Source organism: Rissa tridactyla, chromosome 1 (assembly GCF_028500815.1).
Source record: "Rissa tridactyla isolate bRisTri1 chromosome 1, bRisTri1.patW.cur.20221130, whole genome shotgun sequence".
Lineage (NCBI taxonomy): Eukaryota > Metazoa > Chordata > Aves > Charadriiformes > Laridae > Rissa > Rissa tridactyla.
Genome location: NC_071466.1, coordinates 22645210 through 22933567, shown reverse-complemented (window position 1 = coordinate 22933567; position 288358 = coordinate 22645210). Strand labels below are relative to the sequence as shown.

General features: G+C 41.4%; 2 protein-coding genes across 2 annotated transcripts; one reads left to right on the top strand and one right to left on the bottom strand.

The window, feature by feature from the left end:
- Positions 1 to 68716: 68716 nt before the first annotated feature.
- FGF9 (fibroblast growth factor 9) lies at positions 68717 to 96711 on the bottom strand. Its single transcript, XM_054188765.1, has 3 exons — positions 95574 to 96711; positions 88888 to 88991; positions 68717 to 69768 (listed from the first exon to the last, which is right to left on the bottom strand). The coding sequence occupies exons 1-3, from the start codon at positions 95848 to 95850 to the stop codon at positions 69523 to 69525; spliced, it is 627 nt and encodes a 208-aa protein (XP_054044740.1). The 5' UTR covers positions 95851 to 96711; the 3' UTR covers positions 68717 to 69522.
- A 29436-nt stretch (positions 96712 to 126147) lies between these two features.
- Positions 126148 to 277695, top strand: MICU2 (mitochondrial calcium uptake 2). The gene is made up of 12 exons (XM_054180987.1): positions 126148 to 126450; positions 209954 to 210101; positions 236377 to 236408; positions 236523 to 236598; positions 241614 to 241661; positions 245740 to 245822; positions 251651 to 251713; positions 261968 to 262065; positions 271067 to 271238; positions 271524 to 271632; positions 275377 to 275534; positions 275822 to 277695. Exons 1-12 carry the CDS (start codon positions 126163 to 126165, stop codon positions 275924 to 275926), a joined length of 1380 nt encoding a protein of 459 aa, XP_054036962.1. The 5' UTR covers positions 126148 to 126162; the 3' UTR covers positions 275927 to 277695.
- Positions 277696 to 288358: the final 10663 nt, after the last annotated feature.

Below are 288358 nucleotides of genomic sequence, written 5' to 3'. Positions count from 1 at the left end.
GAAAAATAGGAAGCAGGTTGGAACGTTCAGCAAACCGCTCTCAGTTACCCCACTGCAGCCCAGTAGGTTTAGCATAAAAACTTTAGACAGGAACTGGCAGGAGATATTTCATTGCATTTGTGTGACATTCTTTAACTGGTTTTCATACATTCCAGTTTCACGTAAATATATCCATGTAGAGCTAATGCTGCGGTACAGGTAAATGTTTGAGACTCCACAAAGATTAAAGGGATACCATTAACCTCACTTTTGCCTTTAGCTGGAATATTTCCTGAATTTTTGGAAGCTTTTATGTATTTTTTCTATGATTCAAGAGCAAAAATAATTAAAATGACTCTTTTTCTGGAAATGCCTTGTCATTTGAGTCCTAGAAGCCACAAACATATTATAGGAACCAAGTAGCCTTGACATTGTGATACTGAGAGTCTTAAAATAAAGGAGAAAGGAATAAAATAACCCCTTGAACCTCATTTCAATTCAAAAGAGAAACAACAAAAAAAAATCCCAGGCTTGTTAACATAAATAGTATGTGCAAATATGCATAAGACAACAGCCCCTTGGTAACATTTTTCCCACAGGAGGGAATTCCAGCAAAATTGTAGGCTATGTGCAGATACTTTATTTTCTAAACAAAAATTGCATTACGCCAAAAGACATATACATTTCAACTACTATTAGAGTGTAATTAAATTATGCTAGTTATCTTTGTTTGTAATACAAGGAACAAGATTTCTGTTGAAAGCACAAGGCGCTCCTAAGTTAATATCCTTTCATCTCACTAAGTGTCACACTGTAGGTGGTCTGCAGTGCTTTCTTTATACAGAACTTTTCACAGGATTTGCTTGATTCAGTGCCACTTTTTAGCTTTTGGGTCAAGTGAAAAAAATAGCAGAAAAAGCCACAAGAGGACAAATTCGCCTTTCACTTACACCGTGTAAATCCTGCTGAATGGGGAAAGCAGGACAAAGACTGAATACTGTGCCTTTGACATAAGGAGAAATACAAATATTCCATGAACGGGGCAACAAATGTCTTTGAAATTTGCAACAAAGTAACAATTTCAGTAAAACTGCAGAGCCTATTATTTCCTATTCATTGAAAACATATGTTGATGCTGTTGCACATCAGAAACAATCAGAAGTCATTTTATTTCTTATTTCAAAGACTAAAACAGTAGCTTACTTTTTAATACATAACCAATTGTTACAAAACATCTGGTGAGCTGTACCATTCATAGTTTATAGACAAATTCTTTCTTTAAAGGCAAATTGGAAAATTTTATGCTTTCTTTTCCCTATAAATGTAGTATTTCCTTAGCCCCTGTAGAACACCTTTGCCTTGCTTACTCACTATTTCCATGCTGCTGGTGGATATGGATATTGTATATATGTCTTTAAAAAGAAAAAAACAGATTTTCTAGGGCGAACTCTTCCTCTCCGCCTCTTCGCTTCCCACCTCCCTCTTTTCCTTGCACCTCTCCATGTCACATTTTGCTCCCTCGGTTGATTGCCCGGGATGCCACGCGGCAGCCTCGCCGGCGTGCACTGAACGGATATTAGCACAAAGTCTTCCACGCACAAAGAAAACTTATGCCATGCCAAACACTTCCAGTGTAAAATGTGAAACCGCTTTTCTTTAAGAAGGGGCTGCTAACTTTTATATACTTCGAGGTCATAAATGCTAAGACATGTTACCCAGGTCTCTCTTAGAAAGCTTTCTGTGATATTGCATTTGCCTCATAAATCTCATCCTGGAGCCAAGGATTCTCATATCAGATGACCCTACTGCAATTTCAAAACTCACCTGCCGACTCACTGACATACCGAATTTGAGTTTCCCGGAGGTTTACGCAACGCGCTGAGGCCAGATGTGCCGAAGTAGCAGCCTCCGAAAACGCAGAGCAACCTTTTTGATTGCTAATGATGACATAAAACTAGATTATCAAGGAATAATTGAAGATGCCCGGCCAAGTCTTTACAATTGCCAAGGCCAGAAGGGCCAGGAGGTACAAAATATCAGGTGTTTCCGGACGAGAGGAGCTGCCATCGCAGTTTACTGCAGCAGTTCAGGGACCCCTGGTAGGAAAGCAGCAGGCAGGGAGCAAGGGAGAGAGCGCACACTGTACAGCATCCACCTGGCAGATAACCCAGAACAGCGCAGAGGAAAGCAGATCCACAAAGTGAGAAGTATGGGCTGGGTAATCCTCCAGCAGCAGAAAGACAAAATCCTGAAGAAAGATGTTAAAAATTATTCCTAAACAGGAAAGTGCAAGTGGCACCAGATCCATGTTTAATTGTAACATGAGCAACGACCAGAGGATGTGGTTTTAGTAAAGACAGACGTTACGTAGAAGGATGAGGCAATGGTTATCTAAATACAGCAAAAGAATTTACATTTCCCAAAGGCACAACATACACCAAGTTGTGCCATAACCCAAAACTTTAGCAATCAGCTCAGATATGAAAGAGCCCTACTATTGACAATTTGCTCTTGGTACCATTTGAAACAGGTACACATCAAGTAATATTAATTACAAATGAGGGAAAGTAGCAATGTAATCTGGAATCCACAGACATACCACAGCTCATAAAAATATAGGTACATTTGTGGTTTGCAGGAATACGTGCTTGATAGATTTGAATGTAAAAACAATGAACATGGAAAATAACAGGAAATTATGTTATAGGTACCTTAATAGAAGAGGAAGACCTTGGAAGAGGTGGTTCAGCAGAGAAGGAAAGCATTCAACAGATGACGCCAAGAAAGGCCAAGCATTTTATGTCTTTTTGCTTTCTGTTGTCACTAAAATGGCAGCTGGCACAAATACAACAACTGACAATGAGGAATGAAAAGTAATTAGGTAACTTATAAATCAATGGGTCCTGTGAAAGTCACCAAGAGTTGTCTGGAAAACTGATTCATACAATTTCTGAGACATTATCGGTTGTTTTTGGAAAGCTGTAGAGGACCAGGGATGTTCCAGGTAACTGGAAAAGGGCAAGCACAGTGCCTATTTTTCAAACAGGTGCAAAAGAGCAGCTTGGAAATAATAGGCCAGTTCAGTTTTTAAGTCCTCTTACAGTAATGAAGCAACTAATTTCCTAAAAATACACAAAAAAAAGAAAAAAATTACTAAAAAAAAAAAGATAAAGTGGTAACATCAGACGTGTTTGTAAACTTCCAACCCTAGTAACAGTAAACGTCACATAGCTTAACATTAGTTAACATATAGCTTGACAGTAGTAAACATTTTGATGCTGCCTAATATGACATTATAAGCTCAGAAATGGTCTACTCTAAGTGCTACAAGGTGAGTTCAAAACCAAACGCAGAATCAGGCACAGAGCAATTTTCAGTGATTCACCACCCAAAAAAAAAAACGTGTATTGAATATGGTCTAGTACTATCAAATATCTTCCTGAATGACTGGATGATGGAGTAAATACACATTGCTGTATTCATATATACAGAAAAGAGAGATGCAGATACATTGATATATTATGTATGATGTGTATCTGAATTAACTGCAGGTAACAACAGTTGCAAAGAGCTGGAAGCTCAATTAGGGACAGGACTGAAGTCCAGAATGATTTTTTCAGAAACTGGGTACAGATTGCAAAAGATCAGGATGTGATTAAATAAGGACAATTACAAAGTTTTACAGGTAGGTAGAAATAACTAATTACACAAGTACAAATAGTGAGTGAAAGGAAAGCATGGTTACAGGAAAGCAGAAGCGGACCATGAGCCACCATGCTGACTTTCTGCCAAAACCCAAACCTCACTCTGGACGTACCAGCAGAAGAGATCGCTCCAAGGCATCTGAAGTTCTCCCACCCTGCTTGGCACTGGGAAGAAATCAGGCAGAGTCTGTGTTTGTATCCGGTTTAGGGCACTACTTTTCAAGGAAAACATCAGCTTTTGGATAGATTATGATCAGAGATCTGCCCACAAAAGTGGAAGAATTGGTGCTATTTTATCTGAGGGAGGACACAAGACATCATAAATTTCTGCAGAGAAATTTCTGAAAAAAAATCTAATGTGGATTACTTTGAAAGGTTGCACTATCCTATCACTGGAATTACTCAAAGCGTTGGACATGTATCTGCAAGAAAAATTTAAGCTAATTGGTGCTGCCTTTGAGTAAGGGAATGGACTAACTGACCTGTTGACATCCATTCCAACCCCACTGTCTGGGATTTTGGACCAGGGTTTGACGGTAACTACTTAGGTGGAATTGATACCTTCTGCCATATCTGTGAGTGAGTGTCTGATCTTGCCTGACTGTTAGTTGGCCCATCTCTTATTTTGTTAAAACCTTGGCAATTTTTTCTTTGGTATATCCATATACCATGTAGACAACCTCATGGACTCCCTTGTTCATGGAAGAGTAACATCTTTATTGACTTTTTCAGCCCTTTCCAAAAGAAGTCTGAAAAACAAACTATGTAATCCAGAGCATCCCCTGCAGGACCCATGAACATCTATCTGGTCCTCAGCCTTCATGAAGGAAGGCAGCCAGTTGTCTGATGTGCCATGAAAGCAGCTGATGGCTCCATGGTCAGTGCCCACTGCTATCCCATTTCCCTCTCACCTGCTCCTTGCCTGCGTTCGTCCACCATCTCCATTCCTGTCCAACCTGCAATGAGTTCTATGGGGTGAATCTGCATTTTCTTCTCTTTGTTCACACAGTTGCTAGCAGGATGACTCCTGAGAGAAACTCCCATGAGCTACAACTAATTCATTATTGTTGATTGTAGTAGCATTAATATTTTCTGTTTACAATTACTCAAATGTAGTAATTACATACATTCTTATTTTCAGTTTGTACAAAATATACATTGAGAGAGAGAGGTTATATTTAATCTTTTCTAAATAATCTATTTGCAAGATTCTTTCAGATTTTCAGATACAAAATATTGTGTCCATTCTACATGAAGTACAACATCGATTTGGGGAAAGCAGAGATAATGGAGAGGACAAGCCTTAGGTCATTTGTTGTCCTTAAGTCTTCAGTGAACTCTTCTAGGGAAATATTACTTTGCTTGTTATTCTTATAGCAGACAGATATTAATTCTCATCTTGCATCCACCTGCTTATCTACCACATTACAGAGGGGTCCTGCCCACATTTAATCTGCCGGTTAAATGCCAGTTTAATTCTTCTATGCTGTAGGCCACAAGAAATGTGTTCAAAGGACAGCCCCTCATATACACACTACAGTATAAACATTTTAATGAAAGAGAATTTTTTGTAGGAGGAAAAAAAGTTCCTTTGCTTTGAAAATAATGAATAAGCTCTCATTGAAATGAACTCTTTATGTATATCTTTATGTTTCTGATCTGGCAGCTTTGAAGAGCTGATATCATCAGTTTTAGAACCTGGAGTCTGGCCACTATTCTCTGAAACATGCTTTACAATGGAAAAGACCATTTGAAAGCAAGTAAAACAATACAGAGCAGAAAATTCAGGTACTTTTCAAAGCTTGCAAACTTTTTATTACTTTGCAAACTTTTTTCCTAACATATGAACCGTTCAGTGTCTCTCACTTATCCACACCACTGCCCCGCTACTCTGCAGCTGCATTTAGGATACTAGAGCTACCAACAGCAGAGTTTAACTGCAATTTTACTTTTCCATTGGAAACTGTTTGTGTAATTCCCACTGCATGATGCTGTGAGGTTGTTCTTGCCAGAGAACTGCATCGGCCCAAGCAAGTACGTACTTCTTCAGTTCCTCTCATTTGTAAGCCCAAAAGCACACTGGTGTAAGTCTGACTGCACTGAAACCAAAAGCAAACTCACGTGTGGGCTTCAGCAGAGATGGGAAACTTGCTGTAATGGTGCTTATCATTTACACAGTACTTCTCACAGGAGCCACCTCAGTTCATAAATTTACCTCTTTTCTACAGACAGAGGAACTGAGGCAGAGGGCATAAGGATCAGCAAGCTTCAAAGGCTGACCACCGAATTCAACGGGAGCAAAGACAGTGCTTTTAAATCCTTTCCTCCCTTGACCCATGCAGTTTACTTAGCTAAAGCCACAGCAAGAATCAGAGCTGGAGTCAGGATTAAAGTACATGATCTTTCCACACACAGACTGTAAGCCATGACTTATTACATGCACCCAGAGGGCAGCTTTTCAGACTTTCAGCCTCAGCCCTCTCCAGCCTACCTCTTGTGCTGATAGTCCCCGCTGGTCCCTGGCTGGGCCGAGGGGAGCCAGCCTGCCCCCCAGTAGCCCCCCAGCACCCCTCCTCCTGTGGGAACTCAGCTTCCTACCGCCACAGGGCTCCTGTTGCTCCAAAACTGCCCCAGATGAAACCAGGGTCGCTAAACATAAGAGTAGGTTTAAACCATCCAAAAATGCACCACAAACTGAGCTGCCACTAAGGCTTAAATCATCCAAGTATTAATAAGCTTTTTGCTTATAATGAAAAATTAAAAATCAATTTCCTTCTCCTTTTTTAATCATTTCACAGGCTTCCAAAAGAGGAAAATCTTTATCAGAATTTGCTCTGGATACTCTTGCAGCAGGAACTCATTTGGAGGGTCCCAAGTCCTGAAAGGCACAGCTCCTTTTCTGTACATACTGATCAGATACATGTCAGAAGACAGACAGAAGCTTTTAAAAGTAGTCTGTAAATCTTCTGTGGAGCCAAAAGAAGACAAAAATTGGATCCGATGTCTGAAAACAAAATCACAAGAGGCTGAAGAAAAACTTCTGGGGTAATCCAAGGAGACACCACTCACTCCAGCAGCCCACATTCTCCAGTGAATCTGAAAGGCCCTGCAACATGGACCTTCTATCTCTGCCGATAAACTCCTTAGTTGCAGCAGAATTTAGGAGTACTGAAGGGCTCCTTTACTTTCCACAATCAGCCTTAGCCTTGCAAGTGGAGCTTGTGCAAGTGGGGCACAGCTCTTCTGAGCTCACACACTCATTATCCCACTCTCAGCACATCCCTTCTTCCCACTTACTCCAAGGGGGAGGGAGCAGCAGGCAGAGGAGGTGGCTCCATAAATTCAGTAGATCAGAGTATTCATCCCCATAAGTATTGTCTGGATTTGTAATTACAAGCAGCATCTAGCCTTTGGACCATAGGAATTACTCTCCAGGGTCTGCAGTCCCCAGATTTCAGAATTTTGGTGGGTTCACTTTCATTATGCTTAGCATAATGGACACTGGATTATTCCACTTGCAAGCAAATTTAATAACAACCCTCTAATCCTGACAGCAGAGATCACACACAACAGATTGCAATATGTAACACTGTTCTCCTATACATGAAGTTGTTTTGTGTAACCAAGCTCAGCTCTGAGGCATCAGGCACTCTGCTCTTGCCCAATAGTTTGGTATGAACCCAGGGATGACCCAAGGATCCCCGTATTCCTTCTGTGGCACATCCCACAGCAGTTCTGAAATATGCAAAAGCATCATGTACACTGACAGAAAGGTAATAGGCCAGACATGGCTGTATTCATCTCCTATCATGGTGCTGGTCTCTCCATCTCAGCCGGTCCCATCTGCCACAGTCATAGGGACGACCAGGCACTGCCAGAAAGCTAGTCGTCTCATCCAGAAGACATCTAAAACTGGCCAGATATGTTTCTGTCTTGACCAGAAAGAGAATCAAGGCTCAGGTGCTGACATCAACATTTGACCGTATGAACCCCACACATTCTGTCTGTGCCCTGACTTCCTGAAAGCCCCGTTTCCCTCCTCCCCTTTGCTCCCCCTTCACTCAACAGCTCCTGCAGCCTATAGAAGCATCAGGCCTACAAACACTGCAGCATGAAAAACCCAAATGAACATGTAACCCCTGCATCTTGCAAGTACTTGGTGATATTTTTTTCCACCTCCCGTGGATAACTCATTGCAGGACCACTTCATGCACTGTTCAGCTCTTGCACACAATCCGTGTTGCCAGAGGATTATGGCCTTTGCAGGTAGCTTGTTTGCTACATGCATCTCTATGTAGGGTGGTTGACAGGGTCCAAGCAGGGAATAAGACAGCCTGTAGTGCAACAAAGTCTGCTGGACAGCCTCCAGGGTTTTGCTTCAGCCAAAGTTCAGTGTTACTCACTCATTTATCTGAAGATCCCTTCTACATGATCATGAAGAACCAAATCAATCTCTCAGTTTGCGGTAGTGAAAACTATGTCAGTAATGGATGTGCAGTGAAAAGGACAACCAGGGCTGTGGTGCCTGCTGGAAGAGCAATCGTGTTGGCCATCCTCAGACTCCCTGCATCTCTGCTCCCTGCAAATGGGCGAGGCAGAGCAGCCCCAGAGGTAGACCCAAAAAGCAGGCGCAAGAGGGGTGCAGTCCTCCTGTTAAACATGGACTAAGCAAACATGGCCCTTCACTCCAGCAGAGAAAACATGTCTGAGAAACTGGAAGGATCTGCACAAAAAACCCATGACAAATCAAGCTGCCTCAAAACATCTTCTGTGATTTTCCAGAAAGAGAAATTTTAAAAGTCCATTATGATTCTGGTCAGTTATTGCTTTTTTTTTCTTCCATTGTTCCATTGGCCTCACTCAAAAAATTTCTTCTCCCAGATCTCAACTAAAAATGCTCAACCATGCTTTTCCTTTAATAATACTTACTTTCTTTTTTTTCTTTTTTTTCAGAGCAAAAGTCTGCTCTTTTTACACTTGCTTTACAAGGCAAATTTGGCATACAGTTCAGTTGCGTGTCCTGATGTTGGCTTATTGAAGGCAGGTGCACACTTTAATATATATGGGCACAGAGACCCCCTTCCAGACTATAAAAGAATACTGGGCATGTCCTCATGTGCAATATCTCTAGTTTTTTTATTCATAAACCTAAAAATATGAGCTGTTCTTTTGCCTATACGCATTACAAGTGAGTGCGAACAGGCAGGCACCATATTTCTATACTACACAGAGATGGTGTTAAAATGGCTTCATTAGCATTTTTTCCAGCTTATTGTCTTTATGTGACAGTAATGGGAAAAGGAAATGTTACTGTAAAGTTGCACTTTCATTGCTAACAAGAGAGAATCATGCAAGAAAGTATAACATGGCGAAGTAGCTTCAGCTCACCCAACTGCCATCGTTTTATTTAGTCTGGAAAGAGGTGATACAGCACGCTGTCAAACAAAAATCCTTCACTTACTGGTTAGCATTCTTATTGCACTAATAATATGCACTGGACAGTAACAGAGCACAATTATTCTGTCTGTAAGGAAATAAACATGGTTCACATGACGCCATCCTCCAAAATCTTTAGTGTGGCGTCTTTTTTATTTTGATAGATCTATGTGTAAAATGAGTCCACCTGTGGATGTTAGAAGATTTTTTATTTTCAAAGAGCCAAAGAAAATAACAGAGATCAAATGTTTTATATCATTTCATTCCCATTTACTTGTTTGTGTTCACTCAAACTTCTCTAAAGGCCAAATCTACGCAGGTTGCAACCTCATTCAGCTGGCATTGTGGCTGTGCCCTGTGCCAGGCCATCTCCTGGTCACCTAGACCTGCTGAAGCAAGGAGCTCTTTGTCTCTGAGGCACTTGCTTATGTTCCTGGCTGTGAAAAACCAATACACAAGGAAAATGCAAAGAGGCAGTGGGGCTGTGCCCACGCAGGCCTTCCTTTAGTGTGGGATTGGGCTCCAGCTGGAAACAAGGAAAGCCCCAAGCTCAGACAAATCTAAGGATATTCAGCAATATATTTCTCACCAATTCCCCGGGCATCTAAATAATTTTGTGAGCTTCTAAGGGCATCTAACCCAGTAACTGAAACAGGTCCACGGCATGTCCAGGGGCACCACAATTCAATTGTCCAACCTGCTAAATTGTTAGCATGGACTCTGATACGGATTCAGTCCATGCCACCTAGCTGTCCCCAAAAATTCCCTAAGTTTGGGAGTGAGTATGAGTCAGGGACCGTTCCCGGGAGGGAGCAGGAAAGCAGCTTCCCAGGTGTGGAAGAGAAGGGAGCAGAACCACATCTGCACCTGCCCTTCGGTGCCAGGTATCCTCAGGCCCAGAGCGTGGCCCTAAGCACAGTCACAGCCTGAGAAATTCAGGAGAATCTGTTCAAAGGTGGTTTTGTTTCTCAATATTTGTATCTATTTTTTTTTTTTTTTACTGGGGATTTGTTTGAAAGCCAGGAAGTGTGACTAACCAATAAATCCCTACCATGGAAGAAAACGCTCAGAGGACATGGGCAAGGACAATGTGCCCATGAAGCTCAGAGAATAATGCAAAGAAGCTGAGTATATCTCAACACAAAGGGGACTGGAGAGGACCTTTGTTTTATACAAACAGCTATCAAAAGTTGAGTGGATCAACTAGTGGTGTAAATGTCTCCCTGAGTTGCCCCAGACCAGCATGGGTGGAGTGAGCCCAACATAGAGTATAAAAACTAATCATCTAACAAAGGAATTTAAAAGACACCAATGGGCTTGAGCTGTCTTCAATCCACTTCTTCCTTCCCTGTGACCGGAGACACTCAGAGTCGTGACAGTGATTGTATTATAGACACGAGTAATGGGAATCATGCGGGTATTTTGACCAAACTCCATATTGCAATCGCTGTATTTCGCCACATTTGACTTACACTAGTATTGTGCTTTCAGTATAGTTTGTACCACTCTGCCAAATGAGAAATCCCATGTAACATTAACTATCTTCAAATAAGTCATTCAGTATTAAACATTACGCCCTCCACGCGTGCAATATCTAAAAGAAGCTGGTCAGAGAGTATTGGACTCGGGCAGGAAGACCATATTTTTTCCTTTCAAGTAGCAAAGACTGCAGCGCCATGGAGCATCCCCTCCGAATTTGGGCTTATTTGTATCATCTGCCAAGATGTTTACGCTCCTTAATCCTTACGTCATACTAAATGGGGAACTGGGCTTGTAAGTACCCTGTGCACAAATACAAGTTATACCTATAGTCTTTGATTCAATCATCTCCTGATTCCAGTCAGTTTGCCTATGGTGACATCAATGCCTTGTTGTGTTCTGGTTCAGATGGTGATTACTTTTTACCACTTTAGGAGGTTATTTTTCCCCTTCTCAAATCCAAACCTACCAAACAGCACATTTCTCTTAACTCATGGGTTCTAAGGGCAGCCCATTATAAAGTCCCATACTCCGTGGAAAGCACAGGGCTGTACACAGCAGACCTGCCTTGGATCTCTGCCAAAGAGCAGCAGGCCCATGCTCTGGCTTAAAATTTGTGCCTGAGCACAGACGTACACCCACGCAGGATGGACAGGAGATGAACTTGGGCTCCAGCCAGAGCTCAGACCCAAACCGGCTCCTTAGCTGAACATGCCCATGATTACCACTACATTAGATCAAAACCAATAAACTTCAGCATAAGCATTTCATCCCGTTCTTAAAAGATTTGGAGGTCATCTGGGGACTGGAAACAGGCAGAACAACCTACTCATCTAGAAAACATATGGCAAAAACTGTTGCTGTACCACTGTAAAAACTTCAAGAGTGTGGCTGTGATGCATCAACTCACTTCCCTATTACATCACTTCTGTGCTTAAACCTCCTCGCCCGCTGTACAACCCTAGAACAATACTAGACTCCTCTGATAAGCCCTTGATGATACCAACTGTCAAAGAATAGGCTTCTTAAAAGAGCTATGTAGTTCAATATTTGTTCTTCCACTGAAAGCTGCAGCATTCTTGTTTATGTAGCGAACACACACAGTGAACTCCACAAAATTTTGTCCCTTGCTTCATTACTATTGCATCACAGCAGTCTGACGGGAATGTCTGACTCAAAAAGCTCCATTATACCCATATCTATTTTTTGCCTTCTTTCCTAGACCCATTTTTTTCACTGGTAACTGAATAAGCATCTGTAAACAACTTCTTAGCTGCTCCAGTGCTAAGAAGTTCTATCGCTCTTCCAGACCTTCAAGTGTAACAAAAGGAATGGCAAAGACACAGAAATTAAAAATCCTTATTTTAAACTATCGGTCTGAGGCTGACAAAATCAAGATTGGAAAACCTGTTATTCTGTACATGCATAATTCATGAGCCAGAAAAAGTTGCATCCTTGATCTCTCACCTTTGATACAAAATGCAGAAAATATTTTGTAGGCAAGGCTACCTTGTTGTTATCTGTGCTTTTTAGCCATGTTAGAAACTTGTCCTTTGAAATCCCATGAATTCTCTATTTTAAACTTTGTGCTAGGGGGGAAAATGCATTAAAGCACAATTTTACTCCAAGAAATCTTGGAGTGCTGTAAAATCAGCACCTTTTCACTCTGTTTATCTTCCCCATGCAGGTATTCAGAGACATCTCTTCTTCCATTAGTGATAATGGGAGGGTTTTTCTATGCTTTCTTCCTTTTATCACTGCAGAGGTCATACTGGTAAGATAGCTATACATCATTAACAGCATTACAAAGCCAAGCACTAGCTCCCACACAGAGTAGAGAGATAGAAGTACAAACTGGAGACAATGGGGCCACATAACCCAAGTATCTGAAAGGAGAGTTATGCCTGATCAACATATGTCCTGCAGCTGAGGAGGTTCAAGACAACAGGACTAGTTTAGCTTTCTCTCCCCTTGTTGGGTTTATAGATCTGATTGTCAGAGAGAGCAAAGGGAGCAGAGAGAGATGGAAGGGTTTTGAATTAGAAATATATGAGTTACGATAATATAAAAGCCATGAAATCCCTTTAATCATTTTTCTAATCAAAGCTGAATACTCCCAACTTAGACCCAAGACTGCCCTTGTCACCACAACGCTCTCTCTGCTTCCAGAGATGATCCCATGTCTGAGCCCGGCAAAAACATCAGGCAACAATTTCATGGGCAGCTGACCCAGTGTAACATCTCGTTTCCACTAAAAAGTGGGCATTTTGCTCTTCCTCTTTGTTCACACTCCTCTCCCTTCCCTTGTTTTACTTGAATGATTTTCCACCAGGGTTTGGTTAAATCAGTTCACAGAAGGCCCTGATGAGCTGGCACAAAGTAAACAGCAAGAAGATGACCAGGAGCGATAGAGGAGGGTGGAGGAAGGAGGGACCTTACCCTTTCAGCAACAATAAGCTGTTAAAACATTCACCACCTCCCAGGGAACCACAGCCTAAATTAGATGTGAAGAACTGGGCAGTGCCTGTCTGTTTCCATGGACTCCAGGCAGATCCTAGAGCACTGCCTTAGCTCAGACATCCAGCTTTTAGACAGCTACGCTTAGGTGAGATGTGTCCCCACCAGGAGTACTTGAACTGCCAAGGCAGGGTGGACGTGCTTCATTTTTATCACATTTCAGTCAGGGACACATCTTTGGGTCCTTTTCAGTCTGTACTCAGGAGCACCGCAGTGATGAAGAGTAAAATGTAAGTAAATATTTACAGAGGACCCTGGGATTTTAGCTTAATACCGGAGCACTCTGAGTGCAGGTACAGGCGTCTCTGGTAAAACACTCAGACCATGAACTCACATGTATTTTCAGTTATTTCTATTTTCATTTATATTTTTAAAGGAAAATTAAGTCCATACATTCAACAGAGTTAACAAGATAAGAGAAACAAGTCCACTGTTTCAAAGGAGAAGGCCAGTGCCAGGAATGAAGGCATGCTGACTGGCATAGTTTGTGGCAGAGCCAGATGTTCAACAATATTTCCTCACTGAAAGCAGGTCAGATAACCTGTGAGAGATGAAAATTTGTCCTTTTGACTTCTCCCTTCAAAACCAGTGGTCTGTGTTTACTGATCTGATTCAAGTGAAATTTCTATGAAAGTATTGGTGGAAAATAAGGGAATGAAATACAGCAGTTTTTATAAGTACAGATTCGCGTTACAGACTTGGATTTCGAGAGATAGAAGAAGAAAGAACTGCATGTCAAACCTGAACCTCCTGCGGCTGCCTCAGCATAACTGCCTCTAACTTGCTGAGGATCTTGGGAACTTGGACTCATAAAAAGATGTTCAAGGCATTTTTATGCCAATACAACAGTAGATCCACAAAAAGACTAGCGTGTCATTTTCATGAAAAGGAAAATACCAAGAGTTCAAATATGAAAGCAATGGAGTTCAAGTGAGCAGCACTAGAAAAGAGAAAAATAGGTCCAGGAAATACAACAAGCACATCTTGGAGAAATCAGTCTTTTTATTCTCCATGGTCCAAGTGCAGTTAGACTGACATTTTGAGGAGATAGACAGACACTACATGCTGAAGTGGATTGACCTGGAAAGCCTTGTGTGGTATTTTGTGTGACCCTCATATGAAAACTATTTGCAGAACACTGATTGAAAATCTTCTGTGCTGTGGAAGATAGTCCCAGGGTTCCACAATTCAGGCTGTACGCACAAAAACATTTGTGATTACCTGGATCAAAGGGGACCATTCTTTATTGAAGCTATTTCATTTGATGCTAATAAACCATCGATACTTTTGGTGTTGAACACTGCAAATATCTTTTCCTTTTAAGCACAATCTTTTAAGGGAACTGTTCACAACATGCCTCGGTAGGAAACATTTTTCTTGGGTTTTCTCCAACCATTCTTGCTAATGTGCTAAGTTCTTCCATCCATTACCTTAGGAATAGGCAACACGCTTTAATCTAGAAGGTGGTTTCCTGTCCCTTGATGATCTGGTTCTTTAGCAAATCTTTCTGTGTTAAGCTTTGTTTTTATTACTAACCGACTACATTAGGACTTAAAAATTTTGTACAGCCAAAGTAGGTGTGGTACTATTTATAAATCAAGGGCAAGTTATGCAGTTTTCATAAGGTGGTTTATATTGCATATTTGAAATCTGGAGGTGTTTCAGGAATGTATCATAAAACCACCTTCCATAAACTGTCTCTCAGGAAACAGTAATGATAACAGAGGCAGACAGATCTCACTTTAAACAAGTTACCTTGTACCCTTGATTTACTAAATTTCTGGAATTTTTTTTTAACCAGATTGAAAATCTTTCCAACTTTTTGAAGTCTTATCAGCTGAGTTTTCAGAAGATTCACTTTACTACTGAGGTTTTCAAACACTCAATAATGTGAGGCTATATAGCCATATAAATCTTGCCTCATAAGTTTTACAGATTTATGAAAATCCTAATTGTATACCATGTACTGGATAAAAGTAAAAATAATTCCATATATAAAATAATAAAACTACACATATTAATTAAGCTGCCAGACCCCAAAATGGTGAATTTATAACAGCCAGAAAAAGATTTGACATCTGTGCAATTTAGTGAACATGAACTGTAACTTTTCTGAATTTTACCTCACTCCTTATTTTCACAGAAAAATGTGTGCAAAGCTTCATGGCTGACAATGTGGGTGTCAGAAGCCTGAAAAGGGTGAAAGAAATTGGAAAAGTAGAATGAAAATATATAAAAACCTGTAAAATTACTATGTTCCCGAACTGTAGGCAAGAGCTATATTTAGATCTGGTAACCATAATGGGACATTGGTTAGAAGATGAAGGACAAATTTCAATACATGTTCATTACTTTAAAGAAATTACACCTTGGAGTAAGCCTTTTATATTGAAAAAGTACAGTAGTAAAAAAAATAAAAATACAGTAGTAAAAAAAAAAAGCTTTTTAGCAGAAAGTAGTTTATCTAGCCTATATTCTTAAGTGTTTATTTTGCTGTTATTGAATATACCTGTGTAAATAAGAAATGCCTTTCACAGCTGAGATTCTCCATTTGCTCCAACCTTCAGTGAAGTCAGTTCAGAACATAACAACCAGTTCTCATGTGAAGAAGCCCTGGAAGAGGGGCTTTTTGTTTAGCCATCCCGAAATATTTTTCTTGCTTGTTCATTACCCAAGGTCTAATAAAATCTACTGAGTGCACCATCAGCAAGTTTGCCTATGACACCAACCTGTGTGGCGCGGTCGACACACTGGAGGGAAGAGATGCCATCCAGAGGGACCTAGACAGGCTTGAGAGGTGGGCCCATGTGAACCTCATGGAGCTCAACCAGGCCAAGTGCAAGGTCCTGCACAGCAATCCCAGACACAAACATAGGTTGGGTGGAGAATGGCTTGAGACCAGCCCTGAGGAGAAGGACTTGGGGGTGTTGGTGGACGAGAAGCTCAACATGAGCAGGCAATGCACACTTGCAGCCCAGAAAGCCAACAGCATCCTGGGCTGCATCAAAAGAACCGTGGACAGCAGGTCGAGGGAGGTGATTCTACCCCTCTACTCTGCTCTCATGAGACCCCACCAGAAGTACTGCGTGCAGCTCTGGAGTCCTCAGCACAGGAACGACACGGACCTCTTGGAATGGGTCCAGAGGAGGGCCACGAAGATAATCAGAGGGCTGGAGCACCTCTCCTATGAAGACAAGCTGAGAGAGTTGGGGCTGTTCAGCTCCAAGGAGACCTTATAGCAGCCTTCCAGTACCTAAAGGGGGTCTACAGAAAGGATGGGGAGGGACCCTTTATAAGGGAGTGCATCAATAAGACAAGGGGTAACAGTTTTAAACTGAAGGAGGGGAGATTTAGATTCGGTATTAGGAAGAAATTCTTTCCTGTGAGGGTGGTGAGACACTGGAACAGGTTGCCCAGAGAAGTTGTGGATGCCCCATCCCTGGAAGTGTTCAAGGCCAGGCTGGATGGAGCTTTGAGCAGCCTGGTCTAGTGGGAGGTGTCCCTGCCCATGGCAGGGGGTTGGAACTAGATGATCTTTAAGGTCCCTTCTTACCCAAACCATTCGATTATTCTAAGATTCTATCTAGCAGCTGATATTTATTTCACTTGGGGTTTTTGTGGAAGACCTTGAAGGCCCAGAGGAGTGGCTAGGAGACCACAGGTAGAACACTGATTTTTCACAAAGGAGCATTTCTTATGACTGCTTCCTAAGTATTTGAGTTTAAAGAGTGTTAATTGAAACACAACACACAAATAAAGTACAAACTAAAGTATTTTATTCCTCTACACAATTCTAATTCCCTCTTTTTACATTGATGTCATAATCATACTGACTACACCAATATCTATTGAAAACCATCTGGATTTGTAACATTAAATACAAACAAATACCCATAAACCAGAAAACTAACAGTAACAAAAATAAACCTTTCCAGATTCTTTTACAACAAACAGGAACTACTCGTTGAATGAACTCTTTCTGTGTAATTGTTTAGAGAAATGATATTATGGACTTTAGATTATAATGAGAAATGGTATTATTGACTTCAAATTGTAATATATATATACGTCAATACAGCTTGAAATTAATATGTTATGAAAGACACCATCTGATAGCTGCTTAAAAACACTAATGAGATAGAAACATAAAATAAATAAAAAATCTTCACTGGAACTGAATCTGGTCCAAGAGGTTCAGTTTTCACAATGATGCACTTGACATGAAGACAGAACAAATGTCCAAAATGAGGAGGTTTGTGTCCCCGCCCCGCTGGTCTCCCTCCTCTCCCTGCTCTCAGCCCTGTCTCCCATGGATCAGCTCTGAAGTTGGTTTAGTGAATTAAACCAGAGGGGTCTGACAGGTGACAGAGCCATCTTAAGCTAAAAGTCAGGAGTGGATGGCGAAGACCAAGGGGGCAGCGAGGAGATGAACTCCTGCCTTTTGGGTAGGGTGGCCGTCCTCCCCCATGAAGCAGTATTCTCAGCTCTCTTATGCACTACTACACCAGACCTGAGGCTTCAGAGCATAGTTCCAAAGTGAAATCACAAAGACTTCTAAGATGCATAACTTAATGAAGTTAAAATGCACTTCAGTCTAAATGTGCCTTACAATGAATTCAGTAACCTGACATCTCCTTACAGATCACAGAATCACAGAATTACAGAATCACAGAATCTTCATGGTTGGAAAGGACCCTAAGATCATCGAGTCCAACCAAACAACCTACAATCTCTGCCACTAGAGCATGCCCTGAAGTGCCACATCTAGATGTTTCTTAAATACCTCTAGGGATGGTGACTCAACCACCTCCCTGGGCAGGCTGTTCCAGTGCCTGACCACTCTTTCAGTAAAGTAACTCTTCCTAATATCTAATCTAAACCTCCCCTGCCGCAACTTCAGACCATTTCCTCTGGTCCTGTCATTATTCACTTGGGAGAAGAGGCCAACACCCACCTCTCTCCAACCTCCCTTCAGGCAGTTGTAGAGGGCAATGAAGTCTCCCCTCAGCCTCCTCTTCTCCAAGCTAAACATGCCCAGCTCCCTCAGCCTCTCCTCATGTGACCTGGTCTCCAGATCCCTCACCAGCCTGGTAGCTCTCCTCTGGACACGCTCCAGCACTTCAATGTCCCTCTTGTACAGAGGGGCCCAGAACTGAACACAGTACTCGAGGTGAGGCCTCACCAGTGCCGAGTACAGAGGCACAATCACTTCCCTGCTCCTGCTGTTGTGACAGTGAAGTTGGGTAGGGCTCCTGGTTACAGGCGAGCTTATGTGTGATTGACAGGTTCCAGCCTGATATGTTCCTCTCCTGCCTCTTACCTTTGTGCAATGAGACATCAAAAGAAACTACACAAGATCTAAAGTGATGAACAAGAACCAGGTACTCAAAACCTGGAAATCATTTCCCAAAGTTCAGTAAAAAAAGTTGTAAGCTTCTCCAGCTTTCACATGATGGTTTGCGCTCCCTCTGGAGAGCTGAGGAGGTGGAGGAGGGAAAATCACAGCTGGATGTCTTCTCAAATCAGCAGTGCCACCCTACCACACAGCCGAGGGGACTGTGACTGCAGTCTTCCTCCTCACCCTGTAGCTATGTGGAGGACAGGTATCGTGCAGCCTGTCTCTGTTGCTGCTTCCTTGGCAGAGGCCACCCAAGCTCTGGGTACAGTGAAGGACTCACCCCAAGTCAGGTCCGAAGGAGCCAGGGTTCCCATAAAAAGGCTTTAGAGTATTTTCTGTCTTGGCGTCTCTGTATAACTATACCGTAAGGGCTGGTTTCTTCCAAGGCGATGAGGAGCTGGGGGTTAAGGGGTGACCCTGGGACTGGCTGTACCCTCACTGGTAGGGTTCAGCCCCACAGGAGTGAACACAGAGGGCAGAGCTGCAGGCTGGTAACAGGGTCCACCAACAGCCCCCAGCCATGACCAGTGATGGCCTGACAGTCCAGTCAGGAGCAAAAGCAGATGAGGCCAGAGACAGGCTGGAGACAAGTCTTCAACATCCCATCCTATACAGTAGGTCTGAGGTCTGTGCTGGGGCAGTGCCAAGGACAAGGCTGGAGTCTGCTGTGGTGTTGCTGGGGCAGGGGCTGATGGCTCCAGAGGGGTGAAATGGGGTCCTGGGCCCTGGGTACGGCTGTGGGCAGGGACACACAGGGTGCTATTAATGAGATCTCTGTGTAGCAGACCATGGCTTGTCACCCACAGATGGGGCATTCCTGGTCACAGGAGTCATTTCAGATGAGCAGCTGATGGAAGACATAGCCGTGCACAGGGTGCTTCACTGCAGAGGCTGGTCACGGCTGGCCCTATGCGAGCTGTTGGGGCTGGGTTGAGCTGCTGGTGGCTGCAGGCCTTGCAACTGCTTTCTTTTGGCTGAAAACACAGAAGAGAAAAAAGGAGACCTCATAGACAGCTGAATATTTTCTGAAAGTTTTCAGACCTAAGGTCCCATAGGCCAGATTGGTAAACAAGAAAGGTGAGCATAAAAGCACATGATCTTGAAGTCTAGGGCAAGGAAGCAACTGAGGTAACAAAGAAAAAAAACTCTTCAAAAAAACCCCAAAACCTTTAGTTGTACAGGAAAAGCAAAGGCATAACAGGAAGAAAGAAAAGACAGGTATGCAGGGATGAAAGGAAATGTACCGTGTCTCAGTTGAAGAAACACTGGAGACCACCAGGCCCAGGAACCCCAGCAGAAAGAGGTCTGCAAGAGAGAGAAGACCAAGGAAAGGTGACAAAAAAACCAGGATGTAACACAACATGGGCAAAAAGCAGAAGCATGTGTCTGAGGACTGCTCACGAGGAAAAACCATTAATAAGCTTCTTAAGAGAATAGATCCAAAAAGCAGTGGTGTGCCAACTGCCTCGCAAGGAGCAGGGTATGACATTAGGCAGCTCTATTATTATTGTAAAAAGAAAGAATTCCAGAAGTGTGTTATAAAGCTGAAGTCAGAAGGACTTCGGCCTTCAGGTGCACACTGAAGAACAAATGTTCCCATCACCTGGAGGACTCAGATCTTCTCAAGTGAACAGTAGAGGGATTTCTTCACTAAAGAGTTACTCCACCAGCAAAGCTGATTATGTTTTAAGCCTAGAGAAGAGCTTTTCATAGACATTAGCTTGGAAAGTAGCAATCATGAGGCAATTCTGTTTTACATACAATGTGAGTTTGAATGCAGGTCAACAATTCCAGTGTGGCAGTTTAAGAGGGAAGAATGATGAACCTTACATCTCATCAGTCTATAACGTTTTAATAAATGGGCCGGCTATTTTCAGGTTGTGTCTAAAGGGGATGCCCTTAGGAAAAGCTGGCGTGTGAATGGACAGCAACACAGGCAGAAGGCCAGCAAACTGCCTTAAGACAGGTCCCAAGCCACAAACTGAGAGAAGTCACATACGGAGAAAAAGCCTGCGATACAGTGAGGCCACTGCATGGAGGAGGTGCCTATGATCAGGCAAGGGCTGGGGAGGGGGAACAGCCCAACAAAGAAGCAAAGGGTTATAAGAGCAGAAGTGGCTGTTTAGGTATGTTGTGAATAAGAAAGCTGAAGATGCTGACTTTGACCCTAAAGGACTAGTGAACCCTTGACTGTATCATCCACCAGGCTTCACATTTTTGTAGGACTGGTGAAGGGATGGGGCCCCAGTGACAGAGATAACAAAAGGCAGGAATGCTAAATGCCAACACCGGGCAAGGGATTGCTTCACCTGCTGATGGAGAGTGTGAGGCATCAGGAGGATTTTAAAGAGCCAAGTTTGGGATACCAACTACACCAAAGAGGAGAGGGGGTGCATGGTCATCACAGAGATTTGGATTATCCATAAATCAAGGAGCAAAGGGAAGAATTCCCCAGAAAATGCATCCCAGCAAGTGAAAAATACCCAAAAAAAAACTGTAAAAAAATGAAGAATCACATTAGAAGGATATTATTAGGAGCAAGGAGAGTGAAAAGGAGGTACAGAAAGCCAAAAGCTCTCAGAATAACAAGGGTACTGTCAAAGTGCAAGTTGAGTTTGAGCTTGCAAAGGGAAAGAAAGCAAATGGCCAAAAAAATTATTTCTACAGTAAAGAAGAAAGAAGTAGTTGGCTCTGCATTGAGAGGACAGAGTCAAGATAATCTGTATATTGCCCAGAACTACGTATCTTGCCTTCTTTTCAGTGCAGCTGTCAGTGCAGATCTGCTCCATGATCAAATGGGGAGATGCATGTGGTCATCAAAGTGGTGGCCTCCACAAAGGACACAGTTCCAAGCACTGAAAACACCCCTTGTTATTCAGTTAGGAGCAGGGATGTGGAGAACCTGACAATCTGTCTTCTGTTAACATTTTCACTATGCTGTGAAAAGCGGAACATAAAAATGCAAACACAGCATGGGATTCTGGTAAATCCATCATACCAAAAAGTCCAAGAAAGTAGAAGGGAGGGAAAAGGAATGATCTAGACATTTGGAACCTGATAGTTTGAACTTAACACCATGCACAACTTGAAAACAAAATGTATGAAGGGAATAATTAAAGACATAGAGATAAATAGAAGATGGGATAAAAGGTTACTGAAAGTATCATACCAGATTCAAAAGAACTCTTGTTCTGAGAGGTTAAATTAAAAAAATAAATTTATGTGGAAGATGTAATCTTTCTTTGTAAAATTAATCTGGAATAAGTGGGGATTAATACAAGAATTGTAAGGTGCACAAGGAACCAACTAAAGGCAACCAGTAAGTGGGGAAGTACCTTGCCACAAAAATGTTGGCTTGCTAATGAAATTTTCTGATAACAGAAATTTGGAAAGCATTCCTATTAGGGAGGAGAATCTGAATAAACAGGAAGAACTAGATGACCTTAAGGAGTGAAGCAATTGAAATGGGATAACATTTAATGGTATCAAATGGCATGCTCTGTACCTAAGGATTTATAAAACAGATTTATGCAATAAACTAGGAGCACAACAGTTAGAAAGGTGAGGAGAACACCCTGAATGTGCTAACTATCCATGGGATCCGTTGCCAACGTAATGCAACTAGGACAAAGGTAGTGCAAACCTAAAACGTACCAAAGGCAATTTCTAATATAGTCAGGAAAGTATTGACGCTACTGTTAAAACCCAGGGAGATCTATTGTATACTGTCACAGGGAAAAATTCCTCTACCCTAGATTAGGCATCTAAAAGTTAAGTATGTTAGTATGAACAAGTCATCCAAGGCTCCTTTACATACGGTGACGAGAAACCAAGAAGGCCATTAATCTCAGCCTATAGTAGCGTCTAATACAAGTCTAATGCAATGGCTTCTGGAGGTTTCTCTCTTCTCTTTCTCATCTTTGAGTACAAGGGTGGTCAAGGCTGAACACCTTAGACATGTGAAAATAGGTGAGCTGAATCCAGATCAGGAACAGAGGCTAATGAGCGCTGTCCGACCCATGGGATGAATTTCGCCAGGAACAAAAAGATATAAATTGACTCGATAAAGTCTGAAAATAAGAAGGTATAATATCACAGCCATGAGGGTTTACAGCCGTGTTCAAAAAGATCTAACAGGTTTTAAGATGAAGACCAGAGCTGAAGAAGACTAGCAGAGAAAGAAATGAGATTGACTCCATTCAGTCCCATGGTGCTACATTTAAACCTTGCTAGTTATCATTGTTTAATCAAATTTATGCTTTACCATCTATTTAGAGATAGTCATTCAATAGTATAGACAACTTTATAACTTCACAGTACTTGCAGTATATTTATAGCATACTCCTTCCTAAAGTAAAACACTATGTAAACAGAATTGTCCTAGACTAGCCTGTTCATATTTGCCAGGGGCTGGCAAACCACAGTGTTTGTCAGTTCGCTAAAGTCATCTTTCTTTTACCACTACCTTTCTTTGTCTCTCCTCTAGTCTCAAATTGGCTAAGATTCTGGATGAAGTTAAGTATCAGTACTAAAATGTTGTGAAAAATACTGCTTAACACACTCTAAACAGTCATATTGTCCATGTCAATAAACGTAATTTTTTTCCAAATAAGCAATATAAATCTTTGAAAACACCCTGCAGAGTAAATGACGGATCTTCAAATAAAAATGTCCTGCCTGGTATAAGGCTATTCCATTATTATGAATTGTGTATGAGCACATATGTTTCTCAAATACTCCATGTTTCTGCACATATGTTTCTCAAATAGTGTGTGTTTCTGCATTATTTTGCAATCCTGTGACCTAGTCTAGCATTAAATCATAACAAGTTCAGCAGCTGAGTTTTATCCTTGCCTGTAGAGTACACATACCATTACTGTTTCATAAATAGAAATAAGGCATTTAAACCTCCACATTATATATCCATACACTATTTATATTTTGCCTCTTTCTTAACTATGACATCTAACGTGTGACATTAAGAATCATCAAATTCATGTATCCTTTCAACATCTCATGATTTTTAGCAAGAATAAAGGGGGCAGTAGAAGATTTGCTTATGATCACATCCTTCCCAAGCTCTAACCACAGAACTATCCTTCTTTGGCCAAAGGACTGGGCTTGAATCTTTTACCTCCTTTACTTCTTTCTTTCTAATGCAAGAGATACAAAACCAAGGCTAAAGCTTTCTTTCTAGGTATACGGCAGAGCCCTTATGAAGACACCGGGGCAGGGGGAATTGCCAGCAAACACACAATGTATTTGTTGCAGTAGCTTCAATATTCTGCCTGAGAGTTCCCATGCCTCCCTGTAATGGCTGAAAAAAAAGTTTGCCAACCGCTTACAACTGACGGATAGTGGAGCTATTGCTTGACCTTAGCAGCAACAAGCTGCAAGGTATTTATCCTGATTTTTAAGAAAATCAAGCATATGTGACTGCAGTGTCAGACTCCTCTGGTAACTCCTGAAGCCACTGGCCAACTTCAGCCAAATCTGGAAGTGCTTCAAAAACAAATTAAGTTCCTGCAAGTCTGTGGGGGAGTGGTGATGAGATAGAGGAGGGAGAGCCCCAGGGTCGTCGCTCTAGAAGGGCAGGAGGGCAGTGCAGAGGAGCCACAGCATTTGGTACCATTTGCTGGAGAGCAGCAACCTCCAGACAGGTCTTCTGACAAGCAAAGACCAGCATAATCTTTTATTCTTGGAAGCCAAATTTGGATCTGATCTGAAAAGATGCACAACAACTAGTGAGCCAGTGGAAAGATCTGCTTAGCTAAAATCCCCTACAAATAGCTCCAGCCCAGGCACAGTAGGCACTGGCACCTCCAGGATGGCCCGTTTCTCCTCCTCGGCAGCAGTGGAGGAAGAGCAGATAGCGACCTCCCTGTCTTAGCATTGCTTTTTGGCATGGCCACAGACCTGAATCACAGCAGGATAAATAAATAGATAATATCGTGACTGCTTTCCTCTGTTGTTTGCCAAACAAGAAACAAAATCCATGCCCTGCTGATGTGTCCCCTCAAGAAATAACTCTCACTACACTATGAAGATTGTAACTTTTTCCAAAACTGACTTCAAATGTTAGAACATATATTAGTGATACCATTTGGATAATGGCAATCATGGTAGACTTCTGTGGAGTTCTCTAAAAAAAATAAATTAAATCATCATAAATCAACAAGGTCTAAGCTTCAGTATAAATTTGGACCATAAATGCAGAAGATGAAGCTTTCTGTACTTCTGTTTTTAATGAACAGTCACACATCTTCCCTCTTTTATGAATGACTAGGAGGCAAATGAATTGGAAAAGTTCATCATCAGTTTTCGGAAAATGTGGTACAAGATTTTTGTATTTTTGTATGTTCAAGATAACCCTGTTATACAGCATCACCAGCGAATGAGCAGATTCTGAGGAATGTTTGAAAGAAGGATCCTTAATTCCATCTCCAGTTTAATGTGACCAGCTCTTGGATGCTTATGGGTGTCTTTAAATTAAGCAGAGCACTCCAGACCTGCAATAAAGGGAATACTCTCTGAATACTTCTCTGTCAGCTGGATTCCCATATGATCAAACCAGGGAGGGAGAGAAAATCTTTCTTTCTTTGGAAACTAAACATATATGGTTTAGCAGACTGAAATTGCTATGGACACTTCCAGTTCAGGGACAGGATTGGAGTGGACTCCTGAAATTTATTACAAATACCAAAGGCCAAAGGGGGATGAGCTGCACCTCAGAGGTGGAAGGAAAGAATCTCCCAAGAACAAGCCACAATCAACATGTCATCTAGACAAATTAATACCCCTACTGCCAGACAGAGAACTTTTTTGCAAGGGAGGGAGAAGGGGTGCTATTTTGATTTATAGGGATACTTCATAATTCAGGGCTTAATTGTACTTTAGCCATGCAAGCTTGTTTAAGATATCACTTCGTTCAAATATTTCAGACCTTCCTTCCTTGAAAGCTCCCATCTTCAACACGACACCTGGTGATGTCCATAAAGTACACAAGAACAAACTGAGATAGAAGTCCAGGCTGCAAACACTGAGATCAAGATCATTAACATGAAAGAAAACATAAAGCGTGTTCCGCTCCCAAACAAACCATTTATCCTTTTTACTTCCTGATTCGGCTATCGAAGATAACTGGGGGAGGGGGGTGTGGTGTGTGAAAACAACCCTGTTTATACCTCCACACTGTATGCCGCCCTCTGGGCGAAGGCCCGGCACCTTCCCACAGGTGCCACTTTCCTGGACCCGTGTCAGACCCTGGGAGTCAAAAGGAAACCCTGGGGGAGAGGCAGGGACGGGGCTGGCACTGGCACCCGTCTCTGCGCCCGCCTCGTACCCCGGCACCTCTCCTGCTCCTGCCCTTTGCGTGCCCCAGGCGTGACGGGCAGGGGTGGTTTTCTGAGCAGGTTGTACCATCAGCGTTGGAGGCAGAGATTATTTTTTTCCCCGACGCCCGTTTGCACAGCACCCAGCAGATGGGGTCTCTCTATCAGTAGGGCTACTGGAATAAAAACTTGAGAATCACAAGTAGCAATAGAGCTGCCGATACTCATCCAGCGCATTTGCCTCCTGAGTCCGGCAATGCTGAAAGTTCATTGTGTTACCAGAGAGTTCCTTGAATGTCACAGCTCCTTGCTCTGATAAATTAGTGTCTAATCCTAAAGGTGGCTCATTGGTTTTCAGTATTAGCCCCTTGATCTCCTTCCCTAGCTCAGGAATCTTCTCACCCTGCACCCAGAGAGATCATCAGTCATTCCTTTGCCCAGAGTTACCAAACAACATCCAATTTTTTAGTAAAAATGTCAAAATGTCTGTCTAAACATCTTCTGGTTTTGGCCCGAGACTGATACGGGTTGAAAGTCTCCAGCTCTTCCCTAAATCCTGACAGTTAGCTAACAACAAATAAAAAACAGCCCAGTGATTTACTGTGTCGATCCCACATTGTTGTGCTCTGTGTTTCTTTAAGAAAGGTGTGAGTATAAGTGTAAGAGTCTTGAAATACAGTGGTTGCCATGGCAATTATCTGTGTTTAGAGAGCGGAGGGGAGTAAAGTTCCATGTAAGTGGCCAGAGTAGAGTGCAAGTTAAACATGCCTCTTTGCAGGTCTAAATTATGTACTTTTCTCCACCACCACCACCCCCCCCTAAAAATATTTGTGAAAATATGCATAGATCGTCTGATGAGCTCCAAACTATTCTTGCAACGATGCCAGCTTTTTTTTTTCCCCCTCACTATTCCCACTCGCCTGTAAATCCTGGGAGAATAAAGCATAAGCCCGTGGGGCAGGGGAAGGAGGAGTTTGTCTGAGCACAGACTTTGCAGAATTGCCCGACCGCGCTCCCATCCAGGAGTTTGCTTATCTGGTTCATTTCTCCCTAATGGGACTGAGTGCATTACTCTTACAAAACTAACAGATCAAAAATATAGGTATAGCTAAATGGCTGTAAATGTAATTGGAAGGGAATGTCATATATGTATAAATCATCAGGACAAATATCCCTTAGCATTTATATTGTGCTTTACGTTTTCTAACTACTCCGCGGATTTGCTGCTTTTGAACAAATGTGCATTGTGCCTGGACCTGGAAAGGCTATACTTCATAAATCTTTGTCCTCGCGTTCTCTCTTATTTTCATTTATCAACCTAGATTTTTCCCCCTTTCCTCACCTTCACAATAAGGGTGAGATTCCCAGCCTCCACATGCATGCATGCAGTTTGTGTATTTATTTGCCAGGTGTTCAACTCTCGATGCTGGCCTAGGGCCCCACGCGGGGCTCTTTTGCTTTCGCATTAGAATACTCTAATACTTAAGGACAGAGATCATGAACAGAAATCGCGCAGTCTGATGGCTGCCTGCTTTGATTTCACAGGGATAGTGTTCACCTTGGACCCCACAAAATGAATGGTGATTTTCAAATTAGCCACAGGCAAGACTCCATTTTCTTACTTCCTGCATGCCACTTCTCCCAAAAATGGGCTGTGGTGGACACTGGCTGGCTAATGAAACTCGAGCACACGCTTTGCAGTAGGCCTGTGTAAAGAGCAATGGTAACACTAGGAATAAGTCGTTTGTTAATGCTTATTGAGAACTCACATACAACACGTACATGCTCCACTTGTGTACCTAGCAAATTCAGCAAAGGAATTGATACCATGACAGTTTGACACAGCTGCTCTTGAAAATGTGTTGCTAGGGGCTTCTTTAAATATTAATGGGTAAATTCCAAGGTGGAAAAACATTATTAGGTGATTTTGAAAAAATGGATCCTGAGGCTCTGCTGGTTTCCGAGCAGCTGTCTGTACAGGAGCCATGGGTTCCAGCAGCTCTGAACTAAGGGAGGGGGCTGTATTTACTCCTAGATCCAGCGGTGGCGTGTTGGATGACACTGAGGTCATTTCATCCCTCTGTTCTCTCCTTTACCAGTGTTTTAAAAGTTATAATAATCTTCCTCTGCAAAAAAAATGGTGAGTATTAAGTGAGCTCAGGACTACACTTTACCAAAGAACCAGATATTATTTGGTCCTTGCCTCACTGTGTTTAGTCTTCAGCTTTACACATGAGGCAATTGGTGGCATTGATAAACAATTCAGCTGATGAGGCAAAGAAAGCCAAAGATTACCAAAACATGATCACAGTTAATTAAGGTGCATGACCGGCATGATGGGTCCACAGCAAGGTGGTTGGTTTGGTAAATATACTCCCTTCTGGTAGGCAATGTGGAAGGGTGGCATTTTAGGAGGGATCTTGGCAAGAAGAGGGTGGTGAACAGGTGGAGAATAGATGTGGGAAAGGTCTTTCATGATTACAGATGTACTACCGTCAGCGGTAGTACAGAGGTACTACCATCAGCGGGTTAATTGTGTCCTTTGCCACTACAATAGGTACTGTATTTCCAGACCCTGAAGAGTGGCAGATCACAAGCGTCACACCATCTACTCACTTGGAAAGAAAGCACTGCGCCAATATGAACTTCCCTCTGAGCTAAAGTGATCCAGTAATACCCAATGGAAAGGCTCTTCCAAAACCACAATGTCAAAAAAATCACATTTTACAACTAGGCAATGTGCTCTCTTCACTACCGTCTGATTTACTGCTCAGCTATTGCTCTTCAGATTATTCTTTTGATATATCTAGCTGATTCAATGAGCGTGGAAGCATGACATAGATTCACTGGACAGTCCCAATGAGGCTGGGGCTCATTGCTCAGAGTATCTCAAAGCATGTTAGATGTTTCTCAGCCTTGATAAAGACCCTGCCCAGTAGATCCTGCTGCCTAATTGTTCTATAATTATGGTAACCTTTATGAAAGCTTAGCAATAAATAGCATTTTCCATGAGGCTAGTTCTGTTTCAAAAAGTAATCGCTTGCATATGCACGGTATGACTGCTTTCTCCATACGCCAAAGTCACATCGTCTCCTCCGCTTTGTTCCCGTAGCAGTGCAGCGCAAGCAGCCGTACGCTACTCTGTGGTTTAACCCACTTTCTGAGGGGACAGGCTAAATCTGTATTGTTCTGCTCATGTATATGCACAGGGTCTGAAAATATTCAAAGAAAAAAGTGCAAGAGCATAAGATCGGTAGAAAAAAACAGTGTGGCAGAGAATAAAATGGGAAAACTGTCCTGGTAACCAGGCAGTCCCCCTCCCATTGCCTGGGGGTACCTCAGACTTACCAGTTCCATTTTAAAGAGGCAAGCTAGAAATGCAGAAGGTATCTTGGAGAGGGAAAAAAGTCCATCTCATCTCAAAAGTATTCTGCACATTAGTGTGATTCAGTGAAAACATGTATAGCCACTGTCCTCTTAGACTCAGGAAAGAAGGTTTATGAAACTCCAGATGACCACGTTAGCACAGGGCCGTGTGTGGTCTGGCTCCTTCCACCACGTGCCTCCCGGGAACGCCATCCTGACATGCTTGCCAGGACTGTGGGTCAATTTTAACTTTAGTTTACCCTCGCACCTTCGCAGCACACCCGAGGCAGGGATTAACCCTCCTGTGGGTGCTGTGTTGGCAGGATGACCCTGTTAGATGGACTCCGAGGTTTCCTTGCTCCTGGGGGAGCCTTGGGAGCATTTCTTATGGGCGGTTCAGCCCTCCCTACTCCTCCAGACATGAAGTGATGCACAGACTGAGATATAGCCCATGTGCTCCTCCTTCCTAGACCTCAACACTGCTTTAGCTTTATGGAAACTACTAGCTATTACAAAATAACCTGCAGATGAGACCATGACATAAAGAATCTCATAGTATTTCATTAACTATTGGTTTCATAAAATCCTGAGCATTTTGGCCCAATCTTGCAAAATACCTACAGTGAGTTCTGCAAAAGACTTGCAGCCTTGCAGGATAACTTTTTTTTTTTCAAGACTATTTGCATGCTTGCAAAGTGCTTTGCTGGATTGGGCCCCAGACACTCAGGTGCTCTTTAGCTCATTCACGCGCTATAATGAGGTAGTTTGTACTAGACTTACAATTTAGTTGTAGATCTTGGTCCGTTTCAGTAAACTTTCTTTATGAAATAGGTTATATAAAGCGAGATGCATTACAATACCGTGACCATGAAACACCGAGTACCTGCATTTCAGTCTACTTTAGAAAAGAAATAGCGTCTGTCATTTGTAAATTTTAAAATAAATTAACTACAGTGAGGAAGGTATTAAAGAGAAATGCCTTAAAAACAAGTGGGGAAACTCAGTCGTCTTCATTCTGTGAAGAGAGTGTGACAGCATATGGTACATAGTGGGTGGTTGTTCTAAACATAACATGTATGTGTTCGACCTAAAATGTTTTATTGGTTCCTACTTATGAGAGCAGCAGCTAAAAATGACTGATGACTGTTCTTTCTATATCAGCAGTGTGTAAAGGCCCAAGGAAAAAAAAATTCAGTCTTTATATTCATAAACTTTTTTAAACAGACACAAAACTCTGTTTAACATAATGTTTTCTCCAAGGTACCCCAAGTGTAATGTTTCCTCTTTGTGAAACCGTAACACTGCAGTATTATTAATTATTACTATTATTTCTTGATCATCCTAAAATATGTCCAAAAAAGGGGGAATAATCCTCCCTTCCCCCAGAGTTACTGTAGCTCTCATGGGGACAATATCCTTTGAGAGTATAGGTATCTAGCACTACATAACCAGATAAGCTTAATACAAGGGAAAATGCAAGTCACAACTACAAGTCTCCAGATCTGTGGGAGAAAACAATTGCATCCCCATCATCACTGTGACCAAGCACCTTATAAATGTTAAAAGTTGCGCAGAGAGCAAAATCTCATCATTGTCCCCTCCTTTCTGCCCTCTGAGAGTTATTATCATGGAAGGAACTGAAGCTGAAACTGGGAAATCTTACACTCTGCTCCAAATAAGGCCAGTTTGTTACTAACCTGTCCTCCTGTGGCAGCGATTCCTGCGTCTGAAGCCAGCTGCCAAGCATGCTTCCTCTTCCTCCCACGCGAGTTTCATCCTTGTGGTCAGCTGTTTCTTGGAAGCTGAGGAGCATAATTGATATTGCAACTATCAAGCTGCGCGCAGAATGAGCTTACACAACTTTGTGAACATGCTTTTCTTGCCCTCTCCACCCACCTTTCTCTAAAGCTGTGTGTTTGTTGGTAAAAACAGGATTCAGGTGTCAGTTTTATGGGTGGAGCTCAGGTTCTTCTGCAGAAGTGTGTCCTAATCCCACTCCGGGAATCGAACTGTGCCCGGGTGACTCTCTGCTTTGGGTGAGCTCAACCCAACGTCACGAGGGGCCCGATCCTTGCGCCCTGCACCATCAGCAACACCAGTGTTACTGGCTGGCAGGGACCTCTCAGTCTAAAGGGAGTCTCAGCAGGTAGCCCGCTTGGTGGGAAAGCAGAGAAGATGTTGAACACGTGCCTTCTGAACCTGTCTTGTCTCTGAATTTCACCTCCCATGTAGCGGTCCCAGTGTCTATAGAGTCCCTTTGATTACTTGGGGTTCAGAAAGCCAAGTCTGCCCCAGCGGGTGTGGGATAATTCCCTAAAGCGCTGGCTGTGACAGAGATGAAGCACGTTCTGTGACTTTGTCCCAAAGCGGCACAGCAAATTTAGGAGGGGCATGGGCTTTGGAACAAATTCAAAATTGTCTGTTTGGGTTTTGTGGCTGGTTTTGTGGGGCATTTTTTCAGTTGGGTGGGGGGGGTGGGTGTTGTTGTTTTTCACCGACATGACACATCTGCAAGCCTTTCCAAGGAAAGGAGTGCAGAGCCGACTAGCAGACGGTGCTTCACCCTGGGTAGGACTGGCCCCTGAGAGCTGTGCAAAAGGATTCTGGGGGAAAAAATCTGCTTTGTGTTTGCACAGTCCTACTCCTGAGAAAGGAGAAAACTCACCCAACCTGCTGTAGTAATGAATTTTATCAGAATTGGAGCATGAGAAAATCATTCTGGTCTACCCTACTGTGATTCATCCAAGTCTGGAAAAGGAGACACCACTGAGATATTATGTCCTTTAAACGTTACTGTCACAAGAACCTCAAATCTTCGTATTCATATACAAACATATGCAGCCCCACATTTAAACGCCTGTGCATGGTGCTTGAAATGCCTGAGAGATTCTTGCCCCAGAAGATGCTAATCTATGTAATCCACAAATCTCTGAGGGAAGATATGCAGATTGTTGTGGGAGCAAAAGCAAAAGAAAAACAGTCACAACAAAGACAAGTGTGGGAATTTGGTTGCAATAACATTATGTGATCCCTGGTAAGACACACATGCTCTTATGTACTTCCCCCAAATGAATTAAATAAGGTTAGGTTTATTATAACCTTTCAATTATTTTACTGATGTTAAATATGTTTACACAGGGGATGTCTACAGAGCTACTTGGGAAACTTTACACAGCATTGCGGTACACTGGGGAGATAAATCCTGAGTATACAGGGCCAGCATTATCCCGGCCTATCGCAGCGCTGGGAAATGAAGTCACTTATGATGTAGAAGGAAGGACCAGGTCACAGAAAACCTCAAAAGACTGAGGAGACAAGAAAGCTTGTTAAAGAGTATTCATCAACTTAGAAACTAATCCCCCAGGCTATATAATACTCAGTGATAGTAAAAAGAATCTTTTTTTTATAAAATACACTATATTAAGGCCCTTGGTAGTGCAATCATGAAAACAGACAGAATTCAGACTCACTTTATTATAACTCAAGGCGGTTAATGACAAAATTTCCAGTAGTGTTTCAGAGATGTTGTCTGAGAGTATTTCTGGCAAAGAGTTTCCTCCAGTGCTTTTCTTTAGTGGGATTAAAGGAGTTCTTCCATATTAAAAGTTTTATATTTTGATTAATACTAAAATTAAAGTCATACTTTATTTAATCACTGTAATATAGTAAATGTAATGAAACATGTTTTACACTAAATGGTTTGGAAGGAAAATCTGTGTAACCATTGTCAAACAACTTTCTTTTCAAAAGCAAAACTGCAGTTTAAATATACAGTTCTTTCTGAGCATTACATGAATAATCCAATTTTTCTGTATGAAAATAATGAAGAAAGCTTAGAAAGTGCTCAGGTGGAAAGTATTCTCTTTCATTGTTTTTAAAGCATTTTTGTCTAACTAGTTCAAATACTAATTTAAACTGCATAAAACTGAGAGAAAATCATTGAACATCTGCAAACAGGGAAGAACTTGATAGGTGACATTTGTTGGATGTCCTCAATAAAACACAATTATATTTTTCAATGGAAAAGATTATGAAGCAGCTGAAATTGCCCACTGAGTGAATGCAGTCCGCTTCTCTTGAACCACTCACAGTGGATGAGGCCTGACGTAGATGTTTGTTTTCTTTTAATAGGTTTCTCCAGGATCTAATCATGATTTATTTCAAGTGGGAGTACTGAGAGCAGTTAAAATGAGAGAAAAATCATTTCACAGTTTTATTGAATGGACTCCATCAATAACATTGGGAGAAACAAATTAATACAACAGGCATTTAAATCTAGTGAAAACAAACTATGCACCAAATCACAAATTTAATGATTATTTAACGATACACTGCACAAACAAAATGTGCTGTATTTCTTCTGCCTGGTTTCCACTGGGGAACCTGGTGTAGTGCCACACTGGAGATGCTACGCAGATGGGGATGAGCACAAAGCCCTTGAGATGGGTGGAGAAGAGGCTTATGGAGGTGTCAGTGGGTTATGCAGGTCAAGGAAGCTGCAGACCCAAAGGATGAGGAGATGAGGAGTGGAGCTTTGCTAGAGCTTCTTTTGGGACGTATCTTGGTGCAGCAGTGCCAAGGATGGCTTCAGCATAGAAAGGAAGAGCATGTTAATGAAATTCACTGCTGACATGATGCTGGGAGGCATCTCACATGCATAGGAGACTTCCTCCTTAAAGAGGTGGGGACCGCTCAGCAGGCCTTGTCTCCAGCTGTGACAAACATGGGCACCAGCATTTATAGCAGGCACTGTGGCTGTGTCAGTGGCTCCACACTTCCAAAATATGACTAACTGCTGCCCCGGGGATGAGCTACCTCCTGCTTGTGCTTCTTTCTTCAGGACCGTCTGTGATAGACTCTGTCTATCACAACACCAATTCTTCCTCTCATCTTTGCAGCCTGTTCGGTCAAACAGCTCTCGGACATAACTGACGCGCACTTAGAGGAGTGTTTGTGTCAGTACTTCCCAAGCCCTCTCCTTTATCAGGTACTCAAACTTAAGCACATGCTTAAATATTTTGCTGGATCCGGGCCCATTCTCACGCACATGAAAGTGGTCAAGAAGTGATGGGACAGTGCTCACCAGGAAAGCACATGAATTGCCATTAAACAGGGGATAAATTGCAAGAATTTTAAAGAACACTGATACCGTAATCCAGCTGTTGAGTGACCAGGTTCCCAGTGTGCACAGAATTCCAAGAAAAATTATAATATGGACATGAGGCAAGCAGTTGCCTAGTGGACTGCTGAGTGCACGGGATTTATGTCTGAGTAGTTAGTATTATATTACACTCACAAAGTAGTATCCAAATATCAGCAGCTGTGTCTTGTATCCATTATTTCCCTTCTCCCCCAAATATAAACCTTCCTCACCTTTTTAATTAGAAAAGCTGTTTATTGACTATGACATGGAAATATTTTACGTGTTGTTGTCCAAAAATGCCATTATTAAGTAAGCAGGAAAATATGTTCAGTGGTAAATAGAGATGACCTTTAAAACAATGTCAGGCCCACACACCCCATGATGTGTGCGTAGGTATGTGTTACTTTAAGTCACTGTATATTACCAGTAACGTGACATGGAAGGCTGCTATGGAAAGTATCTTCGGTTAAAGAACTGTAGGGTAAATAAATAATTAAAAGCTAAAATGCATAGCCAATTTACCTAGTAAACTACCAAATACAAACATGTTCATGGGAGGCCTGCCTTTATATTCACAGTAACATGGATAAAGATTGATTTGGTTTTTTATCTTGAAAAATATTTTATAGCAGTTAACTGAGGTCAGGACATCTCTTACTTTCTTGGCTGACTCATTCATCACTCACGCAGCAGCCTTCTCACGTGTAACAGAGAAGCACCGGTGTCACGCAAGGAGAGAAGTGGCACTGAGAAACCGAGGAAGAGAGGCTGAATTCACCTCTGTAAAATAATGTCATTTTTCAGAAAAAGTCTACAGAAGAAAAATTAATTAGGCATGAGTGCACCCTATCCTTCCCCCATGCCATTCTAGTGAAATGCAGGGGCTGGGTGGTTCTATTCCAGGAAATCAGCAAAGATTTTTGCATTTATTATTGTTGCTGTTTACATTTGTTTCCATTTTGGTTTGTATTTGGAGGGAAGGGAGAAGACACAGAGAAGGAAGAGAAAGGAAAGCTGTCTTTATATAAGACAACAGGGCAAAACACTTAACTGTGAGTGGCAAATTATTTCAAAAGTACTGTGAACTTTTACCGAGAAGCATCAGTAATTTGCTTTAATATAGACACAAATCTAACTGGGTAAGAGACCCTGAGTCTCACTTCTCACGTTCTGGTGGCAGCCTGGGTCTATAAGAGTTTTCCAGGAGTCACCACAAGGATATCCAACCACAAAGTCTATGCTGCTAGGCATCTCTGGCAGCACATATTTCTATCATTATCAAGAACACACTCATGTAACTTCATGGGCATCTTATTTTATTATTTGCAATTTACATTACCTCTTTCAAAAAGCAGTGGCTGGGTGGGAGAAGCAAGGTGGCTTTTTGCCTTGGTCTGTGTAGGGCTCAGGTGAGGAAGAGGACCTCGTGCCTTCCCGGGAGCATGGGGAAGGCAAAGGGATGAAGCTGCAGGAGTGTGGGTCAGATTGACCTCCAGCATGCTTGGGAGCTAACCAGACCCTCGTGTAAGGAAAGGAGTGCCGGGGTGTGCAGGTCCTCACAGACAGACTTTGAGCTTGGCACAACTGTGATGCAACAGCTGAATGTTTCACAGGATACTTGTACCATGGGAACTGCACATGGAAGGCAAGGGTTGATAGAAAGAGGCAGCAAGATATAAATAAATAAATGCTCTTCTTTTGTAAACATGAGAGGTCTGTGGAAAGAGGGGCGGGAGGAGTCTCTCACAAGGGATAAAGTGGAGGGCAGTGCAGGTCTGTAAAGGCAGCCCCTCTCAGGTACTTACCCAGAGATTTGGTGGAGAAACTTCCAACTGAGCAATTCTTTACTGGAAAATAGTGATTCAGCAAAATCACCAGTTTTCATGGAAACTTACCTGTTCTGATCAAAGTTTATTCAGAAAGGGTCTCTGAAGCACTAGATGAAATATGGGGACAAAGAAAAGAAAAGAGCCCTTGCAACATGTTGGTATTCAAAGCATCCAGTTAGGAGGGAAAAAAGATTTCGCTTAGTCTAGAGCAGAAGTTTGAGCATAAGTTTTCCTCCTCTTGAGTGAGTCCAGTGACGACCATGAGATCCAGGAGAGCTCTTTTTCTGTGCTTTTCCCAAGGAAAGCAACAATATATCTTGAGGATATGTCAAACTGGAACTTCTTTTAAATCTCAGAGCTTCACAGGATAAGAAGATAATTTCCCAGAAAAGATATCTGATCTCTGGTAGTTTTCTTTCCACACTGCAGTGTAAGCATCTCTGAGCGGGTATCCGAAAGCCACAAACTGCCTGTTCCCATGCGAGAGCGTGCTGTCTGGGGGGAGGCCACGCAGACGTTCCTGAGGTGCGTGTCCCCAGGTGCCCGCTAGTCTCCAGGTGCAAACATAGTGACAGGAAATTTCCCAACAGCTCTAATTGGGCATTTTTGACTGGCTGCAGGTCATGAGGGATTAAGGAGAAAGAGTTTTAAGCTATAGGCTGCATCTCAGCACAAGGGACAAGGGAGCTGCTGGTACTAACCCTGAGACAATGCAAAATTGCTCCATCTTTCCCAGACTCAGAAGGGAGTTTGGAGGGGTGGTTTCTTGGTCCCACAAATGGCCTGCATTTTGAACTGCCCAGTTCTCTCGGTGAGTATCGTGAACTACACTTAGATGTGGATGAGATGAGCAGAAAGGAGCCATCAGCACTTGCTGTGCCACTCTCCTGCTGAACGGCTGTTGCAGTGAGAATCGCCAGCTCAGGAAAGGGCAGAGACATGGGAGCAAAGGCCGGGAGCAAAGGCCATACCCTCCAATGCACAGCTCATGGGAAATCCAGCAACAATACAGGAGTAAAGACCAAACTTTGGACTCCTTCAACAGCACAGACTGTGAACAATGACACAAGGATGACAATCCGTCCTCCTGTGTCTGTGTGGCTGTTAGTCCTTCACTTACCTGAAATGAGTTTCAAGCAGCCCTGCGGTCAGACCATCGTGGTCTTCAGTTGATAAATAGAAAAGACAGAGATCCCACAAAAGAGATAGAGATTTAAAATATTGAAAACCAACTGGACTTAAATCCTTCGTCCGCTCCCCATCCTCCTGGGCATTTGGTTCTTCATCATATTTCTTGTCTCAGTCACCCCAGAGATCCTGGACAACCCAACCATGTCCTCCTACCACCTTTGTTGCCTTTGTTCAGGACTTTACTCCTTCTGCCTCCCACCCTGCCACCCCCACCCACTTCCAAACACCCCAGTCTTGGTCATCCTTTCCAAGCTCCACTTCCCAGAAAACAGCCCCACCCAGCCACTGAATATCATTGCTTTTCATCTAGAAAAACGACCTCCTCTGCAAGTCCTTCACATCTTTGTTTCTTCACCACTGCTACTTCCACACCTGAATTTTTCACCCGTTTTGCCTCTGCCTGTACTGAATTACACACTCTACAGTGAACAAGGCCTCATTTTATTTGCTTTGTAAAACATCCACATACATGGATGGAGCTGTATAAATAATTAATACATGCCTTAATTTAAAGATTATGAAGAAGAAGGTGGTGATTGCTGCATAAAGATTAATGCGAATGAAATAACTCGACCAGACTATAATTTTCTCTGGCGACCCATGAAAGAATTAACCCAAAGGAGGCCCCCTTAAGTACTTTTGCAGATAGCCCAATGAATTCCAGGTATGACTTCGCTTTGCATTTTTCATTTTCCTCTTTCTTCCAAGATATATCTGCCTATCTTTTATGCAAGCATACACATATCCTTGCCTGCTCCTCTGTGGGTAGTTTCTCCAGGTCATTTCATGCTGTGGCTCCTCCTAAACAGTGTAATTCTTTTCATGGTGCAGGCAGGGTAGCTGAAGAGCAGGAGGGACAGTTACTTACACACGTTACGGCAGAGATCTCAAGTCGTGCAGTATATAGCTCTTGAAACAAGGACTCAGAGCTGGAAGCTGGGTGCAGAAATGCTTTTTGGTCCTAGGCTTCTCATTTTCTAAATATATCGTCGACCCTTGAGGTCAGTTCCTGGGAAGCAGGACAGGCAGAGGTCTGTCAGAAAGCTGCACAGACCTCCCCAGGATCGTTTGGTCAGCCCAGCATTTTGCCCAAGTTAATGAATCTTGCAGAGGGATTCATTAACAAGGAGTAGCGTGGTGCTAGCAAAGCTACACTGCTCCCCAGATCCCAAACTCAGTACTCCTGTACCTACCAGCTTATTTGGATTCAGCTCAGATGTGCCTGGCCCTTAGGAGACTTGAGACCCCTTGAGTGGGTGGGAGGGATGTGTGTATCAGTGTTTTGCCACCCAGCAAGTAAACCTCCAAGAACCCCCAGCACGACTGCCCAGCGAACACCAATGGCAGCAGAAGCCCAAGCCTTGCTTTTTTCCTGGGATCAGCCCAGTGTTTCTTTTGCAAGCCTCCCGTTCTCTCTGTCCTTTCCTCCAAGAAGCTGCACGAGCGGAGGAGGCTGGATGGTCTGAGGGGACTGTGAAGAGGGAGGGGGACACAGAAAGGAAGCACCGGCAGCTGGGGCAGCTGAGCCCGAATCCATCCAGTCTGATGCAGCTGTGAGGGGAAAGGTCTCTTTTCACCCTTCTGCCTTTCTAGCAATGCCTTAGAGGGAGAAAGTAATTTTATAATGGCTGGAGCTTTCTGATGCCAAAGAGGAATGAAGGAAAGTTACTTAAAAGCCAAAAGCAGGCTTGCACCAGACTTCATGGTAGGAGCAGCCGACTGGAGGATGGATACTTTCCACCCATGGAAAAGCCTTCACAAGGAGCAGGACAGGAGTGGTTTGGGTCCTCAGAGCTGGCAAAAGAAGCTGAGCACATACAAGTCTGAGGTTTTACGCCTAGGATGGGATCTCGGTCCTGTTAAGGACTGCAAGGTAGGAACTTGGGGAGAGTGTACGCAGCTGGATTAGGTGTCTCGGTGAGACACAGCTGAGTGTCATCTGATCACGATGATGAAATGCAGAGGACAGGTGAAGCTGGCACAGAGAAGGACCAAGTCTGAAAGGCTTTTAGGTATCCCACCAGACACTTGCACTTCTGGGTCCCTACATGAGCACATCACTGCCAGCTCCTGCCTTTCTCTCCACCACTGCCAGCTTATGCCATCTGGAATAGTGAAATGTGAAACTAGATGCAATCGGGGACCACAGAGAATAATGCAAAACATTGTGGGCTGCTTCCAGCTTTGCTTAAATTCATTTATCTGCTTTTTTCAGGGTGAGACATTCTGCAAACTCTGCACCACGTGGCATTTGCCCACCTTCTTGGGCAGAAGCGGGGAGCAGATCTTGCTCTAGGACAGGCATCTGCCCACCTACTGGGGACATCGTCACCACAAATCTGTCCCTTTCCTGGTCTTTGTGAGGACAGGGAGGAAGCCCAGAGACGCCACAGTGTGGTTCCTGCAAACCCTCCTTCAACTGGGCGTCTGGTAACTCACCCTCTCCCTTCCGGTCCTTTTGAAGCTCTCGTTGCTCAAATGTCACACCTTGCTTTTTGTCTCACAAGATTTTGATTTTCCTTCCAGATCTTTCTAGAACTTTCCTCTGATGTCATAAAAACACCTGCGCTATTATGAATACAATAAATTACCTAAGCTTGCTGACTCAGCTTTTTGCAGAAGACATTCAATTTCCACTGATTTCAGTGGGAGCTGAGGTTATTCAGTGCTTTCCAAGATCAAACCTTAAAAGCAGACTTAATGGTAGTCCCTCAAGCTCAGCTTTCCCCTTTGGTTTACATCAAGTGATGGTTACCATTTGTTCTCGTTATCTATAAATTTACAACTCTTCACCAAAGATGCTGATTTTCTTGCAATCTACCACATTCCGTTTATCAACCTATTAAAAAAAACAGATGGGTACAGTAATTTCTTATAAGGATTAAGTGTCTCAGATAATTCCCAGATACTGCTTTTCTATTTTGCAGATTTCTGTGCTCACCTGCAAGCTCTGCCTTGATTCTTGTCTCTGCTTGGCTCCTGCACATAAAAAGGGAGACTCAATTGCCCGAACACACATTCCTCAGTAACGGTTTACATTAACGTCTCTCTGCTTATCCTGTAATTGCAGTGTACGTACTCTGGCTCTTTGCATTCATGTTTGTGGAAGTAGATGTATCTCGTGTGTATCTGTTTTATCTATCATAACACCAAGAAAACAGAAACGCTTTTAAGTACGCATTTGGAAAGTGAACAACCAAACTGTTCATAAATATGCTGGTTAATCACTTCATCCGTGGGTGAAAAAGGCTGTGTTAGTCTTGAGAAATGTTGGGTGTGGGGAGCATTCTGTGTTACTACTTTTCAAGGTCCAGAAGACAGATTTAGCTGTAAAGATTGTTCTTATGTATAATTTTGGCCTTCTGGTTTACAATCAATGCCTGGGGTACAAAAGAGTCACCAGCAGTAACAGTTTCTGATGACACAATTAAGCTCTCATGACTATACAATAGCTGAACCGTGTTGCAGTTTCAATTAACATGATGTTCTCTGTCTCCAATCCAAATATGTTGTCTAAATAGTGGTGCATTAAGTTAACTAAATTGAACAAATAGATAATGGCATTAAATAACTGCTCACGTGAATAAAACGCCTTTTAAATGAAATGAGGGGATCGATGCTGCCTATGCGTTTGGCTACGCTGTGCACTGCAGCATGTCTATAGAACAGTTTAGGATGGGAAGGTTCAATCCTGCAATGTGCTATGTGTTCTGGATGCTCTCCAGAAAAGCCCTAAACGCAGTCTTGATTTCAACAAAATTAATAGGCCCCCAAAAAATACAGCTATGTGTGTGCTCTTAAGGATGAAGGCCACGGTTCCCACAGCATTGCAGGATCCAACCCTTGGGAAGGAGAAATTCAATATGCAGCAATAAGCACCACAGGCAAACATCACAGGGAGCCGGGGAGCGGGAGGGAGGGAGGGACCTGCTCCCAGAAACAGCCTGTGCGCAGGCTCCCGTTGAAGTCAGTGATTCGGGATCAGATCAAAAGGGATTTAAGCTATAGCTGAAAAACAGATGGGGAGCTGGTGAGGTGGAAAGAGAGAGCGAGCAATTAATCCAGACAGCTGGCACGGCAGCGAGGCGGGCCTGACCACCAGCGGTGGAAGGGAGCGAGGGGAGAGCCAAGGGACGGCTGGCGTGGGAGGTGCTGGGCAGCACGGATGGGCTTGCACAAGCATGCAGGGTACGGACAGGAGAGGCTTCAGAGCGAGATTTTTAGAGTAGAAAATGAAATTGCTAAAGCTTATACTAATTCTGCAAACCTTGTCGCACTGGCAGTGGGAACCTCAGAAACCAGTGATCCCCCTAACCAATGTGGGGAGCCGCCGCTTGGGCGAGCGGGGAGGGATCCAGCAGCATCCGCAGCAGCCTGGCGTTTGTGGGGCTCTGGAAAAGTGCCCGGGGAAGGAGCAGGATTTACGAAAGCATGAAGTGTCCAGCATTCACGAGTGATCAGCAGAGCATGCTTCCAAGCCAGGGAGCTGGACCTGCAGAAAGGCAGCTTGCTTTGCAGAAAACGAGTCCGTCAGTCAAAGCATCCTGCTGTCACCTGTGTGCTGGGGCTTGCACAAGTGCCACGGACACTGCAGCGGGGACATACAAGCAGAATATATGTTAATTCTGTGCTGACATAGGGATACAAAACACTGGGACCGAAATCTCATGCAAGAACCTCTCTGCCTCAGGGAGCTGCCTGGTGTGCCAGGAAGCCTGTGGTCTTTCCTGGCCTTCTTGGGATAAGCTTTACGTCCTGACACCTGGAGTAGTTTTTATACATTAGAGTCTCAGCCTTCGCTTTCATAAAGAAGACAGTCTGGAGCCCTACTAGTTACGGAGAAAAGCTTGAAAACTCCAAATGAAGAGCTTCAGAATCCAAATCAAAAAATGGCAATATTTACTTGTATTTGATGACGCTATGGGGCTTGTGGCAGTGTGGCAGTGCTTGGGACGGGCGATACAGCAGCAGCAGCAGGAGGCTGAACCACAACCTCCTACCGCAGGCGTGTGGGCAGCGCGGCTGCGCTCCAGGGACGGTGCCTGGTCATCTGTGCACAACACGGGTCTGCGAAGTAGCTGCTGTCTTTGGCTGTCCTGGGCAACAGAGCAAGCTCTGATTAACCACGTTTTAGTGGGTGGAATGATGGTTTCCGCTATTCAGTAAATATTAACTTCAGTCAGCGAGGACTTTACTGGTGTTTGGTTTTTTTTTTTCTCCCTCTCTTTTTAATCAGGAATGTATATGCTATACAATTAGGCTGTATTCGATATCAAAGGCCCTGCAGAGAGGAGAATGCTTTCTGAAGACTTATGAATCCCTTTTGAAGGGGACCCTGTGATGTGGTTGCCTGTGGTAGCAAAGACTGGATTCGGTGACCTTAGAGGTCCCCTCTGGCCCTATCCATTCCTTCCTCCCTCCACACAGCTTCATTCTGGGGTATTTTATTTTAAAATACCAATTCTTAAGAAGTTTTTGTGGAACATTTGAAAGCTGCTGAAAAAAATCTATGAAACTGCGGATTGTGATCTAATTTGTGAAGCGGACTTCAAAATATGCACTGATCCACTGATCATCTGATCCGCTAAACCAACCCAGCTAATTCCAGTCCTTCAGCAGTAGCAGCAGAGCACTATGACACTGTAAAGGCATTAAAAGGTATCTTCTTGCCTCATAAAATGACGTGCCAAAGCTACAGAGAGTTGGGAGACAACAGTACCACGAGGTTGCAGTTAAGCACAACTTTGCCTCTCTAGCACTTTTTGCAGCAACACTATAGTGAATGTTAGATCCAAAAACTTCAGCAAAATAAAACCAAACTACCTCTTCAAGCTTCTGGTTTCATATGGCTGCTTTTGATAAAACTCTCTGGAATTTCAGGGTCCAAACACAGCTAATTCCATTCTAACTAAGGTTTTTACTGGCTGAAATTCACCACATAAATCTAAATGTTTGGTTACATGTTATTTTAGCATTCTGCAGTAAAAATAATTTTTTGGAAATAAATTAAACAAAACAAACCCCATGAGTCTAAATTATTAATGGTTTATGCCAGTACAATTGCTGAAAGTAGTACAATTAATCAAATTTTCAGCAGTTGTATGGTGTGAAGCAAAGCATATATTCTAAGCCGTAAAATCCTTTTTAGTAGCATAAAAATTAAACTTATGGAAATTTTCTTTTGTGCCACCTCGATGTAGAAATGCTTATTTTAAATTAAAGCAGCTAAATTCAACATTGGAGGTTTTTTGATATGTAACTTAATTCCAATAAATTATAATGGCTGTTACTTTTCATACATAGCATGTGGAACTTGTTAATTAAAAGCTACTTCCTTGTGTTAGCTCTTGATCATGTTCCAGAATCTCATACTTAATGTGCTATTAAAATCACTCTTTGACAGCCCAGACCTGGGAGGCACCAAATACCATCAACTCCCAGTGAACTTTCTAGGTTGCTTTGCACTTTGGAGGTTTTCCGTGAGTTAAAAGTCAGGCTGGACTGTTGTGATGTCCCAGCTGGCTGAACATCTACCCCCTGGCTCTGCAAAGCCCGGGGGACCTCAAGTCCAGGGCTGTTCCCTCACCAAATTTAGATTTTGAGTAGTTAGGAGTGGGCATAAAGCACACACAAGTTAGCTACACTTAGCTGATGGCTCCCTGTTTTGCTCAGGGACTCCTAACGGAAGAACTGAACTCAGACCTCGGAGCTTTCAAAAATAAAAGTATTATTTTATTAACTGTGGAGAAAAGCTTGGGGGGAAACAGGATACAAAGAAATGCAGTTCCCCTACCTTTCTCCACTGGTAGTCTGAGAACATTTATTTCCTTTGTCTCTTGCAGTGTCTTATTGACATCTTCTTGGTACCCTCTGCCCATATACGTGTAGGTCCCCAGCAACTGCTCCTCCTCTGCAGAGACAGGGACTCTCTGGTCAGAGTCTCCTGACATTGGCAATTCAGATTTAAGTACTGACTGCACAAGCCAATGAAGGGGACTCAACGTAAAGTCTAAACAGGTTCCCAAGATGCCTCTACTCCATCGCTGCCTTTCCAGCACTCACTGCAGCTTCTGCTCTTTTTGCATCCTTTCCTTTCAGCTAGCCCAAGGCTCTGCCAGAGGCAGAGGCAAAGTCAGGCTCAGGAATTAGCACAGCCAGGTCAGTGTACAGTGTTCCCAGACCATGCCAGAGTAGCCCCGGCTCTACCGCGCTGGACATCTAGCTGGAGTCCCTGTGTAAAGCTCACCACAGAATTTACCCTGATGTTTCCTCAGTCAAGAGCAGTATCTTCCTAGGAAGACCACAGACAGTGTTTTAAGGTTTCTAGTCTTGATTAAAAGCCTTCAAGTGATGCATTCTACTACATGTCCTTCATGAGCTTTTCCAATGATTAATTGCCCGTGCCATTAAGATGCTCATCATGTGTATGTGTTGCCTAACAGTTTTCGTCTTTCCATTTCTCAACTCTGCAACCTTTAATAATGTTTTTGGTGTATTTTTCTATACAGCTTCCTTGCCATTTGAAAAAGGAAAATCAAGTAGTTCTTTATCTCATGCAGCTTCTTCCACTTCTCATTCACCCTTGAGGATTTTCATGCTTCATCTTCTCTATTGACCCTCAGCCATTCTCCTTTCACCATCCCAAGTAGTTTTCACCTCCCCTTTTTTCACTGCAAACTGAGAGCTCGGGGTGTTCATACACAGTACTTTCATCCTCAGGTCCCATCTTGAACTTACAGGTACTACCAGTGGGGCAGTGAGCGCTTGATGTGCAGATGTCTGAAATACGACTTTCCAGTCCTGCCTCATACAGCTACTCCTTCCTGTATAGTCTAGTTATTCCTTGGGCTGGAGAAGTGTGGTTATGACCCTGCAACCTGGACTTAGTGCCCTTGGAAGCATCGAAAGCTAGATTCAGTTTCTGCTGTGGTGCTACCTAATGTAAAGCTATGGAATAGCGAAACAGAAATTCAGATCTTTCTCTCAAATGTCTTCCTGCACAGGTAAATAGCTTCCTCTCTAAGGAGAGAAATGCTGCGTGAAATCTTCTTTAATTACCTCAAAGTTGGAGGTAATCTCAATTCATACCAAGGACTGAATTAAAGACTCTTTGCCCTTGCAATTTGAGGAGAGGGGGGGTCGATCAGCATCTCCTCCCTCATTCCTGCCTTCCCTCGCTTCTGAGCGGCTTGGCTTTCTTTAGCCAGATACTCACAGAGCTGGAAGACCAGCAGCACCCGGCATGGCCAGATACATTTTGTAAAAGCCCAGATCTGCGTGTGGTAGTCCTCGGCAGCTGGCACCATCCCTGGGTGGGTGCCTGCTGGCCTCTGCGCAGCTCGGGAGAGAGTCTGCTGCAATGAACTTCTCAGAGTCAAACCTGCGGATGAGTGCTAAAGGTCAGGATGCTGGCAGGGACAACATATAGCAAAGCATAAAGGAGCTTTTCTGCGGAAGTGCTCTTGGATAAATATGCTTAGTTCTGAGGAAATGCCGGAGTAGGCAGCGAGGGGATTGAAAGCCATCCCATTAACCAGGGAAGAGGCAGCAGCCACGCGCCTGCCTCCTGACCTGCCCTGCGCCGGCAGCACCCAGCTGCCCCCATCGGCACAAGGATAAAAACTATCAGGAGAGCTTGAAAGTGCCAGTGGGATCATCGGGGATGTGCTAGCAAGTGAGCTCCCAGGACGGACTCATTTTGCTCCAGCCACTTAGCAAGTGTCATCAGATAGCAATGATATGTGCTTACTACTGAGCTGTGGTGGATTCAGACCCTCCTCCCAGCGCCTGGGGGGGCTTCCCCCTACCCGAGATCATTTTTTTAAAAAGGAAAGTAGTTACCAAGATGTATTACACGTGGCAGGTTAAGATTAACGCTATCGTTTTTACCAAACAAATAGCCATGCATTGCTAAAGGTCAATAAACTGGCAAAGGAGAATGTACAGCCAGTCATAAAGAAGCTTTTCTGTGAAAGTGTTCTTGGATAAATAAACATGAGTTCTTGTAAACACTGTGTACTCTCCAGATGTAAATATTCAGAAGGTGTGCTCAAAAAGCCTGAGATGGTTCCAGCTCGGCATTTTATTAATAGGAGATGGTGAATTTTTGGTCAGCTATTAAGTACAACTTAATGTGAAAAAGTGTTTGCTTGCCTAGCAAGACTTACTGCTTACACCAAACTGCCTCCAAGATTTTGATAAGAGTATTCAGAACAGTAAAAGATACTTTGGATGTTAGCAAACACCTTGTGCAATATAGAGAGATTAGATACGGAGCAGGTTGCAGGACGTGGGCTGGGACGGAGAATGGGGGGGGCGGCGGCAGTTTACAGAGTCCAAACAGGGGTAGGAAGGGTTTGGTTCTGTGATATTGTTTCATATTCTTAGAAAATTACAGGCTAATTTTCTGCCTTTTCCATTTGAATTTGAGCTTTACTCAAGCCTGGGAGTTGTTTGAACCCAGGCTTTATACTTGCTGTACGAAAGATGGAAAATTTGTTCCCAGGACAGTAACCCTGCTGGGCTGGGAGGGTGAGGTGAGGTGTTGTTCCAGTTCAAAAGCACACCTGAGGGGACAGGTTTAAAAACACTGGGCATAGAGGAGGTCTGAGGCATCACCGGAGCACACCAGCCCCTGCTATCGAAGCAGCCGCCTCTCAAGGGCTGGCACCCTCGCCATGGCCCCATGGGGAGTTTCAGGAGGCGATGCTGCCCCATGGGCAGAAGCACAGTCCAGCCTTATTAAACCCTGCAGTTGTTTTCGTAACTTGTCCTCAGAGTCTTAATTGCTGTTGCTCTAAGCACACCACCACCCTCCTTCCATGAAAGCTGGACAGAAAGCACCTGCTGGGGTCAGGCAGTTCACCTCCCTCCTGGTTTGGGATTACTCCTACTGTACCCTTTCTGGCTTTTTTTCCCCCCAGAATAACTCCAAAACCTCTAAGCAGCAAGGCTTCTGCCCCCTCCTCCACAGCCTGATGCTGGGGGCTGGGAGGGCGCACTGCCCTTCTCTCCCCATGCAGAAGCTGGGATTGCCCATCCTGTGCACTCTCAGCTCAAAAGTGTATCATGTCTCCTTCTCCGACAGGAGGAAATCAGCACACACGACACTGGGCTCACCCTGGGACCTGGAGCCTACTTTTCCTCGCTGAGGAACACACAGTGGTTCCCAGCAAAGGCGCTGCTGAAGGGCTGAGTCTCAAAGGGGTGGGTTTTGGTGGGGCGTGAGCCCCTGGGGAGAGTCCAGCTGTGCCCAAAGCCCTTTAAAGGGGCTGGATCGGGTGTCATAGAGCAACATATCCTAAGGCAACTGCCTCAATGCCTCTGACCCCTCTGCTCTGGCCCCCATCGTAGCTGCTCTCCAAGCCATGCACAAGTCTTGGAAACCAGAAATAAAGAGGTCATTATCCTGTGCTGTAGAAAGCTCTGACAAAAGACCAACACACTGTGTAACCCAGTGCCGAGGACAGCCCAGAACAAGACTCTGAAGATAAGGGTCCCACTGATGCCCTTGGTGCCCACTATCCAGTTTGGCTCCTGCCGACACCAAGCTGTGCCACGGCCCTGCTGCTCCTGCAGCAGCAGCTCAGGTGTTGCCTCAGGCCCCTTGCTCCCATCCATGTCCTGCCCAGGTGTCCCCACATGCCCCCATACTGCCCGTCCCCATACCCATGCCGGGGCAGAGCCAAATGGCAGCAGTCTCCCCACCGAGCTCCCAGATGCTGTACTGCTGCATCCCATGAGCATCCACACCTGGACGGGTGCTGCTCCTGCTGCTTGTTAGCTGAGGTGTGCTCCACCACTTCTCTCTTTATTTCCTAAAAAAATAGGGAAGGAGGAAACTAGTACAATTTTAGCCACAGTGTGAAGGGTTTTGTAACGTTGTTTCAGAGTCCAGGAATTTCCCCCAAACACACTTCCACACGGAGGAATCCAGGTAGGGAAATCGTGCCTGGGCAGAGGAGGCTGAGCCAGCGTCCCGGAACAGCAGCCTGAGATCCCCATCATGGGTGCCACAGGAGACACAGGAACGCACCCTGCATGGGTGTCCAGCGGGGAGGCCAGGGGTTGCTGCGCACAGCTCTGAAGTCCTCGACCATCATTCCTGCTTAGTGCTGCAGCAGAGCAGTGTGGCTCTGAGGTACCCGACGTGCTGCAAAGGGCACATACTTGCCAGGAAAGGTCTGAAACCATCTTCCACTCCTGCGGCATAGGCCAGGTCTCCTTTGCAGTCATGGTCGATCTTGGAGGATGGAAGTAGGAGGAAAACTTGATAGACGTGAGATGGGCTTGCTTTTCTTCTTGCCATGCACCAGAGTGAATTTTTATGTTTTTTAGTTCCATTTTATACCAGCCAGAATGGAGATTATTTCCTTACTGCTTCTCTGCTGTAAGAAAAACTTATCTCTTTTCTTCGTTTTAGTCAGAGACCAAAAATATTCACCAAAATCTAAGAAGAAACTCACTGTACTGTTTGATAGAAACGCGTATCTCTACCTTATGAAGGGTCATGCTACCAGGGGTCCCTCTTCAAGGTAGGATGAATGTGTGATACTATCCCATTTGTTCCCATCTTTGTTCCTAAGATGAGAGGTCTTCAGCCTCAAGGCAGGCTCAGCATAGGAAACTGCTGAAAAACGGAACTCTAGCTCAATCTGAAGATTTAATGTATTTGCAGAAGTCCTCTTTCGCTCACAAGCTCACATTTGAATTGAAATTAATTCTTCCTCTCTCTTTTCCAAGACTAAAGCTGAATTTAGGGAAAGCCTGAAGCGAAAGTGTAAAATGAAAGAAGTAGAAGCAGAGAAAGCACAGTCCTCACAAAGAACAGCGAAAGCTGGAGAGAAAAACGGATCATTTCTGAAAGCCAGATAGCCTTCATGCACTGGTTATACATTTGGTCCCTTTATCGATAGCTACCCCCATCCAGCTCACGGCTGTTCACCACCCACCTGAGCATTATCCTCCCCCTCGATCTGGGGGACATTCTGTTTCTTCCTCGCCAGCACAGTGACATGACCTTTCATCGCCAGGACGAGCTGCCTTCCTCCATCTCACTGCAGACAGAAACCACCGGGGATATCATCCATTAGCCGAGTCTCTCCTCCCCTCCTCCTCCCCAGAAAGCTGGCAGGGACGGCTGTCTCCATCCCTTTCTCCAAAGCAGGGCTGTTCTCCAGAAAGGGTCTCCATCTCACTTTGGGCGTGCCCTGGAGGTACCTGCCTGGAGCAGACTGAATTGCACCTCAGTCTGAAGCCTGACATAGCCTAAAGCAGACAGCGTGAGCCACCTCCCTCCTATTTTTTCCCCTGGATCATATATTGGTAAACTCCAGACAACCCTTATTATACTGCTTTAAATCATAGCATTCAAGATTTTTTAGTTTATTGACTGCTGCCACAAATCCTTTATATACTGTGGCATTAGAGGCAGTTTTTGGCTCATTCCTCACTTCTTTATGTTTAGAGCAGAGAAACAAAGGAAGGGGAGGGTGGAGTAATCTTTACACCATCTATTTAAAGGCAGTGATGGCTGCGTGTAAACCAAAGCACACAGCAATGGGAATTACACGGCTGGAGAAAACAGTTGGATGGGTGTCTTCTATGACGATTTTTTTCCTAACGCGTAGTGAAGGAAAAGAGGCGCAGAATTCGCACATCATGCAAACTACAAAAATTGTCGAGAATGTACTAATGAGAATTAAATGCTGGTAGGTGCTCTCAGATGTCATCTGAGAAACTGAAGTGGTGAGTACCAGAAATAGGTTGCCAGCTGTCTCTGGTCATATTCTTTGTACAAGAATGCTAACAGTTCCCCCTCCTATACGCCCAGGGACAAACTCTGCCATCGTGTAAATCCATGCAAGCCTCCAGCTTCTCCAGGACTGCACAGCTGTAAAAGGAATCTCACAGTTTTATTAAAGGCTGAGAAAAAACACTTGGCACTGCTGCCTGCTGTCAGCTACCACCTTTCTGGGAAGCACTAGCAGTCCAGCCCGGCTTGCAGCATCTCACCCCCCACGGCAGGATTAGTACATTCAGCACATCAGGATGGCAGTATTTTAACCCACCACGATGTGGGCGAAAATGCCCCGCACAGGGGGAAAAACGAGATGGGTGCCAGGTAAGTTGAATGTAAGTCAACCGGGTCACTCGCAGTTGTGTTTTCCCTGTGCTTGCTCTCACCCTGGCTGGTGCAGCCTTCCCTGTGCTGCACTGCAGCTCTCTGCTGCGCTTTGCTGCTGCATGGGGGAACCCATCCAGCTCTGGCAGAGCGCAGACCCCGCTGCTGCCTTCCCCGCGACGCCCGGCACAGCGGACGGAGCTGTCTCGAGCTGGGCATCCGCGGGACCTACACCCACACGCGTCTGAGAAAGTTCTTTCCAAAAGCCCCATCGTTCTCTGTGATGACAGTGCCAGCTCGACTCTCACTGTGACAGGCCACATATTTCATTCTGGAAAAGAATACGCTCTGATTGAAGGCAGAGCTACTTATCTTATGAACACCATTTCTTCTTACAGACTTACAAATGTCTCCACAATAATTGTATCTGTGGTTTGAAAACCAGCTAACTGGAATATCCTCTTGCCAATAGCTTGGTCACAGCTCTCCTCTGTGTACAAAAGATACAGGAATGATTTTCAATTTTACTTTATGGTTAACAGTTACTGGAAAAAATTCCCCTTCCTCCCCCGTAGATTCACTATTTCTGCTTCACACCCCATTTCTAAAGAATTTGCCATCTCTGAATATCCCCTCTCCCTCCGCTGTTGTTTTGTACCCAGCCTTTTTGCAACCCAAGTAAGTAGCCAAACTTCAGCATCCTGCATGTTGTTTCCATTGGGAAGAGAATGACGCAAACAAGGATTTATTTTATTTTCTGCTGTAATCCTGTTTATTTAAAGACTGTCCATAAGCCCTGCTGCCCTGAACCCAGCAGGACTCAAACCTCAGGAACTGGTTTCTTTGGTCACTGACCCAGTGATTGTTCCATCCCCCAAACCACCCCAAAGTGTGTCCTGCCCCGGTCCCTCGAAGGCTTCCCCACTCACCCACAGCCCTTGCTCCCTTCTCCACTTGCTCCCCTCCAGTTTCCATTCCTTGTCCCATACAGAGAGCTCCCACCACACAGGTTTGCCTAACGTCAGCCCCTTCCCACCAGCCCAACAGGGACGTGGAGCCTCTTGGGCAGCTCCCGGTACTTTAGCAATCTGTAAGGCAAAAGCGACTTCGTTCTTACGTTAAGCTTGAATTACACCATGTTACACCCACCAGGAGCAATGAGGCTTCTCCCAGGTTATCAATCTAAAAAATATTAAACTGGACTGTTCGCCCACGTTTCTCTGGTGGCTCTTGGCTGCTTTTACAGGAGCCCTAATGAAGTTCTCAATACTTCAGTATTTATGGCAAAGGGGACGGTGTTACTGCAGCTGGGTACAGCCCGACACTCTGGATGCTGTGTCAGCTCCCCTGGAGTCAATCTGACATTTTTAGAGGCAATGAAGGAAGCTTGTACTGGGCAAGCTGTGCACAACAAGCAGGAACCTTTTCTTTGATAAAAATCTCTAACAAATGGGAATTGGAGGAAACGTTGTGGAGATGCTCTTTTGAAGGTGGAAATTGCTGCCTCCTAAAATTGAATTACACAAAGCTGGACAAAGAAAGATAGCAAACCACGTGCCAGACAAACTGCCACTCAGCTAATACATTACTTTCTAAATATAAAAACAACCTACTGCTTACACTGACAGGTCAGCACATAAGCAAGAAGGGAATGATGTATAACACCAGACTGAGCTGAGGCTGCAGAAGCACATACTCATCTTAGTTTCCTTTCTGTAATTATTTATGAAAGCGTGCTGAGGAGATAGGGGAAAGCCTGTCCAAAGAAGAGGAGCAGCAGCACAGAGGTTGCTCAGCTGAGCCCCTTTTACCTGCAGGGGTTGTCCAAACCCACAGCTGACACCGGTGGCAGAGGGACTTCTACTCCATTCCCTCCCCCCCAGGATGATTTCTTGCCTTGTTTCTTTATGCAGCTGCTTAGAAACACTTAGGGAAAAAAAGTGCCTACAAACCACTGCAGTAGCTTCTGACATGCTTGGCCACAAAGACAACACTGGGCTCTCCCCAAAGTCATCCTGGAACCCATTGTGGAGAAAAGCAGGATGTAAAATGCTCAGATGTTTGTACCCTTCGTTATCCCACTCGGCTCATTCAGCACTGCAGATAAACCTCTTCAGTCTTAACCAATGTCAAGTATAGGACACCCTGCAGATTGACAGGTTTCTCATTTTATTCCAATTCCCTAGTCTCATGCAGCCAGAGAGTAAGACAGTGAGGAGAAGAAAGGAGCTGATAATTTTCTTACTCTTGGTTCTGTAACCTTAATTTCTCATCTGGCCAGCCCCACCAGAATGCCATTCCTACACTGGGCTTCTCTTTCCTTTTCAAATTATAACACCATCAATTCACTTGTGTATGAAGTTATTTTTAGATCTAGTTAAAAAAATAAAAATCCATCTGTAGCACTTCTTTGTAGCTGAATTTTATTTAAAAACAGCTTTCTGAGAGACCATGATTCATGATACCGAAGTTCACATATAAAATTCTACGGATTACCTAAAAACTTATGGAATTATATGCACTTTTGTTTGAAATTTAAAGCGAAAATTCAGACCTTGGGAAACCTTGAAGATCTCTGATCAGCTATAAGTAAGTTGATGCAAAATGAAATCTTTCAGTGGAGAAAATGGATTCACTTTGGCCAGCAGTTCATGAACTACCAGTTTTTACCCTAATCCTGCTCCAGCATCATCGTGCTTTCTCCTCCAAGCTTCAGATCTCAATACATTTCCAAGGCTGCACCCTGAAACTCAGAACTAGGAGCATCATGGTCAGTCCTCAGCTTCAGAGCTGCTGCGGCAGCTAAAGTGGAGTTAAACTGAGAACGGGAGCTGAGAGCATTAAGGGAGCTTGGAGGAGTCCTACTTTAAAGTGTACGCTCTTAACAAAGGAATACATTAAAATAGATTTTACATGGTGCAGACGGTTAGTGTTATAAACATCCGTAGTTCACAAAACCTAAATTAGGAAGGTTCCTATTTGTCCTTTTTTGTGTCCCTATGCCAGTCAAGCACAAAAACCCAGGTTCCTGTGAACTTGAAGAAGCTGAACATAAAAGTTCTCGCCATGCCTGCACTTCAGTGGCCATTTGCACAGGCAGGTTCTGCCTGCAACGGGGTCTCGGTAAAGCCACTTAGATTTGGAGTGAGAGGAAACATGGCAGCTTTCTTGAATATTAATCTTTCTAAATTCCAGGAAATTGTTGATACTTGACACAATTTAACACGACAAAAATGTTGAGAAATTATTTTGATTAATTAGATATCTCCTGCATTTTGAGGTTCAGCATTGCATAACCTGTCTGGGCTAGAAATATTTTGGTACATTGGGACAGATAACTTTCATGATCAGTTTTGACAGAGTAGAAATGAAAAATCTGCAGCACTGACTTTCTAGAACTTTGTCTAGTGAACAAATCTGAAAAAAAAACCAGTTTGGTTTCGTGGGTCCTTTCAGCAGCTGGATCCCCAGCCAGCGTGAGTGCTTTGTATTAATTTCAAACGCCTGCATCATGATTCGAACGTGTTCCTATGCCAAGTGGTTTCCACTAAGTTAATAAACAGAAGTATTCAGCCCCGTGCTGGAAATCTATTCACATTCCAGAGGACTTGAGTAGATGGGCATCGGGTTGTCACTCACATACTCTGTCTAGCAAAACAACGTTCCCAGCTTACTTACACAGAGCAAAAGTGTTCTAGGAATTTGCAAGTGTGGTGTTCTTAGAAACAGCGACCTGCCGCCACTTCTCCTGAAAGCATAAGTGTTACTGGTGGTTCGGGGACAGATACTCTCTAGGAGGAACACTTGCATTGGAAAGGTCAAATAAGTAAGGGGTGAATAGCTTCAGGAAAGTCATCGAGCTACTCTTCCCCTGGGGAAAATCTCACAGTGCTGTAAGCAGTGGGTGCAGGAAAGCTTTCTTGATTCATATCAGGATGAGGCAGGGGGAACTCCCACCCCAGGTGTCCATCTTTCTGTCCGTCTAGCTGGAGGTAGTAGGTGAACAGAGGTAAAACTTGATGATCCCATAGAGGAAATACCACATCTATGCTAACAATAATCTAAAGGTAGAAAGATGCTGTCAAATGGAAAAATGAAAGAAGATAAATCAATCTCTTCCAGGGAGCTGGAAGGAATGAACTGTTTGTAGCACTGAACTCTTTGTGTAACTCAGGCTCCAGACGGGCAGGTATCAGCTCCCTGCATTTCCGTTTTTGCATCAGAAAAGGAATTTCCTTTTTTGCCTTTGAAATGGCATCAAAGTAGGACACATCAGATGCGCCGCTGCCATGTTCAGATGGTTCCCATCTTAACATAACTGTTCAGCCTGTGAGGGGGAAATGCCACCTCCTGTTTCCTCCAGTTTTAAAATAACATCGCTCAGCAGCAACAAGAGTTATCAGACTCATAGATTTGCACAGTAACTCACTCTGGTCTGCCATGATAAGAATGACAAAACGATTCAACATTTTGCCACTCAGTCCTCTGGGCCTCCCTGTGGGCTGCAGGAGCTCCCTAAATCATGCCTTGAATTTCTCCATCTTGTTTTGTCCCCTGTGGAAGAAAAAGGTATGTAAAATGGGAGTAGTGTGCATGGCCTTCCATGAGCTCAGACTCCAGTCTTACTGAAAATGTCTAACTTAAATATCATCCAAATGTTACGTATCCAAAATCTATTTTCCACACAGGACTCTCTTCTTGAACTGTCTAGCTGTGCTGAAGTTTCCCCATGGAAGATTTCGGTTACTGTTGTTCTTCCACGAATAGCAAATGAGGACTCCATTGCCTCTGAGATGGAGCTTTTTCATTTTAGAGGGTTTTAAATGTAAAAAATGTAAGAAATAATCCTAGTTGCTGCACAATGTCCTAAGAAGTTTTTTCACATCTGTGGTACGCATTTTCAGATATAGTGCGTCAAGTTCAAAAAATATATGCATCAGTTTGAAATAACAGCCTGACCTCTGTGTATATTTATAATGAAAGTATTTAGTAAATTAACTTGTACAGCTTCCCTCTTTTTAGACACAAAAGGAGAAACTCAGACCCTGCTGAAGTCAACAGCAAAATTCTGATTGGCATAAACAGCAAAAGGCGATTACCCGTAATCTGTATCATAAAACCATAACTGGCCGTCCCCATTAGGACTAAAGTAAGAGGAATGCTGTAGGTCAGGACGAAGGTGTATTTGCAGCCTGCATAGTTTCTGCACACATTAATAGTCCTTCATGAGTATTATGTTCACATTTTTCAGAATGTATTTGTGGTATTTTATTTGCTAAAGCCTGCTCGGGTGGTCACTGCTGTCTGAGGCATAGAATTATGACAGTCCCCGGCCTAATCAACAAAACTAAACAGTGGCTGAGCTCGCCCGGGTTGCCTGATAAGCTGTACCCAGTCAGGAGCGGTGCTGCCCCTCGAGTACATACGTTTCTCTATCTGTCTTGGTTAGGACACCAGGAATTAGAGAGGAGAAAAAACTCTTTGGGGAGGATGAGAAATGCTGAAAACACACAGTATCTACAGCAGCAGAACTTTTTGCTTAATTTTCCTCTTCTTCTGTCCCAGCAGGAGAGGAAGCTGAGTTTATAGAATGGCAACTACCTAACAGCGGGGAACTTGCTTAGTTGAATCCCGATTCACGCTGCTGGTCCTTCTCGGGGTCAGGAGCTCTGCTTTTGCTTACTCATTGCAGCAGCAGTCAAAGAGAAATCAAACCTGGCGCATCAAACAAGACCCAGTGTTATGCCTGGCAGCTGTCACAATGTTTGACCTCCAGGGCCAAATCATCAGCCTTGGTAGGTAGTTTTTGGCAGCCAAAAGAAAGGCAAGCAAAGGGTGAAGCCCATCTCCAAGCCTGAGGGACCTTTCCCAATGCCCCCACGATGCCACAGCTGCGTCCCTACCGCAGGAGCTGCCGGCTCTGCCTCGGTGCTCCTCTGGGACTGCTGGTCCAGGGGGGCTGGGTGTTGGGGACCACTTTGCGTGCTGGCCTTCCCTGCATACCAGTGAGCCTGTTTCACTCCAGCAGGCTCTGAGAGCAGCAGCGTTGCCCACCTCGGTGCCACGCGCTCAGGCTCACAGCTACTGCCTCCCCACCAGCTGCAGTGTGGAGCGAGCAAGTTTCTGTAGCATTAAAGCAGTAAATGTCACATGAAGGGAAATTATATTTTGATCTATTTCTCTGTACTTTGCTTTTCAGATACATTTTCATGCAATTCAGACAGGTCAGTCGACAAAGCAGCACTTCAAAAACTCCAGTAAAACCAAGGCAAGTGAAATAAAATGGGAAAAATCGCCCTAAAATCCCCCTGGTCCAGTTTCCACGGTACGTATGGACCCTTTTTCAACTGCTTCTCCTCCAATATGTGTTGTCATGAACACAAATTAAAACCAAGCCTGCTAGCTGTAGATTAATTAAAATTCCAAATGAATGTTTTTTGTTTTCAGAGAAAGGATTTTGCTACTGAAGGTCACTTTGCTCTGAAGGGGCTGGGAAGAACACACTCTGCTGCACCACGCTCTGCAGCAAGTGCAGAGATTTAGTCCTGTCAACCAAGCACTTCTAGCAGATCTCCACCTTTTGATATGCTTAAATAACTGGACATGATGCTCTAATCTAATACTTTAAAGCAGGGACAAGGAGGAGGATGAGGGTTCAATAATTGCATCTCGTGGTATGAAAGGGACTTGGCTCATTGGAGCCCTTTTATTTTTAATAAAGGAGACAGGGCATGTCTGCAGTGCGTAAAAAATGAGAAATGCTGTGCCCAGTTTTGCACCACACACATACAGTTCAAGAGAGATAGCAAGAAACCAGAGAAGGTCTAAACTGGAGAGTTACCAAGACAGTTACAACAAATGACCTGCAAGGGCAGATGAGCATCCTACAGCGACCTGAAGGACAGGGATGATGAGACCTGAGCCAAGATGGGTGCAGAAAATAAATCAAGGAGAAGCCAAGGGGCTTCCAAGACTGTGTAAATAAAATAGCTACTTAGTGAGCTGAAGCGGAAAGGTCCAAATGGCAGAGTCGCTGTCATTCAGACCCTTCCACTTCAGCTCACTAAGTAGCTATTCATTTTACTGGTTGTGGTTTAAGTCAATTTTCCAATGACTTAGAGACTTCAGGAGCAAGTGAGCTGTTTTTTACGGATCTTACAAGAGGTTTGGCACTGAATGCTCAGCCCCTAAAAGATTAGGGAAAATTTCAAAGCCAAAACTTTGAAAGGGCAATAACTCTTTCCAGCACTTCTTTATTTCAGTACCATAGTTTGGGGTAAATTTTTTAGATTTATTTTCACAGAATCACAGAATAGTTCGGGTTGGAAGGGAGCTTAAAGATCATCTAGTTCCAACCCCCTGCCCTGGGCAGGGACACCTCCCACTAGACCAGGTTTCTCAAAGCCTCATCCAGCCTGGCCTTGAACACTTCCAGGGATGGGGCATCCACAACTTCCCTGGGCAACCTGTTCCAGTGTCTCACCACCCTCACAGTAAAGAATTTCTTCATGATATCCAATCTAAATCTCCCCTCTTTCAGTTTGAAACAGTTACCCCTTGTCCTATCATTACACTCCCTGATAAAGAGTCCCTCCCCATCCTTCCTGTAGACCCCAATTTTGTTTAGCTTCAGAAATTGAATAAGTTTTCATTAAGCATATAATGTTTTTTTCACGTTTTCATTAAGCATATAGTCAAACACGGACTGTGTGGTTGCAGTTTTAAACAGCTGCCTCCCAAAATTATAATATGCATTCAGGTACTGGCTCATCAACTGCTGTTCCAGTTGCCTTGCAACGATTCGGTTTGTGCAGGCTATTTCCAAAACTCCTGTATAACTCACTAGTCACGAAGTGGGAACTACTTGTGTGTTTTCACACTTTTTGGAGATGCCCCCATCCATGTCTTTCCGGAACCAATGACTAGTGCAATCCTTCCTCCTCGAAGTGAAATGGAGCACGCAGTTGCATGTGGTTCCCTGTGATTTTCAAAGCAATTCAGGGCCAAGTTCTGCTCCAAATCTCACAGTCTGATATACTTAAGATTGCTATCAAAACAAATGTTTACTATTAGAGATCAAGGGCCCTTCAGCTCTGTTGCTACACAAAGAGCCTTAGCCTATTTAGGCAGGGTGACAATCATCTATTTTCAAGCGTATTCACGTGGGGCAGTTTGGTGGCTGCATTGTGACTTCGCTTCCCAAGAACGGCTGCAGGTGAGCTGCTAAAGCACTGCCAGTTCAGCCAAGCTGTGTAGAAGACACAGAGCCAATCCCAGCCTTTGAGTTTGATTTATCCTGCTGTTACCTCAGCGGAGTGAGTTTGTATTTCCACCAGTTTAAATGTCAGACTCTTGGCCCAGGCTTTCTTTGGATATTGGGGAAAGGGAAGAAGAAGGTTCTTGTGCATCTCAACAGGAGCCGTTCTGTTTGGATGAGCAACATCTTTGCCTGCGTCATGGAGAACACACACCTTTTAGCCAGGGCAGGAACACAGCATGAAGCTTCATGGTCAGAGCATGAGCAGCAACATAAGGTTCAATAGATGAATTGCCTGCTCTTACAGGAGGTGAACAGAGGGGCAGTGAGTACTACTAGATCAATGTAAGCTGTGGCTCCTGATGAGGAAACAATACCAGAAATGCGACTTTTCAGCTAATATCTAAAGGTAGTTTCTTTGTTTGCTTTGGCCAGGAGCATCAATTTAAGAAAGGTGAATTCATTGTCTGGATCTTCTATAAAACACAACAGGTGACAAGCTCTGTGCTTCTGATATTTCCCAGCATCATAAAAAACACCTCTGGGAAGAAGAGGTGAAAGCAGAAGCATTTTCCTTCCAGGTCAATAGCCAGTTACCACCTCAAGTGATAAGACACCGATGTACTTGATAGTCAGTGTTTGGAGATTATAAAGGGACTCTTTCTGCCCTTTTGGGAGGTAGAAGCAAGTCAAAGTGCCAGCTTTTTTCCTTAACCTCTCATCTTCTGCCTTGTTCCTAGAAGAACCACACTGCAATGGACTTCTGTTAAAGGCCCTAATGTAGGCATTAGCCTTATGGACTTGATTAAAGCCCTGTCCACCCTAATTACCTGCAGACACACATTTTCAGTTTGAGACTGGTAAGGAGAAGAGGCAGAGACAGTTCATGGAAAGCTGCTGTTTGGCTGGTTTTCACTAGGAAGGGTAAAATACAAAGAAAAGAGGAAAAAACTCCTTGGTCTGGAGACATGCCTGATAGCTTGAAAAAATAACAATGTGACATAAAATTGCCTATTTTTCTTAATCAAATTTTAACTCTAAGAGAAACCCTCATTTTAAAACTGGATATTAATTCTAAAATCTAGGGAACTTTTGCTGAGAGAGAGCTCAGGCATTGATGCCAGCATTGAAATGGCCTTGGTCCTGCCCACCAGTGCCACTCCAGTGCATGGAGGCTGGGAGAGCTGGTCCTTGGTTCCTCTGATGCACAGGTCCACCGCGTCCCTTCTGTACCAGCCGATACCCCCAGCACACCAGGAGGGGTGAGTCAAGGGCAGGGAGAGTGTCCCCCTCTCTGCTGCCGCCCACAGAGACAAGCAGCAGGTCCCAACATCAGCAGTGGTGGAAGAAGCCTGAGGTTACTAAGATGTCCTACTTCAGATATTTGATTTTTGATTCAGGCCAATCTAGAACTAACTGTATATTATTTTTATGTTATTTTCACCCTATGTGATGTTCACAATGTTGTTTTCATCCTGTGTATTTATTTCTACAGCAGACTATAGCTCAAATAATACATCTTAACTGGCTGCTGGAGACCAAGCACTGAATGAGCATGACCCTAGCAAGAGGAACACCTCTCCAAAAACCATTGATTCATGTCTGTGATGAGCAGTACTATGGAATAAAGGAAAACTTCAAGGCTATCCTACCTTCTCTCACTATTAAACCTGACTCCTTAGTTGCATCAGTTATACTGATCGTACAGATTTTTGTTTCTTCCAAGCCAGGGCTTAGCTCTAAACTCGTTTATCTGACGATAAATTAAGAACAGATTGCCCGCACCTTCAGTAGCTGCCTTTGGCCACTTGAGGATATTTCAAAGAAGGAGCACAGATGCGTCCTGACATCAGGCATGGCCCCTGTTCAGCAGACACCTTTGTTGCCACCACCACTGCCCAGCACACACCTCAGCAGACCAGGCTCTGCAGTACCCGTTCATGTCAACTGCGAGGCTGCTACAGACCTCGGCATATGGAGGAAGGGCCTTTTAACCCCCTAACCCCCAATGCCAGCAAGGCAGGCCTGCTTGCAAACCAAACCCTCTTCCGTGTTCTGAATCCTTTTAGTGCCACTTGAATTACGGAACTAACCCTTGAGATGGATCACTCATGAAAGGTGCGCAATGCATGACCTCAAGTTGCATCAGTTACTTCAACTACAACTCATGATAGCTGGAGAGTGAAGAAGAGTGGGTGCGCTTAGGGGAAAAGGGGCAGCACACAGGCAAAGCAGGGAGAAGAAACAGAAAAATCTGTATTTCTGTGTTATGTATGTCTGTGCCCCTGCTTCCAGCTTGCTAATTTTCCCCTGGCACACCCAGGACCTTCCTTGCACCCCTTCTTAGATGAACCCTGCTTTCTCCACTTCTCTCTTTGCTGCCTCTCTCTCCTCTCCAGAGGGACGTGGCTTCCCCTGTTTCAGAGAGGCTTTCCCTGCATGCAGACAAGTACCTCAGGCTGTCGGAGCAAGCACTTTGCCCCGGTGGAAGTTCAACCCTGCAGCTGGGCGACAGGCAGCTGAGGGGAACGTTTAATGGGCATCTGTAGCAGGTGGGCAGTAAGCACTTTTACTGTGCATTAGGGGCTCTACATACCCATGTAACAGCTGAATATGGTCTCCAAGACTACATTTCTGCGAACAAATCACATTTTCCATCAAGAAAAACACGGGTGTTCAGCGGCACATTGCTTCATGAGCTGTGGAGCAGTAACCTGATTATTATCAAAACTGAAACTATGACTACAAGTAACACGGCTTCGAGTTCAGATTTTCAGCTCAAGACTATCTATCTCAGCTGATTTTTAATTCGTTATTTAAGTAATGCAAAAGAAGAACTGGAAATAAACTGGTTTGCAGTTACTCTCAAGCCTGTTGTTCATCTAGATTTTTTTTATTTCCTTTTTAACATGTCACAGCCACCAGGTTTGTATAATGAAGAGAGTTACTGACAACTGAGGCAAGAACTTTGCCTGTTTTCCATGATGCTGCTGCAGGAGACTGGGGATACTCCTGGGATGGGGTATCCTACCTTAATCTAAACAAGTAGGCCTGTTTGTCTTAAAGAGAAGGAACGCTACGAGATGCTTCTAGCCATCCTTGGGAGAAGATGCAGTGTGCCTGTGTGTGTATGTACCACCACGAAGATAGCCCAGGAGGAAAACACCAGTCTGCTCAGAACAGCCTTCTGGCATACACCAGCAGTGCAGTTTTCAGATAGATAATAAGGCCATAAAAATAGAAACATTAATTAAGTGCGTGGAATATGGGCCGAGGTGGGAAAGATAAGAGGTGCAAATTCTACTGAAGCCAAATATGAATTCCTTCATGTAGTCCCGGAACAAGGAACATGGTCTCTCCCTGAAGAAACTCCTTGTGAAGAAAAACAAACCAAGAGACAGCATCTTCCTTTCTATAGCAAGCGGCAGCCTGGCAGGCACACTGTTATGGAGGCTGAAACAAGCAGGAGACATTTGGCTTGGAAAAGAGCAGGCTGATCTCAAGAAACAGAAATTGTCAGTGGCCATGGCAGTGTGTAAGAACATGCTCTTAGCAGAGCATTCAAGGAGTTTATTGTACATGAACTTCATAGACATTGAAAAAAGCTTTTGCTAGGATGGCAGATAATATCACTTGGAAAATAACGGGACATTACAGAACCCCAGAAAGACAGTTAAGAGTATGGAAATCTCTTAAGAGGGATCTCAGCATGAGCAGGTTCGCATTATGTGTCCTTCAAACCCACTTGAGATAAGGGATAACAACATGCAGTTTTCTTTTCCTTCACAGTCTCTTCCAATTTTTTATTTTTTTTTTACTGGATAAAGACTGCCTTGATTAGTAATGAGAGTACACTGGACCTAATCACAACAATTACAAAATACCGGTTTCATTGACAGTATCTGCCTCAACACCCAAATACCACAAAATGATATCAGGGAGATTAAGGTGATAGGAAGAACCAGCTAAAAGAAAAATGGTTGGAAGAGGGGTTTTTTTATTAAAAGGAAAAGAGCTAATACAGGAGAGCAGGTGATACAGCAGGCCATTTGGGAGCAATTACCATGCACATTAAGGAGGCCAAAAGAACTGCTTTCCTCTGAAGGACAGTGAGGTGGGCTGGCACCAGTGAGGAAAATATCCTTACTGGAACTGGGGACATGTATGTGACTTTCCTTCTTCAGAGAACAGTTCAGGTCTTACAACAAAAGTGATTGACAACCAAACTGCACCTTTAACACACATGTCAAATCATTATGATTAAATGAGTTGCAAACATGAAGTAATACAAAGCGGCGGATGAAGAGAATTCAGGTTAATCAGGTGATGTCTATGATGGACTACAGATATTAACTGATCGTAATGGATAGCAATGGATAACTCTGTGGAAGGAGAAATGGAAATGGATATGCCACATCTGAATAAACTGAGATCTTATACGGAATAACCTTCTAATTATCCTATTGGGAAAATGGGGGAGATACAGACCCAAACACCCAAACCATCCTGAAGAGGAAGATACGAGCACTGATTCCATCTGGAACCCAGACAATGTCTCAAGGACAAAAATGCACAGAGGATCATTACCAACAAGTCTTCTGCTTCTCTGGAATGAAGATAAGACAGGATGCACAGCCTTACCGTGCAGGTTCTTTGTGAAGGTTTGTGAAGATAACTACAGTCCATAAATAAAAAAGACTGACTGCGGCATGAAGAAGGGAAAAGAAAAAATAAGGACGCTAGCTGAGAAGTTACTGCCTTGCCTGCCAAAACATAAGAGATCCAGAAAGACAAAATTGGCTTGACCAAAGAAGACAGAGGTACATAATTCAGCTGTAACCAAGTCGATGTTTGTAGGACATTCATAACAAGCATAAAGATTTCTAAAAGGCAATATAAATTATATTACATAAAAAATATAAAAGAAAGAAGTATGTATTCAAGAGCACAGCTGTGAGGGAATACTTGAAGACACTGTTTCAATGTTTACATCTACTCTCTCAACAAGGGTATTATTATTAACAATAATAATTTTAACTAAAGCTACACTTTGCAGGGGGAGGGGGATGTTGTCAATAAAATGAATGAGTTACCATATTACAGAAATGCTCTTTTCACCTAGACTTACTGCCTCCAACAGTAAGATATACCTAAATTCAGGCCCTCTGGACATGGAAAAAAAAAATCTACAGGGCATTTTTTGCATATCACCATAATTTGATGGTCTGCGATTTCTCAAGAAAACAGAAATGTGAGAAACATGTTGACAGTACAGTCTAATTCCAGAATTCTTTTCACTATGTTGTAGTTGCTACTTGTGAGTACTGCACATAAAAATAACTTCCCTCGTCCTAAGGGAAAAGGGAATTATTTTATTGTTATTACTATTTTTTCTATGAGGTGAAACCCCTCTGCGTCATCAATGGAGCTAAAATTTACTTTATACACTGCTCAGCAGAATATTTGTGAGCGTGTGTTCAAGAGGCAGATGTGGGTTTAATAAAGCCAGCATGAGTTGAGAATAATTTGAAAAGGATCTCTCCCATGATAACAACAACATACAATGTGTTAAGGCACAAATAATGTTGCAGGCCTCCGTGTGGCAGCTACAATAAGACAAGGCCGTCCTATGGACTACACCAGCTACGCTGAGCACAACAGCGGCATTTTTGTAACACGTGCGATCCTCTGCCCGAACCCAGGATCACATGGCAACTTTCCTGTCCCGGGGTTCAGACCAGAATAACTCTGAAAAATTATACAAAGACAGCTGGACTTCAGAAATAATGAATGAAAAACAAAAGAATCTTTTCCAATATCGTCAGGTAGAAGAAAATGCACACAAGCTATTAAAGATATATAACCATTGGGGAAAAAGGCAACAAGACTGGGTTTTATAAACTCCTTTGCAGGTGGAACTTGATTGTTATTCTCATTTTACATTTCCTGAACACCAAGAAACATTTTCTGCTTTCAAACTTCATGCAACTGATCTGCCAAGACACCTTCCGCAATATGTGCATTCTTTGTAACCACTAATTGTCTTTCTTATCCTTGACGGACAAATTTTATAAATCCTAAATTTAAGATGCTAATTAGCCGTGCCCTGCTCACTTCACAATGCCAGACTGTTCCACAACACACTCTAGGGCAGGCTCTTCCAGCTTCCTGACAAAAGGAGATGAGGTTATACTACTGGTACTTACTTAGGGGCCGGATGGCAAAGCCATCTTGTAGTGTTTTGGTAAGGTGAAAGATAACAGCAAGGCAGGACAGAACTGACCTGTGAGCAACCCATGGAGAGCTCTAACAGTTTAAGAACAGAGATAAAAGTCTGGAAAACAAAGATTTCCTGCTTTCTATCCTCAGATGAGCGAATGATGTACCGTGTGGAAAAAAATTCAGGATAACATTGTTGGTTACTTCTTCCCCCAGATTCCCTACCTAGAAGTACGGCTGCCTACACATACACAGCTACATGAGCAAGGGCTGGGTCTCAAAGATTTCATCAAAATTTCAAAGAATCCCAAACCTCTCATTTCTGCAAAAGAAACACCAGTTCTTAGGAGCTTGTCCATATCCCCATCTCCATGTTTGTTAACGTACCTCTTGGGGACCTTGTGAGAATTCACTAGCTGGGACAGGAGTCCACACAAAAAGGCATTCAGCGTGGCACTCAGACCATCTATTTCTACTCCTGTAACCATGGGTAACAGAGACGGGCCTTATATTCACTTTTTTACTTTACACAAAAGTGTGCAGAGTGGAGAATAAGCTAAGAAGCTGATGCAAGGGAGCCTGAAAGACATGCTACAGATGCACCTTCTCTTACCTCCTGCCATATTCTGTCTCCCAAGAAACATAGAAACTGCCTTGGAAGCAACTCCCTCCTATTTGTATGTTTATTAAACACATATTTATCTTTTTCCAGGGGGAGAATAGCAATGCCTAACTTTTTACACCAAACAGTCCCATTTTCAGCCTCCACATGTTACACCCAATCATTTACAAAAAGCATCTTTTTTTCCTTCCAGCTGGCAGGCAGGCAGTTTAAGTTCTGCACTGATTGGTAACAATTTAAGACAATTTTTCCTCTGATTTTTCTCTTTCCACTCTCCGCACTGCCCAGTTTTGCCAGGTTTCATGCACCTCACCTAAGTTTGGGAGCGCTGCCTGACACATTACCAGATGCAGCTCAAAATCAGCCCATACAATAACACTGCTCTGGATCTCCATCACCTTTTTGCCCACGCTGCTTGCCCAGACAGATCTGCTTCAGGTGAAATGCTAATGCAATTCTTGCCAAAAAGATATCCCCCTGCTTTTTTCCAATTTAGCAAAAAGACATAGAAAATATTGATGGTTCTGGTCTTTCTGGAATTTTCTCACACTCTTTCTAGGAATGAGAAAGGACATCTTTTTGCAATCCCGTTATTACACACGTGCATGGTTATAAGAAGATGCTCTGAAGGGACATCAAGCAAATAATACCAATTTTCAAAATTCTATAGCAATGTATTTATACAAATTACAGAATTCTGTATGTATTTACACACCATTACAGAATATCAAGTAAATAACACCAATTGTTCTTTGTTTTTCCCTCAGATCTTTCTTCAAGTGAATTTTAGTGCTCGAGGACACTAGATGGACAGCACTAGATGCACAGCACTAGAAAATGAAGACTTCTGTTTGTCCACAGCACGGTAGGAGCGGCACTGCAAGCCTCCCGGCTCTGCCGGGTCAGCTCTCTCCGGCCCTGTTTTAGCAGGATCACGTAAGGAGCGGGATGGCATCCGTACCCCTTCACACCCTGGCAAAGGAGCTAAGCAGCACCCAAGTGACGATGGCTTTGCCCATCCCCCACCAGAAAACAAACAGAAATAACTCATTTTACACAAGTGACTGAACAGAATCTGTTGTTCGCTACCCAAAACAGGCTGAATTTGACCCAGTGAACCTGCAGGGAGTGGCAAACTGCCAGCTCCTGGACCATCCAGTCTTGCAATAATGCCTATGTTAAATTACACGTTTCTATATTTACATAAAGTCAGTATTTACACACCATTATGGGTTATTTGAGTAAATCGGTTACAGTTTATTTATATGGACTGCCATAAAGTCATAACATTTTTCTTGGGTTTAATCCTTTCTTTAGAAAAATACAAAAAAATAAATTAAATAAAACATGTTAACTAGTAGTAATGATTTGCCTATGACTAAAAATCCAAGTCGATTCAACATTAAGACTCAAACCATGGCCTAGTATCGTGGCCTCAACTCATAGTATTTTTAACCTTTGTGGTTAATTTCCCGGTGTATGTCAGATTTACTGAAAAAAAAAAAAAAAAAAAAAAAGCTGTAACCTCCCTTCCTCTGCGGTAGGTTTGATCTGTTTAACACTGAGCAATGAACCCTAGTCCTCCCCAGAAGCTCGCTTTCTTCTCCTGTGTTCCAGCACGGCTCTGTACTGCCCAGACAGATGGTTCGGCACCCGGTTGACCCGCAGCAGCCAAACCGGCTGCAGGTCTCAGTGGCTCCGAAGGGTTAAAAACAAACTCATGGGCTGCAGTCGAAGGCTGTAAATTCCCAGGCAATAACAGTCCCTAGACAAGTATGTCTAACTGTATCCTACAACTCGACTAATGTAATTTACGTATCTTTATCATCCATAAACAATTATAATAAAATGCCACATTTTATTTAAGATTACTGATATCGCCGGTTGAGACGTGGCCCCTCCTACCCGCCCGAGTACGGAAAGGTCACATTTGTTCAGGACACCAAGCCAGAGGTTATTCCAGAACAGAATTACGTTTCAAATAATATATATCACATGGACAAGAGTGTCTTAGAGCAAAGATTACTTAATTACGAAAGGGCGACAAACTTTTACGTATAGCTGCTCCAAAGTCTGTCGGCACTGAGCCTCCCTGCCTGTGCGGACAGCCGGGGGAGTCAGGACCAGCCACGCTCCCGACACATCCAATGGCAAAGGCTACACTCAACTTAATGGCGCTGAATTCAAATCCTAAGGGATAAAACAACTACAAAATGCATTTGTCATATGGACCTTACGTCATTTTTCTCTCTTTTTTCCTTCAGGGTACTGGGGAAAAATGCGTCTTTCTAAGGGTTAATTCCCAAACGGTAACTGCTAATCAACATGTTTGTGTGTTTAACATAACATTCCTTAATATTATTAATTCAATTCCTTAAATATTACATCACTGTCAGCTCACTTACAGTTCATGAATATTTGAACGTATTTTAGGGAAAAAAAAAAAAAAAGTCTAATACTGTCCCCCTCATTGTCATTATTGATAGAGATTTATTAGTTTCATTTTGCAAGTTTTACTTTAGGAAGGGTGCTAATATCATGTATTATGACAGTTCACACTGAAAGCAATTTTCCATAAAAGATGTTACAATGACCCCTATGGAACTTGTATATTTTCATAGTAGATAGTCAAGTGCACAAATAAACATGTTTACAAGAGTGATCCTGTTAACCTGGTTCTTGCCCTCTGAAACCATTGTGTCCTATTTGTGGAATCGTAAAATTAGTACAATTGTTGATATTACTTATGTTGTTTCTGTCATTCTGCTTTAGGAAAAAAAGAAAAAAAAAAGCATATTTATCATTTAGCTTTGGTATAATCTGCAATAAGTTTTAACAAGTAGAATATATTCCAACCCCTATATTTTCCACAGCTGTGAAGTTTACAACAATGTAAGAAGTCACATTATCAGAGAGGAAATATTACAGACACAGAAAAAAAGTTGAAGACCCAGTTTTCTCTTTAATCCTCTGGGGGGTAAGCTATGAAACAAGCAGTCAGAAGAGTGAGGACTCAGTGTCATGAGTGGTGTGCATACTTGTACAATAAAACGGGCACAAAAGAGATTGTCACCTTTAGTACATGAGGGTCACTAGAATTTATTATTATTACCTTTTTATTGTTGTTTTCTTGTTTTATCCATGCACCTTTATATTTACTTGCATGAATTTACCACAGGTTCATAGTGGCCTTTGCCATTTTAATGCTTACAGAGCCTAAAGCTTCCAAAATGCCTATCTGGCCTGTACATATTTCATTAAAAATAAACTCTATATAATAAATAAATATATAAAATAAATAAAATGTTGCCTTTGGAATTTCTATAAATAAATTTAACTTTTTATTTTTATTTTTTTACTAAGAGGTCTTTGCTTTAAACTCAGTGGGGTGAGACCCAGAGAGCGATTAACTGAAAAGTCTCTTGTTTAAGTAAGACTGCACCCTCCATGCCTTTGTAAATGCAGCGTACACTTGAGCAGGCCACCAGCCAAAAATCCTGATGAATCAAAGTATGGCAGCTATGCTGATATATGACGAAGTACAACTGATCAAAAATTTAAAAGCGTGTCTATTCCCCAGCATGCATCAGGCCTTCCTCCTCCTCCTCCTCCTCTTGGCTCCTCTCTCTCGCGCTCTCACTCCCATTCATCCCCTCCCTTTCTCTCTCTCTCTCTCGCACTCACTCTCTCGCGCTCCCTCTCGTACTAAATCAAGCGAGTGGGCATAGGCTCTCCTCCAGGAGGACGAACCTTTAAGTGCAGAACAAAATCAGCATGTTCCATCCAAGCCTCCATCATACATTATGCATGCGACAAAGTTTGGCAACAGTGGAGCTGATGTGATGACACAGCTAATCAATAAGAACCCACCGCATGAAACCTTTATAGTGGTTACTTTTTAAGGGCTCAAGTGAAGGAATTGTCTTTGTCAACTTTGGCTTAAAATATCCTTATATAGTTCCGGTACTTTCTCAGGGTCCACTGGTCTAGGTAAAAAATGTGTAAATTTTTGATGCCGTTTAGTCCTAGTCCCTTCTCTTGGAGTCCCATCTTTATTTAACGCAACGTAGTATCGTCTTCCAGTGTCCACGTGTTTATATAGATTTGATGAATATGTGTTATACCAGTTTTCTTCAAATTGCTCTCTGAATACACACTCCTGGGTTAATTTTTCCTATGGAAAGAAAAGAAAAAGCAGTAAGAAGATAGACAGACACAAAAATAATTTTTAAAATATTTTATAATTCATATTGTGTTATATATAATACATAATTTTAAATATTTTTCAAAGAATTACTATTTTCACAACTTGAAATCAGTACCTCCTTTTTCAATTAGCAAAATGAACCGTTTCAATAATCCCAGTTTTAGCTAAGTAAATGTATTGCTGGGTATTTCATTAATCACTCCCGAGGATGGATAACTCTATGTGAAGCCAAAACGATTATCCAAAAGCCTTGTTGCCCAAATCAAAACAGCAATGGGGCTTTGAGCAACCTGGAGGCGGAAGATATCCCTGCCCATGGTAGAGGGGTTGGAACTAGAGGCCTAGAATCTTTGAGATCCCTTCCAACCCAAACCATCCTATGATTCTAAAACTGAAAACAGATATTTTAATTTCTGATCATTCCCAAGCAGCTCAGAAGATATTACTGGACTTAAATCACTAATTCAAACCAACAGACATAAATAAAGAAAACTAGAACTGGTTTGCAGGGCTGTAATGCAATTTAGGGCCTTAAAATCTCTATGTCCTTTCATTGAATGGAGAACTTGATGCATTTCACTAATTTAAAAAGATACGATTTACTACCCTTTGTTTGGTTCATTATTTGTATCACAGAACCACAACCCAAGAGAGCTTCAAAGAGGAACACAAACCCTACATGCTGAGATGAAGTTAGGCAAGGAAACTCCTCCAGGCTTGCTTTACTAGGGTTGTCCTTGTGCCTTGTCCTACTGGCAGGACCCACTGAAGAATCATAGAATAGTTTGGGTTGGAAGGGACCTTTAAAGGTCATCTATTCCAACCACCCTGCAATAAGCAGGGACATCTTCAACTAGATCATGTTGCTCAGAGCCCCGTCCAACCTGACCTTGAATGTCTCCAGGGATGGGGCACCTACCACGTCTCTGGGCAACCTGTGCCAGTGTTTCACCACCCTCATTGTAAAAAATTTCTTCCTTATATCTAGCCTAAGTCTTCCGTCTTTTAGTCTAAAGACATTAAAGACATCAACTATTCATCAGATCCTCCTGCCACAGACTCCCACTCCTTCCAGTTCACCCACTCATTCAGTCTGTCTGTACTCCTCTACATCCGTTTGGTCTAAATAGACGGCATTTGCTTAAAAAGCAGCCACTTGATAACCATATTCATTTCAGGAAGGAGTGCACAAGTGACTGAGCAAGAAGACTGGAAAAAAGGTGGTGAGCTCTAGCATGGAACAGCTGATGGAAAGCTGGGAAAAATAAGCCTGGAAATAGTCTTTTCAGCTGGCACAAAAAAATTTATAATGATAATTTAATACATTTTTTTGTAACAACAGTTCTGACTTGACTAGCACTCATACCAACCAAACTCAGCTTCTAGGTGAGGATCATTTTCTAATTATTACAAAGCTCTACACAACGCAGACTTCTGTGCATGTGTTTTACAGACTTTAAATCTTAAGAGAGTCCTTTTCGATAGATACACCGAGAAGGGAAAGCAGAGACCAAGGCCCAAATGCAGCAAAGCATTTACAGCACCTAAGTTGTAAAGGTGTGCCTGAACACAACTAAAGAGACACAGCTTAAGCCCCAGTGCCCCCAAGAAGCCACCATCCATGGCTTAATCCAGGAGCTTCCCAAAACCCACCATGGCCAAAGCTTGCACCTTGCCCTGGGGCTGCAGGTGCCTTTGGGGCCACCTCTGCTGCTCAGGACTCAGCTCACGGCCCTTTCCCAAAGCAACGTGCTTCAACCCAGCTGTTTTGCTGCTGCTTTGCACGGCAAGCATGCTGCTCTCAGGGCAGAGCTCTGCAGCCCGACGGGGTTGGGGTTCAGGGTCCCAGCCAGGTCCAAGGAGCCCTACGCACCTTACAGGAGTCACCCAGGAACCATCCCACGTGGGGAGAGCAACCCTTGTGCAAGTGGCGAGAGCAAGACAGCAACCCTCTGCACCCCTACAAACTGGGCACTGGGCTGCAAAGCCAGGGTCCTCCTCGGTACCTCGAGGTTTGGCATTTAGAGGTTTCTTCTAAATTCAACCGCTGCCAATTCCAGTAGGCAAGGCAGGCAGCAAGTAAGCAGCTCCTGACTTTCCCTTTGATGGGCATTGGGAACCTCATCACCCCTCAAGAAGGAGAAAACCCCGACAGGATCAGGTTTCAGATGTTGGACATTTGAGTATTCACTACGGCAGCGGCCATGTCCCTTTGTGGACCCGGGTGGCTGCGGTTTGCACAGCAGCAGAAGGAGCCTGTGGTGGAGGAGAAGATGGCTGTCCCATCTCTCACACCCTCTCCTGCAGTTCGACCAGGAGACTTCCCTCCCTGCGGGTCCAGCTGAGCCACGCGTGTGGAAACACGAGCACATGCACAGGCCGGCTGTACATAACAATTTATTTTAGAGGCGTTCCTGATTACCACATTGTTAATGTGCGAAGAGGCTCAAACATAGCAACACTCCATACTGGCTACAGGGAAAAGCAGCACAAATCTGTTTGCATTAAACCCTTACCTATGGGCAGCCTCCTATCGATAATCACCTTTATGTCCTTTGACAGCTGGAAACTGCAGCAGCAATGAATGTTACCGGACCTCAGCAGCAGCCGAAAGTTACACACGTTGCAGTAGCCCCCTTGTACAGCCTCAGAGCGCAAACTATTATAAAAACTATTCAGCTGCTGTCAAGGTTGTCTTTAAGTACAGCTTTCGTTAGTGTTTTATTTTGCATGAGGTTTAAAATCACTTTGTTTGCTTTAAGGCAGAAGCAGATGCTAAGATGTATTATATGCCAGGCCTATAGGTCCATGGGGAAAGAGAAACTAATTCAAATTGTTTTCCCGCTCTCAGAAGGCAATAGGATCACATGACAAGCACTGCAGAAGCACTCCCTGCTAAAAATAGCAACATTTTAGGAAGATATTTCAGTCCTGTCTTGAGTTCATTAATTATTCACTTCATCTGCATTTTTTTTAGCATCATCATAAATTTCTATCTTTGCAAGAACAGTACTTCCCCATGCCCTGAAGGAGAAATTTTTAAATAGCCTCTCTTTATCCGACAGGTTTGATGGATCACGACAGTGCTGTGGTACACTTAACTAGCAGACCCTGAATAAGGGGGTTTGCATTGTGCTGCGCTCCGGATGAGTTCAGTGGATTTCAAGCTTACAAATTCAATCTTTATTTGAAAAGTTTATCCCGTTTTTATTTTTCATCCTCTCACAACACAGCTACATCTCTCTCGTCCTTCAGCAAAATTCTCAGAAATTCAGGCAAATACTTCAACATGAACTTGACAGAGCAATCGGGATGCGGGTTCAGATATGTAGGGGCACTAACAACCACACTTTCAGACAAGTGAAAGAATTTCTTTATAAATTCATCAAACCGTTTCCTTCCAGGACACCTAGAAGTTCTGGTTGTAGACAGAGACTCCTGCAGTAAATCCGTGTCGGTGACCTTGGATCAGGCCCTGTAAATAATGTGGGGACCAAAACCCCAGCATATCCTTCTTCCCAGGCCCTGGGAGATCCTTACGACAGTGGCTCATCGAGTACCACGATGGACAGAAACCAATATCCACCAGGATAGTCATCTATGTAGAATCACAGAATCGTTTAGGTTGAAAAAGACCTTTAAGATCACAGAGTCCAACCATTAACACTGCCAAGTCCACCACTAAACCACGTAATACCACAACACTACTTAACACTAGCTTACACTCATGTTTTGAGCACACGTGCCTTTTTTCAAGCCAGAAATGAGCATAATACAGGGGTGAGGCTGGTCCATCCTGCCAACAAGTACCTTGTTGCCTCACCAGCTCAGGATGGGAAAGTCTTGCTGAAAGCCAGCTCTCCCAGTATGGGAATGAGATGGTGTTTCCTGATCACAAGTGGCTTACATTTCCCCTTCTGGCTATGACTTTAGAAAGTCCCTGTACACCCAATCGAAAAGCAAGATATCGCCCTAGAATACAGCATTTTTTGCATACTTTTATTCTAGCAACTGACTTCTCTATCATTTTTCCAGTGACAATATTTCCTTGCACCATACTTCATGTCACTAGACATCTTTGTTGATGGCCGACACAAATACCAAACATACCCCACTGGAACAGCTGTGGAAAGTAACCTGCATTCCTTTGAAAGGGGAGGCTGCCTGTCTTAATCAAATCAGTTAATTCAGGGGCCAAATAAGGAGGTGACCTCAAAATGATATAAATTATATGCTGCACCACATACCACATGTTTTCTGTGAGGACTGTTCATGGAGTATTCCACTACAAAGTGATTGATTCTCATTTTATGACATTTCCACACATTACCTGTTGGGTTTTTTTAACCTGTTATTTATCCTGGAACATACAAGTAATTGAACTGTACGAAGATGCACATATCACAAGGGTGGAAAACCCAAGGCAGATTTAGTTCAGAAGTCTGCTAATTCCTGGTCAGTGTTAGCAAACCCAGAATCCCTTTCCCTTTCGACTTTCTCCAGCATTTAACCAGGGAGAAAAATAGTTATGTTAACCTATTTCCAGGCAGATCAATTAAAAGTGAGATTGTAAATTAATCAAGTAGGTAGTTACAGCCATCACAACAAAAAATTTGCCAGCTTGTTTAAAAATAGAGATCCCTGTGAAGCAGCTAACGGGAAATAAGTGGAAACAGGCAAAATACAGGTGCGCTGCCCAGCGAATGGTTTCATGACTCTGAAGAATGGTAAGACATTTGTGCTGCAAAGTAGTTGAAAGCACACTACAATGTCCTATATAAAACACATCAATATTCTTTTTTCTTTTAAATAACCTTACAGAGCTAAAACTCCAATTTATTTTGTAACCTGACCATCATTCCTAAAATCACAACAAATACATTTCACGTCTAGCAAACTATTCTGTTCTATGCCACGTATAGCTTTCGCTTTTGCAAACTGCTACACTGGTTTAATGGAGACGCTGCACAAGAAAACACCTACTTGTGAAGTCCAAACAACAAGTTACAAGAAGTATATCTGCTGTAGTCAGCACTTCCTACATACCTGCTGCACGTTATCACTGTGTTAATCCACCCTGTCTTGACAAAATCATGTTTAAGTATATAGTCTCCTAAATAAGTTCATGCAAATCCCTCATTATGGCTACATGATGTTAATAAAAACTGCATATGTAGTGAAGAGAAACAACCGAAAGAAAATGCTACTCCCTTCCAAAGTGGTTTTCTTTGCTGTTCTGCCTACAAACACGCACATTTTACATGCAGTTGGCCCTTCCCATGCTGTAATGCAAACAGCTTCTAGAACATACTACGTTCAGCTAATAATTAACACTCATCCAGAGTTGTCATAAATAAAGGTGTAGTTTAGCGTTTGCTGTGGTGTTGTCTGATCTCCCATGCTGAGCCCGTTTGTCTCTGGCTGAGCGGGCAACCTCCAGCCACAACGAGAAGCCGAACACTGGTGTTGGCATCCGAGCAGTGCCATTTTCCTTTCCACGTTAGACAGCAGTGCCAGGCAAGCCCTGCACACCCAGTATCTGACTTGCTGAATGTCACAGAGTTTTCTTTGAAGAGTTTCTCCAAGCAGTGTTTTTTTTTTCAGAGGGCTTTGTTTAATAATTTGACAGAACATGGAAAAAAAAAAGTAGGGTGAAGAAAAAAAAAAAGTCTGCCAAAAGGACTAGCTGGTTGGTTTTTTTGTGTTTGTGTCAGTGTTTCTCCATAAGCACTGCAGAAAGACAGCAGGAAACCCTGCAGGGCCAGAAGAGAGACCAAGCAAATAGCCAGGCACCCACGCTGCCACCCACGCTGCCACTCACATGCATTTCATATTCCATGGCACTTTTTATAAGAGGAGGGAAATTAGGCACGGTGTCCTGGCAAAAACACAGTTGGGCAATTGCATTTTCCCCACTTGAGGTCACCTTGTACTTTCACAGAGATGAAGTATTCATCTTAGTTTCTCCTCCTAAACTTCTAATTAATTTGTATAAAGTTTTTATTATACATAAATCCCCACTTGCCAAAAAAAAAAAAACCAACACAACTGTGACTGTTCTGTACTGCTGCCACAGAGCAGTTATGAGAGTGCTTAAAGATTACTATCTTTCATACAAAAAGCCTGTTAAGTTCCCAAGACCTGGCAGAACCTGGTCTCCTTGGGAGCATTATCACCAAAAGCCGCAATAGCTACACAGATACAGCCACGGTGGTGCTTCCACGTCCCGATGGAGGCAACAGAAAAGCAGAGCTTCCTGAACAAAGCAAGCAGACTCCAGCATCAACAATAGAAATCCCCAGAGGGTGTCAGTGCACAAGGATTTCATTGCTTCGCCCTTTTGCCCCTCTTTTCCCACTCCCATGCCCTCCACACCATCATGAACCTTCTTTGGAGGCACCAGACTGGGATCCAGCACTGTGCTGTCCCAGGGTTGTTTACAGAGCTCTTCTGACATGAGCCACAGGAGGATGAGATGCCAATTAGCCCTCCATCCATTTTTTTTGCCACTGCCAAATCCACAGCTCTTGCTTTTACTGATATCCACTCCTCTGAGATTTCAAGTTTGCAGCATCTGTCAAGCTTTAAGCATGCCCTCCTTGGACATGAAATCATTATAGAAAGAGCAACCCCACTGTGCCTGAGCTCGCATCTGCCAGCACAGGCTGCCTACCAGCAGCCATGCTTATGTCCATAAAGGTTTGATTTAGATCTGCCCAGCCAAGTGCATTAGATGAAAACTCATTTTCACCTAAACACCCAGGGTCTGCTCGTGCTGCGGTTGGAAGTTGTGACAAAGCTCCAGAGACAGGCCTCGGGCCACGTAAGCTGTCACAGCGCCATTTCTCTGGAAGCTGAAGAACTTCCTTCTCCACGCCACAACAGAGCAGGACCGGGACGAAGTCAACTCTTAAAAACCAAGCAAATAAGAAGCAGGTGTGTTCCCCTCCCTTCCGCGCCAGCGGGACCGGGCTCATACTGTGCCATTTACTAGTCACACTTCTGACCTCTATTTTATTTTTGGTTTCCCTGGCACAATCAAGAACTGCAGTCATCAATGTTATCTAAGCATCTAATTCATAACGCTTGGCTGAACCCTTCCAAGAATCAGAAAGCAAGGTGGTATGCAATCTGATACGGGGGCCGGAGCCAATTTTTAAAGAAGACAGGAGAAAAGTTCCCATCAGCTTAAATGGAACTTGGATCAGGCTTGCAATGATAAAAAGGCAACAAATATTTTAAGACACTAAAAGAACCATTTCAGGCACGCTCAGATTTACTGAAAGCTGTAACTTGACCTATCCCGGCTCCCCACTCCACAAATTCTCTTCTATCAAAAGACAACGTGTATGTCAAACCAGGGCTGTTATCCTACAGTTACACACGCAGTCTATAGCCTGAAATACTAGTTAAGCTTTTTTTTAACCAAATAGAGATTTTTAAATAAAACATGCTTTCCTTAAATACAACTGAGATGGAGCATAGCACCAAAGTGTTTTGTCAGTATTCTTTAATTTGGTTTGTGGTTCTCTAAGCACAGAATGCAGGTTCAAAGGAAAGATAGTCCTCCTTCAGCAGAAAGTGCTGCCTTTTGCAGGAGCAGTTAAGCTTAAACCCTGTAAGACATTGTAAAGTGGATGATAAAAATTACTTAATCTGCATGAGTCTCTACACTCTGTGAGTACCCCCCAAACTGGATTTATCCATCACTAGAGAAGCACCTTATTCCTCAGCTAGAAGGTGTCATCATAAAACCAGCAGAATGCTCAGGGCCCTTCATAAAACACTTTGTAATTATAATACATATGTAATGATAAAAATGTACACTGTAGAAGTACTTCATGTTCTATTCTTTCAGCAAGATGATTTGGTCAAGGACTGATGAACAAAAGCCTGTCTCTGTATTTTGTAATTGATTTTATGTAAAGCTACCTGCTAGTTACTGTCTCAGAGGACAGGGACATTACTGACCACATTGTCGTTCTGGATGGGGGTCTCCAAACAAACAATGCATCACAGGCCATTGCATTTTGGAAAGATCCAGTCCTCCTCGCTGAAATGCCAAACAGCCACTGGAGTCTTGGAAACCAATAAATTTGCCAGAGGGATTTTAAAATCTACAGTGCTTTGGCGAGCAGTACAGCAAAGGACTGATGGTGCTCTAAGGCCTTTACCCAGCAGGACTTCATTGCATATTCAGTTTAAGTTGTTTAAAAATGTGGCCTTTTAATTTCCCACCTCTTTTGGTCACAAAGGAAGGCCAGCATTTCAAAGAGCTGCTGCTGAAGAAAAGATGTCACGTTTGCCCTTTTAGACAGCAGTGCTCCTCTGTTGGCAAACACTCCTTTTAAGTGGTCTCTCCAGAGATGACTATTTGGGCATTTCCCCCATTCCTTTTCCTAGAGGCAATCCCACCATAAAGTAATGGATCTAGACACAAAATTTTTGGTATTTCACTTTCTAAGTAGGACAAAAAAGATTTCGCTAAGATTCCTCAGAAAATCCGCATATCTTTGGTGCTGCTATGCCCTGAGTTAGGTTTTCAGTGACACAGCTGACCCAGCCTTTGGAAAACACTGGAGGAAGTCGTGTGGCTCTGCTCCTCTGCGAGCCCCCTACACCTCACACACACATCAGTGGAGCCTGTCTTTCAATGGGTCAAACTTTAGCCATGCAGTTAATTTCAGCTTTGATGAAAGAAGTTGTCAATCTGCCTGAAAAAAAAAAAAAGATATATAATAACCACTTCAACAGAATTGGTGATTGAAGAGCTCAAAGACCCGGCAGTTGGTCTACCAGGTACCAGCTGCACACGGACCTTCCAAAGAATTCAGATTTTTAAAGTATAAAGGAGAAAAAAAACCCAATGATTTGAGTTAAGCTTCACAGCATTTGTATTTTCTAAAATGACTCAAAGGATTTTCCTGAATTCTTCCCCAGTAAATTTTCTGTTCTGAGTCCAAATTATGCACTAGATGCTGTCCCTAACGAAGGCATCAGCAGGCAAAAATTCCCTTGCTATTCAAAGGTAATAAACACTTACATGTTAAAAGACTGTCTTTAGATTGCGGACTCTTATGGGCAGAAACCCTGTCTAGATTTAGGTTTTTAAAATGATGAATACAGTAGAGCTCTTATCTTGATCGGGGTCTGCTGACACAACCATAAAATTAATAGGTGGTTTTACAGGAGCAGGCCCAATCCTCCTTCCAGTAAAGTCAATGGCGTTCCAACTGTAATAGAATCAAGTCAAAATTTCTCCTGAGTCACAGTTACAGTGTCTCCATAATTGTGTTGAATTCAAAGTGTAAATTTTAGCAGATTAAACATGCACAGCCTGGGCCAGACCTCAAAAGCATGCAGCATCCACACCAGGAGCCAAGTTTTTCCTCAGCAGCAGTCGTGGAACACAGATATAAAGATCTTCAAACCAAAGTAACGGTAGAGGTTTGCCTTTGTGAAAGGAATGAAAAAGAAACCAAAGGGCTTTATAAAAGGGAAAAAATGGATTTGCACTGTAACAAGCTTTATTTCTTAAGCTTTTTGAATGTGACACAAATTAACTGTGTTACTGCACATCACCAAATCAGCCTGGGCACATTCAAACTGCAAAGCAAATCTCAACCTAGACAAAATCCCTAATGAAGTCCCCGCAGGGCAGACTTTTTCTACTCTGTCTTTGAAAATGATGAATGGGAAAGTGGGAAAGAGTGCCACGTTCACATCCCACTGGCTCCTGAGTCAGAAACAGAGCACATCAGATCTTTATCTGATGCAGCGAATAATCCCCAAGCATATCTCAGTATGTCACTGCTGATGATGCTCTTTTAGCATGTCACTTCAATATACTACTCTCAGATCAACTGAAGACACCGAACCTTTTCACACCTCCGTATGGTTAACACGGCTAGCTCCAGAAACACTCAGGGCTGCGGCGACTGGGGAGCTACACAACCACAAAGAAGTGAATCTGAAGATATCCAAAATGAACATGCCCCATGCTTGCTCACTGGGTAGGATTTGGGTTTAGGATGCAGTGATGCCACTGTAACAACCACCTGCTGCCGGCGGCGCCGTACTCAGCCCGTCTCCCATCCCACACTGCAACTGACTCCCCCACTGAGTGCTTGCCCAAACAGGCAACAAGCCTGTTCAGGGAGTAAACTGGCAAAGAAGCAACCCGACAGGAAAAAAAAAAAAAAAAGCCAAGTTTTCTTCCGTGGCTTTAGATCCCTAAATTAGCCTCCTGATGGGTCAGATGAGTGCTGGTGTCGGAGCAAGGAAGGAAGCAGAAGCACGCAGCGGAGGCAGGGAACCAAGATTGCCCTTTCTGGAAGGGGGTTTCTGCAAGGTGTTAGATCTCCCATTTTTCTAAGAATAGAAAATTCCATGCGTCTTTAATTAGGGTTCAATATAAAGGTTCAAGTAAGATCTTGCTTTAACAAAGTTTAGCAATATGTATATATATATAAAATGTATGTAGGAGATACTCTAACATTTTCCTGTCCCAGGCATGTGGTGAGAATCCAGGTTGAGCACAGAATCACAGAGACCAAGGTAAGGAGATCACTGTGGGTTTTCTCTCTTATAAAATTATCCACAGACCTAGTAAACATCTGGAATGAAGTCCTCTGAGGAAAATCAAAGACATGAGGAGTAGTGTAGTATCTATCCCACAGGCCCACAGGACACTACTAATAGGTGTTCCTCTTTGGTGACAGGTGTTGTAATCTGTGAAATTCTGATCTAAAAAACAGACTGAAGTCTTAGTTTAATAAGAATCACGGTAGTTTCAGTTTCACCCAGCTTTCTCCCACATTACCTGTGCTAAGCGTATGGATTCATCTATCAATTCTTCCCACAGCAGTACTCACATCTCAAAAGACCTTTCTTTTCTACAGAGTCCTTCATACCTTGCTGTCATTTTACTGACTGGTTCGCGGTTTCTGGTACCCGCGAGGAACATCATTTAACAGTTCCCAGCTTTCAGCAAGGCTGCCCATCCAAATTCAGAGGCAGGCTATCAGCAAAGGTGAAGCAGACGGGGTTGCAGACAAATCTTGCCAAGGAACTAACTAACGTTTCAGGGCTTTTCTCAGACCTACGCTTTCCACAAAGAAAACATCCACAATTACAAAGCTGTTCCTGTGCAGAAAGAAGTTGATGCTTCATTTCCCCCCTCCCTGAAAAAATTGTTCAGATCAGCTCAAAATCTCACTTTCTCATGATCTGAAACTTCCTAATTATCCAGCCTGAGCTTTCGTGTGTCCCATTCAAACCAATTTGTTCTTGTCCTCTATTTCAAGGATGCTTTTTTCTCTCCTTGGTGTTAAACCTCAATGTATTTACAGAGACCAAGTACGTACCCTCTCAGTTTTCATTCTAGATAAGCCAATGTCTTTAGACTCTGTCATTTTATAGTCTTTTCATCCCTTTGATCATCCCAGTAAGCCCTTTCTGCACCTTTTCCAGTTTCAATTCACCTCTGTAACACAAGTGACCATAACTGCATTTTGCATTTGGACTAGATCCTACCGGTGCCATACGCAGTGGTACCAACAGAGCTCTCCATAAGCCCCATACATAAACATTTTGGGGCACTTTAGATCATCAAATCCCTTCTGCAAGACAGCCTTCTATGCTGAAAATACTTCCCAACTTTGCAACATCTGCAAATTTCAATAACACACTACTACCTTTTTTATGACAAGATGTTTAATGTCCCTAATAAAAACAGGGAATAAAACCGGCCCAAGGACCAATCCATAAAAACTCTACTAATAGCTTCACTCCAGTCTGATGCTTTTCAACACTCCCCATTGCTGTCTTCTCTTCAGTTCTTTCGCCATCTATCATACAAGCCAACTACTAGCACCCACTTTACCTCCTGTAGCAAATACTCTCTTCTGATGGGTCATACCTAATGCAGCCCTGCGGATCAGTACAACCATGATTCCCATTTCTAGAAAAAGAAATTCCTACCAAAAATAAAATACTAGGCTTGCCTGAAACTATTCATCCAGCTTCAGTACACTCATCTTGCATGTACTTACAGACCCTCCCCTATTCCTTCATACAAAAGCGCGTTCCTATGTCCCAAGCACAGCCCAGATCAGACTGGCAGCCCTGCTGCTTCCCAGGTTGTGCTCCCGGCCAAACACAAACCACACGGCCGGAGGTCCACAAACACTCAAGGCTGGCAAACACCTGCATTGCCTCAGAAAGAAGCACTCCCTCCCTCACCCGGGCTTGCTCCCACCTTTGCACCACGTCTTGCAGTGACCTGGAGGGGAACCACTGTGGCTGAAGACAGCCCTTTTGCTTGGCCAGGTTGTTTTCCAGTTCCCTGCTTCAGTTCACCGGGAGCAACAGAAACGCTTGTGCCAGCAAAAGGGAGGTGATGGATGGTTGGAGGGAAAATAGCCACTTCTTTTCGCAGTGGCGTCAGCTGCCCCCACTCCCTTTGTTCATCACACGACAGGGAATGCCCCAGCCCCGTGGTACCACCCCAAGGAGTCTGTCAGGAATACTGGCTAGCCCAGTTAGCACGTTGTGCAGCCACATTCAGGCTATATTACATTTACACTCCCACTTGAATACATGGTGTTTATAAAGACTCTTGTTCCCTTTTCATTTATACAGCTTTAAAAATTTTTGCCTTATATTTTAGTATACATTTCAGGGCCCCAGTCAGCTTCATTGCAGCAATTTCCATTTTATCCCCGTGCTTCTACGCCGCTAAGACACGTGCTCTTCTGCAACCTGCCCTTCTCCCATCCCTTGCAGACGCTCTGCCAAGCACCCACAACCCATTAGACTACAAGTCCTTCCTGGTGGTTTCACCCTTGCTGGGGTACCATTTCCACAGGATTTCCATATCTCTGACAAAGTTTTGAGTTTCCTTCACATTCAGAGCCATAAGTACTTTTATGAACTGGTTCTCTTCAGATCGCAAAATTTGCCCTTTCAAATTAGTTCCAGGCCTGCTTCTTGCAACTTTTCTGCTTAAAGTGGATTTACTCAGGAAGATGCAAGTTGCTGTTACTGCTAAAAGACACCATTGGGGTTTTTATCGGGGGAATGCAAGGTTTTTCAGAGCAATGCTGCTCATGTGGAAAGCCTGACTGCTCCTCACAACTCAGCCACCCCAGCAACTGCCCTCTGCCTTCCTACCATTGGTACCATTGAGCAAAAGGCACATTATTATTTTACACACAACAGCAGGGTGTTAAGCCTGCCACCATAGCCATTACTCCTCCTGGGATTTGACCACTCTCATCCCAGAAGTCTGCGCCTTCACTCACAGAAATTGCATTTAATTCTCCCTCCAGAAATTGTTCTGGGCTGCAACTTTCCTGTTTCCAGGCTCACCTCAACCACAGACGCCTGCATGTACACTGACGGACAGATAATACAGATTATTAAAAAAAAAAAAAAAAAAAAAATCAATCTGAAGCCTATGGAATTCCTTTACATTGGAGGTGTTTAACACTAACAGGAAAGTGTGAATGGTACTGCAGGGTAATCTATTTAGGTATCCTATTCTCAGATATCTGCAATGACCACATATTTGACCCAAATGCTGTTCCCAACATGCACCTTCAACCTGTTTTTTTTCTTCACATTGCTTCCGTGCACCTTGACCTACCATTTGAAGGGCTGAGCAATTCCCTTCCCTTATTTGCATGGAAACATAAAAGATATTTTTAGAATACAGCAAAACAAATCCTTACCTACACCAAGCAATTTTCAGTAAGCTACAAAAAATTGTCCCTTTTTCCTCAAAAAAATTCTGTTCTCTCGTCTTTATAGCTGCATAGTCCTTGCAGGACTGCGGAGACCCAAACAAAAGCACAAAACACTGCAGGTGCAGCCCTGCTGGGACAATAAAGAGGCATATCGTCACCTCCCCACACACTTACTGGGAAAACATGTTTCTTCAAGGACAGTAGTCTCTCTCCCTCCTCCCTCAACCTCTCCCCACTAGTTTTAGGAGCAAAAGGCAAGTTTAGTGTCCCAAAAGCATTGGGACAAACAACCTTTCAGGTAATTCTTTGAAGGACAGCAATTTATTACCCTGTTATAAGCAGTCCTAAACCTCACTTTGCTGCACACACCCTGTAAGTCTGAAACCCAGAGGTGAGGAGCCTCCCTCCCTGGCTCCAGATCTTCCCTCTTCAGCTCTGTCCCGGCTGCTCTGTGGGCACACGAAGCCCTTCTCTCTTCCTGCCTCTCTCCTTCCAAACACTCCTAGCCCTCTCCCCCTTCCTCAACAACTCCACCATCTCCCTCCTGCCTTCCTCCAACCCCTGCACAGCTCCCCTTGTAGCTGCTCCAGATCTTCCAATTCCCAATTTTCCTCCTGAGCATCCAACCTGAACTGCCTTTTGCCACCTGCCAAGGACGCAAGGAACAATGAAGACACCAACATTTCATAGAGTCATAGAATGGCTTGTGTTGGAAGGGACCTTTAAATGTCATCTAGTCCAACTACCCTGCAATTAGCAGGGACATGTTCAACTAGATCAGGTTGCTGAAAGCCCCGTCTGACCTGACCTTGAATGTTTCCAGGAATGAGGCAGCTACAACCTCTCTGGACAATCTGTTCCAGTGATTCACCACCCTCATCATGAAAAATGTCTTTCTTATAGCTAGCCTGAGGAGTGGGGCAGGTCCGTGCCCATGGGAGATATGTGGGGCAGGGATGCCAGCAGTGGAATGTAGCACACCTCTCTGCTGCAGGAGAGCCGGGAACAGTGAGGGCAGCTGAGGTGAGGATGTCCCATGGTCCTGCTGTGCTCAAGGTAGCACTGGACTGACTCAGATGACAGCCTGGGGTGGGAATGATGGGCACCCCATGGTGTGGCTGCTCGTCACTGCCTGCCATGTGGGTGCCGACTGTTGATATTCCCAAGGGCAGAGATGCAGGGCAGCATGAGGGTGGGGACAGCCCATGAAGGCATGAAGGTCATACAACTGATCAGAAAGGTCTCCCTCAGCATGGCACTGAGGAGCACAGCTAAGACACATTTGCTAACACTCTTGCCAGAAGTGTTGGCAAGAGCCGTTTAGCGCTTGGGAAGGAATAAGGTCTTCGTGTCTCATCTTAACACCCTTCGGGACCTGTCTGTAGTTTGGATTTTTGCTCCTCTCCAGTGACAAGCACAGTAGCTGCTGTGAAACACGATGAGTCATAGCTGCAGGCTGCAAGGGGAAACCAAGGTAAAGGGAGAGCAGGAACAGAGCAAGATGGAAGGGAAAGCTGTTGTCACTCACCAGCCTCCAAGTCATCGCTACGTAGCTACCACTGGCTTCTCCACAGTACCACACACATATATCTTCAGCTTTCCCTGGCTAAATCTGTGGGATGAGGAGGAACTTCAGAACAGCCACCCTATGCTATATGTTGCTGCCTGAGAGCAGCATGAGCGTCACTGGGCTTTTTTAACCCGAAGATGCAGTGGGAGCTGCTCCCTGTAATAGTGGCAAGTTGGGAAGAGTGTTTGTCAGGCAGCTAATCCAGGAGGAAAGCAGCACGTTGAGAAGGCCAAGAGGAACATGTCTGGATCAAGATACGCTGAAACTGCCTTTACCGTTGCCTTTCATGAAAATTGGCAGCGATCACCTATCCTGGCTGCTCTGCTTCACCATATGTCCCATCTCCAGTGGCACCACAAATACGCTGGGAAAGATCTTCCTGTGCCAAATGTTTCAAACACAAATTTAGAAGGATATAAGTCTTTTAGGTTGCTGATTTGATTCACACCTAATGTATTTTTCATGCAGTAATTTGAATATAAATACGATACTGTCATAGACACGGGGCATCTATTCCGGCAGTGCTGCAGTACTGATGCTTGCAGAAATATGCCTGCTTCTGTCCACAATGCTGATGCAGAGCAGGACCAGGTATTTCTTAGGTTGCTATTCAGTTGTGTGTGGGAAACAGTTTTCCCACCTTAGAAAACACATTTGCAGCCTCATAAGTGTACCTGCTCCATGACAAAGACAATGCTATTCACAGCCCTGAGTGAAGAAACCAAGACAGAGGGACCCACCTTCCAGCACAGGCAATGCAAGGACAACCTCCTGGTGCTACAGAACAGTCCAACTCCAGTGACCGCCCCGTTTAATTCAGGTGAAAAACCTGAACCTCGGTCTGTCACGTATCAGCCTCAAAACTAATTTCAGTTAAACTGATCTTCTCTTTCACCAGAAAGATAATTCTGTGATGGATTATGACTGACTTCTGGTTCAAATTGTGACATTTATTCCCAACAGAGAACTTCATTTTCGATTAATTGTGCTTTTTTAACCAAAAGCAAAATGCTGTCACTTAAAAATGCCCAGCCAATTCTACACAAAAATCTGTTCTGAGTCCTGCTTATCTCAGTGTTTCTACCAGAGCTGACAGTTGCTGAAATATAGGCACTAGGATTGCTAGTGTTGACAAGGCTTTAAAGCATCATCACACTGAGTAGCCATTAGAGGCTGTATTTCATTGGAAGTAATGTAATTCAATTACCATCACTCTTTAGTATGTGCCATCTCTGGAGGCTGACAGTAAGCCATATCATCCATCAGATTTTAACCTGAACTTCGCATTCTGGCCCTATAGATTGCCAGTTCTCCATTATGGATGGCTTCATATTTTTAGTGTCATTTCTTAGGGAAAAAAGGTTATCCAATTATACTGTACATCCATCTGCCTGCCTGTCCGTCCTTCCTTAGCTTTTCAACCGGTTTCAATCAGGAGGCAAAGGTCTTCAAGAAAATTAAGTTCCTATCAGTTTTGCGACTAATCAGAGGCAGGGTAAAGAGGAGAAATCATTTGCACGTCCCACTTGGGAGTGGTGAGCTATGTAATCCCTGCAAACTGACAATCCAGTGAGCATGGACAGATAACACCGTCTCTTTTTCCATGCAAGAAACACAAAAGGCCAGGGAATTTGTGTTACTGAAGGGACAGAAGGTCAGGGAGACCCATGTCTTGGACTGTGAGACACAAACCCCCAGGAAAGCAGGCTTCTTTAGAACTGCTGTTCAACTATTTTATCAACGCAGCGAGCTTAGTAATTTACAAAGAATTTCTTGTGCATATTTCTTCAGCAAAGAATGTTTTGAGAAATTCACTCTGACAGTCAAACATATTGCAAACACAACATATAAATTGCACAGAAAAGTGATGTAACATTTGCGTTCCCAAGTCTATGCATTATCAATAACCACATTTTCTTTTCCTGAATATCTGAAGTGTAGAGTAACTGATTCACTATGTTTATCTGTTTAAACGATTACTTTTACTGATGATTACCAACATTACTGATTCATATTATTGTTGTTGTTCTGCCTTTTTGCTGCCTAACTGAACCATAAAAGTACTCATGACTTGCCCAGTTCTGTACATCATACATCAGCTGCGCAAGTACTGGGACTTACAACAACTTACTCACTCCTCACAGGCAAGTTGTTTACACCTGTCATTGCATCCCTTCCCTTTCTCTCTTCCTCGCCATCCTTCCAACCTTTTCCTCCCCGTATTGCCATTTATGCTAAAATCCTTTCCTTTGGCCTTTCCCACTCACTGTTTCTCACCATCTCTGCATCTCCCGTTCTCCTCCACGTTGATGTATTGTCCATCTCAGCCTTGCCCCTCATTCTACCACCTCTTTTTTCTGCCTCCCACATACACTGTCGTGATCTGTACCTTCTGACTTCCTCACCTAGCCTGCTCTTTACTCAGAAGATAGTCACCTTCCCCTCTTTACCTTCCCTCTCTCACACAAAATGTTACTAGAAAGGGTTCAGTGAACCTGGACCTCCCCCAGAAAAACACTTCCACTGAACCTTCCCAGTCTTGCTTCCTCGCACTCCTCCATGGATCCTGTATTGGGAAGGCAGACTTCCCTCTTACTCTCCTGTTTTCACCTGCACACTCACCACCGTCTTCTCACGTTTCCTCCCACTCTCACTGTTGTCCCACTCACTTCCCTCCTCACCCTTTTCCCAGTCACCATTACTCCCCCCTGACACAGGTATTTTCAGCTACACCCAAAGCCACACGCTATCACTTTAACTCCTTTTTGAGTGTCTCTCTTTGCAACGTTTATGCCAGCGGTTGATTACTGCCATCCTCTCCTCCATGCTTCTAACGAACCCCAGTGAATACACAGCCTCTCTTCACATCAGACATTTGCTTTCCCTTCAAACCTGCCATCCTCTTCCTCAGAGACCACTCCTTCTCTAGACCTTGTCACCTTTGGAGGTTGATACTTTACTGCTAGAAGAGGTTGCCTTCTACTATATGGGGAGTTACCTGCTCTATCTCAGGTACCCTGCCCACAATCTACCCAGCATGTGAACACCAGTGTCCACCAGATGTCTGAAGTATTCCCAGGTAAGGGCCACATCATGTGCGCGCGCACACACACACAGAGTCCTCTGCTGCAAGACAGCCCATGTTGCCGAGGACGGTCACCCACCAGCTGCAGGCAGGCTGCTTTGCCAGCCTAACTCCCACATCTGAAATACCAAGTTTTACCCCTCCCTCACACCCGTTACTCACTGCTGCTGCCATGCTGCAGAGGGCACCAGATGAACCTTCAGGATAAGACCACCAAGCCTCTTGCCCTCATTCCTGTACCTTTTATAACTGTTATCCGCTCCTGTGTCTCATTTCCTCATCCACATATGCCACCGTTTACCTCCTCCTCTACTTTCTTTTGTCAATTCCTAGAAAGCTCTCTGCCTACGCACAAAAGGCAGCAACTTTGTCTCATTTTGTGTCTCTCCTGAAAAGAAAGGCTTTACAAATCCTACAGTACATCCTTTAGCCTTCAGTGACCACCTCTGGCCATCAATCTCCATTGCTTGTATCTAAATTTTCCGTCTGCATTATTACCGATTCCTGATTTTGTCACCTTTTCCCTCTCCTGTATTCGTTATAGCACCCATAGGGTCTTGTTTCCAATTCGACTGCAAGATATTTAAAGCAGAAACAGTGCAACAGGGGCTTGTAGGAGCTAGCAAGTATTTTTCCCACAGAACATTAAGGATCATGACTGCCCAAAGCAAGTGGGAACTTACCGAGCCGTACAGTTCCCCTTTCTCATTCATTCCAAGGTAGAGTCCACTGTCGACTCCTCGGATGCTGACCAAGCCCACTGCTATACTGATAAATTCCAGTATACCTATAAAATGCAGGAAAAAACAAACAATGTACATATTGTTTCCATTGAAAGGTGGTTTTTTTTCAGATGTGACTGATTCCTGAGCAACAGGCAACTATTTTCAAAGGTGCTTTTCCATTTCCAGAGTTGTTTAGAGGAAGGTGAGGAACAAATGAATATATCTTAAAGTACAATACTTCAACAGTGAAGTTGCCGCTAGAATGATGCATTGCAGACAGCATTAACATACCAAATTAAAAGATCGCTCTCAATCCTCCTTGTCATTTCTAAACACAAATCTAAAGCTCGGTCATATTCTGATTTGCACAACAAATATTCAAAGAAAATATTCAAACATTCAAAGAAAAAAAAAAAAAAAACAAGTTTTCAGGTTGCCAAAATTAGCGGTACAGTATTAAAGAACTTAAGAAATTTCTCTCACAAAATAAATTCGGAAAAACCACACTTGAATCTGAATTGTGAGATGAAAACAATGTTACACATGGAAGCAGAAGATCTGCTTCCAGGCGTCAATGAACCAGGAATATGGGGAAAGATTTACTCACAGTATGATCTTCCAGAGGCTCAAGAAATGAAAATCATTAGTATAGTCCAGTGTCTCACACATTTCTGTCTAGATATTAACGCTTCTGTCCTATGTGTTATTTCTTACTCATCTCAAATTTGAAAATGAAAATATCCTAAAGCGAAGTAATAGGGTGTAATTGATTCCATCTTCCTGTGCACATAACAGCAAGCTCACACAGACATTTGTGCCCTAGAAATACGAACATTTTGCAGAGAAGCACTGCTTCTGCAAAGCTCCCAGGATCAGCATCAATGGGCACGGTACAGCAAAGATCCGTATCAAATATCAGCTCGTCTGGTTCTGAGGGGTTGGGGTTATTTTTGGCAGCCTTCCCTGCAAAGTGCTTACCTCTTCAATGAGGATGCTACCAGCCAAACCTCGCATAAACCTAGAAGTCTTGTGTTAAAAATGGAAATTGCTTCCTCTTTGGGAGCACTCGTGTAAGACTGTAATGATCTCACAGGAGTAACCCAGCACCGTTCACTTGCACGCTGCTGCATTATGCTACTTTCTGAGCCCCAAAATAAAGCACAGAGTAGCATTTTCAATATATTGGGTGAATTTTCATGTCTAAGCACATCATGTAACTATTTTTAAAGCCTATTGGAAACTGTATTTACATTAAATAATAAAATAACAGTATAGTATGTGTCGAGCCTCACGTGGCCAATAAAAAAGCACTTTCATGGATTTTTTGAACAATTAATTTGGCATCTCCTGCAAAATAGTTGTGCACTAATCAATAACAGGCATGAATCACATAAATCTAACACAGCACAAGTTGAAGCCAATAGGGAAAATTTATAGCCAAGCTAATGTAAAGATGAAATGTATTCCCTGTAAGGGACTATTGATCATTACCTTATATATTATTCAGCACTACAAACACCATAGTCTTATTGTTTTGATAACCCTGTTTTAAGGCCTGGGCATCTTAAATTATTCTCTACATACGCACAAATAAAAAATACTGGGAGGAAATATTTATTAACTATGGAAAAAATTTTTAAGTAATAAAAAGGGGTAGCATGCTGTTTATCTGGTATATTTTAGTATCTCAAATACAATTGATCCATTGAAACAATTTAAACCTTCCCATTATATCTGGACATGCAATACTTCCAGATTTCTTACTCAGGCTTTTGCTGTAAAGCTTTTACCAAACTATCATATTACCTGATACATATTACCAAGCAATTTTAACTGAGGTTAAATCTTACATTAAGTGTGTATTATGCCATACTATAGCTAAGTTAGTAAGTCTGGCATCTTTCACATCAGTATAAATGTGGACTTTAATTGCTGTCCTCATTTCAAATATTTGGGTGCACGCTGCTCAGTGCGTCAAAAGAACAAAAAAGCACTGTCACATCCTATTGTAAGTGCAGAAGATGAATTTAAGGTACTTGGCATAGAGCATCCACGTATCTGAGATCAGAAGAGAGGCTTCTTCATTTGAAATATTCAAAAGCCTATTCACAGCAACTTTTATGTGCCATGCTGTTAAGTCCTTCAAGAGATTATCTGGGGCCAAGCATGCAGTCTTACACAAGTCTTGCCAGTTTAAGGATTGCAGGATTTGGCCCAACACTCCTGTGAATATTTTCACTGTATAGTTTCTATAATATACAGATAGTACTTAGGACCTGAACCAGATATTAAAATAGACATTCCTCTTCAAAATGAGGCTGGACCAAACAAAAATCAGGACAGAGCCAAAATGTAAAAGCTAGGGCCCTATTTATAGCTAAAAATGGGGAAGAGAAGACAAGGAAAGAGGAAATAACAGTCTCAGTACATGGGATGCTGAGTATTTTCTTGACAGACATTGAACATTTTCTTTAATGAAACCACTTCAAGTCACAGACCCACTCCTCCACAAAGAGGTTAGGGAGAAAGTTTTGGGGAAAGTTATTCCTTTACACGCCTGTATCAGCCTTCTTCCACATGATCCAACTCTGACCCTGCTGAACGGCAGCAGGACACCAGGACACTGACCGTGAAGGCCAGTCCTGCTCTGCTGCCAGGCTCACAGGGGAGAGGAGGTGGGTCCTTCACACAACGTGAAATTTTAACTTTTGCCTAGTTTAGCTCTAGTGAAGAATAGACTCACAGAAGCATTTGCCTTGGCTTTAAGCAACGAACATCTCTGCAACTACACATCTTTTTGTTGCTGCTGTTCCACCCCTTGCACATTTTTGGCTATATATAGGCTCTCTTTGTATTGCTGGGTTGAAGCAGTTTAGCTTCCACCTAGCACCCCAACACACCATCAACGAATATGGTAAACGAGCATCTCCGCCAGTCACTTCTTTGTACGAGTTCCCGGGGAAGCAGAGGGAAGGGAAGCGGCGCAGGACCCGCAGGCGGAGCGCAGGTCGCCGGGGCCGTGCCGCCGTGTATTCAGCAAGCCATCATTCTCGCAGGGACAGGCAGAAGGGTGAGGAAAGCAGAGCCATTCGTGGCTCAGAAGCTCGGTGATGGTGCGAGGGCAAGGGCTTCCCCGGCGTCCCCCGGCCCCTGACGCCTCCCTCCCGCCCGCCGGCCGGGGCTGCGGCGCTCGGCTGAGCAGAGCGCTCCGCCGGGATGCGTCCCGCCTGTCGCAGCTGTCACCGCTCCGCCCGCTCCCCCACATGATGCCAATTAAGAGACGGGAGCGCAGACAGCCACAGCCCCCCAGGAGGCAGCAGGGCCCTGCTTCGGTTTCAGGCTCTTACAGCGCCCTTGCCCACCCCCCTAACCCCCAGCCGCCCCCCGCATCCCCTCCCCTCTGCAACGCTCGATAGCGGGGGAGATTGTGGGGGGTGCTAAAACCTGCCCGCCGATTTCCACTCCCGGGGGACAGAGCCCTCCCCATGCACCACACAACCCCCCCGCCCCGGTTTGCCGGCTCCCCCCGGAGACAGCACCGGGGGGAACGAGCAGCCCCGGCCCCCCGGATCCAGCAGCAGAAGGGACGGGCAGCCGCCGGTGTCCCCTTCCCGCCCCCGCCGGAACCGCCCCCCGCGCCCTCCCGGGCGCTGAACCCGCCTCGCCAGCCCGGCCGCCGGAGCGGGCAGGGCGCGGTGGGGAGGCGGGAGGGCGGGCGGCTGCGCGGCTCCCGCAGATGATGAACGCAGCGGTTCCTTGTAGCAGCAGGTCCCGGGGAGCGGAGGTCACCTGCTGACAAGCTTTTTTTTTTTTCCTTTTCCTGCATGCTCCTATTTTTTTAATGCTGTGCATGCAGTACTTGTGCTGACGCACAGAGGCACGCCTCTCCGCTGTTACAGAGTTCCTGAATTTACAATGACTCCACTGTCTAGCAAATGCCCTAGACTAAAGGAGACTGCATCAAAAAAAAAAAAATTCTTTTGTCACCCAGGAGAGATAAGGCTTTGATCACCTGAGATCGCATTATAGGGGGGGAGGTGGGGGGACCGAGCCGGGCTCTCCCGGGGAGCTTTTATTTTAGAGATGGACATCTTGCTGCAGGAATTGCGAAATGCCAGGGCTCCCAGAACCGGGCGAGTATAGACACACAATATGGCTCGGTTTATTGTATGCAATAGGCACACATCCAACATAGCATCACAAAAGAATTACTCTTATCTGATGTCTCTCCAGAGGTGTGTGCGTGTGTGTGTGTGTGCGGGGAGGGGGATTCCCACAGGGCAGAGCCCAGAGAGGAGTTTACGCGCAGCCCCCGGGGTTTTCTCTTTGTCCTCCTTATTCCTGGAGGAAAACTTCCTTCTGACTCGTCCCCCCACATCCACACACACGGAGGCAGGTTTTCTCTCACACGCTCAGAAGAGACCAAGTTAGCCCGCTCTCCCCCGGGCGGCTCCCGAGTTGGGATGCAGACCTTCCCAGGATCATCAGAAGACTTTACAATCACCAAAACCCTAATAGCAGCTGCTATTCGGTAACCTCCCGACAAACACCACAGCAATGTCACGGCACCGATACAAAAGCACCGAGATCCCTTCCCCACCCCCAAATAAGCTGGCGCATCCCATGGCTTTGCCGTGCCCGGTCTGCCCGACCCCGGACCGAGCAGGGGCATCACCGGTGCGCTCCATGGGAGAAGAGTTATCGCAAGGGTGCATCCTGGGGAGGAGCGGGCGATCAAACCGAAAAGGGAAAAAAAAAAAAATAAATCTATTTAAAGCCCAGGCGCTGCAAGGACTGGGAGAGCTGCCCCTCGGAATCGTCAGCTTCCTACAACTGCGGCTGGAAAGCCATTTTTAAAAATAGACGCCGCGAATAATGTGGTCACCGCCGCCTTGCGAAGGGAACAGCTGGCGGCCCTCCTCCGGGGGCGGCGGGGCCCCGCGGGCTGCCGGCCCCCCGCAGCCCCGGCTGCCGGTGCCCTACACCTGCCGGCGGCCCGCACCGCCCCGCACCCCCCCGCCGGCCCCGCACCGCGCCCGCCTCTCTGTGCCCTCAGCGGGCAGGGGGGAACCTGCGGCCGTAGTTCAGCAGCTTCGCACGGCGGCTGCCGGTGACAAGGAAAATGCCTAGATGCACAATTCCCCCCAGTCTCCGCACCGCGCGGCTGCCTAAAAACACTTTCCGCACTTTTTCTCGCTAGCAAGGGTGGAGGTTGCGCCCCCCCGGAGAGCCGCGACGCTCCCCCCCCGCCCCGTCCCCCGTGTGTGTCCTCCCCCCCCGGGGACCCCGGGCGGGCGGCGTGGGAGGGAGGCAGAGCCTGGAAGCAGCGTGAGAGTGTCAGGGAGCAGCGGCTGGCGGGGGATGGAGGATAAACCTGCGACCGTGCGAGCCTCAGCCCTCTCCCTTTCCCTCCCCCCCCCGCCCCTTCCCTTCTGCGCCCTTTGGAGATCATCTCCTACAACACCGGTATTATCTAAACAGCTTCACAAAGCAATAAAATACAGTTTAGATATGGTTCAACATCTGGCATGAAAATACGAAGAGAGGAAAGAAAAAAAAAAAATCACCACAGGACTTTGTTTTTACGAGCGAATTTAAGTGCTGTCAGGTTGGTTCACTCACAAGTTAACTCCTTCCAACAGCTGGGAGCGTGGCGAGCTAACCTGGCATATTTTCCTCACCCCTTCTTAAAAAAAAAAAAAAAAACCAACCAAAAAAAACCCCCAAAGAATCGGCTCATCCAGGCTGGTTTAGTTACTTTGGTACATTCAATCTGCCGGGCCTTTAACAGTCTCCCTGGCAGCAAAGAAGCTCCAGGCCCACTTGACCCGCCTGTGCGTGTGTGCGGGCATACGCTCTTCGGAGCGGCCGGAGCCATGAGCCCTCCAGCCCCCGGCTGCTGAGTCACAAATAGCGTCCCCTGGAAATGAAATCCAGGGAATGCTCTTTCAAATTCCCTGCCAGCTCGACACAGCTGGGGAAAGGCAGGTTTTGGGCGCAGGCGGGTGAGGAGGGACCCCACCTGCGCTCCCTCCTTGCCCGGGCGCCGGGCACCGGCAGCGCCCCGCGGCTGCGGCTGCGGGGCCGGGCGGGCGGCGAGCCCCGCTGCCTGGGAACCCTCCCCGAGCAGCGCGATCGGCTGGGTTTGCAATTCAGGCAGTTAGGAGGGCAGGTAAATCGTCAGAGAAAACGAAAGAAAAGCCCTCGTTAATTTGCGTACAGGACGACAGCCACTCCCTTCAGGAAACTCGGTGAATTTTAAATTGTAGTGGTTAATGATTAAAAACCCTTTAAACTCGCGAAATCAAATCATTCAGCAGAAACGTCCCGAGCAAAAATTCCACCACCGCCACCACCACCTCCCAGTACGTGTCTGCTCTGAAGCAGAACTTGGGGCTACACAAACGTCGCTACCGAACACCCGGCGACTTCGGCGAGGGCTCCTGGCCGCTGCGGTGGTGCCGCTTGTGTCCATCTGCAGTCCCGGACACATGCATTTTTTTTCCCTCGGCAGATCAGCCATCGGCACAAACCCCCCTCCCCTCCCCTCCCGCCTCGCACCCCCCACCCCCCCCACCCCCCGCCCGCAGTTCTGCCCCATTATTTCATCACATGACCACTAAAGGGTTAAGGATAATACCTACCAAATCTGCTGTGGTCTTGCCTGGTTCCCTGGATAGTACCATTGGGGAAGATTTCTAAATGAAATCCAGTCCTGCAGTATAGCTGCCTCCGCCTGAGGATCCCCTTTAAATGGTCCAAGTCCGTGACCGCAGGCCCCCTGGGTAGCCCACCTGCCTCAGACTGACCCAGGTGGTCACTTAACAAAACCGGACTATCCACCGGCAAAACGGGCACATTCCCAAAGGGTACTGCATCCTGCACACCGAAATAGTTCCCAACTTCACCTAAGGGAGCCATCAGAAGATTCTGCTTTTAGAGAATAAGAATAAACAATAATGATGGTGCCAAACCCAGGAGATATAAGATTAGGTATATTCCACTCCTCTCCCCTCCCTAGCGCAGTTACAGAGAAAATGTTCTTTCTTCAATCCATTAAATGCATAAATAAAAGTAATATTCTGTTTTGACTGGTACAGGTTCAAGGTCAAACCAGTTAGTCTACGAAACCACCACTTTATACTCACACACTGACATATTTATAAACATATAGATGTGTATATCTATATAAATGCATATATCCCCAGCTCTTAGCAAGCAATACGGTCTTCAGCCCATCCAACTGTAATAAAGAAAAAAATCCGTAGTTTCTCCATTTGGTTTAAGATAAGAATGACCATAGCAACTTAAATACCTAGGCGTTATAGGGATTTTTTTTTAAGATGCACAGGCTACGTCAGGATTTATGGATTCTGACTCCAGAAAGGCATGCGCTGTTTTTACTCTATAACAGACTGCATACATCAGCATGAATCCTGCAAAGGGGGAGGGGGGAAATCTCACGTTGTTGGCTGAGATAAATCCAAAAAAAAAAAAAAAAAGGAAAAAAGAAAAAGGTAAAAAAAAAAACTTTTGACGTCCAAATCTATTATCCAGAATTCTCAGGAGGCTCAGCAGATGTCCACTGGTTTAGGATTATTGACGATCCACAAGCAAAGCAGCAACATACAAGTGCTTGTGCCTTTCTTGGCTGGCTCGAAACAGGTGTTGCTTCTGCAGGGCTCCCTGTGAAATGTTGTACTCCAGCACTGAGCTGCAGCTCTTGACTGTGGATCTCCATCCAGCACGCAGAGTGGCGCAGGAAGAGGCATTGGGCTGGGTTTAAGGTAGTCCTGATTGCTGCTGGAAGGATTCTCCGAGGTCCTAGCGCTCAGCCCTACCTGCTGCAATACAGAGCCGCTTCCAGCGCCAGGCACGGCGCGGAGCGGCTCTTACTGCTCTGCGGCAGCGCGCCGCACGCCGGCAAATAAATAAATAAGTGGGCGAAACTTTGGGGGAGGGAAAAAAAAAAAAAGGGAGAAAAAAAAAAAAAAAGCGGCGCGATGCTAAATATACCGAGCCCGCCCGCTGCGGCTGGGAAGCGGGCTGTGCTCGGGAGATGCCCGCATCGCCCGAGTCCCCCTCCCCTTGACATTGGCGGGGGGGGAACGGGGCGGGCAGCCCCCCGCCAGCCCGGCCCGGCCCCGGCCCCGCCGCAGGGGGGGCGGAGGCGCGGCCGCCCCGCAGCGCAGCCCCGGCCCCCGCCTCAGGTAACCGGGCTGCCGCTGTCCCAAGCGGGGGCTTGGAACTCCGTTCCCACCGGCGGGGTCGCGGGAAGTTTGGGAACCGGGAGGGGAAAAGGTGGGGGGCGTCGTTATCGCCCACGCCGCATTTTTTCCCTTCTCCACTCCGGCCCCCCGCAGCCCTACCGCTCTGCCCCTGCGCTGCCTGGGGCGGGTGGATGTGGACGGGGGAGGGAGGGCAGATTCGGGGATGCCTCCGCGGGAGCGGGCAGCGCCGGGCGCCGCCGCCGCCGCCGCCCGGGGCGCTCCGGGGGCGAACCGCGGCTCCCCGCGCCCGGGATCGGCCCAAGTTTTTAAGAGCGTGGTGGAGGGAGCGGAGGGGGGGGCGCATGAGGGGGGCGGGGGTGCCGATGCTGAGTACGTGTTCTGCCTCCCCCCCCCCCCCCCAAAAAAAATAAGAAGTTATTTCACACCACCAGGAGAGACCCGGCGAGGGGGTGAGAGGATTTCTGTTTCTTCTTACGATGCCGAGAATTGCTGTTCTTGTGGTTTTGCCGCGCTCTGATATAGCTGCATTAATTAGCAAAGGGACAGAAGGGTCCCCCGCTTTTGCAGAAGAATTCTTGTGCAGAGTTCAAGGACCAGGCACGATGCAGAGGTTTGCATGAGGGAGAGGACGGTGCCGGCAGTCCCTTGAATTAAGTGCAAAACCTAAAGACAGGCTCTTTTTGGGGTGATGGGCGGGAGAGAGAGACAGGGAGAAAAGGAGAAGAAACATAATATCTTGGGGGCTGGGGGGAGAGAGTGCATGATGTGAATGATGATGTGCACCGCTGAGGTGGAGGGGGCCCAGGAAGGTCATTGGTGTATGCTGGAAAAGAGCTCCGGAGAAGAATTTGGGAAGGGGGTTAATTAAAAATAATAGGGTTACCATGTCCTCCTGCCCAGTGGGCATGCAGTGGAGGGGGCGGCTCTCCTTGCCTTCCCCACCACAAAAGCCAGCAGCCCAGTTCTGACTGGTGCAGCCTTTCTGCATCTCCCCACTTGCCACCGTGACTTAACACTTGAGAGGAGGGAAAGAGATTTCTAGTTTCCATGCCTAGCGGGGAAACTGCAGCAGGGAAAGGCCATGTCCTGAATCCCCATGGACCTTTAGGGAACTGACACACTCCACGCGACTGGTGCATGAACCACCTCCCTTTCATTTGACTCCATCGGGCTTTATTACTATTTGAAGGACAGGATGCAGAAGCTTCAGAGCAGTGTCCCTTGTGTCAGTTCTGTACAAACCCACATAAAGAAACAGTTGCTGCACGTTAGTCCATGCATTTCGATATCCAAGAGCAGACCAGCCCCCCAACACCAAAGCAGGAAAGCCAGTGCTCTCTGGTGAATAGTTCCCATAGCATTTACCCTATATACTGGGTTTAAGGGCACTGCTCACACACACACGCTGGTTATATCAGTGTGAACAACTGCAGAATGACTTGGGAAAAACTGCAGAACTCACCATGTCAAAAATCATTATTCTTTATCAACTGGATCACGGCAGTACCCAGAGGCCCCGTTGAGGGCTCACAGTCCCATTGTGTCAGATACTGTAGACACGTGTAATAAGAGAGATGGTCTATGCCCAAAGAGCTTATGATCTTAACCCATGATGAAAGACAACAGGTGTATACTACAGACCCATGGGGGAAGGATAAGGGAAAAGCAGCCTTGAGAATAAAAAGCAACAGGCCTGGCCAATGACAAGTGTTTGGTGTCAGAAGGAAGTTTTAAGGAGATTTGAAGGAGAACAATGAAGGAGCTTTATGGTTATTAATGGGAAGGTTTTTCCATGCGTAATGGATAACTTGGAAGAGAACATAAAATTGCTTGTTAGGAAATTGGACTGCTGAAAAGTGAAGGTTTATGCCACTGGCAAAGCAGAGGGAATATTGCAGAGTGACTGAAGGGCCTGGTATCTGGTGTGCTCTCAGTCTAGAAACAACTGTGAAAGAGTCTCCCAGCTCCTTTCCAGTGCTTTAAAATCCACATTTCTAATCCCATTGAAGAGTTTTATATGGAATTTTATTTATTTTTTTTCTCTAGTCCAGGTTTTAGTATTTTCTATCTTGTACTTCACACCAGTATACCTTACGAAAAATATCTGAAGGTAAAGAAGAAAGTATTGGTATCATTGCTTTTTTTTTAAAAAGGAACTTAAATGAAAGCCCACAGATTATTGGCTATAGGAAGTTTAGTGTTATAAAAGTGTTATCTAAGTTGAGGCTTTGATGTCTGAATTACTCATAAGTATCAAAGCCACACATGAATTATGCAGGACATCCCCAAAATTATACCCATCTGTGAGTAGGTGGTGTTCCAACCCTGCTTCACATAAAATCTATCTGTGATGTATAATGTCAAACTTACCCCTTACAGAAGTTTGGCTTTACTGATAGCTGGGGCTGTTTTAAAAACCTACACTTTTATCCCCAAGACACTGAGGCAGGAATATCCCTACCCCTAGCTCCCCTCTACTCGAGATTCACACCCACTTCCCTTATACCCTCCTGGAATTAAAGACTACATCTGCCACAGTGAGTCATCAAGAGCTTACTCATCAGCTTTATGCAGGATTTTAACTCCTGCGAGCAGAGCTGGTCAGAAGGATCCTGCATTTCTTGAGGAGTTCCTGGCACACGTTCTCCTCAGACGTACCGCACTAATGTGACACCTCTGGCGGGTGTTAGACATCAGGAGTTTGTTTTTAAAAAAAACCTGTTTCACCTGTACTCTGCCCATCAGTTCGGCTTTACATGACCTTTCCACATATCAATTTTTTTAGTGCCATTTAGAAAAATAAATCAGCCTGCCATGAGAAAATGTTTGGGGTTTTTTCATTCCCCTAGACTGCATGATTTCACCAAAAGTACAGGATCCTATTCTGGACCTACAACGTATCTACCTTGTTTATTTCCCAACCTTGCAGACAAAGAACTGGAAGACTTCAACTATTAAAAAGAGAGGTGCTACAACTTTTTCATGAAACACGTGGAATTTGTCATTTTTACTAAAATGTCTTGAGTCAGCAAACTTTTAAAAGCTGCTTTTTTTATAAATCGAGAATAATATAGAAAGTAAAGCTCTTTTCAGTTTTTATACAAATAAGACTTTTTAGGGTACTTTGAAGCATGATGTAAACCCAGATATGATAAAAGTATTAACTCATCCCACCTCACTCGAGGCTGCTACAACGGAGGCATGGAGATCTAAACTACTTGTTCTTTAATGCAGAGAAATAGGAGCAATTTTAGGGCACAAATCATCTGACCTATTCTAGGCATCTACTTTAGGATGACATGACTCATGCTCTAAAGATGCTTAATTCTTCCTCGTGTATGAAGGGAGCCTATATTAGATGTAGACTTCTACATGACAGAGGTCTAGATAGGACTAGATGGATCCCACCTGCTGCACTATACATGTGATTCAGCATTTCCCCAGAATGGCTGGTGAGGGCACTAAACTATTAATATATCTGCACAAATTAATCCTCCAAAGAAAACTCATGTCATCTCACCAATGAAAATTTACTGAAAGTCATGATTACGAAACAGTAGATTGCCTGGAAATAAAATATTTGTGAAAACCTATTAACCGTGTGATTCAGGTTGATTGGATTAACATAAGAAGTACCTGAAGGTTTAGAAAAGTTCATCTACAAGAACATATTTGCTTTCTCACTTCAAAAACTGTAGGAAAAATAGAACAATTTATGACAAAAAAGATTACCTGTAAGAATCCCAGAAGACAACACAGAAGGGACTATTTCCCAGTTCACCAAATTTTCAGACCAGAGGAGTGTAAAACATGCAGTTTAGATGGAAAATGCAAGAAACCACCAGCAGCAGTGTCACCATGCGATCACAGCCGTGGCAGTATAACTGACATGGATTTCTTACAGCGTCACGGTATTTTGCCGCATTTACAAATTAGTGAATCTACATTAAATAAGCATCGGCAGAATATGATCTTTGTGACTGTCCTAGGGAGGGAGTTATCAGGTTACATGTTTTAAGATATCTTAAGTACAACAGTAATAATGCCATTATCGGTCAGCTACAGTCGAGAGCATTGACACAGGTGTTGATACAGTCTTTTGGAATGCGCGTCCTTGTTGGTGATACTTGAAGGTAGATAGGGTGATGTAAGTGTGAAAGCTGCCAAGTATGTTTAAAATTTCTCTGCATGTATTTGTACATGGCTTATATCTGCTGTTCTTAGTAATTAACTGATTTTCCATGATGTTGCAAGTCTCTCCAGCTCAAGAGCCAAAGTGCTGTTGATTGGAAGGTGAAACAGGGAAGAAATGAGAGTTGCCATGTGCGCAGGTGACCGCAGAGGCCTCTGAATGGCAAGTGATTTGTGTGGCACGGCTCAGAGAACCGCTAACTGCGAGAATGGGCCTGCCACTGCCCACCCTTTGCCCCCTGCGCTTTTCCTGCTCAAGCACATGGTGTGTATTCGAAGAGGTTTCTGCCTTCTTCATGCTCCCATCCTGTTGGTGCGCGTTTGCAACCACAGGCTCGGCAGGCTTTGCCGGCAGGCTGCAGGGTGCCCTTGAGGTTCTTCCTTTGCCCGATAGACTTCTTTATGAGATAGTTTGCTGCCTGAAAGGCGGGGTGGCATTTGTACGCCAATCAAGGCACATACCCGACCACCAGCTGGACCCTACTTACCCGTGCTAGGCCAGAGCTGCGGCCAGCAGCCAGCTCCTCGTCACCTCCCCTGGGGCAGGGAGAAGGTGCCCAGCATGGCAGGAGCTGGGTTCGTGCCTCACTTACCACTCTGCGTGCACTGCGGCAGGCGTAGCAGCCCGGTGTGCCTCCACCCCAATGGAGAAGGTGGTCCATGACAGCTCCGTGACGGCTCCATGCCCAATTTCTGGAATGGCCAAAGGCCTCGCTAACCTTCTCGGTGGAAGTGATTACCTCTCCATCTACAGCACGGTGGCCACCCAGGACGTTTCCTCCCGCACCGCCCGGAGCCCAGGCGAAGGCCACGGGCCTGCTGGCTGTCGCCACCTCCAGAAGGCACCTCGGCGAGGGCTCCTGGCCCGGGGCGCGGGCGGCGGGGCCGCGGCTGGCTGCCCGCTGCAGCCACGCCGGGCGGCTCCCGGGGGCCGCGGCGCCGGAACCCCCCGGTGGCAGGAGCGGGGCAGGAAGGGGGCCGTGCGAGGCGGGCGCCGAGGGCTGCGGGGCAGGGGCAGCCGCCCCGCCGCGCTTGTGCGGGGCTCTCTTGCCCTCTAGCGGGCAAAGCCAGCGGGGCGGCCCCGCCGTGCCCCCCGCGGCCTCCGCCGCCGCCCCGCGCCAGCGCTGCCCGTGCGACGCTCGCCCAAGAGCTCCGGGTCCCGGAGCTGGGACAGCCCAGGCACCCCCCTCCGCCGAGCGGGCGGACGGGGCAGGGAGCCGGGGGGCGAGCCCTGCTGGTCCCCTGGCTGTGGTGGGCGGTTGTGCGGCGGGCGGTGGGTGGGCTGGCTGGGGAGTGCAGCGAGAGGAGCACACCGTGGCCCAAGATGCCAGCACCATCACTCAGCCAGCAGTGGAGAGAGGGACCCAGCGCCACGGCCCCAGCAAGTAGCATGAAGAGGTGATGAGCAAGTCCATGATGGGGCAGTCGGAGGCACCATTGGTCTCTGATGGGTGTGATCCCCACAGCTGGTCGTGGTTGCTGACTATGCCCCCATTGCTAGGACCACAGCTGGACAAGCAACAGACGGGCCCTGGGGCAACCATGGGGCTATGCACCCCCAGTTGCTGGGCAGACATCGGGTGCCCACAGCTGCTGCTGAGGAAGGGAGCAGTCGCTGAGGACAAGGGTGCCCTGGGCATGGCCCTGCCACGCAAGGACCTGGAGGCAGCTCTGCAGTGAGCCCACGGCTCAGTGGGGATGGGAGTGGAGCTGGAGGCTGTGTTTGGGGAAGGGAGGGCGTCCATGCTCGGGCAGGCACTTCTGGTGTACCATAGGAAGACCAGTTCTTTAAGTTGTCCCGCCTGTGTTTACTAAAAATTCTTTTTTGCTAAAGAACTAGAAAATATTTCAGTATCGCCATCTCCATCATCTTCTTCCTTCCCAGATCCAAAACAGTAAAAACTTTGTCCTTTCCTACATTATTTTAAATGCACTCTCCATCTAACAAAAGATGGAATCATCACTAGAAATTCATCATCACTAGGAATTAATGTTTTACAAATGTTTTAGAAAATTTGCATTTCTTTTTAAACCTGCCAGTGACTGTCTTCCTGTAGTCTTCAGCTTGACTTTACCACTTTTTCCCATTTTGTAAATCAATTTTATACTTTTGCTCTCTCCCCATTTTAAAAATTATTTTCAGTATTATATATTGCATTTTTGCTCTGACTGCTGTTGTAACCACTGAACCACAACAGGCTTAAAAGTTATCCATTTTATGAAATATGGCTTGTTAGCCATCTAACAGAATCCAGAATTTGAGTTTGTTTTCTTCCTCTCTAAAGCTTTCCTCCTGTCACTCTCATTTATAATTTCCCGTTCTTTGGGAAACCCTGATACCTCTGGAGTGATCATCCCCTCTCATTGTGGTTTCTTGAAGTAGGGTAGTGATGAGAAACTCCTCTGTTTGCCAGGAGTGAATGTAGTTGGGTCAGTTGGAATGTAGTCACTTGGAAACCTCCACTCTCTGCTACAGTTACTATAATCCTTTGTAATATTTTGCATGCCTGTGTCTGTTTCATTCGCTTAAATGCTATCCAATTACTTTGTTGATAACTAACATATTTTGCATGGTTTTGCCTGTTGATTTCCTTAATCATTCTGCTGTTATTTCACCAATAACTCAACAGTATGTAACTGCACTCCGATTCAGTGATGTGAAGGGACAGAAAATAATATAACCATTTTCTTTATGTAATTACCCTGGGTCTGTACTAATGTCTTCCTTTTGACTGGCCAAAACAAAAGCATCTCTGACTAGAATCTCAGCTTGTTTCTCCTGAACTTCCTGCTTTTACAGCAAGACCGGAGATGCTCCCCTCTTGTACAGGGAGGAAAGGAGCTGCTCCGGAGAAGAGAGTAGTTGTGGGGAGCTGAGAGACTGTAAGATTACCGAACCTTTCCCCGTGGAGGACTGCTGTCTTCTGTTTAAGCTATTTTTGTTTGCCCAATCTGCAGAAGTTTACAAAGGAACTGGGCAAAAGTATGAGAATGAATGCTTTACATTTTGGAGAGGGTGGAAGGTCATGGAAAATGCACACCATCTTTTTGGTTTTGGACACTGTCTGATCTGTTTGATTGTCCAGTTAACGTAACAACATAAAAACATGGTTATAACAGACTTGTGTACAGCTACACCACTGCCTTCTTTCTGTAAGGCACTGGCAGTGGGGAACACCATTTAGGGAGTACATGTGTTCCTGGTCACTGTGTGCAGTCTGTTCCCCTTGTTCTCCCCCAGCAGCCACATCACTGGATGAGGGATGTCAGAGGGTGCTTCCCTGCATACTGCCTTTAGCTTCTGTCAGTTTCAAACCAATCTCCTACTAATTTCATTGAATACCGCTTAATCCTTGTGCTATAACTGTTAAATAACAGGTGAATAATAGTTGCGCATTCACCTTATCCATTCCCTTCATGATTTTGTAACCTTACTCTTTGCTCTCAGCCTTCTCCTCTCCAAACTGAAGAGTCACAGTTTATGTGGCCTCTCATCAGGCACTCGGGGGTGCAAGGGTCTTACTTTCCCTTGAGGAGACAATAAACATCATAAATATTACTGGAAATGTAGGTAATCAAGCTAAACGAAGGGGTGATAGAAAACGGGCTCCTTGAGAGGGCTCATGCGACATGTTATGGGCAGCTCACAAGGCAGGCAATCAAAATCATTTCAGCCAGAAGAATCCCAGGGATGTGCTTTTATTTGCTTATTGCCAGGTCAGTTCTCCAGGAACTGGTCAAGGAACCAAAGTTTTGTATACAGTATGTCAAATGTTTTGTGGAACCAATCAATGCTAAATTCCTTGACAATATCTGCAATGTGACCATCATCACAGATACAGCAAGCAGTGGGCCTTTCATATCACAGATCTTGTAGTATACCAGAGAATTATCCAGGTGTTGACCGTTATACAGCTCTGGCAAATACAGTTTTTACCATAGAGACTACATCAAGAGCTTATTGCAAGTCTTGATTGCTTGGCTAACTGTGCTAATGCTGTGTGCAACTAAAAATGTTTATGTTTGACCCTAGCAGAAAATTCAGTGGTGGTCAAGACAGTAACATGGTGGAGCGCTGATCTGCAGACAACAGCAACGTTACATGCCATTAAATGACATCGGTTACACTTTCTATGTTTGATGGTATTCACCATCTTGAGGCATTTCAGTGCTCCTTCATCAGTGGCCAGACTACAGTCCCAACACTGCCAACTATTACTAAACTACTACACTGATTAGGTGAAGGGGGGGAGAAGGGACTGCACTGTACAAATTGCCACCAGTGTAACCTTCTCACGTGCTGTTGTGAGCCACCAAAAGTATTTTATATATTATCCCATGTGCTGGTGAAGAATTGGAAATGTCTGTGACCCAGCAACCACTAAGGTGTTTCAGATAAGGAGTTTTTTCTCCTCTAGATCTTTGCCATGCACAGCTGCAATCGACGTTTGATGTTACGCAGAGAGTTAACCAACATAACAGTGGTCTCTTCTATGTTTAAAACACGTGAAAAATAGGCTTTCAAGAAAAGGAAAAAGAAACCACCAGCAGTGGTTCTGAGCTACTACACAGCCCTCAGTGTGACCCTCCCTCCCTCTCTCTGGCTCTCAAGGCACTGCTTTTATGAGGGTCACCAACGCACTTCTGAGTACCAGGCTTTATCTTTATCCCTACCCAGAATACCTCCCTACGGAGGAGCTGAACAGAAAAGAGTCTCTACTCCTCTGCCCTCCACCTCTCAAAATTCATACTGAGTTTCCACATCCTACCCTTCATTTCTCAGAAAAACGGGACAAGGAGATGAAAAGTTCTTTACTGACAGGAGTTTGCTTCTCTGCCTTCATAGCTGCTCTTGATAAAAAACAGCTTTCCCACCCTGTTGTTTAGACATTTCATCAAGGTCTGTGAACCTGAAATCCACCGTGGGGATTCCAGTCCCCTCGCAGCAGCTGTTATTCCAAGAGAGCTTAGAAATTCACCAGAGGGTCTGAAAAATACATCAGCACCGGGAATCCACAACTAGGATTTCACACCAGAAATAGATGCCGTCTGAACGGCTTTGCTTTTTCTAGGCATTGCAGTGAAATCACTGACAGGCAATTGGGGAAGAAACCGTTCAGGAGGTTCCTGTGCTTCCTCCGCTTTAAACACTGCTCTAGGTTTGAGGAGGAGAATTACAATTACCATCAGGGATTCTCAGGGACTGGCTTTACAGCACAACCAAGCACTGAGAACTCACTTCTTCTGCAGACACGGACAAATTGGCTCCGACTACCTTCCCTTACTGCAGCAGCACTGCAGCCAACAAAACTTCGCGTGCAAATGCTGGGGCATCAGGCAGACCTCTAGTATTAGGTATCCCGTTTTTAAAGGGGGACAGACTTGTGAAGAAGCACATGGCAAAACTGAAGGAAAATTATCTTGCCAAGCCTCGTGTTACGGTATTTGTATAAATCTTGATATGAATAAGCAGAAGAAGGAATTTGCTTGAACTTTCTGGAATTCATACCTTATATTCTTGTAATTGTCTGATCGTTCCAGCTCTGTATTTGGGAACCTGGTTCTGCTGCCCTGCTGAAGGCTGCTAAGGAGAGCTCTGATACAGAGCTTGTAAGCTTGCTCCCTACTTTAAAGTACGCGTTTTCTGGTTGTGTCTTCCATTGGGTAATGGTGATGACAGTGCAAACCCCAAACCTCCAAAAAAACTGGAGCAGATTCTCAGCTTGGTAAATTGTCACAGCACCACTCCATTGCTGGAGCTCTGACAATCGATATGAACAGAAGATAAGCACACTTGGGTCTTTTATTTCCTCAGACAAAAAACTCTCTTACAGTTCTTCATTTCAAACCCTCAGAATTTGAGGCCACAGCTTCTATAATAATGGAAAACTGTGGAAGTCACCGCAGAATGACAGACGAAAGCAAAGCCTGGGTACACCAAGCACAGGGAAATGAGTAAAAGATCTAACAACTGCTTAAACATTTACAGAGTCACTTTGCAAATTTCTGGAAAGGCTGTTTGCCATCCAGCTGCTCAAAATACTTGACTCTCAACTGTAAAAGTGTGAGGATTGAGTCCTTAGTAAATGTTCTTGAATAACCCTCTCTGTAGATTTGGCTGTCACTAAGTTTTTCCCATATGCAGATTTTGGTACAGTAGTCCCCGTATTTTATTCATAATTTCAGTCATATGCTGCTTTCATAATTTTTTGTCTAGTCATTTTAAACATCTTTGTACAGTATTCAGACAACAAGAGCAAATCTTGTAGCTATTATTATATTTGCAATTTCCCTTGGGTGTAAGCAAAGTCTATATAGTGCAGAGTCCATCAAATATTTTAAATTTACTGCATTTCAAAGCTATTCAAAAGTTGAGGCATTAGAGTTGTCTATTAACAGTCAGAATTGAGTTTATTTTTTAGCATTTCTGAAAGGTAAAAAATCTCTAAGACACACAAATGCAACACTTGAAAAATAAACAGCATACTGGTAATATCCTTGAAGAGAGTCGGTCATTTATAAGGATGTTTTACATGTGGAGTCTCTCCTCAGGAACAGAGAATCAAATAACTTCCATTACTTAAATTATTTGAAAGTATGCGTTTTACAAGGCCAAGGGCAAATATTCAAAAAACAGAGCTGAAATTAATACTGAAAGGCTAAGATTCTCAGAAGAGCTCTTTGGTGTCTGTTTTGGGGCAATTACATTCAAAAATTCTAAAGATGCCTCATACGAGTGCTCAGTAAGTGAACATCAGAAAGTACATACAGAAAATTAGGTCCATTAAGATCTCTTCAATATCTTCAACTATTTGCTTACTTGTGTCCTAAGTAAGGATAAGGAGTTCAGTGCCTGATTTTAAGTTCCCACTGTTTTAAATTCCTGGCCTGATCTTTCTGTAGGGAGATTACACTTCCATTTATCTGTGGCATTTTTTTCACATGTGAAAATTTAAAATACTTGCTTTACATCACTTCATACCTCCTTAGCACTTCTGAAAATTATGTCAACCAAGTCTAAAGCACTAAAGGTTTCCTATTTCATGGCATATACAGAAATCACTAAAGGTTTCCTATTTCAGAGGATATACAGCTATGATCTTTGCTTTAGAGTATTTGGGTAGTCACTGGGGTAGTCCTGGCAGGTTATGGAGAACAGACGTGAGCTGCCAAGAAGGTTGATAAGCACGGTACTTTTTTATTCATGGTACCTTTTTATTCACATGACTCTTCTTAAGCAAACTGAGAAGAAAAGCTGATGCAGGCAACAAGACAGCAGCAAGCCTGTATGCAATATATACACATGAGATAAAGAACATTAGTTTTATACTAAATTCTGCCTGTAACTGGCCTTCCAGCATGATCTTACTAGCAATTCCTTTCAAGAGTAGTCCTTAGATAAGCTACTTCTGAGTAGAAGGTTGTAAAATGACTTTTTTTTTTCCATCTTTTGAACAGCATTTAACACAGAGATCACAGTCTTTACTCCTTTCCCTGTTAAACACGGAGCAGTCTGCCTCCTCCCCCCTCGCTTTAGATGGGCAGCAGAGGCATAGAGCTTGGAGCTGTTGCGTGTTCAGGGACTCTTCTGATGGGCTGAATGTGGGTGCTTTTGACCCTCAGGACTTCAGCCACCCTTGGCAGGCTGCAAATTCAAATCCTGCATCTGTCCGCTGGGCAAATATTAGGCAGCAACCTCAAACCTCCTGGAGTGAAGCTTCGCACAAGTGGCTCCAGTTGCAAGCACTCAATGGTATAGAACTCCATAAGCTTAACCAATTTCCAGTCTTACTCCAATGGAGAAGATAAACAGCTCAACCCAAGGTCAGTTATACCTAGATCATGACAAAACATGAATCAATGCTGAGCTGGAGAGGAACTGTTCCTGACGTTGCACTCCTCCTCGAATATATTCACAAATGCAGGCACCTCTGCTAGCCCTAATGCTGATATTTAGAACATTTAGAATGGCTGAGAATTAATGGTCATTACGCTATGCTTACAAAAAAGACTGTTCCAGCTTCACTGAGGACCAGACTGGGTATCCATTGACACAAAAGAAAGGAAAAGCTAAAATTCCTATCTAATAAGAGATATACGTCCCAGTCCACAAAACAAACCATCAGTTTAGACCGATAGGCAAGGATTTCTCTCACATTGCAGAATGCTGTCTCATGCTCTTCTGAGGACATCTGTTCCCAGTCACTACAGCCTAGTTGGTTCCCATCAGTTCCAGCATTTCAACAGTACTAACTGCTGCCGCATGGCAATTACTGTTGAGTCTGCAGAAATTAATCCAATCTCTTTTTGCTGACAGCATAAGCTATAAGATTGCAATGTCATGTGAGCTGCTTTCACATCTTGTCTTCTGGGTTTTGTTTCTTCCCTCTGATTTCTTATAATTATTGAAAGGTTCTTATCCTTCTCTGCTGTTTTACCTTTCCAGGAAGGTGCAGTCAACTCGATTCAGTCATCTTTGATTTCATCTCCAGTTCTACTCCTAGTATGGAGCTATCTCATCAGCTCCACATTCCACCACAGTCTTGCCTTTCATCTTAGACATGCTTTGGTGTGGCTATTTGATGACTGGAGCAAGAAATACTCATTCATGTATGGTGTCCTCAAGCTCTTAATCACTGAGTATTTAGAGCAGAAATTGAAGCATTTTGCCCTTAATAATAATATCCAGTGACCTTGCACTGGGTATTATGACATTTCATCTTGTTCCCACCCTCTACTAAAAGTTCATTTAGTTCTTCTTGCATAACGATCTGATCCTCTTCCATTTTTCTTATCAAATTTTTCATCCTCAAACTATGAGATTCCTCACAGAACTATGCGTGAGACTAAAAGAACGTGGCATTTAGGACGAGACCCTGTGAGACTAAAAGAATACAGAATTTTAGGTTTGTACCAGCTACAGCCCCTGTGCCATAACTTCTTTGTCAAAGCTACCTTCAGCCACAAGGGCTCTGCACTGTAGCATACGCATCTCCTGACATGCCAGAAGGAGTCATCCTCCTCCTCCGCTTCCTGATATGAACATTCTCAGCTGTGGAGGGTTAGAGCCAGGGTAGAGCCAGGTGAGCAGCTGACTTACTCTGTCCTGCCGATGACATGCCACATCCACGCAGAGACAATCCCCTCTGTGCAAAGAGCTCAGTAGCAATGCCCAAACCTCAAGCTCTTTCTTCAATTAAGCTTTTCAAAGTCAAGCAAAATTTCCTAACCCTTTTGGATTTTCTTTTTTCTATTTGCAGGACCATTATTCTAAGTGTTTGCTAGGTGACAATGTACCCTCAGGAAATAAATATTTTATGGTATCCTGGTTCTCTGGAATACTGATTTTTATTCTTCTTTAACCCCTTTGCTAGTTTTAGTACAGACAACATTCTCTAACACACAATAAATCAAAGAGAACCACAACTTCAGATTTTAAAGATATGAAAGTCAGTAGAAGTCCTTGGGAAAAACAAAAACCCTGCTTACGCTTAAATTGTGTACACAAAAGCTGGCAGCACCTTTTGGAATTAAAAATCTCCACAGTACAAACGCAACTAATGTGATCACAAAGTAACAGGCCACATTAACATGTATCTGTAAATAAAACATGATCTATGTCACGGACTTGGTTAAGGGGGTTGGGAGACTGTGACTCAGAGGAGACTAATGTCAGCAAGAGGAAAAGACTGCTTTTTGTTGGGGTTTTTAATTTGTTTTTGAACAGGCCTTTTATTGAGCTCTTTCTGACATGAAAACCTTGATACAGAAGCCTTCCAAGCACAAACCTCCCCTAGAATTCAGCAGAAATTCTGTGGATGCAGAACTCGTGGGATGACATATACAGTGGCAAGTAGTTCATATATGCACATAAACCACAGCATCTACTTCTCTAGCAGTAATTTAGAGATTTGTAGGCAGAATTGCAGTGCTAGGTTATAAAGGCATACTTTAAGTCACAGAAAAATCTAAAAAGAGGACACTGAAGCTTTGGGCTGAGGTTGTAGCCTTCATTTCAGCTTGCACGACGTGTAAAAAATACAGAGAAAGACAAACAGAATTCCTCATCTTTCTCTCATCTTCATAACACTCTTGATCACAACATTATTAGACATTTTTCAGGCTGCTCATTCAATGCCCACTGGCAGTTCTGCTCTTTCCTCTTCAAGTACATTTTAATGGTATCTCATTTAAAATTCAAGTCTGGTAAATATAATAAATTCGATTGCAACTTAGATTCCCTAGTTATTAAATTAGCTTCTTTTCAGAAAGTGCACTGCATATAAGGGAGAAAAAGCTGCAAATTATACCTGACAGCTTTAATGCTCTTATAACTATTTTAATAAAAGATGTTGTGATTCATCATAGATAATATATCTTGTGAAAAAAATTTGGGTGAGCTGAGAAAATAATGCTAACAGCTTTGCAAAACTACTTACAATTTAAAATAATTTGGGTGGCGGGGAAAATGTGCCTGATTCTGAAGACTACAAAGTGTTCCAAATTACATTAAATTTTCTCTTGCAGAGTCTCTGTTTTTGTGTGAAACAATAGCAGCAATTTCTACTTTCATAACTGCCAAGCTAATATTAAGTAAGGAGAAACCAGGCAAGATACCTTTTGTGAGTAAACATCTTACCATTTTTCTGGTTTGCTAGAATGAAAGTTGTGGTTGACGGTAAACCCTGATTTTATATTCATAAGCCTAACAGATAATATTATTACCTACATGACAATAAGGTTGTGTATTGTACAGTATCAATATTATAACTCCAGGATTCATAGGAGAAGGCAGGGCAGATGACTTTAATGACACATTGAAGGACTCAGAGAAACCAGTGGAAATTTAAAGTACAAATAATGGCATTCTTGTCCTTTGGCCCAGAACTAAATCACCTGAACCAAGCTGCATCACTTCTGTTTATAGATGTCCTTGAATTACTTACAGCACACCTAGGGGGGCAACTTTTTATTTATGCCATTTAGATAGAAAGTTTGAGATAAAAAATAAAAAAAATCATATTTATCTAGCCATTTAGATAGAAAGCTTTAGATAAAAAATAAAAAAAATCATATTTATCTAGCAACAAAAAAAATAATTAATATTCTAATCTTCATACTTCAAGATTTAATATAAGATATTAAACTAAGGGCTAGACTCTATCCATGAGTTTTCAAAGATATCCGAAATACCTGGAAATGATTCAGTGCTTACTTGTGGTAGTTCCTGAATTACTTCAGAAAGCAGATGCAGGAAACGTGAATGCATCTATCTTACCCAAGTATCTTCTCTTTCTTAAAAATTGTTAAATATCCAGACACCAGTAACATTTCTTCTGAGTTTTGAAGATTACCTAACATTTGAGAAGTGTTGGAAACTTTGGCTTGTCCACATGATATCCAATAACATTTATTACATGTGGACATGAAAATTAGCCAGATATGTGGTATGCTGGCTAATGAACAAGTTTACAGATTTGAAAAAAGTAAGTTACAGGACGACACTGCTTTTGCAGAAAGAAGAGAGTAACTTTATGGAATCTAAACCTACTTCTGCAGGACATTCACTATTTGTTCTGGCTAAGCTATTTCTAAGGCTAGGGGAAAACCAAAGATGATGAATAAGGCGGGTTAAGTTTTAGGCTATCAAGTCTATGTAGAAGTACAAAAGATAAGTGCTGGACTGGAGTCCAGAATAGTTTTGCCGGTGACTTCAAGTAGATTAAAATCTTAGAGATTGTCTCAGAGTCTTAGGGAATATAAGGGACTTTTAGCTTGTGTCATTTAGATACCAAGGAACTGGAATAAGGTGCACTAAATAAGGCATAAAATTAATGGTAGAGGTTTTCACCATGCTTTAGCCATTGCGTTCTTACATCTGCTTGTTACTTGCTTTTATTGGACCATAGTCTGTCCTGTCTCTTCAAAATGTAAGTTACAACAAATTAGAATCGGTGGAGTTATGGCTAGGAAAATTTCAAAATTACGTGTAAGGTGGATGTAAGATAGTAGATGAATAGCCGCATGAGACAGACAGAGACATCCTTGGATTTAAAATCAAACATGGACCCCAAAAGTTCAGTAATGCAGAAATTTTATTATTATTATTATTATATTATTATTTTTAACTTGCAATAATCATCTGGAAACCACCCAAATAATGCAATATTTTCAGAAAATATGTTACAAAGAGCTTTTGCCTTCAGGGATTATTTCTAGCTCTGTCACCACCTTGCTTTATGATCTTAGACAAGTCATTTCAGCTTACTGCGCTTCATGGTACCAAAAGAAGGCAATCAACCTCTAGTGACCCTCCACAGATACTGTAATAGCTAGTTCTTGATGAGCTACGCTAACCCTTCAGAGAGCAGAGTCCCCTGTTGCTCTCCCTGCAGGGAGCCTCATACCTCCGCAACCATCAGTGGTAGCTGAGTTTCTGGTGATCAGCAAGTAAACCTAGCTGCTGAATACACACAATATGACTTATAATAAAACAGAGATTATATAAAAAGAGATTAAGGAACAAAGTAGACTAAAGAGGAGAAAAGAACAGAGATTGCATAGGCATTAAGTCATTTAGATCCTACTTATTCAGTAACTGCTAACCTACAATTTATTCAATATAAAAAATGCAATACTTATCCCTCAAACTTGCCTTCCACTTCATTCATCCAGGTCTAGTAAGAGAAGTGGGCTCTTTTGGGTGCCCAGATGTTATCAGGTGTAACAGACAGCTGTCATGGGTAGATCTGGGGTAAGTTCACACCATGGATGGTCCCCGGTTTCCAGCAGGTGGTCCATAGGCTCTGCTGGTCCTCAGTCCTCCACTGCTGCCACAACTTCCTGGAGCTTCTCAGGGCTTATGGAGCGGGAGGCTCCAGGCTGGCCTCAGGTCCTGTGACTCAAAATGGCAGTCTCCCTGGCTGCTGTGGAGGACAATAAACAGCTTGCTTTCATCAGTTGCCCTCTCCCTACTCATAGAGCCCCAACAAGCTGAGGTTAGGGCAGCTTAGCACGGTAAGCCTAGCACTCCTAAGTGCATTCAAATACCACAGGCAAGTAGGCAAGTAGCCTCTGCAACACTGGACCATGTGCCTTTGTGAGCCTTCTCTGTAGCAGATGCCAGGAGTGATATTTGAACTGACAGAGGATATGCATATTTTTCATACAAGGCAAGACTCAAAAGAGACATAAATTCTAGTGTTCCTGAATACAGATGTTCATAAGCCTAGTAACAAGTTGGTACTTAGGTAGGGTATCACAACTTCTCACATGCAACAGCAATAAGACATTCTTCCCTCAGCTGCACCTTGAAGTAACACATCCGTGCTTCCACCTGTCATCAGGGTCGCACCCCATAATCAAATGGTGCCTATCATCTCCTTTGTTGCCAACCCCAAGAGCGCATGTGCCCAACAAGTTTGATATCCAGACCTGCAAGAGTTCCTCTTCAAGAATCTCTCCAGGAACAGCAAGCAGTAAATAAAAGCAGCTTACATTGTAGATATTTACTGCTGAACTAAAATGACCGCAGTTCTCCTTACAGCCAGGAAGAGTGAAATGGGTATTTCTTTGGTTGAGATTCATTTGAACCACTTTAAACATCTCTCTTAGGATGAGATGAATCATGACGCAGAGATGCATGCTCCTCCCCGTTGACTATAACAAGAGTGTAATGCAATTAATTCAGGTGCAGACACCTCTATGTAGACATTTATTTTCAGCCAGACGATTCCTAGCCATGTCTTACATACCCTTGCCATTCTGCGCAAACCTTTATTACACACGGGTTAGTCTCACCAGTCCCCTTCCCTCAGAAATCAAGTTACAGCTGATTTGCTGCAGATCCTGACCAATACTGTACGGGTACAACTTTTGTGCTATATAAAAGGGAGAGCGGGACTGAGCTCAGGGACCGGAACCAGCACCATACAGGTGTCCTGGCTGTGCTCTGGCTTGCTCCAACTAAATCTCTCCACTACAGACCAGACAGAGAGAGGCCATACCTAAGCTGTTGAACATGAAGACCCATAAATGCCATGAATGCCATGTGAACAGAAGACCCCCTAAGCCTTGTGAGCATCAGCCAGTCTCTGTATCTTGACTTTCTTGGTATAGCTTATGCCTGCTTGGACACATGCAATTCAGATATTGCAGCATACAAGCTCCCTCAAGTTCCCTCAAGACCTTTCTCTTTCCTAGAGGAGGGTCCTGTAATTGACTGGAAATCCTCTCTGGGTGTACTCAACCAACAGCTCCTGCCTGAATGGTGCCAAGAGGGGAACGTTCCCCAAAGAGCAGCTTTGTCCACAGTTTCTTTGGGGATTTTTATTAGTGCCATTATTACTATGCCTTTTGTGAGTGGCTCCAACAGTTCCTTTTGATGTAGCTACAGACTAAGGAACTCCTCACTAGCAAATATACCAAGACTGCCCACAATATTTACACAAGTAGCTATTTTTCAACTCTGTAAGAGCCAAATGCAGACATCAGTGGAAACAGAACAACTCTGCTGACCACAATGAACTTTGTATTAGGACTTTCTAACTTTTTTTATGCAAGGATCGCAGGACCTTTTGTACTGAAGGTATATGTCTACCACACACTCAGCTTAGATCAGACCCTATACTAATTTTAGTTACTGAAGAACTAAACAAACATATCTGGAAAATAATCATGTCTTCCTCTGCTTACACAAAAATAGGTGCAATCAAAGATCATAAATGGTATTCTGAGCAAAAGATGTAAACACTATTTAAAATAATGGAATACATTACAGAAAACAGTAATTTAGTTTTAGAATTCCATTATTTTTCAAAGAAATAATTATATACACTTCACCATCTTCAGCAGTATTAAAGACATTATAATTTAAGGTAGCTTTCATTAATAAATCACAGTAGCACTGCAAAGTGTTATTAATAGTAGCTTTAGACAGCAGTCTGGAAAAAGAAACACGAAGGAAGGTATATGATGATTCCTCTACTTCAACATTTCCAGAAAACATATGTTTTAACAATATTTTACAGGTTGAAATACTGATAATTCTATATTTGTTTCTTTAGTAATACTGTGAAGTAATGTCTTTGCCATCTTTATTGTATTTTTTGAACTACATAACAATAATTATTTAAAATTATATCAGTCAACATTCCATTTAAAAGTATAGAGTCTGAGTCCCTAATAAATCCTTCTGGTTTTTCAAGTAACACAGATAAAATCAACTTTGCTAATCTTGACTTGTTTTATTGTACCCTTATGTACAATTTCTGTCCTTCTCTCTTTTTAAGTACAGAATCTATACAGTGGAAAGTGTTAGGCAACCTTAACTATAGGTATTGCTGCCAACTCTTCCTATAAAACTTAGGGTGAAATACTGGTATGAGTAAAATTGATGGCAATGCTCACACTGATTTCAGAGAATGAAAGAAAAGAGAAGAAATGCTCCCTGAAACACAGTAAGGTCCCCACAATAAAATTTTATATTTATATGGGAAGCGCTAGTAATAAAATTTCAGGAAATTCTACAATTAATATATTATAGGCAAAATACATATATAATCATAGAATCATAGAATTGTTAGGGTTGGAAGGGACCTTAAAGATCATCTAGTTCCAACCCCCCTGCCATGGGCAGGGACACCTCCCTCTAGACCAGGCTGCTCAAAGCCCCATCCAGCCTGGCCCTGAACACTTCCAGGGATGGGGCATCCACAGCTTCTCTGGGCAACCTGTTCCAGTGCCTCACCACCCTCATGGTAAAGAACTTCTTCCTAACGTCCAGTCTGAATCATCCCATCTCTAGTTTTAATCCATTCCCTCTAGTCCTACCATTACCCGACATCCTAAGAAGTCCCTCACCAGCTTTCTTGTAGGCCCCCTTAAGATACTGGTAGGCCACTATAAGGTCTCCTTGGAGCCTTCTTTTCTCCAGACTGAACAACCCCAACTCTCTTAGTCTGTCCTCATAGGAGAGGTGCTCCAGCCCTCCGATCATCCTTGTGGCCCTTCTCTGGACATGTTCCAGCACGTCCATATCTTTCTTGTAGTAGGGGCTCCAGAATTGGACGCAGTACTCCAGGTGGGGTCTCACGAGAGTGGAGTAGAGGGGGAAAATCACAGAAACTTCAGAGTTGGAAGGGACCTCTAGAGATCATCTAGTCCAACTCCCCTGCTAAAGCAGGATTGCCTAGAGCACATCACTCAGGCCTGCATCCAGGCGGGTCTTGAAAGTCTCCAGAGAAGGGAACTCCACAACCTCCCTGGGCAGCCTGTTCCAGTGCTCTGTCACCCTCACTGTAAAGAAGTTTTTCCGTGTATTTGAATGGAACTTCCTATGTTCCAGCTTGTGCCCGTTACCCCTCGTCCTGTTACTGGGAACCAATGAAAAGAGTCTGGCACCATCCTCCTTCAGCCCACCCTTTAGATACTTGTATGCCATAATAAGGTCTCCCCTCAGCCTTCTCTTCTGCAGGCTAAAGAGTCCCAGCTCTCTCAGCCTTTCCTCATAAGGAAGATGCTCCAGTCCCTCAATCATCTTAGTTGCCCTACGCTGGACCCACTCCAGTAGTTCCCTGTCCTTCTTGAACTGGGGAGCCCAGAACTGGATGCACTATTCCAGTTGTGGCCTCACCAGTGCAGAGTAGAGGGGCAGAATGACCTCCCTTAACCTGCTGGCCACACTCTTCCCTATGCAGCCCAGGATTCCATTGGCCTTTTTGGCAACAAGGGCACATTGTTGGCTCATGGATAATTTACTGTCTACCAGGACCCCCAGATCCTTCTCCTCAGAACTACTTCCCAGCAGGTCCACCCCTAACCTGTACCGGTGCTTAGCATTCTTCCTCCCCAGGTGCAGGACCTTGCACTTGTCCTTGTTGAACCTCATTAGGTTCTTCTCTGCCCAGCTCTCCAGCCTGTCCAGGTCATGCTGGATGGCAGCACGGCCCTCCGGAGTGTCAGCCACCCCTCCCAGTTTGGTATCATCGGTGAACTTGCCGAGGATACACTCTGTCCCATCATCCAAGTCATTAATGAATATATTGAACAAAATTGGACCGAGTATTGACCCCTGGGGGACACCACTGGTTAGAGGCCTCCAACTAGACTCTATGCCGCTGATCACAACCCTCTGAGTTCTGTCACACAGCCAGCTCTCGATCCACCTCACCGTCACTTCATCTAGCCCATACTTCCTCAGCTTCCTAATGAGGATGTTATGGGAGACAGTGTCAAAAGCCTTGCTAAAGTCAAGGTAGATGACATCTACGGCTCTCCCCTCATCCAGCCAACCAGTTATAACATCATAGAAAGCTATCAGATTGGTCAAGCATGATTTACCCTTGGTAAATCCATGTTGACCACTTCCAATGACTTCCTGTTCCTCAACGCGTTTGGAGATGACATCCAGAATGAGTCGCTCCATTACCTTCCCAGGGACAGAGGTGAGACTAACCGGTCTGTAGTTCCCTGGGTCCTCCTTCTTGCCTTTTTTGAAGATTGGAGTGATGTCAGCCTTCCTCCAGTCCTCAGGCACCTCTCCTGTTCCCCATGACCTTTCAAAGACGATGGAGAGTGGTCTAGCGATAACATCTGCCAGCTCTCTCGGCACTTGTGGGTGCATCCCGTCAGGGCCCATGGATTTATGAATGTCCAGCTTGGCCAAGTGGTCTCTGACCCGGTCCTCCTCAACTGAAGGAAAATCTTCCTCTCTCCAGACCTTCCCCCTTGCCTCCAGGGTATGGGATTCGTGAGGGACGGCTTTATCAGTGAAGACCAAAGAAAAGAAGGCATTCAGTAGCTCTGCCTTCTCTGTGTCTTCCACCACTAGGGCACCCGTCTCATTCATCAGTGGGCCTACATTTTCCCTAGTCTTCCTTTTTCTATTGATATACTGAAAGAATCTCTTCTTGTTGTCTTTAACTGCAGTGGCCAAGCTGAGTTCCGATTGAGCTTTGGCCCTTCTAATTTTCCCCCTACATAGCTTTGTTATATCTTGATAATCCTCATAAGTTGCTAAGCCCCTTTTCCAGAGAATGTAAGCTTTCCTTTTTTTCCTGAGGTCCAGCCAAAGCTCTCTATTTAGCCAGGCTGGTCTTCTTCCCCATCGGCTCGTTTTTCGAGACATGGGGATGGCCTTCTCCTGTGCTTCTAAGAGCACCTGCTTGAAGTATGACCAGCCTTCCTGGGCACCTTTGCTCTTCAACACTGCCTCCCAAGGGACACTCTCAACCATGCTCCTAAACAGGCTAAAGTCTGCCCTTCGGAAATCCAAGGTGGCAGTTCTGCTGGCTCCCCGCCTTGCCTCACCAAGAATTGAAAATTCTACCATTTCATGGTCACTGTGCCCGAGACGACCTCCAACCTTTACATCCCCCACAAGACCTTCTCTGTTAACAAACAGTAGGTCCAGTAGGGCACTTCCCCTAGTTGGTTCCTTCACCAGCTGTGTTAGGAAGTTGTCTTCCACACACTCCAGGAACCTCTGGGACTGTTCCCTCTCTGCTGTGTTATATTTCCAGCAGATGTCTGGGAAGTTGAAGTCCCCCACAAGAACAAGGGCAAATGATCATGAGACCTCTGCCAGCTGCTTATAGAATACTTCATCAGATTCTACGTCCTGATTAGGGGGTCTATAACAAACTCCCATCACAATGTCCGCCTTGTTGGCCTTCCCCTTAGTTCTTATCCATACACACTCAAGACTGTTATTCACACTGTTAAGTTCCAGACATTCAAAACTGTCCCTAACATAGAGGGCCACCCCGCCACCTCTCCTTCCTTGCCTATCCCTTCTGAAAAGTTGGTAGTCATTGATTACCGCACTCCACTTGTGTGTGTCTTCCCACCACGTTTCTGTGATGGCAACTATATCATAGTTTCCTTGCTGAACAATGGCCTCCAGCTCCTCCTGTTAATTCCCCATGCTGCGTACGTTAGTGTAGATGCACTTCAGCAGGGCTAACTGTCCTGCTACTTCCTTGGGGGGACAAGCCCTAATGCTAACACTTTTACCCAGAAGCACTGGTATGCTGCTCCTGGGCACCACTTTTGTAGTCCTGGTTTCATCCCCATCCCCCTTCAAACCTAGTTTAAAGCCCTATGAATGAGCCCTGCTAATTCTTCGAGGAATCACCTCCCTCGACCTGCTGCTTTATATTTATAAATATAAATTTATGTATATATCTGTATGTATATAAAGATACAGGTAAAAAGTCAAAATGATAGGATTTCACTTAGATACAGGCCTATCTTTATAATCAGTGCTAGTGGCACTACAGAAGAATGTTTGGAAGGGAAGAAAAATGAAGTATAACTTACTCAGCTGGAACCATGAGGAAAATATTAACCACTAAAGCACATAATATAATTCCATTACTTAAAATGTTTTCAGGGGACCATGGGACCTCTATTATTGTTGCAGAAGTGCCATGGGATCTTATCATCAAAAGATAAAACAGCAGTTGAACCACAGTTCTCACCCAATAGCACGCAAGTCCCCAGTCTTCAAAGATTTGTGTATACAGTTAATTTTACGCAGTAGGAGTAGTCTTGCTTCAGAGCACAGAACTTTTCAAAATGCTTAAAATTAGGAATAATATATGTAACTCTCCACAGAATTGAGACCTACAGCCTAACTTGGAGAGCCATAACAAATATACTTTTCAAATTAAAAAAAAATGCATGTTCCTTCACAAGAGAGTATCAGTTTTGACCTGCATTTTTTTTATTCACATAAAAGCAGTATTTCAACAGTCTGCGTACCATTTCTTTTATGAATCAAATATTTATGTGACAAAAAGGTTATTGTCAACTTAGAAACTGTATTTTAAAATCTTTCCAATTCTGTTACTAGTACGTTAAATTCTCAAATTTATTTTTTTAAAAATAAGAATTTTGCTTTCAACTTTTTTCTCTGATTTTTCAACTTGACTTTAAAAAGTAATTCTTCTGACCTTTGAGGGAACTTGTTACATATGCCAGCAAGGTGTTTTTCAGCTAACTGCACAGGAATAGTGTGGGAAGACAGTTTTTGTGTTAGAAAGGTCAATATAAATTGATGCTATGAGAGGTATTTGGGGACACATATCTTAGATAAATTTTAATTCTTTTCCTTTTAAATGGACTCTATCATGATAAGCTTTCAAGTAACTGTAGCAAGTTGAAAATATCTGAAGATAAGCTATATTTATGGCGTAGGTCCTAAATGCAAAGACTGCTGTGAACTCTTATTTATGAGCTGAACAGTGTTATCTAGCCACAAAATGTTCACATTTATTTTCAGTCTTACTAATGGACGAATGTTGACTGTCTGGTAATTAGTTCCATTTCCATCATCTCCAAAGCCTATAAAGTAACTGCACTTTCTGTAAACTAACAGCACATTGTCATCCTAAGGCTTCTTCATCAGTGGAAGGTATTTTAGCTTCCTTGAAACTGATCTCTCATCTGTTTGTTGTTTTTTTTTCTTGTGGAGGAGGGATGGGTAGAAATTATGGAAACATTCAAGGTCAGACTGAAGTGGGCTCTGAGCAACCTGATCTAGTTGAAGATGTCCCTCCTCACTGCAGGGAGGGTTGGATTAGCTGACCTTTAAAGGTCACTTCCAACACAAACTATTCTATGATTCTGTGAATAATAGTCTCTCTAGCATACAAAGCAGCTTTGGAAATCCCTGAAGTCAACTCACAACCTTCACCATAAACAACCTTAGTACAGGACCTTTGAAACTCTGGATAGATATCAACGTATCAGCCGTCCAACTTTAACGACTGTCCAGTTTTATCCAATCACTCTGTAGTTTTCAAAGTGTGCTAGGATTATTTCATTTTATCACTTTTAACAGAACTTGTCTTCCTTGTGTTTATATCCTTATCTGCTTCAGAGTGTTTTCCTTGTAACTGTAGGCAGACAGATTGCTCTCACATCTGTTAAAGTAAAATACAAGTGATATTCTTAAGATGACCAATGTAATTTCGAAGGGGCTAAAGAAGACCTGGCTTTGTGAGACCTTCCATTTGTCTTCTGTGTGACTTTGGGCAGAATTTAATCTATGGTCCAGTTCTTCACCTACAAAACCAAGCAGTGATATTTCCTGTCTTTCAGTTAGCTTGTTCATCTCCTCTAGGAAAGTATCCAAAACTTTGTTAGCACAGCACCTAGCCTACTAAACTCTTACTTTTGATTGGTGCTTACTGTCAAATGTACATACGGTAAATAAGTCAGACCACCCCCATGCTATCTCTCGTCAAATGGAGTCCTATGTATATAAAAGGTAGCTTGCCCCCCCCCCCTCAATTCACAACTGGCTGGTTGACGCCTTCTCCAATCCAGTTTACATAATATTTGAGTCCCGGAATACAGACGAGCACGATGGGTGGCCTTCGGACTGGATGACTGAATCCATCTCTCAACTCTTATTCTATTTAAAATAGTAAGAAAGGGTTTAGATTGAATGTAACAGGAGTTAATTTAAGCTGTTACAAGAGTAAATGAATGCTGGCCCTAAGCCTAACGCTCTTGAGGGGATTGAGTTCTAGCAGCGACTGAATCCCTGTTGGAACTTGGCCTAATGCTCCTAAAAGACACTGAGACATGGAAATGGACCTTCAGGCATGTGGAGATGTAGTTTTACTCGGTATTTTTAATTTTTACTTTTGACTTTGTAACAAAACTTGGAAGAAATTAAGTTTCTGCCAAACATGATTTCCTAAGCGTCACAGGACTCACAAGGGGTTTATTTCATGGTAGTGTGTTTTCACCTTTTGATGTGACTTCACATTATGTTCATTATGCCTAACAAGAAATGACTGCATTTGAGTATTGTTATGTAATGATCCAGTGGAACATTGCATCTTACAGGAAAATTACATTCTTAAACATTTAGAATATTTTATTGGGCTTTTCATTTGCTTTTGCATATTTTCAGCAATGCAAACATCTCTAGAACAAAATCTGAAGTCAACATGTAGAAACTTGTTAAAAAAGCAGGTAGGTCAGCTTGCTAAATGTAATGATTTCTGCTTACAAGAGCCGAGGAAGAGCAAACGGTGCAGGATGGGAAAGGGAGCCTCTGAACTAACATTTTAGTGCCACAGGGCATAATAGTTGATGACATTTGTCACCATGTAGCTCAATTTTCCTGATGAAACTCCTGTTATATTTACCAGACTGTCAGTGTCATTTCTATAGACCACAGAGATCTTTGCCTTCTGTCATGAACTACCCGCAGTGATAATGTATGAGGTGAAACAGCACTATGTCTTAATCACCAAGGGTTTTCTAGCTACTTAGGCATACGTTCTAGCACCCACAAACATACCAGGCTGGTTACTGCAACGCAGGTGTGAGCCACATTAGCGCAGCAGTAGCTGTGCACTGCTGGACACTGCACACATGGGGTGAATCTACTGCAGGGAGAGAAGGGGTGACTAAGGACACTTAACTTCCCCATCAGCATTGCGTGCATGCAGTCATATGAGAATAGCTCTCCATTCAGATTGCAGTTGTATCTGTTCCAGTCAGGAATGTCATCTGAGGAAAGACAAATGACCTACTTACTCGTTCTTACTCAAAGAAAAACTGAAAATGCCTGGCAGAGTGCTGAACTAAACCTGTTTACCTGTGTTGTGGTTGTGTGTTCAATATCAAGGGATCTGGCATTAGGAATTCAAATCTCCTTTTCTGGGATGTTGCCAGCATTCATGAAGCGCTTGTTATTGGCTGGCACAGAAAGGGAAGTACTCTTTATGTGTTTGTGCAAAAATTCTGTGTCAAACTACAAGACTGGGGAGGAAAATATTTTGGCTGTCTAGAGGGAAGTAGAAATAGGGGACAAGAATTTGCTGCAAGTTTTACATCTCTACAGCAGAAGTGGGATTTTGCAGTGTGTGTTTGTGTATGACAATAGAGGGATTTTGCTGCTGTGTTTTACAGTATCTGGGGATTAGAAAGGATTTTGCTGTATGAGTTACTTTCTAGGTCTCCAGGGACAGGATAAAGATTTTGCAATGTACATTAGTCTGTGGAGATGGAAACCACTCACCCTGCATGTTGCACTCTTGGGTGATTTTGCAATAAGCAGCCATTTGTCTTCCCCAGAGAAGGTGTTTTTGAAGGGTTTGTATCCCGCTAAGGACTCAGGTGGCACATTCCTGAAGATGTCCCAAACACTTCACAGAATGACACTCAGTGTACAACACATGCTAATGGAAGACTGGATAAATTCTGAGATGCCATTAGTTAGATGACTGAAATTACCATCTATGAAACTGAATTCATGACTCCAAATTCAGGTCAGGGAAGGAAAGTAAACTAAAATTACTTCAGTGGCAGTGATGGATGATCACCATTTATCAGTGGATAGAGGGCAAAAAGGCATTTCCATGTTTCAGAGCCTGTACTACAGCATTTGTAATGCTGACAACACAGTACTGGCTGTCATATCAGAAAGAGGTGAAAGATACAGTTTGCTAAAATGGACTGAGTACTTTCTGAAGGCCTTTAACTAAAGACCAAAATAATGGGAAATTGCATGCAACAGTTCTCTCAACAGCCTTTTCCCACATTCACATGGAGCCACTAGGCGAACTACTCTGAAAACATGGACACTTGCAACCTACAAATGACATTTAGCTTCCTCTCCGTTTTACTTCATGTGAGTGTTATCATTAATTCTCAGATGGCCCAATGTTTGAACATGACTGACTAAACACTGTTTGAGTGTGATCAACCAACTCAATCTAACCAAGGCCTAGAGAGCTTTGTTAAAAGTATGGTAGTGGACAAAAAAGCCATTTGAAGCACTCGCAGTCTTGACACCAGTGATAACTGCTGGTCAAGTCAATCTGTGATGTTTTTTGGTTATCACCTCCACCATGATGGCCTCTGTAACCAGCATCTTCTGTCATCTGTATTTCATGAAAAACTCTACTCTGCCTTTGAAAAGGATGTTCTAAACTTATTCACATGCTTTTGTTGTTTCTTGTCTGTAACACATGCAGAGCAACGCATCCGTACGCAACGTCTCCAGCACTTGGAAAACCCCAACTGCACGGCACATGACGCCAGGTCAGCCCTGCTAGCATATGCTCGCCAAACCTCTGCACACTGGGCTTCCCGAAAGGTTTCAAGCCCGGTTCACGACCCATTGCCCTTCATGTACTCATGGTATTCCAGAGCTTAAAGCTCTGGAAGAAGACTCACCTCGGTGAACACCGTGAAGCTGAGCTCTGCCAGGGCACCCTGGGGACCAGAGGGACGTTACAAGCGTCGCCGCTCTTCACTCTCTACTGCCCAGGCACGGTGGTTCCTTCCCTGACACAACCAAAACGCCTGGCCCCTGCCACCGCCTTCCCTCTCCGCCAGGAACCCGCCGGGACAGCCCGATCCCGGGCCGGGGCCTCTCCCCTTCCCGGCAGCTACAGCCCCCGAGGCCCCGGGCGGGCCGCGCAGGGCCTCTGCCCGCCGACCGGCCCCTACACTGGAGCCGTTTTCAGCCAAACGCTTGAAGCGGGGGCCCTGCCGCCTCCCCTCGCCCCTGAGGGGGCTGTTCGGCCGGGCCCGGCGCCGGGCACGTCTCCACGAGGGGAAGGCGGCCCTGCGGCGCCGGTGGCTGCCGTGAGACCCTTGCGCACCTCTGCCTGCGTTACCTCTCCGCCAGGACCGTCCCCTCCGGTTTGCGGGTCGCTTCCCTCCCGCTGCGCCCTGGCAGGCGACAGACAGCCCGATCCCCACGGGACACAGCCACCCCCGCCCCGCCGGTTTGCGGGCAGCTGCGAGCGGCCCCGCGGCCTCGGGCCCGGCGCTGCGCATGCGCCCCGCGGCGCCCCGCGGCCGGCGGCAGCGGCGGCGGTGGAGGGGCCGGTTCGATGTCGGCGGCGCCACGGCGGCTTCCGGGAAGATGGCGGCGTGGAGAGCGGCGCTGGCGGCGGGCGTCCGCGCTCCGCTGAGGGGGCGGCTGGCCGGACTGCGGCCACCTCGGAGCCAGCGGCGCCCGCCCAGCTGGAGGGTCGCCACCGCCGCCGCCCTGCTCGGGGGAGGCTCCCTGGCGGCGTGTTACAGCGCGCGGCCGGTGGTGTTCCCGACGGTCCTGGCTCAGGTAAGGCGGCAGCATCCCCGCGCCGGCAGCCTCGCCTCCCGCCGGCGGGCAGGGCAGGGCCGGGGCCGGGCGCGGGGTTGCGAGTGCCCGGGGCGGCGGTCGGCGGGCGCGGAGGAGCGGGCGGCGGGCGGGCCGGGGTCCGCGGCGGGCGGAGCTCGTCCGCCTCAGCGCTGTGAGGCGGGACCCGGCGGCGGGAGCCCTCGATGCTCGGCAGGTACTGAGGTCCTCGGCCCCCACGGCAGCGGCCGGGATCGGCGCTGTGTCGCTTAAACCGATCCTGTCACCTCGTTGGAGGGAACTTTGTGCCGTTTCCTTCAGTGGAAGAAGGCAGGGGGTTGCCGTAGCACCGAGCGTTTGCCCCGTTCGCTTGACAGCCCCATTCGTGCCACCTGCTGAAGCTGTGAGGGGTGGCGAGCAACGGCCTGCGCTGGGCTCCTCGTTTCGCCGGTAACTTCCAGAGCTCGTCTTCCTTCCACGGCGCCCGCTCTACATGTCAGGTGCTGTTAGACAGTTGTGCACCTTTTTTCCCCCTCAAGAAAATAGTATTTCATGCAAATAGTGCTTTTATATCTCATACTTTGTCTGAAATGCATCGCATGTTGACATTTAGGATGATTTTCCATCAAAATGTCTGCTATGTGTCTTAAAATGTAGTTTGCCTTGGAGTATCAGTGCACGCTCAGGAGGTTGTGTTCCAGGGCAGATAGTCATTATTTACAAAGTAATCTTCACAAGCTCTAAAATACCGTTATGCTTCCCAACTTTATTCTTTTGATGGAGGTAGCGAACTTTTTCCCATTCTTCCTTTGGAGAAGAAGTTACTGTCCATTAGAGCTGGTTAGGTATTTCAAGACTAGAAGACCTAAATGCTTTTTAGGCCATAGGGGTTTGGGCGGGATGGAAGGAGGAGGTCAGCGTATACTTGCAGTACCATTCATCTACTATGTAGGAAACTTTGGAAGTATTCAACAGTTTGTATGGCTTCGATATTCTCAGATACTGAACAGACTAAACTGCAGGCAGGTAAATACTGACCTGATTTATGCTTGAGTCAAGAAAAAGGAATTATTTTTTTCTTTTTTTAATTGTAGTCTTAATTGGGGAGAATTTCTAAGTTGATGCTTCTTAGGAAACTCCAATTTTTCTGTATAAGCATGTTTCTAAAGAGATTACCTATTAGGCCTGATTCCTTGGACAGCGCATGTTAAAACTTTGGTTTTCTCTATATAGCTCCCAGTGAGGAAGGCATCCATTAGTCCACTAGAACTCCTACTGGAAACGTATCTTTTCACTGTAAAGAGCCAGAAGAATACAATTTTACATTTACTTGTGTGGTGTTGCATTATGTTTAAAAAGTCCTGTCACTGAGACCAATTTCATATATGTGTGGGACTCTTGTGTAAGTAGCTGTGTATGTAGGTATATATAAATGTGTAAATGCAGGGAGTAATCGCTTTTAAAGGGTGTTGAGTGAAGTGATCCAGTTCTAGTGCCGATGTGTTCAGGGAGCAGCTTCCATGTCACGCGTGGACAGTTCTACAAGTACACTTTTTAATTCTCTGGGGGGACTCGGAAAGCCTACAGCTTATTCAATTGATTAATTTTTGGGGACAGTAAATTGAAGGACTCTGCAAAAGTTAAGTAGTTTATTCAATTCAAACTTTTCAGTTTTCCAATAAAAAGACTGGTGGAGACGCTATAATCTACCGTTAGTTGATGATATCTGTCAGTTACAGGCAAAAGTTCTCCATATGCCGTGTACTCCGTGTTGCTACAGTTAACATATTGAGCTTTCTAAAACTATGTAAGAAGTGGCCATGCAGAACATGACACTAAAGCCTGTAAGCTGGAAGTGGAAGTGGATTGTAAAAGCTATGAGGAACAGAGTGATAGAGCCAAAGTAACGTGCTGCATTTCTTTTATAGCAGTATAGATGCTTCTTGTGGCTTCTTATTGACAGCAAAATAGTCAAAAACAAAACAGTGTTGAAACAAATATGTCACCTTTAGTTTGTTTTGGAGCGATCCTTTTTCAGTTCAGAGCTTGTGCAATCCTGTTACATTGAGATGCTTTTCACATTCTAGCAGTGGATAACTTTACTTCCTATTTTTATTCTTTTTCATTATAATTGATTTTAAGCAGCTTGAGATTGTGCTTGCGAACAGTTATGAACTGTTTGTTCATCTTGCAGTATGTCATGTAGTGGAAATGTTTGCAGCATAGGTATATGAAATGTTATAGATTAAGGCAAGTATTTTAAATTAAGCAGCATAACTTTCATTGTCATTGTGGCAATAAAAGAATATGTAGTGGAAATGTTTATACTTCTGTCTCATCAACCAGGCCTAGCATTTGTTCTTCAGAATCCAATGAGATTATGTCACAGTGCTTCCCTGTTTTCTGTGGTAATACAGTCTTTACTGTTGAATCATAAGAATTGATTTCTGCAAAATGGGTAGTAATTACTTAAAATACTTGACAAAGTGAAGTTGATAAAGCAGAAATGTATCACCATGCTGTAAAGAGCCAACAGAATATGATTTTATGTTTGTTTGTATGGTGTTTTTCAGAAGCATTGCATTATGTTTAAAAAGTCCTGTCATTAAGACCAATTTTGTATAGGTATAGGACTCTTGTGTAAGTAAACATGTATGTAAGTATATCTAAAAAGTGTTACACTTTAGCATAATTTAAGCCACTGAGTAAATTCTTGTTCTTGTCTTAAGTGAGATGTAACACCCATTGATAGCTTTGTTGTAGAATCAAACTCTTCATTGTAAATACTTACTCTTTATTTAAAGTACTTGAAGTTGATAACTATTCAGATTTTTCTTTAGTCTTGATAAAACTAATCTCTGTCAAACTAGTCAGAAATTTTTCAGCTATACCTTGTTCTAGATAGCTTCAGAGATACAATTTACTGTTGAGGCTGGCAAACCATGTGTCAAATCTAAAGTTCTGTAAATCCAGTATTTATTCTTTTTCTTCTAAAGCTATCCATTATTTTAAAATCAAATACTGATACCTTTGGCACCTAGTTTCTTACGTCTTTGTTCAATTCCAGTCCTCGTGTGCTGCTGCAGTGGGTTTAATCCTGCTTGTATTGGTTGTTGTCACTTCTGACTTCTGCTCAGAGTGCTTGAAATCAAGGCTGTCTACAAGTCTTTGCAGAATCAAAGGTCCTGCAGAGTCAGTTAATCTGTTTTCCTTTTGTAAGTTGTATGGCTACTGTCTGTTCTATTTTGTAGTGGCTTATGCTTGGTTACTGTGTTCTAATATAATTGTTGTTTATTCTGGCAATAGATTTTCAATTTTGGTGTTTTTAAACTTTTTTTGGCAGTGTTTTATCGGTATTTTCACTGCCACTTACCTGTTCTGACTTCATACGTTGAGTGGGGAGTATATTAATAATAAAAATTTCTATATATAAAGTAAGATTACCTCAGATGTAATCTTTCATACTAACTGTCTCTTCGGAGCTTCAGTAAGTGATTATTTTCATTCTCTCTCTTCATTTGCTGACCTAATGTTTAGAAACATACAGTTAATATATATTGGAATAAGTCCTTAGTGCTTATTGTAAATCTCTACTGCACAAAGATTTTTATAACAAAATCAATATAATTTCTTTTTTATTTTTTATAGATACGAGGTTTTAGTTCTGTCTGCACTTGTTAATTACCAGTGAAGCTACACTGACAATATCCTAGACCAGTTATAGCCTGTGCTGGGAAAAACTAGATCAGTTTTTTTAGATGAAATGAGCTAGTCAGTTTGTATAATGGGTGGGAAAAGGTGGGGTGGGGATGGTATAAGAGCTTTTGTTCTACCAGTGTAATTTAGAACGGGGATTTATGTTGAAGTTCACTGAAAGTCTTCCTTCCTAACCAACACAGCCAGGTCAAAAATTGTGTAGTACATGCAGCACTACACACTGCAGTGATACCATACAGGCTGCTTTTCTTCTCTAGTAGTGTAATTCAAATGACACAAAGATATATGATTTGTAACCTTGATCAGACTTGCAGTATTGCCTACTGTCTCTTTATTATCTCAGAGCTTGCAGTTTGCAATACTAACGTGGCATTATATGGCCTAAAGCTGTTGGAATTCTTTGGCTAAAGTGTGCTTGTTGTGAGTCAGGCTTGCAGTCAGTTAGGTTACCTTTTTCAGGGTCAAGAATCAAGTATGTGATAGCCAAAGAGCGTGCAAGTGAGTTTGGAACGGCTGTAGCATTTTGTGAGAGACAATGACTCCTGCCTCCCTGCTCCAACAAAATTTGGAACTTGCCAAGCGACTGTAGCGTTGATCTCATACACGCACATACTGCAAATTATAAGGAAACTCTGAGACGCAGCAAGCTGCCAGAGGCAGCATCTCCTGCCCCTGCTGAGTTTTTTATGGATGTGTTTAGTCCCTAGCTTCAGAAAGAAGAATATAATTTGATTCACCCTTGAAAAGTTGCCATCCCTGCAGTGTGTCACGTTTTGTGTTGAGTTGAAGTCACTGTTTTCCAAATGATACTGACTGGAGTTGTTGTTATTAGCACATATGTGAAGCACATGTGTGCAAAGCCTTGTCTGTTTGCTGATAAACGTGCTTTTGTTTCAGCATTCTTTTCTTTTTCTAGGGGTGTAGGAACATTAGTTGGTATTTACCAGTTGATACAGCTTACCTGAGGTAAAGAGGAAAACACAACTTCCTACAATGGGCTACGGTTCTTCCAGATAAGAAGAGACTTGATTCCTGTCCTGGAGGTCTTAAACAAATACATATTTATCATACAGAAAATAATAAGATAATTCTTATAACAATGGTTAACAAACCATTTGTGCCATTTTTATTTTTTAGTGTCTGATATTTCTGAAATTCTCATTTTATTTAAAATGTGTTTGTTGAAACAATCCTCTTTTGGACTGTGTTAAATGTTTTATTTCACTTTAAACTTTATTGAGTGTTTCACTGTTTTCCAATGTTAACAGTTATTAAGAGAAGCAAAGATAGCCAGACTTTGTGTGTTGCAATGATAAGAAAACTACTACTCCAAGCAACTGGGGCTTAAATTAGTTTTCCGGGGCTACGTGTGTAATCACTACAAAAAATTATTTTGGAACTATAGCCTTACACTGTTTAAAGAAACCAGAATACTCTAAAGGATTTTCCAAACACCAGTTTGTTCAGGGAAGAACCCTTTGGTTCTGCCACTATGGAAAAGGCAAAATAATATACTGGAGGACCTCTTTACAAATCCTACGGCTATGGAGAACTCGGAAAGTGCCAGACTTCATAGGATAATCTAGGGAGAGTGCTTGAATTATTAAATATAACTCTTAAGTTTATCAGGGGTTTGGTAGATGTCTCTGGACTCTCAGACTTGGAAGCTGATAGCTAAAAATGGTTTTAAAAAGTTCTGAAGTCCTGTATGTGTTTCTTGGTGACACTTTTAAGATGTGCACTGTGTCTCTAAAGAGATGAATGTTGGGTTAGAGTTGTTTTAGACAAGTTCTGATATGTTGTGCGTGGTTTTCACTCAGGTAAAATTTCCAACCCAAATCAATAGATGATTTGCAAAATAATGTCTACTATAAACATGTTACCTGTTTAGCTTATTTTTATCTGATTGGTAACTTCTGGCATAAATGAGTGTAAAATATATTCATGTTGTTGTCAGTTGCCCTCATTATATGCTTCCAAAACAGGTGTTGTCAGCTGCATGCATATCAAAAGCAGCATTTTGTTTAAATAATTTGAAGTAATTTCATTAGAGCAATGGAAGGAAGAAGTGCTTAGCTCTGGGATTTTAACATTTTTCTACACATCCTTTGTATGCAGGGTCACTTTGTGACTTAAGTTATGCTTATGCTACTTTTTGCCCACACTTTCTCACTCAGTATATTTCTGAATATTTTTTGTAATAGATGATTTTTTATTAGGAAGACAAGCTGTGCATAATAACTGCATGATTTCTGGTACTGGCAGATAAAAGGTATATATGGCATTTGAATTCGGTCACCAAATAGGAAAAAAAATTAGTGTATTTCTTTGTAGGAAAACCATTGTTTAATCTGTAAGTTATGTGTAAATGCTTTGAATTGTGAGACACTGGCAAATCTCGTTAGAATGGGAGTTTTTGTAGGGTTTTTTTGGCAATCTGTTTTAAAAGCCCTGTTCATGCTAAGCGAAGAACATTACTATTCAGATGAGGTGTCTTAGTAAATATAGAACACAGGATAAAATTGCATAAGGATGTGTAGTGATGTATGGAATTGCCTGGAGGGGAGGAATGAGGTTCTAAAATAAAACCAGAAAGAATATGTGCAGTCTACTCTGAGAAATATACAGGAAGATTCTTGTGCTTACTCTGTCAGAAAAATATTGCCTGCCTTTGTTGGATCAAAGATGCTAGAATGGTTTCTGTGTCCTAAGTAATATTTTAATGTGTTTATCTCCGAGTCTTTATTCTATTAGAAATGAATCGAGAATGCAAATGTAGCAGCACATATAATAGATTGCTAGGACGCTCACAAAGTTAAATTAAGCATGTATAAAATAAAAGTCTGCAGCATAATGCTTTAACAGGTTTTTGAAACTTAATGCAAATGTTTTTAATCCACATCAAACACGCTACTCAGTGGTAGCTTGCAGGCTTTAGAGAAGCCTCATACTTGAATTCCACTGGTGCAAACCTGACTGCATGGTCAAATCATTAATGTTTAAAATCAATGTAGTAAAGCAAGGCCATGTAAAAATCACTGACATTACCATTGCTGTTGTGGGTTGGAGCGTTTTTAAGTAAGGACTGTATTTCTTTATTGTTTTTTTAAAAAAATCTCTTCCCTGCTTTACCTTGTCCCTTGCTTAAAATGTTGTACTTCCGTTTTTTTGCATCTTATTTTGCTGCTTACAGTTGTTCTCTCTGCATGAGAGAACGTATTACGCTGTATGGAGTGGACCGGGATGCGGAGCACGGAGCCAGGCAACAGTCCCCTGCATGGACTTAGATTTCTGTTCTGGTTGTAGCATGGTTGGAAAGGTGTTGGAGAATTCCTTACAGCATCTTCAGGTTGGGTCCCTCAACCATCTGCAAGATGGTGCCTTTAAATCTTCTTCCTGCTGCAGAATCTGCAAAACTGACAGCCTTTCGGGGGGCAGGGGGGAGCAGTTTGATTCGAGGTGCTTTTTAGTGTGGTGAGTAGGACGAGGGAAGTGATTGTCCCCCTGTACTCAGCACTAGTGAGGCCCCACTTTGAGCACTGTGTTGAGTTTTGGGCCCCTCACCACAAGAAAGACATTGAGGTGCTGGAGTGTGTCCAGAAAAGGTTGGTGAGGGGTCTGGAGAACAAATCTTATGAGGAGCAGCTGAGAGAGCTGGGGTTGTTCAGCCTGGAGAAGAGGAGGCTGAGGGGAGACCTTATTGCTCTCTACAACTACCTGGAAGGAGGCTGTAGAGAGGTGGGGGTCGGTCTCTTCTCCCAAGTAACAGGCAATAGGACAAGAGGAAACATCCTCAAGTTGTGTCAGGGAAGGTTTAGATTGGATATTAGAAAAAATTTTTACATGGAAAGGGTTATCAAGCATTGGAAGAGACTGCCCAGGGAAGTGGTGGAGTCGCCATCCCTGGAGGTATGTAAAAGATGGGCAGACGTAGTGCTCTAGCGACGTGGTTTAGTGATAACTTTTGTCAGAGTTAGGTTGATGGTTGGACTCAATGATCTGAAAGGTCCCTTCCAACCTAGGCAATTCTATGATTCTGTGAAGCCGTGATGTTTCTTTACAGCAGTGCCCAGCCCTGGAGAGGCTCATTATTGAGGTGCAGTGAGCTGCGAGCTGTGCTCTTGTCGGCGTGTGGTTACATCTTGCAGCCAACTTCGTGGTTTACTTTCCGCTGAATCTTTACTGCTATATTTACTGTCTTGATAAATATTACAAAAAAACATTGTCTTAGATCATGACAAGGCAGACAACTCTGTAGGAAAACACCTTAAATACTGCCTACTTTTAAACAGGAAGTGGGTAGTCAATTTTTTATTACATGACTGAGGTATCTATAGTCTGTGGCTACATAAGAGACAGTTTAATGCAACTGATGCATATGCTTTCTAACTGTGGTATATCGTGTGAATGTATTCCTATTCAGTTTTTTCTTTTCCATGCATTTAGAAGTAAACTGAAGTACTACAATATAATTGGCTTGGTTCTGTGCGTTTAAATGCCTTGGTAACATTGTTGCCTCTTAGTCATCTAGAAGGAATGAATTTCAGTTAATAGTCCCAAAATAAGAAAATAGTACGTGTTGAAAAAATGCATTTTAAAACAACATTCCTCCAGTTTTTAAGCATCAGTAAATATGCGTCTGCCCTGCAAGAAGAGCTCTTTGGAATTATGCTTTCAGCTCAGCCTACCCTAATCCTTTCTCTTAAGTATAGGTCAGTCTTTCTGAAACCGTTCCTCTTGTGCGGCCAGTCAGGGTAACCTTAGCTACCTCTTGTTTAATTCTGTATTTCACTGTGTTATGGAAATACTGTGTGTATCAGGTATCCACCAAGCAGTCTAAATCAATAACTGAGATATTAAATATATCACAAACATCATTCTCAGCATTAGTGACATACAGACATTGTCATGTTGTGTGCTGAAAATAGCATGTGGTATAGAGAGTATGGAATCTGTAGGACCATGATGTTATAATTAATTATAGACTTAAATATTACTTATGGATGTGCATTTGTTTCTCAACTTTAAATATACAGTATCCTTTTCAGCTTTTTGAATGTGAGATATTTATATCCTGAAGTTTTTGGCTTTGAAAATATTTACATTTATTCCCTTCTCTGTGGGCATGGAGGTTCTTTGTGCAGGTATCTTCATTGATACTAAAACAACATGAAGTCAAATGTAATCTTAGGGGTCGAGGTTAAAATTTAACTATCTTTCATCCGATCTGTCACCTTTTACTTGAATTCACTCTTGCTATATGACAGCGATGAAACAAAATCTAACAAACATTCTTTCTAGGCGCTTTGATACATGTGAACAGATGGGGTGAGTTAAGCTGCATGGTTTTGTTGTGTTTTTAGCTACTGTTTTAATTGCAATGTAATAAAAGGTTACTGTGAGAGCTTTTGGCTGTTTCTGTTAGTGGACAAACATAAACAGATAAGAAAATAGCTTGCCTGAAAATAAAAAAATACTCTTTTGAATAGAAGGAATTGCACAAAATAATATTCTGATTTTTAACAAAGATCCCAGAGAAGAAACTAATATTTTTTTACTGGACATACAAGACGTTTCCTTCAGTAAATACTCTAGACGGTTTCAAAAGAGGTACTATAATGTTTCTTTTTTTATCTGCTTTCTTAGGTGAAAGCTCTGTGTTGGTTTGTTTTTTTCTAAAATCTTTGAACATAGTGATAATTAGCTTTTTTTTTTTTTGTAAGAAATGATCTGTTGCATACAAGCAGTAGCATCTCTTCTCCTGTTGCTGCTGTTTTGCACTGTTTTTCAAATGCATTTGCTGGATTAGTGTGAGTGCTCTGTATTACACTTCCTTGCAGACCTTTGCATAAAGACTGTGCCTGGCTGAATATGGCTATTCCTAACAAGTGGTCAGCACCTTGGAAACACACGGTAGTCAGAAAAATAAGAAATAACTCAGAATCTAGTTTACTTTGTGCTGTGGATAAACTTATATAGACTTCACTGGTGATAGCTGTAACAATAGCATTGGGTCTGTTTATTCCATCTCCTGATTTTCTGCATTGGATACTTTTAGGTCACTAAATTTTGGTACATTGCAGTGTTTAATTTTCTTTTTACTATGGTTCTTTATTATAAGGTTACTCAACATAACTAGGCCTCAAATAATATTCCAAAAAGACACCAACTAAAATAATCATTAAAGATAAATGACAGATAAAACTGTGTGAAATGCTCATTCAGAATACATGTAGTTGGCTGTATCTCCTTACTGCCGCTCCTGGAGGTTATTATTACACTATGTACTGAAAGAAAAGACAAGGGAGTCTAGTCAGCTTTAAACACCAAAAAGCATTTACAGTAGTTCCTCAAGGTTTGTGTCCCTTTCAGGGTAGGAGAAATTTCAAGAGTGACTGTCTTGCACTGATGGAGTCTATAAAAAGCAGTTATAGCAGATGTAGCTAATAAATATTATCTTATCAGCACTGATGCCTTCCCTGCTCCTTTGCCAAATCAGCAGAGAAACTCCTTCGTCTGCCTCCAAAAACTGCAAAGACTAACTCTAGCATAAAGATGAAAAATTGACATGAAATGAAGAAAATCAGTGTTTACAGAAATAATTTTTTTCTTAATCTTTATTTTTTAAAAATAGGCATTTTCTTTGATAATGCCTATTATTGGAGATACTGCTATATTACGTTAATAATCTATTAACAAATTATAATGCAATATTAAATAAAATACATTGAACTACATATAAAGCTGTGTACATATACATTTATAATCTAAATTTATACTTTATATATATTAGTAAGAATATAATAGTATGCATGTGTATAAAATATACTTAAAAAACAGACTGTATGAATGCAGTAATAAAAAATAAATATAATGCTCTGTTAATAATGAAGTTAAGGGTTTTATTTTGAACATTTCTAATCTAAATTGTCAGATATGCCCAGATTTTGAAGGATGGATTCTGCCTGAAGTTCCGTCAAAGGCTCCTTCTGGTGGCCCTGTAAGAGGCAGAGGGCTGTGTGCTGCCAAGTCAGGTCAGGCCTTGAACTTGACTACGTGTCATGCATGCCGGTGTCAAATCTTGCCAAGGAGAAAAGTGGAAAGTTCTAGCCTGTCGTATTGATCACCGTGGTGAAACGGACTTGGTAATTGTATTATATTCTCTCACAAAGTTGGCAAAGTGAAATTTATTTTTCAGTACAAAAGTCTTAATGGTTACGTATTGACCACATTATTTGACGGTCTGCTTCTCCTTTTTTAAAACTTTGAAAATTAAAAGACACCAGAGCTAAATGCCATAACTGACAGAAGAATTGGCTTGGGGCTGCAGTACAGCTTCTGTACCAGTTCTCTCTATGTTTGTTTTTGAAGCAGCTGTGGACTTGTCTGGTAATTTAGTGTTTTTAAAAAAAATGCAAAATCAAAACGATACTTGACATGGAGACTAAGATGCTGCTTTTTACCTTTACTTTATAGCCTTAAATGGTTTAAAAGCAAAGTGACAGTGATCTTGGTAGCCTGGAATTGTCACAAAATTCAATGTTTTCCCTTGCTCATTTACCTGAGGGGAAGGCATTGGAGTATGGAATGCAGTAAAGCTGATTGATAAAACATGTGTCAACCTTTTGTACTGAAAAATATGCTTGATGGTCTTAAACAAGCTGTATTTGGGAATAACTAAAAAATGACAGGATTCTGCTGAAGATGTGAAACAGCAGGAATAAACATTATGATAAATGTTGTGATCTCCAAAAGATGCAAATAACAATATGAAACATGCACCAATTTAAAAGCAGGGTTTCCCAGAGGAATTTAGACACTTTTATCTAATGTAAAGCAATAATATAAAACCTGTACTTTTCAATCATGTACAAATGAGGGGAATTTATATTTGATTTAGTTGTTCACATTAGAGGGAATTCTGGTTGTTAATGCATAACTGGTCTTCATGAAATCCATCTCCACTTAAGATTAGCTTTTCTACTTTTTGCAGTGAGTTGCGTCCACGGTAAAACATCCTGGGGAGTTGTTTGTTTGCTTGTTTGTTTAAAAAAAAGAGTTTTGGTAGTAACATGCATAGATCAGAGAAAACATTTTTTCAGTGCTTCAGACAAGTGCAAGATCTGGTTTGTCTTTCCGAAATTTGTGTCAGTACTGTAATTTACAGGAATTTTTTTTTTAATGGTGCAGTTACAGCAGCTACTTAGAAAATGTAGACATGTTTTAGTAAGCTTACAGTGGGGGAAACGTAGTCTTTCTTTGGTTAGGCCAGGGATGTTTATAAGCACATGAAAAACAACTGTGTTACACTTCATATATACTGTGTTCCCTGTCATCCTGGAGGTCGTACCTGGGCTGTTGTTGTCCTGCTTCAGTACTGCAGTTTGTCAAGTTTCCCATCACTGCGTGCTTGAGGGACACTTCTAGCCCATTTAGTGTCCCTGTGAATGCATTTGGCAAAACAAAGTTGTTAGAGGTAATATCCCCCTGCTGTAACTGGGAAGATTACACAAGCTTTTGGTCACCGCACCAAGCTGTAGAATGTGTCTCCTCTGTCAGTAAACTTTGAATAGACAGATAGTGATGATGATTGGGTTGTGATGAGGTAGCCATGAGACAACAGTGATCTGCTTTCGATTGTGGATAGGTTATTGGTCCTAGAGGCCATACTTTGCAAAGAGCAGAGTCCATGAATAGTTTTATAAGAATTTGAAGTTAACATGCTAGCAACACTCGTTCCTATAAATCAGCTGAATAATTTTTCATATTGAGATATTTTGCTGAATGTGAGAAACTTCCCCTGTAGGTAGTTCAGAAAAGCAGTTGAACTTCATGGTGGGGTGATGTAGTGATCAGAAGTGTTCAGAAATCATAAATCAAGCCTTAAAATTGAACTGGCTGAAAATTCAAGGTTTTTATTTAAGGTCATGTGGATTCTTTTTGTTGATTTTTTTTTTTTTTTTTGAACCTCCAGGCTTGAGACATCTGAATTGTAAAGCCTAGAAGTTCTTCAGTGAAAGCTGAGATACTTTCTCAGTATTATGAACAGTAAAGTGACTTTAATGATACCAAATACTTTGCTAGTATTCACGATGAAACTAAGTGGCAGGATCAACGTATATATACACTTTGCGTACCCTTGACTTGAGAATCAATAGTAGCAAGAGTCTTGGTGAGTTCTTTGGTGGCATTTCTTAAATCTTGAGGTGAGAAACTTCCTCGAAGAGCCAAATTGCACTACTTATCACAGTGAAAAACAAGCCTTTAACAACAGAAAAAGGGCTGTAAAAACTGATGCCTGCTTTCATCTTGTGGAATTCCTAGTTAGTTATCCATTTCATATCCTGTCTCCTTTCCTTATACTAGAGGTTTGCTCCGTGTCACTTATTTTCTTGATTTGTTGAGGGCTAGTGACCTTGAAGTTCCTCCAGATGGAAAGGGGGAAAGGATCCCTTCCCACACAGAGGAAACTTGAGAAAGTTGTAGTAGCTTTGTTTTTGTTTTTTTTAAAAAAGGGGAGGGGGAAGGAATTTTCATTACATGGAAATAATTAATCTAGCAAATATAAACTTGGATTATCTTTGTGTCGATTGTTTTTGTACGATATCGTGTATGTTGAGATCGTTGTTAATGACAGGGTTCTCATGCACTGCAGTCAAACAGATATAAGCATATGTTACCTAAGCTATGAGTCCTGGGTTGGGTTTTGCTGGGGGAGTAAAAGCTTCCCCCCATATTTTTTTTTTTTTGTAGGTCTGTGGGAGTGTAGTGTTGCAATTCATTTTTTTCCAGCTCTCCTCTTTATCAGCATGGGAATAGCTGTGTTCATAATGCCGGGTTTGATACGGAATTTTAGCAGCCTTGTGTTAAAAGTAACAAGGCCACACGTGAGCATAACGATAACTGTGCTGGGAAATCCTGGGCATCTGCATTTGTGTACAGAAAGCCTCAGACTTTCCTGTAGTAGTAAGTTTGCTGGAGAAGTGTCACAGGTATTTTTTTCAATTATTTTCTTTTTTTCCCACTGAAGACAAAGCAGGTTGTTGTAATCTACAACATAGGAATATGTCTGTGTGGACAATATTAGGAAGATTTCTACTGCCTAAGACAAGAATAGGAGAGGTAATTTTTTGGAATAAGGAGAATCTGAAGGTTGGGATATGAAATATTTAGGCTCAGATCCATGATCTGGATAGAGCACAACACAAAGCTCAGTGTGCATCTTTCATATCATAGGTTAAGAGTCTCATCAGCCAACTTATTAGGTGTTCTACGATGATTATTTTTTTTTTTTTGATTGAACAACAACAACAAAAAAATCTCGGTTGTCCTGAAACTGTGATCATCTTCTCCTGTCAGTCCAGACCCTTCAGGACTTAAAACCAGTCTGTTGTCTCGTCATTGGCCAATCCAAACCATGACACAGTCTTATATTAAGTACATATAAGGCAAATTTATAAAAACAAAAAGCTTTCAGGAGAGTTGTCTTTTTCCTTTTTTATTTTTTTAAGTAAAAGTATGTAGATTCTTATGGTGTTGTTTATCTGTGATAAAAATATGATTCTTTTAGAGCCAGACTGAAAGAAAGGCCCAGGATTTCAAAGGTATGCTATTTCTCAACCAGGTTTGGATATAACTGGATACAGCAAATACAGCTGAAGAAAAATCAAATCAATTTTGAAAGGAGATAGATCATCAGCTTTTCTCTATCCTCTCAATTTACCAAGAACTTCCTGAAGAAGGGCTGAGTTTCTTCTAAGACTTAGAGTCAAAATAATTGTCTTTGTGGAGTATTTAAAAGGTTCACACACAGATAACTTGGTATTCAAAGTATAGTTGGTTCAGTGTAACTCACGTAAGCGTCTGTGTGAACTGTATCATAAGTTTAATTTGCCTGTTTTAAAAACAGTATTAGATTAGAGTTGGAAAGATAACGCAATAATTTACCAAGTGCTAAATTGGGTTTAAAATCCTCCTTAATGGTATAGCCTGAAGTATGTATCTCAGTTGTGTTAAAGATACTATAGTTAAAAATAAACGGGAGGACGAAAGGCCTATCTGTGGTGTCAGCGAGGCATGTGGTAAGCTGATGTATAAAGGGAAGGTAATGGATCTGCTTGGATTCCAGCCAGCGGTGCCGGACGCGGGCATTCTGCCGAGGCACATTCCGGGGCATTAAGTGCAATCCCTTCCCCGAGCGTGCTGAGCCCTCCGCATCATTCATCTTCCCTGTGGTCCGCTCTGCCGGGGGCTGGGCACACAGCTTAGCTCCTTCCATTCCCTGTGCAACTTCTTGGTAGTCGCTCTTTCAGTTCTGGGCGGTGTTTCACTTACGAACACTTAGACTTGGGTAACTCTGTTTGAATCTGCTGTGCAGGCACTATCTTTCAACTTGCTGTTACTTTGAATAGGGTATTGGAATCTTGTTTCTGCTCTAAATTTCTGGTTCTAAGTCAATCGTCTTAAGATGCCTTTTTAACGTACATTTTTACATTTATAAGCCCTATTGGTGTTAGCATGCAAAATTAAGTAGTGGTGGAATTTCCTTTTAACCTCTCTGTCATGTTGGCAACTTATTCTCATACTACAGCTGTTTGCTACCTTATAGCAACACTGGAGGAAAAAATGGAATGATCTGTTTTTGTGAACACAAAGAAGAAGGAAAAAGGAATTCTTCATCAGTGGATGACACCCGTATATTTCAACAACAAGTAATTAAGTGCTGCGGTAAAACTCACTTCCTAAAGGTGTCCAAGATGGAAGTTTACGTCCTCCAACCTTTGAGAAGCATCATTCCCCACCAGCCTAATTTTCCACATTTTCCTATTTTCTTGGACATTTAAAAGCAAGATGAGTTAGGCATACGACTCCCTGTTATGTCTCCTAGAGTGAAAACTTTAAAGACATTCAGAAATGTATTTAATTTGCAGGGTTGGCCCTGCTCCTTCCTGTGCTCAGAGGCATGGGTTACCTCAGGCCTCCTGATGATAAGCATGCACCATTTTGTGAAATTAATTCCTCCAAGGTTGTCTTTGATGAGTAGGATTATTTGGCCACTTGTTTTATGGAATGAGCAGAGCAAGCCTGAATGTATAGACCGTAGTTTTGTATGTTTGGTTGTGTGCAACCCATTTATAAAAAAGAAATGTTATGAAAGCATTTAACACAATATAAATGTTTATAATATTATAGCTTTTAATATCAACTTTTCATGCTAATGGCTGTGATTACTTTTCATTGTTCTTGAAAAGCTGTTTTGTAACAAGAAGTTTGAAATAACTATTTAATGTCAAGCTGGGCTGAAATCAATCTAAAAGATACCTAAAATCTAAAAAATGCCTAGGGTAACTGTGGCCTGCACTTTGTTGAGTAGCTGTGCCTTGAAAATATGAAATGACCTGCGCTTCTAGTGTGAGTGTTTATGTTTGCTTTTTAAGAGTCTAATGGCCAAAATCTATTTTTAAGATACTTTGTGTTTCTGATGCGTTGATAGCAGTTAATCCTTATTCAAAATGTACTGTTACAAGCTAAGCTCGTTTAATTAAACTGATTTACCTTTCACTTTTCCAGACCCTTTAGAAAATCTTCGTACTTTTAAGTGCTACGTAATATTGTTTAGAGTTGTGGATGCACAGAACTAGAAAAACTGGACAGTGGAAAGCATATAGAAAGGGATGGCATTTTCATCCTCTAGCATCAGGAATGTAGTGCACTGATGTCTGTCCTCCTTCATTCCCGCGGCCTTGCTCAAAAAGAAGCCAAAGTCCAAAAAACTTGTGTTGTGTGTGATGCTGTCATTTAACATTCTCTGTGCTTCTGGTACAAAGCTATTTACGTGTGGGACCTAAATAGCTGTTCACAGCTGCTGCCAGCTTATACCCTGGTGATGATTATAGCTGCTTGCCCTAACACCGGAGAGACTTCTTTTAAATATAGTATTTTGATGAACAATGTGTTTCTTGGTTAGAGCCCTTGTCTAACCCTGTTCATGTTTCACACATTTAGGAGAACTGACATTAAGCTCATCTCTGTTACATATAGGGAGCCATAAGCACTCAAGAAGACAGAGTTTTTACGAACAAATAGATGTAATTCACGAAAAGTAGTGTGAAATGGTATAAAATGTGCCTTACACTGGACAGTCTGTTGTGCAAACAGGAGAGCAGTGCTTCATTTTTGGCAAGTTCCTCTGGTTACGGTGGTACACATTTTTTGTTGTTGTAGTTGAACTACTCTGTGTCAGGTCTTTAACTATACTTTTCTAGTAATTTTTACTGAGCTTTCCCAAACATTTAGTGTTGGGTATCTAAAGAGAAATTAATATGAAGCTAAAGCAAAGGCAGCAGTGTTTACATTGAGAGGAAAAAAAAAATGTAACACTGAGAAATAGCTTGTCATCTCTTTCTCAACTCTCTTATCTATTCATTCCATAATTCTATCAAAATAAAGATAAGAAAATAAATATCTTGATCTTATGTTGGTGCTCTTGTGTAGTGTAGAGTGGGAAAATGGCCCACTGGAACTTCTGACCTGCTGTTCTCTCTTCCCAGATAAGAATTTTCTGGTTCTTCCTTCCAGTTGACTCTTATATTGCCTTCCTCTTGCCTCTGAAGAGCATCCTCAGCCACAGCCTTCCCAGTTTGAACTTCCAGGCTCTCCGTGCATTTTGATTTAAAACAAGCATTTATTTGAGGAAGAATGAAGAACAATTAATAGTTATTTTTTAGTTTCAGAATAGATAAAGTGAGAACTGGTTTCTTTCTACATAAAGTAGTATAGCTTAGTATCATTTTAAAAAGCCAAAATATGTGCTTCAAGTTGTCCATGTAGTAACCAAAGTAATTAACTTTTTAAAAATTCTTGCAACTAATTTGTACAGATATTGTTGTACCAACCAAAATGTAGTGTTATGTGATTTACAGGTCAGAAAGTTTACAAAACCGTAAACTTCAAACTTCTTTTATGATGCAATGAATAATGAGCAGTTGCGTATCTTAGTAAATAGGTGCAAAATGTTGAATATAAATCATGAAATTACGCACAAAATATTGATTGGAAAGGAATGGTATTTTTTAAGAGTTACTTTGTGTTGACACTGAAAGGAGTTACATACATTCTGATTAGCTGCCTTCTGTAATGCATTATGGTTTTTTAGCTACTGTATTAAAGATAGCTTGGGCTTCCCTCAGTAGAAGCTTTAATGACTAGCTTGAAGCCATTTTCCTTTAAGGAATTAATATTTAGACATAACATTAGCTATGGAGGTAATTAACAGGTTTAGAATAATTAATGAGTAAAATTGCAAGGACTGTAATTTGCATTGCCTAATATCAACTTTTAAAGCTTTCTTTAAAGGTTTCTGCTCATTAAAATGTTAAATTGGTTTTATTTCATGAACAGGATATGAAAATATATTGCTGTAATTTCTTTTTAGGCTCCATTTGACTTGACACTTCATTGAAATCAAGCCTGGATTAATAATTTACTCTTTTCTCCAAGCAGATACACTAGAGGTTCAAAAAAACTCATTTGGTATTGCTTACCTCTGAAATTTCACTTTATTTTTTGATTGGATTTGCTTGGTTTTATAAGAAATAATTATTTTGCCTTTTAGTGTGTGTTGGTGGGGAGAAGGGGAAGGAGAGAGAGAGATGGGCTTTTACATGGGCTTTTGAGTTCAGTTTTTTTGCCAAAACCAGTTCCTCACAAGAGTGGGGAAAAAAAAGCCCTTTAACTGGGACATCAAATGCTTGCATCGTGGTTGTCGCACTCTGTTGATGTTTGAATTGACTAAGTTGATAACATTGATACCTGAGAAAAACTAGAAGCACAACAGATATTTTAAGCATGCACATTGTACCTAATTCTCTGTAGTTTGGTATTACTCCAAATGCATAACTGTACTTAGGAAGTTCCTTTCTGGTCTTCCAAATCAGTATAAAAATTGGACATTGCTAACTGATGTGGGAGTGGCAACCCGAGGCTTCTGATCTCTGGTGTTAAATCTTTTGAAGTGGAAAAAATAATAGCTTAGAAAAACTTGATTGAAGATTGCTTCAAGAAAAATGTGTTTAATAAGTGGTTCCTTAATTGACATGTGACCTGTACGGTTAGAGATGCCAGACAGCAAAACTACAGTGAAAAAGCTGGGCTAAACTTTATTTAAATAATGCTTTCAGATGCTATTATACATACAGATTGTAATCAAAATTACTATTTTATCTAAAGCTCAGGCTGAGACTGTAAGAATTGCTACTTTATAATTATCAGTAAATTGCCCAGGTTACTGCCCAGCCCAGCTAATTGCTTTCCTTTTTGTGCTTTTTTCTAATCAAAGAGGAAACAAAACTATGACCCAGCTTAGGAATGGCCGACATTGTGTATCTGCTGTTTCATCAGCGAAGCAAGTTTTGTGCTTCTAAATGAGGTGGTTTTGGTTACAAGGCAATTATGCTCCTTGAATATTGCTGGGTATGGCAGGGCCTTCAGCGTTTATTGGGGATACCTCTTTCCCGTTCCTGACAATGACCATTTGAAGTTGCTTCATTTGTGGAATGCTTTTAATTTCTACATATAAATGAAGTAAATTACCAGGGGTTTTTTTCAATCTTTTAAGTATTGTCATACACCTAAAAAAATAATGGTGAGTTTTTACTGTCATTCATGGTTTTACTTCAGGGATAAACTAAAAGTTCTTGCTTTTCTTGAATTACTTCGTCCATATGTGTCTGTACTTGATGCTTGCATCTTAAAAAGGATAAGGCTTGATGATTACTAACATTTTATTAGCATTGTTATGTGATGTGATGGCATGTAGCAGTTGTGAGAGAAGATATTGTTCTCTGACACATTAATCCTGTGTTATGCCAGGCCATTCACAGACCATTCACATAGTCTTCATTACTTATCATTAGTCTTCCATGTCATATTTCTGCAAATCTTTTGCCTGTGATCATTCCTTACTTGGAGTCCATATTTAAATGTAAGGAATGTGGAATTCGTGAGCAATGTGGTGCTCAGGGAAGATAAATACAGCACTCGGTTTCTCTTGATCTGTTTTCTCTTCTTCATCATTTGATTGTTTTTTCAGACCAGTCCGTCCAATTTTATTTCCTAGTTTTCCACATAAAGTCACAAATAATTGCAGGCTTTCCAGACATCACCTATAAAATTATTTATGAAAACACAGTGATTCTTATCAGGATTGTATGTGTTTAAAAACCCCAAACCTTCATTGTTTTTATGATCACTTGTTCTACTTCACTTTTCCTAGCAACAGTTAATGGATTTAATTGGAATCTGTGAAGTCATTTGAGGTTTTTCTGAGCCTGTTTCTCATCTATGCAAAATGACTAGGAGATGGAAAAAAATAAAAATAATTTGTGCTTATGATTATGTATGGAAGAATTAACGTGTATTATATCAGTATCTGTATTGCATCACTAATACTGTGATTCTCTGGTGATTAAATAGCTCTTAGTGTGTTAGAAGTCAAGAAATTGTTTTCTGTGTAATAGTGCTTTTATGAAAACATTAATTTTCACTCTAGTACATGTGTTTTTCAGTGCATTTAAATAACCGTGTAGATTGTTTTCTTAAGCTGTGATTAGCTTAAGTTATTTAAATAAAGAGAAATTATATTATATATAATGAGAAATTAATATATAGGTGGTTTAATTTTAATTATGAGTAAAATTATAGTACTTTAAACTGGTATGGCAGAAAGAGGCCAAAATTGGTGCTGCGTGTCATTCCAAAGGACAAGAAGAACCATTGATGCTGTTGTGTTGTGTGTGCTTGGGAGGGAGCAAGACCCTTATGCAGAGCATTGAAGATCAAACTGGGGTTATACTTTTGTTGTGGAATTGGAGAGGGATGAGTTAGTGTTTGTGTGGTGTGTGGGTTGGGTTTGTTTTATTGTTTGGGTTTTTTTAATGCAGGGGCTTTTACTCCTAGTTTTACTCTTAGGAAGCAGTTCCAGTCATTCATATTTTTTCTCATTGACAAAAAAGACCTGCACTTGATGAGCAACTGTAAAAATTAGATGCAGAGATTTCAGAGGACTTAACCAAATGCTTGCTATTAAAGGCACATTTAATTTTGCTGGTAACGTTTCTAAGTATTTATAATTTTTTCAGATGCAATAAAATATGTAGATAATTAAAAAATAAAAAATATTTCCTATTGTATATATGTAGAGACTAGTTATTGGTAAAGTACCAATGGTAAGTACCATTGATGAGTAAGTTTAAACAAAACTGTGGAGCAAACCAAAAAGTAAATAGTATGGATAATAAAATAATAGCAGTCTTGAGGTCTGCAATTCTTTCACGGATTAGATACTTGATATTCTGCTGGCATTAAGTTCAAAAACCTGTTCCTTTACTATTTGTAATTTGACTTCAGTCATGCATAGACTTGTTGACAGCTATTTACTAGAAGTCTACCTTTGCAAAAGACTGGTACCCTGCTGTGTAGCAATAAAAATATCAACATACCAGCTGCAAGAACTATTTTCCAGCTGTATTAATATGTAAGCATTAGAAAATGGGTAAGACTTGCACTTTGTTCAGAGGTGTGCAAATACACTTAATTTCTTATATTAATTGCTTGGCTGCTTGATGGTTCTCTTTTCATTAGAATTGTGCTTTATCTTCTGTATCTTTCTTAAATATCAATATTCAAATTACTTTTTCAAGTTATCTATATTAAAAAAAATGGTTCTGCCTCACAAGTCCCAAGCTATGTTTGGAGCCTGTTTAGTGTATTAAACTCTGTTGTTAGTAACCTGAGAAGACACATTCGGTGTAGTTGTGTATTTGACACAGCACAACTCATGGCATATACCAGACGATGGTATTTTGTAAAAGACATTAGCGAACCTCTTGGGTTGTCAGCAAATAAATGAAAAATATTTGTTTATAAGCTTCTGAAAGTTGTAATATCACCATTAGGAGAAAGCTGTGCTTTTCTTGCCTCCTGCTACACATGTACTTTGAGGGCATGCTGATAACTGGGTTCACTTTCTCTGCCTTTCTGCTCTGTGAACTTAAATTTTAACCTTTCCTCTGAGCACATCAGTCTGTTTTGCTGTAGCGCTAAACAGTGATGTTCAATCTAATGATTTCTTTTTTGGCATTTGTAGTTGAATTGGTTTTGGTAATTAGTAGAAGTTAATGTTCTCATTTTGAGGCTGCAGCTTTTAAAAATTTACCTATTCTTTTTATTGTAGGTTCATAGCTAGGAACAGTAAATGTACTTCATCTGACTGTTTCTGTCATCTTGCTCTATTTGGTTTGTTTGTTCTGTGTCTAGAAGCTAAGCCATACCTGTAATAGCTGTTATCTTCTCTGTGTCTTTTCTGTCTCTGTGTTCACGTTTTTAAGAAGAAGAATAATGGTGAGAATTGTGTACAGTATTCAAAAATGTTGCTACACTAGTGGCACAGCGATTTTCTTCTTTTTTTATTTTTTATTTTTTCATCATTCTCTCATTCTTTCCTGATATCCTAGCCTTAGATTTGTCTTTTTGATCACTATTGGGATTTACCTGATGTATTCAGAGAGTCGTGTCTGATGATTCCATTTTACGCCCCTCTCCCCCCCCCAAGAGTAGTAACAGAACTGGTATAATTCATCACATGTAACTTCTTTTTCTACGTGCTTTCTTTTGTATTTTACATGGAATTTTATCATTCAATCATTTATAACTTTTGGTCAGTTTATTTTTGATTACACCAAATAATTTTACATAATTAGTAAGCCTTTTGACTTTGTTTTTTTTAAACCAGCTTTCTAGATCTTAGATGTGCTGAACCATATTGGACCTTTAGAAACTTTACTGCTAAAATCTCTGATATGAAAAACTATTTATTTCTGCTCTTGCTTTGCTTTATTTTAATGAGTTATTTAATTCTGTAAGGACCTTCTCTTTTGTCCTGCATTAACACAGTTTGTTTAGGAGATTCCTTACCATGTGTTAGGTAGCTTGCCCAAACTTCTTGAAAACTCAAATCTGTTCTGTCACTAAAATCACACTTATTCGCCTGCTTGTCAATCCTTCAGCTACCTCTAGTAGTAGTCACTTCCCTCTACAAAATTTATTGACTCTTCCCATATATTTATCCATATGCTTAGTCTTGCTGGTTTTGTTTAGTTTAAACTGTTTGCTGTGGTGCCTGACTCATCTGTACCAAAATTCCCTGCCCACTCCCAGAAAGATTTTTTTTGTTTTGTTTAAATGTACAGTATTTGACTCTGTCATTGCTGTCTTATAGAGTAGGTTTAAGGAATAAATTTCACACCATGGTTGTTAGATCATCGGTTTCATATTTTGCTTTGTCTGTAAATTTTGGGTAAATACTGTCTGATCCTGATGACTTGTTGTTAATGGCTTTACCTAGATTATCTGCTGCTGCTGGTTGCTTAAAATGCTTTCTGTGTTCTGTTCCTCTGGAGAAAGACTCTGTTGCAGCAGCTTCCATCAGCTCTTCTATAGTGAGCACTGGGGAGGGAGGCGGGAATCAATGTAGCTTTTCTGGTACTTCTGCTTGAGCTCTTGCTTCATGTCTCAGTCACCCTACTGATTCTTTCTTATCATTGTGCTCGTTCTTGGAACAGGTTTTAATTGCAAATTGAGCGAGTTAGTAGAAAGTTGTTTTTAAAACTTATTTTTGCTCTGCTTTTTTACAGTTTCTAGTTAACTAGCTGAAGTTTATGGGGAGTCCTCCCCCCCTTCCCCCCTCGTCTTTTCACTGTTTAGGAGCAACATCCACTTTTAAAAAGATGCTTTTCTACCTAAAATAGCCTTCTCCAATGTTGTTCTTAATCAGGCTGGCTTTTCTGGAGCTTTTTTGTTATTTTCTTCTTGTTTTCAATAAGTGATATGTGTTTACTGTGAACTTCTAACCATTTTACAGATGATCCCTGTCACACGCAAACATTCGCTCTTCGAGGTGCTCCTTTTAACTAGCCTCTTCATTTTTACATAGCTTACTTTTGTGAAATTTAACTCTATAAGAACAGATTTTTTTTGTTATTCCAAAGAGGTTTAATATGAATATATTATAATTATTTATTATTATTATAACAGTTATTATTAGTGGCCCTTTGATTCAAGGTGTAACTGGCTTTATGAACTGTTTGTTCCTGCATCAAAAGTTGTTTCTACGTTTTATGACAGCTTGCAGAAGGAATAATTTACGGTATTTAAAATACTACGGTTCTCACAGTTGTGTAATATTTACATCTCTAGCAGTGAGAGATTTCAACTACCGAGTAGTTGCTTTTCTGCTTTCATAACTTCTGCAGTTTTTGTTAGTGTGTACTATTATATTAACTCTTGGTCACATGATTTATAGTACTGCTTTTAGTTTTTTGCTTGGAGGATGCTGTGCTTACAGACCTATTGGCTTTCCAGTGGATTTGTGGATAAGGGGAGAACAGTGGGAGCTATTTACTTCAAATTTTTGTGAGGCCTTCAGCACTGTCTCTCACAATATTCTTACCTCCAAGTTAAGATACTACAATCTGGATGGGTGGATAAGATGAGTGAAAAAATGGTTGAATGATCAGCCTCAGAGGGTAATGGTTAATGAGTCATATTTGACCAGGAGGCCAGTGAAAGTGGAGTACTGTAAAGGTCTGTCCTAGGACCCGTTCTGTTTAATATCTTCACCAATGAACCAGAGGAGGTGACAGGATTCACTTGTCAAATTTGTAGACGACACCAAATTGAGGGAAACCAGTTAATACACAGAGCTGTCACTTGTAGAGACCTAGATAGGCTGGAGGAATGGCACAACAGGAACCTCACGAAATTCTAAAAACAAACGCAAAGGTCTACACCTACAAAGGAAGAATTCCTTGCAGCAGTACTGTCTGAGGAGCAGCTCTATGGAAAGGGATCTAAGGGCTTTGGTGCACAGCAACCTGAACATTAAGTTAGCAGTGTGCGCTGTCTGCAAAGAGGGTGAACTATCCTGGGCTGTATTAACAGTAGGTTGAGGGAAGGAAAAGGATTACCCATTCTTTAGGCCATATCTGGAACATCACTTCTAGTCTTGGACTCTCCAGTACAAGAAAGGCATTGAAGAGCTGGAGTGAGTTCAGTGGAGTGCCACCAAGATGGCTGGAGGCTGAAACATTTGCCCTGTGAAGAGAGGCTGAGGGATCTGGGCTTCTTAAACCTGGAGAAGAGGCAGTTTCAGGAGGATCTGATGCGAGTCCTTCCAGTGCCTAGGAGGATGTCATTAAGAAGATAGAGCCAGGTTCTTCGCAATGGTGAATGGTGGAGAGGACAAGACACAGTGGGCATAAATTGAAATAAAGAGGATCTAGCCAGATATTTAAAATAAATAAATAAATAAAAATTAACAAACATAGTGGAGGTGCACAGTGGGATTTTATGGCTCTTACATTAATGTTAAATTTTGTCCCCTTTAACTTTGAACTGGTTGACTTGGTAATTGTAACGTTCTTTTAATATTGTATTTCCTAAAAGGAACAGGTACTGGAAAAAGATAGGAATGTTTTGGGCTGCTGCTCTTGCAACTAGATGGTGTTCCCATTCCACAGTACTTGGGTTAGAATGCTGTTCAAGATGTACAATCTAATAGTGGTGTTGGATTGTATCTGCTCCTGTGGTTTTTGGGTTTGGTTTTTGCAACTTCTGTCTTGATGCAGAGTAATAACATTTAGAATTATGGAATCCACAGGTAGTCATTACTTCAGCGTTAATGTTCCAGCTATTCAGGAAACAGAAAGAGTTACAAATGCAGATGTGAAAACAAAATCTTAACAGAAAGTATGTATAGGTAAAAACAATTCCTTTCAGGCACTTCCAGACTTGCAAAAGTGATGAAAAATATCATTAGATCTCAGTAAGTAACTTGGAGACACCAAATACACAGGAGCCCTACCTTTATTTGTTGTGGAAAATCACATAATATTTAATCTCTCATTTAATGTAGAAACTTTATCCAGACTATTAGTGAAAACTTGCTGTTGTCTGAACTGTTCATAACTTGTAGAGGCAGTATTATTTCCTCCGTTATCCTGAAACACATTTATCAATTGAAATTTGGTACTATACGATAGAACCTCCTGAGGAAGCTCTCTTAACCTCTGATTATAGTTGCACTAAATAGTAGACTTCTTTTCTTAAACTTGGAATAAAAAAGTAAGATGGGTTTCACTGTTGTTCTTGGTTGCCTTAGCAAAAGTCTATCATCACCTGAAATTTCTCTGTAAGACATAATTTGATTATTGATAATTTTAAGAAACTGACTTATATAGCTAGAGTGTATCAAAGCTTTTTTTTTTTTTTTTTAATTTGTGCTCTGCTAACTGAAGTCCCGCACATTTCTGATTTCTCAGTTGAGAAATGATCCTTTTCTCATAAAAACATGAGAACAGCCATACAGGTTCAGCCAAAGAAGAACAGAGAATTGGGCAAGGGTGTATGGCACTTTTCTAGTATTGTGGCCACTTGTGGTTTGGCAGCCTAAGCAGAAACCATCTTTGGCTCAGGATTTACTGGCTTTCAGGTTTGTTTGTTTTTGTGGGTTTTTTTCTTTTCAATGAACATCTCCAGATTTCACTTGAATGCAAATATTTTCAGTGTCCACAGCATAAAATGGCAGCATTTAACAGCTGGTTATGTCATGAGCCATCTCCTATTGGTTTTGAGCATTTGGTGTCCAAATCAGCTGCCTCTCTAACATTTAAGGTATAAATCAAAGTAGAAGCTAGAAATAGACTTTAGTGTTTTATCCAAATTCTGTATTTGCAGTTGAATATAATGCAAAGTATCTCAAGTGTATAATTAACAACTATAAAGTTAAATTAAAAGCTTCTTTGTACAGGAATGTTACCTTTCACAATGAATCCTATTTGTAATGACTAATGGAACTGTGAATACAGAAATCTTGCAGAAATCTAGCACAACTGATTGCAGGAATATGCAACAGCAGCTGTTTATGCAGCATTCCTTTCTGTTTGTGAATATACTTGTTCCATACAGGTTGGTTGAACATCATGATGTGCTTAGTCATTTCATCCTATCTAGTTTTCTATCCTAGCAGTTTTCTTAGAGCAAGAAATAATGCGGATTGCCATTGCAAGACAAGGTCACTTCTTGTGTTCTTGACACAATATAGAGAAAATGATGGATTTCTTGAGGTTGGTGTACATTGTGATCCCAAAATTGCAGACTGAGATGCAGAAGCGAAGTTTAAACTGGCTCTACGCTACCCTAGGAAAAGGGACAGCAGTGAGCACACTACGCTGAGCGTGGCGATTGAGTCTGTCAAGCTGTGCTGGGCGTTAGTAGTATATTCTTAAGGGTATTTTAGAATTTGAGCTTTCTCTGTTGAGTATTATGTTCTTATGTTGGTAGGTGTCAGTAATGCTTTCATGTTGTTGAATGAATGGTCTTTCTCGATAAATTCCTGTGAGCAATTTTCTCATTTTGTTAAGAAATTAAAGTTCTCTAATGTTAAAAGTGATATTCTGATGCTAAGATTTCCTCTTTTCTCCAGTTTGTCACCATCTATGTTAAAAAAAGTACTTGTAGGGATTAGGGCTACCAGTATGCTAGAAAATGATTATATTAATGAAAAAAATCCCTGCCTTTAAACAGCTTTTTTACTAAAATAACTTACCTGTCATTATCTATATACCCGTCTATAAACTTACCTTACGTTATTTCAGTACCCAGCAATCTTAATGCTTTTACAGAATGCATTGGTTTGTGGGGGGGTTTCTTTGTGTTTTGGGGGGGTTTTTTGCAGCCCAAGCATTCCCTTTTTTATTTTGCAAAGGGTCTTTTCTGTCTCCTGAAGCATGCTTTTTACATTGTTCTTGTTTCCCCTTTCAATGGCACTCCTCAGTCTGGCATTTGCTGATTATCAGTCGCATTCCAAGGCATAACTTGTGAAGGGAAGGAAATGCACTCAAGCTTACCTCTCTAGTACTGTGCATGATTCTGTGTGATATCTTCTTCCATTTAATTTGCCTGGATTTTTTCTTTTGTCAGTGGTATTTAAAAACAGGCTGTTGCTTGCACCATTTTGTTGAATGTCAGAGCTATGAGGCTGCTGCTGCTATGCTACAGTTTGTTTGTTGGTGGATAAAACCTGAAGCTCTTCAAAACAAGATATGTCTTGGGGTGATTGTTTTCTTTCAACTAGGGGGTCGTTTGATCAGAAGTTGGGAAAGGAATCATAGTTCACTGTGAAGCAATCGGCTCCTGAGGTCTGTATGTCCGCGCTGCAGTAGTTCTGGTCAGTTTGAGAATACATTTGAGAAACCTTTGTGGATCCTGATTAGTTGGTAGTGTAAAACTCTAAATAATGTGTTGCACCTCTATTCTGTTTCAATAGAGAGGTAAACAAAAGAATTGAATTTTCTACTTATTAAATTTTTTTAGTTAACAACGTAGAATGGTTTGGGTTGGAAGGGAACCTTAAAGATCATCCAGTTCCAACCCCCTGCCATGTGCAGGGACACCTCCCACTAGACCAGGCTGCTCAAAGCCCCATCCAGCCTGGCCTTGAACACTTCCAGGGATGGGGCATCCACAACTTCTCTGGGCAACCTGTTCCAGTGTCTCACCACCCTCTCAGGAAAGAATTTTTTTCTAATATCTAATCTAAATCTCCCCTCTTTCAGTTTAAAACCGTTACCTCTTGTCCTGTTGCTACACTCCCTGATAAAGAGTCCCTCCCCATCTTTCCTGTAGGCCCCCTTTAGGTCCTGGAAGGCAGCTATAAGGTCTCCCTGGAGCCTTCTCTTCTCCAGGCTGGACAACCCCAACTCTCTCAGCTTGTCTTCACAGGAGAGGTGCTCCAGCCCTCGGACCATCTTCATGGCCCTCCTCTGGACCCGTTCCAACAGGTCCATATCCTTCTTATCAGTCCTTGGGTACATTGTTTATTAATTTGTATTATTAGTGACCACTAGTGAACATTGCTCTTCCAGATCACTTAGCATCTCCTTTTCTTTGCTCTTTTTTATTTCTGTCTGCTTTTATGCATGTCTTCCATCCTCTGTGGTTAGTTTACATTGAGTTTATTTACATTGGATTTCATCTGTTAGAAACTTTTTTTTTTTGCTTGATGTACAGTTAGCTCTAGCTTGTGGAGGACATTTGGAAAATTCGTGACTCTCAAACTCCCTTGTCCTTATTGCAGTCTAGTGCAGAGCTTATTTTTTGTCAAAATTATCTGAGTTGAAGAACATGGCTGAACTTACAGTGCTGGTAAGGGCTATGACCTGTGAAATTTCAGACCTTTACATTTCTAGTAATATTCTTTAACCATGAATGCCACTCGCTATCTACAGCTTCTATTTTTCTGGTATCCCTCTTGTGCCATACAATGGCACGATGGCTTTATTTATCATTTAAAACTATTGTGTTTAAAATTTTTATGGAAAAATGTGTATCAGTGTCCATGTATTTCTCTACTCGTTTTCTTCCTATATAGAATCTTACTGTTCACTTATTCCTATTGCTTGCATTACTTTGGGTGTCTAATTAATTAATTTTTGCCTTGTATTTCCCTTGGGATCTGCCCTAACATTTCTGAAGATCTGTTCTCACGTTATAGCATATTGTGTTCCTCAATGACTTCTGTTCTTTCCACTTGTCGTCTTCTCTTTCTAGTATTGTTTGGTCTGATTTACTGCCTTTCTTTATAGTTTTTGGAATTGTAATTGCCATTGCTAATTCTGTGCTCCAGCAGTTCTCTCTCAACCATGATAATGGTTTAATCAAATTAGAGTGGATAACGTTAATAGGTGCACTCCCATTGTTAGAAGTCAAAGAAAGTGTATATATCTTTGGAAAAAATCTTATGTAAGTCTATAGTTTGGGATGTAAGATTGTAGGTTTGTAGCAGTTAAATATGAAAGCTGCTTGGTCCTACAGTGAAGTGGAGAATACAATAAACTATACAGGGAGATCCCCAGGTTCGTGGTTTATAGAATTATAAAATTGCCTCTATGGGATTGTGTGTTTGCTGTTTGCTTGGAGGTATGTTGCTGTTCTAAGCTTGAAATATTCTGAAAAACAAATCGTCTGTGAGTAAAAAATTGCTGGTTCTCTTGAACAAAAGGGTGAAAAAATTTGCGATTTGCTTGTCTACGTATGCCAAAGCAATATACATAGAGTCCATTTGAAAATCAAGTGCTCTATTGCCAAACATCAGTCGTAAATAAAAAGTATCAGTATAACCTCTCTCTTTTTGCACTTTATCCTACAATTTTTATTTCTAATAGAATTTTACTGCTTTGTTTCAAGGCGTAGTTAGAAGGCAAGTAGATAATTTTAAATATCGGGTTTTTAAATTTTCCATCATATGGAAGAAATTCTATTCTATTAAAAAAAACCTGCACACAAAAATACTTGACACTATGTACTTCATAACCTCCTTGTTTATACCAGTGCTGTTATTTTCCAGTTAACAGAATGCTGTGTACAGCTGTTTATCTGTAGGTTTTTGTTTAAGTGTGCGTGTGTTTGTGCATGTACACACACACACACAGAATAAGATAACTGTGATTTTTTTATTTTTTTTATCACAAGAAAGGGAAATCATTAATGATTGTCATTTTGAATGGAGATTGTGTTGCATTTTATTCTTATAAACAGTTCTGACCCCAGGTTGGGCCCCATGCCCTTAGTTCCCGAAGTCCCATCAACTGACTCTATATTATGTTGATAGTTTTCACACACATAAGCACTCTACTTTGCCAGATTTGAGAAAACACAGGTTTCAAAAAGTCTCTTGTACACTGTGAGAGGGAGAGAGGCATACTCCCAGGTAAGGTAGTTCACAGCTTAAGGCAGCTGCCTGGTGTGGTTCCAGTGTGTGTGTGTGTGTTCAGCCTTTAGGCGGATAACGTCGGCGTTGCGTACAGTGATCGGCTCATGTGCATGAAGCTTGATGTTTTGGGCTCCTAGTCCTGGGCAACTAGTGTGCATTAGCCTTCTAGATGTATAGGAATTTTAGGACCGTAACCTGTTCCAGTGATGGTCTTTTCCAGTGTTACCTGTCTTAAATTATTTCTGCAAGAGCAGAGCAAGGTATATATTCCCATCTTAAACACCTTTCTTTTTTTATATGCTTGTTTTAGAGCCTGAAAAAGCCATCTTCACGGTTCTTACAGATATCATCAGTTCACCTGTTTACTGTTGTTGTTCGTGCTGCCTCCCCAATCTGAAACCTGCATCTTGTTGTTTAGTCTTGTTATGCCTGTATATTACACGTGTCAAAACAAAGAACCTTTAATATTTTTCTAGGTAAGAACAACAATAAAATAAATTATTCTCTGATCTTTTTAGATGGAAGAAATAGATTGAGCTCTATATGTCTTTTACAAGATTAAATCATTCTTCTAGCTCATCTTCGAACCTTATCTGCTCCTGCTTTTTTTTTTTTTTAATTAGTTCCAAAATTAAACTCAAGTGTTTGTGGTTTCATGAGCTCATGTGTGAAGGCAACATGATATCCATACTCCTAGGCAGGATTTTTCTTGTTTAATTCCCATTGGCAAGGAATTTTAAATGTACCATGTTCGGTAAATACCTGTAATAAACCCTGAATCAAAATGTCAGATCCTGGCCAGGAAACTTTTCAATATGAGATATGAAGAAGTGAATGGATCTAAAACTTAAAATCAAGAAGGTATAGTGTTTGTGTAGAGTGAGAATAGTATATGTGGACATAAGATGAAAAAACCATTGTACTATGTGTGTGGCGTGGAAGTCTCTTAGTCAACTTTGCGGTGACAGATGACACTGACAAATTTCTGCTGAAGTGATGAAGCAAGTCAAGTTCAAGGTGTGGACAATGGTCAGAGGCAGATGTTCTGGTGACTTTCTGTCCTCCTCCATCTTAGAGAAGGAAGGTAAAGATGCAACAAAATCAGGAAGTTGTTGGTGGTAATGATGAAGGTTTGGGGCTCCGCAGTTATTCAAAAGCAGTTGGTGGAAGATGACTTTTTGGTGGATGTATCCCAACTAAATGCCTGAGGCAAATTGCTTCTGGGTTCTGGGACAGAAGGTCCAATATAAACTAAGAACAAGGAATAAGTTGAAAGTTTGAGAGAAAGACACAGAAATTTCTTTGCCTGGTCTTTGTACCCTGGAAGAAGTAAAACAAATGAGAATATAGCTGTAAAGGAAGAGGTGTGAATAGGATGCAAATGGCAGAAAGCAAGGAAAATGTAGAAGCAATAGGTAGGTAAGATTTACCTCATGGTCAGACTTTCTCTTCTGTACTAATGTTGTTGAAAATGTGACCACTTTTAATCATTTTTTCACCATTCATCAGCTGGTGATTGCTCTCCCCACAGCCAAACTGTGTGAGCATTCCCCATCCTGCTTCAGCCAAAATTGGCTATAGTAGTGTATATCACTGGTGATAAAATGGTAATGAACGGTGAAAAAGAGAGAAGGAAAATAGCCTCCTTTAGCTCAAACATCTGTTTGCAGAGTGGATGCCTCTGATCTTAATGAAAGGGCACTGTATCGGTTTCAAAAGAGAGACCCGCAATATCCATAGGGCAAAGCATGGAGTCAAGAAAATAGATCTCGAGCTACTGGATCAGGTAAAAAAAGAGATGCTAACGGTACACAGTGAATTTATCTTTCGTGTAGGAGGCACAAACTGGGGAGAAGGAAAGGGAATGGCAGAAAAGTAAAACAATTTGGAAAGATCAGTAGGTCTTTAAGAACCTGTAAGCTGGGTAGGGTCCTTTGGGACCTCACATCTAAAACCCTTCTGTAGCAGGTAAGCATATCGTATATAATTCCAGTCACAAATTGCTCGCCCTCAATTTTAACTCATTATGGCTTGTAGCTTTTGTTTTTCTAATCTTTTAATTGGAAGACTGTTCCAGAATTTCCTGTTGTTTGGGACAGTCTTATTTTTAAGCTGCCTTCATTTCTGGTCAGTGTTTTGCCCTCACGTTAACGTTTTTTAAAACTATAATGATTCTTATTAATAATTGATACCTTTCCCTCACTATTTGATATTTTTATATGGAACAATTTTATCTCTTTTAGCCTTTGTTTTGCTAGGCCAAGGAAGCCAAACTTTAATGTATTTATCTCTCAATACATTCTTTGTTCTCCTGATCATAGTAATAGCTCAGCTCATCACCTATAACATTAGAAAGTGTGCTTTAGACCCTCAGATTTTGATTTGGATTTGAATGGAAATATCTCTTTGAGAAATGGATACTAACAGAAATCATGATAGAATCATTTTCCCAATTATAAATTGGCAGACAAATGCTAATAATAATGGTAAAGCCTGTGTGTTCCTGTGTGTAACAGCTGCCACGTTTTTTCACAAAATAGCTGTGTGCCCACAAAGGAATATGCTAATTGTAGACTAGAGCTTGGTCAGTGAGGACATTTTAGAAGCTTGACTAACAGTATATAGATGTAAAAATAAGTCTGGATGGAAAATAATAATAATAATTTTTTAAAAAATGCATAAGAATTTTGGTGTGATTTATTTTCTAGTTCAAACACAAACTGTGAGAAATTCAATAAAGCAGTGATTTAAGAGCATAGGAGCTCGGTTATAGAGGAAGCGCAGAAAATAATTGGAATTTTAATACCAAACAAGAAGGAGAAACCTTCAGGGAAGGACTGCAAACCTAAGGGAAAATCTAAGCACCTCAAAAAACAGAAGACTAGAGCAGGAGCTTTACTACATAGAAGGTCAGAGGGGTTACCAAGGCATGCTAGAAATCAAGCAAATTGAGCTTTATGACAAGTATTTAAAGATCCTCCTATCTGAAGACAATGAAGAGGCTGGTGTTGATATTTAAAACATTGAAATGAAACATGGCTAAAACTGAAGGGAAAATTCTTGTCTCAGTTTTGGATTAGAAAAGTACAATAAGGTGTGATAGAAAAGGCAGAAAGTCTCTATATGCATTAGCACCTTTTAAGTGGAAGTGAAGTTCGGATCTTGATATGCTCCTAACAGAATTGTCTATATCCGAATGCACCTGGTACCTGACTTGTATGCTCCTGGAACTTAAGTGGAAAAAGTGGTGCAGGTGTTTATAATCCTGTTGGATTTACCTCACCAGTTTATGATTTTCAGAAGAAACTTAAGTGGAAAAAGTCATTAAGGATATAGATGCAGGTGAGACACATGACAAAACACAAGGAACTCTACTGTATTTAGATGACTTCAGACTAATGCAGTATTTTTACAGGGGCTTTATTGGGGGTACAGCAAATACACTGCTCCTTGGAAAAATTCTGGCTTCCAGATTCCCTTTTTTGAGGTTTTTCCCAGTTTGTGCCTACATAGGAAATATGAGAAGGAAGTAAAAAGCCATATTAACTCATCTGGGGGCAGGGCTGCCAACATTTGCTGCTTGAGTTAACCAGATCACCTCCTAAGTCATCTAATAGCAGCCTTATCTTTGAGAAATCGTGCAGGATGGATTAAATACTGGAGGACTGGAAAGGATAAATGTACCAGTTGTCAAAGGAGGGAGAGGAGTCAAGGAGAGAGAGTGCAGTCATCTTAATATTGACACTCTCCCCACTTCCCAAAAAAAAATAAAGTTTATCAAACAGTTTTTATTTATCTGCAAGGTAATGAAGAGATTAATAATTGCCAGCATGGGCAAGAATAAATAATGTCAAAGTAGTTTAATTTCTTTCTATGATAAAACAGTTGAACCCGAGAATAGAAACAAAGCAGTAGCTGTCATGTATTTAGAGTTTATTTAAAGGCTTCAATAAGACTGTCTTTTGGGACATTTTCATAAGTAGTGCAGAGAAATGGTGTCTAGGAGAAACTAGCATATCTTAAGTGCAAAATTGATTGGATTGGTATTGCTGTTGGTTAGTTTTCGATGAATTGCTCTCAAAATGAAAAGGTATATTGAGCAAGTTTTCTTTAGAGACCTGCCTGGAGTCTGGTGGTTCTTTCTGTTTTTTTACCTCGTGAGCCAAATGATAAATTAGAGAGTAACTGGAGTCATTCTGCAAATGACACAAAACTGGGAAGGGACTGTGCTAGAGATGAAGATCACATTTCAGAATGGTCTTGCAAACCTGGAAAAATAATCTGCAAGCCAGTAGGTGAAATTCAGTGGAGATGAGAAGATGTGATACTTATTAATGAATAAATCTTAGCAGTTCTTCAGAAAAGGATTTGAACTTTTTTTTATTTGATAGCACTATACTGTATGAAAAGGTTACCCTTCCACTGGCATATACAGATAGAAGTGTAGCCAGTAAAATGAGCAAAGTCAACCTTCTTCTTAATTCATCATCATCGAAGTCTCTGCTGGAACACTGTATTCCACTTGGGGAGTCACATTTCAAGCAAGACTTTGACCCCTTGGAGGCTGAACAGAGGCATCAGAGGTGATCAGAAGCATAGGAAGCATCCCTTGGAGGAAGAGTAAACCGTTTTTGTTTGTTTAGCCTGTAGAAGACAAGACATAGTGGAGTGTCGTTTTCTAACATGTAAAAGGCTGTTGGAGAAGAAATAAAGGAATTATCTCTTGTGTCACTGGTGACAATGACAAGTAAAAGCAGTCCAAACTCAACCAAGAAGGACTCAAAGGAGATATTAGAGAAACCTTTCTAAATTTCAGTTTAATTAAGTAATAAAGCAGATTGCATGAAAAGGTTTTGAATTTTTATCATTGCTAGGCTTTCAAGAGCTAGTTAAAGACATGTAGCTATAGTTTTTCCCCATTTTTGAGAGTAAGGTGGAAATGCATTTTTTTAAAGAATTTTTTTCCTTAAACTGTATTTTTTCTAAAAGTTTCTGACTGAATGACTGCCTGGAACAGAAGTATTCACGTTGAGGCAAGATAACATCAGCAGTTAAATTTACATGGCCCCCTGCTTGAATTCACCTTCTTTGAGAAGGAAAGTGAGGAAACCTTTTCTTCATTATAGCGGGGCAAGGGGGGGAAGTTGCTCCAAACTGTAGAAATCTTCTTTCTTTCAGGAAGATTCTTATTCATATTAGCCAACATAATATATTTGATTCAAGAGACATTTTGAAAACTGTTATTTTGAAATATCGTTCTAATGCTGTAGTAGGAATTTGAACTGTAGCAGTTGCTATCTTCAGATTAGTTTTAGACAATATATTTTTGTTTGTGTAATCGTAGCTTTGTGGCAAAAGTCTGTCCCTCATCTTTCTCTGATTTGAATTTGAGACGGATCTCTTCAACATGACTGTCAAGATTATTTTAGCCTTCTAGCACTAGCTTTACTTTCTCCATTTCTTCAAGGGTGGTCATCTATGTGCTTTTTTGCTGTAATCTTGTATATACAAAAGAAGACCTGTGTAGCTTAATTAAAAACTCATTGCCATTTTATGTTTGACAAAAAGCTAAACAATGCATTAGACTAAATTATCCATTACACTTTTATACAAGGCAGTGTAATTACCTGAAAAATAGCCTTAACAGTAAGAATAAAATTTATCATAGGATAGTGCTAATGCATTTATATGCAATGAGAGTAGGTTTAATTACAGTACATTTAAGATTGGTATGCCAAGAGCAATAAACTTTACAACAACATTCAAAAGTTTAATAAGCATGAAACATCATAAGAACAATGTAGACTAAACCTTCCTTCCATCCGAAAAGCTGAAATGCAAAGAAGTTTTTATTTATTGCCTCAGGTAAAAAAGTCTGTAGAAACAGATAAGTGATGACAAAGCTTTGATGTTAATAAACCCAAATGGAAGTCAAAAATCAAAGTGTGTAAACGGCTAGGTTATAAAAAGAAAGATGACAGAGTTATACCCTGTAATTAGGTGTAATTTGTGCTTTTGGCACAGCTATTTGTCCTGCATGAATGAGAGGTTGTCTTAAGTTTTCTTGTCCCTGTATAATAGAATTGCAGTACGGGCACATCCCACTTCAAACCTCCCTAGGTTATTTTTTTTCAAGAAGTATTTGAAAGCAGCATGCATATTGATCTCCTCTTACATGAGTACTATACTCGGTTTGCCCTTCTAGTACTTGAAAATAATCATAAGCTGAATGTTTATAAAACACAGCTAGAAACAAAATAATCATTTTTTTAAAAATGCAACTAAATCACAAAACGAGTTTATACCTTGAGTATAAATCACAGATTTATGTCATACAAGTACATTACATCAAAACTAGAAAATTAAGAATTCAATTAAATTATTTAATGAGTTGTTCTGTTTAGCAGCTGCATAATTGGCTGTCTCATCCATATTTTAAACTGTTGTAGAACAAATTGCTATTAATTAAATAATTTAATGTAATTGGTTCCTGTCTTTGTTTTCTGGTATCTCTGCATGAGACATCACGTTTTCAGTGCTGAAACCCATTTTACAACCATCTCTTTCTGCCTTGCACTGTGAAAATGTAAAAGAAATCTTTTCTTCCACTTTCTATGTTGTGAAGAAACTGAAAAAGTCTATTGATTCAGGGAAAACTGCAGATCTTACTAACGGCTAATCTGTACAGGTATCAGTTTTTAAACTTTCCTGTTTAGGAATAATTACTATATTTTTAGACATGCTAACTTCTCTGTGTCTTTATGAAATTACCTCAAGGTTTGGTACTGATGTGTGGGTTTTTTTAATCTCCCTGATGTGAAGTTCACAGTTCTCATCTGATGGGATGTGAAATGCCCTCGCAGAGCACCTTTTGGTTAGCTGCGTTACATGTTTAAGGTTGTAAATCCATGATATGCAATGCAAGAATTGGCCGCTCCAGCAGTGCAAAGCCCTTTGCCAAAGCTTATATTTCTCTTATACATGAAAACATGTGAAACAAAATAAAAAATGAGTATGATTCCTTTTTATCCAAAATTTATCCATTTTGGTAAACTAAAAAAGTTGGCTAAAATTTCTGGAAGCCTACATGGGATGTTATTTAAATAAAATTTTTAAAAAAGCAAATCTCAGACAGTATTATTTCAGCTTCTGCCCGTGCTGTTGGTACTTCAAAATATCTTCAGAAGATTTAAGTGAAAAGTCATAGTATATTAATAGAATGATACTGAAGTAACTTCAGCTCTTCTGTCAAGATTGGGTGAGATTTAGTAGAATTGCAAACCCCTGGGGGATGTGATGAGAGTAGAACTTCCAATAGAAATTCAGTAATGGCCAGTGATTTAGTAGTTATAAAAATAAATGCCTGTAGACAGGTTTTAAGCTAGTTTTCCACTTCACCACGGGATATCCGCAGCGTCAAAACTTCAAGAAAAATGTAGAAAACCCTGTTTGCTCTGTATGTTCAAAAATACATTTTTCTACCTTACCTGTAAAACCACTAGTGTCTTTTAAATGTGTTCTGATCATTAATGGGTTTATCTTTTCTGATAAAAGTGATATTGTTAGTGACACACGGATGAGTATTTCTTGTATAATCTCAGAAAGTTAGAAAATTACGATGTCTAGGAGAGTTCTGTAAGTATGGTTCATGCTGATTGGTTACTTAAAGGCTTTTTGTTTTCCTCTTTTCCTCCCACTGAGATCCACTTTTTAATTTTGTCTATAGCTTTTAAGCTGCATTTTCTAACTGCAGTGAAAAGCAAAGATGTGACCTCTACTTTTCTCGTTAAGTCAAGTGGTAGAGCTGTGCTCCAAATGGCTCAGCTCATTGTCTCTCCTCCTGCTAACATTGAGAGTTCAGCTTTCCCAGACAAACTGGTTTAAATCTGTTTCTTAGACCCAAATACCTGCTCACAATTGTTGCTATTCTTGAGGCGCTGGTGCTTGTTGAAAACTACCATGATTTCTGAACTGCTGGCGCTGTTCGCTCCTAACCAGGTGACAACTCACGTTTAGTTAACAAAATCAATTCTAAGTTTTCTTAAGCCCACAGTCTATATTCCTAACAGTGTATCCTAGCTTAGGGTTGGTCTTTCCTTCTGTGTTTCTGATCGTTATTTGCTTTCCTCTTCTGTTTCCCCTTTCGCCCTCAGTTAATTATAAATTTCTTTCATGTCTCTCAACTTTCCATATGTGTCAGAACTCAGGTTCTTACTTTCTGGACTATCCCAAGCCAGGTTCAATTTTCACTTCAACCATCTCCCACACCAGCCAACAGGGGTGGGGACATGAGGCAAGGCTGTACATGGACCTCCTCCGAGCCCTGAGCAAAGCTGTGACCCTCAGGTCGTGCCAGCTGCCACCTTTCTGTCAAGACAGTCTGGTTCGCAGAAGGACAGAAGTGCATGGAGCGCGGCTTCCTAGCCAGCCACCATTACTCCACAGCTCTTCAGGTCAAACCCAGCAAGTCTATATGACTTTGGGAGGGAGGACTGATAATTTATTTGGGAATTCCAAGTAGTCTTACTGTAGGGAATTTGATTTGCCTGAATTCATTATGTTGTGGAAAAAACCCTGAAAATTCTTTTTTCTAAGTTTTTTGTCTGTTTGAGGTGAATGAGTTTGTGAGATTTCTGTCTAGCTCCCATATATAAACCAGAACTTTTTTGCTGGTTTTTGAGTGGAGCTGTCTCAAATTAAAGCATAATTAATTTTGAATTAAGAGTTGTTTTCTTTCAATAATGAGGGTATGGAATGGGAATTTAGAAGCATGCTTTAGTATAACTGCTGCTGCTTGGAAAAAAGGCTAGTATATACATCTGGAGTGTTGGTATTTGACACCTGTGAAATTTTGGTGTGATCTCTTCCTAAATTGGTCAATACACAGTATAATAGTAATGTACTCTATTAAAACTAATTCTTTCCATTGTCCTCTTACTCTGTTGAGGTGCTGCTACTTGTTGAGAACTGGGAAGATGCCTTAAGGTGAAGGGAGAATTAGACTCCCTGTGTGCAGAATTGTAGCTTTGCTTAGAGACTTATGTTAATGTTCTTTAGAAAAAAATAAATTGTAAGATTAATCTAGATGTGTGGTTACAAAGATTTTTTTTGATGATGATTGGAAGAAGTGTATGTAGATTAAAACTAGAATAATGGACAAATCTTTTTTAAAATATTGAACTGTATTTACGTTAGATTTATAGATAGGAGAATATTTCTTTCTACTTGTTCTCTCTCTGGAGCCTTTATCAGTTCTGGAGTTCTTTGTCTCTTTTTGGTGGTCTGGGGTTTTTTTTGAGTAATTAATTTGATGGATGTCAAAGCCTTGCCTTTGTTAAAGTGTAATAACATCTTTATTTGAGAATGTATGGGGATGTTATATCATCTGGAAATGACGGAAGACAGATTTGTGTTCTTTAAAACACTTTTCTTCCAAATGACAATGACTTCTGTTCTAAATGGTACTTGCAGTGTGTGATTAAGTCAGTGGCTACAATCGTCATAGCAAATAAGTTCCCCTCAAAAGATGATGATTGCTGTAAATCAGACCTGCTTAGGTCATCATATCAAATACATGGGGACTGCAGTCCCTGACCCAGTGTAAGGAATTAACATTATTCTTTGCCGGGGAAGCCTTAATTGTTTTAGGCCCAAGAATGGAAGGTATGTATTTGAGACTAGCAGGAGTTGCAAAGTGTTGTTGACTTACTGATCGTGACTCAGTAGTAACTTATTTTTACCACTTCAGATGGCTGTGGATTTGATGAGTACAATTTGATGTCTGATGATTAAACTCAAATTTTTGTTAGGATAATTTAATGTGTTTTTTCTTTTCATTTTTTCTTCTCTTCTGTAATGCTAGGTGCACATTTGCCTTACCGATTAACTAGTAGAGAAAGTGCAGTAAAAATTTGAGTAATGATGCATTTGTTCCTCTTAAAGTTCTAGGTACGGAGTTTTACAGTTGAGTTTAGTTTTTCTTAAGTGTACTGATTTCAAAAAAATCAAAATACTTTTTCTGAGGCAGATAAGCATTTTTGAAACTTTCTAGCAATATATTGAGAATTTCGGGTTATGTGAAGGATTCCTCAAAATGTGTTGCAGTGTTTTAATTTTTTAATAAAATTAGAGATTTGAAATGAAATTGTGCAAAACCAAGGTGAGATTAATTTCAGAACATTGATATACTAAAGTGTTTGAGTACTATATAGACAATTCAGCAAAATCAATAAACTTAAATATAAAGCACATATGTATGTGTATTTATATATCTGTTGGTGCTTCCACATTGAAACCTGCTGAGGAAAAAAGGCAAGAAACATCCCATGGCATTGTTGCATTGTCCCAGTAATACACCTGCCATGGAGGAAGCACCTACCCAATTGAGGATGGATCAGTGTGGTTGTCTACCCTGCTCCGCCTCTGCCTTTCCTGTTGAGAATGTTAACAAAAGGGCTAGGTTTTCTTTAAGTAAAAATCCTGTCCTGTTTTAGAAATATAAACTTTTGTATGAAGATTGTACCATAGTTTTTTCAGTAGGCTATAACTTGGCATTCTCGTGCTTTGATGTCAGTGTTTTCTGTTTCCAGACTGTGACCCTGAATGCAGAAAAAATGTACTGATAGTAGTCCTTTCAGAGAACCTTTAATTTGTTTGGGTTATGAGAATTTTTTCCAGAAAAGAAAGCACCACTATTCATCTCTGTCATTTCACCTATTCTTGCAGTTCTGTAATTTATATTTTCCAATGTCTTTTGATAGAATCCTGGCAAGTTCTCATGAGATTTTTGCATCTGAGGTTATGATATTTAGGTCTTCTTAAAATCAGCTTTCAGAATTATCATTTTACTGAGTTACTTGTATCTCCAAGTATTAAGTAGGCCATAACTAATTCTATTGTGCTTTTTAAAACAATAACAAATTTTGTCCTTTTAAATGGGAGTGAGAACAGCATTATATAATTGCTGTTGGTTTTAGCTCAAATTTCTGGAGTGCACGACAAATAAAATCCTAGCTTTTCTGTGGCCATTGAAACTGTTGAGGAAAACGTAACAACCTTGATGATTTCTGACAAACAAATGAGGGTTACTTATGGCAAGCCAGCATTGTTGAATTAGAAGCTATATTCCAAGCCTGCTTGTAAGTCTTCACAAATCCTGTCACAATGGAAGCCATGGAGTAACAAAAATATTGTGAAACAAATGCCTCCTGGGTGGCTAATTATTGGCATTCTTTCCTTTTTACTCAAAGGGAAGCTCTGTATCTTCCCTGTAAAATGCTGTCTGACTCGAGAGCAAGAATGCTTTGGGGTGGGGAGCTGGAATCTCTTCAGTGGTTTATTTGTGAGGGATTTCTTATTTATGCTTTCATTTTATCAAAAAAAAATAGTTCTTAAAAGGAACCGCATTAAATCCTTACTGTCACAAAAGACTGTTAATACCTTGGCTTTCTCTATTAAAATATCATGTAAACAATTATTGCATTGTTTGTGCTGGTTCATGGGTGTTGTTCCAGTTTGAAATAAATGTTGAATTCAGAAGAACAGTTAATACACGATCTTAATTTAACATATTTTGTTTAGATGAACTAATGGAGTGAGAGGGCTTTTCAGTTTGTTATACTTTCTTTTTAAGTGAATGCCAAAGCTTTTCTGCCGATTTGAAGTAAGAACTTATGATCATATTACTGTTTATCATGCGCTGTAGAGGTTGCAATTATTTCCTTTCTCTGAGCATTACTGTATCAGCTTGATTATTAAGAGCTTTAGACACCATAATGTTAATTAGAAAATGACAATGGTGTAATTGCATTCTCATCTTCATGGAAAAGTGGCAGTTCTCAGAGAACGGAAGAATAAAAGGCCAATATATGCCTTCCTGTGTCTGCCTGGAGGTGGTTTGTGTTATAGAACCTTTTTGATGACCATGAAAAATTAAAGCCTCAAAGATGAGACAGATTTAGAAACGGTACAGAAAATAAACTCTCTAGGAAATCTAAATTTGAGGGAAGAAAAATAAGTTTCCCTAAACTATGCTTTTATATTGGCCGGCAAGTCATTAAACCCTTTCTCACTTAGTTATTTTTAATTTTATAGGCCATTGCTTGTGTTCCATTAACTTCAGGCCTTTATAGAATGTGGGGGAAGGTTGCTGCGAACGTGAACAATAATCATCTCTGGTGATACCTTGATGGCCTGACTTTCTGTTTTTGGCTTTCTTCAGTTGTGTTGTGCTTCCTAGGAGATTAGAAATTCATTATTGTGCATCTGTTCTTCCTTCTTTGTGAAAGCTGTCAGTCCAATATTTTGATTAGGGCTATGATTTGGGGGAAGAGAGGATTTATTGTTAGGGAAGAGAGAATCCATTCTCTTCTGACCATGCTGCAAACAGGTTTTGTTACAGCATTTTCCTGTCACGATTTTCTAACCCCCCCTGGAGAACTAAAGCAAAAAAGACAGAGATCCAGCGTCTCTGACATTAGAGAAGTGAAGTTTGTCTGTGTTTCACATAGCTTTGGTACTTATTCCCAGCTTTCAGGGAGCTTTTCATTGTGTTACTTTTTCTTTGTCCTAATGGTGAAAAGTAGAAGAGTTTTCTACTGCATGGTAACAAGTGTTTTTCGTGTTCCATGAACATGCAATATTTGTCCTAAATCTGTTTTAAACAAAAAAAGAAAACCCTCATTGGTTTTATAAGAAAAGCTTAGTGACACAAGTCTGATCTCGCACCATTGGCTTGTTCAAAACTGCACCAGGGAAGAGAATTTAGTTGTAACTTCACAGAGTGAAATAACTCGCCTCATCAGCAGAAAGCTCTCAGAGAGCAACAAAAACCTGTGTCAAACAGCTATGAAAAATCTTACAATTTCTTACTTCCATAGTTTTGGCATTAATGAAGAAACAGATTTATAATTTAAATATTAAGAAGTAATTGAATAGTTTAATAATGAAATATATAAGCAAAAAACCCCAAACCCTCGTTAATTCAAACAGTCGCTTACGGTATTATTTAAAAACCCACAATTAATTTAACGTATTCATTTTTTTAAGACTATTAGGATTATTTTTCTTTATTCCCTGAACACTGTGTACCTCTGTGTGTGTGTGTGTGTGTATATGCATATATTAACATGAAAGCATCACTATTTGACCAAATATATGTGTTGTAGCTAATGCTGGTGCTTACTAGTCCCAGAGTACTACTACAAAATCAGTCGGGCTTGTAATTTTTTTATACAATAATAAAAATGAAATAGATTCTCTGATCTGTAATCGTGGTAAATCCACTGACTTCAGCTGAGTTTTCTGATTTATACTAGCTTCACCTGGTTTATTAAGGAGAAAAAATGAGCAGTGACTAGATAGCAAGAAGTGGGAGAGGGCACGTGGGACAAAATGAAATTGTCCTACAGTCACTTAAAAGATCAAATATAAAAAAGCAGAAAGTCGAGTCGTGAAATCCTGCTCCCTGACTTAACCTTGGAATGCAGAATATGGGGAAAATGCAAAAATGGCCTAGGAATTTCTCTGGGCTATGTCATTTAGAGAGACTGATCTATGTGTATACAGAGCGTAATTTTTATACTTAAGTTTCAAATGTGGTAAAACAACTGAACTAAGAAAGCAGGCTAAAGACTTATTTGAAAAAGAGATCTTCAAATTATACATAATCCCCTTTTGCTTAAATTCTCATTAAACTAACTGAGCATAAATCTGTCTGTAAAGCTGAGCACGGATTTAAGTGTTTTGTCAAATGGAAAGAGACTTAAACAAGTTTTGCATGTGTTTAAACATTCTGATCTGCTGTGATCTACTGAGTGCTCTTACCTGTATTCCTGAGTCTAATAAAAACGTGGTCTGTTAGGTTAGAGATGCAGGGTCAAAGATGTTTGGCTTTAATGTCTTATGTTCTCTTCACAATCTAGCAGTAGGCTGCCTTGATAGTATTAAAAAGCAGAAATGGAGACCTGGCAAAGTGTGTGGTATTCCTATAAACTGCTGTCCTCGACACTTCTCAACTTGAGTTATCATCAAACGTCAGTATTTACAGAGCTAAGTACAAAATAAGTTATTGAGTGAAAATAGAAGAATTTAATATCCATTTTCAGCCCATTTGATATTTAAATCCTTCTCTAAAAGAAAATTTAGGGAGCTGTGATTGCACGCAAGCATGAGAGTTCTTGGTGAAGCTTGGTATGGGCAACTGGTCCTGCTGAATTGCTTGGAGGAATAGGGTGAAGGGTTGGCACAGAGTTGGGATTACATTCACAAGAAACGTGAAAAACTGTAATTTCAAGTTCAGGTGAGTCATACTATTCCTTCAGAAATTAAACTGATAAAATGATACCCTGTATTGAATGTTTCCCCTCTCTCTTTATCTGTGTGTGTGTATATACATGTGTAAAATGCAGTACATATGTAGTATTGTATGTGTGTATATGTGCACACACACACACACACATGAAAATCCCAAACTGGGTATGTGGGGTTTTTCTTCCAATAATTAAAATTCACCCTTCTGAGTCTTATTTTATCTTCTCCTTCCCGCCCTGACAAGTATTTTCATGCTTCAGTATCACCAAATGAAATGTATCTAGTCCAAGAAAGGGGTAGAAAGTAGTAGCATAAGTAATGTAACTGTCGAAAGTATTAATAATTTGTGGAGTATATCAGCTATTTATGTATTCATTTTTGACCTTTGGAAGCAAGAAACAGTGGTTATTCTGAAGAAGCATGTATTTTTAATGGTAGCATTTTCTAGACTCGAGAGCAAAAGCTCAGTTAGGAGCAAGACTTTCAGAATATTTTAGTAGAAGTAACTGATTCAAGTGGATACATAGTGGAAATGTGGTAATTTCACTGCCTCCTGGTCCTGCTTGTAGCTGCTGTTGATCATTAAAATTTATAACAAATTTGGCAGCTGCTCTTAATGAGTTAACTAAGGTAATAGCCTGTGTTAAGCTGTAATTGGACTCTCCCTGTCATCTTCACTTGCAAGGTTTTGAATTCTGTTAAACATTATTAAACTTGTGACACCCTGTGGTAGTGGTGAGCCATTGCATATTGTGTATTGCTGCAAAAGATGTGTTTTGGACACCCTTTTGGGGTAGAGCCTTCGCTTTTCAAAATTAGAGTGCCTGCAGCCTACTTTTGGTCTCCGAAAACAGACGCTCCCCTCCGAGGTAAGAGTAGAAGTCATGCTTATTTTCAGCATCCTGCGTTTTACAAATAAACTTATTTGCTGGACCATACAAACCCATTGTGTTTTGCCTGTCTTATTTTGAACTTGCCTCTTTATCATTGATGTTTCTGAAACAGCCTTCTGTCTGTCTGCACAGCGGCAGTTCAAGAAACATCAAGGACAAGCAAGTATTTCTGAAAGGCATGGGCTTCTCTGAATCTACTGTCTTTGTTTCGTCTTAAACCTTTGAATTATTTTGTAAAGCAGCTGTTAACAATAGTTGTATTATCAACTAATCAAGTAAGGTAGCTTATACAAACAGTGGTGTGTGAACTTTTAAATCATTATATTCACAGTGCTCTTCAGGGATTCATGAAAGAGATTATTACAACCACTTATGTGTGGCAGACACTAGAGGATCTTGAAGTATTCACCATAATGTTTGCACCTCTCCACTATAAAGAAGTGTTTCCCCACAAAACCATGTTTTACTGAAGCAAGTTAGTTTGTGAAAGCATTGTATCCTCATCAGCTGATAACTATTTACTGGTGATTTAATGACTTTGCTTTATATCACACCCAACAGAAACAGGAATGGGATGTGCTTTCAGTGCCTCCATGGTTAAACCCTGGTCTTCTGATACAATGTGGTAAAATACTTGACATTTTTTGCCAATAAATAGTTGTCTTGGATAGAGGATAGATACATTGTGAAATCTTATTTATGTATCTACGTGCAAACAGATACATATATGCACATATATGTGTGCTTTTAGAAGCTGGGGCAACATAAAGTTTAATGGGCTTCTGAAGTCGCAGGTGCTTACAGCTTCCAGGTGGCTCCAGTAACTTTGCTGATAGATAAAGTTACTCAAACTTTTTCTTTTTTGCAAGTACGAAAACTGAAATTTTCTGTGCCAGGTGTCAGCCTTAGGCTGAATTTTTCTGAAACTGTTCAGTGGAGATGAAATGGAAGGTACAGGCGCTTTCAGGGAAGTGTCTTAGGTGCAGGAGACAGGAATGGGGCAGACTCAGCTCAGGAGATGGAAGGATAAAACCAGTTGCCGAGGTGGTAGCTGCAGGGTTGGTAACGGGATTAGCAAAGGGGAGACTGAACAGTTGAGGGACCAGGCGGTGGGGATGGGGCAGTAACTGGGGCAGGACAGTCTCTGCCGTGTCTGGGTTCTGGGAAGTCTGGTCTTGGTATGTTCCTTTGCTGTCTGTAAAATATGAGGTGTGGGGTTTTATTCCCCTCAGTCAGTCAAGATAAGATCCTATTGAATCTCCCTCAGCTTAAACGGTGGAGCCACATGCTGTGGTGAGAAGTGTAGTTAGAGAGTAAAGATGATGCCATATAACAGAACTTGGTGGGCTTTGGTGTATTTTAGAGCCCTGAAACAATTGAAAGACCTTTTAGAGTCATATCACCACACTACAGAATCACAGAATGGTTTGGGTTGGAAGGAAGGCTAAGTTATGACTGAACTAGTAGTTATAATTAGGGCAGTCCTTGGTTTTGTGGCTTTAATGTTCAACGTAGTGGACTGTTTGAAAACAGCACCACTAGAAAGGTTAAAAAACAGTTACGGTATAAAATGTAGTGAGCAGAAATGTGAAGTAGTCCAGACACTAGAAATTGAGGGCAAAGGTTGAATTAGTTGCGGTGGGTTTTGTTTGTTTTTTTTTTAAAAAGAAGAAAACAAACACTGAAGAGTTGAGGAGAAGATGACACTAAACAAAACATTCAGCACAATTTCATTGTCTTCCCTGTCATTTTCCTGCAGAAAAGTTGGGCAGCTCTGACTGTTAAAGCATAAAGTCCTCTCTAAAGTGTATCTATGTAGAAAGAAAAAAAAGAAGTAGCAAAGGTAGTTGAATTACATGAAAGGTGGATCTAGAGGATGACTCCTTGTTTGAAAATTTGAACAATGAGATGGTAACAACAATGCAAAGAATGAAGTACAGAGTAGAATTCATATAAAAAGAGAAGGAGATGGGTCTGAGTCATTTCACCTGTAAGGAGATGGGTCTGAGTCATTTCACCTGTAAGGAGATGGGTAGGCATCCAAGATTGGCTGTCAGAGATTGGAACTGAGCTGTGGATTTAATTAGTCAAGGTTAGTGGCAGAAAAATAATTTATGCATCATCAGTATACCATGATATTTGAAGGCACAGCACACAAAGAGTAGCTCAAGCATTTAACTGAAGAATAGTGGAGGGACGCAATAACTCGATAGTGACAGAGGAGAAGTGTCCACCTTGCCTACATTGGGCAGACCTCACCACATGGGCTGCACGCAGGAGCCTGCTTGTTGCCTACAACTAACATTGCAGATAGTACTGAACAAAGCAGCTCGAACTCTTGAGACTGTTCCAGGCTCCCCAACTTGACCTTTGCTTACAGAACAGCCATTATAAATGTAGCTTTTTATCATTTTGTACCTTGTCCGCCTGTCCTGCTTTGTCAAAAACGTTAATACATTATTGATATGAAAATAATTGTGTGGTAAAAACAGTGTTTAAGGAGCAAAGGCCACTCCACATTAAGATGTTATTAAGAATACCTTTCAGTTGGTTGTGTCTTTCTGCCTTTTGGGATATGATTTATACCTCCAAAGAGTAACCAGGCTATTAAAACCCACATTTCTCTTTCAAGAATACGTTCTTATGGTAATTACATTCTGTTCCTAGTTTTGTCAGCTTAATGCTTTTTATTGAAGCATCACGCTACAAATCTGTATTTTCTATGTGTTAGTACGCTGTTTTAGGCAAAAGGCAATTGTAGGCTAAGAGTATCTAAATGTTCAAATAAAATGAGACAACAGACTTCAGTTGTTAAATGCTGTACTTACAAATCCTTTCTCCTGTTGTTAGCTGTGTTTGGTCTCTACTCTTTCATTTGGTCCTCCTAGTTAGAGACCTGTGACCAACTCCATTAGGTTGTTGATTCTCCTTGTTCCTAAGGCAAAAGTTGTAGGTTAGGCCTGCTACGCTAAAAGAAAACTTTTGGGAGTCTCATTTGTTGTTTTTTCATCCTGATTGTAGACTGATTTAATTGCCTTTAGGATTACTTTTGTTCCATGAGCAGAGGAGCGTATTCTGTGCCAGGGATATACAGATTCTTCATTACAGTGATGTTTTCGTCTTACGGGGTTACCAAAATTGACAATCAGTGTTTCTGTTAACACAGAAAGATGAGAGGATTTTACCATTTTTACTCCTAAATACCATTTTGCCTATGACAGTGGGTGTACTTATAGGTGCATTAGCTAATGATATGCCTGTGTTTTGTCCACTTTTTCATGGGATATCTTGATCACACAAGGCCTTCTTCAGATCTGATGAAAACGAAGGATGACTGAAGAGCAGTTGCTCTGAATGTAACATTAAAATGTTGGTTAGACAAATTAAGGTGAAGGGTGGTTGGTACCTGCAGGACAGAGATGTTTTGACAGGAAGAACGTTGTTGGCCAGCTTTGAACAGAGAAGCAAGCAGTGAGCTACAGTTATGGCTAACACAACCGTGAGTGTGTGGAGGATTGTAAGAGTCATAAGACCAGTGTTGATATCAACATTGTTCTATTTAGTGTAGAGTAAAATTATAAATTTTAGTTTGCAAGCTCACTTTCTGGAAATATTTTGCAAATCTTATTTGAAGGTCAGAGGCAGAGGGGCTTCTGTTTTGTTTTTGTTTTGAGAAATGGTCTGCTATACATCGGTTAGGGATTTGATTTTTATGGTCTCCATGAAACAATTTTTTGCATCTGGTATGCACTCATATAGGAAATGCGAACTATGAATCTGCATTGGGAGGCATTTATAGTGATTATTGTGGAGACAGCGACAAGGATGGTTAACTCTTGCAAGATCTTGTTCCATTCCACAAACCACTGGAAAATTGCTACCAATGATGAATCAGGTAAGGCTGAGAAAGTCATAAGAATGGGGTTTAGAAAACATACCTTCCATTATACACCCTTTTCCAAGTATGTATTGGTTGTTCTCTGATGCTTTTTGCCCTGTATGGTTTCCAGCACAGGGCAATTTGACAGGTAGGGACATGTTTGCAGGAAGGATGTGAGGCAGAAATCTTACTGTACTCCAGGAACTTACTAGCGGTATCTGTGACCTGTTTGAAGACAAGATCTTTTCCTGCTGGAAGTATTTTTGTTGGTCAAAGCTTATCCTTAGGCTGGTTAGGGTGTTATTGTGGTTTCGGCTGGGATGGAGTTGAGTTTCTTACTAGCAGCGGTTATAGTGCTCTGTTTTGTGTTTTGGATGGGAATGCTGTTAATAGCGCACTAATGTTTCTCATGGTTGCGAAGCCTTTTCTGCTCCTCATGCCGCCCCACCAGTGAAGAAGCTGGGAGTGCACAAAAAGTTGGTAGGAGACACAGGATACACAGGACAGCTGACCCCAACTAACCAAAGGGATATTCCGTGCCATGTGACATCATGCTCAGTATATAAACCTGGGGGAAGAAGAAGGAAGTGGGGGATGTTTGGAGTTACAGCCTTTGTCTTCCAAGTAACCATTATGTGTGATGGAGCCCTGCATTCCTGGAGATGGCTGAACACCTGCCTGCTGATGGGAAGTAGTGAATGAATTTCTTGTATTGCTTCACTTGTGTGGACAGCTTTTGCTTTACCTAGTAAACTGTCTTTGTCTCAACCCATGAATTTTCTCACTTTTACTCTTTTAATTCTCTCTCCCATGCCGCTGTGAGGGGAGTGAGTGAGCAGCTGCATGGTCCTAATTGCTGGCTGGGGTTAAACCATAAGAGGTGTAATGAGTGGCTCTACTTGGAGCAGAAGTGATAAAGTTGCTGGTTTTATGCAGGCAAGTATATTGGGCTGTGGGTTCTTTGCTGGTGGTAGCAAGGTGTATTTTGCATGTCTGTCGTGGTGTCTTGGAAGATGACCTTAGAGCAGGACTGTACCAGAGGGTGATTTGGTGAAGGGAGGAGCTTGATGTCTTTGCAGTAGAACTCAACGAGGAAGTTTGTGGGTTTTGAGTCACATGACAGAGAAGTAATTTTCTGTGTTCTGGTAGAAGTGTAATTTTTCCAGTGCAGTTACATAGAAAGTCATTCTTGAGGTGGTCCATCAAGAAATGGCATATTGCAGGTTGTTCTGGCATGTGTGTGGTGTGAAGAAAAAAGACAGTTGTTAATCTGATTGAAGTACTGATTTCTGTGCCTTAGGGTGTGTGAAAAATAGTTTTTGCAGATGTGATAATAGAAGCTGGCCGTAAGTCTTAGGTGACTCCCACCCATGAGTCGCGCTCATGTACTACTGTAGTGGAAACCGTAAAGCAACTCTGATTTTCTGAACCCTGCTGGAGATAATCTGTGTAGCAGTTCATTTTATTAAAATCTGAAATCACAAAGAAAAAATTATGAGTAAGGTACAATGTCTTTCTCATCGGTTGCATACTCTGTTCTTGCTTGAAATATCTTTAGCTTAATTCCTTTCTTGCCAACTCTGAAGACCTGTCTTCTGTTTCCTGTCTACTCAGGGAAAGTTAGGTTAAGTTGCAAGGCTTCTCTTACTTCTAGGATTGATTTCCAATTAATCGGTATTGAACAAGATTAGGGGCACTGATTCTGCTGTTGTATAGTTTCAGGCATGTAACTATGAAGCTTAGAACAGGTGAGCATTGTTAACTGATATTTTACTGTTTGCAGCTATCAAATTGGATTCATGCTTATGGCTTTAGTTTAAGTACTGATTATTTTTTTTTAATTACTTTGAAAATAGCTGTTAGAGTTGAGCTTTTCTGAAGCCTTTTTTGAGTGTCTGAAGATTAATAATCACAGAAATTTTTAAAATAGCTAGCTGGCTTATTTCTAGCATGCTTTCTTTTGCAGATGGCTTTTGAAAGCACTCTGTATTTAAAACCCTAGCATGGATTTCGAATGGCTTTGAAATAGTTTTCAAGGTGGCAGAATAGAAAGAGTGTGACATGATTACTTAATCTCTAGCTGGGGCCAAGCGTTCTTTTTACATAATCCCATCATTCTTACAATATGTTAATGCAATGGATGGAGCAGCTGACCAACGGCTGCAAAAAAAATTTACAATACACCGATCCTCCATAATTTGTGACTGTAGTATACATGAAATTGTTTTTGAAGAGCCTTGTTATTGGTGAATTTAAATGCACTTGTTCTTCTTTATTATTATTATTTACTTTTTTGTTACTGATTACAATTAGGCTAACGTTGTCTTGAATGCTATATATATATATTTCACCTTTATGTTCCTTACACTAATTTTTACAACGTGGTAGCATAAACTGAACCATCAACAGGCTGTATAATCAGAATACATATTTCTTTAAATAATGTTTTGTATCTGCTATTCTATCATAAACAAAAGATTTATTTTCCAGTATAATTGTGACTATAAGCTAAAATGTAAAATACTTAATTTTACAAATTTGTACCTTGGCATTCCCTTTAGTTGTGTTTCATAAATATTTGATTTGGTACAAAAGTCTACACTGCAGTTTTCACCATACCTCAATCCTCACTAACTTTTATTAAAGTTTTGTTTTGTCAAATCATTTCTGTGAATCTAAGTCAGTATGTTGAAAATTGTCTAAGGAAAAGAAATCCACCTGAACCTTAAAAATCAATTCTACAAAGGTGATTGAGTTTTTGCTTTTCCTTTAAAGATCAAACTTCCTGTAATAATTCCCATATAATCCCTGTGTAGTTAAATAGCACAGTAGTCATAACATGCTTGAAATGTATGCAAGGCATCAGCCCAGAAGTTTAACTCTTAATAACAGAAGGATCAAAGGACTTCACTGACACAATTTTATTTTAAAATAAAACATGATACAGACATAAATGTTAGTCTGAGTAAAAGGCTTTTATAGCATGCATTTTGGATATTTTATATTGTAGATTAAAACCAGTTCTCCTTGTCTCAGCCACAGAAAGAAATCTCACACACCTTCATCGTCCTACAGCAAATGTTGTTTCAGTTTGTTCACCAGTTGATGGGTCTGTGCTGGAGAACGATGCTTCTGAGAAAAGGGAGACGACCTGTGACATGCGTCATCTTTTCCTCTGTGCAAAAGTAAAGTGTGTATGTTTGAAAATGTGCTTTGATGTCTTAAAAAAAAAACACTCTTAACGGAGGCGTCTTATATATTTTTAACTTGCCATGTAACTCAGAATGATTAAGTAAACTTCCTTTGAAAGTAACTATGTTGCTGTAGGGTACTGAAAATAATGGAAGCTACAATATCCCAGTAGTAATTTGAGTGAATTATAAAGACAGCTCAATGGTTTTTTCCTGTACAGAAATTTGTCTTCAGAGAGTCAGTTGTGTGGCTTACACAGTTGGCTTCTGGTCTTTAGACGGCTCCTGCTAAGATGAACTAAATCACAAATCTACTTAAAGAAACTGATTTTAATCAGTGTTCTTTTTTTGGCTTATTAAAAGTAAGATGCTGTGTTTATAGGACATTTGCATCCACTGTCACAAGCTGTTCAGAAATGTCAAATTGTGAAATAACTTCTGCGGTGAAGTATATTTTTTCCCAATTCCTAGAGATTTAAAATTTCTATAAGTTTTCTGCATCATTTAAAGTAGACACTCTTTCAAGCTAATGCAGTGTCAAGTTTACACTTTAATATTAAAATTAAATACTTCCTATAAAACATTCAGAAAGCCCACTTTCAACATTGAAAGTGGGAACTCATTAATCAACGCAAAGATTCACTTCACTGTTGATGACAAGCAGAATATTTTTTTTCTGTTTTACAAAAGAGTACTTTGCATATGCAGAGTGATTAATGGCCAGCTTTTGTAGTTCAGTAAGTTTTTATTCTGCTAGAGCACAGCGTATTATTCTTGTAAACAGTGGTAGTATGTGAAAAGAGTCCTACAAATTCCCAGGTACAAAATTAGCTACAAGTTTGCAAGGAAGGGAGGAAAGGAGTGAACCGCTTGGAGTTCTTTGTATATATTTGAAATTATACTGTGTTTTTTGATACGTACAAGGAAACACAGTGGTGTCTGTCAAGCACAGGAGTCTGATTTTTATGTTTATTTTTTAATTTTCCAAGCTGGGGCTCTTCTGACTGTCAATTTTCTTTTCATAGTGTGTTTGAAAAATAGCTATTATTTTTCACTCAACTTAGCTTCTTATATTCGTCAGAGGCAGAGACAGTGCTATGTGCCCATCAGAACTAATTTTTTAAGGTTTTTCTTTTTCCCCCACTTGCAGGAGAATAAAAATGTGTAGAGCTGATTCAGGGGATGTGCTGTGCCTGTGAGGTGTGCTCCTTCTCTGGACCTTCTTCTCCTGAGCCCTTTTTGGCCCAGAGCCGCTCTCCCCCACCTCGGGCAGTTTGGCCTCGCGGCTCTGCCCAGCCTCATTGCCTGCTTCCATGTAAGACCATCTCCAGCTGAACTCTGGTCCGGGATTTGCAAGTGTGCAAGGAGAAGGACCTTCTCACTTCTTACAGTATCTCTTACTAACAGGATTAAAGCCTGGCTCAGTCAGTCCCTGGGAGGCTTTTCCCTTGTGTTTTATAAACAAAACATTCTGTCTGGGGATGTTACAAGCATAACTGTTCACAAATTTAGGAGAAACTGCAAATGTCAAGAGACTTTCAGTTATAGATGAGAAAGCCTATTGGGCAACTAACACTTGGGAGGAATGGAATTAATAAAATAGAAAAAATGCATTACAGTGTTTCTGATACATAGCATTTGCCTGCGTCTTCTGTGAACTGCTGGTAGACTGGGATTGGTTTCTTCTCACAAGACAGGAGAACGATCAAAACGGGGGCCTGCAATGCTTGTAAAATCTGCTCTCCTTCCACCGCTGAAACCACTGGCACAAGAAAGTTGGGGTGAGCTCTCCCTGTTCACCTGCGCAGGCAGGTTTCCACATTTCCCTGGGGCCCGTGGCAGTGTGCTGCTCAAACCAAACTCTTGTTTGCAAGGAATGCCTTCTCTACTCTGTCACTATGTGTGAAGTTCAGTCTTACGTGAATTTTAAAGAAATTAATCTTTCGGGCAGGATATTACACTGGTTTGATAGTTTGTTTTCTTTAAAATAATTTGAATTTTAATTAGCCAAACTATACGGTCATTTGGAGAGTAATTCACAGTTGGTGACTGGGCCCTTAGAAGCTGGTAAAATATGCTGGGTTTTTCGTAATGTAACTTCTAGTACTGGAAACTAAAATAATCCAGAAAAATGGAATTTCATTTTCATTTTTCAATACAATGTTTAACATCTAAGACATGCAAAAAGAGATTCTGTGTTCAATATAACAAATTTATAATATAAATAATAAATTTATTTTTTCTCTCTTGAGTAAAGGAGACTCTCTTTAGTATCCCAACACAGTGTGTTCCTAGTGTCTTCCTAGTAGGTCAAAAAAAGGTGCAGAAACTTTTCCATAGTTAATAGAAATTACTTCCCACTTGGAATTACCGGAAATTTTATCTCATTCAGGGTAAATGACAGTGAACTGAATTTGGCTGGGTTCAACTTTAACTTCCTCTCAAAGTGGAACGGAGCAATGCTTCACAAGAAAGACACAAAAACTTGAATCATTTTTAGCAACAGAAACAACATTTCTGTAGTCAAAAAATATTTCATAAATGCTTTTGTGATAAATGAAAGATAAGTGAATTGTTACACCAAACATTATTTCAGTCTGTTGTCATATTATTATTCTATTGAGTTATATTTGGAATATCCACATAATATGCTTTACTGGTGCTGATTAAGCTATGCTGTTGTTTAACATATTCTGTTTTCTTCTCATCTCACTACTTCTCCAGGGTTTTTATCCCTGTGTAAGTATAGCTCCTTTTCTACTAATAAATTAAATACCTGTTTCAGTTTGAACATAGTGGGTACCTTTCTTTAAGGTTATTATGTTGGAATTGGATGTATTCTTGCTTTCATGTTAAAAAAAATAAAATCAAGTCGTAATTTGAGATTCAACTCCTTGCATTTCAGCTTGTGTACTTTTCCAATCCAGGAAATAACTATCGAGTTTCTGTTAGTTTGAATGTTTGCAGCTAAAAAGGGAAATTGAGGCACTTCAACTATATGTGCTCTACTGAAAAACCCAGCAGTGTGTGTTGAATACTGAGATTTCAAAGTATTACACAGATAACGTGTTCTGTAATAGGGAATTGAAATAAAGCTTTAGAAAACACCACAGAGAAATGCTGCTTGGAGAAGTCAGATGACAGGATAGGGCCCTTCATTTCCTAAGCAGGAAGACAGCGGAAAAAAATCGGCATAGTGCAGGGTCTGGGCATTGTAAAGGATTGTGCAGATAATGTGTAACATGAAACTGTTTCATTTGTATTCTCAGAGAAATCCAGGGGTGATCAAAACTGCTAACACAATGAGTTTTGTTAAATTTATTAGAAAAAAAGAGTAAGAGCCCTTAAGACTGCTTTGAAGTTTTGCTCGCACACAGTATAGTGTTGTGATAGCCATCAGGTGTAATGGGGACAAAAGGGACTTTGATCTTCTTGTCTTTCCAGAGCGGACCACCTTTTGAGGCAGGATCTCAGCTCTTCTAGCTAACAGATGCTCAGAAAAGGGATTAGCTTCAAATTTATTTCCAGATTGTGCTTTCTTGTTTCAGACTTTGTGCATTGTAACTGCATTGCCAGTTTTGTAATTGAAGACTTAACTCTTTGCTAAAATAAAATTTATGGGTTTCTGTTTTGGTTGCACAACGATTTAATAAAGGAACTGTTCTGAGAGAAACATAATATATGACTGGTGATGTAGCAGAATCTCTCCAGTAGAGAAAAGCTGAAATAGCTGCCTGACACACTGTATGTCCTTTCTCAAAGTACAGTGTGCAAAACTCAGCAAAATTGCTTTTCACATTCTCAGCACTCACACTCAGGGTCGTATCTATCACAAATGGTCTGCTGTTACCTTTCCTATCACAGAGTGAAATTTTCTTTGTTGCAATGTATGAGAAATGTTTGCTTTCCTTTTTGCTACGTTAAAATATTCAAGTAGTGACCTGCCAGTGTCTTACAATATATACTCTGCTACATGGAGGGTTCCCAAAATTCATACAAGTGGAAACTCAGATACCAGTGGCCTTAGGAGGACTTTCTGGCTTTGTACTGCTCTGTGGGCATCCGCAGGAGGGACTTGTTACTCCATCCCATCATCATCCTACCCTCCAAACTCAGGACTACGAACTTGGGCACCTGTACTTACCCTGATTTGTTGGCGGGTGGTAGCTGCCAGTGTGAAAAAAGCTTCGGCTACGCACTTCAAGTGGTCCAGCTACCACTTGTGCTGTACATCTGTCAGGCTGGGCCCTTCAGTACTATGTGGAGTTAATTGAGTTAATTCAGCATTTAAACATTCTACCCTGATGCCAACAAATTCTGAATCTACAGCTCACCATTTTCTGTTAAACGTCTCACTCCCTGGCACTACCAGAAGTTGTATGTGGATGCAGAGAAGCTTATCGTAGTCCATCTCTTTCTGAAAATGTCTCCTGATACCAATTCTGGTAGCTCATCTTTTTTTCCTCCTCGGCATGTTTCCTTTAACCTAGTCACTTTTTACATCATATATTGTGGGGGTTATCTGAGATTTATTTTGAAGTCCTGATACTGTTAGAGTTTGTAAAGTATTGTTTACTCCTCCAGATAAAGTTCTTTAAAATAAAGTATGGAAGCCGTAGTGTCATGGCTTTTTCATGTGTTCAAATAGTGAAATGTTTATTACGTTGTAAGTAGCAATTTGTTGCAAAAGGTGTAGCATGACACCATCTCTGTCTTTTCAGATGAACAGTCAAGGCACCTTTTCCATAGATAATGCAGAAAGTCTATAGCATTCATTTCTATCTCCTATGACTGTGAGGAAAGTCTCCAAATATAAACATAAGCAATGCTCTGCTTATCTTTCATTTTTCTAGAATTTCTGAAAGCATAAATCTGCAGGAATGGTTGGTCTCTTTTAGTCATTTAAATGAAGTGCTGAATGCCGAAAATTTAAGTGTGGGTGATAACTATGTGGTTGCTGATCAAAGCAACTTAGAGAGAGTTCAAGTCCTGTAATGACTCCGATGATTTTTTGTTATAAAGTCCTCAGGAGCCCTGGGCTTAACCATACAAGATAATTGTGCTTTGAACACATGTAAACTCACCCCGTGTTGTCCATTTTTACTTTTTCTTCAGATCCAGCTAGTGGTTCATGAAAAAGATAAGCAAAGGTCTAGACTTTGTGATCTTAGTGGTTCTTTCCAATCCTGTATGTTCCTAATTTTTCTATTACTCTCTACTGTTAAATTTTTCTCCTTTGTCATCTTTTGCTAGAAATGCTTCATAATGGAGATTTCTCCCCCATCCCCCCGATCTTATGTCACTGTGCTCCTTTGGTTCTTTGTGGGGTTTTTGATTTTTAAGACAGAGGTGTGCTTGTGAGATATTATGCTAAACAAAGAAGGAGTTCCTCTCCAATTTTTTTTTTTTACCCCTTATAAAACATTAATTGGCTACAGAAAGGAATTTAAACACAATGAACATGTCAATCTCAGCTTTGCCCCTTGGGACCTTAGAGGAAGGCATGCTTTCTGCACTAGTCACAGTTTGTCAGATTTTAAAAGTTGAAAATGTATTGTCATTATCAAAGATGAGCTAAAAAGCAAACAAAATGTGCTGTTCACGATAATCATTATGGTGCATCCTAATACATGTCCTCAGGTATTGTTCATGAGAACAATATATGTTCATACTTAGTAAGTAATCTTTGATGAAATTGGGTATACTTTTAGAGGCTTGGTAGAGGGCAACATCCTGCAAAGTGAGGTGTTTCAAAGACAGGGTTTTTTGCTTTCAACAGCATCCTATTCAAAGCAGTTGATTCCTTACCAAATAAGCTGTAAGCACATCTATTTTGATAGTGACATAGGTGTAACAGCAGAATATTGTCACTGCTTTTGCAGATACCATTGAAGTGCCCTCGCTCAATAACCGGACCTGAAAAATCCCTTCAATCGTACCTGAAGCTTGAAATCTGTAGAGCTACTTTGTTCATAGTTAGGAAATCACAGTGTGAAACAGCGGGTGCAACCCAGTGCCTGCAGTTTGCGTGGTTTCTCCTACAGTTAAGGCGGGGGTAAGTCCTGTGGGACAGTGAGCCCTGATACCACCCCTCCTTCAGTGGGTCTCTCCTTTCATTGTCCGGGTCCTTGGGGTGGTAGAACTCGGCAGGGTGCAATGATTTTGTGTGCAATGGCAGGCTGTTATTGTGTCAGTCTGCTGACATCCTCAAGTTTAGAAGGGCAATCCTCATCTGCATATTCTGCTGAGATGTGTTTTTACAGCGGTATAATGGGTCATCTTCACACTTCCAGCTACACAATCACAAATGGAACATGTCATCGTCTAGCACATTGCTTGGAGCTGCAGGTGATGGACGTGATAAGGGTTGTATTTACTCTGAGTTCCAAACAAATAGTGTAAAATAATGAAAATGAAGGTAGCTTTTTAGTCAGAGACATAGGGTATATATTTATGATCAAGCATCTGAATTTCAAAAGAGCGAATGACCTACTATTTAATTTTAAGGCAGATAGTCATAGTGGTCAACATATAATTTTTCATATATTTATTTTAGACTTTTAGAAAATATAGCATGTATATGACCTTAAAAATAATAGTAAAGAAAACCTACAATAGTTGCAGAAAAATCAAAACTCTGTTTTTCTCTGGATAATTAGTGTAGGATTTAATGCAGGATTTTTCTGGTGTTTTTTATAATTTTGGGATTAGAAAAGTAGAGCATGGCATTAATTCCTGATGCAGTTCCTTTGGGTTTTTGACCAAATTTATCCATAATGGAGTAGTGCTTGCTTCTGGGATGCATCCACAATTTACACTTCCATAAAGAAAAGCAAAACTAGTTTTAATATGGGAACAGGTTGGAATAGGCATTCCCATTTTCTTCCCTGCCACAGAGCTACAACTGCTGTGATTGCTGTGACCTGGGTGGGTATCTGCTGTTGTCTAGTCTTTTTCCTGAGTTATGGCAAGAAAGTGATAGTGCTTTGCATTTTTATTTTCTTCCACAGAGATCTCCTGCCTTTCCCAGGCAGTTGGGAGTTATTCATGTGAGCCATAGGCTACATATGATTATTACGGCCAACTTCCATGTTCCGTCTCATTTTTTACTACACCTAGTTAGGAAGGAGTTAAGTCAGACATAGATTTATCAGAGAATAAATCAAATTTTAGGTATCTGAATACTGTGAGGAGAGAGACACCCATCTCTCTGCTGAAGCCAGAAGTCTCAGGTAACAAAGTTCTCACTTTTTAGGCTGTATCTAGGAATTTGTCACAAATGTGTAGACAGTGATCTGTGAACTGGGTTCTGGGGGCTTTGAGCTAATGACGTGACCATCATCCCAGATTTACCTTGCTTAACTATTGTTTGACATCCAAAGAGAAATTTAATCTAATCTCAAACTAACTCATTTCTCCTTGTTTGCTACAGTGGCCACAAATTACTGGCTCTGCCTCCTTTCTTTATACTTCATTTTCTGAGAAATGAATTTGTATCTGTCTTTCTCTAGAGAGGCTTCTGTCTCAGTATGGCTTTCAACTCGTTTTTGGGAATTCTAGCACTTTAACACCATAAGTGATTTAAAAAGTGACACTAACATAAGACTTAAGTGACCCTTTCAGAGGAAATGGTCTTTGCAGTTTTGTAAACTGAGATGGATTGAAAGGGAGATGTTAACCAGTCAACTTCTCTGGTTATTGGTGTTCTCTATTATAAAGAGTGGTTGAACAACAACTGTTTGGAGATAACTTATACTTAATGGTTTCTAATAAAACATTGACATGCCAGCTCATGTTTTCCTGCGTTTAAAAAAAAAATCTAATCAAAACATGCTACTCAAATTTTTTAAAAAAGAGGAGAAAACTGCTTCATCAAATACCAGACAATTAACAAGAATTACAGTCAGATGGCTCAGATTCTGTAGCCTTAATGGATTTCTGGCAGAAGCCAGAAGTAACAATTAAAGTTAAAACCTTAAAGTCTTTTTTTTTTTTTTTTCCAGTCTGTTTAAGCACAGACTGCTATTTCAATAACAGAGCACATTTAATTTGGGAGCTGAAGATTACTATTCTGCAGCATTTCGGTAGTGTCGGTAGAACTAGTGTGTTGCCAAATACTGATGCTCCACCGCATGCAGTCTTCAAAGCTAATTCATACCCCACACCATTTTTGTCAGCAAATCAGTACAAGTTTATATCAGGTTTTAGATCTAACTAATATTTGTTCTTTTAAAATCATTTTCTTCTAATGCCAAAGGAATGGCATTGTAGACATATCAGTTATGGTTCTTTAAAACATGTTTTTGATAGTCTCAAGTGTAAAACTGCAACAGTGATACTGCTTTATGAAAGCGGAATTAATGGCAGAGACCGAGGACTGGATGGAAGAAATCTTGGAAACCTGCAAGTTCTGTTAAAGCTTTCTCTGAGCTGATGGCACCGAGAGTAACAGGTGCTGTAGCACTGCGAAAATGTTCCCTGACTTGATAGCCTGAAGAGTAGCAGGTGCTTCAACTTCATTCTTTCATGCTGGAAGAAAAGGGTGAGTATACAGCCATGCTGGAGGCTTTCAGACACTAGGTGCATTCAGTAGACTTGCCCATTGAGGAGAAGGTGGTAGGGCGTCATTTATGAGTTGTAACTCCACAAGCTTTGAAGTGGAAATATTTGTTGCACTAATGCAATGCAAAGTTCTGCATCAAGCTTCCAGAGTTTAAAAATTCATGAGGAAGTGACAATTTAGGACTTTCTTTATAGGTGGAACAAATGTATGGAAAGACTAGGTTGTACAAGTTCTCACAATTTATGTGATTTATCTGTGATATATGCACACTTAGTTGCGTCAATGTCCTGAGTTGCTGCTGGTGCAAGATGAGCAGAGACTCCTTTAACATTACATCAGTAATATAATGAGGAAGCAAAAATAAAATCTTTAAAATACTACTACAAATTTTCTTATAACACACAGTGTTGTTATTTAAACTCCGATAGTTTTCTTGCAACTAGAATCTGGAAACAGCTGTTGGGCATATCTAAAATAGGCAGAGTTTGTGGAAGTTTGGCAAACCTAGTTTCTACCTCTATCCTCAAGGGTTCACCAGAAGAAGCCAGGAATCTATCACAGACAGACAGAATATCACTGACTATTCAAGACTGAATATTGAACTTCAGGTAAGCGTGATTTGAAGTGTCAGGATTACATTTGGGAAAATAAAAGGGGGTTTTTGTGGCAGGTTTTTTTCATGGCAGCTGTATGAAGCTGCTCAGAAGCGTGAGTGTTCGAAGTAGTCCCAGCAGAGATGGATTATTGGAAAAATGCAAGTGAGGTGGGCAAGGCTGCCTGATAGATTGCAAAACCATATGATAAATTACACTGATCACATGCAGATGGCCCCCATATAAGTAATGTATATTTGTGCGCAGAGATTTATCCTCCCCACCACCTTTTTTTTGTAGTAAAATTCAGAGCAGTAAATTAGGAACGATACAATCAGATATAAAAGGATTTAGAACTGTTTAGGTGACTGGGCCAACAGCTGGCAAACACGGTTCACTGTGGAAAAATGTAAAATAATTAGTCTGGGAGCAAGGAACCAAAGGAAACGCAGTGTGTGCTGCAATGGAACAATCATTCAGCACACTGACTAGAAAAAGGATTTGAAGGTTATTGTGGAAAAATCATTGAAACCGTGAGGCTTTTGCACAGCTGCAAGAAAGTAAGTTACTAGGTTGTATCAGAGGGATAAAATACAAAATAAGAGGCGATACGGTTACAGGAGTGTTAGGCTCCATCTGGAATACTGTATATAGTATTGGTCACCGTGCCACACAAGGAAGATGTTGTCTGGGAAAGAGTGCAAAAGCGGCGAAAAGGATAAGTATTTTATGTGTAAAGATTAGGGAAGATGATCTAGTAAAATGGATACATATCCTTTTCTCTGTACGAGATTAAAAATTAGGAGTAATCTTAAAATTGGGCAAATAGAAATGGACAACTTAGAACTGCATAGAAAGAGTGATAAGGATCTGGAATTAATTATTTCAGAAAGTCTCTTGGTATACAGAATAAACACAAATTCTATAGAGTTCATAAAGAGAATGGCAAACAGTGATAAATCTGTGATTGATTTTTTTAAATTTGAAGGCCGGCATATTAAGCTGTTTTCCCTTCCCCTCTTAAAGGTTCGTGACTTGGATGACAACAGTTTTCAGACTTACTACAGCTCATAACTGGGAGGGGGGCACACAGTTTGTATCTAGGAATTATGCTTCTGTGTCTGATAAGACTGTGTTTAAGTACATTGGGGAGCACCCAACTTCTTCATGCTGTGTATTAGGAATAACGTGTTCATTCTGCCTGTGCTTTTCCGTACTTCGGAGTCCTGCGATTCGAAGTTAAGGCTGACTGCCTGGTGCCTCTGTAATGCAGTTTCGGGATAGTGATACCCTTACAGTGTGCCATAGGTTTCGAAATGTGTTTTTGAGCATTTGCTTTTTTGTCAACCTTGGTTCTTCCATTGAAAAAATTGGGTGAGAGAAAACCAAGCATATTATAAAGGGTATGGCATTCAAACTTTTTGTAAGTGGTAAAATTATAGTTAAGATGAGAAAATACGCTAAAGCAATTAAGCTATTTCAGGTGATAAAACATTTTTTTTTCTCAGGATTCAACACTTGACTGGGTGAGACGCTTAGCTCTCTTTTTTTTTTTTTTTTTTTTATTTAACGCCTAGCTGGCTGTTGCAGAAGCAGAAAGACAGCATGTGAATAATATAAGGGATAACTCCGTAGACTTCAGTTCTGGGAGAAAATTGCTCAACAGATTTGAGCTTAGCTATCTGCATCTTTGTATCTAAACAACATGCAGTGGATCACCGCACTGATGTTTGAGAAAGCAACTAGTCAAACTTGGTGTAAATTGTTAACTCCTCCTGGGAACCTTTTCCATTTTGATACCCTGCTTTGAAAATTTTGCAGTTATTTGGTCCCAGCTACTTCTCTGTTGTCACACGGCTGCAGTGATGAGGACAGTTCTGCAATAATCTGTGTTCAGTGTGCTGGGGATATTTCTCTCTCGAGACTTCTGTGGAGGTTCACAACAGAGCCCAGCACTCGATATTTGATGTTGTGATTCTACTTTTTAGGTAGATACTCATGAGACTGGAATAGACTACCTCCGAGGCGGGCGCCTAAATTCCGTATACGTTACATATGCATTACCAAGTAAGTGGAAAAGCTCAGAAGGGGGAAGCCTGGGAGCTTTGTAGGCAGCAACATGAAACCAGGGTGAAGGGCAGTAGTGCTTCTGCTGTTAACTCTGAATGATAATTTAGTGTATGTTGGAAAGTAGCCTCTCATTAAAGCAAGCTGCTGAGTGTTGGGTAGTATCACACTTCTGTGAAAGGCACCTGACTCTTTCTTCTCAGCTCCCACAGAATTCCAGACCACCAAAGAGCCTGCCGTACGCATACTGCTGACATCTAGCAGCGTGTGTGTGCATGTTAAAAGAGATCTTGTGGGGTCACGGAGCTGCTTCATCTCGCAGCTCTATGCAAGTCCTGCCATGTGTCAGCAAAAACCTGGCCAGGTGCTGCTCTGGTTGCTGGGGTGTGACATTGCCTCTTCACTCATCTCAGCTGGCGTGGAGTGGCATAGGCACAGACATCGATTTGCTTATGACAAGGCAGATTTAGGTTTCTCCTGGCAGCATGCACAAACAGAACTTGAAGGACTTCAAAAATTAAATAGCAGCCTTGCTATCTGCAGTATAAAGGCCTCTCTTCAGCTTTTCCTCGTAGATCATGGTTTCTAGACATATTACTTTCAGTTTTATCTCCCTTTCTGTTTCCATCATCCAAGTCACTAATGAAAATACTGGTTAGAACAGGGCTTAATGCTGACACAGACACAGACTTCACATATGTCATGAATGACGTTGTCATCTGTATCATAAGTACGGTGTCACTTCTGCAGTAAAAAGCTGATTTTGACTTTCCCGTAAGCTGAGTGTTTTGCGTACCAGTGGTGTTGTTCTGCCATGTCAGAAACCTGCTTTTAGTCATCTGATGTCAGCAGATTAGTTTGTCAATGGGAAAAACTTGGTGCTGCATATTAAGGCAGTCTCACCAACCAGGTCATATTTACAGTAGCTTCATATGTACAAATGTTTGGTTTTAGGACTGAGGTTAAAGTTATATAAACCAAATTCCTATTGCATTTTTTTCTCGCATTTTTTAAGCTAGCAGCTTTTACAATATGGATTTCTAAATATGGGTAGAATCATTTTAAAGCAGGTCATTAAAAACTCTGTGACTTGCCAGAAGCAAAGTCAAGCCAGTGGTACCTTTTTTTAATTATTCAGTATCTTTAATGGTATGTCAATGGGACGGCAAGTCAAGCATGGTCTGAAAGGGAACCGTCTGCAGCATCTCCTGTAGGAGGCTCCACAAAAAGAGCAAACTGACTTTATTTGAATAAAAACTAGAAACTTAAACAGAGAAAATTCAAGCAACTAGGGGAGACAAAAGGCAGATATTTGTACACAGATCTCCTCAGCCTTCTGTGTCCTTACCAAGAGGCAGCGAGTTTGCCTCTTCCCTGCTTAGTCCTGAGGAAGGTCTATCCAAATGGCCGGAGCCATGCTGTTTGACTCTAATTACACTTAAAAACTTCTCTGGCCAACAAGAATTTCATACATGAGCACTTGAGCCCTTCTGGGAATGTGTTTTTCTGTTCATGCTGTTGCAGGCACAGTGTTGAATTAGATATAGTTCCCTTTAGCTATAGTTCCCCTAGTGAGTGTGTCTTGGTAGCCCAGAGTGTAGTCAAAGCCTTGCAGAGGTTTATAGTAAACTGGTACTGTGTGAGAGATTCATGCCACTTTATTCATCTGCATTTATATACCTTTAGATACCTAACTAAGGAACTTGGTCTTTAAGTTACTCTGGAATTAGTGGGAAGAAGCAGTTTCCGGCTGAGGATCTCTGTAGTTTAGATACTAAAAAAGTATTCTGTTATTAACAACTCTCCCAGTTAGTGGCTGAATTTGGGAACAAATCTAAATCAAAGATATCTTTTAAAATCTTAATAATTACATACAAGAAAACCTGCTTTTCAACCACATTGCTTTTAACCCACTTCTGAAAGCAACATCACTCCCAATTGTTTCCAAGAGCTGGAGAAGAGTGGCATGTATAATCGTTAGACTCAGGTCTGAAGAACATCAGATGTTACCTTAAAAACAGTTTGGCAATCATAAAACTGCTCTAGCAGGATCAATGAGATCAATGAAGTGTGAGAAAATAGATCAGTTTTGAGTACAAGCATGTATAGTTTAATTTGAAACGTGCAGCTGCAGTTTTGCAGAAAACAAAATATATAGCAAGCACAATGCTTTTATTCAGCTTAAAGTTCAAGCATTTTTTTCCAGCTATCAATTTACAGCTTAAGATAATGGATTTTGGCAGTGTGCAGAGCTATTAAGTAATGTTTATTAAAATGGATAAGAAAGAACTTAAGAGATGGCCTGTAAAAGAGAATTTTTAAAGGACTGGTTAGTGGAATAAAGAAATAGCATTTTCTCCTAGAAGTAAAGTTTTATGTCCCTAGATAGATCATTAATGAAAAAGATTGTGGTGATATCATCTTATTATTTAGTACAGTTTGTGAAGTGATATGGAAACTGTACTTACGGAGGTTTTCTTTTACCTCTACTGTGAGGCTGAAAAACTTACATGTGTTAAACAGCTATCCTGGAGAGAGAAATAATCAACTATGTTTAAGTTTGCCTTAGTCACAAAACTAGCATATAATTTGACATGAACTTGACATTCTCAGCATCTATTATCCATTGTGCAATTCTTCACAATAGGCAATAGATGTGTGAAACTCCATGCCAGAAGTCATTAAAGTCACTAAAAGTTTGCATGGACTCAAGGAGGTGTTGGGTAAGTGCCAGAATGTGATATAACCAAGGGTTGTTAAATACATGGAAACCACATCCAGCTCAGGATGTCCCTGAGCTCAAAATAGATTAATACTGAGAGAATATTTTTATTCCTTCCTAAGCTTTTGCTTATGGCAAATGCTTGAATTGATGCAGACACACTGCTGTTGAGTGCAATGTCTGACTCATTCAGATGCTCCAACCTTGCAGCCACAGACCATAAGGGCAGAGAAGAGATGTTGGATGAGGTGGACCTTTGTTCTGGCCCAGCTCAGTCATTCATTCCTTCTTCTGAGACCATCTCTGACCAAATTCAGGAAGGCATTTAAATGTTTTTGAAATACTTACAGGATAGGGCTAGACATATCCATGAGTTCAGCTCTGAGCATGAGCTGAAGTCTTACTGTGTACGTGTGCATTTATTTGTTTTTCTGAATAGAATTGCTTTTGAAATCTGTATATCTTCTAGCAGGTCACAAAACTAATATGTCCTGACTGGGAAGCCAAGGCTATGGAACGCTACAGAGCCTTGAACAAAGGGGTGCTAAGGCACTTCTGCGGTTAGAAGCGGGGTATCTGTGTAACTACTTTAAATGAATATTTTATAATGGAATAAGTTTTAATGTCATATACATCCAACAAAGATTTCCCCATTTCAAAAATCTAAATATTACGAAGTTTACCAACCGACTTTTATTTGTGCTGACTTCTCTCTTCACTCTATTTTTCATGAACAATAAAAATATTAAGACATGATGACATTCAAGCTAGCTGTGGATTTTATGCAACCCCGCATGTCTGTTTGCACTAAGGGGTACCTTGGGACCCTCTTCTTCACTGCAGATGTTCCCCAGGGGTCACCGACGTCAGTGCAAGGGATGGGAAGGAGAGTTTGAGCTCGGCTGAGCCCATGCCCTAGATGCAGTGGAGACCTAAGAAGTGTGCATTTCTCTTTCATTGTCACTGGGAATGAACAAGGTGTTTCCTAAGCACAGTGAGAACAGCCCTGTAACTAGTTTCTACCCATCTCACTCCTGGCTTCAGTGCTAATTCTCCCTCCCACCCCAGAAGTGTTTTCAAGTTTGGTGGTTACAGAGTAAATAGTGTCTCCATATTCTTGACAAAAACGAGTCACTTGTGATCGTCAGCCATCAAGAAGCAGGAGCTGTAGATGAGCAGAGAGTAGGGTGGGGTGGGGGGGAGACATGGCACGACCAGATCTATCTTCGGTTTTGTCCTTTCTTCTTCCATTCAGTTGCTGCGCACATGTGGCAGACCAGCAGATGTGACAGAATCTGCATCTCTGACGCTTGGTCTCAAGAGCCCAGGTTTTGGTGATACTTGCCTTAATATCTGGCTGAGCACCAATTAGCTTATTCTTTTTTTTTTTTTTTTTCTTTCCAGTAAGCAGATGGTTGGTAAAACGCAGAAAAGAGTGGAGCAGAGAAATAGTTACTTAAAGTGGGTTACACTGTCAAACCTTTGGCTAGCTGTTCTTTCTGTCCACAATTAATTCCTTTCTTAGTAATAAGCCACTTAACAAAGGCTAGAGCTGGATTTGAAGAGCTGTTTGGTGGGGTTGCTAATAACATACTGGTTGCATTGTCACATTTCAGTATTGTAAAAATCAAATGGCATTACTGTCTCAGAGGCTACAGATAAATGAATAATATCCCTGTTTTTAAAATTAAGCCAATTCTGCATTTTTATGATTGATTCAACTAGCCTGGTCTTTGTTCTTAACCTGTTCAGGGCTCTTATCTGTCATCCTGGAATTTTGTGGCAAATGCTGAATTAGCACATGAAAGTCATTCCCTCTGAAAAGATATTCTGGAGAATTTCAGCAGTGTCTTGAATTAGAAAATAAACATTCTGCCTTCATTGGTTATGTGCGTTATTTCCAACGTAAGTTTTATAAGACTTTAATAATCAATGAATGATTCAGTTTTTACTTGATGCATGTTGGAATGGGCATCCAGCTACAGATCCAGAATGAATCTTTTTTGCGGATGATGTTAGTACTAGCTAGAAATCAAGTCATCCATTCATGCTTTCAAATCATTAAATTATAGTGGTGGCTAGTGAATCTTCTCCAGCAGAGCACGAGAAAACTAACTTGTGTTATTTTTAGTTGCTAGTGTAAACATTTGCAAATAGACAGTCTGTCTTTGAAAAATGTAGGAAGTCCGAGAAATTATTTTTTATTATGAGAAAAGAGGTTGGACAAATATAGCGTTAATTTGACTCAATCTAGGGTTTACACACTTCCGTCCTCCTTGAATTAGAGGCTGTAGTCAAACTATTTCATAAAAGAGGCTCAGATAAAGATAATCTTAAAAACTTTGAAGAGGAGAAATGTGATGTTTGTGCTAATAGCACAGTCTGCTTCCAAGAATATGGCAGCTTTGATAAATGAAGCAACACTGATAACCACGGAGGTCTTGAAAAAGACAATCAGCAGATGCTTGATGACCTGCTTAAATGGTACTACAACCTCTACAAAAGCTGTTTAAGGTGCAGCCAGGATGACTGAAAACAACTTTATCTCTGGTGCGGAGGAATGTAGCACGGAGAAATGGATGACCTACCAGGTACAGGGTTTTGCTGGATTCAGATGCTGCAGAAGAGAAAATTGTAGTGCTGCGTTGTGACCTTGCAGCCTCGATGAAGGTGCTGCAGTGATGGGCTCTGAAGGGAGGACTGAGAAAACATACTTGAACTTTCATTACAGAAGGAAAGTTCAAAATTAGAGAATGGAATTTGCAAACACTAGTAAAAAATGAAGGGTCATTACAACTCTGCTATAATCAGGAATATGCTGGTTTTACACTCTGTAATGGCTCCAATGAAAATAAATATTTGTGAGTGTTACCTTATTGACAGTGTTTCATATTGAATTCGTTTCGACTTTCAGGATAACTGTTATTGAAACTGCTGAACGTAAAAGAGACCTTTTTAATTTCTCTGATGTAAATCTAATATCCTGGCCAGTCATCTGCTTGACGCCCAGTTTAGAGGTAGTAAGACATTTTCTCTTTGCAAAAAGTGTGTGTATACATTTAGTACAAGCTTCAGTTACCTTCTGCTGGTGCCCGTAACTTTGACTCATCTGTTCCATTTTCCATGATTTGCTTGTTAGAGGCTGTCAACAACTGATTTTGAAAGTTCTGATCTACACAGCAATCTGCTGGAACATTTCGGATCATTCTTACCAATTTTGAATGTGATGCATTTTGCAATCTGTTGAAAACTTAACATATTACACAAACCTTTGGTTAAAAACTGTGTGCTTAGTTCAAAGCAAATATGTCCGTTTGAGTAAGTGAAATTCTAGATTCCTGGATTCTTGTTTCAAATATTTTGAATTTATGGTGAATGGTTTAGTTTTAGAAAAGAATGATGATGAAAACGTTTAATTAGTAAATGGGAATACCAGAATTCAGGTAAAACTTTCACTGTGGTTTCTGTTTTTCTGGACAAGTGACTGTCTAAGCAGAACTGTTTAAGCTGTCTCTCTTCATCCAGTCTTTCCATGGGTAATCTTTGTGTCAAATGAAAAGGCTTTAGAAGAAAAATTCCGCATAGGTAGAAAGTTTAAAAAAATAAGCAAGACGAGGAAAAATATGTCTGGTCATTGGAAAATATAGTGTGTTTTAAGGCATTCAAGTTTTACACATAACATTGTCACAAGACCAGTGGCTCGTACAGAAAACAAATCATTTGTTTAGAAGTGAAGTCAGCAGCTTTATGGAGAAATAAATATAATTTTACAACTTAATTACAGTATAAACATTTCTTGTGTTTGCAATGACTTTGTTGTTACTGTTATATTAATCTTACAGGACATATGGATGTTTGTTCCGAGTCCCTGCTGGGACCTGCTAAATCCTCTGAGCGTAACTCTGACCTCTCTTCTAAAGAGCTTAACTTGATAGCCATTTTTCATCTATGTGACTAAACCTTTAATAAATAAAAAAAAAAAAGAGAAAGAAAGGAAAGCTTTAAAGAGATTCTGTTTTCTTTCTTTTACATGTTGTTATTCTCTGATTAATTTACCACTGTGGAAGTTTTATCTAATAGTGTTAGTTCACTGTATTTAAAAGTGAAGAATTTCACACTTCCCAGCTGCTGTTGAATGCTTTGGGAGGTTTGGTGGTGGTAGTCTTTTTCTATGGCAACCTAATCAGTTAAGTTCCCATCACTTATGGCACCTTTTTAAGTACCAGGCTTTCTGAGAACTGAGAAAACATTTTCATGTAACATAGGTAATAATGGGGTTTAAAATTCTGATAAACTTTTTGTAAAGAGTATATTGTGACAGATTCAGCTAAGTATTTATTTTGTTTTTGATCTGGTTGGTTATGCAGAAGAACCTGGAGCATATCTGGCTTCCCCTCCCCACCCCTTCTGTCATTTCTTTTTGCCATTTGCCTGTGTCTTTAACTTGGAAAATTTTGTTATAAAAGGGCTGAAGAAAAGCTTGGAAAACATTGTTTTCCCCAGGAAAGTTTCAACCTTCTGGGGAAGCAGTAATGTGATTAGCTTTGTAATATTCACATTCTCACAGAAGAGGATTCTTATATATTTGTTCTTAAGGTAATAATATTTTTTGAATATTGCCTACTATTTGGGCTCTTCTTTATTTCAAACATTGATTTTAACTTTTTTTTTTATTAATTTCAGAATATTTATAGCAACTACTTGTGTAGTTGCGTGCCCTTTTCTGTTTTCTTGTGGTTTTTACCACAAACTGTAAGATTCCTGATTCTTTTACCGGTAAATCTTTTTAAGTAGCTTTGCCATCGTACCAATGTGTACAACTGGTGTGTACATTGGTATGATGTACAATGATTTGTGATACTGTTAAATACATATGTGGATTAAAACAAGAGTCTTAAAGCACTACCTTGTAGATCTTGTGACCAAGGAGATCTCTCTTTCCAGGAAGAATAAATTCAGGGCTCCTGTCTCAGTTGAGCACCAGCCAATAAAACATTCTTACGAGATTCACCGCATTTTTGAACTACCTGAGTTTTCTTTATGTCAAAGCCTTCAAAAACGGGAGACGCTGAAGTTTGGATAAATACATAACAGTATTTGCGGGCTGACTAAATAGAAGCACTCACTTACAGAAACTGATGACAGCTAGCATGCATTATGCTTGCATATTTAAGATTGTCTTTTTTTTTCAATCTCTGATAGTATAAAGTAAACGTTTTTAAGCCTTACGTAGGCATCCTCTTTGGTTTGGTTTGAGTTGCGTTTACTCTTCTATACAGAAACATAGTTCTTAGTCCAGGAAGATGAAACCACAGGATATTTCTGCCTTGGGGGGGCTTGTCCTTGGTAGAGAAGTAGTTGTGAGTCCATGGGTTCTGCCACTGCGTGGTTGGTTTTGATCAGTGCCGTGTTACCCAGGTCGGCAACTGGAACACGGGTGTTATTTCTTGTAATGCAATCCCAGTGTTGTGATGTAAATTCTCTGGCAGGGCAAGTCCAAAGTACCTAGGTTAAAAATTAACAGGATTCGCATTTTAACATGTAATTATATTTGTCACGCGGCGTGTTTCAGCGAGTGATACAGAAATCTAAGGCTGTTCTACATCTACTTTTATGGAAAGCACAGTGCATTCAGCCACTGTTTAAAACATTGTGAATGTGCAAACATGTTAACAATAGTGCTTAAACAAGATTGGTATGCTGAAACGTGTTTCGAAAACATGCAAGCGACAGTCTTCTCTGATGACCGGGAGGCGGTTTCTTTCACAGTGTTTCCCTTGAAGCACATACATTGTCTGTAAAATACCATGCCGGTGCAATGCCTTTTCGGGAATGCTTTTGGCACGTTGTTGCAAATGTAGGGTGTACAGAACTATTGGAAGTGCAGGTAACCGTTGACAGAGGCACTTTGAAGTTGTTTTAAAAAGCTTGTAATACCAATTCTGGTACATTTCTGGTATTTATTTGTCTTTTTTTAACTTTTCTCCTTCCATTGTCACAAAACTCCTTACTATCTTAATTCCCATTCCCATTATTTACCACTTCCTGCTTGAGTCCTTACATGGATTGTGGTAGCCATCTTCTTTCTAGTCTCTTTTATTCATACATGGACATGGATGTATTTAAATCTGCACAACCGTTAAATGCTAACACAATCCATCTGTGTAATTACCAAAAAAAAATCTTGAAAATTTAACCACTTTGGAGTTTTCTTATGTAACTCTTGACTGTCTTCTTACATACTGATACATCAAATCTAGCTCCCTTATCCTCAGCTTTTCATCTCTTTAATTTTCTTTTGAACCTGTACTGCTTATTTTACCTATTGAAAAGTCATCTCCCCTTTTTGTCATCTTCTCCCAGTCTTGGTTTTGGACATGCATTCTCTTAGGTCCTTGTGCTTAGGTCAGTCTACTACATCTACCATTAAATAGCTTGTTTTCTCCTTTAAATTATTCTTTATAAGCAATGAGTCCAGAATTCGTTTGTCTTCTGATTCAGAACAAAAACTGGTCTAGCATTCAACTGCCTGCTATTAAAGCCAATTTTTTTCTTGCCTGTACGGTTGTTACACGACCAAGCGCTATGATACTAAAAAGCTTTTAAAGCTGTAAAGCCTCAAGTAAATATATAGCACCATGCAATTGGCATGAGTTGGACTGCAAGAATTCCCACAGTTTGTGGTTGCACTCCTCAAACTCAGACATACATAGTCCCATTTTGCAGGGCGTGCAGTTAAACTGAACCACCATGTCATAAATGGATTATCTCTTCACATGGTTCGAAACAGATCGGGCAGAGCTACTATCTGAGCTACACAACGCAAGAAGCTATTTGAGAAGGGCATATGGTTTCCTTCTACAGCACAAGCCCGCGTAAGAGGTAAACTCCTATTAACTTGAAAAGTCCTAAAGATCTGCAGGGCCAAGGTAAGCAGAAAGTTCAGGTGGCTTAGAACCTCTCCTAGCTCCTCCCGAGTGTGCCGAGAGACACTCCATACATCATTTGAGTTGAGAAGGAGGAGGAAAAATAAAGATATTATGGCATTTTAGAGGCATATAGTTAAACTCTGTATGTCGATTGTACATTTGCACGTAGCATCTTTCAAAAAGATCTAGCTTCTCTTACCTTTAAAGATAAATGTATTCATGTCTTCACAGTTTGACTGCACTTTAACGCGCAGTGATTGACTGAAAAAGATCAGTGAGAAGAAGGTGCAACACATTTTTCACTTAATTCCCCCGACTGTCGGATACAATAGCAGTGTGATGAGCTTTCCGAGACAGCTGGATGAACGTGTTCCCTGGGCGCGTTGCCTTTGAGGTGTCGATGTGGTCCCCCTGCCGCTCTGTATCTACTTAGTACTTCTGCACCCGTGTGCTGGGGCGGCGCGTCAGCCTCCCCAGGGCAATGTGTGAGCAGGGCAGCGTGATAACTTGCAAGTTGAGGTGTAAATGTATGGTTTGTTAAATGAACTGGTTCTCTGGCTTGTTAGAGCTTGGGCACCTTATCTGCCTTCGTTACATTTTGTTAGTGGAAATGTGTTAGTTTCCAACTTCTTTTTAAGTTTATGTTTAAAAAGGAGCTCTGCTAAGGCTGGAATTTCTAGAATTTTAATAGTGAAATTAAAAAACCTTATCAACCGAGGCTATTTTCTGTATTATCCTTATATTTGGTTTAATTCTTCATGTGGTATGGGTTCTAGTAACAGAGTGGAAGACCTGCTCAGTGTGCACCAGTTTAGTCTGAACTCAGTGAAATACAAAGAGTGGGAGAGAAAATTAAAACCAAAAATGTCAGGGCATTAGATGCAAATAAACTGTTCAGCTGCTGCTTCAAATGTAACCATCACTAATTAGTACTACCACAGCAGAATTGTCTGGAAGAAAGGAGGGGAGTGGCACCTGTTGGTGCATAGAAAGGGCTTCATCTAATTTTGGAGTATTTATATTCAGCAGTGTTGAGAGTAGCCAGACGCAAGGCTATTGCTTTCTCATTCTCCACTTGTCCTTCTTTTAGCAGTCAGTTCTCTGTCTCTGAAGCAGCTCCCGAGAAGGTATTTCAATCTTTTGGCCGTTTTATATTTAGAATCATATTTAGGGATTTCAAAGCTGTTAGGGCTTTTAGTAACATAGTTGTTTATTTAGTTTCACATCACTAAACAGTCATTCGAATACTTAGAATTTATTTCCAAACAGAAATCAGTACTTTTTATCTTCTTCTCTCCTGACTTACTTTATGTCCAGGCTTGCAGTTTGATCTGCAAGGTCAAAAAATATAATGTTGAAAAAAGTAATACAGATCAATTAATTTCATAAGAACATTTTGCTTCTGATCTTATGTCTTCAACTTGGTGTTGGTTTTGGTAACTGGTGCATTCGACTGAGACACTGCATACTACATGGCTCACGTTCTGTATTGTGAAAGCACAAACTACTTTTGCACATACTTGCACAAGCTTTCTTAAGTGTTACAATCTTGAGCTTTCTGTAAGTCACAGATTTCTATCAAATGGATTTCTTGCAAAATCCTTTTTCATCTACAAATTATTGCATCATATGAAACTTTCAAGCCTTGAGCCCCAAGCGTTATCCTCTGTGCATTCAGCATGTATGCTGGGTATGTGCAGCGGGGCTTGAGGTTAAGTTACATTTTCTGTTATTTTGATCATTTCAAATTGGATTGAGTTGAAATTGAGACACAACAATGACACGACCTAACTGCAAAGTTTTCATCAGCCTTACAGAAATTTGATATAGAGTTGCTAAATCCATCTGTAGATCTAGTGTGAATTAATGGATCCAAACCTAAGGCTCCCGGAGAGCCTGCTGGCACCAACTGGATTTTAATTACATCCCACACATTGGTTTAGTTATCCTTATAGCAGGTAAAATGAGTGGTGCGAGTTAACTCTTCCAGATCAGGGAAGAAAAAAAGAGCAGTGATCCTCTTTTCAGAAGAGAGGGGGAAAAAAGTTCTACAACTTTTTTTTTCCAAGGGAAAGTGGAAGAAGGTTTATAGATGATGGAGGAAAGAAAGGCTATGAAAGGATGCAAATAGGCAAAATAAAGTAAATTATATGGAAAGGAGTAGAGTGAAGAAAGAAAAATTATGCTGGGAAAAAATGAACTGGAAAATGTAGACTATTTTGGAAGCAGAACAAATTAATCTGGCAAACATACAGAAGGTGCAGGCACATCAAAACACCAAATTCTGTGCAAAGGGAGGAAAAAGTAAAATGAAAGAAAGTGGAAGACATAATTTTAAATTTAAAGGGAGAAATAAATCTATATGCTTATTTTAAGTAATTTCTGACTCATAATCAGCTGGAAATATTTGAGTTTGTACACAAGCACTTACGTTCTGAATGGCTGCAGAATTTGCTTAGCAGTGTTACCAAAATCACATTGCAGTCATCAGCAGTGTTACCAAAATCGCAGGTAAGGTTTGTCAAGGTTTTATTTATGTAACCCTTCATTTTTATTTAGTGGGGTTTTTTTAAAGTTCAAAGATACAGTAAATATAAGGTTTTTACTTGACTTAAGCTTGCTATTTTACATACCAAAAAAAAATCAAAGCCAAAAATTGAACCCCATGAATTTTTTATTAACGTCATAAATTAAGATACTGATAAACAGATTCATTACACCAATCTGAAAATTATTTGTAAGAAGTAGTGTTGTTGGCCTTAGGCATTTCTTAGGGGAGGAAGCCAAGAAGGAAACGATAGTCTTCGGTAATGCTTACAGACGCCAGTGGCTGGTCAGCTGCTGATCCCTTGCCATGTCGACTGCAGAGGAAAACACTTGCATCCTTCTAGAGCCCTTTTTATGTCATTCAATTCTAATTTGCCATCAGCAATCACAGCTTTACCGTGGACATTCTCAAACTGGCATTGAAGGCTTGACATAAAACCACAAAGGGAACTAAATTCCAAGTTAAAGCTGAAACTTCATTCTTAATTCACTCGGTTGCGCGGGGGTGCTGTGGAGCATGTGGGAACACCCAGCGTTTGAAGCCCCGGCTGTACCCACACACAATAGAACAAGTTAAGGATGGAATTTCAGCCCAAGCCTTAACGTTAATGCAGCATAGCTCTTTGTGGTTTGATTTCTTCTTATATGGCACTGTTAAAGACAAAAATAAGCCCAAGACAATCTCAGAGTCATTTTAAATTATGCTTACAAGAATCTTGTGCAAGAAATAGTAATAGATTCTTCTCACCCATTGCCTCTCAGTAAATTTGAATTTTTGTATCCTGCTTGCTCTGAATTTGCACTGTTGGAAGCTGCTGAGCTGTTAGATTACAGATACCTTAATTTCTGAAGTCCAGCCTTAAATACATAATTGTTTCCTACAGTATACCTGTCTTTACTTGAAACTTATTTTGTGGAATAGAAATAAAGAGGAAAATTCTGCTTTTTGCCCTGTACACGCATTTTTATGAGCAATATGAGACACTTTGACAGCGTTTTTAGAAACATCAGGAATGTCAAATCTTTTTTATCTGAAGGACTCCTTGAATGACTCAGGAAAAAGTACTTGGAAATTAGTCAGGGCTTAATTGAAGTGAGAAGGATACTGAATTGTTGAGAGAGAGCCTGCTCCTGTATGCATACTTTAGATTGGTACTCTAAAAGAAGATCAATCTTAATGTTAAGTGATTGAATCAGCCTTTCCTTCAAAACATAATTTTTATTCAATCTTTGGTTAGGCATTTGGAATAGTGATTAGAATAGTTATTCGGTCATTTATCCCATCTCAAAGCAAATGAGAGTTATGCTTCTAATATTTTTTCAAAAATCTATAGCGCTCTACTTCTTCCCATGTATTTCCGTCCTTTACTAACTGTCTTCAGTGGGTCCGGCATCCCTGCTTGCCGGAGACATGGAGAGAGACGTATCGGTGAAAAGAACAACCATGAAGGAGAGGGATGCAACTTTTAGAAGAGCATGTAAGCTGCTATTGCAAGCTTGTTTATATTTTATACTTAGACACATGACATGGGCATCCTGAAGCAGGTACAGGCTATGTCCCCTCTTCTGAGCCAGTAGATCTGCGTTTGCTCAGGATTAGGGACTGTCCTAAACCATAGTTTCAGGAATAACTTGATCACTGGTAATAGCAGTCCAGAAACAACAAACAATTTGGTGGAAAGTAGTGTTATAGTTAAAGTGAAGAGTTTGGTAATTATGCTCCAGAGCATCTTAGAATCACAGAATGGTTCGGGTTGGAAGGGACCTTAAAGATCATCTAGTTCCACCCCCCTCTGCCGTAGGCAGGGACATCTCCCACTAGACCAGGCTGCTCAAAGCCCCATCCAGCCTGGCCTTGAACACTTCCAGGGATGGGGCAGCCACAGCTTCCCTGGGCAACCTGTTCCAGTGTCTCACCACCCTCATAGTGAAAAATTTCTTCCTAATATCTAATCTAAATCTCCCCTCTTTCAGTTTGAGGCCATTACCCCTCATCCTATCACTACCTGCCCTTGTAAAAAGTCCCTCTCCAGCTTTCAGTCCCGCTCCACCTTCTGAAATGATTCTTTTGATTTGGAGAATAATCATAGGAAAGTGTTATGCTCGTATTGTTTATTTAGGTTATGAGAGTGGTTTTGTGTGATGAAATGGGGAAGAACTGAAGCAGTATGAGGGCCATAGTTGGCAGTGTGACTAACGAAAGTGTGATGACTAAAATATGAGAAAGATGTCACTCAGAGCTTAATTAAATGCTGGCAGTATGTTTAAGGAAGAAATTAAGAAGAGTAAGCATAAGATCATCAGTACTCATCTTTAAACAGCAATCCAGCTGCATTCAATTTAATTAAAATTGCACAAATAATTGTATTGAGGTTTTTTGTCAAATTATAAATTATATGGCTTACACCTGCAGTGTCATCACTTTTTCGATGTGGTTACAACTTGATTGTGAATTTCTAGTCTCTGATGCCAAATGTAGCAGGTTCAAGTCCTTTAGTGGTATTAAACCAATTTGAACAGTATTATTGTTGGTTTTGGAGAACATTTTGAAAGATGACAAAAGGCCTTGTGTTATCATGATGTGCTATTTGAGTATGTGGCCACTGATGCTACCTCCCTTCACTCTGGACAACAAAAATCTCCATATTCCTTACACACTGTCTCGTCTGGCTGAAGCATGTTAACACCCCTGCAGCCACCCTTTCTCCTCCGAGCTTCCACCTTCTGGTTACATTTGCCCAGATTTTCAGCCATTCATGCAATAAAATTGTGCAAACGTGTTTGGCGTGAAGGAAGGTCAGCTTGTTTTGTGGTGCTGTATCCCTTCCTGTATCTTCTGAACTGTCTGTCCAGACAGCTAGGAAAAGTCTCTGTGATTGCACTCCAGAACTGCCATTCTCGCCGCTGGCTATAAAGGGAACCTGGATTAACCACATTTAGTGGAGGGGCTGGTGCTGTAGCTGTATGAAGCTCCAGTGCAGAGCCCAGCTCAGTCATCTTGGTAACTTCCCCATAGGCACTGGCAGGTTGCTGTTAGGTCCCCCGGAAGCTTTCTCTTCTCTGGGTTGAAAAAGCCCAGTTCCCTCAGCTCCCAGACATTCTGTAGTAAAAATGATCTTAATAAAAACTTAGAGATTATTTTTTTCTTAGGTGTTGTGCAGAATGCACAGCCACTTGAGGAAATGTCAGCCTTTATTCTAATAACTGTCGAGGGGGGTAAAACTTATTCAGCATTTTTGAAATATTTTTATAGGCTTTTTATTTTGTCTGTACATGTTTCTATCCCAGACCTTCATTGAGGTCTGCCTTGTGCTCCTTCATAAATTAAAGTGCAAAATAATGGGATAGGAGATAATTGCAAATATTTTGCTTTCATGTTATACTTCTGCACTCCTGATTGTTGCACAGTCTTTTTTTTTTTTTCCTTTAACATTAGCATACTTGGAGTATGCTGTAGAGACTGTCACAATGACCATGCTAAAACATGGGGGAAAACAGAATAAAGATACCTGTCATCATCCAGATGGCAGGTCAGCTTTGTAGCTGGTATAAACTGTTTTACTGCCCTGGAGTGCCATGAATGTTCAGTCTGAGGGCTGTATGCTGGCGAGAAGTGGTAAGCAGTTGCACGTGAGCAGCTGAGGTCTAGCATCGCTCTAGCCGAGCTCCTGCTGGTGTCCAGAGGGATCAGAGTGCTTTCAGCAGATTCTGAACTTCTCATACACTGACAGAACATCAGGAATTTTGCAAAAGCTTTGAAAACGAAGTAGGAGATGGCACAGCTAATGCATTTCATCCCGTAAGGTTTGCTTATCTCATTTGTGCTGGTATTTGAAGCTGACTTTCATGAGAATTGATCCATGTTCCCAAGGCTGTTCTGCAAATCAAGGATGCGAGTTTCATGACAAGAAAGGGGCTTGATGAATCTGTAATTCTGTTGGGAATACGTTCTCTTCCAAATAAGGCTCACTTGAGACCTAATATGTGAACTCGCACTTGTTTATTTCAGTTAAAATTGTGGATTGCTGAAATTCAGTGCTTTGATATCAGTAACAAGTTTAGCTTTGGACAGAATTCAGATAAATACTGCAAGACATAAGAAACTTGAAAATCCAGTTGAAGATGTTGTAGGATTAGTTGTTTCCTTCTTGTCTAAACTTTTTTATTTTGTATTTGTGCAGAAAGATTACTTTTCATTCCCTAATTTTAGTCAAAGGACAACTGTGAAGCAATTTTCCATTTTTTTTTTAAATTTGCCATTGGGCAAAAGTTGCTCATGTTACTATGAGAAGGAGATGATTTTAATAAGAATGCTGCACATTAATACCCAGCAACTATGAACATTTGATATCTGCAGTGTTTGCTGAATCTTGTTAACTAAGCAGTTACAGAGTCACTTGTCCCCCAAAGTTTTAAAAAGAATAAAGCTAAAGTTCTCATTACATTAGATTTAGTTTTAAACAGTGTTTTCCAGAACATACAGATCTGAATCATAGAACAGCAGCAGTGCAGCTTGTGTTGTAGGCCACGATGAAGCTCCATACTAGGTAAGAAGGTTAGAGCAGTGATTTTGATACCAAATGGTTGTATCTAAAACAAAGCAAACCTTGGCTTCAGATACTTAGAAGTACCCTCATTCTCTTTGCATATCAGAATATGACTGTTTTGATTGTAAATTATGAGTATTTTGGGTTTTTTTCTTCTTGTTGGTTCTCTCCCCCCCGCCCGCACCTGAGGTTCGAAGGAAGCAAACATGTTACAAGGGTAAATTAAAATTGACTATAACAAGGTGCTTGTATTGTTCAGTGCTGTGCTTTAATGAGTGCTTAATACCAACACAAAGGTGCAAGGCGTGGGATTAAATGGCAGGTTGCAGCCTTCTATTTAGAACTATAACTAAGTATAATATAATAAATGGTGGTAATAATTGTATCCAGGCTCTGGCTGTAGGTTTGACGGTTGTACCCCTTTTGTTGAGATCCCCAAATTCTACGAACATTTGGTCCCCATATCCCCATATCCAGTTAGAGACCGTGGCAGGCAGAGAAAAAGGAAACCTAATGGCGCAAATTCAAATGCTCCATCCTCTTCTCTGGTGTCTCATTGCCCGCTGAACTGTTTCTTCATGCTTTCTTCAATGGGCTGGTTATTGCCCACAGCTGGAGGTCCACCCTCCTGTTCCCAGAGTGCTTCACCTTGAAGGGGTTGGTCGTTACTCTCAGACCACGCTGGGTCCCGTTATTTGGAGCGGCCTGTATCAATATCAGTCCTCCATCTCATTCCTCTACCTCGTAAGCCTGACACTAAGCCTAATGTTTTTTTTATTTTAACTTCAGGGCCCTGTCTGAGAGCTAGAAGCTATCATCCCAAAACAGCTTGTATGTCCATCGTATCAGCTAGCTCCCCTCCTGTCTTTGCCACTTCGTACCTAAGTCCTGGCATGTTGTCAGCTGGGTGGAAGAAACGTAACTGCTAATGCTTGATTCTGCAACACAGCAGAAGAGACTGAATACAGAGCAGAAGAGACTGAATTAGCAGTCCCCATCCTGGAAGAACAGCAAGTTAAAACTCAAGTGTCAGAAATCTGATCGCAGCTTTTAAGTGGTTCAGGGAGTCCCATTCCCTTCTTGCTTGTCCACTCCCTGGATGTGTGCACACAAACACATAGGTGCCTCATTGCCTGCTGTGCTATTTGCAAATATCTCTGTACATTCCCAATTTTTGTAATAACCTCATGCAACCAGGTGCCTGTTACCTTGCGTTTTGCTGTAACCAGTGCTGACTTCAACAAAACCAAGTGAGGTGTTCCCAATGGTCCCCCCCTTCCTCCATCAGCATCCTGTCTCCCTGTCTGTGCCCCACCGTTCGCCCCATCAACCCACTCAGCATGGCAGACCCTGTGTTTTAGCATCAGCTGGTGAGACCCTCACTGCACCTACAGCTGGTCTGAGTGTCACCAGGAGCCGCTTACGCTGCCCTGTCTCAGGAGTAACCCAGTTTGCAAAACGTGGCGTGGACCAACACTATACTGGACTGCTCAAATGCCAAGCAGTCCATAGGAGTGACCCAGGAACTAAAAACTGTGTAAATGAATAGTGATCATTTGCTGGAAGACGTGATACAGCACCTCGGTAGGCCATGCCCCAGGCTGTACCTGCTCATCTGCATCACACGCCGAGTGATGCCACGGGCACCCACCTCGCTGCAGATCCATCTTGCTGTTTACTGACTTGCTTCAAGTATGTTCAAGTTGGGATCTTGGTACTTAGCCTTTGATTTTCTTGCTTTTCCTTCACTTTCTCACATCTTTGAACAGTCCTAAAATTTGAGTGATGCTGCTGGTGGTAAAAATTGTTCCATGATTAATGTTCAAATACATACAGCGTGTTCTGAATTTTACAGTGTCTCATTTTCCTGTTGCCACTTACTGTCTCTTAAATCCTAAAGTGTAAACATCTCCCTTTCAGTGTCTGTGTCCTCCCTTGCTACCAGTAAATGCTGCTACTGCTCGTCAGAGTGCTGTCAACTTGTATGATTTTGATCATGCGTCTCTCAAATTTTAAGGGGGGGGTTGGAAGTTTTTTGATTTCTTGACTAGTTGAATCTTTGGAGCTGATGATACAATCTCTGACTCTTTTGTTGGTGTTTTCATTGCTTTTCCGTGTTTCTGACTTCTCTGAAAGACAGGCCCATACTTAATAGTTTAAGTGTGGAATAGTTTTAGTTAGAATGTCATTATACACCCACCTTAGGAATTGCTCCAGAACTTGATAATTAACTTCAGGAGAAGATCATTTGCATGGATGCAGAGCACATTTCAACCTTTGCTGAGCCAGTCACTAAGCTGGCAAAATACTATTTGCTGTTTGGTCAGTTTAGTTTTTTTGTTGAGTTGGCGAGCTGAATTTGGCTCAGCAAGAGACTGACAAGTAGCAGAGCTGGCACATGAGGAGATGCAGGACCACCATATGGCCAAAAGCAAGGGAGTGGGAAGCAAGGGCAACCTTTGGTGACAGCAAGCCATTAATTTGGCTCAGTTGTGTTGTTAAGACATGCTCTCAGTGAAGCCAAAAAATACTGTGGATGTCACATGAGCATGTCATTCATTAAGACCATGCCATAAAAGCTTTAATTCCTGCTAGTCTCTTGCTCTGGCTACCCACAAAACATTGAGGTTAATCAAGATCGGGTATAGGATTCTTTCTAATGACAGAGTTGGTCTACAAATGCAACCATCTTTCTGCATGGATTTTTTTTTCTGTTTCAGAAGGAAGATGTCATTAATGAGGAAAGGGACGAAAGACTCTTTCTTCGGAAGCATCGCTTCATGCATTTTGCATCATTGGAATATGAAGGAGAATATTACATGACACCAAGAGATTTCTTGTTCTCAGTAATGTTTGATCAAGTTGAACGTAAGTCGTTTTCTCATCATTGTATTCGTGAAGGAAAAGAAACTTGCAGGTCCCCTTAAAGATGTAATTTGCAAATCACTGGGATAAGATCCTTTATCTGACATATATCAGCAGAAGCCGATGTATAAATGTTGTGCATATGGATTCTCAAAGCCACCACCACCCTTTACGCCAGTGAAGTGAGGCTGATGATTTAGAAATTTGGTGACGTGATGATGACATTACATCTCTGCATAATTTGCATGTCTGAAGAGTATGTAGTTCCTTAATTACTTACATGCCACAGAAAATACTAGGACTGTAATATAATAGTGTTCATACCATTCCTGGCCCTGTTATCTGTCCATCGACTCCACCAGTAAGTACTCTGTGACCTTTTTTCTTAGAAGAGCCAGGGATGGGAGTGACTTGAATGAGTGTAATGAAGCATTGAGCTCAGTTCGAGGTTTCTGGTTTCAAATCTCTTCGGGTTTATGTAAAATCTAGTTAACAACAAATAAAAATTGTATGAATGTTTTCTAAAAAGTACTTCTAAAAGCACACTTTCTGAGGAGAAGATAGGACCAGGACGCAAATAAAAAGTGCAGAGGTCGTTGTCCTCCTTTCCTCCTGGTTTTCTGGCCACATTAACTCTGCCTCATTCCTAAAGCTTCTTTTATCTGTCTTTGTATCATCCGTAATTTCCACGTTACATTAAATTTTTAAAATGATATATGTTTTTTTCTCCAAAAATTTGGCTTTTACAGCTTTCCCAAGAATTTTTTGCTTTGGAAAGGTGAAGTTCTCCAAATTACAGAGAGGATTGTCACTCGGAGGACAAACACTATAGTAGTACATCTGCTGAAGGAAAGAGGAGGAAATCCCAACTTTAATTATTGTTGGCCGCAGCCTGCACATACTGACGAGGGGAGCATGTTGTCTAGCAAAAGCCATTCAATGCCTGCGATGCTCTGCCCAGCTAGCAGCAAACACCTGAGTGACTTGGGGGTATTGAGCAGGAAATACAAAAGGGGTTCAAAGTAATGTGGCAGGGCTTGAGAGACAGCAAGGAAGAAGGAGACCTGAACGCACTGTGATTCGAGCCTGTGGGAAACCTGGGGCAGAACTGAGTTCACTGACCTGCAAGTGGTCAAAGAACAGGTCACGAGAATCTGTAATAAAAGAAGATTTCTTGTGTCTGCCAAAAATCTATAGGTGATAAGGATACACAGCTTCGCTGCTGACACACAACTTCTAATATTATACAAAGCTGAATATAAATCCTCAGAAGGACTTTATGACCCTGAGAGTCATGGAGACTTCTCTCAAAATAACTTTTTTTATAGATATATGGCTAACGGAAAGAGTTCTTTCCCCTTCAAAACTTAGGTCATGACGCTAAAAACCTGGAAGGGATTTTCTTTTGAGGTTTCCAGCCTGAAACATGGAAAGACAGCGCATACTGAAGTTTTCGGTTTTGAAGGTGTGGGTTTCAGACAGTTGTCTGTGAAAGCAAGGTTAGAGAAATAAGTGTTTTTCAGTCTTAGCACTTCATACGTATTAATTGGTTACTTCAACTATAATAATACACATGCAGATTTTTAATGAAGTGGTATGCGGGTGAGATTTATTTGTAATGCAGCCAAGTTAATTTCAGTTATTTGCTAATATGAGTAAGAAACCAGCGTTAAGTAGCAAAGAAAAAATAATTACAAGAAAAAACTCATGAACAAAAAAAAATCTTTGCACGAATGCATATTTAGCATTTCAGATTGAGGTCAGGCGTACAACAATAGCATCATAGACAATCCCTAGAAAAATGTTAATACTTGAATCTAATGCTTCTAAACATTTTTTTAACCATCATTGGTGTGGGTTCTTTGGCCAATAGCATAAACACAACAGTAAGCAATTCTCTTCAAGTCATAGTGCTTGGGATTTTAGGTTTTCTTGGAACTGCAAACAGATGTGGCATTTGTTAGCAGAGAAATACTGTTTTAAGTATTTTCAAGGCAGTGGTTTGTTATTGTATTTAGAAGAGTTTCGTACAAGGAAAATAAACAGACCTAACTCAAGTGTCTGCGCAGGTATACTCAGAGTAGATCAAGATAGCAAAGCAGCAATTATTTTTGGAAACTTTCTGCTTATATCATAAAATTAATTCACTTTCACCCTGAACAGTGGTTTTAGAAAGGAAAACAGGCATGCCACCACTAATCCTAGACAGCCCTTCACTTACTGGCATATTGAGATGCAATTTTAACATGTGATACTGTATACAAATGGTGAGTCTTACAGTGCTGACCTTAAAGCTGTAATGATATGGTTATTTTCTACCTATTTTTGATTAGTCACTAGTTAAAAAAAAAAAAAAAAAACTCTCAGAAAAATTTGAGACACCCTGGCAGTAACCATTCATCTTCATAAAAATTTGCTTGGAGTTTGCCAATTGGTTGCTGCATATAATAATACGGAAGGCTTGGGGCTGTTCTGAAGTTTTGTTTCTGCTGTCTTTTTTACAGATAATAGGCAGAAACGTATGTCCAGCCTCACGAGCAATTTAGCTGTGTACGCCAAGAAATATTGCTGAGGTTGATCACAATATTCGGTTGCTTTGTTCCTATTCAGAGATAAACACTCCCAAAGGAGAAAAAGGCAAGTGAAAAGAGGGGATGAGAAGCAGTTATGGGTTGAGAATAGGGGTCCTTGTCCAGCAGCCTTGGGGGTTTTCGCTCACTGGTGATTGTCATTGGAGAATTACTTTGAAATCTCCTGTTATTTTTTAAGCATAATTAAATTTAGAAGAAAGTAAATGTGGTGGTGTGTAAACCAAATGAGTTGTTGGTAGTAGATCAAAAGCGCTGACGTTAGAAAATACCGAAATATTTTAGCTATGTCCAGATTGTCAAGTGAATTCCTGTACACAGTTGGGTGGAATTTATTACCAAAGCAAAAATCTTAGGTGTGCCCTTTGACAAGGTTGCAAAACATGCAATAAATTATAATTTATTATAGAACACATTTCCCAGATAAGAAAACAGATGAACTGTAGTGCAAATATATCAACTGTCATCCAGCCCAAGTGATCTTGAACCCTGCTTCATAGACCTTGGTTCACTAGTTCTGCTCATTTGTTTCCTGGTGCATGGGTTTCTCTATTACTCATTTTCTTTAAGGTAGGCCAAAAATTGTGAAATCTTGGCATACCTGTTGATTAAATCACACCTGCAAAGTTATTTACTGACAGGGTGATAATGAAGAAAAATATTTACAGTCCTGGCATCTAAGGAGAATGAGCTGATAACAAATGCAGAGTTTCCTGACAGACTTTATTTTGTTCTGTATATTGACAAAGCAAAGAGCTCTATAAAGGAAGAAAGGTGCCGTCCAAAGAAAATTTGCTTGCTTTTAGATGCAGTGTTTCACACTGGATTACCTTTGTAAATATTTGCCTAATTCTATTACTGTTAGTTATTTTATGGAAGGAAGCAGCCTTTATAAACAGTAACAAACAGTAAATGAGATGTGGTAGTGTGGCTGTGGCACAGCATTTGTGTCAGCGTTTTGTACCAGTTAACATGTTTTGTACCAGTTAACGTAGTGCATACCAAATGCACCATTGGGATTTTTGGTTTCGTGGCTATATGCCATGTAATCTCGTGTTGAAACAATGCTACCACAGGGATGTGTGGCAAGTCACTGCAAAACCAGGCAAGTTCTTCTGGGTAATCTGTGGGATGTTCATCTAAACTATCATACCTGATGCAATGATAGTCTAGTGAAAAAGTGTTTTCTATTACTCTTCTTATCGTGATGTAAAAACTTCTCAATGCCTAGTAATATCTAGTAAGAATAACACGAACTTGCTGTGTTGCATCAGAAATTCTAGCATTTTTAAGATAACAGGTATAAGAAGGACAAAGCTCAGCTGGCTGACTTACACTGAATTTTCATTGCAATGCAGGAGTATTTTTTAAAGACCCTTCCAGCTTCATGTAAAACTTTTGTTTTAAACAGTTGTGCATACTTAGGCTCATATTCCAGATTATACAGACAATATTGTGTTGGAGCTTCTCCATGGAAATTCATGACTGGTGTGCTGTTGTTGTAGAATATATAAGAAAATCTGTATTAAATTTTGAAAAGGACTACAAATACAAGAATCCTTCAGAAAATTAAGATTTTGCATTACATTAAATCTGGACTGTGTTTATGTTTATTTTTCTGGAGAAGGTTATTCTATTCCAGAAATACCTTCCTCTTTCAAGTAGAAGACAAACGTTCAGGTTAGCTTGTCTGATAACAGTTGATACCTGGAAAATAAACATCTTGATCCTTCCACATACGCTCAATCCAGATTTAAGGTTTTGTAGCCTTTTCATGTCCCGAACCACTCCTCTATCTGTGGTAAAACAGATTTTCTTGTGTTCTATAGCACCAGGGTGCCTGAGGCAGTATTTCCACGGTAGAGTCCTACACGTCAGTGAGTATTAGCGCATTTTAAGTTTGCTGGGAGAAATTGTGTGACTTCATTAAATTTTCTGTGAAAACATGGTTGGTACAAGGTTATGGTATATTTGCAGGTTTGGTAAGGTGTGTGACTTCGTGTTGCCCCAGCATCAACACGGTCATGAATGTGAATGAATCTGAGGAAAGGATACAGTGCAAGGCTGCAATGGATGGAAGAATGAGTTCTCCATTGTCCTTAGCAGAGACCAGCGCTGGTGCAGTCGGTGGGGTTTGGAGAGCCAAGAGGGAGCAGCCAGTAGATGGGCACTTTGGAACGAGCTGAGTCAGTCTTTTTGTTTCTGTATCTTGAGTTTTTGCCTTTTTTAGCACTGATATGTTGTTGTCGCTCAAACCCTCCAAACCCAGTAGAGAATTCTGCGAGCTGGGATATGCAGGACAGAGATGACCCCTTGCCCAGTGCTAGATGGAAGGTAAAGTGAAGCAAAGGCGAAGCAGCAGCATGATGGTTTAAGGTCATTATATCAATCTCTTCTGAGTTTTAGAAATATGAAAGAAAATCAGACATTTCTAGCCAAAACTTCTTAGTCATCTTGTTTACTCATTTCTTAAAGTGGGGTTATAAGTGAAGGAAAGTAAAGTTCCTGTTGAGGGATCTGCTCACATAAGCAAAGATAAGCAGATTGCTGAAAATGTCTGCTTCTGTAACAGCCCATACTGTGAATTTTTCATCTTCAGCTATCCTTCATCGCCCAAACAGCATTAGGAGATCCTACCACAACCCTAAGAAGGTCTTTAAAGTAACATATTGTATACATTTGGGTGTTTACTTTGCCCTAACTGTCTAAATACAACATTGAAATTGATGTTCTGGATAAAATATTAGGTAGTTTTGGATAAAATGTTGTACCTCAGACAATTGTTGGTAAATAGATAAGCTAAATTAGATATTTTTTGTTCCTTCTTTCCCCCTCAGCAATAGCATATTAACACTGATACCTTAGTTAAATAGTCTGTCTGATGCAACACCGATGATCTTCATGGGACTGGTTTATCTAAAAATTAATTTGAAATAGTTCTTTATCTAGAAACAGTAGAATACTTCAGAAAATCCTGTAATCTTTATAATGTGTATTTTTGTTTGGACATAAGCTTTGTTGTGAAATCAAAATAAAGACTAATGCATTTTCATACTGACAGTATCACAAGGTACTATGTAACAGAATTGGAAATGGGATTCTTGAGGGGAAATGGGGGTCTTCCACCCTGCAGCAATCAAATCTGGTCTGTGTGCCACGCTGGTTTTTTGGTATATTAACCACTGTCCACTGCACTGACTTATTTTTTTGTTCTCGTTTTGCAAAAAAATTTGTTAGGTTTAGAGTCCGAAAAATAGATGGAAGGGGTGCGGGGATCAGAGCAGAGGTGTTAGGCGAGAGGTGGCTTCCAGCGCTGTAGCCCCTGCAGCTGCAGCCGCGAGGCAGAGCGCACGGTCCAGTGGGGAGCAGGAGGAAGGACTGAGCACTGGAGTTCGGAGGAGAGGGAACCGTGGAGCAAAATCACGAAGGAAGCAGCAGGTTTCAGCGTAGGGAGAAGGTGCCCTTTTTTTGCTCCTATTCCATTTCCATGCCTTGAACCATGTTACGAGACAGTGCTGAAGGTACCTGGGGTACATTCCCTGTAAGGTCAAATAGGGAAATATATTTTTGATCCTTAAAATTATACTGACACTGCATTAATTACGTTTGTACTTTTGTGGTTATGTCTTCATGAGACGGCAGTGAGGTTACAATAAACTCGTGGCTTTGCTGAGATTAATTCTTATTTTTCCCTTTGTGCCATTGCTGACTAGCTGCAGAATGATGCAGATCAGAGTTCTTATCTCGACTGACTGTAGTACGTACTGATTAAGTAAAAGCTTTGGCAAGATGTTATGTTTTGAAAATACATTACTGACTATTTAGCTTTCTGAAGAACAATTGCTAATGAGAAGATACATTGCAACTTCTCAATGAACGAAAGCAATTTTTTAAAACTCAACACAAAAATAGTACCAATAATAAAACTGGTCAGGCTTCATCAGAGTTGCAAGCAAGAGGCAAGTGGTCTCAACACACATCTTGAAGGATTTAGTTATTTAAAGTGTGAAAGTTATTGGTTATTTAATGGCGTCTGAATGGAAAACAGATTCCTTGAAACGAATGAAAATGTATTGTGCGCATACAGAATACTTGTAGTACAAGTAATGGAAAGATCTGGTTATTAATAACAGGAGTCTGCTTGTTGTATAAACATCAGCTGCCTTAGAATTTCAGAAGTCTCGCAACACTTTCTGCTTTATTCAAGTATTCCAGTTTTGTGACATGCTAACATGATATTTAAATACTTAACAAAGAAGTCACTTTTTTTTTATACATATGAGCAAATTTCAAGAACTTGTACAATCAGTCTCTGAATATTTTTCCTATTTGTAAAGTGTTTTTTTATTTTTGTAGAACACCACACACTATTTCAACTACATTTAGAACATACTGTCGGCATACCACAGAAAATATCTCTGGGATTTTTTCTGCCACGGGTTCTGAATGCTTTTTGTCAGATTGCTTCAGTATTATTTTTTTAATAAATTCAGTGGAACTTAATCAGTTCTGAAACATCCTGCTTAACTGACAATTAAGTCTTAACAGATGTAGCGTGAAAATCAGACTCAGTGAATTTTTATCACTCTTAAATGTATTTTAATTTCTTGCAACATATGTCCTTAACACAGACAGGTATTGGTTTGTACCTAAAAAGTACAATCTGTTTTTAAAATTCCTTGGGTTGCATTCAGATATTTAGAACTGATGGGGATCTGGCGGACCCTCAGTGGACAATAGCAGGTGCCAGGAGAGCAGGTCAGGCTCCTGCCAAAATCTAGCCTCACATTTGCAGTTGTTTGTAACTCTTTCGGTGCTGATGATTCTGTGCTTTTCCTTAGGCCAACACTGAATTCTTTGTTATATTAGCCATAGGATTTATCTTTTTTTGCATATTCTCGATATAAACTGATTTTCTTTTTCACCTGCATGTTCTCATAAGAAATGTTACATTGTGAGTTTTTTTTAAATACCTAAGGTGGAACCATTGAGTATCAATCACTTTCCTTCTAGGCGATAATAGCAGGCAAGGTGTGCAGCCTGTTTGGTAGATGAGAGGAGTTGTCCTTACTTGCCAAACGGCTGGGGTCTCCGGGGAGACCTTTGAGAAGTTCCACTGCTCTCTGTTTGGAAAACACCAGCATCAATTTCCTAAGGGAGAAACTACCCGGGGAATGCTCCCTTTTTCATTCCCCAGCCCCACACCTGCAGGAAGTTATAGCAGAGATTGCACTCAGTACCCTTTCTCAACTACTGTGAAACAAAAGCAAATACTGAGCTCCAAGAATTTTTTTCCATGTGTAAAACACACAGGTTTCTCTTGTTAGAGCCACCTGCTTACATGGCGGTGCCCTGCCTTGTGCTTACCAGCTTCATTACTGCAGAGGAGAATACAGCCGAGAGCCAGCTCTTAGTAATCAAATTAATCTTCCAACATTGTTCAGTCCGTCAGAGAGCTCTGGTCCTCACGCCACCATCTGTAATGCTGGCAACCACCTGGTCATTCTGCTGGCTACATCTTTAGTTAAATATCTTTCCTTTTCCTCTGGAAAAGGCTTGTTCACCTGAAAGCGTAAGGATTTTTCAGCCATAGCTAATGAAAGATGCCACGTTTTCTAACAAATCCTGTCTTGGTTCTTACCAGATGAGAGGTAGTTCAGCATCATTACTAGGTCCAAATGCATCCTAATTGGCCATTTTTGTTTTTTTCTAGTTAGTTTATCAGTATAGAGAAAATGTGCCAGTATCCTGGGACTTTGTTCACTGAGAGCTGTGATCCTACCTGGCTAATAAAAATTTTAAAATGGGCTTCTTATATGGAATTTGAATATAAAACACGGCCAAGCCAGCTGCCATTTGACTTTTATCCTGACTCTTTCAGTTGTCCTTCAGAAGAACTGACATTTGAAGTCTTCGGTATGATACAGCTTGTTTTCCCAAGTGCTAGCTGCCTTTCCAAACCTTTAATTCATGTCCTTTGCACCAATACCTCTGATACTGCTGGAACTACTGGGACAGTGGAGTCTTGCTGCTGTATTGGTATTGGCAAGCATTAAATCAGTCACGTTTCCCACCGGAGAAACTGCCAGTTCCAGAAAACAGACAACTTTTGTCTTTTTTTGTTCCTCTCCAAATGTTTTTTGGGTTTGCTTTTGTTTTTCCTGCAGAAGAGTGAGGTGTGTTTGTTCTTAACTGTGGGCTGGATCCAAACACTTGTGAACCCTACAGAGCAAATTCTTAGGATAGAGAATGCTAAAATTAGTCATTTTGTCTCATGTGGATGGACATCTGCTTTTCCATTGGGACTGTATTTATTTACTGTGTCCAGCAACTGCCGAACAGTCACCCACACCCTGACATAGCAATTATTTCTTCTCCATGGATTTTTTGGTGATAGAGAATGTGAGAGCTCACTTCTGTTTTGCTGTCACTTTCTTGGGAGAAAGTATAAAACCTAATGTTCAAAAATTTCATCTGTTTTTCTGGCTTTGTTCAAATTGGCAAAAGAGAATAACTACTTAGCAGAAAAGAGCGACGCGTTTTGTAATGTTTATAGTGGTAAAAGCAGTCTCTGTTGAAAAAGTAAGAGGGGCTTTTAAACCAGTATGGTCAATTTAGAAGTACAGTGGGCAACATAAAATAACTTTACTCTTATGCTAAAAAAAAGCCATCTATTGTTTTGCTTTTCATTTGCACCCACTTCGAGAATTGTAAAAAGCCTACTTAAAATTTGATTAAAAGTTCAATTCAATCTCTTTCCTCTGCAGCTAAAATAAATGCTCATTTCAGGAGGACAGTCCCTATTCTTTATGTCCAGTACTGCTATAAGGAGGAAAAAGGATACCTCCTTAGTTGCACCACTGTAAGAACACTTTCAGTTTTTACCACAGCTCGCCTAAGTTAACATATAATATCTTGCAATGTGTTTTTAAGGATTTGTATCCTCTGTCAGGGTGATACATAATGGCTTAGCACTTGGTTCTAGCATTTCATGGCTAAGTATGTCAAAATTTATCACATATATTCTAAAAGTCAGCTCCTATTTTAGCAGTTTACAAACTTAAAATAGAGACCTTTTATAAATTTTTCATGCTCAATTTAAAATCATTTGTAACCACTGCTTATATTGGAAAATGGTGACACAGCATCTCCTCTGTTGCTTGAAAACTCTTCTGATATCCAACCTAAAATTAAGCACTATCTGTTTAAACCCACTTGCTCTTATGCCAACATTTCCCATTACCTAAGTTTGTTTTTTTTCCTTTTGAATCTTAACCCCGTGATGCATTATAGATAATTATATTACCACTCAGCACTGGCCTTGTTAGGTTAAGCAAACCCAGCTTATTTTTATCTCCTCTGGCTGGGTGAGGCCATCCATGCTGCAGCTTCATGTAGGTAGCTTTATTCCATGCTTTTCTGAATTTGATTTCTTTTTGTAAAGCCAGCTTCATTCCCTGGCTCACAGCACAATCTGCTAGCAATCACTATGGCCTAAGGGATGGAACAAGGATTGAAGTCAGGAACTTTTTAAATTAATGCTGTTGCTGAAAACATCTGAATTATCAAACTACAGCTTCAGTCAAAGAGAAAAATCGTAGCAAGCAATGCTCACTAGCAAAATGTGGACAGCAGGTCGAGGGAGGTGATTCTGCCCCTCTGCTCCACTTTCATGAGATCCCACCTGGAGTACTGCATCCACCTCTGGGGCCCCCAACATAAGAAGGACATGGACCTGTTGAAGCGAGTCCAGAGGAGGGCCACGAAGATGATCAGACGGCTGGAGCACCTTGCTATGAAGACAGGCTGAGAGAGTTGGGGTTGTTCAGCCTGGGGAAGAGAAGACTCTGGAGACCTTATAGGAGCCTTTCAGTACCTAAAGGGGTCCTACAGGAGAGATAGGGAGGGACCCTTGATCAGGGAGTGTAGTGATAGGACGAGGGATAATGATTTTAGACTGAAAGAGGGGAGATTTAGATTAGATAGTAGGAAGAAATTCTTTACTTTGAGGGTGGTGAGACATGGGAACAGGTTTCCCAGAGAAGCTGTGGATGCCCCATCCCTGGAGGTGTTCAAGGCCAGGCTGGATGGGGCTTTGAGCAGCCTGGTCTAGTGGGAGTTGTCCCTGCCCATGGCAGGGGGTTTGGAACTAGATGATCTTTAAGGTCCTTTCCAACCCAAACCAGTCGATGGTTCTATGAAGACATTTAAACTCATTCAGACTGTGCTTTGGTCACAGTTGCTACATTCAGAACAGTTTCTAGCACCATTGGTGCTTTGGTCCTCATTTGTAGCTCCATGAGTCTGCTAGGCTGAGGGTAGTGCAGTAGAGCAAATTACTTTCTATGTTCTTAGGTGAAGAAAGCTTTGGTGTAATCATAGAATCATGATTAAGACAGAAAAAGAGATCTCTGTTAAAGAACATCCTTTTAGGAGGTTAATGGCTTGATGCCCTCAGGTAATGTACACCTTTGCACAGAAACAGGAAAAAAGGTTCTTTTTTCATGAATTTTTTTGAATTCATGGGAATTTTGATGTAAAGTGTGCTTTTAGATTTGTCTTGTCTGTTATCTTTACTGAACAAATACTTCTGTTCTATTTCTGTTTTAACAGGCCTAATACAGTGTTTCCTCTGGTGCCTAATAAGATCAGAATTCTTTAGAAAATCTGAATATAAAATTAAAGCCAGGGTAAAGGCAAATGTCTTTTGGAGGTTAGCTTCCTCAGATGATTTGAATTCAGGGGAGAAAGTTTTTTTCATCAGGAAGTACGGCAATTCTATAAGAGAATAACTTTGTTTTTTTGAAAGAGACTATTGATCTTCTTTGTCTAGATTTTTTTTTCTTTCTGCCAAACTTTTTCTTTTGGAATGTGAGACATTTGAAGTCACAGGGTCAAGATATGGCTTATCTTTGCTTCTCTTATTCAGTCTCCAAAGTTCACCTCTTAGAGGGGAGGAGGTGTTCTAGGTAGTGCACAAGACTTTGTTTTCTACTAGTAGGGAAGGCCAATGGACATCATGTCAGTAATTTATCATTAAACGTACTACTGGCAGCATTCATTTTTTTCTAACTTGTAAATTAACCAAACTGTTTTGGCCACTTCAATAAAGCATGATTAGCACCTGTTTTTAAGCTTTTCTATGATTTCTCATTACTTTAGTTCTCTCTGATCTTTTAGGGGAGTTCTCGGACTTTTCATGATCCTGCTCCTCTTTCCATTACCACCTTCTGAATAAAGACAACGTTTCAAATAGGTTTATGTCATTTTCTTCATTCTGGTACTCTCAGAAACTAGCCAAAACTGGATTGCTCACTAGTCTTTTTGTGTGGAGAAAATAGGATAAACCTTTCTTAGCTTAAAATAGAGGAGCATTCTGTTATCACTTCCATACCCTTGGAGCCCCTGCTGTAGGAAAACTTCCCAAACATCTGTTAATTGCTATGTGACAGATGTTAATGATGTATAAACAAGTCAGACTCAGCAGGGGCTGTTACTGGTTTGCTCAGAGCTTCTGTATGTGCTAATAACAGAATGAGCTAATCTTAGAAGTAGAAACTCCTGGCTAATTTAAAGGTAAAAGCGAGAATGACGTGGACCATCAACTGAAGGAAAGCAAGTCAGCCGCTGAAGGGAATTCTGATTAAGCATAAGAAGGAAGAAAGAAAGAAAAGCTAGAGATTGCAATAATGCCTGAACCTGGAGAGTTATGGAAATAATGAAGTAGGACTGCATGGGATCAGTAAAATACCCAAAGCATCAGACAGAGTCTTCTGTAGGAAAATTCCCAAACATGGTCATTAGAATGTCTTTGTCTTCTCACGGTGGCAACTGGAAAAAGTAATGTCATCACTGGGGTCATCTGCATTAAAATGTCCTTCCTAAAATTTTCATGTAAGGTTGCACTTCAGAGCCTTATAAAGGGAAAAGGTTCCTTCTGGAAATTCTGACATGACAGGATCGGCTTAATTCAGCTCCGAATAGCAATTCCCTTTATCACTAGTTATCCTTGTAATCTCCAGGAATCTAAAATATCTGAAGTTAAGTGCTACAGTACTGCACCTGTGCCAAAAGTTTCTTCCCCTAAAATAGCACTTTTATTCTTTTTTTTCTCCTTATGCAGGTTCACTAATCACTAATGGGAGTTAGTTGCAATTATTACAATTCTGCTGAAAAAGGAAGTGATGCATTAGGCTCTATTGGAGTAGACATCTGGTAATTCAATTCATCCTTTTAATAAAACTAATAGCAAAATAGATGTTTCTTTGAGTGTTTATTCACCCTTGTCTTTCAATGGATGGTGTCAGGGCAGTTTGGGAGGATGAAGAGCAGAATGATAATATCACCAATTGCAAAAATACAAATCACAGAGTCACAGAATCTTCATGGTTGGAAAGGACCTTAAAGATCATCGAGTCCAACCAAACAACCTACAATCTCTGCCACTAGAGCATGCCCTGAAGTGCCACATCTAGACATCTCTTAAACACCTCTAGGGATGGTGACTCAACCACCTCCCTGGGCAGGCTGTTCCAGTGCCTGACCACTCTTTCAGTAAAGTAACTCTTCCTAATATCTAACCTAAACCTCCCCTGCCACAACTTCAGACCATTTCCTCTGGTCCTGTCATTATTCACTTGGGAGAAGAGGCCAACACCCACCTCTCTCCAACCTCCTTTCAGGTAGTTGTAGAGGGCAATGAGGTCTCCCCTCAGCCTCCTCTTCTCCAAGCTAAACATGCCCAGCTCCCTCAGCCTCTCCTCATATGACCTGGTCTCCAGACCCCTCACCAGCCTGGTAGCTCTCCTCTGGACACGCTCCAGCACTTCAATGTCCCTCTTGTACAGGGGGGCCCAGAACTGGACACAGTACTCGAGGTGAGGCCTCACCAGTGCCGAGTACAGAGGCACGATCACTTCCCTGTGCCTGCTGGCCACGCTATTCCTGATACAAGCCAGAATGCTGCTGGCCACCTTGGCCACCTGGGCACACTGCTGGCTCATGTTAAGCTGGCCATCCACCAGCACCCCCAGGTCCTTTTCTGCCGGGCAGCTTCCCAGCCACTCTTCCCCAAGCCTGTCGCGTTGCTTGGGGTTGTTGTGACTGAAATGCAGGACCCGGCACTTGGCCTTATTAAACCTTGGCCCATCGATCCAGCCTGTCCAGGTCCCTCTGTAGAGCCTTCCTACCCTCAAGCAGATCAACTCCCCCACCTAGTTTGGTGTCATCTGCAGACTTACTGAGGGTGCACTCAATCCCCTCATCCAGATCATCGATAAAGATATTAAACAAAACTAACCCCAAAACTGAGCCCTGAGGGACACCACTGGTGACCGGCCGCCAAGAGGATTTCACCCCATTCACCACAACTCTCTGGGCACAGCCATCCAGCCAGTTTTTAACCCAGCGGAGAGTACACTTGTCTATGCCATGATTCGCCAGCTTCTCCAGGAGAATGCTGTGGGGGACGGTGTCAAAGGCCTTACCAAAGTCCAGATAGACAACGTCCACAGCCTTCCCCGCATCCGGAAGGTGGGTCACATGGTCATAGAAAGAGATCAGGTTGATTACGCAGGACCTCCCCTTCCTAAACCCATGCTGGCTGGCCCTGATCCCTTGGCTGCCCCGCGCTTGCCGTGAGAGCTCGCTCAAGATGATCCTCTCTGTGATCTTTCCTGGTACCAAGGTCAGGCTGACAGGCCTGTAGTTCCCCAGATCCTCCTTCCGACCCTTCTTGTAGATGGGAGTCACATTAGCCACCCTCCAGTCATCTGGTACCTCCCCTGTTGACCAAGACTGTTGATAAATGATGGAGAGAGGCTTGGTGAGCTCTCCCACCAGCTCCCTGAGTACTCTTGGGTGGATCACATCCAGCCCTATAGACTTACGTGCGTCTAGGTGCAGAAGCAGATCCTTGACTACTTCCTCCTGGATTATGGGTGGGTTGTTCTGCTCTCCGTCCTTATCTTCCAGCTCAGGAGGCTGAGCACCCTGGGGATAGCTGGTCTGACTATTGAAGATGGAGGCAAAGAAGGCATTAAGTGTCTCAGCCTTCTCCTCGTCCTTGGTTGCAACTTTCCCCCCAGCATCCAGTAAGGGATGGAGATTCTCCCTGGCTTTCTTTTTGTTGATGTATTTATAAAAGCTTTTTTTGTTGTCCTTAATGTTAGTGGCCAAGTTGAGCTCTAGCTGGGCTTTTGCCTTCCTAGTTTTCTCTCTGTATAACCTAACGAGATATCTGTATTCTTTCTGAGTTGCCTGTCCCTTCTTCCAAAGGTGGTAAACCCTCCTTTTATTCCTAAGTCCCATCAGAAGTTCCTTGTCCATCCAGACTGGCCATTTTCCCCGCCCTTTAGACTTGCGACACTTGGGGACAGCCTGCTCCTGGGCCTTTAAGATTTCCTTCTTGAAGAGCATCCAGCCTTCCTGGACCCCTTTGCCCTTCAGGACTGTCTCCCAAGGGACTCTCTCAACCAGTGTCCTGAACAAGCCAAAGTCCGCCCTCCGGAAGTCCAAGGTGGAGGTTTTGCTAACCCCCCTCCTTACATCGCTATGAATTGAAAACTTGCCCATTTCATGATCGCTAAACCCAAGACGACCTCCGACCACCACACCTCCCACTAGTCCTTCTCTGTTTGTAAACACTAGGTCTAGCAAGGCACTTACCCTGGTAGGCTCCGCGACCAGTTGTGTCAGGAAGTTATCTTCCATGCACTCAAGTATGGTATATCTTGAGTAAAACCATAGAATATTAGTGAGTGGATCCAAAATGATCTTGTGTATTTTCTTTTGTTTAGAAACATTTCTTTTTGTTTGTCATATTTTTCAGAAGTTCCACTTACCCACATTCAACACAGGTGGTAATTAATTTACTAAAGCATTTCCAAATTCTAGTAAAGAGGGTGATTTCATCCCTTTTTGTCCTCTTATACCTTGTTTCATCAAGAAAAGTCTGCTGCAAAGCAGAGGTGAAAAGGAGCTAGAGCTGTAAGTAGCCCAGGTCACCCCATGCAGTAACTGAACACCATCTAGTGGGTGTTCACTTAATCCTTTCATTCCTAAACAGAATTTATATTGGTTATAATTTACAAATTAACTGTTCTGTAAACTCAATAGCAATGCCCTCAGACATCTAGTCACTGTAAATTGCATGTTCATGAATGGGTCTCGTGTTCTGGAAGATAAGCATAATAAGGTTCTGAATTTCTTTGGTGTTTACTGTGCTCTGGACAGTAAGACAAAATGTCCCAGGCCTTGAGCTTAAGCACAGAGCTCTCATTCATGAAATGGCCAACATAGAAATGTTTCCTTTCAATAAAATGCGCAAATTCACTGTCAAATCCAGTACTTAGTGCTCTCATGTCTTGACAAATAAGGGAAAAATGCTGTCTCCTCCTTCATAGGTCGTCGGTGGGAGTTGAAGCCAGGATACAGTCTTCAACTGCATAAGAATGTCGTTGCCTTTGATATAAGCAAGGGGGGAAATCCTAAAGCTCTATATGAAACCTACCAACTATTGCTTGTATTTGGTGTTAGTATAGGTTACAAAAGCACCTAAAGTGATATTTTCCTATTGCAAAGTTGGTCAGGTGACTGTATTAAATTAGAGATGTCTTGTACTCATAGCCCTTCTAGAAACAAATGTCTGCAAGCATATTCAAAACCCAACTGGACGTGGTCTTGGGCAGCCTGTCGTGACTGACCCTGCTTTGAGCTTTTTCCAGCTGTCACTGTGAGAAGATAAGGACATTCTAATTACCACAATGATCTGCAGAGCTGCCTTCCAACTTGAGCTATTCTGTGAATGAGGCAATTTCCTGTAACCACTTCATGGGTCTTCCCACAAGCTTCTCTGAAGCTCCTGAGACCATCTTTCACAATCACCAAAAAGGTGCTATTTGTGCCATATTCCCTAGAATTGTTACTACTGGGAAGGAAAGAACAATAAGATGTTGGAAAGGATGTATTTAGTCTGTGTAGGATGTAGGGCAGCCCTAAAGAGTTAAATTCTAGACATTTGATGGAAGGACAAGGCACTAGGAGAATGAAACAGTTGCAACGATTACCACCACCATTAGAATAGTGCAGCAATAGAAATCGGGCATCCTGATGATGAGATTTCCAGATTTCACAATAGCAGTGCAGAAGGACCCATATCTCTTTTTTTTTTATTATTTTTTTCTTCCAAAGGTCTAACTAGGGGTTGCTGGGATATGATGAACGGGTTTCCCAACCTGGTACTTCTAGCAAAATTCCATTGTACTTTTCCAATCAACTGTCACCTCTTGGAACATTTTTTGCAATATTTCTAAGGACTTTTACTGCATGTTGCTGTAGTGGAAGTAAATTAATCTTCAAAAGAAAAATACTGTTTTAACAAAAAAGAAAGCATTAATGATAGTGTAAATAATTTTGATATGTGATAGGGTGAAACAGGAAAAGAAGTGAACTATTATATAAACTGGATCTAAATAGCTTTTTATATTTACGGGACTCTTGAGAACCCATTCAATTTATGTGAAATGTCAGTGCTCCCGGTTACTTACCCACTGCAGTAATTTAAATTGGCCTGATGCACTAATATGTCAGCTATTTACTGCTTGGACACAAGTGCTGTAAATGGCCTACGTCTGAACAGAATTATGGTAACAGCACTGCATTTTTCATGCTGATATCATGAATAACTTCAATTTTTTCACAAAATGTTTCTAGTTTTAGTTTTTAAATTATATCAAGTTACTATAATTTTTTTTTTATGCTTCCCTAGGAATAAGCAATATCAACTGTAACTGAAGTTTGTACTTGGCTGAGTAAGTGTAAGAAAAAGCAAACTATTTCATTAAAAAAGCAGTTGAATTAATGTCACTATTGTCTTTTGAACCCCAAACTACAGTTTAGTATCAATACTATTTTCAAATGTGCGAACACGTATTTGTGTGCACATAAACTGATGAGATAATACATGAGCAGAAGTCTGTTGGGAGCAATAGGACAAAGTAGGTGACCCACGTGGTTGTTTATGGCCTCGTTATCTGTAATTCCTACATGCTGGAGTGTTCGTTATATATCAAAGTGCAATAAATAAACCATACAGTTACTTCATATAGTTTGACACAGTTTGATATAATTTGCAGTTCCTACTCGGGATAAATTGCATCAAAGCAGGAAGGTGAAAAAGATAGTCCTCTCTGACACACGCCCTCTTTTTCCTTGTTCCAGGGTTAGTAAGGTAGCTTTATGTTAGTGATAAATTCCCGTGTGAAGGATGAGTTCTTCACCTGGCACTTCAGTTATATTTGCCAGCAAGTGAATCCAATTTGTAATAATTAACGGTCTTTAATATTTTTGCACTTAGTCTTTAACAGTATTATATTTTTTTGCACTTTGTAAGATGCATGTGAAAAGTAGCCGTTTGTCATGGTAGGGAAGATCTTCAGATACACGGAAGAATACAAACTGTGAAGGAAGTGACTGAATGAGATATGATAGGGGTAGTTGCCACGGTGGTGATGGTGGCTTTATATTGAGCACTTAAGCTTAAATCATGACTTACGCAGTGAGGTGAGAATCAATTTCTGGTGCTGTTTAGGTGTTGACCTTTTCTTCCTTCATTTTGATTGTGGGATGATTAACGTGTACATGTTTTCACTCCAAATCCAAATTAATCTCTGCTTACAATTAAGGTGCAATTTGCTCAGGTTGTGCATGCAGTTAGATTTTTAACTGTGTCATTTCATTGTTGTTGTTCTTATCCTACTTTATATGTTCTTCTAATTTTTGTTATACTTATCTTCTTTAGCCATAAAGTAGATTACAGAGCCCTTAGGCCAGGGATCATGACTTGTAACACTGTCTAGGAGAGAAACAAAATTAAACGTAAGAGGCTACGAGGCTATCATAATAGTTTATCTTCATCTGTTGTCAGTACCTTAAACTAGCATGTGCTCCGGCACTATAGTATTTAAAAAACTAGTCTTTGTTAGCAACAGGAGATAACAATATAAAGCATAGCAATGCTACAGAAACCGTCTCTTCTTTATTTCAGGTTAGGATCAAAGTTCATTAATTGAATCTTCTTGAAGTCTTAGTCTAGCTTATGCTGTTCTCTTTGCTAGAGGAGACTGACTGCTATCTCAAGCCTAGTACTAGTAGTTCTCTTCAGTTGAGACTCTGCCTGCTTACTCCTTGTGGTAGGTCCATGGTTTTGTGCAGATTCAGGAGGTGCCGTCCATCCCAAAAGTCTGAACTGCATAATGTTCTCTACCCTTCAGGTCTCAGAAACATGTATTATGGATACAACTCCTTCCAGGTAATCTTAATTGTCCTTTCTAATACTTTATTGCTCCAATTATGCAGCCACTCTGCCTCTTGAACTGTAGTACACTTTGCCCTTGTATCTAATTAAGTTCTTAATAAAACAGAATACATGCCCTTAGCTTTGCTAACATTGGGCTGATAGATGAGACGTTGAAAAAAACGGATTACAGATATAACAAATACAAAAAGCAGTCATCGTGTGAGTTACCTGGTTGCGTGCAGAAGGATGCATCTACTCAATTTAAATATATAAAAGCTGAATGTCAGGTCAGAACGCGTGATTGTAGCATTTCTTTAAAGTTAATGGAAGCAAACAGGTGAGTCCAAAGCCTGTACTAGACACCTATCTTAGCCTGGAATAAATTGTTCTTTTGCTGTGTCTTTTTCTCTCCCTTGACTGTAAAGGGAGCCTGGGGTCATTAGTCAGGATGAGGTTTGTAGACCGAAATAATGTCTTTTATTAGACCAGCTGCTGTAAGTTGGAAAAATTAGACAAGCTTTTGGGCATATGAGCTCTTCTTCAGATCTGAAATAGGAGCAGCAGATTTCAAAGTTAATTATAAACCCTTTTCTACGTATGTCCTGACACCATCATAGTTACAGCAAAGCACCACAGAGATCACTAACTCAGATTTAGGCATCTAATTTTTAGACCTCTAAATGAAGCCGGAGGAACGAAGCAGGAGGTACTTATTTGGGAGTCTGAGGACTTGCGTTTCACATGACACATTTTTCCTCTGGATGCTGCCTGCAGTCCTGAGCTGAGAACCAGCGCAGAGGGCTGGCAGCCTCTCCTGCTGGGGAGATGCTCTCCTGCCATCGCACTCTCTGCTTGGCTTCTCACTGCTTACGTGTTACATGTGAAGTCTTAACTTGCACCTCATGCCTCTTTTGTGGCCAAGGGTTGTCGTTACACCCCAGTTAGATTTTTCCGGTGTTTTGGAAGAAGTAACTTCCTGTGTGCGATATATCGTTGCAGTGCAAGGCTTGTGGTAAGCTTGGAAGTTTGAACCTATTCTCAGCTTTTTCTGTCTGCAGTTTGGATATGTTATTAGAAAGAGAGCAGATCTGGGAACAAGTCACTTTCTCTGGATAATACCGAAGGAAAAGCTGTTCCTCTGCTCTCCCTGACATCCCCCCAGACTCCTGCTACACTCCCAGTGAGGACTGAGCTGCTCGCGTCCTCTGTAGCGAGCACCACAAAATCTGCTTTTACCCTGATGCCTTTGGTTATTTTGGAACTCCTGGCACCACTGGTGACTCGGTGCCATGGTCTCCTTAGCAGGTCTTGAAAATTGGCTTATCTTAATTTTTCAGTCTGTTTCAGTTTCCGAAAAGACTGTGTCATCCTTTGATGTTTTCTCCCTGCATCAGCATCCCACCCTTTTTACCCCGGGCTGCCTTTCTCACAGAGAAACCTTCCGGTATTGACTGGCTCTGATGCAACTCCTCTTCTGAAATGGAGATTTGCCAGCCCTGGCCTCGGCCCAGGACTGTATATTTCTCGTTTCCTCAGAGGAACGATTGCTCTAAATAAAGAAGGACAGATGCAAAGCTTGTTTTGTAAAGCCTATCAGAAGCTTCAATTATTGCAAATTGCGTTTTCCACTGGGAATACTTTGATTTTAATTCAGGTGGTTCAATTCACTAATTCGTGTGATTGAAATGACTTTTATCAATTATCTTTCAATGGAGCAATGCACTAGTTCAATAAAAGCTTTCTAGCTGAAGTGGATTCTTAATTCATTTAAATGGCACGCTCATTTATTATTCAGATATCGGTTTGCCAGGAGCTCTCATAGGAATCTGACCACTTGGTTTGTCATGCTTTCAAAAAGCCTTAAATTATTTTGCTATCCTTGATTTATCTCCAGTATCACCAATGTCACCAATATTTCAAAAGGAGGCCTTAAAGAACTAATTACTGGCTTGAATTTTTGCCCTTTACATCATTGGTTTAATTAGCAGTAAGTACTTTATAAATGCATAGAAGAGCTTTAAAGAGCTGAGAACATAAATAAGGTGGGTAAACAAAGAACACCTTGTTCAGATAAGGTACTTGTCCAGAATCATAAAAAATATCTGAGAGAGAGCTGGGAATGAAATCCAAGCTATTGAACTTCAACGATCTTCTATTTTAGGGTAATTTAAACTAAAATTTTAAAGGGGTGTCCCTAAGGAAATCAACATACATGATTCTTATCTAACCCAGCTCACCAGGGCGCAGGGGCAGGATTCTCAGAGTTCAGCTTGTGTGAAAGGTGTCAGCCGGCTAAAAGGGAAGAATACAAATCCCTGTTCCCACGGCAGGCAAGGCTGCAGGGTGGGCTCTGCTGTAAAGGCCACGGCATGAGCTGCGCACAGGGGGTTTGGGTTCTTAAATGCCCTGATCCTGTCCACCAATTACAACTGTGCTGAAATCCCATCCAGCTTAAAAGGTTTGTTTCACTCATCGTTTTGCAGAATTGGAGCTTGGTTGAACTGTAACATACTTAATGCTATTCCATTATGTTTTTTCAGGAACAAACAAATGGTTTCCTACTACCCCAGTATGACTTTGAACTTGCCAAGCTTCAGCAAAGATAGCATGGTTGCCATCTAAAATTAAAAAACTGCGAGGACAAATTTATGTATTTTTTACTTTTATCACTGTGTCTATCTGAAATGGAGCTAAAAAGATGGTCGAACCGTCTCAGTGACTTTGCTGATAAAGGGGACAGGAGTTTGTTGTCCTCCTAGGGAAAAACAGTCATTTTATACTGTTCTCATTTGAAGTTAAGGTTGTGGAGAACGGTTGTTTCAAATATTAATTTTCATTTCCATTTTACAAAAATAGAGGAATCTTGCAGACACGTAAAATTGTGCTTTCTTGCAGGTAGTAGTAACTTCTCTACTTTTGCTTTGGCATCTGATTATTGTTGTTATAATGGTTGATCTTAGTGATTTTTTTCATTCTTTGCCTCTAAACGTCTTTTGTCAGATCTAAGCCGTTCCTTGGCTGTACAGGTGTAAATGGGTATTACGGAGTGCAAGTGGGTACTTGTTTAATTCAGCACTTTCCTAATGTTAATCCTAACATTGATGTCAGGTCCATTCTATGTCTTAGTGTAAAAAAACTGGTAGATGATGGAAACACTTCTATTGTAAGAAATATATGTGACAAAATACCCAGGTTTGCTGAGGGCAAATTAAGGCTGACGTAGCTGCTCTAGGCAGTGTTTTCTTAATTACAGTTGTCAGCTAACTTTCTTGGCTAACATCACAGAATTTGTGTGCTTCTAAGTAGACTCGGTATTCATTCAACTTAAAAAGCTAAAACGGCTTTTTGTCCATGAAAGGTGTGTCTGTACCTCATTGTTGTTTCATGGATCCGCTATAGATGGTGAAAAGATGATAGCATCTGCAAAATATGTAGAGACCCTTGAAAATATTCGCTGTCCTTTAAGCCAGAATTCCATCACAGTTTTGGCAAGCCTGTAGGAAAATTAAAAAAAAGAAAAAGTTGTTTTTCTTCTCATTCGTTCAAGTTCTAAACAATAAAATTTCCAAGTTTCTTTTTCTGATACCAAAGTAAGACTGTTACTACTACAAACAAGTTTTCTAATATGTCATTAACTTCCCTATTAGTGAGAATCTATCATGGTAAAAGAATAAAACTATAGAAAAGTGCATCATGCAGATGTTTTACTTAGTAGATGAAATAGTACCATTGCCTGTATTCCTCTGAGAGAGACTTAGATCCTGATATATTTGTAATCGTGTGTCAGGAATGACAGCACCAAGATTTAATTGATAGAAAGGAAGAGGTTGGCGTTTTCTTCAGTGTCCGAACTGGCTAAGAAAACTGTTCATACCTTTGCAGTGCATTTTCTGCAAAGAGGAGTTAGCCTTCTTTTCCTAATTGTTGTAGACAAGGCCTTAAAAGACCCGGTTCTTCAGAGGGCTGCACATTTTGTATGGTAGCATGCAATGTTAACAGAGCTTTGCCTGTAGGTGTTTAAAGGGATCACATTGTTACGAAGTGAATAAATGGAGAGAAGAAGCACCAAGAGCTAAATTAGTATTCAAGGAATGTTGTGAGTGCTCCAATAGAAGTAGCTAATGTTTCCAAGTGAAAACTGAAATTTGAGTCTTCACAGATGATTTTATGTGGTGACCGTACCAACAGAATATAACTGGATTTAATTCTTAGAAAATATTCAAATAATTATTGGAGGAAACACATTCTACGGTTTATATTATTACATTATTATAAGATTGTGTTCTAATACTTTACACAAATGGCAATATGAAAGATAACACTATTGTTCCAAGTGTTGTTTGTTGGTTGTTTTTTTTTTTTTTCCAAAAAAATTCCTGGCCTATCAGTACACGTTTGCTGACATCTGTATGCCATTTTCATTTGACTAGGTTATTAAATTTTTTTTGTTTTGAAGCCCATTTGAGAAGACCACCATTAAAAGGCTACACGTGTATGACTCTGCTGTATTTACTACTTAGAAAAGAGGAAATGCCTTTATTTATCTCTCACTCTGTCCCTTTCCCTCCTGCTTTTTTTTCCTCTTCTGTTGTAGCAGCGTCCCCTTGTGCAGTTAGTCGTGGTAAGGACCGACTCTCACCCACCTTGTTCTGCCCGTCGCCACATCCTGGGGTGATGTGACTGTCCTCCTCCTCCTCTGCCATGCAGCAAAGGCTTCCTCTCCTCTGCTAGTCCTTTCGCCCGGGCCGAGATTCCCCAGTCAAGGGTAGCATGAGCACCTCTGTATCGTTGTTGTTACTGTCTTTTCATCTCTGAAACAGGTCAGTCGGCATGTCACCATCTTCAGTGTCCTCTGGAGGGTGGCCATCACTGAATGCAAACGGGCAGATGTTGATGGCTGCCGCAAACGTTTGTATGAGCTCTAGGTAGTTGCAGTTGTGACTGCGGGCTGGTGAAAAGAGTGTCCGCATGTTCACAACAGACTTTCCTCCCTTTCTTAATTTTTATCACGGTAGGGTAATTCTTGTTGAGGATATGTTCCCTAAAACTGGGTAGCTGAAGTGTTTCAGAGTTACTGTGCTGAATACAATGTGAAGAGAAACACAGACTTAACCAAAGAAGAGAACAATGTGAAGAGAAACAAAGACTTAACACAAACTTGGCCAAGTAGTGTCTGAGCTGTAGCTCCCAGTGCTTTCTCCTTACCTTGCATCAATTATTTATGGCTTTGCTGTTCCAGCTGACAGAGTTCAGCTTGTCTCCCTTCGTCATCCTCCTGGATGCTGGCAAAAGACTGCTGCCCAGTGCCGTGGCAGTTGCTGTCCCAGATGTGATGTGCTTGGGGCCACCAGAAGAAAGGAATGAGTGGGGCCGCTGGTAACGAAATAAAAGTGCATGACTGGCTTCAAAACAGACAACTATGGAGAGCATTTGCAGTGAAAATCACTGCAGGGTGGTTTTCCCTTTTTTCTTTCAGATACTGCTTTTCGCAGACCTACAGCCTGACTCATTCCCTCTTGTAAGGCATCTCGCCATGTGGGTCTCCCAGAGCCGAAAGATTTAGTTTAATTCCATGTTGAAATGCACTGTACGGAGGAGGTGACATTTCAAAGCTGAGATCTGAATCACTTAATTTGCTAAATAGCCATTCATTAAAATGCTCTGCAGAAGTGAACAGCGTTGAACTGCGGTGTTACATGGCGCTGCTCAGGACTCAGCCTTGCTGAGTGATTTTTACTTGCTCTCCCAGACTGTTATTAGCCTGACTTCTTTTATCTCAAATGAAGCAAAATAGAGGATTTCATATTTCCTCTGAGCTAGAAGGTATCTATCGGTGAAGCTTTGTATATGTGTGTGTGTGTGTGTGTAAATATATGTACAGGCACTGCACAAAAATGTATTCATCCACAGTAACAGGTGGTGCTGGCAACACCTGTCGCTGGGGTCACTCAACACGCCAGTATTAAAACCCTAATTTTAGTTGCTTACAACTTTTGTCAAACTTAAACATTTGGGTTGCAATGTAATGTGCCAGGTGTCTGCCTTAGGCTGATTTGGGGGGAAGGGTGCGGGAGAGGAATTTATCAGCAAAAGCGTTACTGCCAGTTGAGGGAGCAGAGGCCAGGGCACTGCTTTGCCTGGGCTGAAAAATGAACTATTGCTGGCTGAGATGTTCCAGCAGCTTCCCTCGTCTGAAGCCAAAAGCTGCCAGTGGAGACCCCCTGCAGCTGGCCATGTCTTTTGCCAGCATTATGGAAATTCGCTGTTTTACTAAGAACACATCTCTGTCTGGCTAAATCATGGGCCTGTGAAAATGCTTGGTAGAAGTTTGTTGACAGCTGCCCACCAGGCTGTCTCCATCCTGTCCGTTTCCAAAGAGCAGGGATGCACTGGTGACCCTCCAGATGCAAGATGCCCGAGAAGCAGCAGAGTAAATAAACCTTGGAGTCTTGGAGCATGGAGCAAAGCAGGCTGCTGCACGCAAGGCCACCATCTTCACAGCCAATGCAGGCAGCTCGGCTTGTGCTTACACAGTGTGAATTAATAGGAGGGAATGGCTGGCTGGAATCCGGAGGAACTGGTGATGAAGGAAGGGAGCCATGAGCTGAGAGTGGTAAGAGTGAAGGACACACGGTTTTACAAACCGTGTGAGGAGAAGTGCTGAGGAGACAGACCGGTGTGATAGGGCAGATAGGCCGAGAAGGGATGGAGCACAGCTCCTGCCAGTCCATGACGGCAGGATTTCCGTGGGCCGTGCCTAACCAGCTGAAACGTTCCACTGCTACTACATCACAGCTCCTCAAATGGGTGATTTATACAGGAATACAACATCCGCTGCTGCCTGTGGCTCTCCTATTCGAGCGTATAGACTTGAACCTACTCATAAAGGCTTAGGGTGTTTCATCTGATGGTGTTTCAGGAGGCAGAGTTGTTCTATTTACTTCTGCTTAATAGAAACATCAACGTTTTCATTCTTTTTTAGTATTTCTTAGCTTTTGCATACTCAAACTGCACTTGAAGGAGTATTATGTGTGCATGCAAATCCCTTTGTAAATACTACAGTTGTTTCTTACTGTGTAATCTTGTTTTGGAATCTGTACTACGTTTGTAGCTCACAGAATGCAAAATCACACGAGTAAGTCAGCCATAGATAACCAAAGTGGGCTGTGGTTTCATCTAAGTTGCAAGACCATTTGAACAGACTGCTTATATTATTTTTAAATGTTGTCTTTTCTTGATCCTTGTGGGAATTAGAAACAAACTGCCTGTTGCAAAATATTCTGTTTCATATTACTTAGCATGTTCCCATAAAAATCTGAAGAAATGCCACAGAACCTGATCAAAGTTTAAAGTCAGTTTGTTATTGAACGATGATGATTTTTTTTTATTATAGGTAAAGCCTCAGCCAAGAAACTGACAAAAAAGGTAAGCAAAATGTTCCTTTCCTTCTTCAAAAGAATTTGCATTCTTTCTGTTACTCAACTGAATAGATGTCTCTTTCAAAACTGGCTTTATATTTTCTTGTTTGTGTCTTCAAAGGAGGTAGATGCTGCACTGCTGTGTGTTGCCAAAGCTAAACCAGGACCAACGTTTTTTAGAGACCTTGGTGATAAAGGTAACGAGCGCTTTTGATTCTGAAAAATACATCTTGCTTTACATTATATGCTAGGAATTTAATGTATTTTTAAAGAAGGTTTCACGGATTTGACTCCATCCCCATCTAGCCAGTAGCTGCCTCCTTGGCAAATCTCTCAGTTATGCAAGAGAGAGAAAAGAGGCAGGGCTGGGAATTGAAAGCCTTCTGAGGTGCAGGAGGAGACGTGAAAGAAATCAGAAAGCTTACTTGGACAAGAGAAGGGGGCTAAAGGGATGACTTCAGCACAGAACTGGTTTTTAAGACTTCTTGTTAATAAGCTGCTGTTTCACTGTATAGCTTAAATGCATGGAAACTAAGAAGAAAAATAAAATTTGTATCTACTTATGTAAAGTGGCATCCCCGACTCCCAAGAGCAGTTGAACTTATTTCTCCCTCTTCAGGAGCTCGGTGGCCCTTCACAGCACCGATGTGCTTTGTTTCTTTTCACCCAGCATTTCCACCTTCTATCAGGCTACGTAAAGAGGAAACTGAGAGCTGGGATATTGTTTGTATAACAACAGGGAATTAAAGAACACCAAATAAACACCTCATTAGCATAAATTAATTGAAGGGAGAAAACAAACAGGAGGATCAAGGAAACCAAACAGATGAGTAATTAACCATTTCACCAGTAACAAAGACTGACATCCCCAAACTAATGAGAAAGGCCGACAGAGTCTATTCACAAACTTTCTTTTTCAGGCTGAATCCCTTACCCCGTGGACGTTTCTGGAAAATAAAGCTGCCTTTGCACTGCTGCAGTTCCATGGCAAGCGTGAGCCACACTCTTCCCATGCACCGCAGATCCAGGGGCATGTCTGGCAGCCTGTGCCAAGAGAGCAGCCCTCGATCTCAGCCTGCAGCCCTTTGGCCTCATGGCCAATTCTGCCTGCAGTTCGTTTCTTGCGTCCTTGTGCAGACGTGGAGGGGTCTTCAGCTGGTGCCTTGCTCCTGCAAGCCCCGGCATACCCCAGCAGCCCCTGAAATATCTCTGAACAAGTTGAACAATTTTTTCCTATCCAAGGGAAGGCTGGATTTTGTATTGGATAGTCATTCCCTGCCTTTTCAAATTACTGATCATCATGTGCTTTCCCAGGATTCCATTTAAAGGATTCCCAGTCTTTAATTCTTGGATATTCTTTCTCCATCCCTGCTTTTTTAGAGCCTTTGTTTTTCTAGTGGCTGACACTGCAAATCCCCAAAGCACTCTGCCTGGGAAAACTGTGAATCATAGAATCATAGAACGGTTCAGGTTGGAAGGGACCCTTAAGATGGTCTAGTTCCAACCCCCTGCCCTGGGTAGGGACACCTCCCACCAGACCAGGCTGCTCAAAGCCCCATCCAGCCTGGCCTTGAACACTTCCAGGGATGGGGCATCCACAACTTCTCTGGGCAACCTGTTCCAGTGCCTCACCACCCTCACAGTAAAGAATTTCTTCCTAATATCTAATCTAAATCTACCCTCTTTCAGTTAGTAAAACTGTTACCTCTTGTCCTGTTGCTACACTCCCTGATAAAGAGTCCCTCCCCATCTTTCCTGTAGGCCCCCTTTTGGTCCTGGAAGGCTGCTGTAAGGTCTCCCTGGAGTCTTCTCTTCTCCAGGCTGAACAAACCCAACTCTCTCGGCCTGTCCACCAAGAGAAAGTGAAAACAGCAAATCAGCGCAGCCTCCTTTTATTGCACCTCTACCAGCTGACTGCTGGGCAGAAAGTGGGCTCGTTGGTACGCTCAGCCTGACATCTTTTGCATTCTGCACAAGGCATTGATCTCCCCTTGCTTAGGGCTGTGGGTCCGTACACTCTGTCATTCAAAGGTCAGGTAGGAGTTTGAGGTGATGCAGGAACATTCAGTGCAGTCGTCCATATGTCTCCACAACACATGGAGCTTTTACAGTTTTGGGTCATGATGCCTCTTTAATGAGTTTGATGCTTTTGGTTTGAGATGCATTATTATTACATTTTTTAAATGTAAATATTTATGTCTTAAATATCACTTTCACAAGTACCAGAAAACTGAATCTACACCTGTTCCACTGTTTAGCTGAGATTAGTTTAACTGTGTTCAGATTGTTCCTTAAATATCGAGTAGAGGGAAAACTGTCATCTGCCCAATTGGTAAAACATAACGCTAGGGAATTGTGCCTTCTAGTGGGCAGTTTTAAAATTCATGTCATATTTTGTGGGTATACTTATGATTTATTCAGGAACAAGAATATTGTACTTGTCAGCATTTGTTTGAGGGCTGAGATTTCCAGGGAGGGATGGGGAAGGTTCATTTAGTGTTAGAAAATGACAGTATTTTGCCAATGCTAACTGCAAATACGTGGCTGCAAGTATGCTGAGTCATTCAAGAGTATGTGAAGCTTTTATCTTTTTAGTTTTGCTTGGACATGAATATAATTTTCTGTGGGTTTTTTTTTTTTAATTTCTTTTCATTTGAGTAACTTTGTAATGATTACTGTAGAATAAAAAGAAAATTACCAAATACTTAATTTACTTTATGGATAAGGTAAATTGGCCATTCACTGCAGGTAATAAAAGGACAATGAAATTAAAAGAAGAATTTTTTATTTAAAAATAAATCTTATCTCAAATTATTTTAGTATAATCAGTCTGCCAGAAAGTGTCAGACAGGCTGTGGATTTGCTTTGAGGCACTGAGACGGGTTTTAAAGAACAATCCAGAAACTTTTGTACATATTTTTATTATATTTACCTTTTTACCTATTTCACTATAGCGACTTTTCAATCAGCTTATGATGATGAAAACAGTCTGTGTCTCGCCCTTGCCATTTCTTGCAAAGCTCTTCTTTCCAGCCCTCTGCAACTCGAGTGAATAGAGCTTCATGCTTCTCCCTTAAGCCAATAAGCAAGGTGCTGTCTTTAAATTGGTCTTTTCTTTACATCCGTCCATCTCCATATAAATTTTGCAGATTGTTTCTGCAAAATTTTATAAGGTACAATGTTTCCTGTCAACCCATATAGATAAAACTCTCTAGGTGCTCAGCATTTTGTATCTCAATTATTACAACTTTTTTTTTTTCTCTGACTTTAACAGACGTAATCTGCGTTGTTAATATCCTTTCAAATGCTTTGATAAATATGTTTTTTCTTACATGACTCCTCTGAGTGTGTCATCTTTTCTTTTGTACCCCAACACTGGGCTCTCCTGGTTCTGTTTTATCTAGCATAAGCTGCTTGTCTTCACTTTCCCGGTCTTCCCTCAACTATCCCTATGCAGCACATCTCAAGACAACCAAGAGGCAGACTCCCGCTTCTCCTTCATTGCTTGTGGCTAAATTTTCAGGCAGGGACCCTTGTGCTGATACCATTGCAGTCCATGACTGGGAGGCGTTTTCTATATACACTTGAAAAGTTGCCTCCTTGTCTTCCTTTATATTCTTCCTTTAAGCATTATTTTGCTGTGTCACACACAAAACCAAATTAGGGAACAGGAATCTTGATCACTGCCTATCACATTATTTGCTTGATTTCTTTTCCTCCCCTACTTGTTTCTACCCATTTTTTTCTCTGGTCTTATACTTAGGCACATAAGCTAAAATAATGGGGTAGGAGTTCTTTCTGTTTGTTTGGTTTCGAATTTGTAGAAATCCTGGACACTTTGTCTAGGAACACGATTCCAAGTTTTACAGCAATGCAAATAATAATTTACATTCTTGCAATGGCAGTAACCCTAAAACTTGTAAGCAAAACTAAATCTTTGAGATGAAAGTATTTTTTGTTTCCACAGTGTACTCTAATGACTGTAGTATTGTGCTGATTTACACGTGGCAAACAGCCCTATTTTGATGGAGAGGAGAGCTGAGATATGGAACCAGAATGAATTGGCAACAGGCTCAGCATTAGACCCGCCTTTAGCTAAGGCTTGTTCTTGGATTTTCAGACTCTTGTATTCAGCAATTTAATATTGCTAAACTCTAGTACTTAAACTGTTAAGTCATTATCTAAGGTCAAATACAAATGCTGTTGGCTCTGCATAGTAATTTATCAGAAGTTAATTGTTTATCACTGAAGCTTAAATGGATTCCTTATCTATCAATTAACTAAATATAAATTATAAAAAATAGTTTATCTTTGCACAGATAGGCATGTTTGAACTTCATTATTTTAAGCAGCTTCAGCATTATACAATGTTTAGCTCACGAGTTAAAAGTAGCTCAGTTATTTTGAAAAGTGATTTATAAAAAAGCCCTTTACATTTTTTCTCCGAACATTATGGCAGGGCAGATGGTTCAGATTCTGTTGTTTAACCACCCTGGTTATGCACGCGCTATCTTTAGCTTGTGCGCTCTATTTTGACGCTATCACATCTTTGTGTTTGTTCAGGCTTTTCACTTAAGGCGGTGTTTCAAAGGAAAACACTGGAATTTTCCTTCAAAAGGGGGGAAAATACTTTCACCTTGTAGAAAGGACATGTTCCTATTTTTAAAAAAAAAAAAAAAAAGCAGCCTCCTGTTGGCACGCGGCCCAGCAGTACTATCAGCACAATCTCGCAGCTTGGCAGCTTTGCGTGTTGCCATGTTCCCCTTGAGAATTAGAGGGAAGCTATTCTCCGCCTTCGCGAGCCTGCCAAAGGATGGAGGACTTTGATCCTTCAGGGTAGCGTTAGAGTAGTTCTCCTCCCAGGTACTAAATGCGACAAAGCGCGTTTAATTTATTTGCCTTTTATGTAAACGTTGAATGTTTTCAGCGAGAATCCAAAGATTTAGTGCAGGCCTTTTATTAATACCAAATAAACTGTACTTTCTTGATTAGACATGAACGTTGATGAGTCTGTGGATAGGGGATTTTACCTTCAGAGCACTAAAAACAGAAGTAAAAACTTTATTAAATAATAATGTGGCTTACTTTAATAACCTATTTAATATGATGTTAAACTACATTTTTTGTATTTATAAGATTTGATCTTTCAAGTCTTGCTATAAATTTTCTTGGGGGTTTTTTTGCAAGTCATTTTTTAACTCTTTTATTTCAGGGTTGATATCCTATGCAGAGTACCTATTTTTGCTGACAATCCTTACGAGTAAGTATTACATATTTAAAATACATATGTATAAATATTCAGCTACTAACAGCTTTCCAGGAACTTTTTCTGATGTTTTTTAACTTTTAAATTTCCTCATTGTAGTAAAACATAAACAACTACTGTATAAAGAATGATAAGGCATTAATATAAATGGATATAACTTTAATAGATTGCAGCTTACTTCCGTAGTGTCATCATTGGTCCATAGCGGTACTTCAAAAATCATGATAGTCCTTGCACCATGGGATCAGTAAAGTCTTTCAAGAGACTTTGAGGGAGGGGAGGCATTGGTTACAGGACTATATAATAAGGGGAAGAAGAAAGTGGGGGAAGATAAATAATTTGTCTTCTGGATAGTAGTTTTAGTCATTTTGGACAATGAGACATTAACATTATAGCTCATGTAGTGGTGTCTGAAAGGTTGTTGCCTATTATCCATGTGTTCAGATATGAAATGGTTGATACACATAAACAGCTGACTTCTGCGGGGTCTTTTTGTTCGACTTTTCAATCCTTTTTTTTTTTTCCTGCTTTGTTCCTTTTGACTTTATTTCCTCCAAGTATTTTGCTTGTATTTCTGCCCCCTCCTTTGCATCCTTTTTTCTCTATCAGACAATTTTTTAAAAACCATTTTTGTTTGGTAGTTGCTTTATCTGCAAACAGGCATTTTTTGTTTGTGTGTGGAAGTGATCTTGGATTTTCTGGGTTTCCTCACCCATACTTATTCTGTGCTGTGCTTGCCACCCCCCTGTGCTGTTGTGATGAAGCATCGGTGATGCTGGAAAATACCAAGATTTGAGATAAGGTGTGTGCAATGAGCGTTGCGCAGCAAGACCCATAGAATAGTAGCAAAGTAGTCCATATACATGTCCGTGTAATTGTCCACATGGAGTCTTGTTTGACTGACTTACACAGGTATAACATTTTAAGGAAGGGACAGAACCAAGCACACTGGATCTCGTGGTATCAGTGGATGGGGAAAGGAGAGAAGGAAGCAGTTGTTAACCCAGTGGACTGTTGATGCTTGAGCCTCAACACTTCCATGTCTGCGAAGACCATGGCAAAGGCTTAAACAAATTGACAAGTTTTCCTTGCTCTAGAAATCCGTTCTGTCACGGTGTAGTAAGAAGAAGTAGCATTGGTCTCCAGAGTCCAGTCTTCACAGGCAATGGCTGTACGCACCTCTCGCACAGTTTTGGTAGGCCTTTGACAGCTTATGTCATTTCTCAGCTGAACTGCATTGGTTCCTACTAGGAGCTTCAACTAGTACACAATATTACATAGTTTATATAAATTAATGACTGTCCAGTGCTGCAAGCAACTTGAACATGAGTTATACCATGTGTTCAAATGCTTTTTAAAATCAGAAATAATATGTCTAGCCCAGTTAGAAAGCTGATTTAAAAATATTTGTTGCAACTCAAAGAAGAGGGATGATTTTAAAAAATAAGCACAACCACATCACTTCAGAAGAATACCTTGAAGTTGCAGAAATAGATGCCAAAGATTCTATTTCTTTAAAAGTCCATGGCAGCAGAAAGTAAATTCATGCTGATTTATTGGCTGAAACAATTAGAAACTTGAAGCAGTATCAGGGCAAATTGTTCCACTTCTCCAGACAATCAAGTAACATTATTTTTCACAGAATTTATATAGGAATGTATTGAACCGCAAAAACAAAGGCGCCTTTTGATGCAGGATAAAAATGCAGTGCCAATGTTGCTGCTTTGGTTACACAGAGGGTTGTCGTACCCATCAGTTTGAAAGCAAATGTCAACAAGTGTTAGTGCCTCTGTCTTTGCCTAACAAGTATCCCATGTCACTCAGCCCCCAGTTACACAACGTCTCTCTCCCACTAGTAAGAATTAATGTGAAATTTCTTAAAGCAACCATTAATATTTAAATGACGTCTTCTAAGTCACTAATAGAGCAATAGGGAAACGGGAAAAGAGTCACCAGGCTTCCAGAGGCCCGGTTCCAGGACTCTGCTGACCAGACTGTACTGCCTGTCATACAAAAGCACTGTCTGTAGCAGCACTGAACTTGAAAATGTAATTTTGCGGCAGACAAAGGTTTTATTTTGCCCCCTGTGATCCCCTTTTCAGGGTGCCTTGTGTCATTGCTGTCTTTTTTCTTCCAGTGCTCTATTGAATTTAATTTCCAGCAATTGGTTAATGGAGCTTCTGGTAAAGCCCTGCCTGGTGAAGAAGCCCAGGATCTGAAGTTGTCACCTTTACTCAAAGCTTCATTTCAATTAGCCAGTCACACAAGCTGACAGCTTGGTCAATGTAGGAATAGTTGGAGGGGAAGCACCTAAGTCTAACCTGCACTCACAGCCAACATGAAGCTTTCCTGTTCGGATTTTGGAATTTTGCCTGATTCTAATTAAATACAAATATATCTGAGGTAGTCTTTGAACTGTGCTTATTTTACGAACACATACCTTTGGGGTTACATCATATCAGATAAGTATGTCATCTCTGAACAGTATAAGAAGCTTTAGGTCCTATATTTTCAGTAACAGCTCTCTTATGTGAAAATTGTAACACAGATGGTATGAATTACTGTTAAATACATCAATTACTTTTTTTCTCTAACTATGTTATAGTATAGGCTCTTCATGCTTTTGTACTAGTAACACAAATGTAGCGTGTCACATTTCCATGGAAAGAAAGCCAGTTTTGATTATTACGACCCAGTTTCTGGGGAAGGGCTCTGCTATGCAGATTGCAGTGGTATTTATAAAATATCCCTGCATCACAAGGTTGCTCCACAGAGAATGTTAGGTGGCTGCTGAGGATGTAGTTATTTCTAAAATGTGAAAATAGTACTTTCTTTAACCGTATTGTTATCACTTAAAAGGAACGGGCTATTCCTTTAACTTGTTCCCTTTGCAGAAAGATTCTCTAAAAAAAAAAGCAAGACTTAAAGCTTTACAGGATGGGGCTGGAAGAATATATTTCCAAAAGAAAAGCTCTGAAGACATTAGAGTTTTTTAGAGATACTGCTTCACTGCCCTCGTGAGTCCGACATTGTTCTCAGAAACACGAATATATTCTAGAGACGATAAGTCCGTGGCTTTCATATTAATGCCTGACTTGACTGGGTTGTGGAATTAATTCACCTGCTCCAGAAATTACTGGGATAAGTGCTTGCTACTGCAGTGAACTGTAACTACATTTCAGCGGCATGCTGCTCCTGTGTGGGCTTGCTAATGCGCAAGGCCACCTCCTGTAAGCAAAGTAAGATCAGGAAATTGTGGGAAGGAACTCAAAACACACTGCGTTTTTATAGCGCCTGCAAGATTCAGAACTCATTACGTTTTTGCGTTGAAAAGAAACATCCACTCGGCGAAGGAAATGCAGGGTAAAATTGTATAAAATTCCTGAAAAAATCAGCTTGATGGGAGTCATACAAAACATGCTTTTGGACAAAAAGGCCAGAAAGAGTGGTTTATTATATCTCAGCAACATTTAAAGACATTGTTTAGGGAGGAAGGAGAAGGGAAGGAAAAAAAGACCGGGGGCTAACACAGCGGGAGCAGGAGCCGGGAGAGCTGGCCGCGATTACAAGACCAGTCTGTTTGCTGGGGAAGACGAGGGAAGAGTGCAAATACTGGTGTACGGTAATGCATGCAAGAAGTACCTGAGGAGTACACTAGCTCTTTCATGCAGTTTTGGGAATAGTTATTGGTTTCTCAAGGCACTTTCCGGTCTTCTCACCTGAAAAGCAGCTCTAATAAACAAGGCAGTGCTAGACTTCAGAAGTGGCATGGGATTATGGAGACATCTGTAGAGAGTATCTAAGAATATCTACGCCCTGTACTTGGGCACTGCTGGCATTTTCTTGCTTTGCCATGGCATTAATTTTTCCCTTGAAATGGTAGTAAAAAGGTGTTTAAAAAGCCTGCTTATATTGGAGGAGGTACATATGGTTTACGGGAAATATCATGTACATGCATAACAATGGAGAACTGAACCATAGGCAATATTCCTTTTGCATTAAATATTTAAGTACTAGCGGAACCCTGTGTGTGTGTGTATTTACAATAAAGTTCTTTCGCAATTTGTTGCAGAACCCCAGACTGGATTTCGGATTGCCTTTAAAATGTTGGATACAGATGGCAATGAACAAGTTGAAAAGAAAGAATTCTTTAAGGTATGTGCATTTATATGCATATTAATTTTAAAGCATTTAAGTAGTTCCATGGGTTATATTTGCTAAATGAAGATTCATCAAAATCTTCAGGCCTATTTTTCAGTCCAATCTATGATCACATACTTAACAAAATACTTTATATGAAAGGAGTGCATACCAAAGCATTGCTATAGAAGTACGTCTCATATTTGAATCCGCTTTTGGATTCAAAGTTACCTTTGACTTGTATCTAAAAATCTGTTACTGGGAGGGTAGGAGTTGGTGTACATCCCTTAATCCCAGGAGCCAATTTAAATAATCATCCATAAAAGTCTTTTATTTTCTAATTGTTTTTAATACTTTTTTTAATTTACCATCCTCTCTTGGTTTTTATTAATTTTGTTTGCTGTTGCACAGGTTTTTTACCAATTCACTCGGAGAGTAACAGCAGTTTTTCCCATATTTTGTATAAAATATGAGGGAGAAAGGCAGATGCTTAAAAAACAAAGAAAATCTTGCTCTGATGTTTTAAAGAAAAATGGGCTTAATTATATAGCTTATTCAACTTTTAAGTATTTAATAGGAGACTGTTGACTACATACTTCTTGTCAAAAGTCAAATGCAAAATTAAAAATCATAAGTTTTAATAGACTCCCTCAGCTTTATTCAGATCCTTCATTCATATTGGAGGTGACTAGAGAGACAATATTGAAAGAAGCTGAAATGGCTACTGCAATTGTTTTCCGTCACTAGGATAAAGTTAAAGATGATAATGCCACAATTCTAGAGAACCATAGAATCTAAAACTTACAAAGATGCACCTCTTGATAGAGAAGGTACCAAAAATTAAAGTGTACTTTCATAGCCTTAAACTCTGAATTAATGATACAATAGCTGGTAGCGTGTGTTTTGCACTGATAGCCATTTTTTCAGTGAATTGTCTCTTTGCAAGATTACAGTTGATCAGTCATACTTAAATATATTTTAAAACACCGTAAAAATACTTTTAGACTTAGTAGTACTATTTGAAAATATATACTTGAAATTAGACCATTTCCCAATACAATATTCCCAGAAGCCCCTAACTGAGCCTGCAGATACCCTACACCCACTTGTTGCTTCACAAAATCTTTTAAGCTTGAATAATTTTCTCTGTTAAAATGCTAATTATTCTTCTGATTAAAAAGAAATAAAATTCTAACTAAAGCCTTTATTTTTAACCTACTAAACCTGATACAATCCTGGTGAATTGCTATCAGAGTAGCAGTGCCCTGATCACCAAAATACGTCTGTTATGGCTGTATTTTTCATCTACAAAACAGTATGTTACGGGGGAAAGTAAGTCCATGAACACAAGTGAACTCTGCCTCTGCACCAAAATGCCATGTTAGCAGTACTTCCTTTAAATAGGTACTGTGCCAGTTAAGCAAATAAGGAGATTCTTGCAGAAATACAGCACTCTGTGTCCCCACTCTCCTGGGGAAATGTAGAGTATGTCATATATGTAATATCTATTACCCATTTCAGGTGATTCTAATTGAATCAGCCAGTATGAACAAGAGAAAATCACCAAAAGCAGAGGTGAAAACACACAAATCATTAAAAATAATTTGATTTCTGTATAAGGCAATCATATTAAATGAAAATTATTCTGGTTAGATAGGTTGTTACTTTGCATTTCCTTTATGGGCTTTATTGATAAATTAATATAGAGTGGTGAAAAATCCCATATAAATTGCTATGTCAACTCACAAGAATCATTGAATTCAAAGGAGTCCCACAGGATGCAAGCTAGTCAAAAGATGAATTTTCTGACATAACTGTTTACTGAACATTTATAAGCAGTGATTACTTTAAAGCAAAACTTGATTTTTATAGGTTAAGTTTAAAAATAAAATTTTTTGAATGTAAGAATCTATAAAAATGTGTGTGCGTTAATCTCTGTACACTCTCAGTCTGTATGCTTCTGTAAAGCATAGATAGCTTCTGTATATCTAAGAGATTAATAAATTGTGTTGCTAATCTGTCATTTATGATGGTGTTATGATAGGACACGGGATAATGAGTGTAATGAGAGTTATGATAGGACACGGAGTAACGGCCTCAAACTGAAAGACGGTAGGTTTAGATTGCGTATCAGGAAGAACTTCTTTACTGTGAGGGTGGTGAGACACTGGAACAGGTTGCCCAGGGAGGTTGTGGATGCCCCATCCCTGGAAGTGTTCAAGGCCAGGCTGGATGGGGCTTTGAGCAGCCTGGTCTAGTGGGAGATGTCCCTGCCCATGGCAGGGGGTTGGAACTAGATGGTCTCTAAGGTCCCTTCCAACCCAAACCATTCTGTGATTTATCTTGTCCCAGTTGGCATCTCAAGAAAATACGTCTGAACTATTCTATAGCTATTTCCACGCTATATTTGATAATAACATCAGAAAGCGTATGTAAGGAAAGGGCAGTGGGAAAGAGTAGCAAAGAAAGAGTAATTAGGAGGCAGTCACTGTAAGCAGGATGTGATGGGGAAAGAAATGTCAGTGCTACTTCATTCTCTTGCTTTGTCACCTCTGATGATTAGACATCTATATATGTCTATGTTATCTGTTGATCCAGACTGTAAGTTCTTTGAGGTTTGCCTTTTTGTTTGCAAAATATCCATCATTCTTGGAATTGTGTATATCTCAACTCTCGTGTTACTGGATAAACGGGCACAAGATGTGTCATGTGAATCATTCAGGAAAGGAGAAGGGTGACAGACAGACTCAACAACCCAACTCCTTCTCGCCTGCAGCACGTGATGGAGAGAGGCTGTTCAGACCTGTATAAATCACTGAAGGAGTGTGAGATGCAGGATTTCCCAGTAGATTCAGTGCTCTTCGCTAGCAGAAATGAATGTCCAGGAAAGGAGATCTTGAATGCAATTCCATGTTTTGAAGGAGGGAGTTTATCTTGTCCTCCGTAGCCTTTCCATTTCTGTGCCCATTTTCCTCCTTTCCAGTAGGAGTTAAAATTCTGTCCCTCCCTAGGGACAGACTCTTGTTCTCTCCCTACTTCTTTGTATTCAAGCCAGTCTGTTTTTAATTTCTGCTTCATCTATGTTTCAGGGGTAAACATTCACAATACAAGAAACATTTCAGTATATAGGGCCTGGAGTCACAGCAGTCTGTGTTTTGAGGTGGGCATGTGCGAGGATTTGCTGCTTTGCCCTGCAACTCCAAGACAAAGAAGACGTGGTAGAAATGACATGTTTGCAGACATTAGTTGCCATCCTTTAATCAGCCCCTGCCAGAGTGCAAATAATTGTTTCTCAGAACCATATTATCTGCATCTTTGTGAGAACAGTAAGATACTTCTGTGAATTCTGCACTTCGAAGACATTCACATGAGACTTGGTGAGGGGGATTTCCAGACATGTGCACATAATAACCCATGCACATTAATCTGAGATCTCCCATCAAGAACAAGGCTACCAAAGATCCCAAAATCCCCAGCAAGTGAGGAAATTCCCTAGCTCTGTTCTGATGAAAGATTTCTAAGTAAAATTAATGACAGTTCAAAACTATCAGAAATGGAGGTAGGGTAACTCTGATGGGACATGCAAGAGCTATGTGATTTAGACTTTCTAAATAGACTGTCTTTATATGCTTGTCCTGGACAGCAGATACCACAAAGAACTTGTAGAGATTCATCTAGGGCTGAATGAACCAGCACCCGACACTGTCAGGAGCTGTGCTGGTTTGGTGCAGAACATCTCCGCAGTCCTAGAACATCCACAAGCACTAACCTCTCTTAAACGGCTCTAAAAAAAAAATTTTTTTTTAATGACTGATACAGCCTTTCTGCCAGCTCTTGTCTTCAGAAAAGATTTCTTCTTAGTAGTCTTTAGTAAAGAGGCATCAGTTGTGCATAACAATTCTTATTATCTTTGAATTAGCCATTAGCATCTTCCAGTGACGAACAGATATAAATATTAAATACAGATAAATGTCACATGGAGCAGTTGAGTAATAGGGTCCATTTCTTGAGGGCAGAATTCTTCTCCCTCTGTGAGTAGTTGCTGAACTATGCTGGAAAAAATCTGCAAACTACTGGCAATAGTTTCAAGCGCTATAAGGATTTACAGACGCTATAAGCAAACAATAAACTAAATCCTCCAGAACACTTGTGAAAAAAAATTATACTGAATGTCTGTGCTGTTTAGTAGTCTCTGCAGATTTTTTAAAGAGTTATTTAAAAGTAAAATACAAAAGGAAAAAATCATATTTTCTCTTGTTTGGAAAGTGTTTGCAGTTGTATTTCTCATGTGCAAGCAAAAGATGGATTTTTCAGGTAAGAAAGAATGTAATTTTTCAGTCATTTTTCAGTGAGAATATAAACAAGCAGTTGTGTTTTTATCCAGAGCTCTATATTGCTGGTTTGCTATGAAGAAATTAATAGTTTTTACTGTACTAATCAATTGTTTTGTAAGTGCTCAAAAATAAAAAGAATTTGGAGAAACTTGGAAGAACTAGTACTGTTTAACTGTCTTGTTTTACAGTATTTATTTTGATAAATACTATCAAGGCATGCCATTCAAAAATAGTAATAGAAAGTAACTATCTTGAGGAACTCAAAAACTGAGGCTATAAAAAAAGCAGCACAGGTGAATTAGTGAAAATTTGAAGGCCAAGGGAAGACCTTTGGCAACACGAACAGTTAGCACTTCTTTCCTACTCACTACTTACAAGCCGATACTGCTTCTCTGAACAATAAAAAAAAGGAAAAAAATAAAGGCCTAAGAGAGATGTGAAAACCCCACAAAATCATGGCTATGCACATTTTGTTATGGACTTTTTTCCCAGTTTAAAACTCGGTTGTCAGGGTGAGGAATCACTCCAGAAATGTTTGAGAAGCAAACGTGCAGCTCGAAAGCCCTGAGCTTTAAAAGCATCTTTCCTAAAGTCTGCAGATCCAGACTGCTTGGTGTAAGTCCATATGTATACCTGAAATGTCATAAGTCCATTTTTCTTTCATTTTTGCTGTCCTTTTGAGGATTCGTGCAAATTCGTGAAAGGTAGGTATACCTTGTGCTATGTTAAATCACTCATTCTTGTGGCAGTGTTGACCTCCCAAGCTAAAATACAGTCAAAGAAAGAAACCTTGCAGCTGAGATATACTTGAGGTGCTGCAAATTAATGAACTTTCTATATTACCGTAAAGCTGTACTTGGGACAGTGGAAGTTATGTTTTTAAATGTGAGTCATTTCACTACTTCTAAAAATCTTCTTAGCTAAGACATTCAGGATTCATTCATCTGTGGGGTGGAGAGGAAACTCAAATCACGTTCTGCTTAATGCCAGTGCTGAAAATACATTTGCTTATTTAATTAAATTATCCCTTGTTGTTAGTTGTATAGCACCTCATTTGAACAGGTATGCTTTTCATGTCTAGAAGATCGTGTCTGTAGCAGAACTATGTAAAGCTGTCTAGGAGGACAGCATGAAAATCACAGGTTAATTTTTATTTCCCAAATGACTTCTGATGCTGTACCCCTGAGTTTCAAAATCTTACGAAGTGAACGCTAAGCTTCTAGCGCAAGAAAATCTTCTAAAAATAGAGTAAGCGCTGGGTTGCAATAGATAGATTCATATGCTCTGCTTGGCTATATTAACCACAGCAGATAAGACTTTCCTGGGAAAAACTGTGCCTGAACAGCAAAATATCCTTAAGTATGCAAATATTTTGTCATGACTAGAGCAGCTTGCAGAAATGTAATGACTTTATAATTAAGAAAAGGTGAAATTAATGCAATTTTCTGAAAAAGGAGACTCTTGTAAAACCAAATGAGTAATTTTATTGTGTTTTTTTTTCACGTTTAGCTACAGAGAATCATTGGGAAGGAAGATGATGTGAAAACAGCTGGAGAGGAAACAATATTTCGGGTATGAAATAGAGATACATTTTTCTTTGCAAAAGCATTGTCATATTTCCCATGAACTTTTATTTTTTCAGAGTTTTTAGATAAGTATATAAGCATCAGTATTAGTACTTTAATTAAATGGAAGTGCATGATTTGTCAACTACTTTCTAACGGGGAAAGAAAAATGTTTGTAATTTCTGGATCTCCTGATGAAATGTATGCAATTTACCTATTTTGTTACTGTGTGGTCATTCCATTATTTGGTTTCTGTAAGCCTCTGTTTCAAAGTAACTCTCTTCTATTTCTGAAAAACTCAGAAGAAACTCTCTATCCCCATATAAGAGAAGATGGCCTTGCAAATAGAAATTGATACCTTAAACTTACCCGAGTGCTGCTGTTGCAGTAATACCAGCTTATTCTGAGTTGGTTTGAAATGTCATTGCTGTTATTGAGGTGACAAAGGCAAGGATTACTTTAGTTGGGTCCACTTCCAGAAAGAAATGTCTTAGATACAGACCAGAAGAAGAAACAATCTCAGAGTATGATCTTCCCAACTGGGTTGGAAGTTTCACTGGACTGCAGACCATTAGCAAATGGCAAATATGGCTCATCAGTGAAAGGAGAAGGTAAATTCCTGCTCTCATCTGTTTGTTTTCCCCAGTGTAACCAACCTTCTTCCCCAAGTGGTGTCTTGGCTAGCTGCCATCTCTTCTTCAGTCTCTAGTTAGCACAGAGACAAGATACTCTGTAGCCTGGATGAGATTGAACGAGACTGATAACAGAGAGGGGGAAGCCCTGACCATACTGAGAACGCCTCAGAAGAAGCTGATGAACGGGAGCAAAAGAGGGGGAGAGTACAGATGGATTATCTCCAGCCGTTACTATAAGGTGCTGCTTGCATCAGCAGCACTGCTTTTGTTGCATGCTTAAATTGGATAGTGTAGCTGAAGGATATTTTCCTCACCACAAACTTGCTTTCAGCTGTAAACTGAAAATGGGTAATTAGGCATGGGACAGCGACTGCTCATGTTGGAAGCATTCAATAAGAAATTTATACAGGGCTCTGCTTTATAAACCTATCATGCATCAGCAGTTTCTACAAAGAGTTGTTCCAGCTTGTGTTCTTTACTTTTTCACCTGCCTGGGGAAAAAATGGAAGTGGCCGTATTGCTAACACCTTTAATATTTACTAGGCATAAACTAAAACCGTCTTCTGATGCATAAAGGTTTTGCTCCCTCAGTATGCATCCAGAGTTCAGTTAAAAATCGTTTGACTGACTAACAACCATCTCCCTTCTTGAATCTTTTCATCAGTCACCAGATTAAAATAGCTAGGATTAATAGGGTTGTCTGCTCCTCAGAACCAATTTCAATTGATACTTAACTGCCATGACAGTGAATGAAAAAGGATCTTTATTCCGCATGAATGCACAGCTGTAGTATAAAATTTCCAGAGAAACTTTGATACAGTTGGACAGATTTAGTTATAAACACATAAGCTTATTGGGAGCTAATAAAATACCTGAGCCTGAATGTCTCTATTTTGTTTTTTGTCTTGCTTCAAATTTTGTGTTCAGAATTCTCCGTTGAGAAAAATCTGTAGTTGTTGTAACCAGAAAATATTATCTAATACAGTTTCTTAGCAGATTATAAATGGAATTGTAGTCTGTTCAAAAGAATTAAATAGCTTTGGGGAGTACAGCTATCTTGAAATTCTTCTGGTCTCTGTATTTCTACTTGGCAAAGTACAAATTACTGCTTTTCTTCTAATTTTTTTTTTGCTGTTTCTGTCTCTCACAAAAGAAGTTGATGATAGAATCATAGAATCACAGAATGTGTTGGGTTGGAAGGGACCTTTAAAGGTCATCTATTCCAACCGCCCTGCAGTAAGCAGGGACATCTTCAACTAGATCAGGTTGCTCAGAGCCTCATCCAGCCTGGCCTTGGATGTCTCCAGGGATGGGGCCTCCACCATCTCTCTGGGCAACCTGTTCCAGTGTCTCACCACCCTCATTGTAAAGAACTTCTTCCTAATGTCTAATCTAAACCTACCCTGCTCTGGTTTAAAACCATTCCCCTTCATGCTATCGCTCCATGCCCTTGCAACAGCCCCTCCCCAGCTTTCTTGTAGCCCCCCTGCAGGTACTGGAAGGCGGCTATAAGGTCTCCCCAGAGCCTGCTCTTCTCCAGGCTGAACAACCCCAGCTCTCTCAGCCTGTCTTCATAGGAGAGGTGCTCCAGCCCTTTGATCATCTTTGTGGCCCTCCTCTGGATGTGCTCCAACAGGTCCATGTCTTCTTGTGCTGAGGGCTCCGGAGCTGGACACAGTCCTCCCTGTGGGGTCTCACGAGAGCAGAGTAGAGGGGAAGCATCACCTCTCTGGATCTGCTGGCCACGGTCCTTTTGATGCACCCAGGATGCGATTGGCCTTCTGGGCTGCAAGCACACATTGTTGGCTCATGTCCAGCTTTCCATCCACCAGTACCCCCAAGTCCTTTTCTGCAGGGCTGCTCTCTATCACGTCATCCCCCAGCCTGTATTGGTAACGATAAATTATCTGTGTAAGCAGTGAATCTGACTATACAATGTAGTCAGTGCATATGGTTTTACCCCTTATTTTTAATAATTACGGTAGTCATAGTGTTACTTTCAAGCAAAGCAGATGAAGCATAAAAACCAAGCAGATAAAGCAGTTAATTTACTGTATGCAAATGCCACTCAGTACTCACTGAGATGCTGTATTAGGAAAAGAAAAAGTAGTTAGTTTGCTGTGCTCTCAGGGTGCTTGTATCCCTGCCTCTTTTACTGAGACTTTGACTTACATACCTAAAATTCAAAATTTCGCCACTTAGTAATGGCCCTTGAATGGAATGGCAGTGGACTTGGTTATCCAGACAAATATGTTTCAATTGAGGGATATTCTTTTTCCATTATTATAAATGATGCTGGAAGAAAAGCCAAAAAAAGTCTGCCTGGCCTTAACTGGCCCGGTCTTTTGGGAAGTTGCATGCTGACTCTTACAGAGCGGGCAGTCTCATTTACTCATAGCGCGGGCGTGCATGCAGACAGGGAAGGGGAGAGGCAGGCAGACTTACAGGACTGGCGACCTGGTTCTTTCTAACTAGACTGGAGAAAATGGTGCAGAAGTCAACAAGAGGCAGTGACTATCTCACCTCACCCATCTTCCCATAGCCCAGAGGAAATCCTGTGCCTGCGCCTGGCTTCCTAGCACAGCTGTCCTGCTTCACGTGAGACATCCAGCACAGCTTCGCGGAAGAGCATGCTTCACGGAAGAGGGGAAGCAGACTTCTTGCCTGGCAGTGGTGTAGAATGTTATAGGAAAGTGCATGGGCTAGAAGAATTTCTTGTAGCCCAGTGAACAGCACTAGTTGCTTTTGTATTAACACCCCGAGTTCCTTAAAAGGATACTGTAATAGTGACACCTGCATTAACGTTCTGGTGGTGGAAGCAATACTAACGGTTGCAGATATCTACGGTACAGCCCAGTCATCTAGATCAGGGACTTTGCTCTTGGGGACTTCAATTTAGATTAATGTGTTATCAAGGAGTTTCAATACCTCTAATTTAATATGCTTTGTGTAGTGGCTAAACTTAGAAATTAATTTCAGCTATTGTTAGGAAAGGAATGACAATACAGAATGTTCTATATTTGTTCCTAAAATGGAATTCATGTTGGGAAATAATATGTGCATTGTCTCATTCCCAAATGATTAAACATATGCTTCTGGATTCCATAATGAACACATTATCATACAAAGTATCTCATTTACATGGGTTTTTTTAAACATTTAACTAGTACTTGGGGACACAGCTATTAATCTCTTTTAAATAGAAAACTTTTGAACTAAAATTCAGTCTGCCTGTAAGCAGTATACTTTTAGATCCACACATGGATATTTTCCTATTGATTGTGGATCAGTTGTTTTAGCGCGTCTATTTCTCTTCCTTTCCTTTTTTTTTTTTTTTTTTTTGTCCTAAGAGGTGTGAATGACGTTAGTCATTCACACATTTATCACCACTCAGCTGGTCAGCACAAGGTTTTACACGTGGACCTTCAGACATTGCAACATTGCAATGCATCTCCTCAGCCACAGAGACTGTGCAGGCCACCGTAACCTGCCCATCTGCTCCCTAGAATTTCTATTAATTTAAAGGTTTCTATCCATAGCTGCAAAGTCTGCAGAGCCCTGGGCCCAGAATAACCAAAAACTGCCTAAACTGAAGGGGGGAAGATGGCGATTGAGAGCTATGCTCTTGTAGTGCAGTCATACTCCGCAACAGGGGTGGAGCACGTCAAATTTTGCAAGAATCTGGTCCAAGACTAAAATTAATATCCCTCCCCAAAAGAATGTGTCATTAATCTTGTCACCTCTCAGTTCAGATGGAATGCACATTTTTTTGTTGGTCTATCTTCTCTAACACAAATGTGTATGTTTTGTATCATCAGACTAACATTGAATTCTGTTGAAGTGCTTTTAGATACTTTAAGTCAAAGAGCACTGCAATGTTCCTGCATGCTTTAAAGGAAACTCTTCAGGCAGGTAAACCCCATAAAGAACCAAGCCATGTGTCATCAAAATATTAAGCTATTAAAAAATTGTTGGGTCATTGTTTACCTCACGGAAAAGGAAATTATTTTATTTTTCCACATCATCTGATGACAGCATAACCCCAAAAAAGACAAAGAAACATGCTTTCTGACATCTTTCCGGGTACCTGTTCTGCAAGTGTGTTAAATTTGGCTTGGATATCAAAAGTGTCTCCCACGAGGAGTTCATCTGGAAGCCCCTTGTGGTCGCAGCGTTGCTTTCCATTGCACAGATGTGTGAGGCAAGGATACCCCTTTAGGCTCTGCAACTTAACGTAGCTTAATTGTATAGCTAGAGAAGCCAGATAGCAGTGTGAGCTCCTGGCAGGCCAGGGAAGACACACGATTTGGCTTTGCACTAACAGCTCTAGTCCTTGATTCAAAAGAGTAAGAATCTGGTTATAATCTGTGAAGGCTACCTAGTGCCTTTGCTTGTAAAATTAGTTGGGATAAACTGGAAATGGTGCACGTAAGCATGCTCAGTTGGCATTTGTGATAACTGAAACTTGTGACGGCAGCCCAAACACGGACTGCCTGGGGACATGTTTGGACAGAGCGGTGGGGGAATTGGTCACCGTCCATCTGAAGTGGTTTAGCGCTGAGAGCAAGGATGTTTACACATGCTGAGAATGGGTGTGCTCTGCCTTTGAGACCAAGTCTACGTTAATCAAAAGAGCATTCTTCACTGACTGTCATACCTCATGAGGTGGGTCCTCATTATGGATTCTCTGCTTTTGGTGGAAATGATCTGGACGAGGGGACTGAGTGCAGCCTTAGTAAGTTTACAGTTGACACCAAGTTGGGTGGGAGTGTCAACCTGCTTGAGGGTAGAAAGGCTCTGCAGAGGGACCTGGACAGGCTGGATCGATGGGCCGAGGCCAATGGTATGAGGCTCAACAAGGCCAAGTGCCGGGTCCTGCACTTGGGTCACAACAGCCCCACGCAACACTACAGGCTTGGGGAAGAGTGGCTGGAGAGCTGCCTGGTGGAGAAGGACCTGGGAGTGTTAGTGGACAGCCGGCTGATTATGAGCCAGCAGTGTGCCCAGGTGGCCAAGAAGGCCAACAGCATCCTGGCCTGTATCAGGAACAGTGTGGTGAGTGGCACTAGGGAAGTGATTGTCCCCATGTACTTGGCACTGGTGAGTCCCCACCTCGAGTACTGTGTTCGGTTTTGGGCCCCTCACTACAAGAAAGACGTTAAGGTGCTGGAGTGGGTCCAGAGAAGGGCAACAAAGCTGGTGAGGGGTCTGGAGAATAAGTCATGAGGAGTGGGTGAGGGAGCTGGGGTCGTTTAGCCTGGAGAAGAGGAGGCTGAGGGGAGACCTTATCGCTCTCTACAACTACCTGAAAGGAGGGTGTAGAGAGGTGGGGGTCGGTCTCTTCTCCCAAGTAGCAGACGATAGGACAAGAGGAAATGTCCTCAAGTTGCACCAGGGGAGGTTTAGGATGGATATTAGGAGAAATTCCTACACCAAAAGGGTTATCAAGCATTGGAAGAGTCTGCGCAGGGAAGTGGTGGAGTCGCCATCCCTGGAGGTATGCAAAAGACAGGTGGACAGAGTGCTTAGCAATATGGTTTAGTGATAGTTTTTGTCAGAGTTATGTTGATGGTTGAACTAGATGATCTGAAAGGTCCCTTCCAACCTAGGCAATTCTATGGTTCTATGATTTTTAAAATAGGGCATGACAGGGAGGCAGGGCCTGAATTCTTATAAGGGACTGTCCCCCACTGTGTCTAGAAGCTGCCTTTCCCAGCTGCCAGCAGGGCACTGGTCAGGCAGCCTCAGGCTTCGCAGAGCCACAGTGTCTGCTTCCAGATTACCTTTAGCCCACTTGGCTGGAAACCATTTTTATTCTGTACCTCCTCATGAATTGATGCAGAACTGCAGGCAACACATTGAAAGCTGAGGACGTCCATGAAGTTACATCTTCCTTGCTAGAGGCACTGACGGTACAGCATAGCAATTCATGGCATTAGTTGTAGTTAAAAAACAACTAATCCCCAGGTAATGGGAATGCTGGATGTTGTTGAATGCTGGATATAAGCTGTCTATTGCTTCGAAGATGCTCCATCAGATTTCTTCTCAGGTATTGTTGATTATACCCTCTGTAGGAAAAAAACCTGCAGAGTTTACCCTGTCTGTATCAGACCTGATGTAGTCTTGAGTCCTACCTCTTAAGAAAGTGCCTTGCAAAACATTAAAAACTTCAGTACGCATTGACACGATTAAAGCTGATTCACCATAAAAAGGATACATTGTTCATTCTGGTGTGCACTTGAGGCTGTCTGGGCTTTGACAAAAAAGACTGCTTTTGGAGATCTGGATCTCCTGGTCCCAGTAGCCTGCCTGTTCACAGTTCTTTGGATTAGCTGTACCTGGCAGGATTAATTTCATAATGGACACAACATTTAAACCTTCTTCCTAGAGCTGAGTTGTAGGATATATCCCAACATCTTGGAGACTCTCAAAATGACAAAAAGCTGGATGCTTTTGAGCAATGTTTGAGGCTAGACTGCTTAGATTGAGGTCTAGATTGGCTCCAGGGGTAGAAGCCTGGCGTGATGAACCAACTGACCTAGCAGATGAAAAATAAAGCGCATTTCAGAGAAGTGGTCTCAGAAAAATTTGCAAAGATTTAGTCCTACCTTTGCAAAGATTTGGGACATCACTAGCAGACAGAAGCTAAGGTATTGTTCTCCCTGACCCTTCTCTCTTTTCAGCCCCTCTTCTTAACTGTAAAAAAAAAATATCCAAAATATGTATTATTTTTACAATTTCTATTGAAACAAGACATTGCACAGCAAATACCATCTCCCACGAAGCAAGTAAGAGAACAAGGAGCGTATTACAGATTTTAATCATGATGAATGCTTTCCAGTCATGCCTCAGGCAAATTCTGCAATGAAAGGTGGTAAGAATCTAGAGACAGTAAGTCTATTAACATTTTAGGTGAGTTTTGAAAATCAGTTAGGTACATTATTCCGAAAATCCTGTCTCACTCTGTGATAAGTTTCTTCTCAGTGGCACGTGTTGCTACTTGCTGCAGTATCAGGTCCTGTGTCAGAAGCTCAGTGGGGAGCTACAGGATTAGGTAGCTCTGTGCCCGTGACTCAGTGTTTGCAGCATCAGGCTTCCATGTTAACAGTCTGTTAAGGAATAAGGACTAAATGCTGTGTTATCTGATCTTGCTTTAAAAGGAATAATTGCATAATTCATCAGTTCATGGTGCTTTTGAAAAGTGTACGAGGTGTTAATATTACTGTAGGAAAATAAGCCTATGTTTCTAATATGTACACACATATTAGTTCGTATAGACTTGTGTGGCATCAGAGCTTGGTCTTTGGGATTCTTTGTGGGAATCAGTGGACTGGAACATGTCTGAGTTCCCCAGTTGAGTTACATGTCCCTGCCCCATCCTGTGCTTGTGTGAAGATGAGACTCAGAACATCACCGTCCTTTCTCCACTCTGTGCCTCTGCTTTCTGTAAAGCACATGCGCTCCTGCGCTGACGCCACCAGGTACACCAGAATACAAACTTTCACTCAATTTAGATAGTAGCTCTGTGACTCAAAGCTACCAGTCTGGTACTTTTTAGAGCTCCAGGATTAGGTTACCATTTCATTCTCATTGCCAAGAGAGACATTCCAAATGTAAGTTATTCTTTTACCTAAGCTTAGGAGGGTGAGGTGTTGGAAATATTAACAGAGCTCTCATTATCGTCTAACAAAGATTTGTCATGTCAGTACTAATTTATACAGTTCAGCAGCAAAAGCTCCTAATCATTCTGTGGACAAAAAGGAATTATGTACTAACATGTACTTTAATTTAATAGCATTAACTCTAGGAAAAGCAATTTTTTGAAATTTTACCCTTAAGCTGTAGTCTCTGTGGTCTCCTATTGCATATTCTGTTTTAAAGCACAGTACTGTTTTGTAGTTTTAAAATACACTTAACTCTCACTAACATAGTGTTTGGATATCTGCCAAGTCCACTTTGGAATTTCAACTGATAAAGAGGGTAGCCAGCAAGTAGGTGCATATTTGTTATAAATCCAGGGATAGGCTTTGTCATCTTAGATAAGATGAGACAGGTATTGTTTGTATGTCTTCTTCTAGCTTAGAACTAGAGAAACATGAATAGAAGAAAAAAACTTTTTCTGTCACAGACTTAGTTTTTGAAAGGTTATCTTAAACTTAATTTTTCAGTCTGTTTTCAAGGCAACACTGATTTTAATATGGAGTAACTGAATTGGAAGCATTAAATTGCGTAATCATGGGTTCAGTTTTAAAAATTACATCAGCAAACTTACTTCTTGCATTTCTCAAGTCTTCTTTAAACATGTAAGCAAAAACCACAAAAAGCAAATTAGAATCTTGCTGCAGTGAGAAATATGTGGATTCTTGTCTGTTTCTTCATGGAAAACTTTGCATTCTGGCATAAATAGTTTGGGTTTGAATTTCAAATAAGCGTACATGAATGTTTGACTTTTGACTTTCAAAAAAGCATATAGCAATGTTTATGCATCAGTCTTCACAGTAATCTGAAGTGTTTAAACTTTAGAAGGATGGATCTTGTGGGTATTTAAATATTCTTTGCCTGCAGTTAAATGATAAAAGTTCAATAAGTACAGTTTGCATATGGCTTGAAAAGGTTTTTTTCTAGATTCACTCATACATAACTCATATCGCTGGCATTTAGTGAATTGTAGCTGGCAGTAGAAATGAGGAATGTTACCTCTTCAACTATAAAATAACTGTGTCACATATGCAGTAAGCATGAAACACACAGTGGACTAATGGGACTTGTTATTGATGATGCTGAAAGCTAAATAACCATTAGTATTAAATCTTATGAATAGACTCTTGTCTTTCATCTTACCTCTTCAACCAGATAAAAGACACAGAGGCTATTTAGATGTCATAAGAATAGTTTGTTGAAATCCCTCCGGACTTACAAAAAAAAAAAATCTCTCTTCATGTTGCTCAGTGTTTTGTTGCGTTCAAAGAAATGCCAGTATGCTAGTGCTGAAAGAAGAATAGAACAGAAATCCAGCATTATGTGTGGTTTTAGGCTTGTTAAAGATGCTGTTGAGTTGAAATAACATGCATCCTTTTCTGCAGAATCTTTTAATCAGATTTAAAAAATATATGGAAAAGTCGCTAACATTGAAAACTTGCAAGAAGCCTTGTAAGACTATATTATAATAGAGCACTGTGAATGTTTGTATTTTTCTAGTTTTTTTTCTTAGACTATCATGAATTTTTTTTGAACGGCTGTAACAATTTAGATATATCTGAATAAAAACTTTTTTACAAAGATGTTAACTTCATTTAAAGCCTCTATTCACCTAAGCATAAAGTTTTTTAAAGATTTAACTAGCAATCTCTCAATTCTAATAATAAAATACACAGAAGGTGGTTGTAAATTGTACCCATCTTTCATGCAGAGTATTTAGAAGCAGAACATATAATGCAATGTTACCAGTTGATGTGGAAGAGTTAGTCAGGTCTGAGATCCTGTGTGATAGCTTTGGGAATGGTAATTAAATTGCAAGTGTGTCTTGTGAAATTCTAGTTCAAACGAGTATTTCCAGATTTGTCGTTAATAGATGTTAATAATCATGCAATGCATAATAATTAATCATGCAATTTTTTGGTTTATAGGGAGCAGAACTGGAAAGCTGTGGTGTTAATACCATGTTGCTGGTACACTTCTTTGGAAAAGAAGGAAAGGAAAAACTTCGCTACTCTGAGTTTTTCAGGTACTTTTTCAGCTAGGCGAGCCTAACAGCAACCAGTCCTGTTCTGTCCCCTCTGCTTTGCACCAACACTGGCATTAATCTGACCTACACTGAGCTGATTGAGAAAATCAAGCAGGTAATGAAGCAGGAGATTATTCATGATTTTGCATGAATAAATTTTGAGGTTAGCTCCTGGGGTCTGCTGTCTGCAGGAGGAGTTGAGCACCGTGATACTCCAAAGCAGCAATGGGCCTGGAGGCCATGAGGCTTGAGACTACCGTTCTTGGCAGCTGTTTGGTGGCATACCTTAAGACAATATGAATTCCTGAATATTTTTCTTGATCAAATCACGAAAAAAGTGACTGCTAATCAATTAAAAACTTTTCTGAGCTGAGACACCTCCCTCCCCATTGCAACTGTCATGGTAGGCTGCAGGCAACCTCTCTGCTTGCTTCAAATTCCAGCTTCTTTTGAAACTTTACCTGTGCCTTTTCCTTTACCCTTTGAAATACTTTTGCAATGGGAGTATGCAGATACTTCATGGCACTTATGTCAGAACTGAGAATTGAGCCAAACGGTAAACACCAATTCAGACTGAAACTGCCGTGGAATACCGAATGGCCATTACTCCTGGAAACGTAGCGCTGTATTCCCGTCTGTTTCACCGTAAGCTTTGCAAAATCAGAATTTAGTAGAAAGTTCTAAGACTGGTGTAGGGAATCGTTCAGTTTATACATCATATACATGTCAGAAAGATGGTGTGATCCTTGCCTGCATCAGGGCATGAAGTTCTGCTGTGGTGGCTTTCGACTTGAAACCCCAACCGGGTATCAGCTGTTAGTGTTTTAATTGGATGAGATTCTTTCTTCCAATGTTTATTTCAATCAGTAATGATGGCCACCACCTACACAGAACTCCACACACACCTCCACCAAGTTCTGTGAACTTGGGCCCAGAATCCAAATGCAGTCTTTCTTTGAGATAAATGGAAGTTAGTGCCTAAATACCTGTGTGGACCTTGACACACGTCTTGCAGCACAACATGAAGAGAAGATTATCTACATCAGTTTTACCTTTTCTACAAAAATAATTAGTCATTTACAGACTGCAAAAATAAATTGGGATAATATGTTTTACTTCAGTTTATGTTCAGAAGCAGAGAATCTGTGTACGCCCTCGTAAAAAAGAATGTTGTTGCAATCAGTAGAGGTTTGGGAAAGCCAGAGTAGAAAAGGAAGAACAGCAATTTTTCTAACACTAAAAAGTGTTCAGCTCCACTGGCTCTGGCACACACCAGTCTTCAAATAAACAACCTTTCTCTTTTGAAGACCTTGACTCAATAGGAATTTAAGTGAGTAAAATAAGTTTAAGATGCCTCCAGCTCCCTTTTCTATAAATACCGTAGATCCTCTCAATGAAACAAAAGGCAGAGAGCACCAGTAAAAGGTTGTGTTTGCACATACAGTGTAAACTGAAAAGCTTCAGGTTTTAGATAAAATCCTGCATTGACCCAATGAGGCATGACATTGATGAAACTATGTACCTAGTACATTCAGAACGCGTAGGTTAAAGACCTTTGCCTACCACACAGATAGAGGCCTGTAATCAAAATCAAACTCCCACATCTTGCTCTTAAAATTTGTGGGATAAGTGTAAGGTTTAATGCAGGTAATTTTTCAACAGTGGCAGTTATGTTTCGTGGAGCTGGAATGTGGCTCTTTATCACTGCGTAGACACTCCATCTCAGTTGCAACATGACAGTGAAGTTTGTTTAACACACAGAAAGGTGAATAAAAGGATCGCTGTCTTTTTAACCTGTGTGAAGATATCACCTTTCACATGATTTTATTTGCAAGTAAATCAAGCACATCATTTCTGGGTTCCTATTGTTCAGAGAAAATGGGATTTCTATCTGATGGCCTCTCATAACATTTTACCTTACGCGGGAAGCTATTGTTGGCTGTTTGATCAAAGTGCCACGCTGTTTTTACAAGAGATGACTGATGAGCTGTACAGACATAGATCATTGTCAAAAGCAGAAAATAATGATGGTAAATGCTTTTATCATTTTCCAAGTTCTTGCCTAGAAAGCTTTTCCATTGATCGGTGTAGTACCTAGTAGAAAGTAAGGGTGATTAGGCTTGATTAGGAGACACTAAAACTTGTCACATTAGTTAAATACACAGATATTGCTGTGCTTGAGTCCTTGAAACTTAAAAAAAAAAGTCAGGAATGCTTTCTTTGTGAAATTTCACTGTACTTAGATGGGAATTCAGAAAGCTGAGACTAGTTTTCTCACTTCATTACTTACATGTATTTTCCTCATGCTTCCTTCTTTTCAGTTTGGCTGACATGAAAAAATTCTTTTGTAAGTGTGCAACCATCTGTATCTACATGTGCACCAATGTTGTCCAACCCTTTTAGCCCACGGTCCAAACATTTAAAGAATGTCAGACAGCCTCAGTCAATATAGATCAGGGCAATGAATTTGCCATGTTCTCCTTTCTTTGCATTCAGATGGCACAAAGAAAATGGAAACTGTCTACATCTCTTCAGGCAGTGTGGAGCTGATGTAAGCCAGCTCTTGTGCCCCCCTTCCTACTGCCCCGAACACAGGAGGCACACTGATATAAGGAGGGACAATGGTTAAGCATGCTGTGCTCATCTGTCTTCACCTGGTGCATGGTTCTTGAGAAACCATAGGTAGGTGATACACACAAGGACAATCCTCAGGCTGTTTTTTACCAGACATAAAGAATGAGACCATGAAACAGAATATCAGATCAGTTTTCACCTTTTCTTGGGCTGCTGGAAGCATCGAAGTAAAGAAGTGGCCTTTTCATAGGTATTTTATGACACCAGGCAAGCTCTTTTCTCACTGTCCTCTAGAACATAGTCAAAACAGCAACCAAAGCTGCTCCTTTTTGTTCTCTGCTGAGCAGCAGTGGTGAGACTCCCACTTCATTTTTCAGCTTAGAAGTAGTGGAAGCAATCCAGGATGCACACCATCCTATGTCTTTCCCATAGTATCAAGGTGGTTTCAGAGATCTTAAGGTAGGACTCATGAACACATGTTCAGCTTCAGACTGCTATGTGATTTCTTGCCAGTTGTATTGTCCTTAACATAAGGACAACATGATAATTATTAATAATAAGTCACAACTTCAAAAGCAACAGCTTGTTTCCCTGACAAAAGTTAGGAGATTTAAATCTAAATTATTCTGGAGTATGTTTATGTACATCACTATAAAGGTGTTGCCTCCTAGTCAAACACAGCTGGAATTCTCTGTATCATTTTAAGAAAATATAAGACAATCTGCAGCAAGCCTAAAGTCCTGTAACAAAGAAAGGTTTAATACAAGAAGCTGTAACCAGGTGAGACTTTCTTCTCAGAAGACCTGAACAGGTTTCTGTTTCAGATGACCACCACTCAGGTTACACCTCAGCAACAATGTCATCTTCTAATACCAGGACCCATCTTAGAGAATGTCAAATTTCAAACATGAAGCCAGAAGTTCTCTGGGATTACAGGCTTTTTATTCTTTTGCATGGGTTTCCCCTGTTTTTTGGGACAAATAATTTTTGGTCTTTTCTACCCAAAAAATGTTTCAGCTGTGCTTTAGTTTCCAGCTATATCGTATGTACTATTTTTTATTCTGAGTAGAAAACTGTTTCATTTTCTAGGTATAGCAAATATTTCTTCTTGACAGCCACTGGTTTTTTTCCCTGAAAAAAGTCTGTTACTGATCTTGTTTAAGTATGTCTAATCCCAAATAAAAGAGAAGACAGTAATTCACTCCCTAAACAGTTTACGACTGCTATGATTTTTTTCTGTAATCTGTCCCCAAGCAAGCTTAAATCTCTCACCATGTCCTTGAAGGAAAAAAAAGTGCAGAGAGTATGAAAAGAATATTCAAAAAATTTTCTGATCTTTGTATTTTTTTCTGGGGTGACTTACAAAAAAATACTCTCTGGTATGGTTAAACAATGGGCATCTTTTAATAATATAAGGAATATTAACATTTCAAATCCAGTTTATGGCATTTTCTTACCTCATTTGTTGTTTCCAAACTTCTCATCATTTTTTTGCACCAGAATTTTGCACCAGAAATATTCTTTAATCATGGTTTCTTTTTTATTTTCTGCTTTAGCTTGAAGGTCATAAAGTGCATAACCATACACAAAACATGCCTTTTCCCTACCTGTCCTGTTTCTTTACTTCAGTATTTCGAATTCCTTGGTACGTTTCATTTGAAACCTTTCATTTAAGAAGCCAGAATGATGCAGGCTGAACCACGCTGCCAGTCCTGACGTTTGTCTGGTGCCGTTCTGTTTTTGTGCCAGCGCGTGGATGCAGAATCTCTTTCGGGTAGCATCGTCAGCCAGCAGCGCTTGTGCTGTGATGGTAGCTCGTACGTTTTCAGTGATTTTCATCTAGGGATTTGGAAGTGCTTTGCAGAAGTAGAGCATGGTTGCCTCTTTATTTGTGTCTATCCCTACGCTTGTATCTATCTATGTGTGTACATGAATATAGAGCCCTAATACACATAGACCTTACATCGCATGCAACCAGGATCAGAGAGTGAGGAAGTGGAGATGGGAACAAAATCTGGCTTCATGATTGTATATTCCTATTGTAGGGGAATCAGAATATTTCCCAAATATTTACTAAAGGTGTTGAGAAGAACCTCTGTTTCTTCCTTTCCTGTCTACTTAGCAAAGGAATAGCGTGATTAGTTTCTACAGAATGCTTATAAATGAAAGTGATTCGTTTTGTTTGGTTTGGAAACATTGAGGACCATAAATCAAAGAGGGTTTTGCTTGTAATTCTGAAAATCATGAGATTGATTGATTTAGAAAAGATGAGAAGTCTTGCAGCTTGCAAAACTGAATTTACAAGTGCAAATCTAAATGTTCTCTAAACGTTAATGGTCAAGCCCTTATTAGACGTTCTGTATTCTGTTTCGAAAGTCAGATTGCAAAAGGCAACCTTGCAGCTTGTTTGCAACAGTCTTTTGGTGCAGAGAGGGTTGTCAAGTCTTCAAAAGGACTTCCGTGTCCAAAGAGCTGAAGCAGAGTACAAATGCCAGGGTGGTATATCCACCACTATCTTTGTTGTTAAGATTCCTTCCTATAAATCAGTGCGACAAGAACTGGTCAGTTCTGTATTAGAGTGTTAAGGCTCTGAACAGACTTTCAGTTCAGGTCAAGAGGTACAGGAAGGAAAACTTTCCCTAACTTTTCCTTTTGTGTTTCATTCTACGGCTTTGTGTGGCATAAGGAGTACAACGCTAGCACTTCATTGCAACATCTCAGGTTGGAGGGGGAATGGCTGCATTCCTGGGGTCTCCCCACTTTTATTACATTTTCACTTCTATTATAGCTGAGTTGCCAAAAAGTCTTGAGAGACTCCCTCCTTCTATAGTAGAACACATTACAAAATGAGGGATAAATCCTGATAAGGTTTCTGGGTACCGTTGTAACACGATAACGAATTTGGCCATTGGCCTTCAACGTGGGTGTTTTATAGAGCGTGGATAAAACAGGCTATTTTAAAGAAAGTGCTGTCTGTTCCTAGCCTTTCCCTCATCTTATAAATTTATGATTTACCTTTTCTTTTTGTTATTTGGAAACTTAGCGTTTGCTTTTATTTTCAAGCTACTATAGCATAAGAGTATTCCCAGTGTAATTATTTTTGAATTCTAGAGCACATCTACAATCAGAATCCAGTTCCCATAGTTGAATTCTGGCTCCCTTCAAAGTCCCCAGCCAAGCTCCCCCTGACTTTGGGAGAGGAGGAGTTTCATTCCTGGGCTTGTTTTTCCTAATATTTGAGAAATTGTTAAGGAATTTCCAGCTGAAACTCATCGCACTGTGATCCAGAAGATACAAAAGCAAGTATCCCTAGTGGTGTCTTGGCATTTAAGTATCAAGTCTTACTTCTAACTAGAAAGTTATTTTTAATAACTTTTAATAACTTCACTTAAAAAAAAAAACTCATTAGGATTTTTAACTCTCACATCTGGGAATAAGAGTGACCTAGAATGCTGATGCGATGATTCATAGTATTTTAATTTTTGTAATATGGGAGGCTATCACATATAAATTTTAAATTACACATTTCAGCTGCTCCTCTCAGTAGCATTTGGTATGGCAGGAAATCTTCCCACTCCGGCTTGCCAGGAGCAAGCCTACAAGTTGAAATGAAATATCCGTTAATTTTTTTGTACCTGAATAAGTAATTCCCGCTCCCCTCCCTAATCTGCGTAGTGCAGCAAGATGCACGGCTCTTGTGCCATGGGAAGGGTGCAGTGTCGTTGCCCCAGAGCAACTGGAGAGGGCAAGAACCCAGGCCTGAGAAAAGGCAGTGGAAAACACACAGCGGGGCTGGGGAAATAAAAAGCTTCATTCGCTGCCCAACTTGAAGAGGGTGCAGAAGCAACATGTCAAAAATGCCACCACCAAACCCTTCACTTTCCTCTTTGGCTTTGCTGCACCTTTCAGCTGGCTGGTGTGTGTGGCGGGTGAGGTGGGCCACCCATTCTTTCCTCAGCACGTAGAAACGCTTTGTCTTTCAGCTGTCCTGCCTTTACTGGGTATGGCTAGAGGGCAGGTCACTGAGGGTTTTCTGCTCAAGGACATGCAGTGTTTAGAAAAGATGGAAGAATATGTAGTTTGTAATCACCTGTGGCTACTGACCAGTACAGAAAATGACTGAGAGTTAGCTCCCCAAGACAAATAACTCAAACTTTCAGTAACAGGCCTTAAGTCTGTTGCAAAACGTGTCCACCTTTCATAGGTTAAAAGCCAAGAAAATAAAATACATGGTATCTCATTTCCCTACATCCACATTCCAGGCATGTTTCTGAAAGTGACCTCATTTTCAGCAGCTTCTCCTCCCCCAGACCAGACGTTACATGGGTTAGAAAGGACAGTGGAAGATGCAGTTGCTGTTCTGCTTGGGCTCTGCTGTGACTTCCATCCAAGCACAAACCACACACCCCAGATACCATCTACTCCTTGCCACTGATGGCTACTCCCAAAATGCAGCCAAGTGGCCCTAGTCGGTCTCTGCTGGACTGACTCCATGCCTGGTCTACATGCCTTGTCCATGATGGTCTCTCTCTCCTATGCCAGGATCTGGGGAGGCTTTTGTAAGTGGTGGAGCAGGACTGCTTCTGCTAGCCCACACTGGCCACTTTCCCTGGCACATGCTGACTGCTGGGCTGGCCAGAGGCAGCAGCCACCTCACGGGTTACAAGGACATCTGAAAAATGCAGAGTGGTTTGCAAGGTGTGCAAGTACTGACTCTCGCTGGTCTGTAAGACAAGGGGCCTCCCCTTCACGCTGGTGGCACAAACAGGTCCTTTGGTATTTCATTCCCTTGTGAGAGGGAGAGTCGGGGAACTTCAAAGTGAGACAGGTCTTAAGGTGGACTGTGGAGGAATATACCTCAGTGTTTGACTATGTTGTGGAAGCCTTGTAACACCCTTTACTGGACCAGAAAAACGCCCACATAAAATGTGAGAGCATATCATACCCCTCCTCAGTATTACCCTAATAAAACTCTAGCCTGAAACTTAAAATCACTTCCACTGCCAGGCTTTCATTTACCTGCATGTCCTGAGCCATGAAGAATTTGTTGGCCCCTCATTTGCATGTGCAGCTCTAATTATTAGAGGAAGAAATACAAGAGCGAGCTTATGCTGCAACAGCAGTCTTCAGCTAAGCCCTTATAGACTTCACAGAGCTTCAAGCTACTAATTGTCCAAGTGATCTCATTAAAGAACTAAAGATAGCTGTGCGGACTAAAACGCTGTAATTTCAGGGGAAAGCACTCAAACCCAGTGAGGCCGTGCAAACACTGATGAGCAAATGAGCCTCTACTGATATTTGCTACATAGACCCTTAGCTGTCCTCTTCTCCAACTAATTGCTTTGTCCCAATGTAGGAGTATTTCATTCTCTCCTGTCAATAATTTTGCAACTCAATAAAGCCGGGTTCTTTCAGAGTACTAAGGGGATTCTGGCAGGCATCACTGTGTTTTTGGCCTTTATTTACATTTTAAAATTATCACTTGTTTTTGGATTGCCCCATTTCTGAAGTGGAAATTACCAAATGGATTGCACAGTATTGTCTCCTACTTTCTCAAAATTCCTATCAGGCCAGAAGAAATTATAATGGCCATGTAGACCTAATTGGGGAAACTCAAAAGCTACAAATCTGCTTACAGTTTTATCTCTCTACTAGTTGTTACTTGCTTCTCCTGCTACTTTATTTTTCTTCCTAAAAGAATGGGCGTCTCCTAAAAACCTTGACGTTCACCCTTTCCTTTTTCAGACAGCTCACTTCTTACCTTCCCAAACACCTGCAACATCGTTTTCTGTGTTCTTCCAAACTCTGTACGTGTCAGTTGTAATCCTCTCTAATCCATCCTGTAGTGAGTGCAGAACTGATTTGCCAAACCCCTCTTCGCAGTTATAATCTTTTACACTTTTAGTCATCTTTTCCTGCAGCGATGATTTCAAGTTTCCTCTTTTCTTTCACCTTCGTGATTATTAGGGTCTCATCTTTCTGGGCACTTTCCAACCTTGTCATTCCTCTCTTTATTAATATGAAATTTCATAAATCATGTGTCAGGCCTTTAGTTACTATGTCCTTTTTCATTCATTCATTCATTATAATACTGACTTACCAATCATTTTATCTCATTATCTGCACATTTTTGAACATTTGTAAAAGCTATATGCCAGGTAGGTGTGTAAATTATCTTAGCAGCAGCAATCTATGAATGCAGACTTAGAGAGCACCCTACTGGTGTCCTTGTTGAAATGCAGTCTTGGAAACAAATTGCTTGCACAGGTAAAATCAAACCATTTTGATTTTAAAAAAATTTTAAACAATTATGTTGATAGTATCTGTGATTAAGAGTTATTGTCTACCACATTTAGTAGCTAACGTAGTGGTAATGATAGAGTGATACAAGTATTGGCTGTTGGATAATATCTGTTTACGCTTACAGATTCATGGAAAATCTGCAAACAGAAGTCCAAGAAATGGAATTCGTAAAGTTTTCAAAAGGTTTGAGTGTCATGAGAAAAGAAGACTTTGCAGAATGGTTACTGTACTTCACCGATGAGGAAAACAATGAGATTTATTGGCAGAATGTGAAAGACAGAATTGAGGCAGGAGAGGTTGGTACATAAAGTGCGCTTTGTTTTGCTTTCTCGTTTGTACGTGCGGGTTTTCATTTGAATATAAGTATCTAATGATATAACTAATTTCCAAGTGAATTATTGCAGCTTTTGAATTTTTTGCAAATAAGAACAACATTAATGTGCCAACTGAGAACTACAAATACTGATGATGAGTAGGCAATCATACCTAAGCACTAGGTCCCGCTACATTTAATGAAATAGATCTACTGGTGTTTGAATGTATCACTCATTATGTATCATCTGAATTCTGTGATACTCTAGAATATCAGTTTGGAAGAATTCAAGACTTTTTGCAAGTTTACAAACAACCTGGAAGACTTTTCTATTGCCATGCAGATGTTTACTGTAGCCAATCGTCCTGTTAAACGGGGTAAGTGATGCACACCTTTCGTATGTATTTTTTTAAACAAGAAAAAATGCATTTTTTTACAGAATTACTGTAAATAAGTTATCGCAAAGTAGCACTATGGGATAGCGCTATGAAGTCCAAAAATAGAATACTGCTCTTTATTCTGAATTAATTCTATTTCTTGAAGAAATAATAGTATAAAGTTCCCAAAATGTTTTGATTTGTAAGGTCTGATGTGCTATCATATGCTGAACCGCTCACAGCAGACTAAACCATAGAATCATAGAGTAGTTTGGGTTAGAAGGGGCCTCTAAAGATCATCTAGTCCAACCCCCTGCTGCCATGGGCAGGGACATCTTCCAGTAGTTGCTCAAAGCCCCATCCAACCTGACCTTGAACACTTCCAGGGATGGGGCATCCACAACTTCTCTGGGCAACCTGTTCCAGTGTCTCACCATCCTCATTGTAAAAAGTTTCTTCCTTATGTCCAGTCTAAATCTATTCTCTTTCAGTTTGAAACCGTTTTGCCTTGTCCTGTGTCGTGGGCCACATCCTGTCACTACAGGCCTTGGTAAAAAGTCTCTCCATCTTTCTTATTAGCCCGCTTTATATATTGAAAAGCCACAATAAGGTCTCCCTGGAGCCTTCTGCAGGCTGAACGACCCCAGCTCTCTCAGCCTGTCCTCATAGGAGAGGTGCTCCAGCCCTCTGATCATTTTTGTGACCCTCCTCTGGACCCCCTCCAACAGTCTTTCCTGTCCTTCCTGTGTTGAGGACTCAGAGCTGGACGCAGTACTCCAGGTGGGGTCTCACCAGAGCAGAGTAGAGGGGCAGAATCACCTTCCTCAACCTGCTGGCCACGCTGCTTTTGATACAGCTCAGGATACCACTGGCTTTTTGGGCTGCAAGCACACATTGCCGGCACATGCCCAGTGTTTCATCCACCAGTATCCCCAAGTCATTCTCCATAGGGCTGCTCTCAGTCCAATCTAAATTCTAGATTAGGAAGGATTTATTGAAACGATACAGGCTTTAGTAGCAGTTCATGGTAACAAAGCTTTTTCCTCATAATAAAACTAGTTTTCTGAGGAAACTAAACAATAGAAATTTCTTCTTTTGCAGGGTCTTTAGCGACTTGCTGTGTTTTACTTATGCCTCCAAAACACATTCTCCATGTACTCATGTAGCATTACGCAATCATGGCTAAGAAAAACAAACGATGTAATAAAGTGGTTTTTAAAATAAAGACTCGGAGGAGGGAAGTTGCTTCTTTCCCATATAGTAGAAATAGGAGCAATGCAACAAAAGTTTCATGGACATGCAAATGCTGTTTGTTATAATCCTGAGGTTGTTACTTACTTACTATACTTGAAAGGTAGCTCTCATAAGTTATTTGAAAATAGTAATGTAAAAAGTTCCTAAGGAAATTTGATGAGACACTGACATTCATGGAAATAAATATTTGATGGGCTCATGGGGAAAAGGTGAGAGAGATGTGAGAAGACAGGAAGAGAATTCACTGTTCCTGAGAGAGAAATGTTTGGATGGGGTTTGAACCAAAGAAGGACAAAAGTGTGGGGGAGGTTACAACTTGGGACTTTCATCACTAGCTAGTCCAGCCTTCAGGAGGAGTTTCATTTCCACAGCCTCTCTGTATGGCTGTTCTAGTGCTTCACCACTCTCATCCATCTTTTCTGTGTCAAACCCTTGCTGCAACTTACAATGATTGTATCTTACCTCCGTGCACCTTTGAGAAAAACGTGTCTCTCTTCTGTATAACCCCTTTCAGGTGGTTGAAGGCTGCAGCAAGATGCCCCCTTACACTTCTGTTTTCCCTACCTCCCTCCCCTTCTTTTCTTCCATATGCTCCAGTTCCCAGCTGGGTTCGTGGCCCTCCTCTGTCTGCTTTGACAGCATCTTTCTTTATGGGGAGACAGATTTTATTTGCACAAGGTATAGAAAGAGCAGAAGGAAAGAGGACGAATTAACGGTGAAATAATATAAGTGATATATGAGAGCTTAGCTCGCTTCTCTATTAAGTATCACATTTTTAAGAGCCAAAGGATGATGAGGCCAACAGTTGGTGTTGACTCTGGTAATGTTTCCTTGTAAAAACTCGTTCCGAACCAACAGGCAGTTGTGACTGTTTATGCACGGAACCATACTGTGATCGAAAACAGTCAGCCTCTGAGGTAACTCACGGATATTACATGTATATGTGTCTAATCCTTTCCTGAATCTCACTCAGTTCTTTGTCTTGCTGTTTGCATGTGTGCGCATGTGTGTATTCACACACATATGAATATTCATCTAAAAATCAGAGAGTCCTTTAGTCCTTCCTTTTATTCTAGATGTTTTTTCCTTCTAAGTTAGCAGCTCATCTTTTCTTTCCGATAAGGTGGCTGTTGTTGGTTTGAAGATTATTATGCTCCACCATTTTAGAAGATTTTTCTCCTTCATGTTCTGTTCCAAAAAGTGCAGTACCATCTCTGGACTTTTATTTAGCTTTAAGAGCTGAAATAGTTAACATCTTTTTAATGACAAATCAAGACTCTACTATAGGCATCCCAATTTTGTGTCCTTTTCAAATCACAGTATATCCTTTTATGGAAGGATTTTCAACTTAATTATATTTAAACGAACTGTAAATTAATCAACTGCATTTATACAGGAACTGTTCAAAGAGGCAAAGATGAGAGCTAAGTCAGGAGTGCACTTTCCTCTAGTAAGCTTCAAAACTAATCATAATTATAACATGATTTATAAACAGCACTGATTTATCAAAACAGAACCACATCATTACTGTTATTTATGACTTAGTTGGACAACTTGCTATAATAATCTACAACACTGCTACACGTTAATAACCCCCAGTCCCTCCTTGAAATACACACTTCCGTGATGCCTGCAAAAATCCATCCAAATCATGTGTTGTGATTGTGCTTGCTATAATAAACAATAATAATTTCACTCACTATCTGCTGTTTTACAGCAACCCCACACCTTTCCTCATCTTCCTTGAGTCAGAACTTCTCATTCTTTACATCACAAGACCAGAAGCGGGGGTAGTAGGTATTACTGTAATGCGCGCGGTAGTGTAAAGAGAGAAGGCCAAAAAACTGAAGAGAAAAATACATCTCCAGAGAGGTATGACAGCTTTTTCTGCCAGAAATCCTCATAAACTCTTCCATCGTAATTTAAGAGAAGGTACGCTACTTCTTTAAAAAGCAGAACTACAGGCATATAAAGCCACATGCTGTCAAGAGTGCATTGAGCATTGATGGTCTGCGTACAGAGGTGCTGAGGGCATTGTTGGTTGAGGTGGAGCCAGTCGTAAAATACTGTTCTCTGAGGAGAAGATTTTTCTTGCAGAATGAATTGGCATGAGACTGGTTCAAGATAAAACGGTAGTATTTTTATGAGACTGTAGTGAGGTACTTACCATCCATCTGGACAGGTATCAGCCAAAAGTATGTAAGTTTTCAGCATGCAGCTATTTCTAGCAAAAATTACCACCCTTACTGTTGCTTGAGAAGTAGTGCATTTCAAAAGTTTATCATACAATTAATAGTGTTGTGAAAGATAAAGCAAGCTCAACAACACATGAACTGAGCCTCCTAATAGTTTACTAGTTCACACATCCCAAATCCTCCAGTTAGGATACCCATGAGACATCGTAAATTGTACAAAATCCTGCTATTTATGTGCTTTCTGATTTCTTTACAAGTTCACGTCACCTGTGGTGTAATATTATGTCTTTCCTAGCTGAGTTCAAGAGAGCAGTGAAGGTGGCAACAGGACAGGAGCTCTCAGATAATGTTTTGGATACCATCTTCAAGATTTTCGATCTAGACGGAGATGACTGCCTCAGCCACAGCGAGTTTCTTGGAGTCGTGAGGAACCGAATTCATCGAGGTTTGAGGGTAACAAGCTAACATTATTTTTTTAAAATACCACACGTGATTGGTACAGCTATCTTGTTAACACCTGTAGAAACAGAAGTAGAGATAGTGAATAGAGAGAAGTTATATTTTAAACTGAAGATTCCATACTGCTTAGGAATCTGGGGAGGAGTGCAGCCACCAAAAACTTGTTATTATACATATGAACTATGGGAGCAGCAGCATTGCATTACATATTATATTTACACAGTCTGGGAATAAGAGTCTTTTTTGTGTAGGTGCTAAATGTACTTGTACTTTATTAACAGGTACCGCAACAGCAAGGCATTCAAGGTTACTGGAAGTGTGTGAAAAGAGAAAGCATTAAAGGAGCCAAAGAAGTATGGAAGCAAACTGGGAAAAGTCCTTTTTAAAGCAGTTCGTTGTTCTTTTGCTATAAATGTTATTTAGTAGGGTTTGTCTGTCCTGTTTACATAATAGCTGAATCAAAAATACTCTTGTTTTTTTCACTATAGTTAAACTTTAGTTAACCCAGATTGTAATGCAATAATTTTGTATCGTTCTAGTGCAATCAGTTTTGTTTACAGAACTGTTATCACTTTTGACCTCCATACAGAAGTACTCTTGTTCTAGGGAACAGTGTTGTTTACTCCTCTGTGGAGTCTGACCCTGCGCCGCAGCATACGCAGTACGCGGGATTTAATAGTGGCCACTGGCAGGAACGTCACACCAATATCATCTCCTGTTGGAAGAGTGGACATCATCTCACTCAGCCACTAACACAGCAGTTCTCTTTCCCTGACAAGGGTAGAGGTCCAAAAGGCGAAACCACTTGCACAATCCATGCAAATCAAGTTGTCCTAGATCAAAAAGGAAAATTCACATGGTTCGTGCCCTCATTTCTGTGAACTGCTCGTGTGCGAGTTCCTGGTGGATGATTCCACGAGATCCTGTATGGATGCCTGGTTTGTCTACCTTCACCATGATAATATTAAACTGGAAATACAAGACTCTTGATACAGGCTTTAAAAGTTGTACATTGATTTGTTGATTGTGCATTGAGTCTCTTAGACCTCTTCGAAAAATAGTATAATGACAAGCAAAAACCTTCATTTTATCATAAACGGCAGTAGCTACAATTTGGGTCATAACTATTTTGCTTTAATTGTATTGCAGAAGGTGAATGTGTAACAAATAGTTGCTTTATCTTGCTAAAGGTTGTGAGTTGTGACAGGGAATGCTGCAGTATCTCAGGAACTTAAGGTTATAGTAAGTGTTGGGGGTATAAGAAGTCCAATGAAAAGGTAAATAAAAATGTTTATTACTCCAAAATGCAAAGTTAGGTGTAAGATCTGAAACAGTAAACCAAGAAACAGATCAAAATTAATATTTAGCAATTATAGATGAACATTTTTTAACTGCACCATAGTGTGCATGTGTGTATGCACAGGTATGCATGTTACGTGTTTTTTCTTTCTTACAACCTTAGGAGTCAATAGTCCCAGGTCCACATCAGTCTTCCTGGTTGCCCACTATAAATAGGAGATAGACTTATCTGTAAAGCTCTCAAGGTTCTTCCTCTTTTCCTCTCCCAGTCGTCTGACTTGACTTGGCTGGGGTGAAAGCTTAACTTTTCAAGACAGGTTCATGATAACAGACTCAAAAGGTGGACTGGGGAAATTCTCAAGAAAAACAAACAAGAAATCTCACCGCTCTGTGAGGAAGTATCCGTCCCTTTTAAGCATGACACTAGCTGTGTTATTCTCAAAGTTGGATATAAGCTCAACAGGTGGTGTTTTGTTGTAATTTCTTCGGGGTTTAGTGCGGGGAGCCTTGAGAAGAAGGAAACTTCCATGATAGTGGATAACACTCATATGAGGAACAGGAGAGACTGTGTTAGGAAACCATAAAGACGGTACCACCTAAGCAGTACTGAGATTACAGAGAATCTGTTTGGTATGTCAGGAGCCATCAAGCGGGCTTGTGCTGATGAGGAGTCCTCCCACCCGAGCCTTGGCAGGGTGGTCTTGTAGGGAAGTAGAGTGAGAAGCTAGCAAAGCAGCAGCGTGTGCCTGCCTGCTGCTCTTCCCTCCGCGGTCTTCACTGGGAGCTTTAATTTAAATTGTGTTAAAGAGAAAATGTTTGTATTGTTGTCATCTGTGGACATGCACCCAGAGTCGCCCAGCAGAACAAGAGCATGTGGGCGTCCTGAGACTCTAGAAAATCAGGCACTGGTGACCACCAAGGGTCCCTTTACTTAGAATCATAGAATCACAGAATCTTCATGGCTGGAAAGGACCTTTGAAATCATCGAGTCCAACCAACCAACCTACAATCGCTGCCACTAGAGCATGCCCTGAACCGCCAAATCTAGACGTTTCTTAAACACGTCTAGGGATGGTGACTCAACCACCTCCCTGGGCAGGCTGTTCCAGTGCCTGGCCAGTGCTGACTTCCCCAGGAAACTATCAGAATGAAATAAAATGTAGTAAACGCCTCAGCCTCCCCCCCTCAAACTGAACTCACAGTTTGAGCAGCAGGCAATTGGATAGCTGGTTTGCTTTGTGCGTTTGGAAGTCGCTTGCGTCTTCTAGTGACAAGAGCTACGAGCAAGAGATAGCTAACGGGAGCAAACGTGGGGCGGTGGGACTGGCATCAAAGTACCGCAGCCGGCTTCGCGTCACCAAATAGCGAAGGACTCAATCGCGCAAGGCACATATGTGTTCACCCAAAGTGTGCTTTGTTCCAGCTCTGGCTTTAAATGCAAGGCTGCCTCTTACTTGTTGCTGTTAAAATTTTGGCAAATTGTTTTTACTTTGGAATGGAGATTATTCTTTAACATTTTATGCTGTGTGATGTTAATAGGTTTATAACGTTCTTTATTGCTTTTGTGGTTTCTTTTGTTTACGAATGACTTGCTTCTTACAAGCTGTTTGGTTTTCTTTTGGAAAAAATCAATTCATTTAGCTTTAGTGTATCTAGAAGTTACAAGCAATTCCTCATTGCTCATTTGTATCTGGGTTCGTGCAATCGGCAGTATCTGCTTTCGGCAGCAAATTACTAAAAATGGGATTTCAAGTTTTTTTTTTTTTTAACAAAAGCTTTGGTGTCAAGTTCAGAGGAAAAAGAAAACAGATATGCTTAATTTTAGATGAACTTTGTGTCTATATGTTAAAAAAAAATTAAATGATTGATTAGGAATTAAAATACAGCTGCAAAACATTTTCAGAAGAAGTTATCCTGAAAGTACAGCCAGGAGGGAGCTCCTTTGAAGGCCAGGGAAGACTTGTCCATCAGGCTTGAAGAATCAGACTCTGCGTTTAATCTGTAGCCTATTTTTGTCTTAACTTAAAGGCTTTACGAAACAGTCTTAAAATAATTTCTCATATCAAATATCTTAGATTGAAAGAGCTGTTTACGTAAGTGTTTAGATTGACCTTGTCTTTTAAGGAATACATAGTAGCTTTAGCATTACATGTTGTATTTCTTTTTGGTAACTTTATGGTATTTGCAATCTGTCTGTCAGCATTACTCATCACAATTTAGTTAAAAGTTTATGCCAACTGCCAATCTATCAGTTAAACTTATTAATTATGACTTTTATAATGTTAGGAACCCTTCCTAAAGGGTTCCCAAATCTTCCTAAACAGAAATATATATAAAAACTAAATAAAATTGAATTTTTAAAAAATTTCCAACATTGCGTCTGAATGTTATGTGGAATAAAGATGAATATGTTGCACATTGCAGAAGTCTCAAAAATTGATTTAACATATTTCAAAGGGATACATAAGAGCGAGTACAAGTCATTTATAACATAAAACTCATTTACAGATTTGTAGTTGTATCCCCATAACAACACTTGTAAAAAGTAAAATGTAAAATTTTTGCAATGTAGAAGTTCTTTCAGTTTGTTTAGTTTAAGATAATTGTTTCAGAACGTTTATTCTTCATTTCTAAAAGAAGCAAAGGCAAAAATGCAGTGTGATATACTATAACTAAGAGAAACTCATTGGTATTTTTTAGAAATTAATGTTGGTGTCTCAATGTGTGCAAGCCTCCTTCTAAAAGCAAAACTCCCTCTGGAGTCAAACTAAGTTGGTATGTTTTAAAAAAATACGCAACAATGAGGAGTACATATTCTGCATATAAGAACTGAAAAAGAAAAGTTTTATCGTGATATTACATGACTATCCTCCAGTTCATTGTCTGCTTTCAGGGTTCAGACAGGTTGCCACCCATCGTGCCTGCAAACATGCCAGTGCCTGATCTGAACTCGAGTGTCGTCAGGGTGTGTTGGCTTGTCTGTTGAGCCAGGTGTTATTAAAAGGGTGAACAGTATGGTCCTTCCTAATTTCAAGCTGTCGGTGGAGAATACATAAAGTTTTTTTATAATTTTAGGAATTATAAATGTTTTGTCTCTGGACTCCAAGGTGTCTCAGAGCTGGTGGAATTTTGGGTGTAGAAATCAGACCGTGTCTCGGCTCTGATGAGTTTACAGATTACACTTGAGTTATCTAGAAAGCAGAGATGAGATAATACGAAGAACAAGTCAGGCCATGGATTATGGTTTCATGGCACTTCACATGTCCAGTGCGTATAACAAAAAAGATCACTGCCCAAGAAAGGGCTAGAATAGGAACAAACCCAGGTATTTAGAGGAAGTATTTTAAAATTCAGGCATATTGACCATACTTTGACTTAAGCATAGAAATGGATCAATGAATGTACATCAGAATTTAAAAATACAGTTTTCTTCTCATGCAAGAGTTCTCGTAGGAGAGTGCAAGCATGTCCTGTGCCTTCAGATTTAATCTGTCCTGTAAAACGCAGCTGGGTCAGCAAACCACTCCAATACAGAAAAAATCTTTAGTCCTCCTGAATAGAAGATACATGTCGAATGGATGTTGTGGTCGTTATTAGTGAGATCCAAGCTGAACGAGCAACAGCTCCTGTAATGCAGCCAGTGACGAGGGGAGCATGAAGATGAAACTGGTGGACGTAGACGCACCCTGTTGTCCCCAGCTGAGCACAGAAATCCCTCCTAGAGAAACTGAAGATGTCACCCAAGGAAAAGTGGAAAGCCTTGTTCAGGACAGGAAACTGGAGAGGCTTCAGCATTCACAAAATTAATTGGCAAACGAGTGCACGTTTCTTCAGTCTCCTGCTATTTGAAGGTTCCCCGCTGGCTTTGTTGATTAAACAATTCCTAGTTGGTTCAATAATATAAAAATTATGCAACATATGTGGAGACAGATTTCCCGTTAGGCTGGTATTGGCTTAGTTAATAATGTTTTCAGTTCATTAACTGGAGTGCCCAAGCGCAGAGCTCTGCTGGCCGTCCTCAGGAGCCACGATGCTGCTCCTGCACACCGGCCCCAAAAGGGAAGCTCTTAACACTGCACCCACCTGCGCGGGTTCAGAAAGAACGCCTCATTCCCCGAAAAGCAAAAAGCCGTGGTTTTCCACACCCATATACCCAATGTGAAGCTTGTCCATTCCTCTTCAGCCCGCCTTCCACACTGACCAGGTGGTGGAAGTAAGATGGAAGGCAACAGGCTTGGGGAGCACGGCCGCCGCACCTTGCAAAACACAGGATTTGTGTCGGCCCCGTTTCAGACACACAGATTTGAAAATTTGTGCAGATGGGATATTCTGCAGTCAATGTAGATAAATAGTTGGAGTTTTTTTCTCCTGTGATTTTAGAGACCAGCTAGCTGCTCCGAAACATCCTCTGGAGGACCTGGCCTTTCTCCATGAACTGCAAAGGGGGCACAGAAGATGAGCTTCATTGGACTAAACTTGTGCTTTGTGACTGCCAGCTTTTTTCATCACCTTTAATGGCCCCTGAATACAAGTACTTGCGTTTGGACATTTTTTGTTAAATTGATACGCTATTTTATGTGAAGGGTGAAAACTCTTAGAGAGGAGCTGTTTTAAAACTTTTATGAATTTGGACCTAAAGGAAGTAGATTCTGAAATCAGAACCATCCAACGAGCAATTTTCTGGGGAGAGGAAGTACTACAGGGGTGTTGTACTGCAATGCTCTCTGCCTCAGGTCCACTGCTTTAGGGGAATTTATCAGGTTTACTGTTTCTCCATGGGTCAAGTAGTAGCTCTAAATCACCCCCAAGAAAACAAATAATTTTTAAGACTTGTCAATGAAGTGGTTTAAAATTCTCCTCTTTTTTTCAGGATAAAGGTGTTTGGTTTTTTCTAATTATGTGGCATCTTACAGTGCTTTAACCTACTTTGAAATTGATACTATTAGAATGAGTGAACATTACTACAAATGTTGTGTACCTCTCTTAAATAATGCACAGAAGGTAATTCCTAGAGCAACTGTAGCTGAGTCACAGGACAGATGAAGAAATTCACTGTTGAAAAGGAAGGATAGCAAAATGTGATGCTTTGCCTCTAATCTTTAGAAATTTCAAAAGAAAAGGGGACTAATTAAATGACTGGTTCTGAAGTTAAAAGAAATATAGCTCTTTTAAATGCTATTAGAAGAAATCAGAATTTCAGAGACATGAACAAAAGGACACTAGGAAAGCAAGGAATAAATCAATGTGGCTGAAATGAAATTTTTCAAGATGCTGTTTGAGCTAAAGAGTGTCCTCACAATTTAGAAACTTGACCTAATGGAAACAAGGGCAACTAATCACTCACAGTTGGTGCATACAATCTCAGTTGGTTTTATGTGTATATCAGAAACATGAAGCCTCCAAAAAACTGATTCATCTGATGATAGTACGAGGAGCAAATGAGATTCCTAATGAGACAAATTATCATTTTGCATCAGTTTCTATTTAAAGGGCTGTTGGGATGCCTGGGGATGGATTGTTCCTGGAATTTAAGATGAGATACTCTGAGAGGAAAAAATACAGAAGCAAAATGGAGATTAAATCATCGTAGATTGTGAGGTCTAAATAGTATAGAGAGAAATTCTGAAGAACTGGAGTGTTTGCGCTGTCTTGCCCTAAGACACCTTTCCAAATGCATAACAGATGTTGACAGCTGTATTTTTAATGAAAAAAAAAAGTTGAAAGGGATGATACAGTAATTTACAATGCAGTAAATTTTGCCACCTGTTCCTGCCAACCTGCACAAACTATATATTGCAAATAAACCAACAAACATCTGGAAGACTGTGCAGTAGACCCTAACCAGTGCTGAGGCTGCAGGGGGAAATGTTTCACTTCTGGAGTTCTTTCTGTGGCTAAAGCAGCCAGAAATGGAGATGTGAAATGTGAAAATGGACTGGGGACACTTCGTTTTGGGGGGTTTTTTTGCTATTTGGCAGTTTCAGGATCAGACGTGAGTGAGGTGAGCAGCCATTCCCATGACACGGCATTCTCAGTTGCTGTTCGGCTTCCCAGTGTCTGCTCCCAAGTGTCATCGCTTGTCCCTCCCCACGACCTGCAGCACGGCCGTTTGAAGCCAAACAGGTGCTCAGTGATTTCTAGCAGAGCTTTCTTCTGTCCTGCTTGGCACCTAGTCAAGGAGCTGGTTTCTGCTCAAGAAGTCCTTGAAGAGATGTCCCAGATGGCTTTGAGAAGTGGAAGATGTTTGTTCCTGCCAGCTGTGCCGTGGGGCTCCCCGTGCAGCGTAACTCCGCGGTAAGGGGGGGACTATCTGGGACGACTAGTCTCTCTCTGCCACCTCACAACCTTGACATTGTCCTTGTTTAATTCAGTTTCACTTCAATTCCTGCCAGTCTGGAAACGCTACACAGAAATGTCACTGGACAATAGCTGGTCAAAAATCATCCATCCCATCCTAGGTTTATGCAGCTGTCACCAGCTTTCTGTTCCACCCAAGGCATCTCTCTGACCCAGAACAGAAATACTGGCTGTGTCACGGCTTCCAGCTTTGGCAGCGTTGACTCCTTCCAAACCATGCTGGGTGGCTGTTCCTGCGGCTCAGTACTGTCAGTCGTGTCAACACACACGTGGCCCTGACGATACCCCGGCGGGTGAAGCCAGAGTCAGCATCAGCAAGGAAGGGTGGGATAGGGAGGGTCATGCTGGATCTCCTCACATCTTCCCTAGCACGGTGAATCGTTTGCTAGTTAAGCCTATTTTTATTCACAGCTGTGCTGCTTAGTCTTCATGTTAGGAATTGTGCCTGTTGTGAAGGGTGAGGGGATTTTGTTAGGAAAGTTGTTGGGAGCGGGGGCTGCGGAGGGTCAGTGCTCAGTAACAGCAGCCACACACAGCACAAGCCTGGAAAAAGCTGTTTGTAGCTTTGCTTCCCAGGTCCAGCTCCCTTCCCATTAGACTGCAAGAGTACAATGTTTATTCACTGAATTCACACAGGAAATTCCATCTCAACATGAGGAGGAACTTCTTTACCCTGAGGGTGGCAGAGCACTGGAACAGGCTGCCCAGAGAGGTGGTGGAGTCTCCTTCTCTGGAGACATTCAAAACCCGCCTGGACGCGTTCCTGTGCAACCTGCTCTGGGTGACCCTGCTCTGGCAGGGGGGTTGGACTAGATGATCTCCAGAGGTCCCTTCCAACCCCGACCATTCTGTGATTCTGATTCTGTGAATACACTACTAAGAAACTAACACAGCGATTAAATGACGAAAAGCACACCCAGCTGTAAAGCTAATTACCATTCTTAGAACTTGCAGATTACACCCAGTGATGCTGCATTACAATCCCCTTGCCTCCCCGCTGCTCAGTGTCAGGGCAGAAGCCCACACCTCCTCGCTCCAGCCTCCCACACCAAGTCGTTTGGGCAGGGAGCGGATGGGGCTGGCCAAGGGGGCTCTGCTGGTCTCCTGGTCTCAGCATCCCTGCAGCGTGGAGGCATTCACACTCCTACTGTCAGAAGTTCGCTCTCCATTTTTCTTACCTTTCCCCATTTTTTCTATGTCTGGAACCACAGTTTCAGTTGCCTGCAGTTGTGCTTGGTACAAGCAGAGAAATAGCCAGAGATACTGTTCAATTGAATGCCTCGGAGGTATTTTCCATTAAATTGGCAGTCCCCTTTTGCCATGTGCCACTTTTGGCTATGCCAGGTGGTTATTGTTTGTTACTGCATCAGATAACCACCCCAAGTTTGTTACTGAATTAGTTTGTATGGGATTCAAAATGCCGCCTCCCTCCTGTCCCCACCTTCCTGAGTTTAACTGTGAGCATATCAACATCAAATGCATTTAGGGCTGTTAAATGTCAGCTGTGCCCGTACCTTCTGTATTGCTTCCATGATGTTTGCCAGGCAACCAGTATGCCAGGCAAGTTTTGCCAGGCAGGCAGTACGGAAGAGGTACACTCTGAACGTAGTCCAGAATAATTAATTTCTGACATTCCATATTTTATCCCATATTTCTGCCCTTCCTAATTTCATTCTATAATTTACAGGATTAATACCAGGTTTTGTTTGGATATGCTCAGTGTCCCAAACTAACCTGCAGCATATATAGGCTGTATCACTTTGGTTGCAAAGGTACCATGCAGACTCCATGCAGCTTCTGCACCCGTCCCACATTGTGCTCCCATCCAAAAAAATAATTCATTTGTTCTATTTTTTTGTTCATTCCACACCCCTTCAAAGGTAAAATATGTTACTTCTGAGAGAAGTATTAAAAAATATTAATCAGTAGGACACCGAGCATTTAAATCTGTTCCCGTTGTCTTGAGGCTGTGTTAAAACTCCCTTGAGATCTTGATGGAAAGCCCATGCCAGCAGCTATTGCATGTTTTTACACCTTTATCAAACAGAATGAAGATTAGAGAAGCTGTAATACTTTAACAATATCCCTGATGTTCTAACCAGCACATCAGCCCAAGGTTTTCCTAGCTCACATTAAATCCAAACTGCTCAGTCCTTGTTGGTAGTTCTTCGAGTGACTAGTCCCCATAACTAAGATGCCATCCATGTAACCAGTCAGTCCTCCCAGGACTTCCAGCTTTATCCTCCCCCAGCCATTTCCATTAGGAATGGGCCAGCCCAAGCTGTCCCATCAGCTCTCTCCCTCTCCTGAATCCCTTTCTTTAACAGTTTTGTAACTGTAAACAGTACAGTTTTGTAACTCCCTGATCCTGTAAGTGCTCCCATGTTCTAGCATGCCCATATGCCTAGAGTTGATCCCAAACTGAACAAAAGCAAATGGCGGATTCTGCTCCTGGGACAGAGTAACACTGGGCACAAGTATAAATTGGGAGAGGAGTGGCTGGAGAGCAGCCCTGCAGAAAGGGGTCTGGGGGTGCTGGTTGGCAGCAGCTCGACAGGAGCCAGCAGTGAGCCCTGGCAGCCAAGAGGGCAAACCTCATCCTGGGGTGCATCAAACACAGTATGACCAGCCCCTCAAGAGAGGTGATCATTCTGCTGTATTCAGCATTGGTGCGGCCTCACCTTGAGCACTGTGCAGTTCTGGGCCCCACCATTTAAGAAGGATGAGAAGGTCCTTGAATGCGTCCAGAGGGCAACGGAGCTGGTGACAGGGCTGGAAGGCACATCCTATGAGGAGTGGCTGAGAATTTTTGGCTTGTCTAGTTTGGAGAAAAGATGGCTGAGGGGTGACCTCCTTGCTCTCCACAGCTTCCTGAAAGGGGAAGCAGAGAGGGAGGTGCTGAGCTCTTCTCCCTGGTATCCAGTGATAGGACACATGGGAATGGCTCAAAGCTGCACCAGGAGAGGTTCAAACTGGACATTAGGAAGCATTTGGCCAAGATTAGGAATGCTGTTGGCCAAGAAGGCCAACAGCATTCTGGCTTGTATCAGGAATAGCGTGGCCAGCAGCAGCAGGGAAGTGATTGTGCCTCTGTACTCAGCACTGGTGAGGCCTCACCTCGAGTACTGTGTCCAGTTCTGGGCCCCCCTGTACAAGAGGGACATTGAAGTGCTGGAGCGTGTCCAGAGGAGAGCTACCAGGCTGGTGAGGGGTCTGGAGACCAGGTCATATGAGGAGAGGCTGAGGGAGCTGGGCATGTTTAGCTTGGAGAAGAGGAGGCTGAGGGGAGACCTCATTGCCCTCTACAACTACCTGAAAGGAGGTTGGAGAGAGGTGGGTGTTGGCCTCTTCTCCCAAGTGAATAATGACAGGACCAGAGGAAATGGTCTGAAGTTGCGGCAGGGGAGGTTTAGGTTAGATATTAGGAAGAGTTACTTTACTGAAAGAGTGGTCAGGCACTGGAACAGCCTGCCCAGGGAGGTGGTTGAGTCACCATCCCTAGAGGTATTTAAGAAACGTGCAGATTTGGCACTTCAGGGCATGCTCTAGTGGCAGAGATTGTAGGTTGTTGGGGTTTTTTATTTGGTTGGGTTTTTGTGTGTGTGTGTGTGTGTGTGTATGGTTGGACTCGATGATCTCAAAGGTCCTTTCCAACCATAAAGATTCTATGATTCTATGATTTTTTTACCAAGCGGGTGGTCAAACACTGTAACAGGCTTCCTAGAGAGGTGGTCGATGCCCCAAGCCTGACAGTCTTTAAGAGGCATTTGGACAATGCCCTTAAGAACATGCTTTAACTTGGTCAGCCCTAAATTGGTCAGGCAGTTGGACTAGATGGCCATTGTAAGTCCCTTTCAACCAAAACTATTCTATTCTATTCTATTCCATCCCATTCCATTCCATCTTTCTATGGTCCCTGGGCACATTTGCCCACTTCACAGTTGCTCTGCACTAGTCAAGATCAGAGGTCACTGGTTCCTTGCTCTGCTCCAATACCTGGATGAACACACACAGGCACATTCCCACATGTACAGGCTGCTGCCGCTTGAGCATTTGCCCAGGGCGTCCCCTCCCTGTTAGCTGTTTCAGGCTCATGGTCTTCTGAATTCCTGATCACTCGTCTTAGTATTTTTTCCATCATCTCATCAGCAGGCAAGGCCATAATAATTGCCTGTGCCTTCTGTCAAGGCAATCCTATCGCCGTTACCACCCACTCAGCCTCTCCATACTCGAAAGGACTACGTGGTCCCAAAATCCAGGTTCTGCCCACCTACACCAGCCACCCCCCTTTGCTGTTTTTTCCAAGCCTTCTCCTTTTGGGGCACCCCCCTCCCTGTCCCACACTTCTGGGCTGTTGTCCTGGTTTGAGCAACACAGAATTAATTTCTTTTTCAGTAATTTTACTTTTCAGTAAGGTCTCTTCTAATGCTTGGGAAAACTGCATTTTTAGAAGACTCTAACATCTGAATTTGTGAAAATATTTACTTTATAGCCAGCTATGGTATGTGGGTTTCAAGGTCTCAGTGTTTTGAGCTAGCCAGGTGTGGGGATGAGGAGGAGCGAGACTTGGGCACTTGAACCAAACTGGCCGGCAGGATTATTTCATACTACGAATGTCACATTCAATATAAATTAGAAAGTTTGCTGAGGAGTTTTCTCTCTTCCTTGATGGCTGCAATCCTGAGAACTTCTTGCCCTGGTGCCGGAGCCCTGAGCCCTTCCCTTCCTCCCGGAGCCGCAGCGCTCGCAGTGTCTGATGTTTGCTGTCCCCTGCTGGGAGTGCACAGCTTCCTGCTCATACAACGGGCTGAGCATAATCCTCGTGTATTTTATATTGGTATTGGGATCAATATTGGTTCTTTAGTGTTACTAATGTTAAGCATTTAGTATTATTCCACTAAATCTGTTTATATTTCAGCCCGCAGGTTTCCTTGTTTTTTTCCCGGTTCACCTTCTCGGGTGGGGAAGGGTTATCGGCTGAGAGAATAATTGTCTAAACGTCAATAAACTGTTGTGGGTTCCTCGAACCACAACAGCTGTCCAAGCCTTATCCCTCGCCCTGTGGGGTTTACCTTCCAGCGCCCCCCGGCTCCGCCGCAGCCCGCGGCCCCGCCGCCGCCTCCCGCCGCCGCCAGGTGGCGCCGCAGCCCCGCGGGAGCCGC

What these genes read in the sequence shown, in the direction of transcription:
- FGF9 (XM_054188765.1), bottom strand. Translation starts at nt 95,850, where the DNA reads ATGGCTCCCTTAGGTGAAGTTGGGAACTATTTCGGTGTGCAGGATGCA. An exon ending in GCAAGACCACAGCAGATTTG is followed by an intron (nt 88,992 to 95,573) that starts GTAGGTATTATC and finishes TGCATTTTATAG; the next exon opens with GTATACTGGAATTTATCAGT. An exon ending in AAGGGGAACTGTACGGCTCG is followed by an intron (nt 69,769 to 88,887) that starts GTAAGTTCCCAC and finishes TTCTTTCCATAG; the next exon opens with GAAAAATTAACCCAGGAGTG.
- MICU2 (XM_054180987.1), top strand. Translation starts at nt 126,163, where the DNA reads ATGCGCCCCGCGGCGCCCCGCGGCCGGCGGCAGCGGCGGCGGTGGAGG. An exon ending in AATGTTTGATCAAGTTGAAC is followed by an intron (nt 210,102 to 236,376) that starts GTAAGTCGTTTT and finishes TTTTTATTATAG; the next exon opens with GTAAAGCCTCAGCCAAGAAA. An exon ending in TTTGCTGACAATCCTTACGA is followed by an intron (nt 241,662 to 245,739) that starts GTAAGTATTACA and finishes AATTTGTTGCAG; the next exon opens with AACCCCAGACTGGATTTCGG.